Here is a 288,358-nt window from a genome sequence, read left to right on the forward strand (position 1 = left end):
ACTGCTCTCGGTTTATGCACTGACGCTTACTCAATATTGGTGTATTTTAAGGTTGCAACACACATTATTGCACGCCTATAATGTGTGGCTCATTTTCGTAGGACACTCACATATTCAAACCCCTGCGTCAAAATGTGGTCTATTGGCGAATATCATATCGGAATTGTATTTATTAATCTTTTCTATGGATGTACTATATATGTGACATATTTCACATATTATTAGTAATAAAAGATGCAATCTGTACATAACCATACTACTTACTGAGGTTTCAAACATGTTTCAATTAATATATAATTGCTTTGTATGAAAAGTTATATGCATTGTATTCCTTTATGCGAGTACCTATACTCACTTGCTATTATTATCATAGCAACATAATATCAAATTCGAATGATTTGGCTCGACTTGTAAAAGATTATTGAACACAAAGAAATGTGAACATTTTTTTTCTTAGAAAAGTAGTAATAACAGACCATTTGAAAATGGAGTCTCATTTACGGAATGTTGGAAAGACGTAAAAGTGCATTCACAGAAAATATTATTTAACTTTGAAGTCAACTTATTCATCTTGGTTACATATAAACTCTGTACGTATGTAGTCCGCCGTATCGTAGTTCACCGTGAGCTATTGTACCGGAAATAGATTGCCGTATAGTATATTGTTATTTATACTTACAAATTTATATAGGTACAATAATTATTTGTTGTAGAACACTAATTATTTTTTTTTAATACCAGTCCTGTATATTATTAAATAATATGGTGTGAAATAAGAACTATAATACTATATAATTGTATTTTATTTTAATTAACACAATGTTTTTCTAAATATTACTAATATAAATCACCAATTACTTATACAAAATATTTTGTTAAGGATTTTTTAACATACGTACCTACACCTTACTTCACGGTGAAACACTCCACGAACTACACGATCCATGGTATTATTGCAACCATAAATGTTTTCGCTACAATAGCTCACGGTTAACTGTGATACGCTGAAATGAATACCTGCGTATGATTTTCTGGACACGACACAATTAATAATCTCTATCATTGGATACATAATATCTATGGACGGAGATATTATACATACATGACTAGATTGTTTGGAATCTCACGCCTGAATAGTTAAGTAGTTCCCATTGTGCCTTAAGTGTTCTTCAACCAACGTGTGGCACCAGTACTAACATATGCATTTAAAAATAATTTGACCTTTCATGACTGTGAGAGAAATCCAAAAATTATTGAAAAATGCACGCCGAAAGACTACAATGAAGACGTGAATACGTGGTGTGATAGTCGTTGTGAAAATTATAGTAATGAACCGGATATTTCACTCGGTGAATTATATAAAGCAGTCCCTACATGGGGCAGTAAACGACCATACAGGTACCCTATAACTTGTTGAATCAACGAAATCTAAGCCTACGACAAAAAACGTGTCAAAGGAGAACTAGGGACTATAGTGGGAAAAGTTATGAAAGGCCTTCATCCAACAGTGGATCTACCAGTGGCGAAGGGTGGAGGTAGGCTGTTAAGATCCGACATAAATAGTGCACATTAAACTTTGTCAGACATTCATATTTGTTTTTATTGAACTAAGTCTACACTTTATAGATGGTGTCGGTTAGTTTTTAAAAATAAATTAAACCTTGCCTAAACCAAGCCATAATAATATATTTGGCATACTACGGGCAATTCGACAAAATTGTGCACACTTTTTCATTCACACTTTCATTATTTTCATGGAATTAAGAATACATATTACACATGTTGGTTAGTTTTTTTTTATAATTCATTAAACTCTGCATAAACCAAACCATAGTAGGTACTTAGTTAAAAAATATTATTCTATCTATTAAATATCTAAAATTATGTATTTTTTAATGGCATAATTTAAAATATTTTACGGAGAGATGAGTATTTTTGGACTATTATCTATTGTGGCTTGGTTTCGCAGGGTTTAATTGATTTTTTTTTAATTAATTAACACCATCTGTAAATTATAGTCTAAGTTCAATGAAAACAGATACGTATGAATGACAAATTTTAGTCTGTATTATCTATGGTGGATCTTAAAAGCCTACCTCCACACTTCGCCACTGGGATCTACATTACATAAATAATTCCGTTCTAATATTATTATTACTGATTTAGATTAGGCCATTTAGTGAACACTGGAATGGAATAGCTGTATGAATCGTTGAATACAAAACACGCACTTCGGGCTAACTGCAGCGGAAGAGCATATAAAAAACATTGGCAATCATTTTTTTCGTATTCATAATAATGCTCCGTAGTACCACCTCTGTCCGCACGACCTTTTTACGGGGTGGCGCGGCGATCGTTAAAAATTATGAATTCCGGCGCCCATATTGTCGCGGAACGCCATTTTTCCGGCACATTGTGCTATGGTAGTTGGAAATAATATTAAAAAAATGCTTCGATTGTACGAATTTTGCCTGAAGTCTCGTTCGCTCTGACCAAATATTATACAGAGTGCTTTTGAAATCGTATTAAGAAAAATATTTCAGTGCAGCTCAGTGTTGTCAACCGTACTATAATTATAGTATTTGTACTATAATGTTGGTCCGCGTACTATGTACGATATAAAAAAGGTATAGTACGCCCAAAATACTATAATTTTGAATATCGGGAAAAATATGTAAAAAGTACTAATATTTCGATATTTCCGTTTGATAAATTGGTGCAAAGTACTATAATTTCGCAATATAAGAAGATTTGGAGAGCTTGGATAAAAATGCTCGAAAAACGTAAAAAAAATCCGTCACTTTGGCTAAAAATGAAATTTTTTGAAAATTCTTCGGTAAGCATTTTTGGTCGCAAGAGGTACCTAAATAAAAAAGGGTCTTGGAGTTTCTCAAATTCTCCGTTATTTTTTTCCGAGACACAAAAAACCTATACATTTTCAATGGACGACAACGCGTACTTTATTTATTCCCCAATTACTATAATTTTGGAGGCTCTGTACTATAATTCCACTTTGAAAAGATGGCAACACTGCTGCAGCTTTTACATAACAACATAAATAACTAAATATAACCTAACCTAAGATTAAAACTGCGAAAGTTTAAGAGATATGGTTTATTTTATTAAGCGTTGTATTTCCCTTGCATACGACAGTGTTATAGCTGGGCTTCATTTTTATTAAAAAACATGAACACTAAAGAGATTTATTTCCACGTACTTTCTAACTTAAATATAGGTATCTTTAACTACTTTGATTCATGTTTTTATATTGAGCGGGTAACACAAAATTAAAAAGAATTGGCTAACCTTACTAGGTGTGGTATAACAGGCTACGGATTTCAAGTGTAGAAAAATATGGGATAATCTTAAACGAGTATTAAAGAATAAATGTTATGTTTAATAATTGCATTTGTACACATAGGTATGCATTAAAGTTTTTCACGCAATAATGTAGCGCACTTTTAATATTTTAGGACAGTTCGCGCGCCTTGTTTTACTTTGGTTTTATCGTCTGACTGTCATAAAGTACCCTGCTTCAAAATCTTGGGCCATAGCGTGACATCTTTTATGTGATATCGATGCTTAAAAACCATCTGAAATGTATTATATACGGATAATAATCTCAATCTAGGTGTATCGCCTAAAGCGCCAGCTAGACGCTCATGCTTTACGACAAGCTTCCCTGCGCAAACCGATTTGTATCGGGAAGCTCGTGTGTATGGACGGGAAAACTGTAGGCGAAAACCGAAAAGCGCGGTAAAAGTGTTCCGTAAATATATATATCGCGCAGGCAAGTCGCTGCCGTCTAACAGGCGCATTAGTCTCGATTAGTTTTTAGATTATTTTCTATAAAATTGATTTTTGCATTCATATTGGAAGAGTAATTTCATTCAAACAATCAAACAACGGAATTGGTGCAGTGGTTCTTACATAATTTCGTTTAACAAACAAATGGAATTATGTAATATGTAGATAAATAGGTAATTTCATACTACATAGATATCCAAATCAAACACATATTTTTGTTTTTTTTCTGGGAATGCTGCGAATTTTTAAATTTCACTACAGTTATCTACACTTTACCAATTTCTCTGTAATGGTACTACGACAGTCGAAAATACATTTCAGTGTCATGAAAATTACAAATTAGTTACACTTTGAGACTTTGTAAATATATTTGTGACGATGACATAGCGTATCAAAATAAGCATGCTCATTTTTAGTGCACATTCTGTATACTACGTAGAGAAGCTCGGTGGCGGAAACTCTAGATTCCCGGCAATAAAAGCGGCCCACCCTAATTACGAGTAATAAAAACTAATTGCCGGAACTAGCAACGGGAAAATTGGTATAAATTGGACTCGCCGCTCTCGTTTCCCGCTTCCTCTCCTGCTACTTCCACCATATTGAGTAAGACTGGCCACGGATTCCGTCATAGCACTGAACGGAAGTTAAAATCAACACTGCAACCATATTGATTGGATGGATGGACGACAGATAAACAATAGTTAATTTTTATAGATACTAATTGAATGCAAAAATGGACTAATTATTTTTTGTTTTAATTAGATTATTAGTTAATTAATTATTTTCCTAATTAAATATTTTTAATTAGATTATTTATTAAGTAATTAATTTCTTAATTAATTATTTTTTAATTAGATTATTAATTAATGAATATATTTTTAATTAAATTATTTATTATTTAAATAATTTCCTAATTAATTCGAACAAAAAAAATTATATAGTTAAAATTAATAAGGGGATATGAAGATGAATAAACAGACCACGTAGACCTTCGTCATATCAAAGGTGAAATCTCAATATTGGACCTGTCATGGCAACGTGCTATGGGTGATTCAAGAGAATCACAACCTGGTTTGTCTTTTCTTCAAGTTAATCAGATTCCGGTGTCCTATAAATAATACCTATATTCTATATTATAGTGAACACGGTGGAGATACTGGATGCTGGCATGGCTTGACAAGAAGCAACAGGGTTGGCAAATGGTAGGGATTCTTGGAAGTGTCGATGCGCAAAATTTAAGGAGTGGACATAGATGAAGTAGATAGATCAATAATATAGTCTTGGCTCGTATTTTTTAGTCCTATATAAATTGTAATGTTTTCTTACTACGAGACCATTATTATTTGATTAATAACTGATTATATTTTTGCTAAAATAAAATTAATACAAGAAAACTGCAAAAAATTACTAAAAAGGAAAATATTATTTTAAGCCATTATTTTTGTATCCACGTCCGCTCTTTCACTCCCCAAATCACGCTGTATGAAATTATATTTTAAAATTTTAAAAATCTTGAAAAGTAGATCAATGATTTTTTTTTTACATTTTTATCGTTATGAAAAGTTTCAAATAAATAACATCATTAACAAGATAGTTATTTCATTTGAAGAACGACAAATTAATGAAAATTCCATAATTAGGGTCCGGACCGCCCCCAAATTTTAAGAAAATATTTTTCTCAGTTTTATATTATTTTATATTATGCATATTATTTTTATCCAATTTAAGTCCTGACCTGGAGAAAATTGAGTGTAAAATATGAAAAAAACTCTCACTGGAAAAGCGTTTCAGTTTGTAGTTTATCTTTTTATAGTATCGAGTAGATTTCCATGCCATTTTCATATGCGAGATATAGGGTCTAAATACATCTACAACCTACAACCCTTTGTGTATTCAAATGGGGGGAAATACACCAATAAAGAGCTAAGTGAGCTAGAGATGCATTTATGAATATTGCTTGGAGTGGCGTGTTGATTTTGCTAATGCAAAATAGTGATTGTTTTGCTTGTACAATAGCTAGATAACAAACGAAGGAAATATAGGTAGAGTAGAGTAGGGTATAATCATTCCAAGATTTTAAAAGCTTCCATTTGGTCTGAACTTTGACTAGTAGCTTAAAGCACCTACTTGTTACATGGGGGTAAACGATATAATATAAACGAAAAGAATCGTGCATATTTTAAGTCATTTTATTTTAACAGAGTTTTTTAAACCCTTCACAATATTATTATACAATTACAATTATTTACACTGTAATTTGAACAATTACATTTCCAATCTGTCGACGCATTTCTTTAGGTCGTCTGTTGATATTTTACCTTTTCCTGTAAATTTTAAAGCTGTTGTCGGTGGAAAAACGCTAGATTTAATTTCATAATCTAGATGGGTTTCTAACAAATTAGACGTCGCCTCAAAAATGTTTGATCTGGCAAAAGAAACGCTGAATGCTACGTCACCAAAACATTTAATGTCCCAACGATTGAGGTTTTACATGGTTCAACAATTAGTTCAACGGCTATTCTACATTATGCGGGATTCATAGTATTATTGTAATCCATTATTAGCAGAGAGAAACCTTCACAGTCATCAGGAGACGCTGCAAACTTTTTAAAATCCAACCGATCCAACGGATGCCCAGAACGACATAAAAGCTCTTCCCATTCAACTATAATAATTAAAATACTTGTAGAGTGTGTCTCCGGCATCCTGTAATTTGAGCAATTTGAGCAACAAGTATAAAATGGTAATCCACGTGTCTATGACAGTGGAGAGCGGTTGTGGCAGACATAGGGGAATGGAGTTCGGAGGGGTTGAGGGGTGAGGGGAAGAGGGGTTCGGAGCCTATGATAATAATACAAGCTATCAGTGGCGAAGGGTGGAGGTAGGCTGTTAAGACCCGACATAAATATTGCACACTAAATTTCGTTAGACATACGTCTCTGTGTTCATACGTGTTTTTATTGAACTAAGACTAGAATTACAGATGGTGTTGGTTTATTTTTTTTTAATTAATTAAACCTTGCCTAAACCAAACCATAATAGTTTGAGTATGCTATGAGCAATCTGACAAAATTGTGCACACTTTTTTATACATACCTACTCATTTGTTTTCGTTGAATTAAGAATACATATTAGGTACACACGGTGTTCATTAGTTTTTTTTAACATTAATTAAGCCCTGTCTAAACCAAATCATTATCAATAAAAAATATTCGTCTATCTATAAAGTATATAAATTAATTATGTATGGTCTAATGGTATAATTTTTAATATTTTAGATAAGCGGCTTTCGTGGTGCAGTGCGTAATGCGCTTGCCTTCCACCTGTGAGTTTCTGGGTTCGATTCCCGGTCAAGACACACAATATTTATGTGTTTTTCTTAAAGCCTGGGTGTTTTTGATTGTTCAAAATTACTAACAACCACATTGTACGAAAAAGCAATGACATGGTTATTAATAATTCCAAAAAAAAATTTTTTTATTGATGAACGAATATATTTTGACTATTATCTACTATGGCTTGGATTATGAAGGGTTTTTTTGCATTTTAAAAACTAACACACGCTATCTATTCATTTTAGTATTAGTTTAATGAAAACAAATACATTTGATTGGCAAAGTTTAGTGTATACTATTTATGTCGGATCTTAACAGCCTACCTCCACCCTTCGCCACTGTAAGCTATAGTATTGAGCCCCTGCGAAAACTATGGCGTGAAACCAGCTATCGTATCACACGTGTTGCACGTCACCACTATAAATATTACTTCTAGTGTAGTAGGTATATTGTCAAGATTAAATGGTAATGATTTTTGGCAAAGTAGATAAAATAAATGGCGCATCATTTAAAATTATTTACCGAAAACTCTTAACTAGATAAGGATTCAATTGTTGCTGTTTTCCAATAAATAAAATAATTAATAACAGTAAAAAGTATGTACATTAAAATTACTTTATAATTTAATTAGTTGATTAAATACAGTTTTTACTTTAAGACGTTTATCGGTTAGGTATACGTTTTTATAGCAGGAAGCAATTTTCGTAATACAAAAAAGAAAAAAAATATAATGAAGTTATGGAATGAATTATATTTGAAAGAGTCGAGATAAAACATGAAAAAATATTTACTCTCTCTCACACAAAAAAGACCTTCCTTTATTCTTACTTACTTAGCGCATATAAAGGAAGGAGGCTAGCGATCCATTGACAAGATTAAAAACGGTGACTTGAGACTGGAGGTTATATCTCCGGAGAGAAATGTTTTCTCGGAAACTTTATCTATCTCTTTAAAAATCCATAAAATTTACCTAATCCGCAAAAGCACAAGCGGGCTTACCATTTTCAACGTTTGCATTAAAAAAATTAAAAGCATTTTCACTGGATTTGAAGAAGGAAGTGTAAGTACTGTTTTTTACTTATTACAAATTTCAACATATTTTAAATTATTTGTTATCATAAAATATTAATATGTAAAAAAAATCGAATAAATAATAAAAAATAATCACACGTGTTTAACCTTTTTTCCATTCCTTGGTGTAACAAAAGACGTAATAGAAATAGACGATCAGCTCACTTGGTGTCCAGAGAAATTTAGATATTAATTGTCAAAGTTATAACCAATTCTTCTTGTTTGCTATTCGCAGATGATCTTAAACTTTTTCGAACTATTGAAACCCCATTATGCTGTGCGATGTTGCAGTCTGACCTAGATGCTATCTCGCAATGGTCTATCTTAAATAAACTTGAATTCGCTACCTCCAAATGTAATATTATTTCATTCAATCGTTCAAGGCACACCTTATTGTTCCCATACACATTGTCTGGTATAATATTGAGTAGGGTAACGGAGATAAAAGATTTGGGAGTATTGTATGATACAAAGTTCACTTTCAATCAGCATATTCTTAACATCAGTACTAGATCTAGCAAAATGCTTGGTTTTGTTATGAGGGTTTCAAAATCATTCGAAAACGTCCGAGTGCTACGTACATTATACGTATCATTTGTGTTGAGTATTCTTGAATATGCCAGCATTATTTGGAGTCCTAATAGGTTCATGCACACAATTAAGCTGGATCGAGTCCACAATAGATTTCTTAGATTTCTCTACTTAAGAACATACGGGTTCTTTCCTTATGATAATGACAATAAAATGAATTTCCCGACTCGTTTTCTTCTGGGTATGCTATCAATGCAATCCCTGTCTACCCGAAGAGTGATTGTTCTTTTAAAGCATTTCTTTTTACTTCTTCGTGGGTTCATTTACAATCCGCATATACTGGCAAATATTAATTTTCATGTTCCCACCAATATCACTCGCAGCTCCACGGTCTTCAAGATACCTCGTCGCAGGACAGATGTTATGTTTCATGATGCTGTGTATCGTGCAATTAGCTTATTTGATGGCACCATAAAGGTTAATTTGTTTTTTATTAATTATATAATGTTTGTAGACGTTTTAAATAGGATAAATTTATAATTGTATATATTATCATATTTCTTTAATATTTACACATGCTGTCTTTTCCACTTTCTTGTCATATTAGTTGTTATTTGTAATTAAGATATTTTTATATATTTGTATGTATTATGTATTATGGCGCATTGGCCAAAAGCTGTAATGCCGTAATACTCTTTTTTATAAATAAATAAATAAATAAATAAATTATATATGTACGTAAGATAAGATTAACAAAATGTGTTTTTAAATCACGTTTGGATGAAGACCTCCACTAGTTTCCTCTACTTTTTTCCATCCCTTAGTTCTTCACTGCTACGTACATATCAAAGAGCTGCATAAGTCTATCCAGCGATTTTTAAGTAGTCCCTGTGGTCATTTAGTGCCCCTTGGGTATCACTATATGACGGCATTTGTACAGCGCTTGTCCACTCGCCGAGCGACAATGCCATTTCGTCGCTGACTCTTGTCTGCTTTCTTATCAGTTGTTTGTTTGTGGCCTTTTCGCGTAATTTTTGGATTTCTCTGAGATCATATTTTACATATTGTATACGTGAGCATTGGTAGCATAAATTGGTTGAACAATTTACACTCACGTCACAATGGGAGGTCACTTTTAATAACACAATGCTTACGGGCCCTTTTAATTAATTTTGTAATTAACGTGTTAATTTGCATTTGAAAAGTAATTAGCAAAAACACAATTTTGTGCGGCCCGTAAGCTATGGGTTAAAAATACTGTTCGGGCGCCCACATGCACTCCATGGCAGTTTTTGTTCTCGCCATACATAATAATCACCATCGATTGATATTATTTGTTTCCAAGATCGAGTTGTTAACTCGACGAATTTTAATGCCATTGATGAATATCGGTTATCATTTTAATTACATTTTTTTTTCTACTCAAATAGTAATGTATTTGGAGTCATCGCTAAATCCGAAGCCATATGAGTGGGAAAATTAAATTTGTCACCCCAAAATTATAATCACTTGTTACGTGTGCCTTTCTTGTTGCAGTTGACGGAGTTTATTATTTAGCATTTTAGAAATAGGAGCGAAAATTTTATATAATCACAAGGGAGCTTTTTATACGAACATATTATGATTGTATTATTTTCTATATTATATTAATCGATTCTGTTGACTTTGATTCGTGAAGGTCGTCATGCATTTGAATTAATCGTAATTTACTTAAGTTAAAAACATAAGTAAATCTTATTGGAATATATTTATCAGGGAGATCTAGCTACAAATGTTAAAACAAATTGTTCAATCCTCAATACAAATAAATGCTTACATATGTCCATCCGTCATCATCGTATATCTTAAAGTGTTATGTATTACCTGAAACAAACAAAAATAAAACAATTAGTATTTGATTACATTAAAACTATTCACCTCTTGTTTATATTTTAAACAATCACAAGATAAGATAAAAAGCATTTATACACAAAACCACTTTGTAAGTAAGTACATTTTTCTTTTACAAATGTTTAACTTTGATGCAGATATGATAATATATAATAATATTTGCTTTGACTAATAAAATACAACAACACTTTATACCTACGTTAATAATAATTATAATGTTTTAATATTAATACTATCGACCGATAGTACTTGATGGAATTTGAATTTTAGTTCTAATGGAATAGTACAAAACTTAAATCCATTAGAATTTATAATGTTTTAGTACAATTACAGAACATTAAATTTGTAAGTGCACAGTTTCCACATAATATAAAATAAAATAAGTATAAGAAACAACCTTTAAAAAAATTATAGATGTTTATCGAAATGTATTGCCTATACTTGAATGAGACAAAATTAAATTCAGACTTCTAGCTTGCATCACCCCCACAAAATAAGTATTATTTTTCTCAGTATTCTTAAATTAGTATTAAAAGTTTGTATTACTAATCTTACTGCTTACTAGGGATTCCAATCCCGAGATCCCGAGCTATTTTCGATACCTATGAATCCCGGGATTGATAAACATAATCCCGAAACTTTCGGGATTGATTTTTTTTATTAATTTTTAAAGAAAATAAAATAAAAACGAAAATATAACAGAAAAAATACTTTTAATAACAAATAACTATATAAGAAATAAACTGAGTTTGAATGAAATTTGATTTATACCCATGTGTAAGTTGCCGATTCGTTTTATTTTTTCACATAAATTAATAAAAATGAGAAATATTGGAAAAAAACAATGCTTTGCACTATTATCAAAGTAATTCCACCGTGATCTCATGCGTTTTACAGCAGTTTCATATTTGGCTGCTGACTAATTAGATTTATGAAGCGGAAAGGCCATAAGTACACCATGATTTGCTTTACTATTTTAAATCTCGATAACCCTTTCATTAAATCTTTACTATCAGAAACAGTAATCTCATATTAAATTCACATTATTATTTATATTACAATATTATTTTCTCCATTAATTTCCATGATGAGCGTATACAATATTAATAATAAATGTCTTAAATAGTATAAATTATACTAGATTTATTTTTGACCGATTTTATCAATGTTATTTGTAAATATAAAAATTTTATATTAAAAATGGAAAAAATGCCAATCCCGGGACTAGTCCCGGGATTCCGGGATTGTCAAATTGTAATCCCGAAATCCGGGGATCAGAATTTTGGCTCGGGGCTCTTTTAGCCCTACTGCTTACTCTTCTACTCGGTATCTCGTTATTTCACAATATTTTTGACCCCATGTCTAAATTACGTGATATTATTGACCTTTCCCTCTTCGTAAAAAAATATTTTATTCTCAGAAAAAGAGTTTATATTCGGTTGGCTTTACGAAGCCACATTTTCTACAATCCCCTAACATACGTCACGAACCATTAAATTATATCAGACCCCATCCCCTCCATTAGAACTCATGAATGACGCCTTACTGGCATGTATATATATATATAAATATATTATAAATTCATTTTAAGTAAGTAATTTTAAAATCCTTTAAAATATACGAAAAAAAACCACGTTGAATTCAAATTCATATCATTCATTCACTATACAAATGAGTCGCATTATCTTATAAGCTATATATAATCATTAATTATATATCTCTGACACATGCGAATTATTTCTAATAACTGAGCTATCCCAGAGTTTTAAATTTTATTAAGGTAATGATATTACACACATGATTACTGATGCGGTCAGGAGTTTAAGTCAAATTTATCAGTGTTATTCTTACACATGAATATTATAAATTATTTGTTTTATTGAATATGTTCCGAATAATATATATATATATATACAATTTTAGAATGTTAGAATCTTATTATTGAAATATATGCTTTGTCTTACACAAGTGTTAGGTTCTACTTTACTTATATATAGTAAGTTAGTTCGAGTATATTATATATTTGTATACCTACACTCTACAGTATACGATTTGTACGTATGCATGACCAGCAGACGCTATCTGCTTAGCGACAGGTGTTCTCAATTGCTTAGTAGATAGGTAATATGTTTCCCAGGCGACAATTTAGCCCAAATCTCTATTACCTAAAGGTACCCACTTTATAAACTGAAGCGTCTAATCATATACGTAGATATATAAAGAATTTTTTACGATATTATACCGAAAAGTCGGAGAGCATATCTATGTACGAAAGTAAAAGGGACATACGTAAAAACACTGCTATTCAGGAGAATCAAAAGCAGATACATTTTTTTAATTTCCTGTATTTTACATGAAGCCAATATTACAAAATATAAAAAGGCTTAATAAATAACGGTAATGACTTAACTAACTAAATGATTGGCTTTGAGCTTGGCTGCCCCACAAAGAGATTTCTTAATCGATTATTAATTGACGATAATTATCTGGCAATTTATTCAACTTATTATTTCCAAAAACGCATTAAAAAATAAAATGTGGATTTTCACGAAGCCCCCGGATTTCAAAATTCATGCATTCAAGGTAAGCAGAGACTTTACCACTCGTCAATATTTAAACAATAAACACTGTAATAAGTAAAGTACACAGAGTAAACTAAGTAGACCACATTTTAAGAATTTAATATTTTAGTCCACATAAATTCCACTCACGCTAGTGGAATATATCAATACGCGAAACAATTTGGTTGAATACAATCATTGACCTCCCAGTTGGTATTATCAATGGTAAGTTATATAAATGTGTCTTGAAAAAAACAATCAAGCTTACTAATGCTTCTGATTTCGACGATTGTTATCATGGGGATACATGGAAATACAGAATACAGACAGGTCTGCTTGTATGTTAGTTTTTTTCTTTAAATACTGCTTTACTATTTTATATGCCATAAGAAGTGAGATATCTGAAGTCTCTTTCTTTCGACGTGTGTAACATTGTGTGAAAATGACGTGAAATAACAACCTTTTTTCAGTCATTTGCGTCTTTTAACTGTGAGTTAATATGTTTTGTGTTTTTTTTCTTAATTTAAGTCATTATCAGAACACAGCACAAGAGCACTTATTATTATTAAACTGGCGCTAGGGGCCGTTCAGGTCCATGGCCGACTGCACAACGTTTTTCCAGGCATCTCTGTCACAAGAGCACTACAAAACAAAAACACAAATAGTTAAAATTAAAATAATGTAGCCAACGCTTGTAAAATGTTACGTCGTATTGACAAAATAATGTTGATAATATAAGATACCACGTGGCGCGAAGGAAATGTCAAAGCAGGACAGCATGTATATTCCAACTATATACCGTCTTAATTCGGATTAAGTAGGTACCTACAGTTGGTAGTTTATTAACGTTTAAGCCATATTAAATAACAATATTGTACTTTATTAAAGTTTGAATAAATTTTAAGCCAAGGTACTACATGTTTATATTGCTCAATATCTACTATCAAATCCTAAAGCATAATCCCTATCGTCAAAGGGGCCATCTTTAGTGGAGTCTCTTTTCAATATTAAATATCGCTCACTTGTTTGGCGACATCTTTCGCTTTAGAGGTCGAGCATAAAAAGGTGCCTTTACGAACAGGGCGTAGTGTCATTATATTTATTATGAAGGTTTCTCGTGACATAATCGAACATCAATAATGCCGTGCGGACGTTTTCCTTACTTTCAATAAAACCGTGCGCACAATATAAAATAGTGTTTCATGGATACTTTATCAATATCTATAACTAGTAATCCAGATTACAGTAGTGCAACTTATTGTTCGTTAAGATTAAGAGTTGTAACCCGGATGATTTCACCGTTGGGAAGCAGCCTTCTCCACGTTTTGTGCTTATCTCAATCAGAAGTCAGTACCAGTAACAACCAGAGGGGCGTAGATAGACCATGCGTTGCTTAGGGCAGCAGATTATAAAGGGCGGCAAACGAAGAAACGAATACGTCCACTATAACTTTGCAAAGCAGTGGCTGTTTTCCATGAAGCGGAGATGATGCTATTTCGTTTGTAAAGTACCGGCATCTTAGTTTTAATAATCATTCAGACTTTCATGTACCTAAAACTACCGTTGTTTGATAGTCGATTTCGTAGAAATTCTCTAATACTCAGTAGATGCTATGTATGCTCCTAACAATTTTGCATACAAATTGAGACTTAAACTGAAAGGGGACGGTATTAAGTCTGCATAAGGGCGGCACTTTGCCTAGAGACGTCACTGTTCACCACACATAACAGCTGATAAGGGAATACCCTTTTTTTAGTTTTGATACGGATTGTTCATCTGGAAGGTGCTCATCTTCGTCCTCAACAACCTGACAAGTATCCTGAGTGTTTCCAGTTTTTACAATGTTGCAATTGTAAAATACAGCGCAGGACAACCTGGGAGAATCTGTCTCCAATGAAAAGCTCGCTGATGATTATTCGTTTGTCCGTTTGGGCGTCTACTACTTTCAACTTCTACTTCTCTACTACTACTGTCTACTTCTTTTCCTGCACCACATTTCGAATGCGTCTAGTCTCTTTACCTTTACATCATCTCGTATTTACGTATCTCAGTCTGGACTAAGTAGCCATTAGAGGTTTGAATAAAAATGACAGTGAAATAATTAAACAAGTCTTTGAAATTTCACTAGTAATTTTTGAACTCGGCATTCCATTTCAGGATAAAATATTGAATCGCACGATTAAGAGTTTAATATTTATTTAATCCAGGGATATTTGGATAAGGGACAAATTGCGAAACATTGATAAAAAAATAGCTATAGTGTATGGCATCAAAATTATATGAATTCATACGAACAAAAAACATACCTTTTACGTATCTACAATTTGTTTCAGAATGTTCAAATCAGCTGATCCCAACGACCGGCGGTACAAAAAAGAATCCGTTATGATTGCGAGGATATTAAATAAATAATACAAGCAGGAAAGGTACATAATAATACCGGACAGGTAGACGCAGCTGATGCATGTGTATAGTATGGAATGCTCACGGCACGCGCTACCTCGTACGTGGCAGGTGGCAATAAAGGGTCCCCCCGCCAGGACAGGTAGCTGCTACAGCCTTTGCCGAAAGAAGTATAGGCGAAGAATATCAGGTTACAACGTTTTATCTTCAAATCCGTTCCTAAACATAGCATTACTAGGAGGATAAATTACTAGGACAACGTTTTCAATCGAGACAAGAATCGTAATTACGACATTTTTTTCAGCGCTCGAAATGGAAACTTTTACGAACCGGAGCGTTCGACAATTTTTCAAAAATATTATAGTGTGTTCGATTTTGTTATACCTATATCTACTAATAAACACTAAATCGACCCCTACAACCGGCTACTGACGATCTTATAACAAGGAAATGACTGAAACTTCAATAAAAATATGAATAATATGTTTTTTTTTAATAGTTAATGTTATAAATATGTAGAACTAGGCATAAGAAGTGTAACAAACATTTTACCTGGTCACATAATTCCAGTCAGGTATAAAGCCACGCTTATGCTAGGGCGCGTGGCGCAAATAAAGTCGTATATTGAGATGCACGTCGCGTAATGTGACGCTGTCACGGTGACAAATTTAGTCTAAGGTTTCGTCATTTTGCAGAATATTTTGAACGGTCACCACCTCTGTAAATTCAATGATAGAGAATGCAAACTGCAATGTATTAATATTTTGAATTATTATTCATTATTCGGGCTAAATAAAATTAATTTTAATAGTTTGTACGTCTGCATACGTTAAAATTACTGCGATATTATATCTATAGATAATATTTTGAACAGAACCCAAACTGCAGACCATAGATAATATACAACTTCTTATAGAAAATACACAGTGCCAACAGCTAAAAACAAAAAACACGCGATGTTGACATGAGTCGAAAATGTGTAAGCATGTAGAAAATGATGAAACTTTCATGCAGGTGTCGATGCAGTGCGGTAGAACGTGAGGTGACCTCATTATTGTTTTGGTGATTTCGGCAGACTAATCGGCAGAAACAGACAATGTTCGTTCAAAGGTTCAAAATGTGCTTCGGGATGGGAGCATCAGTCTGATAACATTTTTAACACCATGAAAAATGACATTACACATTTTTTTCCCATATCGGCAGCTTACTCTGACGTCAGGTGATATTACGCGACGTGCATTTCAATATAATCACAACTTAATGGGCACCTCGCTCTTTGCCAGGATCGCCCGCTTAATTTTAATTGTCTAAATTTATATCAATACGTATCGTATCACCTTTTAAAATAAATACTTTTCCACCCTAACTCGCTGATTATTGTACGCCAACGAAATAGGTAACAGTCTTTATAATTATTATGATATCAATTTCGACTAAAGATTGAAGGCTGGAATATATTGACAAACAATTATTTATTATTCTCTTTTCCTGTATCTACCGTCATAAACAGTGGATTATCTTCCTAACCCCACATGAAATCACACATACATACTTGTAAATAACCCATTCATTACTATCATTATTAATTATACCATATTAATTGTTTTAGTAGTGACACACAATATAATATTCAGACCCCGAAGATGTAGTCTCAAGAATTTCACGAACCGGAAAAAAGCTCCTGTCCGCTCCAGTCTTTTTCAAGCCCTAATTGTTTTCGTCAATAATATTTGTTTATTTAGTAAAGAATACTGGGACCTACGTAATTAGCCGTGGATTTAAATCATATGTATTTTTTTTAAATTATGTTCTTGTGTCGACTGAAAAAAAAATTTCCAGAAATCTACACCTTAAAAGCATTTTTTTTTTAAAATTAAATGTATAAGAACGTAAATTTTTGATCTTTCTTAGTGTCTAGCACATTTCAAGCTCAATTAATAATCTACAAAATAAAAAATAAAAATTTTATGTCACATAATAACTGACCTTTATTTTTTTAATGTATGACCTCCATAAAAAGTTGTAAATCAAACCAGAGTAACCTCTGATATTTAAATCAATCTTGTTCATAGGTGTTCATTATCGCGTTGTCAAAAATCCTGTCAGACTAATAACGAATGACGGCAAATTTGACGAATAGAATTCCACGAAGAGAATTTCACACTAATTGTATTAGTTGCCGAAAAAAATCGATGCGTTTTTAATAACAACCCCCTTTTTATGAACACACTGTATTCCATTAAAAAGACCATCCGTCATACGGTGCGACAGGCTGTGTTTACGTGAGAAAGAGTAAAATATAATGTAACAATGTGTAATGGTTCATTATTTGTCAATTAAGGGTTGTTTTTGAATGGATGACTAAATATTGACTCCAACATTAGTTTTTTTTTCTATTCAGCTGACATGCCATTCGATTTGAATAATTGCCATATTCCTATTGGAATAGCCTTAATTATATATTTTTAAAAGCATAATATTAAGTTAAAGAATTTTGACAGTCAGTAATAATACAAATTTATAAACACGTAAACTTTCAAACCCTATTTACAAATTTTACGAAACATAAAAGAAATTATGAATAGAATGAGTATTTATACAAAACTATGAATTAATCCGGTACCTTAAATTTAGTAGTTGGTTAGTAAAGTATCAAAAAAACAATTAATACTCCGTGTGTAAACTTATTGTAAAAAAGTCAATACGTTCGAACGAATGACGTTTTAAAGACTTATTTCATTCGTCTGGATATTACTAACGGTACGATACTCGACAACAAAGGAAAACTACGTCTCAGTTTAAAATGCGGGATTCATAACTTTTCTTTCTCTCACTCATGTAGCAGGTCGTGAGTGATGTAATACGAAAACTACTTCCAAGTTGGTAAGCTGTTTAAAATAATAAAAATATAAATGGCTAATGCTTCCTCATCAAAATCACAACAAAATGATAATATATAACAACATAAATTCGATCGAACAAATCCATCCCGCGATCGACGCGTTGGACATATTTAGTATAAGATATTATTACTGAAAAAAATTTGTATTTTAATTTAAAACTTTAAATATATGTTGCCATTCTTAAGTAGAAATATTTTTGTTATTAGATACTAAATAAAGCTAAGTCTGTAAAAGATACACGATTTTATTGCATTTTATAATTCCACGTACTGCGACATTTACGCGCATATAAAAACGCAAGACTCAAAATATCCGCAATCAAAAAATCTCTCTTACAACTTTCTTCGCTGGGTTTTATATTGCATATTATTCGTGAGTCGAGTTACAGTAACTCACGTAAGTTGAGGACAATTTTCATATTATTTATTCTAAATTACTGTATTTTATATTGTACTCTTACAACTTGGGGTGGGGGGATTCAATAATCAAAAGAACTTGTGATGCAGAAGTATTTATTTTTAAAAATAGAACGATAGTTCAATCAATAAATTAGAGGGTTAAAATTACGAATGAAACTAAGATTCTGAAATCTCCCGGTTTCGACAGTTGCAAGCAATATTGACATAAAACTGTTATGGAATCAAAATTTAAATTGACGATGCTAATAATAACAACTGAAACAAGATATATTATGCGTATACAGTGGTGTCTATGATTTTGTTTCTATGCATATTCTAATTAGGACAAAGAAGAAAAAAAAATAAACGTTATAACAAAAAAATCTTTCTGTACTTTTAGAAAAATTGCTACAAATGAAACATTAGCTATAGTTTAATGGCATTAAAGGGTTACATAGTCGGCATCAAAGAATTCGAACTTAAATACATAATATATTTTTATGTTTATATATTATTACATTAGTTTTTATGTAAAATTTGATGACAATTATATGCGTTTGTTATTTGTATACATATCGCAAAAATATCCCAATACGAATAACTCGTGAATATTATAGAATTATTGAATGGTTTTGAAACAAAGTTATTATTGTTAATTCTATTTTAGCTTAATTGTTTACGTTGACAGCTGTTTCTGGCTATAAGCCCATCAACTATAACGAAAGGTGAAGATTAAACTTAACAATAATAACTTTATTTTTTATAACGGAGTTCTACTACGTGAACGTCAATTCAAATAATATAATATTATTTTAATAATAATCTTATTTGTTTCGATTAAAATCATATTAAAAATATAATCAATAGATTTTCTAAGCATTATTGTTAGAACAAACCTCAGCTTTCATTAAAACGCCTACAAAATAATAACCGTTTTATTTAACTTTTGAGACAGGGGCACAGGGGACTCTGCCACTACGCATTGGTAATCCAACTGTCACACCGTTTGTTTTGCGTATGATTACGAGTTATATATGAAAAAAAAATATTTAAATTTAAAATATTATTAAAAATTAAGGTTGAGCGTTTTTAAATTCAGATTTCATCAAAAATACATCAACCTCACGTTATGCTACGACAGTCGTAGTGATTCCCAACCTTTTATGTTGCGGAACCCTTGGCACATTTTTTAAAAACTGGAGGAACCCCTACCTGGACGACATATATTAAAATCCAAATAGGTCAATAATTATAAAATATACCTGTAAAGCTGTCGATAATAAGGACATCTACAGCTGTTTCTTACACTTTACAAGATTTTTAGTCCCAAATTACACAGCATATTAGCACTGATGATTAAATTTGATGGGACAATTATTATTTTAACACACCTTTGTCCGAAACTATTGGGCAAGCCAATTTACTCTCATTTAACAATAAGTAGTTTAGTAATAAACCATTTCTGTGTTGTAACGAGTGTTGCCAACCGTACTATAATTATAGTACAATACTATAATTTTGTTTCTGCAAAAAATGTAAAATACTATAATTTTACGACGAATATGCCAAAATACTATAATTTTAAAGGATTCGAGCCGAAAAATGTTCCTATACTATATTTTTTACAGAAATACTATATTTCAGCATAGAAAAATATGGCAACACTGGTTATTGTATACATGTAAATGGTTCGGTATAAATAAGATGAACAGTGCATAGTAGGCGATGACATTCACTACTGATAACAGGATTGCTTGATTTTGACATAACATTTAAAAATACTTAATTGTTTAAAATTAGGTCACGTTAAACATTTTTTCTCTAATACCGAATTTGTTTCAAATTGTAGCTTTTGAAAATTCTCACGGAACCCCTAACATGCCTCGCGGCGATCAAGAATTCCGCGAAACCCCGGTTGGGAATAAATGGGGACAACTTGAATTTGCGATATGCATAATTGTAGCAATATGTACAAAATTAATTTTTCAACCAAATATAACTAATAATAATGTACTAGTGGAGCCCCGAGGCCGCTTTCAGTCCTCCATCCCGAGCCGCGCTAATGCTATACTTACCTAAGTTTTTTTTCCCTAAAAGTAGATGGACGACACCGATTTTTTTAAAGTTCTATCTTGAAACCGCAAAATATATTAGTGTAGGTTTCAGATCGATAGAATCATTAACAAAAAAGTTTTTTTTATGAAAACGGTGTAATAAGACCCCTTGTTCGTAGTACCGAACTACCCCATTTTAATATAATGTATGTAACTAATTGTGTGACAGAATGAGCTAAGTAAGTAGTGGAAAAGCAGAAAAACTTTGCCAACTTTCTATACCAGAGAGTAAATTTGTATGTAGTTATAAAAATAAACACATACATATTATGGACACGTCAGTAGAAAACAATAAAAATACTGTAAAGATAATATAAATGCGAATTCACAATAAGCACCCCACCCTTATTGCAATGTAGTCTTAACATTTCAACCACATTCGCCTGTATTAATATAAACTAGTTACCTAACTCATTATGTTTAAGAAAAGATGAAATTTGTATAAGTAGTCCCAAATGTATTTGATTATGGTCGTCCGCGAAACCTTTTATTTTTCGTATGCAATATCATGCATTAGTAAGTCGATGACATGGAAAATACATAGAAGATATTGAAGAATCATTCTAAGGACGTGGTTTTATTTTTATTTTCACCGTCTCGTTATTTCGGTCAGCAGTTTCAAAGGTGGATTGTTTTTATGAATTCCAAAATTCGAAGAGGAAACGACACATAAAGAAATAGTACATGATATATGATTATGTATAACCATGGATGCATTAATATAAGGTTATTACTTCATATTATTTCTCAGCTGAGTATTATGTACCTACCTGTAGTTGTTTATTCATTAGGGGTTTACTATTTATGTAGTTGTTCAACCACTAAATTTAATTTTTGATATGTGGATACGTAATTGACTGATCGACAGAACTACTGTTCATAAAGGTTATTTATTGTGTGTTTTATTGTACACTGTATAACATGTTAAGGATGTATATATTTTTGAGATTATATCAATTTGATTATATATGTTAATTTCGTATTTAATAATTTTATGTCATATTAGGACAAACACAATATGCGTGAAACGACTATTTAATTGAGAGGTTAGTTTTGAACTGCTTGATTTAAAGGTTTGATATCGACTGAATAATCTATTAATAAAATATTATGATAAATTCGAGTGACGAGTAATTAATTATCGTCTTGAGATCGTTAGTTATAATGTGGGTATGTTGATTGATGTTACTATAATAGATTACAAATCATTTTTTTTTAACAATTCAAACTCCATCGAATCTACTGTACTAAGTTTATATATTAAAACTCAACGAATTTATGTATATTGTCAACCCAAACAAAAAATCCCTTCCAACCCCTGAAGTGCGAATGTATAATGCGTTATATTATTTTTATACACGTGAACATTTATACTCTTTTTTATATGTCGCTAGCCATATGTCGCTGCGCGGATATAAAGTGTTTTATGTCAAGCCCGCTGTCTCTCGTAGGGTTAAGATGTGTCGTAAAGTTTTTGTTAGGAATTATTCCGAATATATGTAAACATTTTGCTGCCAGCCGTAAAGCGTAGAAGCTTCACTTTATCCATATATTTTTTGGTTACACTATACCGCGATATTAAAATTTTACATATATTTTTAATCTCCTGTTCAAAACGACTTTATTATCTTATTCTGTATTAAAATATTCTACGCGACATGCATGTTGAATATTTTAAAGTTCTGCTTTATACCAAAGAACGTAAGTAGTACTTAAGTACCTACGTAATGTATAATTAATGTTGAAAGAAAAATTCTGTGAATTACATTTTAAGTAATAAATAAAAAACAGTATTCATGAAAATATCATGCTTAGAATACATATTTAGCAAAATGTAATAATAATATAGGTAGCTAAGTCATTATTACAAATATTTGGGTTTGCGTTTTTCAAGGTAGGACTTGCCAATGAAGGTATTCTACGTAAATCAAGAGGTAATTTAATTGACATAGTCAGATGGCCAGTATTTACTTTAATTTTAATTCAGCGACTTTTCAGTCATGAAGTCACAATAACGAAGAAGAGCTAATTATAGGTACTTCAATGCCTACATATCGATCAGAATTTTGAGTAATAAATTAAAAAAATCTGCAAATGACCTGCTGATATTTTTTTTGAAAGCGATATTTAGAGTATTAAATGTACATTAATAAATAAATAATAAATAAATAAGTAAATTAACCCAAAATGATCAAAACATCACAATTTATGGACTAAGATTTCCCAGCCATGTCCAAGGAATAGACTTGGATCCACCAGGTTGAAAAGTTGTTGCTGCGAAATGTTCTATTCGGAAAAGTGTTGGATGGCTCAAATACTTACTTTCGATGCAAAAGCAATAGCCATCTCGGATTAGAGAAGGCTAGCGATTAATAAATATGAAGAGGGCGACAATAATTGGAGTACTGAGTAGACCATAGTCCAAAGTATAAACATATTACGCGGAATCTTCTTCGCGAATTCTTTCCATATAAAGGAGGGCGTGGGATATCCTACCATAAAACAATATAAAAATTATTACAAGATAAAAAGAAATTTTTATATAAGTACAACGTTTTTAAATTTTCTGTTGAATCATGTAAACTTGACTTGACTAGCTTAAACGATCAAAAAAAATTGTATTTGATAGAAATAATACTGCAATGTCATTTTGACATTTCATATTGATTTCCATAGTAACGCACGTATATATTAATAATTTAGTTGCTATTACCCCAGACCCCTAGCAACCAATAATAGTGTATTGGATTACGGATTTCTTCCGAAATAATTTTTCATACAAAACAAGAAGTTAACTGGAAATGAATTCAATTCTACTTAAAGATGGCTAAAAGTATTAAAAGAATGCATTGACATCGTGTTCTGATATATTCTAAAAGTTTCAAATATCTAGCTAGTCGGGAAGTTAGTTAAAAATCGATTGCAAGATTTGTACCGGATAAATAACCACCGGACAAATAAGAATACGAACTAATAAAAACGATGTAATTAAAATTAATACGTCATATATTTAAACATTTTTTAAATGTATGGTTTAGCACTTACGCCTCTCTTCTACATATCACCCTAAATATTATGTTAAACAATAATATCTCTCAATTCTACTACATTATAGTAATATTATAAAAGTTTTATGTGCATGTTTTGGTACAATAAATAACATGCATATAAATAAAACAGAGCTCTTTGGAATCATCTTGATAGTAAAAAAAATCATGTAAAAGGCGAGCAATGAAACCTCTATAAAAAAAACTGCCACGGTTACATGACGTACGGCAAGCCTCGGTTGTGAAAAAGAAAATGCTTGCATATGTAATGAGGAAGAAAATTTCACATCTTGAATCGTTTTTTTTGTAGCGAGAATTTAATGTTGGTAGATAATTTATATATTTTAAATGTTATGCAACAAAACCTTCATAATATAGTAATTGTCTACAACGAAAATTAACCAGTATTTATATATGTTAGAGAAAGAATAAAAAAATAAGTCTTCAATTTTTTTAAATAATGTGTTGAATATGCACACGTCATGAACTGAATATATTATACGTAAATGAGCAAAAGGAAGAATCGAATCAACGCTTCTGAATTACCTACTGAATTCCACATGGGAGTTCCCATTCAATCTTCCCTTGGCCCTCCTGAAAAGTGGTGATTTTGGACTTATCCCACTTTACTTTTCGCACATTTTAAAATAATGAGATAATATGCCACCTTCCGTGGGCGTTCCTAAATAGTTAACGGGTTAGCATGAATAATTCTTGAATTCTGAAATACAACTATTAACAGATAATAAGACTATTTTTGTATTCAAGAGAAAAAATACAAGGTTTAAGAATCTTAAATTAACTATTTTTTTATTCAACGAATAATTCATAAGATTTAAGAATGTAACATTCTGACTATTGAACATAAGTACATAATTTTGAAAACACTTCTGAGAAAATATATTCTAACCAATAGAAAAAATTGTAAAGCGCTTCACAGAAGAGTCGTTAGTTAAAATTTGTCGCAATTAAGTATGGCGCCTTCAGCATAATGGTCTATGTGCATGGGCGCGAAACCCAAGAGATGCATGTTCGATTCCTGAGGGGTGTCTTACTTTTTTCAAAAAAGATTTTTTCTATTGATTATAATTTATTTTCTCAGAAGTGTTTTCAAAATGATATATGTATAAGAATCTGATTATCTTCATTGAATACCTATACACAATTTCTAAATATTGTTTACTCCTGTCTTCAATAAAAAAAGTATAAGTACAAATTATTAACAATTAAATCAAACATATTTTTAGAGATCCTGATTACTTATATATTAAATAATTACAAGATAAAAAGAACTTTTTATATAAAACGTTTTTATATTTTCTGTTGAATCATATAAACTTGACTTGACTAGCTTAAACGATCAAAAAAATTTGTACTTGGTGGAAATAATACTGAAATGTCATTTTGACATTTCATATTGATTTCCTTAGTAACGCACGTATAAATTAATAATTTTGTTGCTAGGACTCCAGACCCCTAGCAACCAATAATAGTGGATTGGATTACGGATTTCTTCCGAAATAACTTTTCATACAAAACAGAATTAACTGAAAATGAATTCAATTCTACTTAAAGATGGCTAAAAATATTAAAAGAATGCATTGGCATCGTGTTCTGATATATTCTAAAAGTTTCAAATGTCTAGCTAGTAGGGAAGTTAGTTAAAAATCGATTGCAAGATTTGTACTGGATAAACAACCACCGGACAAATAAGAATACGACATAATAAAAACGTTGTAAAATATTGTCATTCATAATGCCTTATATTTAAAGGTTGTTATCTAATATTTAAAATAACTCATAGGTAGATGTTCGTATAAGTTTATGTATGGATAGTGAGCCGGTAGTGTAGTCGGTAACGCTTATCGCCCAGAGTGTAATGGATGTGACTTTAAGTCTCATTTGGTCCATTTTTTCAAACAGGTAGGTACATAATATTACATTTCGGAGGTTATTCTAAATTATGCACCAAAATGTCTTATGACTACTCGTAACAGGGTATTTATAAAAAAAACATAGAATCAAAGGAGTTATCGACATTGTCGGTTATTGAAAATATGTTTCTTTATTATCTGATCTTTGAGAATAAGCGTAGGTAGTTGGATTTTGAGTTTCCACATTTTTTTTCAACAGGTGTTACAAAGGTATAAAATAATACATTTCCTTAAGTGGAAACGTTTTTATCGGTCCTAAAAATATCAAGGACATTACGTATAGAAAAGGTCGTTTTATTTATATTTTACACACTAAAAAATAAAATTTCAAGGGATTTTACGGTGTATATAAAAATGCAAATCTCCACAAAAATATAAATAATTTTATTGTTATATCGCATCTATTTAACACCAGACGATGAGTAAATTATTGCAATGTCTTCTGAATAGCTCAATCAACACAACACACATTATTTTGTGATCTCACTGGTCATTAATATCGATTCAAAAACTATTTTTCTCTATAGCAAGATAGAGTCGGGGTGACGTTTTATTATATTAGACTTTGATAGTAATAAATTTGAGATCTTGTTATTGAGGAGACCATTAAGTTAATTGGGACAAATAAAACACAACATTCCTTAGAAAATAATGCGTCGCGAATAAATGTCACCCCTAACAGGGATGCTTTCAATTCATTTGGGGTAAGTATCTTTTCTGTAAAACATTTCTACCCTTTTTGGACGGCAAAAACACCCCTGCCAGGTCATGAATTAGCGTCACCGTTAATATTTACGTCTAATTTAACACGCGGAGTGAGTGGGGTAGAAGATTTCGAAAGGTCCACCCCTACCCCATTGCCCCCCGTTTCCAATTTCTGTAAAATTAATTTGCTTTGACCTTTTTTAAGGCACCCGTAACAGCCCGTTGGACTCCAGTTATTCTAATTGATTTTTAAACGGTTTAGTACAGCGAACCAATAGATAATGTTAAAATATTCATTTTACACCTTTTCTGCAATTAAAATTACAATGCTAGACATTATTACTAAAATAAAACAGTTACAAAATAGAATATTTTCTTTCTTCTTCCAATTGTTCGAGTCTTGGTTTCCCCAATTTCTCTCTTTTATTTTCCTATATCTGAAGTAGTCTCCGACCAATTAAACCAAGGTTATAACGCCGGTATTAAATTATCAAATCTTTGACAAATTTATATAAGTATTTATGAAGAATATCTAATAAAATCTTTTATATACTATCTATATATTTAATAAAAAATATCATTTATAAAAGGTAGCAAAAGATTACATTTTATCAAATATTAGTGAAGAGTATTTTCAGGCGGCCACTATTGAGATAGGTGCCTAGTTCATTTCAAAATTAAACACGAAAAATATCAAATGCTATATTATATATAGGGATTGCAATACCGAATGAAATTGTCAATATCGGTTTTTCGGTATTTCTTATTGAATACCGGTATTTCTTAAACAGTAAAAAAACAGAAGTAGGTGCTTATCAATAAATATAGCTATTGAAATCTTTTTAAAATATTATTTTATAGCAAAAACATACATAAGTACCTATATTTATTATGTTGACATTTAAAAATATGAATTGATCATAATTGTAGAACTAGTGATTTTTTACGAATAATTTGAATATATTGATAATTTTAACTAAAGCCCTAAAAAGTTCATCAGGTGCAAATAAGTCCCGGCTGCAGGAAAAGCTTCTTAAATTCAACGCTTGTACCGTCATCAATAATTATAGAATAATTGAAAATTTTTGTCACGGATGTTTTCTATTTCGAAATAATATTATGATAATTAATCGCGACAATTATTTATATAAATATATTTGATGAAATTTGTTTTATTATTTTTTTACCTCTGTTAATTCACTCAATATATTTGCATTTTAGCAGCACATGACTTATAATTCATTTTCAAAAACGTAAACGAGTGCGCTTTCTGAATTCCAAAAAGTCCGGTATTTTGGGTTTTCAAAACCGGTATTTTGGTATTGAGAAATACTGGAATACCGTTATTGCAATCCCTAAATATATATAATGATCGCCACTCTTTCATAAAATACTTTCCGCATTGTAATATATGTTTTATAAAAAAATGTCATTAAAGAAATGGTAGGTATAACACATCTATGATAGTCAAATACCGGCCTAATATGAATAGTGGTTGCAAATTATTAATATGAGATTGGTTGAAAAGACAGATGATGAATTATTTCGGAAATCCACAAAAAAGCTTCGTTTATTTTTATTATCCATTGCGATATTACTTTTGTTTAAATTTAGGTACTTCTTATAGTGCAATTCATGGTTTGTATATAATTAAATACAAACAAAGCTGGTAATCTGCACATTTTTGTATTGTATCGAGATGTAGACCCTGATGACAAAAGCGTACTGGACCTTTGAAAAGCAGAGTCGGCACGAAGAAATGAACTAATCAGTCAAAATAAATAAATAAAATACAACATGTCCAAGGCGCATTCTATATTTTATTTTTTTGATAGACCAAACATTCTGAGAAGTTGGTGATTTTGGGTAGCCTTCAAGTATTAGACAATAGAGAAAATATCGTATATTGTGATAGTTGCCGATCTCTGATATTGGATGTCTCAATAAGAAGAAGATTATTTTAGATTATGATCTAATCAAATAATACGTACATAGTTATAGTTTTTAATGATACTGATAAAATAAACAACTTTGCAAAGTGGCAATTCGATAGAAAAGAAGGAATTTCTTAAATAACTAAAACTTCTTCTCTTAAGTGCGTACTAAAAGCGAGTATTAAGCCAATTTGTATTAAGAGCACATACATATTCTCATCCTGTGCCTATACAAATGTAACAAAATAATCCCTCGGTATTAAAAAAAAGTGTGCGCAGTACGCCGACGCGTTGCCAATATAAGAGGTAGAATCATCCCTCTCACGGAGTGATAAATTGCAACCCTTCACAAAGCCAGAGGGCCACCCCCTGAAATTCTGGGCAAAATTTACCTTAGCACTAGGTAAACCATTTTTTACTGACAATATACCATAGGTTAAGGTACTGAGCCCAGATGTAAAGTGTCCAAAAATAACGAATTACATAATATATCTAAATTATTAAAATATACGGTAATATTGTTTTATATTCACCCACAGATAATAATTTATATTAAAATACGACGAATGAAAATCGTATGCTATAGAGTCGAATATAATATGAAAAAGAAAACAAGAAAAAAGTCGTCAACAATCAATTTGTATTAACGATCATCTCTAGTAAAATTCACATTTTTTTTCTCTGACATTTATTTTCCAAAAGTTTTTTTTCGACCATGTCCGATCCTAATAGGATCATATGGGCCTCCACAGAGTAGAGGTTTGTATTAACAGATTTTGTTTTTTACGAGAGATGGATGTCGGCCACTTGCTCAACCTATTAGGTCCATACCCTGACTCACACACAAATTTAAAAACAATATGTGTACTTACCAGACCCAAGATTCGAACCTGAAACCCACGGCGTGATAGTCCAACGCTTAAGCCGCGCGGCCACCATGGGTGTCATTATTACCGCATTATTATTACCAAAATAAAACAAGCTCTTTTCTACAATGTCATGATTCTACAGTCACACACTGAATCGCTTTAGTAATAATTCAAACTACATAGTTTTCATCAAATTTTCTATGCAAGTAAACCGTAAAACTACCGTATCTAGCCAAGAATTGAGAAATTCAATGATCCTAAAATCGGAATATCCCCATTTTCCAATTATACTCTTTGAAAGCATAATTGGCAGAGCAACTGACTCCAAAGGCGTGTGATGCTAGTTCGATCCCTCGTCAGTCAAAAGATTCATGCTGGTTTGACCCTAACTAACTTAACTCCTAACAATCCCAGTGTAAAAGACCCCCCAGAATATTAACTATATATATATAAATAAAAATACTTAAACTAAAATTTCCTTGATACAAAAAATAGTGGATATAAAGAGTATATTTTGTCTAATAAATATTTAATGTATATTTTGTTGTGTCAAGGAAATTTGTATTTAAAGCATTTTCATTTTTAAATTGGATTTATTTACCCGGTGGTATTTTTTGTCATGTTACACTATTGCTGCATTTTTTAATTTTAAAATAATTATATAAGTACTCTATAACTATAAGATTGTTCAAACTGCCGTCATGTAAAATTGTGAAAATGTTACGTAGGATGTTTATCACAGTTTAGTGGTCAAAAACATAGCTTATAATTAGTATCTTTAGAATTATCTTCAAATGTGTTAATCTTGCCCATTTTTTGAATAATAAAATGCCTAATTCTTGTCAAATTTGGGATCAACAGAGATTATAAATATAATTTTTTATCGTAAATATTTCACTATAATAATGTCGACATAAATTATACAGATGGTTTTATAAATGCGTTTGAAAATTAATAAATGTAAAAAATCTTAACACCACTGCATATTTATGTACTGAAATATGACTATATTCTAAAACATTAGAGCGAGAGGTTTAAAAGAATACTATTTTATGTAATAAGAATACTTTATGCAGTCATCAAATGTTTAAAATAAATATAAAGGATAATAAGGCTTCAAAATTATATAAATAGATTATCTACAACGTTTACAGAATGTCCAGGATCATGCTTTGAAAATAAAACAAAAGCTCCATTTTGACCTACGCTGAGCATGTACCCCCTTAAGTGTATTAATAAATGGAATATTTTAATACTAAATATTACCACTGCCAAATAAGATAGTATGGGCTATGAGATAAACTAGATTAAGTATCTTTCAATACGGTCACCCCGGTTGAAACAAAGCAAGGGAGATTTTTCACCCCTTGTCGGAGCCGTGCACGACTGTCCACCACACTTTCCGCGTTGCAATCGGCCGTCCTGGTGTCCGACTAATGGCTAATGAATTAAAATGACACATTTTCCAGTGGGACAAGCTAATGGCGCAAGTCGTAACGGACATGTCAATGTCCCGGACATTACGAAAAGGGACGGGTCCACCGCAGAAGATCGCTCTGCTGTGACATTTATTTGTGGCCTGCGGTACAAAGGTCACTATGAAACATTTTAATAATTTTAAGACCCGCCATAATATGTAATGTATTTTTATCTACGTAATAAAAACATATGGGACTTCGTCAGGTCAAATTATACCGTTTTATAAATAATAAAAAATATTGAATCAAATTAGTACGTACTCGAACGAATACGTTTTAATTGTGTGTGTAAATGTGTTCTTATGATTGTGATTAGGTACCTACATTATTTTAACTCATTTTACGTCATAATTTTTATCAAGAATGTAACAGCCTAAAGTGGGTTTTGGCTTCCTTCAACAACTCTCTCCACCTGTACACTTTCTTCCAAAAAATTGTTGCTCCGTGTTCGATTTCCAGTGTGGTCAAGTTAAGTGATTTTCTCAAAACCTAGATGTTAATAATAATATAATTATTGTTTAATTTCTACTACTGTACTTATGTCATTGGGTCTCATTGCATGTTGTAGTAATTATATTTAGTGTACAAAATATGCAGCTAAATACACTGAACAATAACTTTAATTTTAGCCCACAAAAATCGCGGGTTTCAAATATTTTCGTACGTCAATCATAGACAAAATTATACATCTGTGAAATTGGATGCCAAATAATATGGTGGCATCCAATACGCCAACGTACAAAATATCAATTATTCTATAGCTATCAATTCAACCACTGCAATACAAAATGTCCATACGTTCATTGTATAGCAGAGCCAATGAGCAGAGCTCATTGATAGTCAAAATTGTATGATGGTTTAAAACAAAGTTTTTTTTACTAATTGTACAAATATTGAGTTATTTATATAAACAGCTGTGTCAAGTTATGAACCCATCTTCAGAATGACACCTGTTTTAAAACTATTATAATGTAATTATACCTACCACCTTAACACCAATTCAATGAATTAATCCCTTCGTACATAACTAAAACGCGCATATTAAAGGATTATCTCAGTAATTGAATATATTAGTATGTATGAAAGGTGTAGGTAGATTATAATCACAGCAAACAATAATAATAGTTTCATCACAAATGTTCAATAAGTGTTCTATATTGATAAGTTACTTATAACCTAGTTTTATTTTATCAAAATCCCTTAATATAGGTATACGATTACAAAGTTACGGGAAGTATAAAATTATATCGCAACCGGAAAATAATAGTGCGACAAGTCCAAATTTGTCATTTTTGAGTTAAGTATGCAGAAATGTTCCAAGATATCATTTCTATCTGCACAAATAGCGGCATAATTCTTAAAAATATAATGGTGGCCTTAAAAGCATTTTTGTCATTATCATATTATAACATTTTCCTTGAATTCAAGCAGAAATATTGGCACAATGATCATTGTGCCATTGTTATTGCGGATAATGTTCAAAATGAGATGACTCAAGTGTGCCAACTTCACGCTATTATAAAGTAATTAAAAAAAAAAAACTGATTTAACACACCAAAATAAAATATTCAAACTGCTCTCCTGCATAAATATCTTTTCGAGTTGTGCCACTATTATTCCCCGGGCGCGATATGTTTATCAAATTTATTAATCAAACAAATAATATTATATTATACTATTTTTCTTTTACTACCTACATACTAACATTAATTCTAATTAATTGCAATATATTTTTGAGAAACTATATAATTTCTAAACTGCCGACGAATTTAAATAAATGCACCGATTCGTTCTGTTTATATCTATATTTTAATTAACAAAAATAGATAAAATGGCTTTTAATCTCGGAATGAAAATTCTAAGGCTTTAATTTATACTCCTTTCATTTCATTTTCATTACATAACATCCCCCTGCCTATTTTCGTTTTCCCTTACACCCCAAGACGGTCGCGGTCTAACAAATACCAGGAGCGAAAAATACTTGAGGAGGTATACGGTTAACGGCAATCACAAGTTTGCTATGCACTCCGCGCAAGCGTTGTAGCCTTGTGTTGCTAACACCGGGTCCTTCTGCCGTGGACGGAATACTAACTAGAAGAGTCCTTCGCCCTTCTGCGTCCCTGGTACATTTTCACGCGGGATTGAATGCTCCTAACAAAGTTACTTTATTATTTGAATGCCTTCATTTGGGCCGACGACAAATAAAGAAAAAACAGTAAAACTTTTAAATCTTTTCGTTGATCTTGCTGATAGGGAACTTATGACGAAAGTTGGGTCTCTGGTGGAGAATGTTTACTAAGAAAGTCAATTACTTCTAATTTATTTGAAACGTAAAGAAAATTTTGATTTAACAAATCCTTTTTGGATGACATTGATTTGAAACAGTAAATTTGCATTGATCATAGTTAGTTGATAATTTATTTGCATGTATTAATTGATAATTATAATAAATTGAAATTAATATACATTTAACATACAATGTATCATTTATATTTGTTTAAATACATTGAATAATAAGCAGAGTAATATATTTATTAAAATTTCTTTTATTTTGTTAACTGTCAATTCATGTGGAACTGCATTGTATTGTTATTTTAATTTAATAAAACGCATTTTTTTGTAATACTTATTCCACTTTTGATCAATAAATTAGGACCAGTTTCGTCCGCCTCGGAGGGACATTTTCAACTGAATACATTTTTTTTATAAAACAATATTTATCAAACAAAATCCAAAACGACAGAAATAATATAGAAAATAGAAATTGAAATTGAAATAATAAAAAATAGAAATAATATGTACCTATTGTTATCTTATTTCTGTCGCTTTGGATTTTGTTTGATAAATATTGTTTTATAAAAAAAATGTATTCAGTTGAAAATGTCCCTCCGAGGCGGACGAAACTGGTTCTAATTTATTGATGAAAAGTAGTATAAGTACTACAAAAAAATTTCGTTTTATTAAATTAAAACAACAATATTTTTATATACCACCATGTGCAAATTAAAACTATAATTAATGTTATTATAACATTGTTTCTGCCATATTATGAATTATAATATTGTACAAATTAGGAAAAGTATTATTAAATGAGAAGCACATAATAACACTATTAAAAAACATCACACAACAAAAAATAAAACAAAGGGTAACCTTTTACGTACACAAATTATAGAAACCGACTTCAGCAACTTATTAATGCTCTTACTTACATACCTACAAACGTCTACCGAAATATTTTCAAAGCATATCGTCAAATTATATGATACGTACATTAGGCTTCTGAATTTGAAATTAAATACTGAATTAAAAAAGACTGTTTATACCTATGCCATTAAATATAATCTTATATTAATACATAACATATTATAATGTTCAATCAAAATTATTTCATTTATCTCTTATGGTTTGTTTTGTTATAGACAAACGTATGCATTTTTTCAAATCCCTATATGCTATCTCCTTTCAAAATTTGCTCATAGCCACTTTTACTGAATAACAGACTACTTTATCATTTAAAACATTAATTCAATCTCACGAATCCTCAGTTGATAGTATTAGTTTTTTAAATTGTAAGAAAAATTTATTTTATAGTATTTCAATGTCTTCTTTTTTCAGAAAAAAATTCTACATTCTTAAACCTTGTGTATGGAAAATAATTTTAATTAAAAAAACATAAAAAGTAAAATACCATATTCGATCCTAAACTAAATATATATTCCTCTACGTAGTGAAAATGTTTTAAAATACATACGAAGAATAATTATTAGCCATAAACCCAACCCAATTGGGTTTTGCACTGAATCAAATGGATATTGAAAAAAAACAAGATACATTTTTTTGATCAACTGTAGGTTATTTATATAAAAAAAAACAGCCTCTATGAACGTCGGTGACTATTATAATATGTTTTATAATAATTTTCACACATACATAATATATAATATGCAAGTGATATTTAGTTTTAATGATATATATATAAATTGAATGCGATTATTTTGCCAACAAATAGACCTACTCAAATTAATAATGAAAAAAAATATTATATAGCAAACTCAACGATGTAATATCCGATTTCGATATAAATTCAATTATATTTTTTATAAAGTCAATGTTCCTATTGGTATCCACAGAGTCAAAGCTCTTTCACCGAAAAGCATTCGGCGTCAAAAGAGCCGTCGCGACGCCAAAATGGTGAAACGATCCGTAAGTTGACACCGCGTTTTGGTATGCGATTTTGGAATTTTGGACCGAGTACGATTCAAACAGTCACGATGGCCGAGCGAATACGCATCAGGCTATAATGTCGTGGCTCTCGGGTCTGGTTCACTTATTGGTTTTCAATATGTGTTTGGACTCAAACATAATAGATTGAGCAAGCGACTAACATTAATTTCTCGTAAAACAAAAATCTGTTAAGAAACCAGTCATTGTGAGGCGCCCCAGATCGACATAGGAATGTAGAGCCAATTGAGAAAAATAAAGTATATATTATATTTCTCTTTCCGGGTATGTGCTCTTAACCAATTAAGATATCGACCCATGTGTCAGTATTGCAAATAATTTCTTACAGTACCTAACATTTTTTTCCTGAGATAATATATCAACACAATAAATTATAACTTGATTTGCATGATATGGAGCATGCCCCCCCCCCCCCCCTTTTGTGGGGACTGACAGAGCTCTAGCCTGAGGGCCCGGGCTCAGGAAGGGCCCGGCGTGGCGAATCGACCAGATAAGTGATATAAATACCTACACATCACAAATTCTCTCTAATAGTAAAAAAGTCGCCTGCTATTGTTCTTCAATAATGTTTTTATTTAAAATTATGTATTGGTACGGTACAATTTTTATTCGTGTATCTCGACAATTCCATATTTAAAATAGATGTATTAAAATATAAAAAACACTAAAAATATACACATTAATTAATTTAGTACACCATTTGGAAAACGCTACTGTGGAGCGTCACACTGCCTTTATCCTTAGCGATAGGTAGGGGGGCCGCCAAATATCCTAGCCTGGGGGCCCGCTTCAGGATGTGGAGACCATGATTATTAAGTATTGAGAGGTATGATAGAATTTCAAAAAATATATATGATACGGAGAGGTCATTGAACACTGTCACTCTTCAAAACAAAATTTGTTCAGATACTTCAAGAATGTTCAGTAAAACAATAAGTAGGTATATTATTACATTTTTCGATTATTATTAGATTTCAAATTGACGTCAATAGCATTTGTGTTTGAATTTAATATTGGTACTTTACTCTACCATATCAAATTACCAAATACTCTCACCGGAGAACGAATAGAGAGTAGAGAATCCCTCGTCGAAATATTGGAAAATTCGCTTTACTTTATAGAAGCAATAGTAAACATTGATATACGAGTGTTTACAATATAAAACAACTTGTATATGAGTAGTAGTACCTGTAGAGTTTAGACTATGAGAATTATCACTTTTATAATAAATTTCAACTTGATAAAATATATATACGATCAATATTTTGGCACCATAAACTTTTATAGAATTAATTACCGGTGCGAAATATCGAATGAAAAAGCTTTAATCAGATGTGAAATTAAAACTTATTAAGCTTTCAAATAAGAAGTAAGATTTTGCAAAATTAAGACATTTTCATTTTGGTTTATAGGAGATAAATAACTGATTTATAATGATAAAAATGAATAGATTTAGGAAGAAAACAAATAATTGGTATGACCAACAAATGCTAGATATTAAGTAAATCATCAATCGAAATGTTGACAGGAATTAATATTATAGCATTTTTTACTACAACCTGAGATAAATTTTAACAGTGATGTCTAAGCTGTTAATACTGTATTCTCTCATGGATGTACAGTATTTTAGATAGTTTTAAAATTATAACCAAATTCCAGACATAAACCTTTTTGTGGTAAAGTAGTTTATCTGGGTAGTTATAAAGTTAATTTCAGCGAACCCATACTTCTCCCATTCCTACCCATATATATACAAGTTCATTTAAATTACAAGCATTACTTTTTTTTTTTTAATTTTAAACTTTTCAATTATTTTAAGGCAGTTTGATTCTATTGCTTTTATGTTTAGTTGTGGTTAGCTCATATTCTAAAGTTAATGTATCCAATCAAGTTCATTTAGTAGATACATCATCTTGCATTACCTTTGAAGGAAATGGGAAAATCTTATGGCAAAGGAAAGTTTATCAACGACTGCCACATCGAAGGCTAGTGGGAGGTAACGGGAGTAAGCGGATTGCGGCAATAACGATTGGCGCCGTTGGGAATAGCGGCCGTTAGTCCGGTAACGGAGGCCGCTCCACCAGAAGTAGGCTCTACTGTCACACTTAACTCGCCCACTCTATAGGCGTATACCTCACTAAGAGGTGAGATCTGTAAACTGATTGGCAAGCTTTAATTGTGGACTTTTGATTGAAGATGACACCGCGACCTTTTGCAAAGATATTACGACCCAATTTGATATTATGGTAAAGATTATATCAATCGGTATAACACACAACACAATTATATTTCAAAATATATTTGAAGATAAACAGCATTGATTCTCTGTAATTCGGTAGTCATATGGCAGAAGGGTCCATCTGCAAATCTTCCTATTTTTACTTTCTGTTCTACAAAAGCTTCAATGTGGCGAAATGACACATCTGCAAGTGCACCACAAACACTAAAAATGCCGAAAGAGCCATCTGAAAATGTAAAAAAATAACGTACTATATGCCAGTATATGTGGTACTTCTGCCATAGAAACTTATGAGGATTTTGACAGATGGCACGTTATACATCACATGCGAATCATAATTATTATAGTTGAATAAAATCATTCAGTATCAGCGTACGACTGGTATGACACTATCCAAGATATTTTATTAATTTCTTCTAAGAGCATTTTATAATGAGCTGTCAAAACAACAGTAACAAGTTCACTAAAGCTTCGGTAGATTTACTGATAATAATATGAATATAATATGTTAAATCAATGTTTTACTGTAATACCGAATTGCTAGCCGCTATCAAATCGAAAACCACACGCCGTATTTGGAACAATGTTTTTCTAAAGTAAACCTTTCGAACAACGATTTGACACATTACGGCTCTCCAATTTAAAAACTTAGTAAATATTTCAACATAAAATGTTCAGGAAGATCAAAAATCATATTCAAGCATGTCCCACCGGAACCAACAATAATTTGAAAATTTTAAAAGTCACAATACTAAACTTGTAGATATGCGGATGTATTTTCTAAACATATTAAATTATGATTTTGAATAATTTTGCATGTTTTATGGCACTTACTAATTTATAAGTTGTTTTAATGAGGAAAGTTTTGTCATTTGCTATGTTTAAAAGAATTTATTTTACTAACATAAACACCGATTTCGTTAGTGGCGTATGCATTATGGGTACTTAGTAATAACATAATTACAAGAAAAGAGAATTTCGAAAATTTGTCAGTTACTAGGCTTTGAAATTTTGCAGCCGATTACCTTTGGCGTCAGCGGTAAGGCGTGAACATAAGATTATTTTATTGTTCTATTCTATTTATATTTTTTACTTGTTAAAAATTAAAACCTCCGACCAGAGAACTGTGCCTCCGCAAACGACAACGACAAAAAACGTTGGAAAGTTTCCTTTTTTTAAAAGATAAACAGTCACCAATTTGCATGTGTATATGTACAGACAAAAAGTATTGTGCATTGTCCACGACAAAAGGTGTTCTAATTTCCTCACAATAGGTTAGTAGACAGACATACTCTCAGATGGTTAAAAGTGAATCACAAAGCAGTTTACTAAAAATCAAGTAGAATATTATTATTTTTGGTTCCCATACTTAAAAATGAATAGGCTCGAAACACTTTGTGTACGAGTGACGGAAGAATAATTTGCTTCATTTACCCAGATAAAACGTGTCCATAAGTATTAGAGTTAATTTAAATATCTCGTTAAAATATCAATCTATTTATTATTTCTTTACTCGAATCAAAAATAGTTTTATTCGCTATATGTTTCCATAAGTATTCAAGGTATATTATATACCTAATAAAATGTATGAGCCTGTCAGGAGTATAATTTTACATTTTCCAAATTTTCCGAAGAGTCCGAAATGTGCCCGGGTTTCTGTGCAGTTTCAATTTCAAAAATATTAAATTTACTAAGTAAAATGATGACATGACAGATAAAAAAAACAATTATTGCATTGCGCATTAAAAAGAATATTTTTTACTTAGTTAATTTTAGTATTTATTGTGGAAATAATATTTTAACATATGCGGGACATTTTTGGCAGTGGTAAAAAAATGATCACGAGATAAAGTACTAGGTACCTAGTTTAAAAGCAGATTATAATTTTTTGTTATTTTACAGGAAGCAAGCTTCTAAATTATATATGCCAACATAAATTTCATAATAATTATCTAAAATTTAGACTTTTTAGTACATCCTTGGATGGGCTTTCCTCCTAGTTTTATTTTTTTTAAATAAAGTTAACGATTTATTATATTAACAAGACTTATTACTTAGTTAATAATAATTAGTGTGAAAGTTCGTTAAAACTAAAATGTATAGTAACTTAATCTGTAAAACATGCAATGGATTCGAATTTCGAACAGTCAAGATTTTTGAAGGATATTTTTTGAAGAAGTAAATATGTTTTTGAAACTGATAAAAGTTGTGTATATTTAAATTGATTATCTTATTAGTTTATAAGCTACTAAACAGTTCATATTTTTAGTCGAGTTTTCGGAACAGAATTGAATTGGAAGGATTGGAGATAGTGATTATTATTTAAATAAACAACAAAAGAAAACAATCTTCTTTTATTAAAACTATCGGAGGTTAGTTTGCAAACATGGCTCAGATTAATATATGGGGTTATATGTTTGTATTTTTTATATAGTAGAAGGAAAAGAATTCGTTTGCTTTGCAGCGTTAACTGATCGGGACCGTGGTTAATGTGCACGTCACGGCGGGTGGAGCGATAATAACAAAGTGCGTGATTCGTGGATCGGTGATACTTTTTGTGACCGACAGAGTGATCTATCTCCTTCAAGCAGGGTTGTCCATTACCTAACACGTTTTTTTTCCGTGATTAGGCTTGTAATCGAAGCTATTAGTTTCAAAATCGGTAACCTGCATATTTCGCCATTTTGAGATGGACGCAATAAAACATCAAGTACATTTAGGAATGCAAATATAATATATATACTATAAAGCGAATAACAAAATAAAAATAATATCCTTAACATTTTTAAAATAAATGAAATAATTACAAGATAAAAAGAACTTTTTAGACACAACGTTTTTAAATTTTCTGTTGAATCATATAAACTTGACTTGACTAGCTTAAACGATCATAAAAATTTGTAATTGATAGAAATAATACTGAAATGTCATTTGACATTTCATATTGATTTCCATAGTAACGCACGTATTTATTAATAATTTAGTTGCTAGGACTCTAGACCCCTAGCAACCAATAATATTTTTACTTTTTACGGATTTCTTCCGAAATAACTTTTCATGCAAAGCAGAATTAACTGAACATGAAATCAATTCTACTTAAAGATTGCTAAAAGTATTAAAAAATGCATTCGCATCGTATTCTGATATATTTCAAAAGTTTCAAATGTCTAGCTAGTCGGGAAGTTAGTTAAAAATCGATTGCAAAATTTGTACTGGATAAACAACCACCGGATAAATAAGAATACGACCTAATAAAAACGTTGTAAAATCGTGTTTAAAGTCAGCTGTCAAATTTAAAAAATGAATACGAAATAGTTGAATTAAGTTAGGTAGTTTAACAGCACAATGAATGTGAAAAACTTTCTGTCATATCTACAAAAAAACATCAATTAGGAAGTACCAAAGAGACCGGATTACTTACCAAAGGACTACATAAAAGCTACGTATGCGTCGGAAGCATTTACTTGTTTTGAAATAAAGAATAATATAAATAACTTTAACTTGTTTTAATGTCAGTTTCTGCATTATATCTGCAATAAGATTTATTTTTTGCAACTAAATTATGCATATCACTCATACGGTAGAGTGCCCGTCTGTCAAAGTCGTGAATCGTCAATTTGATCCCAGATATTGCATATATTTCTATATAAAAGTGCTTATTGTTTGTCCATGTATATTTTTAAGGTTGCATAAGTCGCGTTTTTACGAAATTAAGACTTTAATGCCAACGTGTGTAAAAAATGTGCTATCATAGATTTTGTCACATGAGAGAAAAATAAATAGATATCAGATAATTATTATATTATGTAGAAATAGCTTAAATTGAGAAAATCATTTTTAATTATAAGTAAAATTACTTCTAAAAAACTATTCAAAACATTGAATATAACACAATATCAAAAACTTAATTACACTTATATAAATAGTGTAAGTAATGTAATGAGTATTTTGAAAACTGTGATTTATTTAAAAGCCAATTTTATTATCTCAGCTGCAACAGACTTAAGCACTTTTACCCCAAAACCACGGATTTGATGTAGTACAAAAACAAGTAGCTAAAAACCGTTTGCCCCGCTAGACCAAATCTTGTCTCTATATAAGTATGTTACTAATCATTAACTTTCATATAACATTAAGGCTTTGTGCAGTATGTTAGAATAATGTTTTTTTCATATCTTCTGGAAGTACACACCGAATAATTAAGCAACCCTATCAAATAACCTCGCCAGTGTTGCCAGGCTACGAAATGCATTCCCACGCTGACGAGCGTCCATCAAAACGGCCGGAGATCAAAAACTGGACCGTGTAAAGGTGATACAATTGGTTCCGCCGAGAAATTTAATACTTCGAGTGAGTATTATTTATATAATAAATCTAGTAAAAATTCCTCAATGAGTTACCACGATATCTCTATCAACAAATTAAGTCATAGATACGGCTATTTAATTTTCCAGTGTTGCATCAATTATTTGTTATATTGAAATTTGAAATGCTACATTTTTTTAAGTTACTAAATACACAATAAATTTATACACCGTTATTTCAGGTCATATAAAATCAAGAAAAGATGCTCGACGGATTCCCAGAAAGGTAGATTACACGCGAGAAGACCGAGACATCACTTTGCCATGTTGATGATGCAGGTGTATCTACGTCTGGAGGATAGCAACCGAGGAGTGTAGCGCCATCGAAGAGAAAAAAGATTATTATTTTACAGTGGTTTTCTGTATCTATAAATCTGATATACCTATATGGTGGTGTTAAAATATTATAATATCGATTGTTAAAAGTAAAAAGGACCCACATGAAATATCAAATTTCACAGGACGCATAAAAACGTTTTTGTTATGGTTTTTCGTGAAAGTTAAAATATAAAATAGAAATCAACCTTAACGCATTCGCTGCTGAGTAGATAATGATTTTTTTATTAGCACCTTTAAAATGCACGTTAATTACATCGATCGGCCGCCTGGTCATTTCGCGCATGTGCGTCTTCAGCGTCCAAAGTATTAAGCGCACGAAAATAATTATTCTGGTGTCCCAATATGATATTAATTATTGAGGTAATTAAAGGAAAACCAATGGTTAAGTCTTTTTTCCCTCTTCACTTATTAGGCTAAATTTAGAAAAAAATAGATATTTACTGCTAACATCCTTTGGACACAGCGTATATTTAGTCGTGTTCAATGGCATTTAACCAGGGAACTCAGAAATAATGGGAACTGAAATACACAACGGGTAAGGCGATAGCAGGTAACTGGCTCGAGTAAGGATGAATCCGGGTTAAACTTACACACGTGTCTAGAATACGTTTAACGTCGAATACTGAAAACTGCTCTCGGTTTATGCATTTTCGCTCATATAATGTTGGTGTATTACATACACTATTGAACGTGCATAATGCGTGCTTCATTTTCGTAGGACACTCACACATTCAAAAGCCTGCTTCACCATGCGGCGTATTGAATATAGCCTATTGGTATGCTATTTATTATCTGTTCTGTGCATTTAACCAATAAAACGTATTTTGAAAAAATTGGGGGTTAACATTTTTTTCCTTTCTACAGTCGATTTGAAATTTGAAACGACAAAGCATTAAATATAAATTAAATTAAATATAAAATAAAACTGAAACTAAGATAATATGAATACCCATAAATAATATATCGAAGGCATGTCGTATTATGTGAATAAATAAATATATAGCTATCCATTTGTGGTTTAAAATGCGAAAATATTTCATGAAAATTAATTATCCCAAACAATCAGTGTTTTTTCGATTATCCGTAACTATCATTAGTCCCGATAAACAGATTTATTGGATAATAATTTGCTAAATATCTGAGTCAAATTCATATATTCCTGTAAAAGGGATGTTAAATTATTGTCTGTAACGTTTACTTATAAGTACAAAACCAAATTATCTTATCTCAACTATTTACTCAAATTACTAATTCCATTCTAATTATAGCAATTATTACAGTTCCTCACCACTTTTCGGGTTCCAGTAGCAAGATAACCAGGTGCTCCCAGAATCAATTTGATACTATTTAGGTCGTTATCTTTCTAATTGGTCCTTACCTGAAACAAGAGAAATTATTTCATTAGAAACATTATTATAGTGATCGCAGGGGAGTGCTACAATTATTACAAGAGAAATTAGTGAAATATATTTGAAGTTAACTGGTATTTATTAGACTTTAAATATTAAAACATAAGGATTAATTAAATATTAGCACAGATTTTAATAAATTTAATAGTATATTTTGATTATAAATAAAACTCGTATTATAGTACGTATCATGGCCCCCACATCCTGAAGCTGGCCCCCAGGCTAGGATCTTTGACGGGCCCCCTACCTATCGCTAAAGATGAAGGCAGTGTGACGCTTCACAGTAGCATTTTCCAAAAAATGGTGTACGCGGTAAAATTAATGTGTTTCAGTGTTTTTTGTATATTTGAATTATGGAGATGTCAGGTATCGATACACAGTTAAAAATTATATCGTACAACAACATAATTTAAAATATATATTAATTAATAATTTTTTTCATTATTCGAGAGAATTTGTAATGTGTGTTTAAATCACTTATTTAGTCGATTCGCCACGCCGGGCCCTTCCTGAGCCCGGGCCCTCAGGCTAGAGTCTTGTCAGCCCCCCCTTTGCGGGGGCCACGGTATGTATACGTATATTATACTATCTTTAATACGAGAGACTAAAAAATAAGACATTGCTTGTTGAAAATTAAATATTTTTACTCTTTTTTAATAATAATTGTCAAATTACGTTTTTTTATATAAACACAATGAAAACACTATCTAGCCTAAAAAGAATGGAAATCTTTATCGTCAGTACAGTAAAAAAGATTTTTTTTTAATTTCAGATACTTAAATATTAATAAAAAAATTAAAACAAATGTTTTGTTATATAAATCATCCGAATGTGTAGCGTCTCATTCACCACTTAACGAAGAAAGCTTAACATCTTAAAATACTAAAATATATACATAGAATTATCATAAATTCAAGTTTATTAATGAAATTATGTCATGGTTAGTTGTTCTTAGTGATATAATTATTATTATTTTAACACAAACTTTACAAATTGAGCTTTATTTAACAGATTGCAATTGGAAATAATTATGAATGATATGTGAAAGACAAAACAAAATTTGTCCAACAACTCTAGTTTTGCACTATTTGGCCATATTATGACTGACATAAAAATAACAAAAATGTACACAATTCAGCTGATGCAATTTATGAAAGATACTTATATATAGTTTATATATAGTCTATATAGTTTGAAAAAATACAATAGAATGCATTTTAGTGTGGATTATAAAATACGTACTATTATAAACTATACGTACATTATAAACTGGAACAAAACTACAAACCGGCCAGGATTTAGGGAATACTTTACCGGTCAAATCGTGATTTGAATAAGATTACCAATGTACTATTTTTTTTCCAAACCATGTCCGATCCTAATAGGATCATATAAGCCTCCACAGAGTAGAGGTTTGTATTGACAGATTTTGTTTTTTACGAGAAATGGACGTCAGCCACTTGCTCAACCTATTAGGTCCATACCCTGACTCGCACACAAATTGAAAAACAATATGTGTACTTGCCAGACCCAGGATTCGAACCTGGGACCCATGGCGTGATAGTCCAACGCTTAAGGGAGCGTAACGCTTAAGCCGTGGGCGTTGTACTATTTATGATCAAGTAGTAAAATAAAATGCCAATACTTATAGAAGAAGAATATAATATCCATAATATTACAAAAACTATACCTAATAATATTTTCGACTCTTAGTACATACTACGTAGCATTATAGATAGATATTATAATATCTAATATCAATAGACTAGTACAGCAGTAAGCAGAAAAGAATTATGAGAAAAATTTACATTTCCCACCCGACTAGATACCGAAATTTCGTAGAATATGACAATTTTTATTCCGTCATCGCCGTCAAACCGTCACAACAACCGAGTTATCTATTTCACCAAAACAGGCATCGTCTATGATGACATAAAGCTTAAATTCGATTGCTCGGTGAATGCTACGAAACATTTTTTGCATGTCGCATTGTGAGGGGTAAAAAAATACGCCAGCATGGCGGTACTTTTTTTAGATTATTCCAGTATCAGATGGTGCGCCTAGCGACAGAGTATATTTAAAATGGTTTTGTTATAGAAATTGAATATTTATGAATCGTTTTGTATAGAGAATTGTTGAAGTACACTGCAACGATTTTTTCATTTCATATAAACCGTTTGAATTACCAGCCACAGCAAATGGCCACCATAATGTTATATAATATAGGAAACTTCTTAATGATTAAATAATCAAATATAAGTACATAATTTTGAAATATCTCAAAAACATACATCGACAAAAAGTTAGTCTTAATAGGACTCGATTTCACATCTTTTACGTTTCGTGTGAGTGCTCTATCCTTTAATTTATCAATATGTCAATGATTCATGAGAATTATTTATAATAACTACATTTATCTGAGCTATCTGAGCTATATGATGCAATTACATCATGATCAGTAGAAGCCATAGATTTTAAAAAAATATCACTGAATTGCTGTAAGTATACATAAATAATTATTGTGTGAACAAGGTTTTATTTACTTAGAAAAAAAACTATGTAATAAGCCGTCAAATTATGTTCAATGTATATACAGAGTAATCGTTAGGTACTTAAACAAACATTGAAAGGTAATAAAATATTAGATGTGTAATTTTAAACTAAGAATTATTGTTCAAAACAGCTGCATCTTGCATCTTTATTCTCAATACGTAATTGACGTACTCTGTCTCGCTCTAAAAGTTAACAGCCAAGAAAGGGACTGTTAAAAGATAACACTTTTTGACAGTTCAGACGGTTAACTCATTTTAATAATTAACTGCCTGAATACGTAAAGTGATAAATGTGATATATGTATCACATTTAGGTCTTTTTGGATGTTGAGTGATATGTTAGAATAGCTTCTCGACGACCAAAAGATTTGAAGATACCCGACTAAAAGTGATAATTGAGGAACGTATTTAGTGGTACAAGATACTAGAATCTGATCGACTTCAAGAAAAGGCCGGTCAGGTTGAGAGTCCGTAACATATGGCCAAACCAGAATCAGCATAGCTTTGATCTACCTACTCTAAAGAATTTAGACTATAAAATATATACGGAGGCTTATACCTTATATGTGTGTTAAAACATTTTAAATTAATTATTTAACAAAAGGATCAAGCATGGTTACATTGGTAAACTCCACAAATATTCACATCGCTCAATTGGCATTCCGATTTTTCGACAGACACTATGGCTGCTATTTTGTTAAATTTTCAGGATTTTTCAACTCAATAATAATGCCAAAGTGTAGTATTATTATCTGCTTATCTACCTTGTCCTTTTACACGCCCTGTAAAGTCACTATACGAAGTCACTTATAGCTAATTGTCCATTTTTTTTTTGAATTTCCTGCAATAAAGTTCTATCTAAATAAAGTAAACAAAATGTACATATTTTATTGCGTCTTGTGAGCAATGATAAAATCGTAACATCATTACGAAAATGTCTTGTAAATAAAACATAAAGAAGAAAAAAATGAAAAGCCATTACACATATTTCTTACACAAACACACAACAAAGAATTTCTTACCTAATGACATTATGATCTATTAATTTTTCTCCCGGCACATATTGACAGTGTCATGATCTCGAAAATAAATGATCAATACCTTTATTAATGTCTTTTGTACGAATATCGCTCATTGAACTGTAACATCATTATCTATCTACTGCATTGCTTACTATCGACACCATGACATGTAATATATTCTAAGGACAGTATAAACGAACCAATTTTCTGCTAACGTCTAATGGTTATTGTAGTACTGACTAGTTGAATTAGTAAGTAAAGTAAATTCAATAATTACGTATATATTATTATAAACCATAATCACGATTATGGGTTATTTTTTAGAGTAAATTCAATACAATATAATGTCATTATTATGACATCGAGACTAGTATGGATGTTTTGTACGGTTAGTTATTTTCAGTAGAGAAGCACGCAACACACGATCCCCTATGCAGAAGGGGTGGCCCGGTTTTAAATGAATACACGCCATAATGATTTCAATAATAATTATTAATTCGTATTACGATATACGTGGCAGAATGTCAGACTTTGAAGCCTTGTATCGCGTGTTCATGTCTGTCAAATTCACATTTGTTTTTAATGTTTTATCAAAGCCTATACGTTTTCGTCACGGTATGGATATAGATAAAGGTAATATTAATATGTTCAGATAATAGTTTCTACCAACAATCATTTTATCAACTTCAGTAAATAGCCAATATCCACATCTGATTATAAAGTAAACAATAATGATGAAATTTAAAGCTTAGAAATAAACCTACGATAGACAGAGGGAAGTAGCGCAAACTTACGCTTATATTGTGCCCCAATGCTGGGGTGAAAGAAAGAAAGGAGATTGGTTTAAGTGTATATAATTTCGGTCAACAAATTGAATTGGCAGACGTTTGTATGACGAGATTTCTCGCAGTATCAAACGGCTATGAGGCGCATTTGAGTGCATGAATAATATCTTCAATAATAAGCTCCCATTGCGGTTAAAGCGAGAACTATTCAACCAATGTGCGCTACCAGTACTCACGTAGGCATGTAAACACTTTTAATACTAGAGTTTGTTGGGAATAACGCAGAAAAAAACACAAAATAGACCAATTAATAAGGAGGCAGACGAGAGTATGTGATATAATAAAGGTCACCAAACTTTCTGGAGCAACCATAGAGTATACAACTGTTCAATAAGTGCAACCATACAGTGGCACTCAAGGGGCAAAAACAGAGTGAAATACAAGCTGGGCATATCACGGAATGGCAAAAAGCTGAATGATTGGTTAAACAAAGAGGCAGAAGTATATGCTATAAACTATATAACTCAGAAATAATGGGAACTTAAATACATAACGGGTGTGGAGTAAGTAACAGGCAACCGATCTCGAGTGTGGAAGAATATGGGATAAACTTAAACACGTATCAAAATACACCTGCTCCTTCCTTCTAACAACTGCTCTCAGTGTATGCACTGACGCTCATTTAAGATTGGTGCATTTGAAGGTTGCAACACACACTATTGCACGTCTATAATGTGTGGTTCATTTTCGTGGGGCACTCAAACATTCAAAACTTTGCGTCAAAATGTTGTGTATTGGGGTATATTCTATTGGAATTATATTTATTAATCTGTTCTGTGGCTATAACTCTTAAATGAAAATGGATATATTATATAACTAGAAAAAGATGATGATAGTATAATTTAAATTTTAAAAAAACTACTGCGGGACATTTCATTCGCATTCAAATGATAAAATTAATTAATTCAACATTCAGATACTTAATCATGCAACAGTTACCGCCATCCGTTTCAATATAATACATTAATAGTTTGCCTGCGACACTAACAATTTCCAGCGGAATCGCACAAAGACGCGCGTCGCAGTTTTCCGGGGTTCCCGGCCTGTCCACGTCCGGTTGGCGCGCACAATAAGCAGGATCATCAATCACTGAACAATAGAGAGTATACCGTCTGGCGGGAAAGAAGAAACTTAGATCAAAATTGGAAGTAGGGCGTGAATGCGAGTGACTATTATAGTTTGCTGGATGACACGAGACACGTGCCAAGAGATTAATTCGATTTCAGCTGAGATTTTTAGCAATCCTGAAACACAATATTACAGCATGTGCTTATCGCTACAGTTACGCGGTAAACTAGTAAACATAACAAAGTACACATAAACATCTTAATAATATTGTGTTATTTGGCATATAGATACTTTATACTTACTCCCCACAGTGAAGTAATTGGACAGTTTATAAATTTTGAGGAAACAAATATATCGAAACAAGAATTATACCAATATGTAGATAACTGACGATTAAGGTGAAGCCTTTACTGAGCCTTTTTTAAAAAGGCATCTAGCGAATAAATACGAAGCTTGTAATTTGATACATTTTTTTGATAATTTACAATATAAATAAAAAGGATTTCAAGTTATACACATTTATATTTTTTATAAAAATCGATGTTTTTTAAAATGAATATTAAAATATTAAAACTATGAATTAGTCAAAAATCTCGACAAAAAAATAGAAAACTTAATAAACTAAATTTAATAATAAATATGAGTATAAAATAATATGTAATAATAACGTCGGAACCTGAACCAAATTCACATTTTATAACATTTTTCCTAAATTGTATGTTTATCTTTGACTTAAAATATTTTTTTTTCTTTTTAATGTTTTCAGATACATATTTATTAATTAATAAAGTTGAAATTTTAAATTATCAAAAAAATGTCTCAAATTGTAACTTCGTATTTTTCCGCTTGGTGCCTCTTTAAAAAAGGCTCAGTAAAGGCTTCACCTTAAAACGGTAAAGTGATGTGTAAAAAACCATCCTCGACAACTGCGTTCCAGCGGCCATTCAGTCAGAATCGCTCTCTCTAGCAAACGTAGGTCTACCTCCATAAACACTCACTTTGTTAGTGAACCAAAGTATTTTTTTTAATGTGTATTTGATTGTGATTGTGATGAAAGCAAGGAACTTATGCGTGGGACGAATGGCTTATAACCTCTCCTTTGGTTTAGTGAAACTTTTTTTGTTAGTTGTTACATTTAACCCCATAATGCTTGTGTTCATCGTGAACTAGTCCTGGAAAGTGAGTCATTTAAATTTGAACATATTATTAAGTATTCGTGTCAATTACATTTCATTTCATGTTCTTACTGATTAGTTCATTCGAGTCACATATAAAAAAAAATGTCATCGAACGTATTTACTGAGAACGCTCTGAATTCCTTCTGTCTGACTCGCTCATGCTATCACAGCCTTCACGAAGTAACCAATGATTCGTTCCGATCTTCAAAGCGTTTATGAAACATGTTGTCTGGATGTAAACGTGGTTTTTAGCCATGACTCTGAACAGTCACGGATGCATTCAAATAAAAACTGGTGTACGACTGTTTCACGGGCAGCTCCTGACTCACATGCCTCAAGTCATTCATAATAATATATGAACGACGTAATATGTTCACCTGGGACGCAATGTTTGTCTACTTTCTTTGCGGCTTTCTTTATGGCAACATGCCGAGTTTAAAAAATACGCCTGATTAAATAATGCACCGACAGTCATTACAGCAGAATTCCATTTACGTCACAATGCGAGAGTTTTAAATAAAACGAGGAAACGCAAATGTAATATTGAACGACTGATAAAATTTAATTACATACGCACAATGCAATCAACTCCGTAACAATGATAAGAACTTTCAACACAAACCTGTCCTTTCGAGGAATAATAATTATTGTAAACTTCTACAATTCAGTTCCCTCGTAAACAATTTCGCCAGCAGTAGACTTCATTTCGCAAAATGAAGCCGACTGTTCAAAAATAATTAGATAACCACTTGCGTTGCCCTCCATTGTCACTACACTCGTTATGCAGGCGAATATTGTGACGTGGCGAACTTTGGACGTCCTTCAAAGTTTGGCGGGAAGTTTCCTAGTAGTACCTACATTTCAATGCCGTGAATGACGTGCACTAAACTGTTATTCTGATTACCTATATAAAAGAGTTTGTACTTTAATAATTATTTGAAAAATTTACTTAAATACTAAGTAACTAACCTACTAAAAGAAAGACGTAGTGCCGGATGAGTTCTTTCGTTGATTCATGCTAATCTAATAACTAGTATCATTCTTATAACCGCGTTTTAAGTGATCAATTAAGTAATTAACCCAATGCATACGTGCCCTTTTAATTAATTTTGTAATTAACGTGTTAATTTGTATTTGAAAAGCAATTAGCAAAAACACAATTTTGTGCGGCCCGTAAACATTGGGTTAAGATAAATGACATTACTTAATCGTAACATATATTTAGTATTGAATAAAAAACATATTTGAATTGGTAACTGTAGAAAAGATACCTTTCCATAACGTAATAGAATCTTGGGTTTCCACCGCGTGTAGGTACTTCTTCCTTCTGTCCTCGACGTTATCTCTGGTCGTAACGATTAACATATTATTCTGAGCAACGTTTGCTCTCAGCTAATCTGATTACTTTTCACATTCTTAAAGCGACGTTTGCACTTCGTCATAACTAACACATATCTCTTGATAAAGGCCTCAGCAACGAGCCCGAAACGTCGATGAAACAAGGAAGATGTACACGCGGTGGAAACCCAAGAATCTATTAGGTACGTTAAAAAAACAACCGTGAAAGTCTCAAACATTATATACCTTTTCTTGTTTCGGAAAATCTATCCAAATAAAATCAAAATACTGTTCTGCTATTTTCGTTTTATGTGATTGCTCTGATAATTCGATCTATAAAAAAATTTGCGCATCAAATAGTGTGATTTTTTCTATAAATGAACCTACAATGCTAAATAACTTACGCCAAACTTATTTCTTCGGGTTTACTTTCATAACAAATTCATAATTAATACTCATTAAGGGAAGCAGGTTTTATTCATCCTCGTTTTTGATTAATTATTAATGTATTTATTGGTGTCAAACCTTTTTGCTATACCAATATGTTTTATCGAAACAAAAATAGTTGGAATATAATGTAATATTTTAATGTGGAAGTATATTATGTTTACTGCATACCTCAGATAGCAAACACAATAATTACAAGTATCAAACGAGATGGTGTGATATCAAAAATGAAGTTAAATATTATATGACATTTTGCATAGTTACATTAAATAGGTTATTTTTCTACGAAATTACTTCCACCCAAAAAAAAACAGCGTTCGTATTTTTTAAATAATATATCGACTTCGTTGTAAAAATATACGGTTTCCGCTTTCATACTTTCTTAGAAACAGAGTTTTAATTATTGTTCGTTATTTAGTTTAATAAAACTGTTGTAAATCTGAGTAATTTTAAAAATAAGCGTATTATGAAAAAATACGCTTATCAATCATTTAATATATATTTTTTTAAGAATTGAGATAAACTAAGTTAAATTAATTAAGATAAACATATGCTATACCTATATGTGAAATGTGAACATTTAGAATTCATTGTATTAGGTATATCATTATATTATATAATTTTATTATTTTTACGTAAATCACAAATAAATAATTTATAAGTATGCTTGAGTGACCGGAATAGTTGTACGAGACGTTCTGTACGTAAATGAAAATGGTTCTAGTTATACTTTACTTCCCAAGAAGTGGAAAAGTTTTTCATAAAACGCCATTGTCGCAGGACGGTCATTGAGGTTTACATTCCGGAAAGCACAGTGCGGCGATTCTTGAGTGAAAATTGTATAAGTTGGCAGTTATGTAAGTAACCTATTAGCTCAATGAGTTTTGACTATTTTATTACCACGTTTTTATTAGCTCGTATTCTTGTTTGTCCGGTACAGATTTTTTCTTGAGCAGTACAATTTTTTTCTTGTTTGTCCAAGATTTTTAACTAACTTCTCGACTAGCTAGACATTTGAAACTTTTAGAATATATCAGAACACGGCGACAATGCATTCTTTTAATACTTTTGTCCATCTTTAAGCAGAATTGAATTCATTTTCAGTTAATTCTGTTTTGTATGTTTCGGAAAAAAATCGTTAAAAGTAATATTTACTACTCACTATATTATTGGATGCTAAGTGGGTCCTAGCAACTAAATTATTAATATATACGTGCGTTACTATGGAAATCAATATGAAATGTCAAAATAATATTTCTGTATTCTATAATATTTATTCAGTATTTCTATCAAGTACAATAAAAAGTTTTTATCAATACATAGGATTGTCAAGTTTATATGATTCAACAGAAAATTTAAAAACGTGGTATATAAAAAGTTATTTTTATCTTGTAATTATTATACGTCATTTTTTGAAAAATCACAAAAATAGGTAGATTCATATTAGAAAAAAATACTTGAAAAAAAGTTGTTGGAAGGCATGAATTATGGATGGAGCACTTGAAGGATATTCAAAATTGTGAGTTTGAATCCTACTCAGTCTAAGTGTATTTTAAGATTTTTTTTTAATATATGAAGTTTTTCAATAGTACTTACTCGTATATAAAAACTGTCAACGATTGTGAATATTCCGTATTATGGTATTATTATTATTATATCATCATCAGCATGAATCTATCCACTTCTGGATGAAGACCTCTTCAAGCTGCTTCCACTTCTCTCGGTCATGTGCGTTGCATTGGTACTTCAGCAGAACTTTATCATTACATCGATCCTGCGGCCTCTAGGTCTACCTTGCGGACGTTTTGTACCTCTTGGATACCACTGGATGACTAAAGTTGTCCAACGATTGTCTCTTCCTCGAGCTGTGTCCAGCCCATCTCCATTTGAGGATTTTAATAAACTTCATAACATCCCAAACTCTCGTCTGCTATGTGTATTTGGTTACTTATTTCTTTATTCTGATGCTTTAGTGTCCTTTATATCAGTGTTTCTCAACCGGTGCTCCGCAGACATTTTCTGTTGGTCCGCGAATTTTTGACATCCCAATGCATACGATAAAAATTCCAGTAAAACCTTCAAAATCCGTGCACATGCAAGTGTTTATGCATTCATGTTTATTCATGCATGCAAATCAGAGGTCATTATACGTTACTATATAAATAATATTTTTAATTTCTGTGTTAGCAGTCCGCAAAACGTTTCTCCTATTTTCAGTGGTCCGCAGGTGTAAAAAGGTTGAGAAACACTACGTGAGTTTATATCATACATCATCTTTATATTATTTATTATCCTTCAAAATATAATATTATGTAGATACCAAAGAAAAATCCTTTGTTTACTGTTGCGGTCTTTCAAATCAGCATACAATTGAAAAATATCTCATTCTATATCTGCTTTTTACATCTAAAGTAATAGGTACATCGCATGATTAAAAACCCAGATCGAATTGTAAATTCATTGTTTTTCTCAACTGGAAAATTAATAATAGTTACTTAAATGGTTTAAAAAAAAAACTATATTCATCATTACGTGCCCGAAGTAAGTAGATAAGTAGATATTTGACATAACTGTTGTTTACGAGTGAACACTATTTTCCGATAATATTCACAATGTGTTACTAATTTTAATATAAACAACAACTGACTTATCTATCAGCTATACATCAGCGGCGAGGGGTAGAGGTAGGCTGTTAAGATTCGACATAGATAGTGCACACTAAACTTTGTCAGTCATACTTATTTGTTTTCATTGAACTAAGCATACAATATACATACGGTGCTGGTTGGTTTTTAAAATTCAATTAAACCCTGCCTAAACGAAACCATAATAGTTCAGGTAGGCTATGGGCATTCGACAAAAATAGTGCACAATTCTTCAGTCATACTTATTTCTTTTCGTTGAATTAAGCATACATATTATTACAAATGTTGTAGATTAGTTTTTTTTAAATTCATTAAGGCTATACCTCAGTTGAGGCATGGTCTAAAAAGATCGTGGCTAGGCGATGCGCGGATTGCGGGTCGCAGGTGCAAATGACGCATGCCGAACGAAATATAATTTGTGATATAAATCCAACATTTTCCATTTATTGTTCTATTAGCAACAATAATAATAATTATATTCATTGACATGTTTTCTTTTTCAAGTAAATGGGTAACGTTTTTAGTCATCTTTACACGATTTAAGAATTAATACCTCCGTCGCCATCACGAAACAAATTGACGTGTTTCCAGCTCGACGTTCTCTCTCCGAATGCCAGCGAGTCCAACATTTCGTCGCGCCTATAGTTGAAAATTATTTGCCGTTTCACTAACGTATCGTCTTAAGCTTTTACTTCAAACCATAATCGATAAAAAATATTTTATAGAAAATTGAACATTTTTTGACTCTTATCTACTATGGCTTGTATTAGGCAGGGTTCAATAGAAATTTTAAAAACTATATTCACAATTTATTGTAGTCTCAGTTCAATGAAAAGTTGATTGACAAAGATTAGTGTGAACCATTTATGTCGGATCTTAACAGCCTATCCCCACCCTTAGCCACCGAATCATATAATAGGTAATTAAAATAAACCACATCAATTCTGAAGCATTTCATAACCATAAGTATGTTTGATTTAAATTGTGTTGTTACAACAATTTATTTATACAATATTATATAAATATATAAAATTATTAGTGGGCCAAAAGCTCGAATACAATAGATACTTATATTGATGTTAATACTCTGAATAAATTGTAAAGACTTTCGTATTCCTCAACTTGATACGCGCTCTGTTTCTGAGTCTCGTCTGTCGATATTCCCCCGCGGCGATGAAAATAATATGCAAAGCTAAAAGGATTTAGGCAAGATGACAGGAAGAACGGTATCGTTTGATGTTTGGTTAAAAATAACGTGTACAACACTCCCGCGTCCTCGCGGCTTACCTCCGTCGCCTTATCCTCTCCTTTTGTATCGACTTATACTCGCGAATTTTAGGCATTTATTTAGGCATAAATTTGCCATGAATCCTAGTCGGTGAAATTTTTAAATATATTTTTTGTTATTTTGTCAGAGATTTATCATCACCATCGTTCCTAATTCAGATATCAGCGCAGCTTTTCATAACAGTTAACACTTTAGCACAGGGATGGCGAACCTTTTTACGAACGCGTGCCGAAATTTCTCAAATAATATTTTTCGACTGTCTGACGTGCCAAGCAGTTTTTCGTGGCGAAAAAAAGTTTTTAAATTTTTTTTCTAAAACAATAGTTTTTAAGAATTCCATTAAAAAAGTTTAAAAATTACAATTGAGTTCTTGATATTCAATTTTTCACCGTATTTCTAGCCGAAGGCATATATTTTATTCTTTGAATATTTCTGTCTTGTTTTCAAAATTCTCAAAGAGATTGTGGAAGCATTTGAACCACTCTTCTTTAATATTATATTCTCCATCACTGAACGGTTTTCTATTTTTAGAGATTATGTTTCAGTAAAAATAACAAGCAGTTATTATATTTGAATGATTGCCGATAATTAGTTGCATAAGGTTTTTTGATTGAATATTTTTATTTTTGATTGCCCGATCCTAAGGACCGACTATGCAATTGTATATTTACATGAAACGTAATGATTATCTTGAAAACGATCTGCCTGCTATTTTGTATACAATGCGATTTTTCATTTATGCTTGAATTTCGTCGTTTTCGTTTGCGCATCGATTGGTAAATATAATATGAAAAACCGAAGAAAATACACATGCATATGTTGTCATTATTTTTAAAATATATAATATATAGTAGTACCTAATATATTTTCTCTTCAAAATGAAACATTCGCGTGCCATAGGTTCGCCGTCCCTGCTTTAGCACGTTTCCATTATTTACAACGGTACAAATTAACACGGAAGCCATTCCATATACAAGGCAATTATATCTACAATAATCAGTAAATTACGGCAAAAATTTAAGTTGGTAGACAATGTCATGTCGTGTGAAATAAGTCTCTTATTTGCGTCTCTTGCATACTCTTATGTCATTGCAGCATGAAGTAAAACAAAATATTATTATGTTACTACTAGCCACTAGGTAACAATAAAGGCGGCCATTGGCGGCGGACGCGAACTGTGTATTAGATATTTTTCAAAATAGTCGTATCTCGCATCTCAATTTTCAATATGTAATTGACGTTCTCCGTCTCGTTCTAAAAGTTATTGCATTCATTTAATAAACTACATAATTATGAAATGAAGGTTAGGTTGGTAAGTTAAATTGTTTAGAAATATATTTTTCCATGAAGAGCCCTGATTTGTAGTGATAGTAGGTAGATCCCCGAACGGTTAAATCCGAAACTGTCATTTTTTCATCAGCTGATTTATCCCTATAAATTAATATTAATATTAGCAGAGCGTTGAAGCGGAGCTCGGAGCAGGAGCACGGAGCACGGAGCACGGAGCACGGAGCACGGAGCACGGAGCACGGAGCACGGAGCACGGAGCACGGAGCACGGAGCACGGAGCACGGAGCACGGAGCACGGAGCACGGAGCACGGAGCACGGAGCACGGAGCACAGAGCAGGAGCACGGAGCAGGAGCACGGAGCAGGAGCAGGGAGCATGGAACCCTGGAGCAATGGGATTTACCCGGAGCAGGAGCGGAGCTGGAGCACTGAAAATTTATAGTGCTCCACTGCTCCGGATGTTTTTTTTATTTTTAAATGTTCGTCCTAAAATTCAATGAAAATAGTATATTTTGACAATTTGCAACACTGGAATTATTTGAAATACGGCAACACTGCCGAGTGATATATAGCCTCACTTTTTTGACAGAAGAGGCAAATAATGAGAAACGATTTGCTGTCGAATTTTGTTTAATAGAATTCATAATGAAAATGACGAGTATTTTTTTAATATTTGTATACACACTCGTATAATACTTATTAAAACTTTTTACCCGGAGCGGAGAAGACCCTGGAGCGGAGCCGGAGCGAGTATTAGGTCCCGGAGCTAGAGCTGGAGCGGAGCAACTCAAAAAAGGGTCCGCTCCAACGCTCTGTATATTAGCATATTGATTCCGTAAGAGTTAAAACTAGTACTTTTTGGTATTGGTTAAGTGACACATACCTACATACATTTTGTTTAAATAGGTACCTACTGTTGCTTCAATATATTAATGCCATACTGGTAATGTTATAATTTAATATTAACCACAGCCATTGTGTAAATATTTACTCAATGATAAGATAAATCTAACCTGGAGGACGCAATATGACGTGTGAATATTATAGATTTAGGTGACATATTTTTTTCTGCGTATGTTAAAAGATAAAATTTGCGATATGAACAAAAATCAATATGCGTTTTGAATAACAATTTATAGGCTAATATAATATAACATGACAATTTTTACATAACAATATCATTTAATATTAAATGATAGCACACCATGGTGAGAAATAATGTTTTATCTTTTTAGATTCGGGTTGGAAATATTCACAGTTATATATTGGACTAAGAAGCTATTAATTCATGGAATATTCAATCTTCAACGTCTTTTATGGAAATAATATTAGCTTTCAATGTTGTATATTGGATACGTGAATCAGAATAAGTTAGAAATAAAAAAATAATCTATTTATCGCATTAGGATAGTTATTTACTATTTTCTTTTAATACACTTTTTTATAAAGTGTATTAAAAGTATTTCGTTCAGTGCGTTGGCGCGGAGCTCGGAGTAGGAACACGGAGCAGTGGAGCAATGGGGTTTTCCTCGGAGCACAAAAAAATTGTAGTGCTCCACTGCTCCGGATGTTTTTTATTATGAAATTTTCGTTCTAAAATCCAAGAAAATATTATATTTGAGACTTTGTAATAATGGAATTGATGAATTGATGTTGAATTGTTCTCCGAGTGATAAATAACCTCACTTTTCTGATAGAAGAGAGAGATAATGAAAGACGATTTGCTGACGGATTTTGTTTAATATAATTAATTGATAATATAAAAGGACGAATATTAAACCTTATTTCAAAACTACTTATTTTTTATTTTTTAACATTTGTATTCATATAACGCTTAACATTTTATTTGGAGCGGAGCAGACCCTGGAGCAGAACAAAATGAAATGACACCAATTGCCGTTAATTCTTCAAGTCAAAGCAAATTAATGTATCGCAAAAATGACATATAAGAAGCCACTGTATTAACAATATCAAAAAAATCCCCACATTTAAGGAAAAAATATTAATATACTTATACCTACTCAATTACACGTGACATTCGGTCTAGTAGTTTTGAGTAAATTTATATTTTATTATGGCGCTTTGTGTTTTCATAGTGTCAGTTTTTTTAACGTCAATGATAACATTATTATTAATGTAGTACCTATTTACAATTAGGAATTGCAATACCGAATGATTATATCAATACCGGTATTTCGGTATTTCTTATTGAATACCGGTATTAATACCGGTATTCGTAAAAACACATTATGGAAAAAATAAGTACTTACCTATCTATATATTTAAAACACTATTTTATAGCAACATAAAGTACCTTGGTAAATATGCATGGATCATAATATTTTACTATCTACTGCTAATTTTTACAAATACAAGAAGTCCGGGTAGGTACAGAAAATTCTCTCTGAAATTCAACGTTTGTTGGATATACTATCAACGTTGGATCAATAGTTATAAAATAATTGGTAATATTAGCCAATAACTTTTATTGCTATGAGTTTATTTGAGAGATTTTGTTTTAATATTATTTAACTTTATTTTTTCAGTCAATATATTTGCATTTTGACAGCATAAAACTTATACATTAAAGTAAATAATGTCAAAATAACATTAATTTCAATTTCGAAAAACATAAATGTGTACTTATTATGTCTTAATACCGAAAATAACGGTATATTGGATTTTTAAAAACGGTATTTCGGTATCGATAAATAATTGAATACCGGTTTTGAAATAACGGTATTGCAATCCCTATTTACAATGAATGATAGTGTATTTCAGAAGGATACATGGATGTTTACTATTTTGTTTTAACGCCGGAACCTTCTCATTTTACTGTCACATTGTACAAACTAAACACGTGAATGACGCAATTGCTTATTTTGCGTCCAATTCACACAAAACAATATGTCCCGACACGACAACTAGCGGAAGCGTCGTCCGTCGCGCTTGGTTAACCATGCGACGACAACTGCGACAACTGGTAGGTGAACCAGCGAACTCCATATCCGAATCTCTGTTCTGCTGCTGGACTCCAGGTACCGCATCACACTTATACTGTAAACACGGCAACCTATGAATAGGTTTTGTCACCGATTACACAAGCACATCCAAGATCCACTATATTCAGGCCGCGGCATGAAGCTATGAATTTCTATCGTAGTGTTAGTACTGAGTATTGCTTATACTGTTTGGCTTCTATATTATATTATTGACATCGTATACGTCATGGCGCTGTTTGAAATTTAAGTACAAGGCCCGTTTCAGACGGGACACTGGTGTCGCGCTCGATATAATATAGGGGACCTTTGTATTCGAATAAAGGGGCTTTTGTATTATATTTATGAACGCCCCAGAGCTAATGAGCAGCGGTAGATTGGTGAGGTGAGCTATGAGAATATGGCAGTCGCTGATGTAGGTATATCAGATTGTTTTAAAAAATAACCAAATTGAATCAGTCTCTTTTATAATTCTGTATATCAGTAGACCTACCTAAGTCGCGAGCCATTGCTAGTGTTCAAATAAATAGCAAACATTAGTGAAACACCTTATTTTGCTGCCCAGCCTAAAAACCATTGGTTAACAAATGTTAGTAGGTACGTCTCTAGATTCTAGCCTGTGTTATTTGTATCTTAGAAACATAACCGATTCTGAAGAGGTGTGGTCAAGAGAATCGCAATATACTAATGTGCATATGTGTTCAACCTTTTGGTTTCCCTGGACCATACCTATTCAGTAAATAAATTGTTTTGAGTCGCATAAAGTTAACGTATTTAAATATATGTTTATTATAAAATTAAAAGAATAGATAATAAATTAGACAATAAATTTCATTCCGGTAAAAACGGTTGAGTTAACATCCATGATTATTTGTTTGCGATCACTTCGTGCATTCTAATTCAATATCAGACCCTAAATCGGTCATTGATCGTTGTGCTATTTTGATGGAACATCAAGATTTATTTCTTATTTTTAAAATGCGTCGCATTGAACCAATGCATATCCGTTACAATAGTGGTTTTCAAACGTTTTCATTTTACAGCACCCCTTAGTGCATAAAAAATGTTTCACTACGCCTTAAAAAATGTTCATAGTATGTCCTAAGAAATCAACTGGAAAAAATCGTTCGAAATCGGAAACATCTTTTAGTTCGGTACCAATTGAAAAAAAAAACTTGTAAATCAGATGTAAGGATTTTTACTGTCAGTATGTGTCAGTATTTTTTAAATAATAAAATTAAGTACATACTACAAATTTAACTTGTACCTACTCAAATAAAGGACTAATGACACTCGTGCGAAATGGGGTTTGCATTTTATTATTGCCTGAATAAAACAGGCATAAAAGCAGACAAATCTCTCATGGTGATCGTTATATTATAAGCTCTAATTAAGATTGTATAAAATTATTACTTTCAAATACACTTTGAAGACCACTGCGATACGTCAATATTGTCTATTATATTTTTATGACTGAAACTGTTAAATAAATCATTTATTTACAACGTATTTTTTAATTTCACAGCGTTTTACTGTAAATATTTTAATATGCACTAATTTCATTCCGAAGCTTTAAGATACTTTACTCACGATACATGTGTATTATATCGAATGGCTAATGTAGCTCATCTTTTTTTAAGAGTAGTAATATGTTAGTATCATTCTTGATCATCAGACGGGCAATTAAAGCCTATTTTATAAATAATTGACTAAGTATTCGATTATATCCGTCATTACTACTGTTTACAGACAAAATTATTGTTGTTCAAAACAAGACAGGTTATATAAAAAAAAATAACCACAGTGGTTTAAAATAACAAACATACAGTGTGTGTAGGGAATCCAATCCCGAGCCAAAATCTTGATTCCGGGATTTCGGAATTACAATTTGACGATCCCGGGATTTTTCAATAGTTAATATAAAATTTTTATAAACACAAATAACGTTGATAAAATCGGTCAAAAATAAAACTAGTACAATTTATACTATTTAAGACATTTATTGTTAATATTGTGTAAGTTCAATCTATGTGTACTTGCCAGACCCAGGATTGGAACCTGGAACCCACGGCGATATAGTCCAAGTGGCTGACATCTATTTCTCGTAAAAAACAAAATCTGTCAATACAAACCTCTACTCTGTGGAGGCCCATATGATCCTATTAGGATCGGAGATGGGCGAAAGAAGAAAAGAAGTTTAATCTTAAAAATACGTAGATTTAATGGAGTAAATAATATTGTTATATAAATAATAATGTGAAAGTAAAACAGTTTTATTTATTTATGAAAATATATTATAATAAGATTATTTCTAATGTATTTATATGTTATTAAAAAAAAAATTTCTGTTATATTTTTGTTTTTATTTTTTTTTTCAAAAAAATTGATAAAAAAAATCGATCCCGAAAGTTTCGGGATTATGTTTACCAATCCCGGGATTCATAGGTATCGAAAATAGTTCGGAATCCCGGGATTAGAATCCCTAAGTGTGTGTCTATTAACTGAGTAAAGAGTGACTAATAACAATGACCGTGTATTTAATTAGACATCGTTGTACTGGGATCGAGGGAAATAATTATCTAAAAAATGGTAAAGAAATGTCAAAGAGTTGTCGAGTCACAAAACCTGATCTGACAACTTTTCCTACTTAAGTAAATGTTAAAAAATAGTTTACTCCATATCTACTAAGTATGTAAAGATACAATATTATATATTCATCATATTTACTGACAAATACTCAATTTTGCAAGAAAATGTCATATAATTTATAAAAAGGAAACATTTAAGATATTTGCAACACATTAGATAGAATGCCATAAGCCAGATGCATATTTTTTCATAAGATACCTATTGTATTTAAAAATATTAGACACTATTTAAAAATACGAACGCTAGAAAAATATGTAGGCTTACAATACGTCCCGATTTTACCGGGAATGTCACAGTTTGAAGGAAAAATTTGAATACATTTTACTGCGGCGAAGGCAATAATAATATTGCTGTTGGGAGCTGGGCCTGGGACTGATTAAATCCGCCTCTGACCATGAGATAATGACACGAAATTATGAATCTCTGTAAACATTTGAAGAGCCGTATTTAACAAACAACAATGTAATGAATCAGTACATGGTATGGTTTAACTACCAGGAATTCATTTCCACGTTACATTTATAATTATTAAATTAATGTCAACATAAATGAAATGAGTTAATATTACAATCAAAGAGTATGTCCTTTTAGTTACATTATTTTTCTTTGATGCACATACAGAATATCAGAATTATACCAAAACCACACTAAAGCCATATAAGAGTACCTAAGTATTGGAAAATAAATACACTATTATAATTAGCCTACTCAAGTCAAGTTAAAGTTTGATAAACCGACACTAAAATAGATTTAAATACGAAGGCCACCGATACACACAATTTTAACATCCATCATATTATTATTTTCTGTTGACACTGATGTTGTCACAAAGCAGTCTTGAAGGCATGAACAAAAACGAACCATAAGTGCGAGTGAGAAAGCATTCGGCAGGCTTATATCTCCGCAGTTTGCGTTAGAGTAAGATAGAATTTCTACGGCTGAATTAAATATTGTTTGTACACGTCGCCGGTAAATGTTGATTTGGATAACTACAGTCATTTAAAAATTGCGAGCGCGTGTTGCTTAAATGTATCGTTTATGTGTTAAATATAAAGAAGGTAAGTGGCACTTAATTATTTTTAGCTAATTTAGTAGAAAATATGGTGAACTATGCTGTGTTTCAATTTGGTAGCCGTACCTACTGAGAAGCAACGTGATGGTATAACGTTTCATAGTTAAGTTAATAATAAAAACATTGATGTTCTAACGCACGTTATACACAAGAAACACGGCTTCATTTTGCCGAATAGTATTACTCTGAAGTGTAGACTATTAATTTTGATGGTTGCTACTAAAATATGTATGATCGGTAGAGTTTTATAGAAAATACTTACATATATATATAGGTAAATTTGGAACACCTTGTATTTGGATATTTTCACACTGAAAAGCATTATTATTATGATTATACTATGATCAATGAGTTTTATTTTGTCTTTATTCTAGTTAGGGTAAGCTGGGTTAGGTTAACTGACGTTCATAATATAATCATAAATAAAAAGTCAAAGTAAATGAAACTAATACTAATTAATATTAGTGTTTACTGTGAAGATCCATTTGAATGTCCAAACTAGTATTTTCAATGTACATTCAATTTAATATAATACGTACCATAATAATCAATCCTGGCAATAATTTATTATGGCATTTTATTTATTATTTTAATCCAGACTCTAGGGATTGAAGCCTCCTCTTAAAAGTAAAGGTTAGGCATATAAAATATAAGACTTGGGTATACTTACTCGAGTACCCTCTCCATCCAAAACATTAATAAAATCAGAAGAAGTCCTTAAATTTAATGCGGGGCGGTATCTTATAATGACAAATGGCGCGCGATTTATCTACATTATGAGGAAAAAATACCGCTTATTCTCAGTTACTACGTTAGCTTAGATACCCACTCATATATTCCAGATTAAATAATAAAACATAATAATATTAAACTCATTCAATTACAATTACGGTGTACTATTACGTTACATATTTAACACAATTAAAACGATAAAACTTTCCAGGAATCGAACAGGGATTGCAATTCTGGACATAATTTTAAATCTGAGTATTAAGGGAATAGTATGTTTCCCATCCACTGCAAATATTACCGTACTATTTGTGTCGCTACATTTCAAAATCAGCCAAGTCGACATTTAGGATTTTTTTTTACTTTTTTGTGAATTGCTGAAAAACTACTGCTTTATAACATTTCTGCATTATCAAAATGTGGAATTTATTAATTTTAAATATTGTATACTCGAAATAATATAAACTTTCACCCTTGTTACTGTCTATTTGAGAAGCTGTTTTTCTCCTATTCATTTATTATGGACTTGGCTGATTTTGAAATCTAGCGACACTGACGTCTGACAAATTGTACAAATTATATATGGCAGAAGAGCATTAGCATAAAATAACAGTTTTATGGACTAGCATGATATTTTTTGTTGACAATAATTAGATTAGTACCTACCTAACAGAATTTTTTAACAAACATCGCAAAACGTTGGAAGTCTCGAAATTATGTTATGGAGTAATTGCATTTTGAAAGTTGGACATGCCCTCCAAATCAAATATAATGCTAATTTCTTTATACATTAATTATGCAGTGACGTCCCATGGGGGTAGGCAGATTGAGCACCGCTTGGGGGCGGGAGTTACTCGAAGGGCGGCAAATCGAAGAAAATCATTTGGTGTATATAGAAATAGCTACATAAACTTAGTAATAACGAAAATATCTTTCCATTAAAGTCAGCTCACTAGTTCTGTCGGGTTCGCGATATCTAGTTTACTTCCGTTGCCCTTCGACGTCCTTGGTGACCAGAAACGGCACGTGCAGATTTGCGAATAATTAATCTGATATTTTGTTAGTAATGTATCCATACAACCCATTTCTTAGATATTGGACTCATGAAAGGATGATAAAAATAATGTATAAAAAAATGAGGCGGCGTTTTGACGCTGCCTATGGGCGGCATTTTATCTAGGGACCTCACTGACTTTATGTGCATGTTCTATAATATATCGGATGACCTTGAATTTTTTCACTCATTTCATTTTGACACTCGCTCCCTGAGTGTAAAACCATAGTAAGTGAATTTTTTCCGATTTCGAGATTTAAACGTGAAACAACATGTAACTTTGATTTGCAGTTAGTTGGATGAAAAAAATATTATATGGAAATTAATAAACGTATATGTCACCCTAAATACTGTAACTATAGTTTTATTTTACAAACTAATTATTTTGACTAAATAAAACCTTAAAAACGGTTTAAACCCTAATATCTCCTAACTATTTAACTTTCACCTATGTTTTTACACTCACGGTGCGAGACATGATCCGTTGTTACCTCTAAATACCTAAATTATCGACTACTAACTTTTGGCAGCAACACCACGAATTATTTGTTACCTATTAATGTCAATTTTTCTATTTCAATCAAGTTAGAACATCACTGTCTTGAAATGTATTTCAAATAAATGGCACGTGTTTTTAAAATTCGTACAAATTACCACAAAGACGAAATATATTTCGCCAATGAAAATGTCATTCATTCTGAAAGTTCATCTAAAATCACCATAATCCTTTTATGCAAATTACAAATTAACACTAAGTATAGGATATTATAAAATATTGGCTAGAAAAGAAGAAAATCGAGATGGAAGAGCTTTCGACCAAAGACTGTGTTATATTATAAGTGTTATAAAACGCATTCTACGAAAGATTTTCGTGTTTATTGTACATACTGTTTGTAAAATACCTTACTTCAAACAGTGTCTCTAATTAGTGGTAAATTGTCATACATATTATTAGATATTACTTAGTTGGCTTGGACTCATATTATATTACAAACGATGCACATAAAAGATAACTAAGTCGTTTCTATTTTAAAATAATTTAATAGTAATTCTTAGAGACATACTAAAAATAGAAAAATAGAGGCTACGCTGTCATGATTCAGCAAGATGGCTGTCAAATGACTAATTCATACCTATTGCAAATTGCGTTGAAGACTGTTCAAGGTCGTTTCTATTGCCTAACAATAAAATTCATAGTTTTTGTTGTGTTTCATTATTTCAATGTCAGCCGTCCTTCTGTGGATGTATAGAAACAGCTGAATTTATAAAGCGTTAGTAAAATTGACGTGATAAAATTATCACCGAACCACTGATGGTTGAAGGTCTTTCCACGTAGAATCAAATTACCTCAATTCTATGCGTTTCGTTGCAACGCGCTTAAGGGACTCTACAGACTAATGCGATACAATAATTATTGCACTGTCACCGCTTATTTAATACCTCTTTGGTCACCGCTGACGAAAACTAGGTAGATATCGCGAATTTCATCATGTTATGTAACATCACACCGACTAGTCAGTTTTGTTGACGAATTTACATTATAAAACGACAATTCATAATATATTAAACACTCAAAAGATGATTGCAGACAAATTATATGAGTAAAAATAAAAAAATATATTTTAGACGGCTGCGAAAATCGTATTGTCGCAAACTGTCAGTATCATAGAAGGCTTTTTTGGGTTATGCCCATAACTGCACATATATCATATTATTTAATATACAGTGATCATATAAATATAGGTAAATGAAAAATCGGATAGATGTAATGTTTATATACAAAAAATTCGTAAATACTGAACACGTCTTAAACTTAAAGACTCTGTTAGTTAATGCAAATTGCATAATTAAAGGTTGCCCCGTTTCTAATTATTGAACTCTGCTCATTACATGCTTGAATTACCATTCATATCCTATGTTGGTAATATGAGGATTAAATCTCATCAAAACTTAAACCGTAACTAACTAGAATAATTTCCGCTACACAAATGCACTCGCGCAAACATTTGTTTAGACTTGCAAACATTGCTATCAAATTAAATATAATTTGGACCGTAAAAAACGTGCGTTTTAATCAAAACAACACTCTATGAGACCACACCTCGCTACTTGCGATGAAAGGGTAAAGAAATCTGAGACATGTCCAAACTTACGCACGTTTCACATCTGCGGCGGAATACTAGGATATTATGTAGGTATATATTACAATAATAGGTATTTAGTAGGCTTAAGTCATCTAAAATGTAGGTATATCTACATTCCACAACATGTATTTAGGTTATGAAATAAGGACAAACAAATTATAATATTATGTATGATTATAATATGCATTCTGTGGTTAATATTTTATCACGTAGGTTTACCTTTATTATTAAAATAAATTTACTTTTGATTCACGTTTAAGATATGCAATACGGAAAATTATTACACAAACAATTTTTACTGTTGAAACCATTATTAGATTGATTATCTGATATTTGCTGTCAATTTCAGTAAGTAAAATAAAAGACAAACTTCAATGAAACACATTGAGTGGGGTAGAACCATTGTGTACTTATATTCAAACCAGGGAGTCTGTACCACTTTTTTTCTACAAAATTCAAACTACGTAAATATTTATAATATATTCTGGTAATCAAAAACTTCTTTCTGGTGTTTATTACTAAAAACAAAATATAATAAATATTATATAATACCATAGCACTGGCGAAGGGTAGGTTGTGGAGGTGCGACACAAATTGTGCACACCAAACTTTGTCAGTCATAGTCATTTGTTTTCATTGAACAAAGAATACAAATTGCAGATGGTGGCGGTGGTTACTTTTTATTAAAATTCAATATTAAACCCCCCTAAGCCTAACTATAATAGTGAACGTAGGCTTTGGAAATCTGACTAAAATAGTGTACTCTTTGTAAGTCATACTTATTAGTTTTCATTGAATTAGGAACACAAATTATTGGATCGTGATGGTTAGGTTAGGTTAAATTATGTTTAATTTAATGGCATACTTAATTATTTAAGATATTTTGTAGATAGACGAATATTTTTTATATCTTATGGCTTACTTTACGCAGGGTTTAATTTAATTTTAAAAACTAATCAACACCATCTGCTTATATTTTTAGTTCAATGAAATCAAATAAGTTTTTGTAATAAATAGATATTATAGTTATATTCAGATTTATCTGAAATTTATAGATTTTCATATTACAAAGTCAAATAAAGAGTTATATTATGCGGAAAAAGCAATCCCTTGTTTTAGGAATTTAAACGGAATAAAATAAATTCATAATATCTAGTGACAAAATATTACATTATATATAATACTACTTAATATCATTTCCATTGTGAAATATTACACTCGTAAGTATATATTTAATTAACTCAATTACTTTTTATTCAAGATTTAAGAATGCAAAATTCTTCATTAAAATATGAATGCGATGAATGTGGGTTCATTTCTAATTTGGGTCAAATCGTTTTCGAGATTTTTTTGAATACCCGTGTATGTTTCTAAATCTGGTCCAAATTATGTGGTGAAATAGTAAATATTAAATCTACGTCACTTCAATTTTATCTTATATTAGGTTAGCTCTTAGGCATAAAGCCCACCAAAAAAGCGTTCGGTGCGCTCACTACTGAGTAGCCCCCCTCCCACCCGCGCATTACCCTTCACCTATGTAATAAGGGGCTCAAGGAGCACAAAATAATTATTATTATCAGCGTCTCTCATAAAAAAGCAATAAAAATATTATTAACTTTCTCGGGGCTTGTAATTATATCGGACACGCAATAACTAAACAAAGAGCTCACTGTTCTTAAATAATGGCTTCTCGCCCGTCTATCGACGACGCTTCGAGGAGCGTGATTTTGCTTGCCGTGTTCAATGAATGGGCTACGTTGTATTTTCGTTAATTCGTATCGCTCAGAAGCGAAAAACGGTGACTCATGGGGCAGGCGGGCACAATGCGTCGTCAAATCCAGTGTGCGCTGGCGTATTTGATTACGTAGTATTTTCGATGATTCACATAGAAAATGCGCGAGCTCCCCGCAAGCCTGCTTTAGTGGACTTTATGCCTTAGTCAGATCGATTCAGAATTTCAATATAACATTATTATATTATGTAATATGTATGTACATAATACCAAAACTACACATGTCATTTATAATAACTTACCAATGACATTTTAAAAATAAGTTGAACGTATTGAAATCGGGCAACGATATTATTAATATGTAATAGCCACTACTTTCGGATGTACATCCAATGGCCGATATGCAAATTTTATATGTATTTTCTGCACATATTCATAATATAATTCTAAAGAGATCATATTCTATTGATACTTTGCGGTAAGTAGTCAGTATCTACTTATATTGGAAGTCTCTGGTGTGCAAGGCATTTTCGTTGTTATGCAGTTGTAACCAACTGTCTTTATAAGTAGAGTTACCACTGATATTCCGATGAATAATAATTGTTCGACATAAACAGAATGAGATAAATTTTATATATTTCAAAATTTTCGCATTTTCGGGACAAAATTATTTAAAAATATATATATACTAATAGAGACGTTGTCAGTTGCCCGGCCGCAAGACTGCTACCTGAAAGGGAACCTGCCCAGTCTACTCATGTTTAAACAAACGTAATCAAATACATTTACTACCGAGCGATGAGGTTCAGCCAAATTTTATTAGAATTGTACGCCCAATGTAACTTACTTGTTTTGAATAATATAAAAATAAAATTGTGAACACGTGGTATTGACAGCCTCTGAGTCACGCATCTCAAGTCAGTCGTACATGAACGACGCATGTCTAGGTATTTACCTACTAGATGCACTTTAGTCGCACTGGTAATGTTTTTGATCTTTCATATTATTTCCAATTTTGAAATAGCGTTTTTTTATATCTACTTTCACCATGAATGCTGGACACCAGATAAACATAATATGCATTGAACACATCGATATCTCCCAGCGAGCAAACTGTTACTGCCATTGGTGACGGGTGGAGGTAGGCTGTTAATATCCGACATAAATAGTAGGTACAGACTAAACTTTGTCAGTCATACCTATTTATTTTCATTGAGCTAAGAATACAATTTGGAAATGGTGCTGGTTAGTTTTTAAAATTCAATTAAACCCTGCCTAAACCAAACCATTCTAATTAAGGTATGCTATGGCCGATCCGACAAAAATAATGCACACTTTTCAGTCATACTTATTTGTTTTCGTTGAATTAAGAATACATATTACTATTACTACAGATGGGTAAATTTATTAAGGCTATACTTCAGCTGGGGCACGGTCTAAAACGATCGTGACTACGCGACGCGAAGATTGTGCAAATGACGCGTGCAGAACAAAACATAATTTGTCATAAAAAGTCAACATGCATCCATTTAATGTTATGTTTATTGTTCTATTGCTAATAATAATAATATATTCATAGACATGTTTTCTTTTTCAAGTAAATGGGTAACGTTTTTTAGTCATCTTTACACGATTTAAGAATTAATTCCCCCGTCGCCATCACAAAACTAATTTACGTGTTCACAGCTCGACTTTCACTCTCCGATTGCCAGCCAGTCCGAAATTTCGTCGCACCAATAGTTGAAAATTATTTGTCGTTTCACTGTAGTACCGTCTTAAGTCCTGCGTATACAAAACCAAAATCGAAAAATATTTATATGATTTATTTATAAATGAACACATTATTTTGACTATTATCTACTATGGCTTGTGTTATGCCGGGTTTATTTGAATTTTATTAACTAACAAACACTATCTACACCAGTGATTCCCAACGAGGGACGTTATTTGTATGTTTTGTGGGCAAAAAGGTCATCTTGAAAATCATTTGAAGACGAAGCATAGCACAAAGATTGCACTAATTTTCTTCCTATAAAATTTTGATAGGAGGAGGGGCATGGAGATTTTTGAAGCGTTGAAGTGGGGCTTGGCAGAAATGAGGTTGGGAGACACTGATCTACACGTTGTAGTCTTAGTTCAATGAAAACAAATACGTTTGACTGAGAGAGTTTAGTGTGTACTATTTATGTCTGATCTTAACAGCCTACCTCCATCCTTCGCCACTGGTTACTGCATTGTAATATGTACATTTAATATTCATAGTAAAAGCAATATGTACCTAAAAGGGTTGAAGTTTTTTTTATATAAAAACGTTCACTATCTCTGCTGTATTGAGCACAAGAAGTATGCAGCATCAATAAAAGAGACGGACGTATGGAATTTTATACGAGAACAAAGGAGACAGAGATAACGACCAGAGAGGACGGTAACTTGAGAAATATATTTCCCGGTGCACTCTTTCCGCTTCACTAGTTCAATGTTATTCGATACATTACTGTGCATCACATCGCGAAACTTGAGCGATCTGCGATAGATTAATTATTATGAAAATTATGTAATCGTACAAAGGAAAAAAAATAGTTTGAGTTTTCTTTACCTGTCTGCAAATTGTGTTAAGTATTCAGTTTTATGTTGATTTTTTTAACACACATATTGTTCATCACTCACTCAGTGTTAGTCATTTTCTAATCTAATTAGTCTGCATAATTATATAAAATCAAAACATCCAATAATAAAAATATTATATATGTATTTACTTCAAAATTCAAAGACCATATTTTTCTTATTACTCGATTTGCAATTACTATATTATTATGTATTAATAATTGTAACCAACATTCATTGCAGATAAAAAAGTACATTGTACTTACATATTATTTAATTCAGTTATTTTTATAATATCTATAATATAACATATTACTAGTTTAATTCTAATTATTAATAATACATGCAACAATTATTAATAAAGTGTAAAGCTTTGAAATAATTAACTTAAAATAAATAACTAAGTATTAAAAGAGCATAAGCGACTTCAAAATGAATGTTTGACAGATGTCAAAAATATTTGCCAATTTCCATTAAAAAGTCGATTTGAAAAATGTGAAATATTATGCCGTATTTATGTTGCGATACTCCACGGAAAGCTCCGGCGAATAGCAATAAATACTTATACTGATGTGAAAGTGTCAATGGATTAAATTTTTGTATTCTTTTCTTAAAATTTATTCAATTACCATAATTCGCATTCGTTGATTTTGGCTAATTCGCAATAAAACGTGTTTATAATCAAATGATAGATTGAAAATAAATACTTCTGTTTACGAAAGAAAGTAAGCATTGAGTCAAAAATATCTACTTTTCAAGAGAGACAAAAAAAGATTGCTATTTATACTACATATTGTTTTATATATGAATTCCAGTGTGAATTTTAGTAATTCAGAGGTGTCGAGTCGACTCATCTTTTTTCTCAATAGACCATGTATATAATTAATATTATGGTTCATTATTTGGCATAGTTAAGTCATTTAGCATTCACTTGCAGATTTAGTTTATAAAATGTTAAATCATCGCTCAATGACTGACTACCCACTATATTAAAAGTAAGATAAATAATAGATCTAAAAATATTATATATTATATACATTTAGAGGTAGGTATAACTATGAAATAATAACACAAAATGTCTTTGAAATTTTACAAAAGTGGATGCATATTTCGATATCTACATTTCTTATTTCAAAACGAAACTATTTTTGGGAAAGATCCAAGAATATTATGCTATATTTTAATGTTATAAAGATTTAAGTAAGTATTATCTTCTAACGCACAAGATTTTCGTTACAATAAAAAATCACTAGTGCGCACGTATAAAGGTAATTTTACTTTGACATCTAACGCAAATGCTAAAACAATCCTCAGAGGATCTATTTTATATAAAGTAGCATTTACCACCTAGGCACGCACAGCTTCATGCAATATTAGTAAATTTTTATGAGCATAAACTTCACTAGTGGGCAAATATGTGCTAAATTTTGCTGTAATAGTAACTGTTAGAATAAGAATCACCATTAAAAAGCTCCCATCTTGCGAAATTATACATTTTTATTATAATGCTTTCATTTTTATTACATGTTCACATCGGTTTCACTGTAAGGCATTATCAATTTAATTAAATAATTATCGATTTAACCAATATAATATGACAATCAAGAAACTAAGAAATAATGGGAACTGAAATACCTAACGGATGTGGAGTAAAAGGCAACCGAACTCGAGTGTGAAAGAATACGAGATAAACTTAAATACGTATCAAGAATACGCTTGTATTTCGTTTTGCTCTCGGTTTATGCATTGACGCTCATTCAATATTGGTGTATTTGAAGGTTGCAACACACACCATCGCACGTATATAATGTGTGGTTCATTTTCGTAGGACACTCCACATTCGAATCCCTGCGTCAAAATTTAATGCATTGGAATATAGCCTATCGTAATTATATTTATTAATCTGTTCTGTGTTGACAATCCTTATTATTTATTTTCTTTGATCGATCTCTTTTATCGTCCTCTGCTACATTTACCGTTGATCTTTCCATAAACAATGAGTTGAAAAATTATTCTGTATTTTCGTCCTATCCATAATGTAGTCGATTAATTGTAGTTTAATTAATATGTAAAAAAAAAATGTGGATATTCTGAACTAAAACTGAACTGTAGTTAAAGCTATTATATTACATCAGCATGTCAGTTCTTTCGTATGCCGATCCACACTTAATGATCTCTGGTAATTACCATAAAAATCATACGCACTCTTGTCCATTAGCCTAATTGAAAACACGATTCAACGTAGTGTTTGTGTACCTGCATACATACCAATGAATCCAATGATACAATAGTTTGCATTCCAACGCGAGGAAAAAAATACAATTTTTTGTTGTAATTTGTAATGTATGCCAGATATTTTTACAATACATATTGTTTTTTTTCACAAGTGCTTAATAATAATGGCATGCCGAACTTTAAATAAGCTGTGAGCTATTCTGTATCAAACCTGGCAGTGATGTACAACACCTTCCCACTGTCATTCATCAACTTATACGCAAGTATTATAAATTATAACAAATATTATTTGTCTGACAATTAAACATCAAAGCTACCACCCCAAATACTTATTCTTGGTGAACATTTTCGTTGTATTGTGAGTACGCATTGGAACTTTTCTCTTAGTGTGCAAAGCCTACTGCGCTAATGTAAGATGAAATTACGCCACAGTTTAAGTTTAAAGCACGGGGATTCACATTTCCTATTTTTCTTACTCCTGCTACAGGCTGTCGGTACATGATGCACAACCGATATTTAGCATCAGTTAAAATAAATAATTTTTCAAAAATACGTCCACATTCCTACTCTATCCTACGATATCCTAATATTTAGTATGTAAGTATCAGTGGCGTCGGTTCACGTAATATGCTGTGGGCATTTCTTAATTATTTCAAACTATTTATACTATGGTATAACCATAACCTATAAATAAATTTGATGATATACCAGCTGCTCGGTACTGTTCCCTATAGGAGGATATGTGGTTTGGTGTAAGATTTCTCTCATGCTTTTTAAACAATTTCTCATTACATTAAGACAACAAGTATGTAACAGAAACGTATATTTTAATTAGGAGCACTAAATTCATTTGTTTTTAAAATCACGTATTCAGTAGAAATTACATATTTGAAAATTGCAATATGCAGTATGACAAAAATGTTTAAAATACCTATTTAAAAAAAAGCCCCGATCTCTAAATACGCCGCATGCCATTGGTAAGTACCTTACGTATCGTCACTGTTCTGGCAGAAGACACTAATTCGAAAAAAATGACATATTGAGTTAGTTATACCAAAATGTTCCTTATTTCAAACTTTACCATCTGGAAACTTTCTTAATAAATAAACAGTCTTTATTGTAAAGTCATCCTTTTTGCGATTACTTAATAAACTCACATGATAGACCATTTCAAACATTTTAACAACTTCAAAGTCAAATTACTCAAAACTGGTATTCTCCAGTTAGTATGTTCTGCCAGAACAGAGACGGTATTTCCTTTATATATTTAATTTTTTTAAAACATGACTAGTTTCGTCAATTATGCAGTTCCTTAGAGATGACATAATATTATGATAATTGAACTATCATTGATGGTAAAAACAAAAACATCAATAATTGAGAACGTTTGTCCCACCTACGCCATAGGTACGTATATTTCTTATAATGGCTGAAACCCCAGAGGAACTTGATAGATATGATAAATAAGTGATCCTGGGGGATACATGATTAAAAAAATGCGATAACGAGATACCTATGTAAGTATAAACGTTCAACGGTAATAGCCAATTGTCATTTTGTCGGTTATTCGCATTATCAATTATCATGACTGGCCTAACGGGTAAATTTTACGAAAATTAAATAACACAGATAAAAAAATTAACCGTGCAACTTTATCATCTACATTAAAACAAAAATGTCCGAGTCATCAGTCACAAACAGTAGGCCATAATCGCACCACTTATCACCATTCGCAAAACAAAAAAAAATATAATGTGAAAAAACCGGCACAAATTCCCAGTTTTATCAAACAAGCCAGTCTAGGACTGATGCATACATTAGCGCTAATTGCGAAATTACTTAGTTCGCGTATTATCGCAGTAGCATTTTGAGGGAGGGAAGGGGGATAGCGGTGGAAAATCAGAAGCGAACTTAGAATATAACAAAGCCAAGCTTATTATATTACAAAAAAAAACAGGTGAAATTTATTGTTTTTTTTTTCAATTTATCTTGATATACCTAGAGTACCTAATCCACGAAAAACTGTTTAAGTTCCAGTGACGTCCCGTGGGTGTAGGCAGATTGAGCCTCGCTTGGGAGCAGCAGTTACTCGAAAGGCGGCAAATCGAGGAAAATCATTTGGAATATTATATAGAGATAACTACCTTAACTTAGTAATAACGAAAATATTTTCCATTAAAAAATCAGCTCACTGGTTTCGTCGGGTTCACGATATCAAGTTTACTTCCGTTGCCCTTTGACGACTCATTGGTGATCAGAAACGACACGGGCAGATTTTCGAACAATTAATCTGATATTTTTTGTTAGTAATATCTATATCCATACAACACATTTATTAGATATTGGACTCATGAAAGGATGATAAAAATAATGTATAAAAAAATGAGGCGGCATTTTATCTAGGGACGTTACTGTTAAGTTCACATAAACTACGTAATTTTATTGGAGATAAAGGGTTATCAAATTAGTACCATACATTTTTAAAACGTTAAAAGTGACATTTGTGTTCTTTAGCAATTGATCATCATGGAAAGATATATAGTTGTACAGCGTGTAGAAATTGTTAAAATTTATTACTCAGAACAATAACGGATTTATCCGATCGGGTATTAAGTAGGTGAAATTTGTGATCAAAATAATCGACCTACGGAACTAACTATTAGTAATTTAATTGGGAAATGCGACTTAAATGGTAATTTCATAATCAAAAACGTAAATTTACTGCTGAAAATATCAATGTTATGAAACAAAGTGTGGATGAAAATCCAAAACAATCAATTACAAGTCATTCTCAATAACTTTGACTTTCTTATGGTACCTACTACATTTAATATTCTTCATAAATGCGTAGGTATAAAATAATGTTAACACAAGAACTTAAACCGAATGACCATTTGGTGGGTCGGATTTTTGTTGATTTTTGAGCAAAACAGACCGATTATTTCATGAAAAAATCATGTTCACGATGAAGCTCATTTTTGATTAAATGGCTTGGTAAATAATTGTCGCATTTATAGTAGATACCTAATGTTATTCTTGAAACACCTTTACATCCACAAAAATGGCAGTTTGATGTGGTTTATGGTCTGGATATATAATTATATCGTATTTTTGTGAAAACTAAAATGGCAATGCAGTAACTGGCAATGCAGAACGCTACATAAACATGATAACTGATTTTTTTTCTGACATGAATTAGATGATTTTAATCTGGACAATAATATGTGGATCCAGCATGCCATGCCATACAGCTTGTGACATAATCAACTTATTGAAGTTTAAAATATATATCTCTTATTTGACAACCCCTTATGAATAAAGGGGCTCTTACAAGAAGTGTACATGATGCGTAAAGTTGAATTCTGCTGCTTGTTTAAATTACTTAGTCTTTTTTTTAATAATAAGTATGTGTATTTAGATATAGAGTAGGTATAGACGCATTAATATGTAATTGTTAAAGATAAATAGTCTATTAAGATGTAGGTATGAGTACCATCATTTTTTTATATACGTAGCATCTGAATAATAAAACAGAACTAAATATACTTTTTTTCCCTAATTATTGTGTAACGGATTAAAGTTTTGTTCAAAGGTACTAAAAAGTAACGGAACTTTTCATGGATCAACGGTGTTTTAAAACGAAATACCATCACAACTGAGGTTAATAAAACCATTTAAGTGAGCCAATATAATTGATTGCCTTTTATAAGTAATTCGTTCTGGTTTCGCCAAAATTGTCCGGTATAAATCATCATGTTTAAGAAAATTAATTATACTGCCACCACTACGCGTATTAAAATACTACAGTTAGTGTCTATCGATTGTTTAGTTCTACAAAAGATAGGCAGTTAACGTAAAACTACGTAAATAATAGACAATCAAAGTCCATCATAATAATAAATTCATAGAGCAATGGGATATTCGGCTAACCAATAAATTTATTGCGAGCTACTAGGTTTAGATACACCTATAGATATTAAAAATTATTTATTTACATATAGTCATCTTTGCAAATTATAAATGTAAGACATTCACAATGTCACATTTAAACACAAAGAAATAATATTAAACAGTGTAAAGGGTAAATACAACAATAAAAAATATAATGTTAGGATATTTTTTTGTTATTATTAATAGCCATGTCTTTGTTTTTTCGTACGTTTCGTAAGGTGGTTGTTAGTAATTTTAAGCAATCACAAACACCCAGGCTTTGAGAAAATCATATAAATATATTGTGTCCTCGCCGGAATGGAATCCGGAACTCCCGACTAACGCAGTGCACCACGAGAGCCGCATTATGATGATCACGTGATTATCTGAATGGTAATAGTCGCAGTATAACACTCACTTTTAGTAACGGTGAAATCAATTTTACAATTTAGACGTAATTAGGTACATTAAATATGTTTTTTCATAGTTTTTCTGTCGACTCAATAGCTACATAGGTATTTTAACTTGTACGAAATTTTTGTCAATATTAAAAAATAACGATTTTGATTGCTTTTATTAAGTTTGATCATTTTTGTGCACGTCGAATCGTTAATTTTCATATAAATTCTAGATGATTGCTGAAGGCCGAAAACGTATCAACTCAACAAGAAATTCATATATGTGATTATATTCAATTATTTCACTGTGGTGTAACTGTATATTATATATTATTTATTATGTAAGCACGACGTACATAGGCAACATAATTGAGTACTTACCTATTTGAAATCTTTTCATTATATTTATTCTAATAAACTACAGTCGAACTCGGTTATTACGATCTCGGACATAGCGAGATCTCGGATGTAATGAATGAGGAAACATTCGTTGACATTTTAGTATATGATTTTCTCCATACATATATTCACTGTTATAACGAGCAACTTATCGGATATACCGAGCTAAAATATCGGCAAAATTTGTCTTAAAACTGTTACTGTGTCAATGGTTTAAAAACATTTCGACCCTAAGCAATAAAATCCGACCGGACATGATGCCGCCGGGATCGCATTACGTTTACGACACTACTTAAGTGTCTAAGTACATACCTAATTGGTGTTTTCGCCAACAATATTGAAAAAGTATCCGCGCATATGGTTGAAATAAGAAAAAAATCCAAGGTTTGTACCTACCAGCGTTCATACAATAAATAACTTATTTTGTAGTTTATAAATGCCATGCTTGTTTCGGGGATTTTTACAGTGGTTTTCAGATTTTTATTTTCGACTTTTTGTGTTATCTGACCACTCATTTAAAAATACCTATTCTCGGATACAACGAGTAACGCTTATAACGATCAAATTCAGTCGGTCCCATTTTCCTCGTAATAATCAAGTTCGACTGTATTTTACATTTCATGTAACAACTACTAGTTAAAATCATCGTAATTAACTAAGATGCCCGTAGCTTAATAGGAAAAGCATACTGACGCGAATCCAGCAGATACAGGTTCAAGTCCCGTCGGATGTCGTATTTTTTTCTACAAAATGATTTTTTCTAGTGTGTATATGCATGAGATGTTTTCAAATTATGTAGGTACATACGATAATATAATGATTATATTTATTCAATCAGTACCCACTTCAAATACAGCCCTGATCATAACAACCACTTTCAAAATGGCAGCGGCAATAGGCCGACATAATAATATCGAATGAATGGGGTGTGGGTGAAATTTAGTCGGCGGACTGCGTGCAAATCGCAAAGGTCGCCGTCAGGGTTAACCGCCAATTCGTCATATTTGAGGGTGACGTATGAACGGTGCTCGCGCTGTTTTGGTGAACATGAACGTAGAACATTTGTACACCTTTGACGTACGGGCCGGGTTAAGCGACGCGGCACTTAATTGGGACTAAATTATGAACAGCGTGGGTCGAATAAGTGCCTTTATGAACAACATTTAATTGTTCGAATAATTCTAGGTCCACATTATTTTCAAACTGCAATACTTGTTATGTCGTTAAGACGGTACTTCAGTGAAACGGAAAATAATTTTCAACTATAGGTGCGACGAAATTTTGGACACGCTGGCGATCGGAGAGCGAACGTCGAGCTGTGAACATTTAAATTTGTTTCGTGATGGCGACGGGGTAATTAGTTCTTAAATCGTGTAAAGACGACTAAAAAAACGTTACATATTTACTTGAAAAAGAAAACATGTCAATGAATATATTATTATTGTTACTAATAGAACAATAAACAGAACATTAAAGGGACGGATATTGGATTTATATGACAAATTATATTTCGTTCGGCACGCGTCATTTGCACAATCCGCGCATCGCCTAGCCACGATCTTTTTAGACCATGCCTCAACTGAGGTATAGCCTTAATATTTCATTCTTACTTAGTTTTTCATAATTATATTATATAACTTCAGACATTCATGATTGGGTGTTGTATTAATTTGGTGTATTGGATCACCGTATCTTCTTTCTCCTTTTCATTTTGACCTGTTTGATTCATTGCAGAGAGATAATGTATTAAAGAATATTTATTATTCGGTAAATAAATGAGTAGCTTAGTTAGTATCAAAGTGGGACATAAGCCATTTACAAAGTTTTACAGGTGACTCACAAACAAGTGTCCGTTTTTCATATAACATACCAACTTTAAACTCAAAAATCTCTATGAAAATTACCGTTTTTGATACTTTTAGTGAATTTTTTGAAAAGAGCATGACTTGCACTACCATAATCAATTAAAACGTGAATTTAGTGGGAGGTGGCGTTTGTCCCACTTTGATACCAAGGTACTCAAATGTAAACGCTTAAGTTTTTCGAAAAGTCTTACTGTAAATGAGAGTAAAATGTTGATAGTTTACTATGCGACCAGATACCTATGCGAAATCGGATATTGGATTTTGCTGAATGATATGAAAATCATAGCGTTTGGAAAGGTAGTCGGTCGTACCGATTTAAATGGTCAGGATTCTAGCATATTTTGATGGCCTCATTTTGTCGCTTTGGAGGTAAATAGATTTATTCCACACACATTTTTAAAAAAATCGGTCTTATTTGACCAAAAGACATGTTAAAATACCGATTTATATGGTAGTAAACAGAACTGTGTGATATTTTGATAAACATAATGTTTTCTTTTACACAAAAATGTTTTAAATTTTCAAATGCCCACAACGCTTTATTTTACATAGGTATGTAGAAATATCCATTAAGGCCGTACATCAGTTGAGGCACGGTCTAAAAAGATCGTTGCTAGGCGATGCGCGGATTGCGGGTCGCGGGTGCAAATGACGCCTGTCAAACGACATATTATTTGTCATATAAATCCAACATACGTCCATTTTATGTTCAGTTTATTGTTCTATTAGTAACAATAATAATACATTCATTGACATGTTTTCTTTTTAAAGTAAATGGGTAACGTTTTTAGTCATCTTTCCACGATTTAAGAATTAATTGGCCCGTCGCCGTCACGCAGCAAAGTGACGTGTTCCTGAGTCAACATTCTCTCACTGAATGGCAGCGAGTCCAAAATTTAGTCGCGCGTACAGTTGAAAATTATTTGCCGTTTCACTGATGCGTCACCTTAACCCCAAGGCGATAATTTACCAAGTCCAAAAAGCACTCCATGTTTCGTCATAATATATTAACTTGATGGAAATGTTGAGGAAAAAAGAGGAAGAATACATGGCGACGGCATTAAAACCAAATACAATATACCAGATTAAACAATTTTTACAATATTGAGGTTTTATTTATAATATCAATAACTAATTAATTTTAAGTACCTAACTAAATATATTACCTACGTCCATTATAAACGAACACTACTACAATCTGATAACGTGATTATAAACTCAAACTGATCAACTTTGAAACACAATATTCGGTGTTGCTACATACAAGTGAGATTCATATTAACGTAAACGATCGTGGGATTTGAACCGTCCCCTAAAAGCTTTGGGTTAGTTTTAGTAGGCCGAGCCAGAGCGGGATGTTTTGCGGTGTATGCACTAAGTACGTAGGCACTGACGAACAGTGGTTAATCACAAGTGTATGGAGTGATTTGATAATACAAAATACATGGAAGCATACATACTGCATACATTCGATTAAGTATAACCGACATTTATTAAACTATTATTCTTTACACATTTTTTAGTTTTATTCAATAATAATATTATATAGGTAGTGCAATATAATATTCGGCAAACTTTCCAATGGAGTTTGCAACTCACTCGCATTTTTGAGTAATTTTACATTCTATATTAATTGTCATGAAATATACTATTATCCCATGGTTCTTCCCTATTTATAGAATACTGCAATCATTCAAATGTGTCGCTACATTTCAAAATCAGCCAAGTCCACCTTTAGGTATTTTTGACTTTTTTATGAATTGCTGAAGAACTACTGCTTTCTAATATTTCTGCATTATCAAAATGCGGAATTTATTAATTTTAAATATTCTATACTCGAAATAATATAAACTTTCACCCTTGTGACTGTGTATTTGAGAAAACAAAAAGTTGTTTTTCTCCTATTCATATTTTATGGACTTGGCTGATTTTGAAATCTAGTGACACAAATATTAATTTCTATGATTAAAAAAGATGACGTATAATCACGGCCCCCACATCCTGAAGCGGGCCCCCAGGCCAGGATCTTTGGCGGTCCCCCCTACCCATCGCTTAGGTTAAAAGCAGTCTGTCGCACTACAATGGCGTTTTTAAAATGATGTTCGAGATTAAATAAAATTCAGTGTATTTTTAGTGATTTTTTAACTAAGTAAAATAGCGCTTTTTTACCATTAGAGCAAATTTAAGATGTGTGTTTATCTCATTTATCTGGTCGACTTGCCATGCCGCCCCCCCCCCCCCCTGAGCCCGGGCCCCTAGGCCACAGCCCTGTCAGCCCCCCCAATATGGGGGCCATGCGTATAATAATCACACATCGGTACATCTTTCCTACAAAGTCGAGAAATTGCTCAGACTTTTTAGCTCCTCAAGATATCGACAAATCGCTCATTTTCGACCTTTACATCGCACGTGGGCCTTTTATTTTTAACGAGGCATTATTTACAACTATAGACAATATTAGCTTTTTAATATTTATTACAAGACACTTTATTAACCAGATATAATACACAACCATATTAAAGTCTGTTCGCAAGCCAAATAAACGAATCTAACGTTCTATATTAAGAATAAAAATCATTCACGCACTTTTTATCCAGAAACAATGAATTTTTTGCGCACTAAAATGTACTCTTTTTATATATCTCGAAACTAGGGATTGCAATATATAATGAAAATACAAATACCGGTATTTCGGTATTCCCTATTGAATACCTTTATTAATACGGGTATTTGTGAAATATCTGGAACAAAAACAAAAGTATGTAAGTACCATATAAATCTCTTTAAAATATTCATATTTTATATCACGTGCCATTGCTGGTCTTCAATATTGTTGAAGGGCAACAGAAGTAAAGCAGACATCGCGTAACCCGAGAGAAAAATACGATCTTGTTAAACATTCCTCAGTTTCTCGGTCTAAAAAGATCGTGGTTAGGTGATGCGCGGATTGTGCAAATGACGCATGCCAAACGAAATATAATTTGTCATATAAATCCAACATGCGTCCATTTAATGTTCTGTTTTTTCTTCTATTAGTAACAATAATAATATATTCATTGACGTGTTTTCTTTTTTCAAGTAAATGGGTAACGGTTTTTAGTCATCTTTACACGATTTATGAATTAATACCCCCGTCGCCATCACGAAACAAATTGACGTGTTCACAGCTCGACGCTCGCTTTCCGATTGCCAGCGAGTCCAAAATTTCATCGCACCTATAGTTGACAATTATTTGCCGTTTCACTGAAGTACCGTCTCAATTAAAACATTTTGTTTCCACTTATTATCGGTATTATCTGATTTTAAAGTACTGGAATACCAGTTTTGAAATATCGGTATTGCAATCCCTACTACAAACGTAGTCTACCATAGCATCCGTTCCGGCAAACAGTAGAGACGAATAACATAAATTATCTCAATTAAAAATACATTAGATTAGAACCAATTTAACGAATGTAATGTACCAGAGAATATGTGTTACAAAATGAAAAAAATAGCACGCCAAAATTATACAACTCCGAGATAAAACTAAAATGATAACACTTGTACACAATTGAATTAGTATCGTTACATGCAAGAGTGTAATGTATTTCAACATTAGTTTTGACATAATATGCAAGGCTTTAGTAGTAATTACTAAGTACTCACGTAAAATATTGTTTATTAAAAAGACCATTATAAATGATTAAATGGGTAAGTATATTATATTGTATCCTGAAAATTCCTTGAACTGACTGTCTGGACTAAGAGTGATTAATAGTGACGTCCTCAAATGAATGCGAAAGGGTTGGAAAACTTGAAACTACAGTATTTCGGACCAATGGGGAAGTAGATAAGTTAAGGGGGTCATGGTGTATAAAAGTACTTAAAAAGATGATAATAAAATAATAATTACAAGATAAAAAGAACTTTTTATATAGGTACAACGTTTTTAAATTTTCTGTTGAATCATATAAACTTGACTTGACTAGCACGATCAAAAAAAATTGTACTTGATAGAAGTAATACTGAAATGTCATTTTGACATAGTAACGCACGTATATATTAATAATTTAGCTGCTAAGACCCCAGACCCCTAGCAACCAATAATGGTGTCGAAATAACTTTTCATACAAAACAGAATTAACTGAAAATGAATTCAATTCTACGGGGGGACATGCTCGTCGTAGGTCAAAAATGAGTTTTTATTGTATTTTCAAACCATGATCCTGGACACTCCTTAAACGTTGTAGATAATCTATTTAAATAATTTTGAAGCCTTATTATCCCTCATATTTATTTTAAACATTTAATGACTGCATAAACGCGCATGTTTGAACAAATGCGTGCATGTTCAAACACGCGCGTCAATATCATTTTACTCCCTACTTCAATTATAGTTTGTCAATTTATGGCTACGGCCGTATGTTGTAGCTTAACCACTGGGGAATGACAAAAGAAATGGCGTATTTCAAAAAAACACTACCTTATTCTTAGGTCAATAATTATTATAAAGCAATCATTATTCATTAGATGTTTATCACACTTGAATGGTCAAAGACATAGCTTATAATAAGTATCTTTAGAATCATCTTCAAATGTGTTAATCTTGCCGATTTTTTGAATAATAAAATGCCTAATTCTTGTCAAATTTGGGATCACAGAGATTATCAATATAATTTTTTATCGTGAATATTTTACAAAAATTATCTCGAAAATAAAAATTAATAAACGTAAAAAATCTTAACACCACTGCACAGTTATGTACCGAAATATGACTATATTCTAAAACATTAGAGCGAGAGGTTTAAAAGAATATTATTTTATGCAACAAAAATACTTTATGCAGTCATCAAATGTTTAAAATAACTATAAAGGATATTAAGGCTTCAAAATTATATAAATAGATTATCTACAACGTTTAAGGAGTGTCCAGGATCATGGTTTGAAAATACAATAAAAACTCAATTTTGACCTACGACGAGCATGTGGGCCGTTAAAGATGGTTAAAAGTATTAAAAAATGCATTGACATCGTGTTCTGATATATTTTAAAAGTTTCAAATGTCTAGGTAGTCGGGAAGTTAATTAAAAATCGATTGCAAGATTTGTACCAGACAAAGAACCACCGGACAAATAAGAATACGAGCTAAGAAAAACGTTGTAAAATATGATATTACTACGAAATGCATAGGTACACATTAACGTAAAATTAAGAAAACATGTTAATTTATCAAATATTAAATGATCTCATTTTTTATTATTTGCGTCCCGGCTAGTAATGAACGTACTTCAACATTATTATATTTATTTCCAAAATTGTCCTTGTTAGATGTCACGGTATTCTATACCAGAATCGATATTATTTACTTACAGATTATTACAGCATTTGAACGCATGTGAATTTGTAGTGATTATATGGCGCAGCGCATTGTTAGGTAATCTTATCGCCCATTTCCCTCACGCAGTGGTCAATAAGATTTGTATTAGTAATATGTACTGTCAAATATCGACATCGGTCAGTACGATCTAACATTATGCAAGCGACGGTGGTACTTTAATATTAAATACATTTATTATTTATTTGTAGTGTTCTGATAATGACATCAGTTGAAAGAAAGTTATTAATTGACAGTGTTGGTTAAGTACTACATACAATTTTATATATTGCATAATATATCAAAAGACAGGGAAATCACGTCATATAGCTAACTGACATCTTACGGCAGGTAAACGAATATAATTCAGTGGCGTTGATTCGACTCAATCCTTTTTTCTCTTTTAGCGTATATATATATATGCGTATATATGCGATATGGTCAATTTGTCATTATTCCATTTTCTGTTACATACAGATATTTTTATCTTATATCGTTAGCTAAGTTAATTAAATTAATAGCTGATTTAAAAGATATAATATACTGAACGGCGAACCAGCCGTAGACACACTCGAATAATAGTACAACTATCATTATGTATGTGTAGTGACTAGTTGGTGCCTACTACTCTATTTGAGTGTGGGTATTGTCTATTCAACTGCCGTAGTGCAGTTCTAGTGCAAGCGTTTCAAAAACAGCTCAGCGGAAAATGGAGCGAGATGACTATACAAATTTACATAAAGCATTAGTGGAGTAAACAGGACGACGAAAAGTTGGGAAAATACGACATCCGTCATATAAATACAGTCATTTTAATGTTGTTCGGAATGAATTCTTGGTAGACGGCCATTTTATACAATAAAACAAATTACACTACACAATAGAATTAGGTACATATTATGAATTAATGAGTAGGTAGATTCTACCGGTCTAGCTAACAGCAATATCACACTAATTAACAATATTTTACTTGCTTCTCACTGCCTACGAATTCATCAGTGAGGTCCCGCGAGGATAGGCAGAATATATAGACATAGCTAAAATTATTTTGTTAATATGCCTACAATAATAGCATAGTAAAAATGGTTTGGAAATAATAAATCTGTGTATTGCTAAATTTAATGGTACAACCAAATGTGAGTAAAATATCAACCACACAGAACCTTAGAGTCTTATGATTTGGGTATATTTATTCGCTTTTATATATAAATTTAATTTTGTATGTATTAGTGGTATCTATATATTTTGTTAGTAATGTATTCAGAGTTTATTAGATATTGGAGTCATGAAAGGATGATAAAAATTACTGTATAAAAAATGGGGCGGCATTTTGTCTATGGACGTTACTGTTCATCATCGTTACAAATAGCCCAATAATCCACGGTGGGACGGTCCTCACCTCCTCCAATAATTTTTTCGATCTCCCCCTATCGTGTGCAGTGTCATCCAGGTGTCTACCCCAGTCGATCTAGCATCTCTGTCACTGATGCACCATCCAACCGTTCGTCACATCTCTTTACTCAATTATTTATTTAAAAAATATATTTATCACGATATAACAGTACGGTCGATCGACCAATGTTTCATAATCAATGACATTATTAATGGACAACGCACTCAGTACAGTAGCTAGCAAGTAAATTCGCGCATAACGACATTCGCTCATGTATAGGTAGACGTCACGTGACAAATTCCATTATGCGATATCACGCATCGGGAATTTATAGCAATATCACCTTTATTGTAATGGCGTTAGAACAGATTATGCCATTCGGCAGACCCGACAAAAAAGTGAGTGTCATTTTTTTCCAGATGTTTCGTCCATATTAATGCCATTGTTCATAATACACTAAAATGGCACAGAATATGAAATAATTATAAATAGTAAAGAGTACGCAGTGCGCGAAAAAAAAATACTAATTATCTCTTTCCAGCGTCACTTAAAAGTTCCTTTTCAACCCCCACAATATTTACAATAAATATAATATTACACTTTAACGTAAATTTCGTTTCCCATTTATTTTGCAGGTACTTGATAAAGACAGTTTTGCTGTGATACCAAAGGGCACTAAATGACCACAGAATATAACGTGGCAATGAAGACCTGGGGACCGAAAAGAGTGTAAGAATCTAGGGGTGGCCTTCGTCCAGTAGTGGTTGGACCCCGACTGATAATAATGCCTTGATAAATTTCACAAAACAAGCGAAACACTAGTCGTAAAACAATTTTATTTGTGGTGAATACCAAGTCATAAGTTTACTTTATAAAAATTAATTCATGTTTTATTTTTTAAGCTATCTTCTATCAACATGTGAAGTAGGTTTAACAAAACGCATAGTAAGGGTTACGACTCGCTCGTACAAGCAATTCTACCGCACGGCTGAGCGTTGGATAACATTACGTAATATGTTTTGCGTTGCATTTTTATTTTTTGCTTCGCCGGTGGCTGTTGCCAATTGCATTGCGCGACCAATCTCGGCTGGATGCGCTTTCTGCTCCATACAAAACTCATCCGAAACATATTAGGTACACTTGATTATATTCGCTGTTAGACCGGGTGCTACGTGGAGTTGAGTGTGCATAATATGAAGGACGCAGACGCAGTTGAGTCATCAACCTGAGACGATGGTGCACACTAAAAGTCATGATGCCAGCCTCGGAATTTATCGTGAGTCACACTCCTCACCCCAGTGACTTTGTACTTTAATGGTATGGTATAGAGTGTATAGACAATATGACTAATATGAGAGATGCAGTTTCTTTTGTGATCCACATACTTTCAGGGTTGTTTATTCTATTACTTAAGTAATTTCAAAATAAATTAAGAAAAAGTGATAAATATGCTATTTCGTATTCAGACAGTTAATTATTCCGGGATGTAAACTGTCAGGCGTCATGTTTTTTTACTAGAGGGAGATAAAGTACGACAAATACATATTGAGAATTGAGATGCAGTAATTTTGAAAATTTACCGCGAGCTGTCAAAAATGTCGTTGAGAATACAGAAACATATTTTTAATACGACATACTTGATTTCAAATACATCTGATTGGAATCCACAGTTGGATAAAAAATGCAATTGGCGATTCTAATCGGATGTACTTAGGCGTAAAACCCACTTAACGCAGCAAGTGTGGCTCTCGCGCAAAATTTCACAAGTGGCGCGTAAATCAACGAAAATACAACGTAATCAAATACGCCAACGCCCACTGGATTTCACGACGCATTATACGCGCCCGCCGCATGAATCATCGTTTTTTCGCGAATCACCGCTTCTCGGCGATACGAATGAAAGAAAATACAATGGAGTCCATTTATTGAACACAGCGAGCAAAATCACGCTCTGGACGGCGTCGTCGATCGACGGGCGAAAAGTCATTATTTAGAACAGAGAACTCATTGTTTAATTTTATTGCATGTCCTATATTTCGCTGGTTGAATAATGTCCTCGTAAATATTAATTACAAGCCCCGAAATAATATAATATTTTTATTGCTTTGTTATGAGATTCGATGTAAAAATAATTATTTTGTGCTGCTTGGGCCGCTTATTACATAGGTGAAGGCTAATGCGCGGGAAGAGACGTGTGATTATGGTTATGAATAAACACTTCATACGCCGACTTCGCCCGCCCGACGCGTTCTATGGGCACCATCGCTTAGAATCAAATAAGGCGCAGAGCCATGTATCTTAGCCCGCTTATTACTGTGTTACCAATAATTAATTATTATGATATACAGAATTGCCCTGAGTGATATGCTTGTTATTTTGGATCAAGAAAAATAACGGAAATGTGTAGTGGCGATATTATTTATATATTTCAAACTTATTGAGGTGCGTGGTTTTACTTGAAATTAGCAAAATAATAGTGTTTCAATATGCATTATCGTTAGTCATTAGCGGAGGTCGATCCACTGCTGGACGATGACCTCTCCTAGCTCCTTCCAATCTTCTCGGTCCCTAGTTTTTTGCGGCCACGTACATCCAGCGAGTTTTATGAGTTCGTCTATCCAATGGGTTTTAGGGCGTCTTCTTGGGTACGAGGCTGTTCCAATGTTGTAATATTACAACTACATAATTAACATACTACAATAATTACATTGTTAACGACTTTTAAAATGACATGACATTATAATAACAATATATTATTATAAAAATAAATATTATTAAATAAATACGTTTTTATCGAATGATGGCAGCCTCCACAAAACGGAATATTGCAAATATGTATAAATTAGAGGCGAAATTATTCATGCATTGAAAGCGAATTCAATTAAATTTATTTTAACACCTGCAATATTGACTAATAAAAAATAATAATTAATTACATCGTATACATTTTTCTGACACGAATTTTAAACGGAAATCAATTGGAGTTAATCTGAACGTTGCACAGGTCATGTTAAATAAATTAAAACTACTGGTTTAATTAATTGAAAACTTCTATCATTTAATTAACAGTTACTGGTTAATACTGCTAACTACCTACTAATAAATCAACAACATTTTTATAACGAAAATCTTAAATGTATGTAATATTAAGTCTTGAATTTCACTTTATAATACTGGGTACACACGCGAGATAATTTATGCACTAAATTACACAACTTGCAGCATGCATATTGTCATTTACTTATTAAAGAATTTAGTAGCAAAAAATGACCGAGATAATTTATAGATGTAGAACTATTTTGCCCTGCTAAGTAATAAGGTTTTTGGTTTTAGTGAAATGAGATTTTTATATCCAACTAGAGATTCTAATCGGATGCATTTGGACTCACGTTCGACATGCAACGACTCGTTTCAACTACAGTGCTGTATATCTGATCTAGAGGTGAGTTGGAAATACTGTCACCAGTTTGTGTACCTACTCAAGTATCGGATGAAACTACACATACTCAGTATGTGTGGCTCAATAAACTTATTCCAAAAAACTTGTGATGCTATCATCGCGAGTCGCTGTTCTGTGCACTCGCCAGTTAGTAGACCGTCAACACTATTGACAAACGAGATACATAGCACTTTAATATAGGTATATTTTAATTTACTAGCTATTGCGTTCGAATGTATGAATAATAGGTCATAAATTTTGTGTCGTAGCACAGTGGTGAGGTGACAACATGCTTAGGCTTATTATATGACCGCTCAAAACATGTAAAAAAATACTGTTATTCATTTTTGTTAATAAGAATATTGTAACCTAACAGAAAAACAACTCATAAATTTAAAAAGTGTTTAAAAATTTTATAATAAATGTGACTTTTCGACAAGCGGAGCTCAGCGTATTTTTAGCGATTCTATTGAAGCCGATAGACAGTCTGAGTTCCCTGAGCCGATACGTATTTCAAATACTAACATGGAGTTGGTTTTAGTTTCAGTTGAGTATGAAACTTTTGTCGCATACGCACGCCAAACGCTCTATAGTATTCCAAATACTAGTAAGTATTCTGGAACAAGTTTCTATACTAAGTATTTTTTTATACGGGTAGTAAGTAAGTTTTCCCATCTCTAATCTGATCCCTAATCGGGGCAAATATTGTGACGTGATGAACATCCTTCAAAGTTATACCGGGACTGCTCCAGGAGCAACCTTACAATAAATTAATTGACGTGCACTAGATTCCGCATTTTTTTTTTGAAAGCAAGAATTCTTCCATCACAGAAACCAAGCTGGCCGGTCCAAACAAGAGACATACAGACTTTGAGAGGCATTTTATTCAAACCAACATAATATTATGGAGACGCTTACAACGAACATGATCACCATTCTTTAATTCGCCACATAACGCAATTAAGGAATGCCATCAGGCTAAGCTGACAGAGCTTGGAGGCAAAACTACAGTGCCCAATTAACAACTGAGAAGTGCTATGGTCTGATTATCTCCACGAAACAAAGTGTTTGTATTATAGTTAACTACAATTACTACCAGATGGCGTAATAATGTAGTTGATACACAACAATTTCACTCTGTCAACATAGTTTAGAAGGAAGTTCAAGCAATTGATAAAGTTCGTCTATTTTTCCGCAAAGTGGTTGGTATCATAATTCAATAGAATAATAACTTTGTATTAAGTCTGATAAAAAACGGTTAAAAACAGTTGAATTGTGAGACCGATTTATTTACTCACTAAAGTTTGAAACAAAATTATTTTATAGACGTCTACTTGCCATACGTCATGTTGAATTAAATATTATAGTTTGTTTAATCGTTTTTTAATATTCAGTTAAGATTTGAACCTTGAACTGTCCGCAAGCTCGGCGTGTGCCTGATTGATTACAATATATCAACATCACTACCAAATATTATCAACGTTATAGTAGAACAATAGCACTGTTATTATCTGACATTAGTAATGGGCAGATTCATTGTATCTGCCTTTATCATCAGATGACATGACAGTTAATCTTGTATAAATAAATGCACCGATGTATCACAACGTTGTTCTTTTTTTTGCATGATCAAACACTTTTTTTAAACAACACGGTTTGTTTATTTGAAACACAAATTAGACACAGTCTTGTGAGAATTAATCATAATAAAAAACCAGTAGCGTATCCAATATCTTCGTTCTCCAAAAATAACTACGTATCTCTACTAATACCATTTTCTTTGTTTAATTTTTACTGCCCAATTAGGTACATTGCCAAAATGATATTTGATCATCTAATGAAAGTCATATAAGCTCATATAGCTCTGACTGAGTAAAATTGATTAACATTATTTTGTGTATCACATTCAGCGACAATTTTTATCAATTTACAGAACGTGTGCTATTTAAGGGGGCACATGTCGTGAATGAAGAATTTGAGGTATATTTGAAATATTTACCCTTTCTTTAAACCTGAATAATGTGCCCTTAAAAATCAACTTTCATTATCATGTAAAATATAGTATTATTATTGTTAATACGTACCCTAAAAGAGTATTATGTATTGAAAATGTTGTCATTTTAAAATTGAATGTAAAGCCATATTTAGTGAATCTGAAGTCCTTGGATATAGTACGTTTTTAAATTATGCTTTTGTTAATACATACACACTTTTTACCTTTGTTTTTAATAAATACTTAACATATAGTATGCGTATAATATTGCGTCGTGGGTCTCAGAATCGAATCCTGGGTCTGACAAGTACACATATTGTTTTTCAATTTGTGTATGAGTCAGAGTATGTACCTAATAGGTTGAGCAAGTGGCTGACATCCACTTTTCGTAAAAACAAAATCTGTCAATACAAACCTCCACTCTGTGGAGGCCCATATGATCCTATTAGGATCGGACATGGTCGAAAGAAGAAGAAAGAAGAATGAAAGTCTCAAATGTTGATAGAATTTTAATATTTGGGAAATCGTTATTCAAACATATTTATAAACAGAGTGGGATTTGAACACACTATTGATCTTACAAAGCAATTGCTGTAACTAATCAGTTTATAGACCCATGTGCCTGTATTTCTGAAAATTCCGTCAAGAGGTGGCTAATTTAAATCAATGTACCTAATACTTAAGATTTTTCGGATATATTCCTCATTGTGAACCCGAGGATCTGAATAAACTGGTAGGTTTGTATAACACTGAAGTGACCAAACGTAGGAGCCTACTGATGACATTCTTCACTCTGTCATTAAAGGAGAAAGGGACCATAAGGGGTGGCGATTCTTAGTTGCTGAGAAAACGATTAAATTTCAAAGTGATCAGCCATGAGGAAACCAGCAAGTAGAAGTAAAGACTAACATAACTTATTTATTTAATTCATAGATGACTTAATATAATAATATGATATTAGTAGAATTATTTAATAACATACTGTTATAATATATAATATATAAATATTAGAATAATTTCAAATCAAATAATATTGAGATACGAGTTTGTGGTCATAACGCCGCAAATGAAACTAGTGAATGACTCATGTGTGCACAAACACGTATCTGATTATAATCTCATCAGACTGATGCGAAAGAAAATGTTTGACATTTCTTACGGTCCGGTAGATAATATTGGTGTTAGAACTCAAATAGAAGTCGACAATATAATATCATTATAATAGAGATCTGGATTTTTAACGAATAAATTAAAATTGGTTGTATGGTAACTACCTTACGATATTTTTTTAATAATGAACCGAGAAATTCAGCTAAATATAGATAGTATGTTCTTAACATATCTAGAGAAAATCAAAACGACACAATTAAGTTATTTATAATTTAATTTTTAGTATCTCAAAGCCTTGTCAGGAAAATTGCGTGGCGAAGTTACAAGTATTTTTTTTACGTTTTTAATATTATTAGTTTCAAATTAAAATCGTTAAGCGCAGTTAAATGCGTGGAAACCTAAGTCTTGGTTGGTTGCTTCTGAAACATTGAACACGATAAATAACTCCTCAAGGGATGCCACATTAAGATAGGCGAGGTGATCGATAAATTTCTAATATATACATATATCATTAACAATATGTATTAGAGTCCTATATGGAATTCGTTCCAAAGCTTAATCTCCATTTAACTCGGTTAAAGCACACTTGAATATTTGGTGACCCCAGTCTTGTGCAACTACTCCTGAGGCACTCCCGGTCATAAAAAACTGAAGCAGGTTTACATCAAAACGGAAGTGTCTCGTGATACGCACTATATTGCGTATTTCCGATTTTGATAATAATTTTATAGTCATCTGTCAATATTTTTAAAACAAATTGTCAGATTTCAATAATCATCACGTTTATCTTGCTATTACGTAGTGATAGGTATGGGTTTACGTATGGTGTTGATTTATACTTTTCCACTTATTACAAACACGGATTCAGGGACATTAATTATTACGTAAGTATATTTCGCTTGACACGTACCTAACAATTAATTATTAGTAACATTTGTAAACGCACGCTTTGGCGCGAAAAGGTAGCAAATTGTATTTAGAGGCGACGTTCAAGGCTCGGTGGTAGGTTACCGACTGACCGTGTACCTACTCTCGATCCTTCGTCCGCCCAGAAAACAGATAACGGTAACTTTCTTTTTGTTTGTTTCGCTGTGCATCCTTGTCTAGCCTTGTCTCATTTACAGTTAGAATAATATTATCATTATATTCCCAACTCTGTCGATTGGAGGATTTTTGATGGAGGATTTAGGCATTATGATATTTGGTATCAGTAGGTACCTACTAAAAAAGTAAAAAAACCTAGAGAATGAAATTCTGTTCAGATTCTAGACTTGGTATATTTTGTTAAACTCGAAAAATAATAATTTAATGTCAAAGATATTACAATGTTGATATCGTATTTGTGTCACTTAACTTATCGACCGCTATGTCACGATGCCGTGTCATTATAATGATTACAAATAATAATTATTGTAATTTTCAATAATAACGCCTGACGAAAAACTTCAGCAGGTGTTTTGCAAGAGGCAGCCGACCGGCAAAGTCACGGTTTCTTTTTCAGCTGAGCGCCCGGTAAATTCGCACGGATAATCTTAACTCAACACTCGCAAACTTGCAAAACTGCACTCTGAATCAATGGTTTCCAAACTTTTTGTAACTATGCCCCCCTTTAAAAAAAATCTAATCTTGGCGCCTCCTCCGCCCCCTCTAAATTCATAAAATAATAGAGACACGTTTTTAAATGGTAAAAAAATAGTTTTAAAAAAAATTAAAAAAAACGTAAGTAATTAATTTTTAGAATAATAAGAAGGGTGTATTATTTATTATAATATATTGATTTTAAAAATAGTTTGTTTTAAATACGATAGCTGTGCTTGTTCATTTATTTGTACAAAGATTATCAAATTTAATAATGTAGATGTTATTGAGGAAAGTGCTACTAAATGTTTGTTTCAATGAAATATCGCATGATAATTCTATCATATTTTTCTTTTCAATAGTAAGTAGTCAATCCAAATTTATCATCTTGTTCATCGACAATTGGATTCTGTCGTATGTCGTTTTATGAACTATGCACTTGCAAATTGAAAACCAGTGGTTACATTGTTCAATTTTTCGCGCCTACCTTTGCACTGGTCCGCGCTTCCCAGTTTGTAAATCGCTGCTCTAAATAATGCAATCGTTTTATTATTTTATAAAGTAATCTAAAAATCATCTGCTATAAGCTATCGGCCCCAGGCAGAGCATAGTGTAGCCAACAATGAGATTTTATTTAAAAATCTAAAATTACGAGAATTACGTGATAAACATTCTGTTATTTAAAAACTATATGAATCATGACAACCAGAGCTTGTACAGATGACACGTGTCTTGCCACGATACGTCGCGAGTGCACGTAGACGGCTCAATGAGGTCACCTGTACCTCGACCACGCGCGAGAAATGACACGCGGCGATCACATGTGGACGACTTAATGAGATCATCTGTACCTGGAATGCGCGCGAGTTTTTATGCGCGAATAATAAGATAATATGTCAAAATCTATATAAAAGAGGTATGATCCTATATGTATTATCGGAACCGACTAGACCAGGCCTTCACACATCCGTGGGGATTTAATTGTCATTATTACGACATAAATCGATAATTTTTTACCGTACAATTTTGTATAATGAATTCTAACTTATTATTTTGTTACTTAAAGATGATGTAGGTATTTGGGCATCGTAGAGTTAAAACTCATACCTATCGAAGCGCAAAGTCGATTACCAAAGAAAGGTTTTCGGTCCATAAAACTTAAAAATCAGCTTCTTGATAATATTACTTATCACAATTCATTCTTTCATATTTTTCGTACAAATATTTTACTATAGCAATAAATAGTGTTGAATTCACCGGTTCATTTAAAATTAAGTGCTAGTTACCGTTCCACCATCACTGTTTTCAAATTATTGTATTCAAGTCTGCAATGATTAAACTCACCTGAAAAAAAAGAGAGACATCAAATTAATAAAGCTTGTAAAACACAATACATTTACTAAAAAAAACAGCAATAAGTTAAAGACGTGCGTAACTGAGAGTTGTTATAACGTAGAATACCAAATTTACTTAATTTAATTCAACTTTAAGCAAGTTCAGCTGCGGTAACTGGCACCTTTTTGAATTCTTTATATTGTGCTCTTTTTGATCTGATATTTGCCACTCATATTTTCTGATATAGTTTCGGACACCCAACTTTTTAGTACTTATATATTATATTCCTTAATGGTCTTTGCAATAAAGTCGAAATGTGAATGGAAGAAGGAGAAAGAACACGCGGTGACAAAACAAAAATCTATTACGATAAACAAAAAACCGTGAAAGTATCAAACATTACACATTACAGCTTACACAAAAACAGCATGTATTTTATAATAAAAACAAACAAAAAATACTTCGAAATAAATATACGTTTATGATAAATAAATTTAAACAACAAAAATAAATGTATCAATAATCAAGATGCATGATTAAATATTAGAATATGATCACCTCATCTGTATTATAGTATTAGGTATGTAAAGTCCATCTAACATTAGCAAATTCAAAGATTAAACTAAGTATTGTATTTCAGTTGGTAGCTAAAAAGACTTCAAAATCACATACGTAGCTAACAAAATTCATAATAGTTTCAAATTACAATACAAGTTTAAGAAAAAATGTTCATTTTACACCAATAGTTCTACGATTACCAAAAAGCGTCACCGTAAAAAAGGCATGACGTTATACAATGCTGTCTATCGAGCGGTTGACCACCAGTAATGTTTGTGTTTTTTTTTTACAATTTATTTAATTTATCTTTGAGCTGTGTTTACTTCTAAGTACATACATGTGTAACTAATACATTACAATATTAATTACACCGTCCTTTTTTCACTGTATAATGAAGATACATACATATTATATAATATATTATATTATGGCACATTTGCTGTAATACTATAAAATTTCACTTTAATTGTGTTAACTGTGTAAAATTATATTACGTTATTAAAATAAAACACAATGTTTTAATTGTTTTAATTATTATGAGTTTGAGTATGCCATATTGATTTATCTCTATATATATAAAAATCTCGTGTCACGATGTTTGTGGTCGCACTCCTCCGAAATGGCTAGACCGATTTTTATGATTTTTTTTATGTATATTTGTTAGGTATGAGAATAGGTCAACAAGTATATTTCATACCGCTAGGTGATTAGGGTATCTCTATCCAGAAAAAAATTTCTTTTATTTTTTTGACATTTTTTTTTTGTATTTTTTTTATTATTTGGCATCAGAAAATACCTATAACCCCAAATTTTCACCCTCCTACTCCCACCCTCCCATTTTTTAAATTGCGATTTTATTATTTTTGTATGAACAAATTTAACCGTCGTTCGTATTTCAAACAGAACGAAATTATTTATGTTGTTGAATGACAGATGGCGCTACGTCCGAGAAGAATTCAAGAAAAGCGTCGCGTCATTTTGATATTTCATTAGGCATATCACAACTCAGTGCGTGCAAAATTTTGTACGATTTATTTTAATTTATCTATTTTTGTGTGCGTGTAAGACGCAAGGGGGCCATTTGGACCGTCGAACGAATAAAGCCACAAACATGCGAAATAGTAGAGCAGAAAGAACAGACGAACAAATCCAACAAGATAACAAAAACGTGCGTGTGAGCATGTCGCAATTGCGTGCATCTCAATCACAAGAGGCACGAGCTGAACGAAATCAACAACGACAATTGGAACGGAGCCAAGCGCGCCGGTTCGTAGTCAACACACGTAGAGCAAATGATTGACAACGCCAACAAATACATCGAGCATTTACATCCGCTTCATTTCTTCGTCTAGCATTCGAGTACGAGCCAGATATTGAATATTCCGCTCACCCGAAAGTGCTGATTGGTGCTATGGACAAAGAATGTCTCCATTGTCATGCGCTCAAATTCAAACATGAGTCAGCCGGGATGTGTTGCACATCAGGAAAAGTGCAACTACCAGAAATTGAGATACCACCAGAACCATTGAACGGCTTGCTCATCGGCACGGTTCCAGATTCAAACCTGTTCCTGAAGTCCATTCGCACATTCAATTCATGTTTCCAAATGACTTCGTTCGGAGCAACAGAAATAGTTCATAATACTCCGGCAAATGGTCAACAATTCCATTCTACGTTCAAAATCAAAGGCCAGGTATATCACAAAGTAGGCTCATTGCTGCCAATGCCAAACGAACCACATATTTTTTTACAAATCTACTTCATGGGCGGTGAGGACATCAATCGTGTGGATGCACGTTGCGGCTACAATAACCTCAATTCGCCTAATGCCAGGCGTATCGACGGCGAACTGGACGCCCTACTGAATGAGCACAATGAATTATTGAAATTCTTCAAAGCACACATGCACGAATTGCAAAGTGACAATCACGCTATTGTCATCAATCTTGATAAAACATCAGCTGGAGAGCACGTGCGTCGATTCAATGCACCTGTTTTTTACGACATTGCTGGAATCATGGTTGGCGACCGCACATCGACGCGAGAATTGGTGATTCTAAGAAGAAACAATAATCTGGAGTTCATCGCTGACACACACCGTTCATACGACGCTCTCCAATATCCGCTAATTTTCTGGTAGGGACAAGACGGATATTGCATAAATATTAAACAACGAGATCCTGTCACAGGTAATTCATTCATTATGAACATCATCATTACTCATTTTAAATTGAGAAAATGAATGGTTGGTGTTTTTTGTTTTTATCGGCGGTCATCGTCTACAGCGCTCCATTCCTCTTTCTGTCATAGATCCCATCCCCACACACTTACGATACATTCGTTATTTTTTATTTAACAACCAAATTATTCACTAGAAATAATTTATATGGCAGAACAACGTTTGCCGGGTCAGCTAGTATCTATATAAATTTTCATTCTAATGTGGATGTGACGTTTATAAATAAAAAATAGATACATCACATAATAATACGTAGGTATAACTGTATTCATTATATTGTATAATTTAATTACGATTCGGACCAGTTTCGTTAGATCAATAAGAATATCGACGTTAAGACTCTATTGACAATGTCCTCATCAAGCGGACTAAACCTGTCCTGGTCGTTGTCTTTTATTTTTATTAATATCATAATATTTGTTTACTGTCTAAAACAAATTGACAGAAACTGTCATACTTAATCATTTAGCTACAGAAATCAGTCAGTATATTCACACAGATTTTAACGTTACTATAATAATTTTTAATCATTGCTCGAACGAGTGGGTCGAACCGTGTCAAAGTGAATTATCTGAAACCGTTTTCTTTTATTTGTTTCATCATTTGATTGAATCCGCAAATAAATAATAATTTATGCTACGTGAACAGTATTGACACCGCATTCAGAATCAGCCACCATAAAATAGTTTATTGATTAATTTATAAAAATACGATTCTCATTTATAATTTAACTGTCCGCCAATTGTTTTTTTTCTTCATTAAAAGAAGCACAATAAATTAATTCATTTTAATAGTTAAGTTCTATTAAGTACTAAATAAATACAAGATTAAAGAGTGTTAGTTACTTATTACATTACTGAAAATACACACTTGTGAAAATCGGTACATTCGTTTTGAATATACTTAACTTTATAGATAGAGAAAATCAATAAAAACAATTTATTTAACCAGTCGATATTATATTTTTTTTTAAAACAGTTAACTGTTTTCTCAGTGGGAAATAAAATTAACTAACACAGTAACTCACGGAGCGCCGAGGTAGGAAATCCTTTCCCCACATAAACCCAGTAACGGCTTTTCCGGGAGAAAAATAATTCTCCATGTTCGGCCGTAAATAAAATCATATGAAAATATTCCACCTCGATAAATCACTTAAGTAAACGAGTATATTTTTCTATTTTTGAATAAATTTATACAGCTTCTAGGAATTATAACGTTTTAAATATTCTTCTTTGATATACAATGTTCATATTTTATATATACTTATATACATATACTATTAAGTAGTACTTATACTTATTACTTCGTTCTACAAAGTATAATTTTATATATTTAGATACCAATATGGGTAAAACAGTATATAAAATTGCACCATTCGTACGGTAAAGGCGGCTTGCAGTTGAAAGTGGTATTATTTGCTAGAATTGAAACAAGCATTGCAGCAAACAGTTCTAATACACCTGCGAATCGCCTATAGTGCCACTGTATACTAATTTACGTAGATATACTTACACGTTGACCAAATTTTAGAGAAATTTTCACTCTTATGTGTATTAATTCTGTGCCGTTTACTATCGACGATTGGCGATCAAATTGCTGTACATCTTCCAAACCTGGACCAATCGTAGGTATCAGATCACAAATGAGACAAATATTCTTTCTACCTTCAGATCTGATGTCGTAGTAGAATATATGGCCGAGAAGTATCGCCTATTGGCGCATTTTACAACCTCCTGATTAGTGAGGTTAGCAGCCCAGGAAATCTTCAGCATGCACCGATATAGCCGTATCTCAAAAATCTCCTGTCTTTGAATTTTCTTTATCTTAAACGCACAGTTTTCGTTTGCATACATAGTTAAATGAATTTTACTATCTTAACGTCATCACACAAAATTAAAATAACAGAATTGTAAGGTACTTTATGAATATATTATATTACTAGCTGAAGTACCCGGCTTCGCACAGGGTCGCTTCGTGGTTATATTTATCTTAGATATTTGAAAAATAATAAGAGGTAATTATTTTTTTAATATTAAAATATCTGTGTAATACAATATGGCAATATGAAAATAATTCTAATAGGAGTAAAGGTCAAACATAAGAACACTAAATTAAAATCGAATCCAAAATATTAAAACGTTATTAATGTTATTAATATGTAGTAAAAAAAAAATCAAAATTGGATGGAACAAACAAACAACAAACTTTGTATTTTATATAATAATAATTTAGAAACCTTTGCAGGTGTGCGCACACCAACTGACAAAAGTTTCATCGCAATCGGATGATTGGTATAGGAACGCATACGAATAGTAGAAGAAGATGATTTTCTAATTCAGAAATCTTCGTGGGCATGCACATGACAACTCACCAAAGTTTCATTGCAGTCGAATTAATGGAATAGGAACACATACGAATAGAAGAAGAAGAAGATGGTTGTACTAATTCAAAAACCTTTGCGGGCGTGCGCACAACAACTGGTCAAAATTTCATCACAATCGGATGAATGGCATAAGAACGCATACAAATAGAAGAAGAAAAAGATGATCGTACTAATTCAGAAACCTTTGCGGCCAAGGGCACAACACTTGATAGAAATGTCATTGCAATCGGATGAATGGTATAGGAACGCATACGAATAGAAGTAGAAGATGATTTTCTAATTCAGAAATCTTCGTGGGCATGCGCACGACAACTCACCAAAGTTTCATTGCAATCGGATGAATGGTGTAAGTACGCATTCGAATAGAAGAAGAAGATGATGGTTGTACTAATTCAGAAACCTTTGCAGGCGTGCGCACGACAACTCACCAAAGTTTCATTGCAATCGGATGAATGGTATAGGAACGCATACGAATAGAAGAAGAAGAAGATGGTTGTACTAATTCAGAAACCTTCGCGGGCTTGCGCACAACAACTGGTCAAAATTTCATCGCAGTTGGATGAATGGTATAAGAACGCATACGAATAGAAGAAGATAGAATAGAAGAAAAAGAAAATGGTTGTATCAATTCAGATTGCGGGCGTAAACACAACACTTGATCAAATTTTCATTGCAATCGGATGAATGGTATAGGAACGCATACGAATAGAAGAAGAAGAAAATGGTTGTACTAATTCAGAACCTTTCGCGGGCGTGCTCACAACAATTGTTCAAGATTTCATCGCAATCGGATGAATGGTATAAGAACGCATACAAATAGAAGAAGATAGAATAGAAGAAAAAGAAAATAGTTGTATCAATTCAGAAACCTTTGCGGCGTGAGCACAACACTTGATCAAAATTTCATTGCAATCGGATGAATGGTATAGGAACGCATACGAATAGAAGAAGATAGAATAGAAGAAGAAGATGGTTGTACTAATTCAGAAACCTTTGCGGGCTTGCGCACAACAACTGGTCAAAATTTCATCGCAGTTGGATGAATGGTATAAGAACGCATACGAATAGAAGAAGATAGAATAGAAGAAAAAGAAAATGGTTGTATCAATTCAGATTGCGGGCGTAAACACAACACTTGATCAAATTTTCATTGCAATCGGATGAATGGTATAGGAACGCATACGAATAGAAGAAGATGGTTGTACTAATTCAGAACCTTTCGCGGGCGTGCTCACAACAATTGTTCAAGATTTCATCGCAATCGGATGAATGGTATAAGAACGCATACAAATAGAAGAAGATAGAATAGAAGAAAAAGAAAATAGTTGTATCAATTCAGAAACCTTTGCGGCGTGAGCACAACACTTGATCAAAATTTCATTGCAATCGGATGAATGGTATAGGAACGCATACGAATAGAAGAAGATATAATAGAAGAAGAAGATGGTTGTACTAATTCAGAAACCTTCGCGGGTGTTGGCACAATTACTGACGAAAATTTCATTGCAATTGGATGAATGGTATAAGGACCATACGAATAAAAGAAGATAGAATGAAGAAGAAGAAGAAGATGGCTGTAAAATTCAGAAACCTCGCGGGTGTTGGCACAATTACTGACGAAAATTTTATTGCAATCGGATGAATGGAATTAGAACGCATACGAATAGAAGAAGAAGAAGAAGAAGATGTTTGTACTAATTCAAAAACCATTGCGGGTGTTACCACAACAACTGACGAAGTTTCATTGCAATCGGATGAATGGTATAGGGACCATACGAATAAAAGAAGATAGAATGAAGAAAAAGAAGAAGAAGAAGATGGTTGTACTATTTCAGAAACCTTTGCGGGTGTTAACACGACAACTGACGAAGGTTTCATCGCAATCGGATGAATGGTATAGGAACCATACGAATAAAAGAAGATAGAATGAAGAAGAAGAAGAAGATGATAATTTTTCTAATTCAGAAACCTTAATGGGTGTGCATACAATCATTTACCAAAATTTTATTGCAATCGGATGAATGGTATAGGAACCATACGAATAAAAGAAAATAGAATGAAGAAGAAGAAGATGATGATGATTTTTTTAATTCAGAAACCTTCATGGGTGTGCATATAACCACTTACCAAAATTTCATCGCAATCGGATGAATGGTATAGGAACGCATACGGGACAGACACACAGACAGACAGACATACAGATAGACAGACATTCATTTTTATATATTAGTATAGCCTATACTCTTCCCGCAAGTGCAAGCAATAAGTTTACAAAGTTTTATTGCAATCGGATGAACGGTGTGGCTGCGCATTCAATACGAACAAACAAACACACAAATATTAATTTTTATATATTAGATATATGAAGAATAATTTTGTTACGGTTATTAATAATAATATCATTATTATTAAGTTTGTTTATATTTTACTAGTGTACCCTAATTCTAATTTTTAAGGTTAGTTGTTTGGGAAAAAATCTTTTAATCCACCAATGATAGATCCTAATTTTTGTACCAGTTTGAGACTTTTAACATTTTTCATCCACATAACATAATCTATATCGCTTTAGCGACTGGTTTCAAAAATAGATGAATGAGAATACAATAGAGAAATTCACACAGGTTAGTTAATTTTCAAGACTTGAGAAACTGTGTTGTACTAACTGTTTTTTTAGGGTTCTGTGACAAAAACTGTATACTCTAAGGGTGCCATAAATGAAAATGTTTGACCACTACTGGCTTGCTTTATTAAAACAAACAACTAATCTAGTATGCAGTATCAAACGCAAGGTGCTCTTGCTAATTGCAAAATGCATTGTTAACTCAGTGCACGGACAAAAATGCAGTCGTATTTGTACGTATGTAAACCGCCGGCGATAGCGAAAACTTTTTATGCAATAGGAAACTGGGTCATCATTATTAAGAAGTTATTACTTATTACGACGCACTTCATAAATGCATTGTTATTTTATGTTGGCCTCTTGATAATAATAATTATATTAGTAAGGTTTCATTAGCATATGCCATTATTTAGACCCAAAGTGTTACATTGAAATCCAAAATTGTACAATAACAATTGTACAAATATATTAAGACCGTAAACATTGATTCAAATAACATATGGGAGAATCGCATTTGGACCAGATGACATAATATACTTCGTCGAGTATTTCACCTAGTGGTATTTTTTACGCATTTAAAAGAATCTGTATGAAAATATACAAAAATACCGCTCGGTGATGCTCGATGAACAACGTGTCATCCAGTCTCAATTCTATTCTGTCACCCATTATTAGCATAAATGTTCACGATATATTGTATTCGTAAAACTGTTTATGTACAATTTACCATACATGTCAACCGAACTAATAAAAACAAAATCACATTGTTCCCTATGTTATACGGGGTCTAGGACGATTTGGCATCGGACAACTGGACGCCACGGAATTCGAAAATAAATAGCCGTTAGGTACTTTTAAAAAAATATTCAATATTATTTAAATGGTTATATTATGATTTAATAGTTGGTGAGAATGTAAATATTATGCAGACGTAAACAATGATTTAATCGTGCATATGTTTAAGTTCCAACGAAAAAAGAGTTTTTTTTATTTTATATAAAGCCTTAGGCATGGTAATTCTCAATCCGCGATAAAGAATACATTATGTTAAGAGTAAAATGAATTCAAACTACTAAGTAGTAGATAGAAACCAGTTAAAATACTTCTTCTACGTTCTGTATACGTGTCTACGACAGTGCGGCGTCCAATTGTCCGGAGGCCAGTCGTCCCATTCCCGTTATACGAGTAGCACGGTTTGACCAGGCTGCTACAATAATTAGTTCAAAATTAGTAATTAACGATTTTATATTATTAAAATACTTTATTGGATTTATTTATTAGAAAATTGTATAATCAAGTATTTAACATAATATATAACTTAACAGTATGACTTCTGATAGAACAGTCCGCGCTATATTGACTATAATATATGTGGATACTAGGTAGTTTTTCATACTTGCGATATCTTCACACGGACAAGGATTATAGGAGAGTCTCTTAATCAGCAGATGTTACACGAAAACATCATAAACCATCGATTTTATGGTGTGAACAATCACAATTCATATTATTACACCCTCCACAACATTGTGGGAATAAATAGCTAGGTCTTAAAATTATTACATAGTAAATCTAGTCTATAATCAGTACTTAATCTAAAAGGTAACCCTTATTTATATATAACAAACATCCCTTGCTATAATATTTTACAATATAACACAATACTGTGGAAATTCGGTCCGTCATAAATTTCCTTATTGATTTTTGTCATATATCTAATAATATTTATTTTTATAACACCTACGGACTCATGAAAAATAATGACTTACCTTCAAAGAAGTGTCAAAGACTCTTAACCATAAAGTAATTTTTTTTCTGATTATTTAACAATATTTTGAATTGCTACAAATAAGTTAAATGTACCTATTATATGTTAACGCGCGTGTTTGAACATGTACCTAACCGACAAAAAAAAATCTTTTTTTTTTTAAACGGTACATGTTCAAACACGCGCGTTATCATGATCTTACTCCCTACTTCAGTTTTAGTTTGTCAATTTATGGCTACGGCCGTATGTTGTAGCTAAACTACTGGGGAATGACAGAAGAAATGGCGTATTTCAAAAAAACACTACCTTATTCTTAAGTCAATAATTATTATAAAGCAATCATTATTCGTAGGATGTTTATCACACTTGAATGGTCAAAGACAAAGCTTATAATGAGTATCTTTAGAATTATCTTCAAATGTGTTAATCTTGCCCATTTTTTGAATAATAAAATGCCTAATTCTTGTCAAATTTGGGATCACAAAGATTAATAATATAATTTTTTATCGTAAATATTTCACTATAATAATGTCTACATAAATTATACTGCTGGTTTTATAAATGCGTTTAAAAATTAATAAATGTAAAAAATCTTAACACCACTGCACATTTATGTACTGAAATATGACTATATTCTAAAACATTAGAGCGAGAGGTTTAAAAGAATACTATTTTACGTAATAAAAATACTTTATGCAGTCATGAAATGTTTAAAATAAATATAAAGGATAATAAGGCTTCAAAATTATATAAATAGATTATCTACAACGTTTTAGGAATATCCAGGATCATGCTTTGAAAAAAAAAAGCTCCGTTTTGACCCACGCTGAGCATGTCCCCCCTTAATGTATATCGACTTGCGGCTTCATGGTTATAAAAATTTTAGGTTTTTATAGTGAATAGACTCAAACGATGAATGAATATGAAAGATACGTCAACGGATATGTAAAATTTAGCCAAAATCGGACTTAAGCCACACTGATATTGAGGAACAGATATAATACTGTAGATATGGCTAATTAAAAATGCATTTTTGTTGACTATGGAATTGTTTAGGTGTGATTTACATAGAGGTGAAATTTTGTATGCTAAACTACCATCCATCGGAGAATTATATATTAAATCAGTACTTATCTAATGACATTTACACAAGCAATATTAACTGCAAAAATTGGACCTAAATATTAGATTTAAATATGACTTCGATATACGATATTTGTCACACAACACGTATCATGTAACATACTGATATTGAATTCAACTTCTAATGTTGTCACAAGAGTGTACTATTATTCATCATTAGAAATAGAATATCATTATTATTATCTACGTGAGTTCCGTAGATATTATATATCGTATTTTATATCGTTAGATGAACACATCGCAATGCATGCCGTAGTCTGCGCATTGCCTGCCTCAAACTGATTTCAAAACTGCCGTTTTTCGTCATGAAAGTTCTAGCGCACGTAGCTCTATCACCGATGAAATTCTTTTAAACATCACAGCAGGTTTTTTTTTTAATAACCATGCCCTTGCTTTTTCGTACATGATGGTTGGAAGGGCTAATTAGTTACATTGCTGTGCAGTAATTATGTTCCTCCATTTATATCTTTAATTTTCTTTATGGCCAGAATTAAGAATGTTGTGTAGTGTTCTTGTGTTGTTTTGTTAGTTAATATTTCGTAAGGTTTTTGGAGGTAAATTTCATGGTTATGCTGTCTACATAGAGTTCTGAGAGTCCATCGCTCCTTTTCTGGTATAGGGCAGTCGTTGATGATATGCCATACAGTTTGAGATGTGTAACCGTCACATGGACAGCAGTCATCGTCCCTCAATTTAAATATTTTTAGATGAGCTCGCTCTGCTCCGTGACATATTAGCAGTGTTGCCAACCAAATGATTCTGGGGAAAATATTGTACTATAAGTTAACATCAAATAAGCCATAAATGTTTTAATTTTGAAGGATTCGAAACGAAATATGTTTTGTGTACTATAATTTTTTTTTTAAATACTATAATGTACATCTATTAAAAATCAGCATTATAAAAATATGACAACACTGCGTCCCGTCAAAAATTTAAAACTATTTAACGTACAAGTTTAGACAAACACGCTTTCCACTTAAAGCATGTGGAAATCTACTCAGTGTTAAAACCAGAATTTAAAAAATTAGGTGAAGTGTAGGATGAATAAAATTAATGATTAAATTTAATGTAGACAGAGCTTATGACTTACAAACAGTTTCATCCCTAGGCAAAGTGCCGCCCTTAAGCAAACTTAGAATGCCACCCCATTCATTTTTGGCTTTAAAAAATCTGCAAATTCGTACCCACTTACATATTTTATTATTTATTTTCGGTTGCCTTAATAAAATACACCAAAAATCGTTAAAATTACACAGACGCCATTTACTGTAAATTAGAGCATTTCCACGAAATCTACAGTGGTGGTTTACACCCTTGAAAAAAAAATTGTCTGTGCGATAACCCGCCATTACAATATGTATTACAATACAATAATGGCTGGTTATCAGGATTATTTATGCTTCGATTATTTTTTAAACTAAGATTTCGATAGGTACTTTATAATGAAGCGACCGCATCGACTGTTTCATTAAAAACTGGCACTGCTCTCAAAAGTATTAATATTTGTATTCGTTCATTCATTCGCCGTCCCTATGCAACGCATGATCTGTCATCCCGCACGGGACATCACTGCTTACAAAATGTACACGCACTATTCTTTTCGATTAGGTAGTTTCCATGTAGTACAACTCCAGCAGATAGCATACAAAATTAGTACATTTGAAGCATTTTATTGTCATAATACTTCAATTTACTAGATATCAATATACCTATAAGAGTAAGAGATAATATTTATAATGCGAAGGTATGAGTACTTCTATTTAATAGTACAATAAATATTTTATATCGATTGCATAACCATATTTAATTAAAGCTTAGAAGAATATAATAAATGTATCCAGTTTTATATGTGATTTATTATTTATACATTGCATGTGTGGGTATTTCAAGTTTAATCAGATAAACAATACAGCCTTGGAAATTGTGTTTACCTTTAGCTTATCAGTAAACATGTTATTCAATGAAAATAATAATATTCAAGAATCACCGATTTTCTATAAGTATTATTTATTCTTAGATTAATTTTCTCATGGTGAGACACTTTACCTACTCCGTAATACAACAATATAATATTATATTATTATTGACAATGATGGCTCTACGACAATTCGAAGGTCCTATGGTTCTTTGCTACTTAACTGTGCAAATTATATTAGATAATAACTCAAATTATGGCTTAGCCATTCAGTTAACTAGTAAAGTGTTACCATTGTGAAACTCTGATTCGTAGTGTAACTTTACTAAATAATTGTTTGACCTAAATAAACTGAAGTTTAATTTGATTTTATTCAAAATTCCCGCCACTTCGGAGCAAAATTCATAAATAATATACATATCTAATATTATGATAATTTGTAGTTTATGAAGAGAAATTAATTAATAGTCTTATAAAGTACCTGTTCTTCCGCCGTCGTCAAACGTCATGATAACTTTAGACGACCCTCCTTTCATTGAAAATGATCAACTTATATATGTAATTTGATTCTCAGAAAATATTGAGTTTATGATTGGTTGTTTTGTGACATCACAATTAGTCTACAATCCTTCCTGACCCCTTCGTTACAAATCATCGCAATACATCAGACCAGTGTTGGCAAACTATCGTAGACAAAAACATGCCAGACGGGGTACGAAAATAAGCTATTTGACAGGATGAAAACGCGAGATTTTGCGATAATAAAACGTCAATATCTATTTTTCCTGCCGAAAAAAAAGTGCATAAAAATCACACCACACTTTCCCAGAAACTCATTTCACAATTGAAAAAAAAAATCAAACAACCTACGATAATTACCTAATAATTGGATAATACTAGAGAGTGGAATCCCCGATAATCGTCAATCCGATGCGTCATGCCTAAGCACATATTGCATTATAATATCTGATACCATTATATCACTATAACGCTAAGAATGCTCCTATTATTTCGTCATGTTGTTTTATTTCTCAAGTACCGATCTACCTTCATATCTTAATATTCTTAATAAATAAACTAAATAGCAAGCTTGTTTTCAGCACATTTAAAGGTTTTGAAGGCATCAAAAAACGCTAATGAAAACGCCATAAACTAGATGCATTTTCCAAGATTGAAAAATCCTAGATCTGGCAAGAAACACGCTAAGTTGGCAACGCTGCATCAGACCCAAGGATTGCAATACCGGTATTCCAGTATTTATCAATACCGAAATACCGGTTTTAATAATCCAAAATACCGGAATTTTTGGTATTAAGAATGCACACTAGTTTACGTTTTTCAAAATGGATTATAAGTTATGTGCTGCCAAAATGCAAATATATTGAGTGAATCGAATCCAACAGAGGTGAAAAAATAATAAAACAAATTTCATCAAATATATTCATATAAGTAATTGTCGCGATGAATTATCATAATATTATTTCGAAATAGAACACATCTGCGACAAAAATGTTCAATTTTTCCATAATTATTGATGACTGTACAAGCGTTGAATTTAAGAAGCTTTTCTTGCAACCGGACTTATTTACACGTCTTGATGAACGAGGGCTTTTGTTAAAATTATCAATATATTCAAATTATTTGTAAAAAATCACTAGTTCTACAATTATGATCAATACATATTTTAAATGTGAACATAATAAATGTAGGTAAGTATGTAAGTTTTTGCTATAAAATGATATTTTTAAAAGATTTCAATAGCTATATTTTTATTGATAAGCACCTACTTCTGTTTTTTGAATGTTTAAGAAATACCGAAAAACCGGTATTGACACTTTCATTCGGTATTGCAATCCCTAATCCCTCCCCCCACCACTTATGACTGTTTCTCTAACTTAAACTGATTTCAATTTCCATTGATGAATTATTTAAATGCATTATTAATGTACGCCAATCAATAATTAAAACATGAAACTGATGGGTTGAAGATTAATTATTGGAAATCACTAGGTTTTTTTTTTTAATCGTATTGTCTTGAGGCTTTCTGTGTACCAATACAATACATTAAAACAAAACAAAACAGGCTAACCACAGCAGGCGCATAGCAATTTATCATTTCTGTGGGATGTCTTGTATAGACAGCCTGAGTCTCCGAATATCCTTTTGTATTTACAGCACAATAGAATGTGTACAACGCCTACGATACAGTACGTGCAAGGTTCCGACGAGCTATACATAACATTAGACACCGTCCACACGTCGCAGTCATCTATTAGTACAGTTCAGTATAAGTCATCAGTGACGAAGTCGTGTTGAAAAAGGGTAAATGATTTTAAAGCCTACTCCAGACCGGGTACACGTATCCATGAATAATATTTGCCATTGCGTAACGGAAAACAAAACTCATCATGACAGAATACACACCAATCAGAACATATTTTAAATGTAGGTACGTAAATGTTTTTATATAATATCCAATGTTCTTGGTCTGTACTGGGCATAATAATACACATTCAGACAGTTAAGTATCAATATGTTATAAATATTATTAAATACATACAATAAATCGTAAGGTTTTAAAGTTTTAAATACACTGAATAGTTCGGGTTAGTATTATTTTTGTAAAAAAAACTTCTAAATTTTGCCAAATTGAGACACTAGTTATGTTCACATAAATATTAGTAACGATTACAGACCAAGTAAGTAAAGTACGTGTAAAATATTATTTTTGTACATATTTTTCTGATATCTCAAAAGTTCGACACTGTACACAATATAAGTCAAATTATAAACTCAATAAAAGCATGGTATTTAAAGATGTCGCTTCTCGTGTCCTTATTACAGTACTTGATGATATGAAAAAATATTTCGATCTATACGCCTTGTTGGTACTATATTGTATAGAAAAGTATCATGTTTAAATATATAAAAAACAGTTTCAAATAAAGTCAGGATAGAGATTAAATATTTATATAGTGTCGAGTCTTTATCCAAGTTACATTCTTCTCCAGCCCAAGGAGGGATCAACGATACTTGTATTGGCCTCCGATACCAATACGCAACAAACACTGAGATGTGTGGACAGTCCATTACTTAACTCTGATTAATTCAACGAAACAGAATCCAAAATATAGCACGAAAGTGAAATTGAACTGGTCGCCACGAATGAATAATTAATAAATTTAAAATATTTCAAAATGTTTCACGAAAAATTATAAAAAAAATAACAAAAATCTAAAGTAATTATTCGTAATAATGTAGTTAGTGTGTCGGTTTCATTTTCTTTATGCTGAGAATTCATTGCACAACAATTCAATGGCAATATTATTAAATATTTTATGGTCATTATGGAGCCGAAATTATAATGTATTCATCATTAAAAGAACGGTAGTGGAAATCTCATTACTACTAAAAATAATTATAACCAGGTACCTACATTTAGGATATTAGTAGATTAGGGCATTTAGGAATGTGCATTTATATTTTAAACTATAAATGTGTCTAGCTTTAGTGTTTCTCAAGCTGTGATTCACAAAAATTAAAAAGGGTATGCAGTTGAACCATCTTTTATTTAAATCTACGTACCTATTGAGATTAATCATCAGGAGTAATCTGAATTATAGTTTTGACATCCTAACACTTTTTATCGAAAACACGTTGAATAAACATAATATACACAAGAGATTTCGTTTATAAGAATACGTAATTGTATTGATATCAATATCATCAGCCAGCGTAGACCCACTGATATATAAAGGCGTTCCCTAGAACCCGTCACTCTTAACGGTCGTTAGTTATTCACTACAATGACGAAAAACCGGGTTTTGGACCAGCCCTATGGTCATTTATTTTAGTTATCCTTGTATAATTGGATTTGTCCAGTGGTTGTCCACTCGCCGAACGACATGACGATTTATTAGCTTGACAACCTCAATGTGACACATTTTGTATTATTGTCTTCCTCTTTCTCTGTTAGTTTCTTTTGTAATTTATGCATTGATAGGTAATGTATAGTATATCACAGCTAAGGATTGAAATATCGTTATCCCAGTATTTTTCGATTCCGAAATACCGGTTTTAAAAATCAGACAATACCGATATATTCGACATTGAAAGTGGAAAGAAAATATATTAATATATTCACTGCTGACCTACTAATTACCCCTTAATTACACCAATTCGATAACATGCTAATGACATCTAATGGCCTTGGGCCAGGCGCGGTGTGCGCACTCAATGAGTTTATTAGCATAAAAGATTTAACATGAATATTTTTTGTCGGGTTACGCGATGTCTGGTTTACTTCCATTTCCCTTCAACGGCCCTGAAGACTAGCAATGGCACGTGTTACAAAATATTAATATTTTAAAGATATGTATAATGTATATAGGCATCTATTGATAGATATTTCTGTATTTTATTTATATTTTTCGAATACCGGAAATTAATGCGAAATACCGGTATTAATATTTTCATTCGGTGGTATTGCAATCTCTATTCACAGCCTACTTAAAGTTGGGCATGCCTGTTATAAAGGATTCCAATAAGATACCTAAAGTGATGTATATTTCCCTAGAAACGAGCTTCGTTTAACCCAGCGCTAATCGAGCAATAATACAGTAGGTAGGTATACAATTCTAGATAAATAATTACATATTATTACAGCGACGTGGTCCAGTGGCACAGTGAGCCAGTGGGACGGACGCAGGCAGTGAGACTAGAATTCCGCGGGTTCAGTTCCCACGATCCGATATAATAGTTAGATACCATTGTCAGCTCTGGGACAATAATACAATGGTGTTGTTATTTCCAATGAAAGTTTCGGTGGTAAACTGAAAACAAGTTGCGATATTCGCGCGGTGTGATGATGCAACCGTCTTTACTATTTTGCGTTAAAATAACGTTGGATATAGTACGGTTGTGTGGCGTAACGGTTAGGCGTTTTTAAGCGAAGGCCAATGTAACTGGGTCTTAATTGGATGTAGTTGTATCATCCTACACACTGTTGCAAAATTAGTTAAATATAAGGAAAAACGAGGTTTTCAATTAAAATTATTATTATATTGAACATATTTTAATCATTCAATGCCTAATTATCATAGCTATATGGAAGACTATCGTTTTGTTGCAACCCCCACTATTGGGATAGTAATTAGGTGTCTTGGATTGAACTAATGCATGTGCAATGATGAACAAATTGACTTCAAAGCAAAATGTGCGTTTTTAAATTGTACATAACTGTTTTTTTCTGTAACATTCTGTAAAATGAGGGTTTTATTTTCTCATGATTTATTGTGTCGGAGGACAAGTAACACCAATTATATCCATTGCTATAAAAATAATATCAACATTTTATAAATATCCATGGAGTACCAAAAGCCCACATAACAAGCATTTTATGAATGGTTCCGAAGCTAGAGTCCGTCATGGATGTGTTTTATCTCCCCAGTTGTTCAATATAATAAATATGGAGCATATAATACGGAGAGCCCTAGATCACTGGCACGGCGGAATAACAATAATTAGTGGCCAGCAAAGAAATAACTTAAGATTCGTAGATGCTATTACTCAAATCACTGCTGATGAAAGACTCAACCCACAGAGCTGCTACACCGGTAGACTGTAGAGGAAAAGAGTGGCAAATATGGGAGGTTGAGACCAAGTTAATGGTTATCGATCGAGCTAACCTTCTTCCTGATACAAGTATACTTCGAAATTTAGAAACAGTAGACGAGTTTGTATACATTACGAGGTCGATCATTAGTGGAAAAGGCTGATGTGAATCAGAATTAAGAAGGCGCACACAGATTGCACAATTTGAAAGTATCGAAGAATTTCATTTGCCACAAAAATTATGCTTATGCAAACATTAATGTTCTTCATATTTTGTACGGTGTCGAGTCATATACCCTGAGGGTGAGGCGAAAGGCCTTCGAAATCTGGTGTTGGCCCCCACGCCGAATGCTTCGTATTTCTTGGACAGAGTCCAGGACGAACCATTGAATCATCCAGATAAAGGGACGGTTATCGACAATAATATGTCCGAGAAGCTATTTATTTTTTAAATATAATTTTAATCTGGAGAGACTAGTGGTTTTGGAGAGCCTCCGGGGAAGGCGAAACAGAGGAAAAGCGTCGGTGCGCCGGAGCGATTTAGTGAAAAAGCTTACTGTGAGGGAAATCTAAGCTCTGCCGTAAGATAAGCAAAATACCGTGAGGGTTGAAGAGTCTTTGTCGTTATTAGGGAACAACCAAGAAGAAGAAGACAAAAAAGAAGATATAATATAATAAAATGTGGTTGGGCCATTTATATTCCCATTCCATTCCCTATCTCCTCACCCACCTCCCAGTGTTATTGTCACCAGACAATGTATGAGTAATTATGCGTCATGAGAGACCGTGTTGCAAAGAGACATTCAGTTGCATCTCGATAGCGGGCGTGAGCGGGCTTCTAATAGCTTTCCGTCGCTCAAGGATTGACTCAATATATATAGACTATTCAGCATCTATCATCATCATTCATACACCCTCACATATAATCTATAAAACTGTGTCACAAAGTGCGTGAGTGTACGAACCGGGTGACCCAAAACAACAATACCGTGCGAGCGAAAGTTGAAACCAGACCACGGAACCATTATACATCATCACAAAGGTCAGTGTCGGGCATTCTGTTCCATCGCCCCCACCCCTAGATCCGACTTCCTCATCATCCCTTAAAATAATTACAGTCCACTTAAAAGCTCGACCAAAATGTTCGGAATAAACTGATGCTTACTTACAACTTTTAATACAAAACAGGTAAATGTTTAAATCCTGTTTCACGCATAAATACGTACATAATAAATGTAGTGATATGAAATTTACACCTAACTATAAAGAAATACTGCGATGAAAAGATTTTGACAAAAAAATCACACCGATTAAACTTCGTGTCATATATTATATAATGTATAATATCTTTTCTTATTATCACTTATATACTATTTAAACTATATTCTTTTTCTGTTTACGTTGCCAAAAACAAGGAGATTTTATAATCCTCGGTGCAATTATTTGATGATAATGAATGAATATAATTGCAAAAGAGATAATGAAGATTATAATATTAGAGAGATGACTGCAGCTTTTGGCGCAGTTTTTCTTATCGAGATAAACAACGTGACAGACGATTATTTTGTGTGTTTTGAGATAAATGGCATTATTAAAATAATTTTTACTTATTTACACTAACGCTTTAAAATGATAACTTTAAAATCTATTATTATTTAAGAAATTATAATAAATAAGATAATAGAAAGATAAAAAGTGTGCTGAAACATGTGATCTTTTTTGTCTATGTAGTGATGGTAATCTTAATTCACAATGATTCATTCATGTGTCGCTCGTTCTCGTGTACGGCTGTCTTGAAACTCACGAGTCAGAGTCTGCTTGTGATATAGTCTAGCACTAGTATGCATTTCGTGATCGATTCGTGGCTAAAGGCTACATTACCATCCAACCCATGTCATCTGAAGACAGGAACGAATCAAAGTGTTCTTAGGAAACGCGTTCGATGAGAAATTATTGTATTATTGATGACTCGAATACAACACTCGAATTCACATGAAATAAATTGATGCGAAAACTTACGTTCATATGACTAATAAATTCGTATACTCCGGTGGCTGTTTCCTTCAGCAGATATTAAAATTTAAACGTAGCACACAGTTTTCCCCTTGTTATATTATGAAAGATTAATCACCAATCGACATTGTTTCCCACATCAATACCAAGCATAAGCTTCGTCCATTGGCCTTCTTTAACCTCTCTTTATTCCCCTTTCTATACACATATAAAGCCAGGTACCCATTGGTGAGCCGTAACTGTGACCGTTGCAGATACAGTAACTAGTATGGACGCCAAATAATTAGTTTGCATCTAGAGTTGGTTACAGTATCCGGAACGGTTAGAGTTACGGCCATCTAATGCGAACCTGGCTAAAAACGACAACAAACACTTGCAATACAATATTGAAGTTACGTTATCTCGTAAAGTAGATCGACAAAACCCATATTATTTTACAACGTTTTTATTAGCTCGTATTCTTGTTTGTCTGGTGGTTGTTTGTCCAGTACAAATCTTGCAATCGATTTTTAACTAACTTCCCGACTAGCTAGACATTTGAAACTTTTAGGATATATTATCAGAACACGATGCCAATGCATTTTTTAAATACTTTTAGCCATCTTCAAGCAGAATTGAATTCATTTTCAGTTAATTCTGTTTTGTATAAAATCCGTAATTCAATCCACTATTATTGGTTGCTAAGGGGGTGGTCCTAGCAACTAAATTATTAATATATACGTGCGTTACTATAGAAATCAAAATGAAATTTCAGTATTCTACATTTGTTTATTTGTTTGTTTGTTTTTTATTTACTTCACATCAAGTACAAATTTGAGCATATTGAGCATAATGAATTCAACAGAAAACTTAAAAACGTTGTATATAAAAAGTTTTTTTTATCTTGTAATTATTATGTTTCTAATCATCAACAAAAAAGTTTCTTTTTAAGGGATATTGTATGGAGACCCTATGTTTTGAGTAAATTATTTAAGGTATGTGTTAATTATTACCACATTAGCAATTTAAATTCTTTGGGTAATTGTGGATAAAAGTTGATCGTGACAGAAAAAAAACTGCAGCTATTAGCTTGTTTTTTTATATTATGAGTAGATTAACAGTAGCATATAATGTATATTGTTATATAAATAATACAATAAGAAAACAGGAAAAGTGAGACTATTTTTATAAAAATGTGAAATACAAAAGAAAAGAAACAATGTTTCAAACTTGGGGCATGGGTAGTAATCATTTTGTAGTTGACAAAACACAAAAAAGAGAAATGAAAACGTTCTTATATTATACTTTCTGGTCTCGTTAGATACAATTATATTTATATTAAGAAACTTCGTCATACTTTTGCAATTTGTTTCCAGGTCGTTATGCTTAGTCGCAATACTAAATGGCAACAACAGTAGGTATGTAATCATAATAATAATTTACAATAATGAAACTGCAAGGTGCAGAGAGTGCGTTCATTAAATCCGCTCTATTTATATTGTGCCAGTGAAACTTCTGTCAAAATGAGAAGTCATGTTTTTTTTTTAATAAATAATAATAATATGGTTGATGAGTAGCTACTAGTGACTTGATAAAGAATTTATATATTGTACCATGAAAACAATAATTAATGTTCGCACGAATAAAATCATTTCGAAAAAGGAACATTATCTATGGATATTTAAAACAAAATGAAATTAAAGAAAAAATTAAATACAGAATATTACACACGGAAAACAAATGAAAAGTGCCATAATAATGTGATTAGTAAACGTTTTCTGACACTTTCATTAATTTTAGACCAGTTTGAGACTATCACCGATATTCGACAAGGATATTTTATCAATTATTTAACATTTCTTATAAGATATTTTTTTTGTAAAACACTACATTACATTGCGTTAAACATTTTACAAAAGTTCGGTTTAAAAAATGGACAACTCTAAATGGTTGTCTTGTACGTTTAAGATGGTGTTAAGTGTGGACACTGCGCTCAACGAAATCTGCCGAATCGTGACGGAGTGCTTGAAAAATACGCCTGTTATCAAAGTTTGCGTGCTTTCAGGAATCGTCCCCCCTCAATCCGACGCCAAACTGCAGCCCATGTTGAGAAGGTAGCCCAAGAAAGGAACCCACATGTCATGCATGGGTATCAAATGTGGAAAATAAGGCTAAAATGCAGAAAAGCAGAAGATAGACTGTCCGCATGGGAAGCGAACCTAGCCTCTGAGGGTCTCGAAGATTGGGTAAAGCCATCAGAGTATCTCTCATCCGGAGCCAGTCTCGGGTACCGTGCATGGAAAGCCCTAAACAGACTGAGAATCATGGTAGGGCGCACCCGAAACAACATGGTGAAGTGGCGGTTCTCCAATGACCAAACCTGCAAGTGCGGTGAAATACAAAGCATGGGAAAACTATTTTCATGCAAGGCTTGCCCAGTAAAGCTGCAATTTCGATGAGACCCTACAAGCCGAAGGAAATAGTGTTGCCTACGCCAACTTCTGGAGCGACACATTGTAGATATTGAAGACCCAACACGACGAAGAAGAAGAAATACGTTTAAGATTCCAGTTTTTTTATTTTTATTTTTGTAATCTAGATGATGAATATTAGGTAGGTATATAGTTTTTATTATTTATTATATATAAAGAGTTTTATATTTTCCGTATTTTATAATGCAATCTAATTGCCATCTTCCATTTTTTATTTTTGTAATGAGCTGTCAAAACAATAGTGAGTCCAGTGTTTCCATGTTTACTGAAATGTCAATAGATATAATCTCCTATATATTATTATCCTAAGAGATTTTGGAAAATACGTCAACTTTTTTATTTAAACACCGTTTTGTTGATTATTAAAGGAATTCACTTCAATTTTTAGAGTCCCGAATCTACTTCAATTTGAGTCCGGCACAATCTGATAAAACTCGACACAATCACAGATACTATAGTTTTTAAATCGCGTTTTATATCCGTCACCATACATTTTCGCATCTTGCAGTCCGTGTACCTCAAATTGATTATAATGTCGTTTAATACTTTTTATATAATCAATATTGCAAAATATCTAAATTAATATTCCACAAAATTATTCAAATCTGTAAGTAGCACATTGGCGTATTCTTGAGTTTTAACACAAAATAAATACATATTTCCTCACTAATTACTACGAAAATATAATCTAAAACCATGTCACTGCTTTTTATCTGTCAAACTAATAGACTTAGATTGTCATTTGTTTTCTTTCGCAAAACAAGTTCATTTGACGTATCAGATTTCAAATTTAGAATTTGCAGGAATAAGTAATCGAAAAAATGTGACATTTCTATTAGCACCCATGAATAATCAATTTCAATCAAGACATTTATTGTAAGATGAAGATAATTTTAATAATTCCATCAATAAATTGAATAATTTCAGACTTAATAAATAAGAAACTACATTATATAGGTACATATTACGCTCTTCTCAATATTATAGTAAGTCGACTGTGATCTGACAATAGTATCTATCTGCAGTTTTGACAAATTCTAGGTTATTGGTGTATTTTGTACAAAATGGTGACGGATCGAATGGAAATATTATTGTTCTACGAAAAAAATCCTAAAATGCTCAAATTTGCCGTGGAAAATAGTGTCTATCTGCATCGAAGTGTCTAGAAACTAAAAAGAAATATTATCTATCTGCGTGATTTATTTTATTATGACATTACAATTTTCATACATCTTTAAATGACTGTTTTAGTACTAATATTAAATCATTTCACTTGAAAAATAAAAATAATACTGATACCGACAAAAACAGTTTTTTGAACCCCCTGAAAAATTGACTATAAATGTCAGATAGATACTATTGTCAGATCAACGTCGAAGTATCACACACTTCCATATAAAATAGGTAGGTAGTTATCGTGATTCAGTAATAATTGTATTATTTTTACATTTCGTTGGTTTTCGTTGGACGTTTAATACAAGTAATTAAACATTAATAATATTTAGGTATTTATTTTATAATAATAATTACATATAAAATTACAGTAACCTTTCTCCTTCTTTTATATCATTAGTAATTATTAATATCAATAAAAAATAAATTGCAATAATGTTTCTTTTGATAATGATATTATGCATGTTGTTTGCTATTTCATCTTTTATTTCTTCTAAGTGAAATATATACTTATAGTCAAATATAGTCGATTATGACCTTTATACGACACAATTAGGTACAATAAGTAAGTACCTACCTGTTTCTTTTTCCATTTTTGTACATGATAAAAATAATATTTTTTTTATTTCCCCACAAAGATAATTTGTTAAATAATAATTTTAGCATGTTGAAATTTATTCATTAGTATATAAGAACTTAAGAATTATAAAATAAAGTACCATTTTTGCTCCTAAGCAAAGCATATGGACACATCCCTTCAGAGTGGTAATTACGAGTATCTTAAAAGACTTCTTATAAGAAATAGTGGGTGCAATCTAAGGTGATCCCATTGAATAAATAAAACGTATTATATCGCAATAATCTAAATGTATGAAAAATAAGACTATCCTGCAGTGGCGATGGGTGGAGGTAGGGTGGATCCACCATAGATAGTACAGACTAAACGTTGTTAGTTATACGTATTTATTTACATTGAACTAAGACTACAATTTACAGATAGTGTTCTCATTCATTCATATTTATTTTCGTTAAACTATGAACATACATTACACGTCATGTTGTTGGTTAGTTTTTAAAATTCAATTGAACCCTGGGAAACCAAGCCATAATACGCATCTGTCTATAAAATATTTAAAATTATGCCATTAAATCATACATCATTTTGGATATTTAATAGATAGAATAATATTTTAACTACTATTGTTTGGTTTAGGCAGGGTTTAATGAATTATAAAAAACTAACCAACAACATGACGTGTAATGTATGTTCTTAGTTTAACGAAAATAAATAAGAATGAATGAGAAAGTGCAATATATAAACATATTAGGTATATTCTATTAAAATGTCAGTAGTAGCAATCGGCGATTGCCAGCTGTTCTGCTAGGCCTATCAGTCTGAAGTGGTGTCAGACGATATTGTAAAGGCCAGACTCCAGAATAGACTACGCATATGACCCCAAATTTATATTGGCAGTGACGACTTGCAAATCGTAAAACTGACAAATCAGCGAAATATCAAACTGTCTGAGGTGAATGAAAATCTATGACGAAGGGAAAATTATGGCGCCGCCTATGCATACTTCACAATTATATTAATATCCAATACCGCCAAGCCGTCTGCAAGACCTAGCGAGACAGACTGGCGAGAGCCAGCTGGCTCAGCTAGTCTTTCATTATTATTATCCTAAGAGATTTTGGAAAATTCACTAACAGCTCATTTAAGCGACATTTTATTGTTATTTTTACATCTTCACTTTGAAATGTGCGCTACCGATTCATCTACCGTTTGAATTGACCACATTTCAGAAATTTTCAATGATTTTACAGGTACGTGACGTTTATAACTGATATTTTCTCATACAGCGTATACAATTCGCCATACTTCTTTTAACATACAGCAGAATGACGTCTTCGTCGCTTAAGACCTTCTAATCCTTTATTTGACAAACGGATTCGATTATTTTTATTCAAATATCGTAATGTAGGCATTGGCGCACTTTTTTCCGGTGAAAAAACCATAATCTAGGTACAATTCACTGCGTAAATAAAAATCTGACAGGTGCGTCCGCCACTGTGCGTCATATCATAGATAACGTGATATTCCAAATTTGATTTTTTTAAATACTTATTTGTGGCTGTTCACACACTATTTTTTTATTGAATAATTACCTAGGCTACTAATTTCCATAGATCACAATATAGTCATATTAAACTAACAAAGTTGCCATTGCAAATAATGAAAGAAATTAATACGAATTGTTATAGTTATCAAAATGAGTCATATTGTATAGTATCTACCTATTTTTATCGTCCCTATCAATATCAATCTAGACCTATCCACTACTGGATGAAGGCCTCCTCAGCCTTATTCGACTCCTTACTTACACTTGAATTGTTATATTTATCAAAATCAGTGATATTATATTATTATCTACCTAGCTATATATATAACGCCATTATTATCACGAGCCTCAATAAATCCACTGCTGGATGAAGGCCTCTCTACGTTGATTTATTTTTGACAGTATTGAATTTTTAATGTTATTTATCTACATATTCATATCGTTATCATAATCATCATCATCATCAATCAGGATCAATCCACTGCTGGATGAAGAGTTCCGCAACCTGATTCTACTACTATTAGTTCAACGAATTTGTGATATTATACATATTTCTAACCATCTTATCATCATCGACTTGAACCAATCCACTGTTGGATAATGGCGTCTTTAGCCCGAGTCTACTCCTTTCTGTCATATGAATTGCTGTATTTATCAAAATCTACATATTCATATTTATCTACATATTCATATCATTCATATCGTCATCATTCATATCGTCATCATCATCATCATCATTACATCGACTTGAACCAATCCACTGCTTAATAAAAACCTCGCTAGCCTGATTCTACTCCTTTCTGTCATATGAATTTCTGTATTTATCAAAATCGGTGATATTATATTTACTTACATATTCATATCGTCATCATCATCATCATCAACCTGAACCAATCCACTACTTAAAGACCTCCTTAGCCTGATTCTACTCCTTTCTGTCATATGCATTGCTGTATTTATCAAAATCGGTGATATTATATTTATCTACATATTCATATCGTCATTATCATTATCATCATCATCGATCTGAACCAATCCACTGACTGCTTAATAAAGACCTCTCTAGCTTGATTCTACTCCTTTCTGTCATATGAATTGCTGTATTTATCAAAATCGGTGATATTATATTTATTTACATATTCATATCGTCATTATCATCATTATCATCATCATCATCGTCGACCTGAAACAATTCACTGCTTAATAAAGACCTCGCTAGCCTGATTCTACACCTTTCTGTCATATGAATTTCTGTATTTATCAAAATCGGTGAAATTATATTTATTTACATATTCATATCGTCATCATCATCATCATCGACCTGAACCAATCCACTACTTAAAGACCTCCTTAGCCTGATTCTACTCCTTTCTGTGATATGAATTTATGTATTTATCAAAATCGGTGATATTACATTTATCTACATATTCATATCGTCATCATCATCAACCAGGATCAATTCACTGCTGGATGAAGAGTTCCGCAACCTGATTCTACTACTATATTATACCTATTTCTATCGTCCTTATCATCATTGACCTGAACTCATCTACTGCTGGATAAAGGCCTCCCATGCCTGATTCTACTCCTTTCTGTCATTTGAATTGCTGTATTTATCAAAATCGGTGATATTATATTATATCTATTTATATTTCCATTATCATTATGAGCCTGAATCAATCCACCGGTGGATGAAGGCCTCTCTAAGTTGTTTGAATTTCTGTCGGTCATATGAATTGCTATATTTATCAAAATTGTTGATATTATATTTACCCATTCATAATATCGTTATTATCATCATCAACCAAGATTAATCCACTGCTGGATGAAGGTTATCCCAACCTAATTCTACTCTTCTTGGTCATATAAACTGCAATATTTTTTTAATTTCTGATTTTATATACCTACCCATTTATATCGTCATTATCGTTATCAACCTGTATCAATCCACTGCTGGATGAAGGCCTTTTTAAGCTGATTCCACATCTTTAGGACTTATAAATTCCTATTCTTATCAGATATAATATGTATTGCTTCATTATTTATCAACATTTGTCTCGATATGAATATCCCGCACCGGGAAACTATATTGTTAAAGGTTAATTTTTAAATCAAAATATGATTTTTTAAATATTATTCTATGGCTCTAAGCATTTATTTTTTATAGACAATGAAACAAAATAATGTTTAAATTTAGTTAGTTAAATTTATTTTTATGCTGCTAACCTTTTTCTATTATGTAAATGAGACCCGAAAGAGATTAATATTCGCGTTATATTGGATCGCTATTAATGATAATCACGATTGAGATGTATAATTATTTATCATATTTAAATGCACATACCTACACATATATTGTAGTAAAATTTAAATGACAGTGGTATCAATCGGCGATTGCCAGCTGTTCGGGAAACTATATAAAATATGATTTTTAAAATATTATTCTGTGGCTCCAAGCATTTATTTTTTTTAGACAATGAAACAAAATAATGTTTAAATTTATTTTTTATGCTGCTTACCTTTTTCTATTATGTAAATGGGACCCGAAAGAGATTAATATTCGCGTTATATTGGATCGCTATTTATCATAATCACGATTGAGATGTATAACTATTTATCATATTTAAATGCACATACCTACACATAAATTGTATTAAAATTAAAATGACAGTGGTGGCAATCGGCGATTGCCAGCTGTTTTGCTAGGCTTAGCAGCCTGAAATGGTGTCAGATGATATTGAGAAGGCCAGACTCCGGAATAGACTACGCACATGACTCCAAATTTGTATTTGCAGTGACGACATGCATATCGTAAAACTGACAAATCAGATAAATTTTCAATTGTCTGACGTGAATGAAAATCCATCCCTAAGGGAAAACTATGGCGCCGTCTATACACACTTTACAATTATTATATTAAAATCCAACACCAAGTCACTATGATGAAAAGCTGTCTGCAAGACCTAGCGAGACAGACTGGCAAGAGCCAGCTGGCTCAGCTAGTAATAATATGAATACGTCATATTGGATTAATAGTGATATTTACGTGATTTTTTGAAGATAGCACACTTTGAAGACCACCAATCATCAAATAATATATACATTTTTGTCAATCTACTGAATCTTGAAACCATCATTTGGCAACACTCTAAATAGTCTAAAACACTCTCTGCCATAATTAATTTTTGAGCCCACGATGGCCGAGCAGTTTCTGCATCGGCTGATGATATCGTGAGTCCCGGGACTGGCAAATTCATATGTTGTTTTTCAATGTGTATTTGGATCTAACAGGTTGAACAAGTGGCTAACAACGTTATCCACAAAAAAAAATAATGCGATCGTAGGTATTAGGTATTTTTTTTAATAAAAGATCTTTTATGCGACATATTTTATAAAATATTATTCATAAAAGATAATGTTAATTTTAAAAGGTCTTTGGTAGTCAATATTTACCATGATAATTTGACTGGTAATAAAAAATATTGATTATCACTTTGAGAACAACTTTATTGTCTATAGAAACTAACGAGGTATAATATGTCGTTCAGGTTTAAATGCAACAGGTTAAAAAAAGCTGGGAAACCTAGTAAAAGCATTTAAACCTTTGATAGCTGTCTGTAAGCCTTTAAAAACGTTTAAAATCTTAAATACTATCAAGTGAAATACATAATACTTATCTATTTATAAAGTTAGTTGTTATAATATGAGTGAATAGAAAATCATGTATGCAGTAAAAAACAAACTCATTCAATAACACTTTACTATACAATCATGTAATAATTTAAACAATGAAAAATCTAAGGTTAGATTACATGTCAATAATTGTATGTATTAGGTACCTACATTTCGTCATAACACAGTTCGCCATGAGCTGTATACCTGGAAAAAGATGGCTATATAGCATTGAGATCAAAAAATTACGCGTTGTTCGTGGAGCATTGCAGATAGCAATTAATAATGTCGCAATTTTATTAGATTGTTTGTTATCAATTATTTGATAAGAACGATGTCATTATTATCATTGACACTTACGAGCACCTCACAGAATTTTAAATAAATAAACTCAAAATTTCTAATTTACTTAGGTACCTACTTATTAACTTCTATCTTTCACTTGTATTTTTGTGGGTTTGCGTATTTTTAAGCGTTTTATTCAGACATGACTTTGATCTCAATACTATATGGCCATCTATATTCGATAGATCAGCTCACGGTGAACTGTAATACGGATAACTCCATACGTAGAAATTGCTGGACACTGTAAATCACCAGTTATGTTCCTTGGTGAAGCGTCTTCATAGTTAATGTGTGTTTATTTATATACAATTCTTTTTAGGAAGTTTGGCGAGCATGTCGACGAATTGAAAGGTGCCTTGGCGATGAAAGACAGAAGAGCTTGGAAAAATTAAGTTCTTTAACAGAATTGGAGTGAGGACCCCTTCTGGATGAGAAAAGGCCATATGACAGCGACTCGCAGTCAAAGCCTCGGTAAAATCATAAAAAAAGGAAGGTTGGCTGTCGGAAATTTGTTCAACACTTTAGATAGACCTCTAGATTCAACTACACGATTTGAGTTTGATAAAAAAAACCGCATGTGAATTTTTCCTAGTCAAAAGTAAGTGAATCACATTAGTAATTAAATCTGCTCCATGATTGACAGACAAATAATATTTTTTTAAATTCGTAGAAAGTCTTAAATATTAAACATTATATTAGGTATGTAATTAGATTTTAATTTTTTTTTATATAAACACGTTCTAGATATCAGCTGATGCGAACAATTTGAGAAAAGCTATTTTAAATTGTGGACGAAGTAATATAATATGCATGACTGTCAATTTTATTAACGATAAACAAACAAGCTGTAGTTATGCAATTTTTCAATGCAACGTAGATAATGACAAAATACACGGCATCAAATTGTTTTTTTGTTACACCAACGAAAGGATTACAATAATGATTATCCAAAATACCATTGTTCCATATTTAAATATCATCTTGCTAATTAACGAGAATAGTGTCGCTATGTGAATTCGTAGAAGTACCTAATATATGTATAAAAACAAAAATGGCGTCCGTTAAAATGCGCGGTACTTTTTTCGCAAAACGTCAAATTATGTCAATCCTTTATACAATTTCCCACAAAATCACTGTTATAAACTCACAACAATGGCGAGCGCGGTGTCGTGTTATTACCGCAAACAATGCAGCCTGCACGCAGAGTAATAATAATAAATAATAATACATTATGCAGTTGCATCATTGAATCATTAAATGACCATATCAAAAGGGAGGTCACTGCACAATGCCGCAGGAAAAATATTTAACAACAAGCACGCTGGCAACACCTACATACCGCCTTGATATAAACATTCCTAAAGAAATTATTCATTTAAATAATTTAATATTGCTACAAGCAGTGAATTCTGATTATGATTCATAATATTATAAATCCAATAATTCTAAATGCACTGCATCATTATTGTAAACCAGAATAATGAAATCTAGATATATATATATATATATTATATTATGTAATTAATCGCAAAAAAATAATGATAGGTAATGTCGCACGTATTTCAAATAATATAATCATCATTGAAGTTAATAATGACCCACCAAACCACATCCGGTCTTAATCGGGGATTTCACGGGATATTTCATTAGGGTATGAAGCATCAATGTCTCAGGAGCATTTACCGAAGACTGAAGTCGCCACGCACTCGAGTGCGCTCTAATTGAGAGAGAAATAGACTATCCGCATACGAGGCGAACCTAGCCTCTAAGGGGCTCGAAGATTGGGCAAAGCCAGCAGAGCATCTCCCACCCGGAGCCCTAAACAAACTGAGAACTATGGTAGGGCGCACTGGGTTCTCCGATGACCAAATCTGCGAGTGCGCTGAAATGAAAAGCATGGAGCACCTTTTTCCATGCAAGGCTTGCCCATTAAGCTGTAATTTCGACGAGATCCTACAAGCCGAGGAGAATGGTGTTGCCTTTGCCAACTTCTGGAGCGACACATTGTAGCTATTAAAGATCCGACACGACGAAGAAGATTGAGAGAGAATCATGGCGAACAGACATATCAATATATCACGTTAACTGGACCGACTTGAGTATCTCTTCCCTTCGTAGATATTTCAGAACATTTCCAGATGTGGTTTGGATTCTGTGTTTTCGCCACATGAACATGTTGGACGGGTAACAAGTCCAAGATAGTAGAACTTAGCAGCGAATCCACCGTGTCTAGTCAAAAATTGACTGGTATCGTAGTGGTCATGAGTGCGATTATCTCTAATTTCCATAGAATATTAGTGGGGGGAAAGGTGCCTGCCCTTTTTTATGCATCCCATTTTTGCTGCCATGTTTTCGACGCCGCATCCAACGTCAATATGACGTATTATCCACTTTATCAAGGATAGTTTTTCAGCGTTAGGAGGAGGCACACAGTGACATCACCGACTGCCGCATTCTCTCTTTCGAGAAGCATAGTACACGCATCGCGTACCTGTAAATGCGACCAAGAAGGAGGTTCCTAGCAACGATATAATCATCAGATAATTACTGTAGAATCTAGACATATGTATGGGATGTTTAAAATCCACAGCTGTTACGGTTGTAACACCATTATCAAGATAAAAATAAACGCCTTTACGATTAAGTATAAAACTCATAGAATGGGATGAAATTATCTCTGCTCCTCACCCTGGGACTATTAAAGAATAATATTATGAACTTACTTAGAAACTTTCCTTACTACATTATACGACAATTTAAGATGTAGTAAACATGAGTAAAGATAGCAATCATACATGGGAAAAAGTCAATGGAAGTTATCACTTTATTAGTGGGTCTAATGACTTGATGAAAAAACCTCTACTAGATGGATCCTAAATGGCGTCTCAATTTAAACGTAATTATACACATATTACGCAAGAACACATCCATCTGAATATGAGCGGTGATGTAGATAAACAATCACAAAAATGCTTTGTCATACATATGGAATCAGCACAGAAATAATAGTTATACTGTATTTTACAAAATATTAATTTTACACTAGTTATCACATCAACCACACTCAGAACATTGCAGAAATCTAATCAATTATTTTAATACTATAATTAGCATATATAATATATATATATATAATAAAAATAGCAGGTCAAAATAATATTTTTTTTAACTGGTTGGGTCACTCAATATGGCACCAGTTTCCACGACATACAACACGGATTCATATATTTTGTCAAATAAGTAATATTTTCATCAAAGTAAGCGATATTTGTAGGCTTGTTTGGAAAGTAAATGTTTTTCTAGTATTACCGACATTTTTTGGTCAAAAACACTTCTCAGCATTTCAGAAAAAGTCCGGCGAAGTGATTTCTTTGTTGTCCAATCAATGGTGGGGCCAACGACCTGTTACAGTTTCATCTCGCGCTTGTGCTAGGAAGGAAGAAATGTGAATGCAATGGGCTGCCAAACACTTCGGGTTATTAACCCCAATGGCAATAATGAAGCATCATGGAATGGTCGGTTTTCTTCTAGCCGGCCTCGACGGCGACCGAAGACCATTAGACGTGAAATGCAGTGGTAATGATAAAATAAATGGAGCACTGACAAAAAGCGCATTTGATAAGTGGAATCGCTGTTAATGCACTTCGCTAAGCTTTGGGTCGTTTGATATTCTGAGAAGTGCGTTGATAGAAAACTTGCGTACATATCTGAATCTTAAACACATATGCTTTCAACCTTTCTTGTGTCACATTTATAATAAGGAAAAGAAAATGCATTAAAAATAATCATTACGTACATGTGGATTATCAATCATCACATTTCTCTAAATTTAAAATGTTGCATTTGTTTTCACTTTCCTGTCAAACATTGAACTACATATTATAGTAGTAAGTGACTGTTAGTAGATTTATAATTCTTGTTGCACTTTTGTCAGTTTTATACTGAACTGTTTGTTTCCCACTTTCAGCCAAATTTTCTCATTTTGGTCAAGTGTCGATTTTCCGAGTAATTAGGTATGTACCACATAAATAATTTTTCCACAAAATTGATAAATATGAATATTAAAAATTCCTTCAAATGAGGTTCATCTTCTACCGTCTTATTATTCAAACATTTAAGATACCGATTACAAATTATTAGTATTGTTATTGAATTTTAATAACAATCAATATTTTGATTAATTTACCATAGTTGGTGAAGCCCCATAAAATAACTTAGTGACTTAAACAGGTATATCCAACACGTTGGCCAAAGGATGGATTTTGGTCGATCGCATCATAGGCTCATAGGAATTGAGTCTTGAAAATGTAAAAAGTTTGAACCTTCAGTTATTGCATCACGTATAGTTTACCGCAGGAGTGAAAGGAAGAGAAGATGTGATTCTTTGCGCTTTTCATGGAGGCGTTGTTTCTCCTTACCGTCTCGCAATAAGCTCTTTGTACTGTAGGAGAATACTTCGACGATGAATATAATGAGTGCCCAAAAGAGGATAAAATACCAAAGGGAATTGTTGTTTAATTTATAATGCCTCAGTGTACTCAGCCAAATATAATACGTGTGCTCAAGTTAATGAATGACAATGGGAGTGCATGAGTTTTGATATTGGATATGAGATCACATCCTACTTGAAGTTGGGCACGTTTCACCAAAAAGAAGATAAGCTAAGAATGATAACATATCATAAAATAACTGTTTTTTTTTTAATAATTTTTACGAGAAACAAAATAATATAGGTATTATCGTATGTCTGTATAGGACATTAGCAACTAGAGAGCTTGTATTCAAACAGTGTTTATATAAAGACTGCTCGGGAGCCCTTTTTGAGCACATAACAATATACATTAATTAATTGATTGAAAAAAAGGTCATGTGATGGGCTTAAATACATATTGATCTTTCTAGCCTGGACAGTTTATAATAACGAGTTGCCATAAAATTATCTAGGTACATTTTAACGCATGAAATTGTGCTTATCAAAAAGAGCGGAAATTCTTTCTAGTGCGAAATTAAATAAATTTATCTTGCAACTGGCTCCAATTTTAATATAACGTTATCTATGGTCATCAGAGTGGAAAAGATCACAGCCAATCAAGAGCCGGAATTATAGACCGAACATGACGTTGCAATAAAACGAATAAGTAGGTATATACCTACCAATATCATTGGTCAGAACGTGGTTTCAAAACATTTTGAATGTCGAACACTATAATTAAATATAACGTTGTAATTTTAAATCAAAAACGAATTGAATTAATCCCTATTAAATGACCAAACCTAGCATATTTCCGTTTTTGCTGTATCTATGGCATACGTCTTCATTTGTGTCGGTTACTTACTCAACGTGTGATTTTTTTACCACTCGGAATATTATAGGCCAACATTTTACCATTCGACCATCGCTTTATCCTAAATTATGATTTACACCCTCGTGCATCGATTCACAGACCACATGGCCAACTTCTGACTGGGTTCGATCTAAAATTCTTTGAATTTAATAAAAAAATATATAAAGATCATAGACTATAGATACAAATCATGGTTTTTGAACTAGGTACATCGATGAGTCAATATTTCGACTCATCGTATCTTTTTGTTGAAATTCTCAACACTTTTACAACTTCTGCTTCTCACTTCTGACTACTTAAGGCCATACCTTAGTTGAGACACGGTCTAAAAAGATCGTCGCTAGGCAATGCGCGGATTGCGGGTCGCGGGTGCAAATGAGGCATGTCAAACCAAATATAATTTGTCTTATAAATCCAACATGTGTCCATTTAATGTTCTGTTTATTGTTTTATCAGTAACAATAATAATATATTCATTGACATGTTTTCTTTTTAAAGTAAATGGGTAACGTTTTAAGCCATCACGGAGCAAAATGACGTGTTTCCAGCTCTACATTATCTCTCTGAATGGGAGCGAGTGCAAAATTCCGTCGCGCCTATGGTTGAAAATTATTTGCCGTTTCACTGATGAATCACCTTAAGATATTACAAACTTTAAATGTGGATTTAAGGGAGTAGGTACTTATAATATTTGAATTATTTAAAAAAGGTAGGCACTCATGAACTTGATTAGTTGTTAGGAAGATTCTTGTATTGAGTATTTGAGTTTATATAACGTAACTAAAAGATGACAATATAAAAATAATTATATTATATTCAATAAATTTAGTGGAGTATACAGGCCATGAAATATGGTGGCTAAATTTCATCAAATAATATAAACTGTTACATAATTTTTAATGTGTGTTTGAGAAGCCTTACCATTACTACATTTTACCTACTCTCGTGGATTTGAATCGGATATAGACCAGATACTCGTACGATACCGTTAGGTAGTAATATACTTTCACGTTTTTTCTCCAGCTCACCATTATCACAAAGGTACGGATAGACTAATTCACAACGACTAACCGACAACTTAACAGAAAATAATAACCTTATATAACATGTATGTAGTATTTGTATTATTTTAATTACAGATATTATCTTTTTAGGAAAAAAAGAATACTTCGGACTCGATTGTCATTTTAGAAGATGAGCTATGCCCCCCAATCGTATTAAAATAATTTAATTTAATTCGACAAAAAGGCATCGAAGTACTATGTTGTTAAATGAAATTCAACTGACTATTTAAATTTTAAATAGTCTCAGAGCTTTGTGCATACAACACAACTACGAAATTTACATCCAAAAGCTTCACAAAATACTAAACAATATAATAATATAACAAAATATATTATAGTATTAAGACAAAAACAAATAATATACTATTCTGGTAATTTTTAATATTGTTATAAGTACTTAACTATTTTACTGTACGACATCTTAAAAATTCAAAATATTATGTAATAATATATAATTAAACGTAATACAGCATAAAATAATTACAAGATAAAATGAACTTTTTATATACAACGTTTTTAAATTTTTTGTTGAATCATATAAACTTGACTTGACTAGCTTAAACAACTTAAATACTGAATAATGAAATGTCATTTCATATTGATTTCCATAGTAACGCACGTATATATTATTTATATATAATAATTTAGTTGCTAGGACCCCTTAGCAACCAATAATACGGTAATACGGTATCGAAATAACTTTTCATATAAAACAGAATTGACTAAAAATAAATTCAATTCTACTTAAAGATGGCTAAAAGTATTAAAAAAATGCATTGGCATCGTATTTTGATATATTCTAAAAGTTTCAAATGTCTAGCTAGTCGAGAAGTTAGTTAAAAATCGATTGCAAGATTTGTACCGGACAAACAACCACCGGACAAATAAGAATACGATGTAAGAAAAACGTTGTAAAATATACCTTCATCAATAAATTAGTGTATCAAATAATATCTTACTTAAAACCATAGCATTATCTATCTAACAAATATGAAGAAATCAATGTTATAACTAGGGATTGCAATACCGAATTATAATTCCAATAAGTACCGGTATTTTGGTATTTCCTATTCAGTGCCGGTATTCGTAAAATATATTAAGGAAAAAACAGAAGTATCGACCAATACATTTAGATATAAAAATCACTTAAAAATATGATTATGTTATAGCAAAAATATCTAAATATTTACATATACTAATATATAGTAAACCTTTAAAAAACGTATAAGTATAAGATATTATAGTAGAGATGCTGATGTTTGTCTTTTTAAACCTGTTATCTTAATTAATGCATTATGTTCCCACTTTCAATAAAGAATATATCGGTATTGTCTTATTTTCAAAACCGATATTTCCATATCGAAAAATACTGCAATACCGGTTTTGAAATACCGGCATTGGAATACCTAGCTATAACAGAACCACCTTGAAATATAAAGCAAGAGTATGGTTTCTAATATTTTTTTAATACATTGTCTTTATCAATTTTAGTTTAAAAGTTATAACAACAAACAGGGATACACAATTAAAATTAAAGTGATTTAAATATTGTTATTATTAGTATAGATTGTGATCTATTTTCTTGTAAAACATATCTCATAAAGTAATTTCAACACTATATAAATATAATAATAATAGATCGTGAGTAATTATGTAAGTACTTGTTTATTATTGCACATTTTTTTTGTACATTTCCTATATTATAATAAATACTAATCTGAATGGGTAATCCCACAATTTATGAGGAAAATAACACAAAAAAACTTTCATAATCAATATAAAAAAAATGTACTGTACTCACTTATTGTGAACCTATGTATACGTGTAGGTAAAATGAGTAGAAGGACGGGCAATCATAGAAATAGAAAATAATGTATATATACAGATATACTAGCTAGGCATTGGTGCCGTTTCAAGGTAATAAATTTAGTTTGCCCATATTGAGATACTACTATTTTATCATTAGATTTTTTAATAATTAATTTTAATTAAACAAATTCATTTTCATGCAATACTGAATATACATAATAATATGATTTATAATTATTCATATAATGAAAATACATAGTTTTATAATATCTCAAAATTGAGAGTGAGATTCGAAGCCACATCTTTTACTGCCCAGGTGAGTGTTCTTTAAACTTTAAGCTACCGATCTGTGTATGATTCGTTCGAATAATTAATCATAACAACTACCTACTTTATCTAAGATTCTTTAAATAACGCCAAAGGAAAAGCAACGAACTTTGAAATAATTAATTAAGCTAATTATAATATTACCAACACGATTATAGATGGCGTCAGGTATTCAACAAATAAAAAAAGACTTGAAAGTATAGGAATAAAGAAAAATATATGAAGAAAATGATAAAGTTCTTATTACATATTTCTCAGGCATGTTATAAATTGACACTAAATCCTTTTTGGGTATAGGCACTCTATATAAATTTCAAGCACTTCATACAATATGACACATTTGTATATATGAACAATGTTTTTCTACTGCATAGAAAAACGAAAATACATAGACATTTGTAACAAAACAAATTAAATTTTCGGTTAGCAGTTTGTATAGAATTATTATTTGTTCGCCGAACCGATTTATTTTGGTATAAACTAGGTATAACAAGATCTGCTTATTTGGATTATTCTTCTTTCATTTTCAGTTATGTAGCTATCTACTGCTGAGAAACCATATTATTTTATAGGTCAAGGTTTAAGGGCATTATAGGTATAATTTATCTTCCAAATCAATGAAAATATTTAGGGGTCATTTATTTCTCATTCGGCAGGTTACTATCTAGAGATTCGAGGTATATATGTGAGCACTGGCATTACAAGTGTAGGTGCTCTTTGCTCTTGGAGGAATAAGACTCTACTTAAAATGTCTTTATGCAAAATTCGCCATAAAAAGCTGAAAGACCCCAAGTTGTTGCGATCTTCTTTGAATCAGCATTTCTGACTCTTCTGTTATAATTTCGCGTACAGTATTTACAGATGTTAGGCGATCCTGAACACTACCGTTATCTTCAATTTTTAATCAGCTTGCGATGATTTCTACCGAATTCTGACATTAATTTTCGTAGTACGACCGTTGAAGAATTACCATTTTCGTAGTGTGATTGTACGATTTTTATGCATTTCACGATGAAGATACGATCCACTGTCCTAAATGGTAGACTTTTAACTGACGATGTGTCAAAAAATTCGCGCGAAATATTTGATAGGTAACAAATTACAAATTGTAAAATTCGTACTACGTGTTAGATAACCCTGTATATAAAACATATCTGTCGGCAATTTTCAGAAGTTACAGATAGTCAAGTGTAGAATCGTTTTAATATCGCTATCATATCTGCAAGAATGGTATAATTATGGTGATGTAGGTGCAATCAAGATCTTTCTCTGGTGAGGCTGACGTAATCAGGAACCAGCGCCTGCGACGGGTCTGGTTACATGATATTGTATTGAGTATCAAGTAACGTCAAGGAACCTTACTTTCGGTTAATTAAAAGGAAAACTGACCGTGGGATGACCACGAATTACGAGCGCTGGAATTATCAAATGGAGAACAGAAAACTGTGAAAATTATAGGAATGAAAACAAGATCGAAGTTGCAGGTTATTCTCTTGTTAATTTTCTTTATAATTATCATTATATTGGTATATAAGAGAACCGAGGTATCATCAATAAGTAATACCTACTATAAATTCAAAGAAAAAAATACCCAAGTCTTCATAAACACTGCAGTCGTTATAATTGCATTCCAAGTGCAAGCGGTGCACAATATTGCACTATTAAAATAATAATGCAAAGCAGTTTTCACTGCAAGTGACGTTTTCCACTTAAACAAGTAAAATATGGCTTTTAATAACTATAAAATTTTTGTGTGAACATTCTGAATGTGGATTCTTTAAGTTATTACTTTCATTTCGCAGAATAATAATATATTATTTTACGTTATAGTAGTATGTTATTTATTACGTGCAATGCAACATTAAAATAAACAAGTAACATTGAAATATTAGTACCTCAAAGTAAAATGCTTTATCAGCAATTGAAATGAACAATATTACGGAGTATTTTATTTTTATTAATTTACATGCGCATTGTTACAAGATATTGTAATCAGCGGCGATTTTCTTTGACGCAAATGACGCAACCGATTCGTTACACAATTTAAAAATATTAAACAATACGAAAATTTATAAAAAAAATGCGGATAAATGTGCCACATAGGTGGCCATGCGACTTTACAACTTTCTTTTTAGACCAAACCTAACCTAACCTAACATAACCGAACCTATCCCAACCTAATATTACCTCATACAATCTTAGTTTATGGTAATGGTGCATCAAAATGTATGAAAATTTCAAATTTTCAATTAACGACTATTGGATTGAATAGCCGATGCGCCGACAGAAAAAGGTATTTATTATAATTGTCTACATGGAATAAACTGTTTTCGTAAAAAAAACACTTAAACGCTCATGGCCACCTACCTCTGCGGCACAATTACCGAAATGCGTTTTTTTCACAAATTTAAATTTTTATTTTGATAATAATATCGATTTAGATTTGACAGACCAATCGCTCGATTGTCATTCAACAATGTGGAAATCAGTAGTACATGCGTTGCTAAGAGACAACAAATAAATTCAGAAATTGCAAATATTACATACCTACATTTTTATGGTAGATGTCGAAGACACGAAATTATTATTTTTATCGTAGGAGGCCTCAATCAAGATCAGTCAGTGCATCTGGTCTATATAATACGTCACTAAACGCGGCACTAATTTTAATAATAATTCATTTAAAACTACCATAACATAATGTGCCTATACATACCTCGATGTAAAAGTGTCCCAAGTCCGATTTTAGCAAAAATGTGTTGGATAGGTACATCAATTATATTGTTCCTACATATTATCTAAATTATCATAATATCTTTCAGAGCCAATTCAATGTTTGAGTCAAATCATAACAAAAACCTGAAATTAACAAAACCATAAACCCGGAATTCAATTACCATTGAAGGCCTGAAAATATCCTTAACTGCTTGCTGGTATTCAACTAAATATATTATATCGTATACCTACTGATATTATATACTGTACAATATAATATATGACTTTAATTATTATTTAGGACTTGCATATAAAATATAATATTGGAGATGTTAGTAGAATTATTAGTCAAAGAGATTGGACGCAAATTAGCATTACGCTCTGTTATTGAAATGGTTTTATGTATACTATACGAATGAATTAAAAATATATAAGTAGACGCCGATTTTTATAAGCATGTAACGTTTATTCTTTAAATGTAATGCTGCCTCCAGCAATATGTCAAATGTCAATCAATATAATACATAATTATTATCATTAATGGAGTCAGCATTGATTTAGTAAAATACTACAATACTGAATTGCATTCTGCACAAAGGTTTTATTTCACATCAATTGTTATTATTTCAGCTTGTACACGATGATTAAACGATTCCATCTTTCAGCAAGACAAGACTCGAAATTTTAATCTCACTCGCGCTCAATTAAATATTATAACTTTGAGCAACGTATATATTTATTATACTTATAGTTAATTATAAGTTCTTTGTTAATAATAATAATTGTATATAGGTATTATATCTTTTACTTACTGACAATCTTTTTAATGATTTCCATCATAAGACAGGCTATATATAATTGATTCCAATGAATACATTAAATGATAAATTCTGATACCTACAACGTGTAGCATATGGACTTCCATAGAGTGGCGGTATCTTAAACAACATTTTTTACCGGATTGAATAATAACCACTTAATCATAATCCATTAGGACCTTGTGCTGGATTAAAGCTGAGGGCAATAACTCTGTTCAACCAAATCGCTTCGGATGTTGATATATTCCATCTACGTGAGGATGAGTATTATAGGTGGACGTTTTTTTATAAATTCTTAAAATATGGTCCACTTAGCTCATTCTGTGTGCTTCCGTGCTTTATAATTTATGTATATTTTTTATAATTTTGTACCTTTTACTTTACTTTTCATACTGTTTTTGTGGTACTGTATATATTTATTTCTTCTTTACACTGTTCCTTTGTTTTTAAATGTCATGTGTTGTGAACGTCTTAAATTTGTAATTTATAATGTTCACGGTAGGTATGTAAAAAAATAAATAAAAAAAATGAATTTGTAATATATTGTCGCCACGAGATTCAAACCCGTAGCCATAGTACAAAGCACAAGTTTTCTATCCTCGTGGACATAAAAAGACATTACAATCTGTGTATTTATATTTTTAATGTCGTACATAATAATATATAATATGTAAATTTAAAATACTCGTATATATTTATCTACTATCGGTAAAATATTGTGACTAGTAAAATATAAACTAATTAACGCTTACGTGTTACCTGCGATTCGAGAAGTTCAATATAAATCATGTAATTACCTGTAAAAGAAGAAAACAATACGTTAATAAGTTTCATAATTTAAATAACTAACAAAAAATAATCAGTAACCACAGTAAATCAATTTTAAATGTATATTATTACGCAGTATTTTTTTAAATACACATTTTTATGATAATATTTTTATCTATTAATATCAGGGAACTGTTGTAGGTATTACAATATCACAAGACCTTGTGCAATGTTGTTATATTCCATCCCACACGTGAAAAAGATTCAATGTACTCGTATTAATAATAATAGGAAACTATTGTTTATCTCTAAGTAAAAATCTAAAATAGCGAAACCTATTAGATTAATTATGTAGGTACCTATTTTAAATAATTATCTTTGATTATCCAATCCTTTTTCTTTCACAGATTCTAAAACAATATATTATGTAAAAAATTTGTTATTATTATCAATAAGTCACTGATGTTATCCAAATGATTCATCAGTTGCTTGTTAAAATTCTGAAATCAAAATAGACGGGACATTTACATAAGCTAATATAATATGAAGACGTCCCTATTAAAGGGTCTATAATAAAATAAATATTGGTGTCAAAAGCGATTTTATTGTATTTAAAGAGCCTATATAACTGGAAGTATACACAGCGTAGGGAATTTAATTTTTATAATATCGCCACACTTCTTATCAAAATTCGTTCATAAAGGTTGGCTAACGTGGAAGAGGGTCTACATGCGTTGTACAATTTGATACTTTTACTTCGATTGTTTTATTTATTATGTTTTTATTGTTTGCTCTACTCTCAAATCTATTAAAATATTATTTTTAAGAATGCTTATCTTTCAAAATATACATATAAAACATTAAAGTCTATTTATTTCGCTAAGTGTTTTTCATCTCTCCTGATTTTTTTTTGTTTTTGTTTATAGATGGACTCTGTTTATAGGGACGCCTACATATAACTACTGGACAAATACTATTATAATGAGACACGAAACGATCAAGCTCTAAATTCCGCTAGCTAGATAGACGAATTGATGAATTTCAGAAGAAGTAATTTGTGGGTAGGTATGATATGTAGCAAAACGTTGAGGAAAGGATAAAAAAGAATCTAATTGCCAAGGAGAGGCTTTCGTACAGTAGTGAATCGTCCCAGTTAACGTATACTTAGTTAAATAATTGAAAGAAAACGTACATAGATAGTTTAGTTTTAGTAAAACAGTATGGTTAAACGTATTTTAATTTTGTGGTTAAAATGTAGAGTAAGGATACTTGCAGTATTGTTTTGTGATGCTGATGACTGTTTCAGATCAATAGGATCAACAATAATTTAGACCTCAACTTGTATTAAAATCAATGCATCAGCAAGTCTCAAGAGTATAACGGAAGTAGGCGATAATGAAACATGACAGACAAACTTAACAGACAATAATTACAATGCAGATTTAAGCTTATCTTTTTATATTATAAAGCAGTTAGATCAAACCTTGAAAAAATAATTAAATAATTATAAACCTTGATTGGTATTCTATTACGAATCAGATTATTAGTAATTTTATACACCGGTATATAAGTTAAACCAATCAACCCACAGATGAAACTGTAATTAAATTCATTGCAATGACTTCAGCTATAAAATCTCATCACTGTTATATTGTTATAGCTTATAGCTATATCATAGCTCTAATAACTATGAATAATTGCCACTCGCAATGTTTTCATCAGTGTTAAAATTCGCCTACTGGTTATTTCAACCACCTCCAACGATCAACCGGCTATTACTTTATTACTCAACGTACAATGATGGTTAATTATATTGTCAATTGATCAGATCCTCGAGGCGACTGCTGCCATCATGGAAGACATAAATTAATTACATTTAATTGTACAGTTAATTAATAGAAAAAACAACAACATTGTCAGTGTAGTAATTATAATATAAAAACAAGATTAGGAGATAACCACGTTATAAAAGGTTATGAATAAAAATAATTACAAGATAAAAAGGATACCTACAACGTTTTTAAATTTTCTGTTGAATTATTATACTCAATATGCTCAAACAATCAAATATAGAATACTGAAATGTCATTTTGACATTTCGTTTTGATTTCCATAGTAACGCACGTATATATTAATAATTTAGTTGCTAGGACCACCACCTTAGCAACCAATAATAGTCTTTTACTTTTTACGGATTTTTCTGAAATAACTTTCCATACAAAACAGAATTAACTGAAAATGCATTCAATTCTGTTTAAAGATGGCTAAAAGTATTAAAATAATGCATTGGCATCGTGTTCGGTTATATTCTAAAAGTTTCAAATGTCTATCTAGTCGGGAAGTTAGTTAAAAATCTATTGCAAGATTTGTACTGGACAAAAACCCACCGGACAAACAAGAATACGAGCTAATAAAAACGTTGTAAAAATAACCCATCAAATAGTTTTTTTTTTAAATATAACAGCACGAACAATTTTTCAAAACTAATTTCACTTAGGTAATTTGATAATTACCTGGACAGAACAGAACATTTTTTTGAAATTGATTTAATTACTGTCCATAGCTTCAATTTGCATTTAAAATTTGTTAGTATACATATATTATGTATTATTGTATATTTTATACAATGGTGAGTAGGTACTACATATGACAAGAATAAAATACACTATTATTAAAAACTTAAAAAATAAAACAGAATAATCCATCGTGACATCGAAGTGTTTACTTGTTTAAATCGGATTCAACTTTGAATAATATGAATTAAATGAAATATTTCGGCCAATCACAGCACAGAATATAAGACACCTATATGCGTGCCTGTTTATTATTATTTTACGATGCTGTCTTTCCAATTAACTTGGAATCCGCATGGGAGTGGTGGGGTGCATTGAGCCGACTTGGAGGTCAATTCTATATTCTGTTAGAACCAAATAATGCCGTTTTTGCTTGCTACCTGTGCTTCTGTATGGCTGTGGGACATGGCATCTTATCAAGCTTCAAATGTTTCGGCTTTTGAGCTTTGATACTCGATGTTTCCACCGAATTTTAGGGGTACATTGGTACGACCGCGTTATAAACTCGAGTTCGTGAGTTGTTGTTGAGTCCATTGTGGCATAACGTTAAGGTTTTCGTCGCCGTGGTTGGTTCCGCTCTCACCCTGGTGTTGGTGAGATAAGTGGCGCTACCTTGTGTTTTCCTCATGTCACAATACTGGGACGTGACAAGGTGAAGTAAGTAATTAAGTAACTTATGGTGCACTTTAAAAATGATATTGTGAAAAGTTTTAGTTTATTTCAGACAATTTCTCAAATAATAAGTTATTAGTTTAAAACACTCACGAAGCCCGAGCAGCTTAAGCATCGGCCTACGGCGTCGTGGGTCCCATGTTCGAATCCTGGGTCTGGCAAATATACATATTGTTTTTCAATATGTGTTTGAATCAGAGTATGGACCTAATAGGTTGAGCAAGTGGCTAACATCAATAAACAAAAATCTGTTAGGATCTTATTAGGATTTGGCATGGTAAAAAAAATATTATAGGTATAGTACATACTTAATCGACGTTATATAATAATGAAGAAGACCAGTACCCTTCTCTCAAATGGACATTATCAAGTTCATTCATATAAAAATAAGTGGTAATAATAATGACTGATGATGATATTTAAATGACCATTAAAAGAATGTAACAGATGATATAGCTTGATAGCATTGGCCTCAGTGGTATTTTTTAAACCAAATTCAAAGGTTGGACGTATTATGTATTTCGTGACTGTGTAGAGAAGCCTTACAACAACTGCTCCGTATAATCTCACAAACAACATACTCGTACCTACCTAAACGGATTGAATATAGGTTGGTACGTTAAAACATTACCAAATATGTTTTAGACACAATATTTTGGCAATTAAAAAATGCTAGCATTACGATTGTATTAATAAAAACATATATGCCAACTTTTAATAAACCATTTCTTTTTTTCAGCGAATAATTCACAAGATTTGAGAATGTAACATTCCATAAAACACCTCAGATATCTACCTACATACTAGAAAAAAACCTAATTGAAAAAAAATCCCATCAGGCGTCGTATTTTTTTCTAGTAAGTATATTTCCGAAGTGTTTTCAAGTTATGTGTTCAATATATGGAATGTTACATTCTCAAATTAAATGTTGAATAAAAGAAATGATTCATTAAAAATTATTAGCAAGTTCAAGTAGACGTTATAACTAAATATTTGGTGAGAGCCGGGCGTCGGTTAGTACTTAAGGCAATTAATATTCCTTGATTTAAAACACAAAAACCGATAGTCAATATTAGCGCAATTTAATAAGCATGTCATGTATGACCTCCTAGTTTAAATTATGGTAATTAAGTAGAAGGCCTGTAGCTTAATTGGTTAAAGCATATGGGCGCGATACTAGTGGATACACGGGTTTGAATGCCATCAGGGGTTGTTATTTTTCAAATGTGATTTTTCTTAGTTCAATAAAAAACACTATATTTGTTTATTATTGAACTAAGACTACAACTATTTATTTACAGATAGTGTTGGTTAGTTTTTTTTAGCCAAGCCCTGCGGAAAACTAAGCCATAATAGATAACAGTAAAAAAAATTGTCTATCTATAAAATATCTAAAATTATACCATTAAATCATACATCATTCTAGTTGGTTAATAGGTAGAAGAATAATTTTTATCTATTGTGGTTTGGTTTAGGCTGGGATTAATGAATTTTATAAAATTAACCAACATTATCTGTAATTTATGTTTATTATTAATTCAACAAAAACAAATAACTATGACTGAAAAGGTGTAAGTACACTATTTTTGACGGATCGCCCATAGCATATCTAAACTATTATGGTTTGGCTTATACAGTGTTTAATTGAATTTTAAAAATTAACCAGCTATTCTGCAAATAAATTGTATTCTTAGTTCATTGAAAACAAATAAGTATGACTAACAAATTTTAGTGTGCACTATTTATGTCGAATCTTAACAGCCTACCTCAACCCTTCGTTATTGTGTAATGGTGTTAAGAACTACAATTTAATACCAATAACAAATATGGTATTCCATTATCTTACTTATTTACAACACATGCGTTTTTACTAATTTTTAGATAATATTCTCTCTGGAATAATCTCTTAATACCATCAATATATCTAAAATATTTGTTATGCTTTCAACATTGTAATTTATATGTTTGTTCCCATCACTATCTAAATCAGTGATTACCAACGTGGAGCGTACTGGGGGGCAGTTTGAATGTTTTGGGGGGCAAAAAGGTCATCGAAGCATAGCACAAGGATCGCATTAATTTTCTTCCGAGTTGTACATGTAATATAATATACATATTAGGTATTTACTTACGAAAGTTAAATTAAGTATTAATTGTGATAGATATATATTATGAAGTTAATTAATAGTATTGCCAATGTGAGTTTTTTATTTGAAGCAATTCATTTTTATTTTTCAGAATTAATATTAGTATTAGTAATTATAAAATTTTGATTGGCCATGGAGAATTTTGAAGCGTTTAAGGGGGGCTTGGCAGAAATAAGGTTAGGAAACACTGCATTTAGTAAATGCACTAGAATTTTGGAACGCACTAGTATTCTAAAATAATTACAATAATCATGTACTTCGTACTGTATAATACATAATTCAACGACTCAAGTTTCTTTTGTGACATTCCTACCAGTGATAAAATCGCTGTTGAAATTAAAGCTCCTTAAATTTTCTTTAACTTTCCACGTGATCACGCCACGAATAAATGCACATATATTCACCCTCTCCCCGACTCAAAGAGATAAGGCGCACCGGTTTTGATGCGCGTGACGTATTTCCGTTCAGTTTTTCGTGACAACATTTTTTACCACTGATTACTAGTATGAGGGCAGTGAGCAAAGTAAGATGTTTACACTTAAAAATAAATAAACTAAATATTGAAGAGCCATATTACATTGTCCTCATTTGGTCTCGTTATATTTGGCCTTATTATGGATGGACACGTTTTGGCCATAACTTCTGACAATGTGCAATAGAAGCAGAACACGTTCGTAATTTCAATAAGTATACCGCGCGTGCGCAGCCGATGATACCAATAAACACAACATTATACTCCGTGCAAAATTTGACGTCCCAGTTGTCTCTATACTGCAAAAAATAATGTGAACCGTGCTTTGAATTTTATTCCGTCGCATTAGATCCAGGCAGTAACGAAGAGTCAAAACTAAGAAGTGATTATCTAACATAACATAACCTTTACCTTGACTCGAACCGACTAAATCGAGCTTTGGTGCAGTCACAATACCGAATAAGTATCTTGAATCCATATAAATAGAAAGGATTTCAAATAATACTGTGTAAATATATATGTTTTTTATCAATTTAAAAGGAAATACAATATTCAAGAGAATTATGTGATAATAAGATAAAATTTTTGAACGGACGCACATTTTATAAGTTTTTTTTTTATTAAATAAATGTATTTTCAATGTTTTTAGATATTTATTGGTTATTTAAAATAAGCACTTTAAAGTATAAATACTCAGTATTATTTTTTATTTACAGGATATTTTATATTACGTTGCTAGAAGCATAAGGGCAGATGTGTGTCAATAGAATGAAAATAAAGCGTGCTAATAAGAAAAACTGTTAGGAAATTATCGTTTAAAGAATCATAGAAAAGAAAATAATATACAGACTTTAGAAAATACTGATATAAATATAATTAATAATTTCGTATTAAAACTATACAGTTTTACAAGTTTTGTGACCTTTTCTTCAATACAAACTTATTTAAAACAGTTAATGATAGTAAGTATTTGATGGTTGGATTTATAATAACTATTTCGATTTCAATTCTCAATAAATTTACGAGGATAAATGAAAACATTGAACTCTTCTATAAAACTAATAATTAGCTTTTAACTTGATAAATTGAACAGAGGCATACTAAAATAATAACAAGTAATAAAAAAAAAATCTGGATGAGTTCTACAACAATCTTGTAGATATCTAAATAGGTACCACATTATATTAGTATTTACCTTGATATAAAAAAAAATCATTTAATTACATGAATTTGAATTTGAGTAGTGGTAAAGATCTACCATCGTAAGTTGGCAGCCGGTCGAATTTGAAACTAAAATTGTCTATCGAGGATAAATTTGTTACAAATACCATTTAATTTTACAACATATTTCTCGAATTATGGATTGCATAATATTTGTACAGAAATCTACTACCAATAAAAAATTATAAATTACCATTTTTTTGTTAGTTATGGTAATATTCTCAATGTCATACTAGCGCCCTCGCTGAAATGCCAATTTATGATGGTAGATCTATCTAAATTAGGTAGGTAGTGATATTTCTCGGAATCATAGAAACCTCTAAATTATCGCGGCCTTCTCAATGTATACAAAATTCAAACAATCATACCAACAACGTCACAAATAATATTGAAAAGTGTATGGGTGAATTAGACGATATTTGATAAGCATACTGGAAAAATAAAACTGTACTTTTTAAAAATAAGGCATAATATTATAATAACAACAACCTACCGATATTGATTTTATCTTTCTGCTAGTTGTACTATCTACTACGTTATCTGTGTGTTTGTTTTGAATATATTAATCTCACGTGATTTTTAATGCACTCTACGTGGTCGCGTTCATATAACAGCGGTCTTTTGAGACATGGGTCGGTTATAATATCTAATCTAAACAGTTAAATATAATATCTTTACAATCAGTGCATATTTCTAGTGAAAAAAAAACTAAAGAGGAAATATAATTCAGCTTCAAGACCCTTAAATATGACTGCCCTAGTATTTTTCCTCGGTTACTCATTGCTTACCTACCACCAACAAGTTGTTACTCTTCACTACTGCTACATATAATAATATTATGCCTTCTGATAAATTTATTGATTATTATTAATTTATTATGTTCTCAAATTTGCCATAGTTGACGGATTTTCAAGCCATTTTCGTATCATCATTCTATAAAAACAATATTGCAAACCGCAAAAAAATATTTTGCAATATTCCGACGGGTTAATTATTTTATGAAATACAGACCGGTTTCCGTTTGTTAGTAATCGACACTGAAAACCGCGCTAAGTGAATTCGTCGAATTTCCGGTTGGCGGATCCAGCCCCCAGCCCCCGGCGGGAGAGGCGCGGATCCCCCGAGCGAACCGGAAGGGGTGAAGGTGGCCTAACGACACCAGTAAGGGGAATTAAACGTTTACCTGCCAACGCATAACAATATGCCTCGCTTTATATTATTATAATCATATGCTATAATACTTTAATATAAAATGTGTGTGGGATTTAATTGTGTTTAGAATATTATATTCAGTGTTTAATGAAAACTTTTAGGATGTGTCAGGAAATTCAACGTATTAGGCATACGCATGATACGTTATAATTTACGTCAATACCGATTTCATACATACGAATATTTAGACTATGATTCTAATATGAACCGCAGTAACTATTTTAAACTATATTGTTTTGGGTATAAATTGATATTTTTCATTTAAGTGAGAGCGAGTTTAGAAAGGCATTTTTTATCTCTTGTCTGTATAGCACCACACTTCGTACACTGACCGCATATTTTATAAATTGTACATCTTTATAATATATTTTTAGAAACCTTCATAGAACACATAGTTTCCCAAAAAATATCGGCTCCCCACCCCGGAATAATGCTATCTCTACCTCATCTAAATATGATCATCATCATCAGCCGGGGCCAATCCACTGCTGGATGAAGGCCTCCCCGAGCTTCTTCCAACTCTCTCGGTCCTATGTCGTTCGCTGCCACGTATGTTCGTCAATCCAGCGGCTTTTAGGGCGACCCTGTGGCCGTTTCGTGCCCCTTGGGTATTTGTCCAGCGGCCGTCCTTTCGGCGAGCAATGTGCCCCGCCCATCTCCATTTCAGCTATTTCAAAAGACCAGTTTAGAAATAAGAACTGACATTAACAAATTGTTTATAAAATGAAACAACAAATATAAAATTGAAATTTATAATAAAGAAAATAGATTACTCACTATTATTCGTAAACAAATCAGTTAAAATTTAAAATAATAAATGATAAAAAGGATGAGCTTGGTGACCTGTTATCAATTCATCAATATTAGGCTATAGTTATCACTTATTGCTCACTTGCTTCTCACCGACGCTTTACTGTCTCTAGGGCCAGTAGCGCCCACTTTGGGCTACCATGGTCTTAGTACAATAGAATTGTTAATAATAATAATACTGCTTACTTCCCTAACAATAATATGCCCAGACACAAAATACAAACCAAATAAAAAAATGTATTCCATTAAATTAACCCCCTTCCATAATCTACCCCTATACACCGGCCAGCTATCTGCTGTAGACACATTGATTTTAAACCAATCGTTTTTATCGGTTTAAGTACAAAGTTATCATGTGCTTCGGTAAAATAGTGCTTTCAATACGTACGTACGTAACATTTTTTCATATATTTTTCATTTGTTCATTTATTTTTTTATACACAAACGAGCTATATAGTGTGTGATAATTAGGGGGCGGATTTATATGCAACAAAAAACATGATTATATGCATGCACGTATGCACTTAAAATTAATAAAATATGCACTAAAACCCAAGAAATATGCAGTTAAAAATTGTCATTTTTTGTGGGAAAATTTGTAAATACCCACTTTACTCAATATTACTGACAAAAAATCGAAAAAGTAGTTAATAATTTTTCAACATAATACGATAGCAGAACAGAAAAACACAAACAATGGATTTAAAGTTAATCAATTACAATTTTCAAAATAGCTTTTCCACAAGTACAAATAATTGAATAATAAATGCAATATAAACCAAACATAACTTAAAAAACAAAAACGACACACTTAACTATTCCTAAATACTGTTTTCTGTTTTTTGCCCGAAAAAAAACCTACATTTTTTTTTTCATTATTATGCTCTGGCATTATATTTTTCCGCATAGGTATTTGTCAGTATTTTGTTTTAATGCGGAAAACGACCTCTCAACGTCCACAGAGGTGATTGGGCAAACTTTAAATAAAAGTGCCCGAGTTGACTTCACTTTTTCTGATAAATCCACAGCTTGGAGATGGCATTAACAATGCAAGTGCATCTAAACTATCTACCTTCCTAACTTAGTTATATTTCGATAAAATAATTTAAAAAAACTAAAATTATAAATTCAAAAGCTCTAAAATATGCATTTATTTATGAAATATGCACTATTGTCTCAAATATGCTCTAACGTCTGAAATATGCATTTATATGCACAATAAAATTTTATTTTTGGATTCTGTGTCTTTCAAAACAGATTTCTGTGCAACTCTCATAGCTATGCATACACCCTAACAAAACATGCACTAGCATATAAATCCGGGCCCTAGTGATAATATTAAAGCTAGGTTGCTACTACTGGATACTCGACATTCTGGAGAATGTGTTGAAGTTAATAAAACCATTCATATTATTCCTCCTGATATTAACACCCTACGTGGGTCAGCCTCCGCCAGCATCTGCCTCTATACAGGTCCGTCCAAACCCACTTTCTTCCAGTTTAAGTCTTCTTCTTGTACAATGTCGACCAGATCTTTATTTACCTTCCGGCTTATCAGTTTCTTTGTCATGTGTACGAAAGTCATCTAAGGTGACCCAATTTGATGAACTGTACGCAGGCTCCTGTACAAATCGTACATCTGTTATTGTATCTACGTCATACTGTTGTGTAATCGGCGGGTCCCAAGATACCACGCAGCACGCTCCGCTTAAATGATCCTAACACTCTTTTCATATGTTTGGTCGTGAACCAAATTAAAGAGCCATACATGACAATTAATATTATAAGTGTATTTTACAGGATGCATTTCAAGTGTCGGTACAATGCATTGAAACGAAGCACCTGTATACGGCTAAAATGACATTTGTTGACCATATCAAAAGCGCTGTTGTGTGACTTGCAACTATCAAAAAATCAATCCGATCTCCTTGGGTCCGGGTCTCCTTGTCTGATGCATGTGAATTCTAGCCTGATTCTGAACATTAGCTTGGGCAAGTCTAGATAATCTCGCAAGCTTTATAAAACACTTGCTAGAGTCCGAGCGCTTTACTTATACGCGCGGCGCAAGAAATTGTGTGTATTTCCTGTTTGAACACGTCACGAAAAGAACATTGCAAGAGTTTGAAAACTTAGAATTCTCTAGTAGGTACTCAATAAATAAAAAAAATCAAAACATTAAAATTGTCTTTCTTTCGTCTTTAGTTTCAACGGTCAACGCAACTTCCGGGCGCACTGGTTAAAAAGTCAGACTATAGTTTAGTTTAGACTTTAGACAACTAGCGCACCTTACGAAAAATTGAATGGTAGTCTTATGAGAAACGGTGACGGCATGTGGTTTAAAATATTATTTTTTCATGTGCAGAGTTTTCAAATTTGAAATTTACTAATACCACGAAACCATCGGTACGATTCAAAGCGAAGCAGATAAAAAATGATATTTACTTGAGATACGAAGATTATTTTATAGATTATTTATTATTATTAAGTATATATTATTCAATACAAAATTATTATGTGAATAATGTTAGAATTACAAAATACAACTTCGTTTCAGTCTCGACGCATTAAAATTGCACGACTAATTACGAAAATCTTATTAAAACGTAAGAAGCTGACGAATTATGAATAATTTAAAGGTAGAGATGTAAGAAAGAACGTACTGTCAATATTATTCAATAGTGTTTAACAAATTAGCTACTAATGTTATCTGAGTATAACATTTTTCCTGCAAATAGACTTCGCATCTTGGATATATGTTTAATTCGTTATAATAATTACGGTGGCATAATTAATACTGATGGATGAAAATAATTCTATTCGTTTATCATGTAGCCTACCGGACACGATAATTGATGGGTAAAAAATATGAATGAACTACAATAATAGTCAATATCTTCTTCTTTTCTTCTTCTTTGGCTATATCCGCCTCTTAACTGGAGCATATGGACACCACGCGGCGCCTCCAAGAATCCCTGTCGCTCGCCAATCTTCTTGCTTCGTTCCAGGTTAAACCAGCATCTCGTAGCTCCGCCGTATACACTCTGTAGATTGTATTTAGCGGCCTTCCAGGACGCCGGAATCCGGTCGGCTTGAAGAACAGGCAAGCCAGGTTGAAGTTCTCTTCTGGCATCCGCAGCACGTGGCCGAGCCAGGTCCAACGTCGCCTCTTCACTTTCAGCATGATGAGAGGCTGATTAGTGCGTTCGCTTATCTCCTCGTTGCTCCTAAAGTCATACCACCGCACACCCAGTATTCGTCTCAAACATCTGTTTTCGAAGTTCAGTATACGGTTGCTCTGGGCCTTCGTAAGGGGCCATGATTCGCTACCGTAAAGCAGCACCGTCAGAATGCAAGCGTCGAATAGGCGGCATTTGGTTTTGACCGAGTTACAATCGGAGTCCCAGACATTCCGCATCGAGTTGAATGTTGCTCCAGCCATTCCTATTCGGATAGCGAGCTCTTTCTGCAAAATTCCATCTCCCGTGATGTGTACCCCCAGGTACTTGAAGCTGTCGACGATCTCGATGTTTTGTCAGTCCCTATCATCGTCAATATCATCATCATCATTCTCTCTACAACAAAATATATGTATTGAAGTATCAAATATTATTTCACTCCTCTCTATCTGCTGCAAGCTCCATCCACTGATTTAACCACACGGTTAGTGTCCCATCTTACACAGCCCAACCGTCGCCGTCTAGATCTACCGATCATCATATTATCTTCGGATCTATTGAAGAAGAACATACTTTGATAATCGAGTGCTTTCCATGTTTGAGCACAACGGACCGCCCCACTTATACGTGTCAGCCAATATAGGGATTACTAAACAATGCATATAACGTGTGGTCGTACTTCCTCGCCATGTACCTATCCAATAATTTCAAAGATTCTTTTCATATTTTGCTAATAATTTCTATAAATTGTATCTATATGCAATGTGACGACTTAGTAGAGCTTTATTTTAGTTTCCTTTGAGAGGGCGTCTCGCGATATGAATAATTATTAATCATATAGACCAGCGCGGACAGATTTTTCGCATACATAATTTGCGGAACGCATTCTGACAATTGATATAGGTTGTAGGGGTCACAAAGATAATATTGTATAACATCGATGTTGCCAGGAAATATTAGTGGTCAATTATTAGTTTCCTTTGAAAGAGCGTCTCACGATATGAATAATCATCATATAGACCAGGCGCGGACAGATTTTTCGTATACATAATATGCGGAACGCATTCTGACAATTGATATGAGTACTAGTGGTCACAAAGATATATAACATGATGTTGCCAGGAATATTAGTGGTCATTTACTCACCTAAGAATAGATCTCTGTCTCTGGGTTAACCATTTTACTAAAACTAATTTCATATTCATAGATGTGGTAAAAAACCAAATTGAGCACACCATTGCCGTCACAAAGGGGGGACTGACAGGGCTCTAGCTTGGGGGCCCGGGCTCACGAAGGGCCCGGCGTATCGAGTCGACCAGATAAGTGATTTAAACACACATCACAAATTCTCTCTAATAGTAAAAAAGTCGCATTTAGGCGGAATTTTCCTTAATAACTGTTATTATTTAAAATTGTGCGGTTTTGGTTGTACGATACAATTTTAATTGTGTATCGATACTCGACATCCAAGGATATACATACACGGCAGGTGGTGGAGGGTGTAAAAAAAACTCCATAATTCAAATGGATGTATGTATTAAAATATACAAAAAAACACTAAATATACACATTCATTTTACCGCGTACCTACATCATTTGATTTGCACACTGCTTTCATCTATAGCGATAGGTAGGGGGGGCAAAGATCCTAGCCTGGGGTCCCGCTTTAGGATGTGGGGGCCATGATGCACAATACTGGATTAGGCAATTGAAGCCAAGAATAATCCCAAGAATCGATAATTTTGAACACATTGTACTACCGACTATTTTCATTTTTCCAAAGGGGACAAAACGAACCTCAATCTAACAATCATTCAAAAAGAACTCAACAATTTTTGATGGATTTTTTTATATTTATTTTTATTAGGTACCTACCTACTTCGATAAAAAAAATTGACCAATTTTTTCTGGCAACATCGACATTATATATCTTGGTGATCCCTAGAACCTATAATTATTGTCAGAATGCGTTCCGCATATTATGTATACGAAAAGTCTGTCCGCGCCTAATCTAATAGTAATTCTTCTAACTAACTTCTTGGGTTTAAGTATGTCAGTTCGCTGATTAATACGTAATCCCACAACTATAAATTTAAATAAGTCTTAGGTAATAATATCGTGCGTCATAAAAATTCGAAAAAGCCTCAATAGCACGTATGTATTTTATGTTTTGCTTGATTTACCTGGAATCCCATTTCCTTGGCAGTAGTCAATAACTTTTATATAAATTTATTTAATGTCGGTGGAGTTAAATGGTAATAGGTGTGCATACTATGTATAACGTATATGTTCAGTTTATTTTGTAAGGCTGATTAAATTTGTGTACGTACGCGGCATCACCAGGGCAACATAAAGTAAACACGATTACAGCGAAACTATTTTGATATCGGAAAGCATTTAGTATTGAATACACAACAAGTATTGATTATTTGTATTATCAACGTGATAAGGAATGGATTACTTCATCTAATAATGACTTTTATACGGTATAGTTTTTTATATTATAATAACTCAAAACTGGGGGGGAGGGAATCTTGAATACTATATTCAACACATGAGAATTTATAGAATAATATTATAGATCGGAAGTTTTAGACGGCTCGATTAATAAAGAAGATTTGAAATTATTGACACATTAATGATTAAACATAAACTGACGACCTTTTGTAATTATATCGATATGGTGCATAGCTATTTGCTTTATTATTTGCGCTATTAGCTATTATTATTAATGGTTTCAAAAGATTTATATCATACTAGCATTTACACCAAACTTGGTTTTTGCATATATTTGTACTGTCAATAAGACAATAAGACATCTTCACACAAGGTATCATTCATACGTTGTAGAAATCCCCCCCCCCCCCCCAAAATCGCTGTGAGGATGTTTATTGCATACATCACTATTCATCAACTTTATTAACTATTTTGATTGGATATCTAACATTTTTACTAACACTTGGCGTTAAATCGAGTTTTTTTTCATCAGAAAACAACGATAAAATTTAACATTTTTCTAGCCAAATATCTTCTTTTCTTACCCCTTCTGGCATATTTTTGTCAACGACCAGCACTGCTATCCATCAACGTAAGGCGCTGGGCGCTGGTCTTTCATCCAGGGCCTACGGATTCACAGGAGGTCACAATATTTATGTGTGAATATCTCAAAGCATGGGTTTTTATAATTGTTTCTTTTATATTACTAATCACACTAGGTACTGTTTCTCTACACTACTATCATTGGACCTCACTGCCTGTTGTAAAAATTCTAAAAATCATGGTTTTAAAAGTAAAATATCATTCACCATTCGCAACACTCGATATTTTTCCAAAAATATTAAATTGTGTTAAATTTTTCAGTTCTAGTCGGTTTACGGGAAGCCAGCAGCAAAAAAGTTTAGAAAATAGCTGATATACTGGATTATTTGTTAGGTTAGGTTAGGTTTTCATTCTTGAATTCTGAATTTTGCCAAAATCGGCCATGAAAATTAGCGCGGTTCCTGTCTGGATTCCCGTAAACCGATTTTTCTTTCAAAAAAAAACTATGTAATTTACCTAAATAAATGTAATATTTTTTTTCAATAATTCACAAACCAGAACGCCATTTATTAATGTCCCATGAAACGGAGAGATAGTTGCGAGGATTTCACGAATCGGAGCTGCTCTCCGGTCCGTCCGCTCCGGTCAATTTCGAGGCCTGATTATCATCATATTATCCATCATACAAGACGTTTGCACGGGCATCACAGCACCAGAGCGTGCCTCGCGAAGCGGTTGGATTTAATTCCGAAATGTAAATGGTATTATCGGACGTGACATTTCCTGTACACCGAGGCTTCATTGACGTTCTCCAACGAACTGCAAGTATAACCCACTAAAATAGTGACGTCCACCAAAATTGAAGGTTCATTCCAAGTCGATTCATGTAAAAGGAATATTATAATTCAAACTTACAGGAGTCTGATGTCCGTGCTATCAATTCCTTTTCATTATATCACGAAGCAAAATGAACATTAATTGATCAATATCAATTATTTGATTCACCCTAAATATTTTAAGCTTGCGAATCAGAAAGTGACCTCAGCATTATCATCAGGCTAGATAAGGGTTTAATCAACTTTTGAAAGGGAAGATTCAAGTATTAGTAGCACAACGATTTTAAGTTTTTCGAAAGCCATACAATTTACCATACATGTATAATTTTAAAACACCTCAAATATATAATTTTTGGCTTAAAACAAAAACTAACGCAACTCAAGACGTTAAGTTAATTTCGTCCTAATTAGATAAATTTACATACCTCAATTATTGGTAAAGTATATCCCACGGGGCGTCGTATTTTTTCAATTTTTATTCTCTAGTAGGTATATATCTGATTGTCAATTCGTGTAGGTTCAATAATAAAGAATGTAACATTCTCCAAACTCGTGAATTCGTTGAATAAAAAAAAGTGTTTTTAGCTTCTCTGTCCATTTTTCGAGCGATATCTTTAAATTGGCGAAGGATAATATCTCTTGCTATAATTTAATTACCAGTTAAATAACATTGCCGAAAACGTGAGTTTTATATCGTAATAAAATTTTATTTGGTGTGTGCTATATGTGAAAAAAAATATTAATTAAAAATATGGTAAGACCCTAGTTTTTTTGTCATTTTAATGCACATGCTCTGTTCTAGATCAATCCACTGTTTGATAAAGGACTTTGAATGACGGTATTCTCTTACATAAGGCACTTGGGGTCTGCGAAATCGATTCCCAGTTAGGTCTATATCTACACTACATCTATATAATTTTCTCTATGTCTGGGTATTTGTGTAATTGTTTCATCGCTACTACTGCATTATTATCATTAACCTCATTACCTTTTATAGTGTAAAAAAGAAGACAAATTTGATTTCATTCCTCTCGGTTTCATGAATTTTGTTGTAATTTTTTAATCTTACAGTAGGTGGCAACCCAAGTAGGTACTACCTATCATTCATGCAGAGATCCAAATTCTTATTCAGTCCAATTCCCCCCCCCCCCCTCCCTAATTTCTTGCAAATAAAAACCGTGTCCGGAAACCTATACATATGCAGTTCGCCGTATCACACTTCACCGTGAAATATTGTATCGTAAATATATGGCCATTCACTGCGTCCAACGCAACTGGTTCGTTTCCCATCAGTTGGCCATTAGATATACTTAGAATGTTATCTAAATGTGGTAATTAAAAGTTCCGCAGCGAATAGGATTAAAGACCGTACAATCTCTTTGGGTCGTACAGTACTTAGTGACATAAAATTCATGTCTAAATAAAACACGCTTCTTGTCGGTTTACACTTTACATGAAGCCAGCAGCAAAGAAATTTCTAAAATAGCCGATATAATGGATTATTTGTTAGATTAGGGTAGCTTAGGTTTTCTTACGAGTTCATGAATTTTGCCAAAATATATATACTTAGTATAGTATATGTATAGTATACGGTCATCTATTTCCGATAAGAAAGCCCACAGCGAACTGTGTCACGATAAAATGTTTTACGTAAAATTTACATGTAACCAATAAAAATTGATCTTATCATGACAATAATGAATTACATAGCTTTCGATATTCATTAAGAAATATCTATTAATTCCAAAAGATTGTAGTTCGTTCTCTAGCTACAATATTTACTCTTCAGTTTTTGTGGAGATCGCTACGGCTCGTTGTACGGCTTCATATAATCTGAGTTTCGGGTATCGATGACCGCCAGGCGGAACGACAAAAAGGAAGAGTTCGTTGTATAAGTACGTGACATAATTTTATTCCACGCAGTACTTATATTACAGGTGATACGTCTGGGCAAGAACCTGACGTTTGGAAGAATATATTACAACATTATTACTGACAAAGATAATGACGATGACACTAGTAGCGAAATGCAAAGCTACTGGTTTTATCATATCGACTGTAGAAAGGAATAAGGAAGTAATCTACACAAATCAAATTTTACAGGAGGCACAAAAACGTTTTTGTTAAGAACATACATAATTCTGAAATGAGAAAATATAGCCAATAGAAAAAATCTTTTTTGAAAAAAGTAAGACACCCGGCAGGAATTGAACCTGCGTCTCTTGGCTATCGCGCCCTGTTTAATTATTGGCCTTTTTAATACCTGTTCATAAGCGCTCTCCAAATTGAGTTACGGTAGGCGATCGGTTTTCGTATTCTAAATTAAAGTATTTATTACTTTAATTACTAATCGACGTCATGGATTAAGTTCAAGTAAGTTACAACAGAAAATATTGGAGTGTTTTGGATAATTATCACGGCAGATAAAGTTTATTTTAATTTCTTCAATTTGATTTGGCTGTCAGAATTATTTTCTTTCATTTATGTGTATGCTTTATGCCTAGATACAGTTATTTAATGTTGAAGAAAGTAATTATAATTATTGTTTTGTTAAGAAAGATAAATGTATATTGATCAATGGAGCGATCTCGCGCAAAGCAGCCGTGTACTTCGGCTAGTTTTAAATAAAGAAAAATAATATTATTTATATATTTAATACTTTTAAATTTATAATGTACTAAGAAACATAAATATTTATAAAAAAATATATCTACTGAATGTATCTTGAATACACATAAATTGCAATATTGCTAATCACGCGGTATATTCTATATAGGTATATTTTTTAATTATGTGTGTTTCTGAGGTCGTTCCATATTATGAATGATCAATATATCTAGAATATTTCGTTATTAAATCGTGCGTATCGTTGCACAGAGAATTAATTCAATTAAACAATAATATAATTAGTGAAATATGGAAAACTATATAAAACTTTCTCATATCTAATTAATGAGAAACCGAATGTATAAAAAGTCAAATCATATATGCATTGAAAAACTGGCAAGATATAATTGATTAGCCTATGATATTTTATATGAAAATTGTATGAAAAATAATCCTTATATATCATACTTTAATTATTTTCAAACCGGGATTTCGGATCAATAAATCGAACAAAAATCCTGATTGTAAAGCAACACCTACAGTGTCAAAATCTTATACAAATTTCTTAGTTATCTCGTATTACTTATTATCTGGAATTATAGCCATAGATAGAGAAAACGCAAATTTCAACAACACCGTATTGTTAAGCCTCAATACAAAATTTTCCAATTAAATTTATCTCTCCGCAGATTCAATAGAAGTTTTGATTAAAATATAATGTTAAGAATAACTTTGAAACAGGGACCAGCCGACGACAACGGGGCATCAGAGATGGAGAGGGATGGTAAATTCAGGAATATAATCCCCACACTATATTTTATAATAATTTTCTTGTTTGATCTACCTATCATATCACTCATTCTGAATTATTTACTTCAGAACGAAACGCCTATATGATTTGTCTGGTAGGTGACCATTGAAACAGGTGTATACACTTTTGATAAGCATCCGTTTATTTGATTTGATTATAATATAAAGATAATAATTTAGGAACGTGTGCTTTGCAATGCGTGACAACTTTGTTTGGCAGTGTAATTTGAATGTTACTTCTGCCAAGGCCCGCAATGGACTGCTTATTTCAGTGCTACAGGACACCTCTCGTAATAGACGAAGAAAAAAAGTATTGTATAATTATTACTTTTCAATATTAATTAAAACAACACACCAGTCTCGAAATATATCCAATAGATACAAAAAAAAATACTTTATTATACATGTAGTCCAATGTTGTTGAAACATTAAAATACATTGGACGCTAAAGACGCGCCCGCGTAACGATTAAGGTGGCCATTCGATATAACTAGCATGCTATTTAAATGTGGTTATTAAAAGGTAATTATCTAGTCAGCAGTTAATGTGTAAATAAAGTACAGATTGTGTATCTAAATAAGTATCATACCTTTAAATATATTCACAACATAAAACAAGAAGTCCGTGAAAAATCTTTAATTGAGTTTATCCGACAGGGCTTATTTTATTACATTACAACTTTTTTATTAGCTCGTATTCTTATTTGTCTGGTGGTTGTTTGTCCGCTACAAATCTTGCAATCGATTTTTAACTAACTTCCCGACTAGCTAGACATTTGAAACTTTTAGAATATATCAGAACACGGTGCCAATGAATTTTTTTTAAACTTTTAGCCATCTTTGAGTAGATTTGATTTCATTTTCAGTTAATTCTGTTTTGTATGAAAAGTTATTTCGGAAGAAATCCGTAAAAAGTAAAACTATTATTGGTTGCTAAGTGAGTCCTAGTAACTAAATTATTAATATTAATATATACGTGCGTTACTATGGAAATCAATATGACATTTCAGTATTATTTCTATCAAGTACAATTTTTTTTGAGCGTTTAAGCTAGTCAAGTCAAGTCAAGTTTATATGATTCAATGGAAAATTTAAAAACGTTGTATGTAAAATGTTCTTTTTATCTTGTAATTATTTCACTTCAGATGAACAGCATCTCATGTAGTGTGTACATATAATAAATTATTCGCTACTTTTACACACCTGGCAAACTGAATCTATAATATAATTAATAAGAAAAAAAGTCTGAATGAAATCATTTTACTTCGCAGGTCAGCCATCATATTATTGAGAAAACATAAGAGATATTTTTCAGGGTTTTACCCTACATTGACGATCTCTGCAAATGGAGTCCGCGTTCCACAGCGATATTATCAATTATGAAAACACCGAAACTCAATTAAAGTATTTGGAAAGTGATATGCTAAGAAAATAATATTATTGAAGAAAATATTAATAATATTCCACAGAAGACGTATCTTTGTTGATATTCGTTGAAGTTTGTGAAATGTATTAATACCACTTAAGTACCTACCAGATTATTAATACCATAAAATTAGTTTCGATAGTACCTATTACTAGAAAAGTATAAAAAATACTCAAGTAAAAGATTTCAGTACAGTGATGATATATAATATGTTATATCTACATACTAAATACACTTTACGGTAATAAACCAATTACCTACATTTTAAATCAATTCCAATAATTAATTCAAATATACTGAAATAATGTTAAGGAAGCTTACAAGCTTCAACAAGCTTTTATCCTGGTTGATGATGATACTGAATTAATGACTGAAAACATAAACTAATTAGTTACTTGTAACTTATAAGATTGTTATAAATTATAACTATCTTTTTTCTGCTACGGTGAATGTGTTGGTTAAAAATGCATATTATCATCTAAAATACAGATTATTTTATAGGTGTATATGTCAACGTATTTAGATATAGATTTTTAAGTTGCGGCAATAATTGAAGTCCTTTAACTGATATCCTTGTATTTTTTATTTACTATTTTCAGTTCTTTTTTTTTGTACCTATCTCTAACTTCTCCCTCCACTGTATTTGATTTAACAGTGAATTATAATAATATGTGTTCGTCTGTTATTGGTAGTGGCGAAGGCTCCATACTAAGCAATTATTTAAAGTCTACCTTATAAGAAAAATAGATCTTCAAGGATTGAATTTAGAATAAATTTTTAAAAAATGCGACAGCGCCATTAGTCTCAATTATTGTATATTTTGTATGATTATTTTTAAGGAATTCAGATATATTTTGTATGACCGCCAAGTCACGTGACATCAAATCCGTCTACCAAAATGTATGCAATACGGTAGGCTTGGAAATCATAATAGTATTGTCAATGACTACAGCTTTATCCGAAACAATTAATAAGATAATTTTAAAAAAATCAATGGGATTCAATCACATATTATAGATTGTTTTAAAAAAAATTAAATTTATTTTATCTCATGATTTTTATTTATAAGTTAGTTAGACTAACATTATTTTTTCAGTTATCTGTCAGGTCGAGATATTTATGAACGCTATTTTGATTTGTAAGATTTGTAATCCAAATTCAGCATGTTATTGTATTTTCTGAATGTGGATAAATTATCTAATATTGTACCTAAGTCATTCCTCAGTATGTTAAATATATACCTAAGTATTTTAAAAGTTCATTAATTTAGTGTGTTGTTGTCATTAGGGTGTACCCATTCATCAGTAGTACCTAATATCGTATTATCTTCTTATTTTCCGTAAATATACCTGACAGGTGAGCTCTTTTTCTCTGATCTCCACAACCTACCACTTTCCAAAAGTCACCCTTCGCCACTGGTTATTGGCACAATAACTTATTTACTGTATCATATTATTATGTGTATCTTATATTAATCACTGTATTGTTGTTTTTATTTAATAAAACGCATTTTTTTTTTATAGTACTTATTCCACTTTAATTAATATATTAGGACCGGTTTCGTCCGCCTCAGTGGGACATTTTCAACTGAATACATTTTTTTAAAACAATATTTATCAAACAAAATTCAAAGCGATATAAATAATATAACAATAGGTACATAATAATTATCCGTCCAATAATACCTTCCCAATAACAGACTAATTTAAAACTAATGAGGTTGGACATTAATATTTCATACTAAGTCAGGGGCATTAAACAAATTATTTAAAATATTAACAAACCACAAAATATGAAACAATCTACACTTACAATAACATTAATATCAACAAATAATTATGATTAGTCAAAATTTACAATAAAAATAAAATAAAAAATAAAATAAAACAATATTATCAATTGAAGTGAGATCGAATAAAAAACAAATACAACCAAAATAAGAGTCAAAATTAAATAAAAATTAAAATAATAAATAATGTACAATATATAAAGTTATGTTATGACAATCCCAAATATTAAATAGGGTATAATAATTGAGAAGACACAAAATATAATTGATCATTTAACAAATTAGAATTGGGCAAAAATTTATACCTATTAATTTCTAGGATTTCCTGTTTGTCCAATTTTATAGATTTCTCATTCAAATGCAGGATTTTAAATTTTTTACTGATATTAAAAGAGTGATTATTTAAACTTAAATGATTTCCAAAAGCTGAAGATTCATTACCATTTTTGGCACAGGCTAAATGTTCTGTTATTGGGAAGATATTATTGGACGGATAATTATTATGTACCTATTGTTATATTATTTATATCGCTTTGAATTTTGTTTGATTAATATTGTTTTAAAAAAATGTATTCAGTTGAAAATGTCCCACTGAGGCGGACGAAACCGGTCCTAATATATTAATTAAAGTAGAATAAGTACTATAAAAAAAAAATTGCGTTTTATTAAATAAAAACAATAATACAATGCAGTTCCACCATGAATTGACAGTTAACAAAATAAAAGAAATTATATTAATCACAACTGTATACTAAATTTTTGTAATAATTGATGCCATTGGTTGACCTCAACTATAAAAGTAAGTATATTATTTTATTATTCAATACTGAATATAGGTACATACAGTTTTAAGAATTGTATATTCATTATTACAGAAAAAAATACATATAACCTAACATTCTTAAAACGTCATGTTTATTCAGTCTTGAATAATAAAATAATATTTTCATTATTCATAAGTAGGTACAAGAACGTCACTAATAAATATTTGACTCGCGTCAGATAAATCTATTATAATTAACTTAGTAATGTCATTTACCTTAATAATTGATCACAAATTAGATTCCCTCTTAATTTGTATAATTCGAAGCACCTCAGTTAAAACGTAATAATTAAAAGAAATAATTTATTTCAATCACAGCTGAGAAGAGACAGCATTCACGCGGAAAGTGAAAGACATACATTCGAGTCACTCGATCCATATTTTTTTCTAATTCTAGTATCTGAGGTTTTTACCTTAGGAATCGAGGGCATCCGTTGTTTGTTCTTCCAAGATGCAGAACTAACCTGCCATTAGTAATGCCAATTGGGAGGGCAGTAACCATGTTTAATGAAATCGCTTCGGATATTGATATATTCCACTAACGTGAGGGTGAATTTAGGTGGACGTTGTTTTATAAGTTTTTAAGATAGGGTCTATCAAAGTTCACTCTGTGTGCTTCCATCTACTTTTATTTTGTTACTTATTTTATTTATTTTCTTATTTTATTACTTATTCTCTGTATTTTTATTATTGAAAATTATTAACACTTATTTTATGTCATGTCGTGAACGCTTTGAATTTATAATTTGTTATGTTCATTATATGTAAAATAAATAAATTTGATTTGAGTTTGATTTGATTTTTCAAAATTGTGTTTTTTTTCTATAATAAAAACATTATAATGTAAAATGTGATAAATGTATATTTTGGCATGACAGTAAAACTTATATTTTTATTTTACAATCTCATGTGTGATCGCTTATTAATAGTTTAAATCACGTCGCCATAACTTTATTATATCATAATTTAATTCATATACGTAAATCTGATTTAAAATTCTATCACAGTTAAAAGCTTCACTGTACGGTGATTGTATAGTGTGAAGTAACTAACTATAATAGTGACATAAAAGCAAATCGTTCGATAACGTCGCGCGATGAAAATTTCCGTCTGGATAATTTCAGGACAAAAAAGCTCAAATGAGTATCGTCTGAAGTTTTTACGGTAGCCAAGTGCATATTTAATTAAAAAGCTTTTAAATTATTAGTAATCTACCGCAGATATGGATTTAACTAAATTGGTATACATAAAATGCTTTTTATTAATAATAATATTTCCTTAATCGTATAGGGGAGATGTTTAATTTCGATATTACCAATTTGTGTACAAACAATGTCAATATTATCATGTTTATTATATGTTTACTCTAATAATACATAATGATATAGGCATATATTATGCATATAAAAATGAGTAAAAACCCGAGTAAACAAGTAGGCATATTTGGCTATTTATGATTTACCCTATACAATTAATAACAAATAAACATTTTTGATACTAAAACAAGGGTTTAATCTTTTTGAATCGCGACTCTCTTTAGACTTATAGTTTAGTTGCACGATAATAGTAGGATATTTCAAAAGATTCATTAGTTTACGATTATTAGGTTAAGGACTAAGACGGACGGCAATGCAAGTTGTGATGTGCATTGCATTGCCTATACTATATAGACTGCGCCCTATGGCGTATGGCCTATCGATATCTGGCATAATCAACGTGGGCGTTAATATTAACACATCTTTAAACCGGCAACGAATTGTGAAAACCGAAAAGCTGTTATGTTCTACAAGCAATAGATCGAAAGGGTTTTCAAAATTATACCTGTAACGTAGCAAATACCTGTTGTTATCTCAAAAACACTTTGCGATCCATTCAATATGCCATATAACCCAATTTTGGTCGCGATCCATGGATTGAGAATGAAATCAAAGCTAAAAAAATCAAGCTATATAATAGAATTATACAGCTATTTATGGTATCTTGCTAATCTTCTTAAGTTCATTTTTATATAATTCAAAATACACGCCACAAGTTATATTAAAAAAATAATTTATATAGGTATTATAAGGTTATATTGACAACACCATGACACGGTAGTCGCCTAAAATTAATTCGAATGACATCGAAAGCTGTTAATCCCTACAGACGATATCTAGATACCTACTTACCTAAAATCAAGACCATTGAAAAGGGTTTCCAGTTCTTTGTTCGAATAAAAAAAAACAAATGAGATACCAATGAAATAAAATAAAAAAAACAAAAGAGCGATCGCTTCGACGGGGGCGCTGATTTGTTAATGCACCCCAGGACTTCCGCCCTGATTGGTGGAAATTTATTACCGCCAATGGAATTCGTTCGCTGAAATAGAGCGCACCGAGAAACGGAAAATGGTTAAAGGGATAGTGTATTAGCGATAATAATTTCACAATTCAACAGCAGGTTTAGCTTTTAAATTCAAATTCGCAAACGATCGTTCTTTTGACTTTATTTAGTAATAATTCAAAATATCGTGAAATCTTGTCTCGAAAACACTACATATTATTAATTACATAATTATCTTTGAGATTATATTGAGACTGCAGTAATGCCTGCGTAGATAAATGAATAAAGCAGACGTGCATTTATGTCGAGTAGACGTGTAGTGATGTGAAAAGGTTTGATATAATATAGTGGTGATTTTTAACTGAGAGGATTTATAATATTTAAAAAAAAAAACATTAAAATATGAACTCATTTTTTATATTTCTCTATTACTCATTTTTATATGGAAATCGATCATTTCATCGAATTTATTATTTAACGAATGGACGGGATGTTCAAAAATATGATGATGGGTCAAAATATACCGAAAATCGTGTAACGTACTATATTAAATAGATTGAAATGTGCCCAGAGTTAGACAACACAGTTTCTAGACGCAAGAGGTTTGCAAGCGCTTCTTATGCTATACGCCATTTTTTGTTATTGGTCATACCGATCTAAAATTGTTGCCAATCGTTGTTTTTGACTTCAGATGATAAAAAAATGTGCAGTAGATTTATTTTCTGAGATAATTAGCGGCAAATCAGGTGTGCGCTTTCAGAATACCACGTAAGCACCTCGCAAATTTCACACCTTTGTCACACCAAACTCTGCAATCGCTTTACCTAAGATTAAAAATTTAGTTTTGGCTGTTCATAAAATATTATAATATTGTTCATTCAAATACCTTTCTTAATGTTTCTACTAATTTTCTATATATTATGTGTGTTAAACGTCCGAATTTAGTAAAATATATCAAAAAACACACGGCAATAAATTCATAGGCTTTAAACATTGACCTAAATAATGTTGTACTGTTCTTTTAAATATTATTGTGATGGCAAACTTTCATGCTATGGTAAAAACGATAGCGCCACTCACTCTACTTATAGTAGTTATAAAGAAAGGAGACGTACACCATCCAAATGTAGTTTAAAATTCTGCTATTGAGCAAATCATTTGTTCATATCGAATATTATTATTAAAAGTGTGTGATAAATGTCATTTTGAAACAAATACAAACAAAAAATAAAACAAATAGTGGTATATACTAAACATGTTTATATTAACTAACTAACAATAATAATTGATGACATTGGGCAGATTCTGACAATAAAAGCACATGTATGTACATGAATAGTAGCGTAAAGTATCATCCACGTAACTTTCCAATTGTACACAGTGACAAGAGTTGTATGTAATACGCACTCCGTATTAGTGTATTTGTAAATGCCAGGCGCCTGATTGGTTGATTTCATCAAAAAAAAAACTATTCCAAATTACAAGGATACGTGGGGGATAGAATTAACCGATTTTCACGATCTGACCAACAGTGCGATAAAATGAAAACATCGCGTCTCGCTTATTCTTGAAGAATGAGATTGTCTAAATAGTCAGCAATTACAGCTGTTATCATCGCGATATTTTAAAATATATACTATTGGTGCAAGTAAATCAGTGCACGTGTACACCGTGCTACAACGTTAATTTCCAAATCCTGTATTAAGTTATTTCTTTAATGTACTCATGACAGTACAATTATCTGGATATATTTTTTTGGGTTTCGTTAAATACTTTTTAGATACTAAATTTTGTTAATAGTTGTTCATTACTTCAATACAAACTCTTGTTGGCCCATTTTTGGGAAGCTAAAAATGGCATTCTAAATTTAATAATCTATCCCCATAAGTAAATAAGTTCTATATTCACAATATTTGTATAGTCTTTTATTTTTTAGTAACTCTAAATAAAGTAACGGTTGTCGACAATATTATGTCCATGAGGCATTCTCCAATTAGTAGATAAGGAAAGATGAAATAAAAGAACATAATTGATTTACTGGAGTGAAGAAGATCTTTCTCACTCAAAAGATGACTGCATTTGAAAGTGTAAACAATGTATTTATTCAAGTATCTATCCACTTTTGAGAATACAACTATGATCTACATTATTATATTATTGACCGCTAGCCACGGCCTGCGTATATTCGGTACTCAGTTCAGCTCTGATTGGTCTGTAAGCAAATACGTTTCGTGAAATTTAATATTCATAGAGGCTTCCGATTCCGGCTTTATTTTAACGTAAGGCTTTTTAATTGTTGTTTCTACTTCATGATATGAAATCCGGCAGAAATAATAAATCAGTTGGCAGATAATTTTGTAATGATCTCTCTATATATTCCACTCTTCCCAATAATGATTCCGTATGGCTTCAGTCAAACAGTCAGTATTCATGAATCTGTAGACAGAACCGCGCAAGGAATACAGCCGCATATTTTCAAAATGCAGCCCTAAACGCTGAAGTCGGACCTTAGAGTTGTACGCAGACTGAACTCACACAGTAACAAATATGATAATAGCTAATTTAAGCAATTCTTAAAAACATACCAGCTGGCAACTTCAACTTCAGATCAATATCTGAGTGTGTAACACTGGCCTAATCAGTACTTCATTACATACTTGAGCCAATACAATATAAATATATACGTAATAATAGTAAATTATTACAAATCATTTACATCGCGCACTTAAATAGTTAAAATTTTGTTAATATTCAGACTGGCGTCATTTATCACTAAACTAAATACGTAATTATGAATTACAACACCTCTTTGTGAAGAGTGCCGAATCAAGGGGTGGCTGATGTAGAGGAGACCTACGCCGACAACTTGTAACTATAATTCGTTATAATTATATATAAATATATATTGTAAAATGGAATTCCACTGACTAAACGCCAACTCAATGTATATATTAAATACAATCAAACAACACTATCTACAAAAATGTTTTTTTTTTACTTAACACTATTTTACATTCTCGGCTACATGATAGTCAAACAACGTTATGTCAATTTCTTCTAGTTTCTTCTTCAATCGTCGGTGAAGCTTAACGTTAACTACATAAAGTTACCATTGTTTTCATATTTTTTTAAAACCACAAGCAAGATAAATATACAATACACAATAAAATATAAACATTAGGTTTAAATAAACATCTTCTTTGATGAGTTACAGGAAACTAAAAAAACATTTTTTGGCTCTCCTGTAAAGTTGCACTTTTGTAGATGGTGTTGTTTAATATTAAGCCCTCGAATGTAGATACCTATCCAATCCTTACGTATGAAAGTGTTATATTTATATTGTATGAATCAGTTACAGTCACAATAATAAAACCAACATAAGGTGGAAAGTTATCAATACATAAGTAATATAATATGTAAATACTGTGATTTTTCCACATTGCAATATTAATAATAATACGATATTCTAGTGTCATGTAAATAAGATAATATAAAAGTATAAATTACAATATTTTATTTTATTATCTTTAGGCCGTTAAAGTGGCTAGATGGAATACTATTTCAAGCAATATATTATTAGTAAAATAGTAAACTACATATTTTATGTTTTTCGGTTAGCGACTGATTATATTGGCCAACTATGTAAGTATGCAGGTGTATTATTGATAAATTAGACACAGTTTAGAAGTAAAAGTAAAAATTCCGTGTTCAAAACTACAGAATGCCATATTTATATTGTGTAATGCCTACAAAAACAGTCTGACTTCTGTAATAGGCGCGAATTATTAATATAAAGGAGTGTTAGTCCATAGTCGGTTGAAATTAATATTAATTGTTTCTGTCTTATCTCATTGTCTAAGTCTGGACAATTATTATTAACCAATCATGCATTGTATAGAGAGGTTATGAGAACGACATTGTTGCAAATAATATTATATAGAAAGAATTATAATTAGTCTTGATATCAGTAGCGAAGGGTGGAGGTAGGCTGTTAATATCCGCTATAAATAAATAGTACACATTAAACTTTGTTAGTCACACGTATTTTTTTTATTGTTTTTATAGTCTACAATTTACAGATGTTATTGATTTGTTTTGAAAAATCAACTAAACCCTGCCTAAATCAAACCATAATAGTTTTGGTATATTTTGGGTGATGCAACAAAATTGTGCACACTTTTTCATTCATACTTAGTTGTTTTCGTTGGATTAAGAATAATAATAGTACACATATTGTTGCTTCATTTTTTAAATACATTAAACCCTGCCTAAACCAAACTATAATAAATAAAAACATTATTCTATCTATAAAATATTCAAAGTTATGTATCATTTAATTGCATAATTTTAGATACTTTATAGATAGACGTGTATTTTTTTGATTATTATCTATTATGGTTTGGTCTAGGCAGCGTTTAATTGAATTTTAAAAACTAACCAACACCATCTGTAAATTATCGTCTTAGTTCAATGAAAATAAATACGTAAGATTGACAAAGTTTAGTGTGCACTATTTATGGCGGATCTTAACAGCCTACCCCCACCCTTCGCCTCTGCGACATATTATATTATATTTATATAATCTAGGACACTGAAATAGAGAGGAGTGGTCGGTTTTAAACACAGTTTTGAACGTTACTGTTTCTAGCTAATAGTTTATTCATGATTAAGACAACACAAACATAGACATACCAAGTCAACCCGCACTGCACCACACTCGGTCTTAATCCAGCGTATCACGAGGCCCAATGTTTGGTGTAAATTATCAGCATTTTTTTACTCCATGGTCTCAGTAGCAGTTACCCAAGACTGGATGGAAGACTGAGTGTGCTTTGACTGAGTTTAATTTGATATCTGAAATGTACCCATGGGATAGACGAGCACGGGGAATTAATAAAAATACTTAATACAAAATAAAGCTGATTCAAGTCATCACTCAGTCCGCAGTAAAGACGAAGTTTATGGCGACCAGATAGGACGGCCTGTTGGGCCCAACCAACAGCTTTTTGGATCGACTTTGGTATATCTTCAACCATCCATACATATTTCAGGGTATTCCCAGAGGATGGGGTTTGCATCCTGTATAAGGCAATAAATTATTGACATGTTCATGTTTAGCAGTTCGCAAATCGGAAATAAAATAATAATTTATAATACAGCATATTACGCATGTGCAATGAATGCTTGCGCCGTAGCCTTGTGAATGTTCTGTGCTATTTGTTATTCAAAATGACGTATTCAAAGTAGGTAACTAATTCAACTATTAATAAAAAAAATACAAAGGTTTTATGATTAAATTAGCAGTAAGTACTTTCGCATTTCAAATTAATTTGTAGCAAATTTACACTTGATCTGGTATTTATTAGTATATTATATTATATATTAATTTGTTTCCATGACAAAACAGAACAGTGACATGTGATGAACAATCCAAGATTTAAATATCTCTGCAAACACAGGTAAATGTTCTAATACAAAAAGATCATAACAGGAATCTCTCTGGATACTCGCATAGTCACGTCATAGTCTTTTGCCATTTTGCTTTGGATAATTTTCGCACATAAACAATCATTTTTAATATTATTTAAACACGTCGAAAGTATTGCAATTCAATTTTATATATTTTTTAGTTTATCAATAAATTCTAAATATTCCATTTCCACGCAATACAAATACTAATGAGTAGAATTATTATTTATGGGCATGTTTTAGCTAATAGTCTTATTTACACAATAGATAAAACGACCATAGAGTATTGTAGGAAAAAATAACCAACCACGCAACGCTTAAGCATTTCATTTCAAAAAAAAAATACAACAAAAAATGCGCAATGTATTGTACGGTTTGAATTTTTTCCCTTTCGATCAAATATTTTTATATAGCACATTCACTATGAATAGTTGGTTCATTATTTAGCGCGGAAATTATCACTGTTCTGCTATATAATTCGCGCCAATTTTGTTTCACAAAATTACTTATTAACCTTACCTTTGTTTAAATAACATCAAAATATAAGAACAGAACCGCTGTATGTATTAACAGATAAGTATAGAATTGCTATCTGGCAATCAACAACAAAAAAACGTTATTTTTTACAACGAATTCTGTATGATCTATCAATGCATAATACCTTAAAATTGTAATAAATCTACTTTTGAATGCGCGTTTCGTTTACGTAAAATTGAAAATAACATATTCTTTAGCACGTCTTAATTACTTTTTAATGACCACATTTAAATAGCATGCCAATTATATCGAATGGTCACTTAATCGTTACGCGCTGGGCGCGTCTTTAGCGTCCAATGTATTAAGTTAATCCCATATTTCTCCACACTCAAGGTTTAAACTATAAACCTTTATATATCCTCGGTCAGAAGGTAACCCATTTCCGAACACTTATTTGTTCCCTGGTAAAAGCTCAATAAAGCAGTAAGTTTATCACTACACAGTATTTTTATCTACCAGTAGTAATAAAGTTAATTTTCGTATATTGGTCGAATGACTAGTCACAGTTGCGGACTGTATTAGATATTATATTAACGAATAAATGCGGGTTATCGTTATCTCTTCAACGCCAGGTGGCAAAGCAGGTGTCGTACGTTCATATCTCCGTCCCTTTCACTAGCACCCGTTTCAAACTGCAGGTGCGATTTTGCGTCCCGCTCTATCTCATTACCGGTGGGGAAAAAACATCGAACGGGCATACGTCGCTGCACGCGACAGTTGGCCCTCGCTGGACTATAATAATCGAATATAGTGATACTTTTTTATGATCAAACGCTTTTTTATAAAATATGCCATATCCATTTGGATAATGGACAAGCCTTCTAAGCGCCACGAACTCTATAGAAAGATCTAAAATCAGTTTTAAAAAAAGCATTTTAGTTAACACCAAAAAAATTGTTCAATAAAATACAACATAATATTCATGCGAGACATGAACATTTAACATACAACATAAGAGAGATCCAAAAACTGACAACGCAACGTGGTATGTATGGAATTATGGAGATGTTGGGCATAGCGCGCAAAAATTGCAAAATACTTCAATAATTGATAAAGGAGCGGATAGAGTTGGGTTTCGGGAATTCTCGAGAAATTTTCAAAATTTTCCATCCCGAATCTCGATAATATAAATTTTTAACATTTCGGGAAATCCCGGATCTCGAGAATCTTTTCTCGGGATTTGGGATTTCTTTATAATCAAATATTACTTGAAAAAACGATTTTCTATGTGAAAAAAGTGGACAGAAAACACAAAACGTTCAAAGACTGATCGGGGCATTTAACACAATTAGCCAACGTCGACTCAAAATGAGCGTAATTTTTGCAACGTCAGGGAATTTTGTGTCAAAAACGTACGCGATTGTCAGACGCAGCGATTGACAGTCTGTGTTTTTTAAAATTCTATTTTAATAAGTAATGTTTCGAATTATTTTTGTTTTCCTACTTCTATTTTGTTCTTACATAAATAAAAAAAATATTTTTTTGGAATTTGTCTGTTTTTACACTGATTTGAAAATGTCCCGATATCTCGAGAATTCTCGAGAACTCTTTTCTGGAAAGCCCGAATCTCGAGAATTCAAAATTTCATCATTTCCGGAAATCCCGAATCTCGAGATTGAGATTTTCTCGGGAAATACCCAACTCTAGATGCGATATAATATGTGACAAATTTCGTCTGCCATATTATATTTATATTGCAATGGGATATCTGCTGAACAAAATAATATTTTTACAAAGTGGTTGGGGCCAAATACACAATAAACGACAAATAGTTAAACAGAAAAATCCGACTTGATCGTGAACCGATAGACCACTAATTAATATTATGCTTAATTAAAATTATTGGCAATAATTTATCAGAGATGGTAAGCTTTCTGAATTTTGGTTTAATAAAAATGTTTTCTCTCCACACGATGTTTCGAAAACGTGTTATCATAATTATTTTTTTTCGTGAAGACTTTGTTCGAAATTTATTTCAGTTTGTATATTTTGATGTGTGTGTGTATTAGTAATGAAATATTATTTTGCTAACGTTAAAAAACGTAACCGTAAGTATAGGTATATTATTATATTTATAAGAATATTATTACTAGGTATAATATAAAATGTGACGTAGTCGTCATATTTACTAGTAATATTTACATTCTTAATGAATTTAACAAAAACACAGTTTAACTATCTTCTATCTTCAAAACCGATCGAAAATGCAGCTAACTACAGTGCCAACATAAAACAAAAATATTGTTCGATATTTAAAACGTGCATTGCCACAAACAATATTTTGCCGGCTCACTGGCCACGAACACAATATTTCCTATTAGCCGAACAAACAGGCATTGTCACGGCAATGGGGGCCAAATTAGCCATTTTATTTTTGCAAAACCATAAACAAAAGATTTCACCTCGGGCTGCCATTTCTATACAAATCAATATTGCACAATCATTCCGTAGTGCGCTAAGGCCATTTTGCGTATTATGGCGTGGGTGGAAATTTATTGATAGATACATGGATCGAGTATTCATTTCGTTTCAAATGTAGAACATAAATCGATATGCATATATATGTTTGCCAAGCTCACCATTCAATCGTTTATATGTTTGGTTTTTTTTTTGTAGGTAATGGTTTGTATTATAAATTCAGTTACAAAGCGTACACCTCTTAATTGTATTTTCAGGGTGTACCCCAACTGTATGTCATTGATGGGTCTGAAGATACCACACAGCACTCAAACTAGAGTTGGGTATTTCCCGAGAAAAGAATTCTCGAGAATTCTCGAGATATCGAGAAATTTTAAAAAAAAACCTGTAAAAATCCTAATCAGTGTAAAAACAGACAAATTCCTTGATGTTGAAAAAATTGCGCTCATTTTGAGTCGACGTTGGTTTAATTGTGTTAAATGCCCCGATCAGTCTGTGAACGTTTTGTGTTTCCTGTCCTCTTTTTTCATATGGAAAATCGTTTTTTTTCAATTAATATTTGATAATAAAGAAATCTCGAATCCCGAGAAAAGATTCTCGAGATCCGGGATTTCCCGAAATGTTAAAAATTTAAATTTTCGAGATTCGGAATGGAAAATCTCGAAAATTTCTCGAGAATTCCCGAAACTCAACTCTACCCCCAACACTATGTCCATGCTTTTGGTCATGCACCAGGTCTCTGAGACATACTCGACAACTGGTCTTGTCAGTACTCAACCTATTAGGACTTTGGCTTTTCGTCGTCGATTCACGTGGTTATCACGTCGGGTTCGTTGCGTGTAGGCCTTGAGGAGATGAGATCGGTGTGATCAAGAGATTGATTATATTAATGAACTGAGAGACTTGAATCGAGTGGAATGATGATGATTATGTCGAGTGAAGTACTCTTGATAATAGCAGTGCGTCTCGTGACGGACTCAATGAGTTGAGTGTGAGGATTCATGTATCGTTCTTCCAATTTATAGAAATGCAGTACATATATTACAAGATATATTGTCGCAATTACCAATAATCATAACAGACCCTACTGATCTAGTTATGATTGAGGGAATACTGACGATTATAATAATTGTCTATTGTTTTGCTTCGACAATAAAACATACAAAGTGTATCACTCATTTAATGCTGCGTAGTATGATTGCTACTTGACCATACTCTGACTCCAAACACATATTTAAAAACAACATGTGAATGTTCTCAGATCCGGGATTCAAATCCAGAACCCAAGAAATCATAATCCAACACGTTACCGCTCGGTTATCGTGGGTTGTCATGGATATACCTATTCCACAGTACACACGCATACTCTGTATCAGCTGGAATGACATAGTTACGAACGTCGAATTGATAACAAATATAAAAATCCAAATATATTATAAACACTAGTTCATAGTAAATCTAGTGTAATTAAGCCGCATGGTGCAGCAATCCGATGAGTTATTATCGTCTGTATCGTTTTATTCAAGGGAAGACCCCGGTAGAAGAAAAAGTTTAAGTTTATAATCTCAGCAGTGCGTCCCAAGCAGCGGCAAACATCACAAAGGTTTCCACATTTGCAAGTAGATATAATCAGGTAAAGTATATGCCACAAATAGGGATTTCAACACCGGTATTCCAGTATTTATCAATACCGAAATACCGGTTTTGAAAATCCAAAATTCCGGAATTTTCGGTATTAAGAAAGCACACTCGTTTACGTTTTTGAAAATGAATTATTGGTTATGTGCTGCTAAAATGCAAATATATTGAGATAATCCTACAGAGGTGAAAATAATAAAACAAATTTCATCAAATATATTTGTATAAGGAATTGTCACGATGAATTATCATAATATTATTTCGAAATAGAAAACATCCGTGACAAAAATGTTCAATAAAATTATTCTATAAGCGTTGAATTTAACAAGCTTTTCCTGCAGCCGGACTTATTTGCACTTGATGAACTTTTGAAGGCTTTAGTTAAAATTATCAATATATTGAAATTATTTGTAAAAAATCACTATTATGATCATTGATCAATACATATTATAGGTATATAGGTTTTTGCTATAAAATTATATTTTACAAAGATTTTAATAGCTATATTTATTGATAAGCACGTACTTATGTTTTTTTAATGTTTAAGAAATACCGGTAATCAATAAGAAATACCGAAAAACCGGTATTGATATTTTCATTCGGTATTGCAATCCCTAGCAACAAAAAAGAAGAAGAACAATCCAATATGAATTAAGAGTTTTTCAATTATTCAATATTAAATAGGTACATATTTAAAGAATTTACTTATTGTGTTATTTGAAAATAAATAATATTATGCACGTTGAGTTTTTGTTTTTAAAAAAAAATTCAAAAAAGCGACACATTTTTACCGTGACAGGTTATGTATATCGCGATAATGGGGAAAGTATTCATTGCTAATCTTTTAATGGATTTTTTCTGTAATGAAAAAAAACACCGAGGGCAAACCGGGCTTGCGGGGGGGGGGGTTGTCAAATGTCGAAGCTTTCCGATAATTTCCCTTTAAAAATGTTCATTTACGTGTTTGCCGAAAGGCTTTCGCGCTGAATCCCGTATTTAAAATGATAAATTACGGCAAATAAAGTGGAGGGAAATTCCGCGTCTAGACCAACGTATTGAAAAAAATGCAGGAATATATATTATTATAAAACCAATGTTTTCAATTTATTGTGAGTATGGTTTTTATCCCAAAATACTCTTGTAGTATGAAACTATGTATATGCTAATATAAAACAAGACGTAGAGACCCAACCAAATATCCTATCAAAGTTAATAGCACATGGATGGATATATACGTTCAACGTATCTCTATACAGAAAGATCATTCTCTGGTAAGGTAAATAATGATTATTTGTATATATAGCTCGCTTTTTCAAATTTTAAGCTCAGTAATGATGTTATGTATTTAACTCTGGGTTTATAGCTCAACACAGCTGTTGATACAAATCACTTAAAATATAGTAAAGCCTTGTTTCAAAACCATTGCTAAAATACTCATTTACATTTCAATTAGCAACAAAACACAAAGTTAATTATTTGAGCTCCATACAATAAAACATCAATCCCGTTGGCACAGGATTAACAAAATCCATGCTGTGTAACGCGATGCCTAGGTAAATAAACAGTGATGTGATGTCTGATGTTTAAACGCGATGTCTGTCTGATGTCTATCGTAAAACCACCACGTCATTATGAAAATTAATTTAATTCCATAATGGCGTAGGCAGGGGCGAGCAGAAGGGGGCAATAAGTATTTGGAGTAAACACAAAAGAGGATTTTGTGGAAATTAAAGTGATATCAGTCATTATTTAATCATTATTTGAGGATAATGATTTTATAATAATTGCTGTAACAATTCCAATACGCAAATGCTGTTGAGTTTTATAATTAAACTCTATAATCGACAGAAGTTATTTTCTTTTTCGAATGTATATTAACTTAAACATTTATAATATTTACAGTAACTGGGAAATAATAACACTGCAACTTGCATTGTTAATTTGTTTATTGAATGCACTTCCAGTATAATGATTTAGAGTTAGTATATAATTTAGATGATATTAATTGCGTTATTTTGTGAATTAACTATTTGATAGTTTTAACGTCGTTGTAGACGGGTACTACATATTCTGCAACAACCGTTTTATTGAGCGTTTACTGACAGTGAGAATAATTTATTTAGTAATGTCGTTATTGTTTTCATTATAACTATAACTAACACTAATTAAATGCTTATTAATAAAAATCTGCAATCAAAACTAGATGATGTACTATACATCAGCTACAATATGAGAGGACAAAACTACAACGTTCCCACCCCGTTATCCGAGTAAATATCAACGGCGTAGTTAGGTAAGTAGCAGAGGAAGGCATTTTGTGGCTTAGCATACAGCTCCATTTATATGTTAGGAGTACCACATATCAAGGAAAAGATTACCCTGATGGTCGCCGAACTTCGATAGGGAGTGGTACAGAAAAGATTTAACATTTAACATTGTGTAAATAATTAAACGCAATAACAATCGGAAAATTAAGTTTAAAAAAATCTACTTGTAAATAACATCGCAACAGTGTTTAATTTGTGTTAGTTTTAATATAATATTTAAACTCTTAAAATTCCAATGCTTGAACAGATTCTTTTTGTATAAATAATTTCATTTACCGGCATTTCAATAATATCATTTATTTAGTATAATACTATAAGCTGTTATTAACTTTATTCAAACAAAATCCAATACTTCAATTTTACAATGCTTGAGTAATTCTTTGCTTACAAATTTAAATAATGTAATTTTTACGAAAATATGTTAATTCAGTATAATACTACACAGTGAATACACCAATATACCTACTACTTAAGAATGTTAGAGCGGAATGCAGAAACATTTGTCATAACGAAAATTTCCTTAGCAGAAAACACTATGCATAAACATTGTCCTTAGTTAAGATCATTTCTATTGAAAATAATACCATATTTAAAAATTCTCATTAGGTAAATTATTTTATAATAGTTAAACGATGACAAAAATATGACAACAATAACTATAAATACATATTAATATTTAATTATAATACTCTTATGTTTCCGTTATAAGTCATTATACGTGATTCCACAGGCACCGCAAGATATTTTTTTAACATGGTAACACTAGCGTCAAGTGTCATTTTATCATCTGGCATCTTGTATTTCTGCGGGCTGGCGTATACAAGTAAAATAATGTTCTGCAAGTACATGCCAAACGAATTAAAACTATCAATATCCATATTGAGATAAATTGTTAAATGAATATGAGTGAATGGACTGTTTTATAGCACGCGAATTTATTTTGACAGCAGCTGTCAGTGTTAAAATGGTAATACGGAAAGAGGCGTGTTCATAACAAAAGTTGTCTATGGTTAATCCTTAAGTATTCCTTAACTCTATACTCAGTATAGTCTATAGTTAAGTGATCCTTTTCGGCGACTTATCCTTAGGCCCGAAATCTTAGATTGTGCATGCCGCTCTTAGGTTCTTATACACTGTGGTGCTTAATAACTGCCATATGCAGATAGGTACAACCCGAAAGGTTCCGTCGCCGTGGTCGACCCTCCCTCGCCCTGCAGCAGTGCTACAAAGCTATCTACGCGCTGCTGGTCTCATATGGCGTGAAGTGCTAAATGCGGCGATGTACAAAGAGAAGTGGCCCTACCTAATACTTGCCCTATGCCCTAATAATGCAGGGACGTGACAGGGTGAAGTAAATAAGTAATATAATTATTATATGTACTGAGGTATATACATGGCCCCACAAGGGAGGGGGGGCAACAGGGCTCTAGCTTAGGGGCCCAGGCTTAACAAGGGCCCGACGAGCCGACCATATCGAGATAAACACAGATCCCAAATTTGCTAGAATAGTAAAAAAAGTTTACTTTGAAGATTTTAATAATTAAAACTTTTGGTTGTATGATGCAATTTTTTACTGTGTGCCGATACTCGACAAATCCATAAAAAATGCTAAAAATACACCATTTGGATAACGCTACTGCAGCGCGTCACACTGACTTACCCTTAGCGATAGGTAGGGGGCCCGCCAAACATCCTAGCCTGGGGGCCCGCTTCAGGATGTAAGTACCTACATATTTTTTGAAAATGCCTAAAGACGATAACTGGGTCACCAAAGCGATGCATTTATGAAAATTGCAAAGTTTACATCAATTAATACTTAGTAATATTTGTCGCTTACGACTATATTTCAGAATGTTGCAATATTGACAAATTAAATCAAAAAATTTAACTGCGATGTTAAATAAATTTAATGTTCATTGCACTGTTGAATAATAGTGTATTTGTTTATAATTACCCAATGCCAATCGTTGCAATTTGCAATCATACTATTGGTTGAGTCAAAGAGTTGAGTGAGCAAAAATCACAATAGTGGCTAAAAACGCAATCCCGGCAAAAAGTGTTTGCCTTCTCGCTAATAATAATTGGCAAACAAGTTACTATCCAAGTTGCATAATTTTCCAAACTAATAAAATGGCCATCAGCACATTGCTACCTGATTTTATTTTTACACAGGTAGTGATAGACACAACTTAGATTGTTAAAAACTAAGAGCGGAATGCAGAAACATTTGTCATAACTAAAATTTCCTTAGCAGAAAACACTATGCAGAAACACTGTCCTTAGTTAAGATCATTTTTATTGAAAATAATACCATATTTAAAAATTCTCATTAGGTAAATTATTTTATAATCGTTAAACGATGACAAAAATATGACAACTGCATTTTATAAATGCAATAACTATAAATACATATTAATATTTAATTATAATACTCTTATGTTTCCGTTATAAGTCATTATACGTGATTCCACAGGCACCACAAGATTTTTTTTAACATGGTAACACTAGCATCAAGTGTCATTCTTCATCTGGTATTTTGTATTTCTGCGGGCTGGCGTATAAAAATAAAATAATATTCTGCAAGTACATGCCAAACGAATTAACACTATCAATATCCATATTGAGATACATTGTCAAATGAATTTGAGTGTATGGACTGTGTTATAGACATGCGAATTTATTTTGACAGCAGCTGTCAGTGGTAAATGGTAATACAGAAGGGGGCGTGTTCATAACAAAAGTAGTCTATGGTTAAGGATTCCTTAACTCTATACTCAGGATTGTCTATAGTTAAGTCATCCTTTTCGGCGACTTATCCTTAGCAACGAAATCTTAGATTGTGCATTCCGCTCTATGTTGGTGAGTCTCATATTAATTCTGACGAATTAACAGAGCTGTGAAATTATATCAAATAATATTACACTTGAGGTATATTTGCTAACGTTTCAAGGCCGGGCTGTGGGATAACAACGCATTTAAGTTATAAAAATAATTATTATATTGTGTATTTTATACAATGGACTATTATTATTTATTAATGGAACCAAAATATATTATATGTCATGATTCAACGACAATGATGAGTGATGACAAAGGCCTGAAAATAAACTTTTAGTGATAGGTAAATATAATAGATAGGTAAATAGGCTAATAAGTTCTAGTGATAAGCCATTCGGCACGCATGTAATTTCATGCGTTAGAGAAGATAGAAATACATACGGATAATCGACTTAGTGAAAGCTAGAAGTGAAGCAGGAAAATATTTGTTTGACTTATGTGCTTAGGGCAAAACCGGGAGTAGGAACGTTTTGCTGAAATACTCGTATATATTATTTTTTTGCGAAATATAAAGTTATTAGTGAATATTTTTAGTTAATTTAGTAGAACACATGGTAAACTGTGGTGTTTTTAAATTTGGAAGCCGTACTGAGAAGCATGATGATGGTATAACGTTTTATAGACAAATTGATAATAATAAAATTGAGGTTCTACTTACACAAGAAAAAAATTAAAAAATTATTTACCATGTCCGATCCTAATAAGATCATATAGGTTTCCACTGGGTGGAGGTTTTGTTTTCACAAAAAATGGATGTTAGTCACTCGCTCAACCTATTAGGTCCTTAGTCTAACTTAACATAAATTGAAAAAAAAATATGTTTACTTGCCAGAACCAGGATCTGGGATCCACGACGTTATAGCCAGACGTTTAAGCCGCTCGTTCATCGTGGGCGCCAGAAAATAACATATATCAATAATCAGAGCCAGATCCAAATTTGCTGAAAGTAGAGACTTTGTAACTAATGCCAAATTCACACGTTGGCTCTATTGAATCCCGAAATTATTAAGACAATAAAGCCGTAAGTATAGAGCATACTTCAGTGAAGCGGTAAATAATTTTCGACTATATGTGTGACGAAATTTTGGACTCGCTGACAATCGGAGAGCAAAAGTCGAGCTGTGAACACGTCAATTTGTTTCGTGATGGCGACGGTGGTATTAATTCTTAAATCGTGTAAAGATGACTAAAAAACATTACCCATTTACTTGAAAAAAAAGGCAATGAATGTATTATTATTGTTACTAATAGAACAATAAACAGAACATTAAATGGACGGATGTTGGATTTATATGACAAATTATATTTCGTTCGGCACGCGTCATTTGCACAATCCACGCATCGCCTAGCCACGATCTTTTTAGACCATGCCTCAACTGAGGTATAGCCTTAACAATAAAGGAACGAAAAATCGTTGTATGTACCTATATGATAATCTGGCTCTTGGAGGATACAGATTTTTTTTTTTGACCATGTCCGATCCTAATAGGATCATATGGGCCTCCACAGAGTAGAGGTTTGTATTAACAGATTTTGTTTTTTTACGAGAAATGGATGTCAGCCACTTGCTCAACCTATTAGGTCCATACCCTGACTCACACACAAATTGAAAAACAATATGTGTACTTTTCAGACCCAGGATTCGAACCTGAGACCCACGGCGTGATAGTCCAACGCTTAAGCCGCGCGGCTACCGTGCTACCTAAATAACGCAAAATGAATATCTTTTTAATAAGATCACAAAAGTTTAATGCGATCAATTATGATCTGTTGTTTTTTAGAACATAAAACTGAATCTGACAGTGCGAGCTAGTGTTATAAAATGCATATTGCATGCATACATACATACCAATATATTATTATATAAGCAGAACACAGAAGAAACGTCTAGCCTGCAAGTGCCGGCTTAAAATACATGCGCGAGTACAATGTCAAACTAAACCCTCAAAGGCCGTTTAATTACACTCACTTTAATCACTGATTCATAATCATCAATGCATTTGCAACCAGCACCAAAGAGAAGATATTAAACGTAAATGAGAACTTGCAAAGTCAGCGCGAACGCAGAATTACCACGGTTGGGATTAGGGCCATAGATTAAAAACTCGTGTTTCAAACTATGTTAATTTGCAAATTTGTCATACTATACTATTTACTCCTGAACTGAATTTAGTTATGATAATTATTATATTATTACCATTAAGAAAAAACTATTAAAAACAAACATAATTATGGAGTAAAATAAATAATAATTATGATTATTTCAAGATATACATAAGTAGAAATACTTATTTAGAATTGTCTTATAATTATTTTTATAAGACATGGCAAACAAAGTGTCAAAAGTTTGTTAAACCTACTAACTGTATCAAAATAACTATTGTTATATACATTTTGCTTTTAGATTTACATTGAAATAATACATATTATAAGTTATTGCAATATTATGGGACTGTTTTTAGTCTTGGGGAGCAAAAAAACTCCTAACATTTTGGTCAGTGACGTTGCTTCGTGAAACAAAAACGATGGACGTCGATCTGCATGTATTATTTTCACGCATTTGAAGAAAGCATTTCAATGTGTGCTTGTTCCAGCACGAAAATAATGATAAATAACATCGATAACTTTAAATTTAGTATACGAAAATTGTGTATTTTACGGTTATACGTTTTTATAATCGGTAGATTACGGATCATTTCACGACTGTACATAGACTAAAGAGTAGTGGTTAATAAGCTCTATTGAATAAATATATAATATTGATTTGAATAATATAATTTATTTATTTATTTAGAAAACAGTATTATGACATTACAACGATTGGCCAATGCGCCATAATACTTAATAAATACAAATTAGAAAAATGACTTAATTACAATATATAATATACTTAATCGTAACCGTGATCTAAGTATATAGGTAATCAAAAGTAGAACTGTCTATTATTCATAGTTTAAGCAGATAATAATGAAAGACGAATCTAATATTAAGACGTATAAGTCACTATTTAAAATATACACAACGTTTTTCAATTATGGGCGATTTTAATTATGCGTAGTTTAACTTGTAATTATATAAGAATTTCTTTAATTGTGTTAACTGTGAATTTTAGTACGTACTTTGTTAAGTTTTTAGGTAAACGATATTTTTTAGTAAAATTAATCGAATTGTTAAGAATAAAATAAAAGTATAAAAGGAATAAATCGCATTCGGAATTATTTCTTATTTGAAAAAAACATCTCATGAATAAAACTAAGTACCTACAGGGGGTCCTCGTTAACCGAGGGTAATCGGGACCGAAAAAATACCTCATAAAGCGAATTCGCTTAAAACGGAGACCAGAATTACTTAGTAAATGGGTTTAATTGGGACACGTTTAGAAAAGAAAAAGACACGTGAGCAATACAGCAATAGCGTAGAAGTGTGGGATTGAAAGACTTAAAGTGACACATAGAAATGAATATGAAAGTGATATAGTTTTTTTAGCATTTTCCTGCAAATTCATAACTGCGGGACTCGGATAATGTATACTCAGATAATGAGGGCCCCTGTAAAAATTTTATGAAAGATAGATGAATATTTATGTGAATGTGTTCATAGTGAAATAAATAATACCAATAAAAAATTTGCTCTACGTTTGATATTTTTGAATAATACTGTTGTATTCAGTTATTCAAAAGCAAACCATTATTCACACTTCAATTATACTTACCATTATCACAACAGTAAACAAGCATGCATTTTGCGAGAGCAACTTAATTTTTAGCTTCCCTCAATACGGTTTTTGTGTTGAGCCAAGTACAAAATAGGACCAAAAAAGCTCCGCAATGAAAAATCAGCACGGCGAGGAAAAATTGCGATTAAGCTTAATAATTCTCGGCTTGTTTTCCACTCTCTTCGCGGGAAGTGTTTGGTAGTTATAGTTAAAAGCTTTTGAAATGGGGAGCTTTTTAAAACAGACGATATTTTTTATTGAAAGTGTTACGAAAGTTGATTAAAAAATTATGATATTATTTTCTTTGCTATTGTTCAATCAGCGATAGCAAATAGCAATAAAATATAATTTCAAATGAGGGAAATATAAGTATCTAATTGATATAATTATGAAAAAGTGAGCTTTTAACCCATTAACCCACTAGCATAGCGACAGGGTGTAGAAAACAGTGTTATATGCACTCCTAATTCCATAACTGTAAGTGAGTCAACCCTATCGTTTAACCTTCAACTCTGGCTGGAAATATAATTCATTGTTTTACTTTTTGTCCAAGTTTAATCTTGCTCAATGAACTTTATTTTGTTTCGTCATTGCAAATTTGCAAAGTCCGGAAAAATCACGCACTCATAGAATAATATACTTTTCACTTAACTCACTTTTTCGTTGGACTTCAAACTAGTGACATTCATATATTGTAATATTCTAACTCAATATACATGGCCCCCACAAAGGGGGGGGGCTGACAGGGCTCTAGCCTGGGGGCCCGGCGTGATGAGTCGACCAGACAAGTGAGATAAACACAGATAAAAAAATTGGAAAAAGGGCGCTATTTTACTTCAATGATATTTGGTTGTACGATGCAATTTTTAACTATGTACTGATACTCGACAACTCCATAATTCAAATGAATGTCAGTACATATTAAAAACTTACATACAAAAAATCGCGTAAAATACACTTTAATTTTACGCGTAGTTGGAAAAAGTTACTGCAGCGCGTCATACTGCCTTTACCCTTAGCTATAGGTAGGGGGGCCGCCAAAGATCCTAGCCTGGGGGCCCGCATCAGGATGTGAGGGCCATGTCAATATATATGTATACATTATTATGTTATAAAGAAAGTGGATAATAACTGGAAAATATTTTAATTGATATCTTTTAATATCCGCAATCCATAATAATATTATAGGAATTCGCACTTGTGAATAGAATAGTTGGTTTGCTTTTTAGTAATATTAACAATATTAATTAAAGAAATGACCAGTTTAAAAGTATCTAATTAATAGTAACTAGACGCGAAGCTAAATCCAAGCATTTATTTCCATCGATTTGAAAACAACTAATAAAATTACTCCATCTCTGCTTTCTGTAGGTACATCCGGTTTTTATTTCCATAATATAAGGTACGCGGAAGAAGTTGCGGATTATTGGTGGTCTAAAATAAAATAAATAATAGCGTAGGTAGATATACATAGTATTTATTTGCTATGTGGTTGAACTCAAAGGGGATTCATATTTTAGTATTATCGGAAAACAGTTGTGTCATAATAAACAATCAGATATGGTTTACCGCTCAAACAACCGGGAATAGTCGAATATGAAAATATTGCCACCCCTTGACTGATATCGATTCGCAAGGGATACTCGAAGTGAGAATCCTACGAGATACTGGATAATATATCAATGAGTGTTGAAAAAAATACGTTTCATATTATCAGAGATTATAGCCTAATTTTAACAATATAAATTGTATATTATTAAGTGTTGGCAGAAAAACAATATAAAAATTATCTATTTAACATGCATAATTTTGAAAACACTCATGAAAAAATATAGCCAATACACCCGGCAGGAATCGAACCTGCGTCTCTTGGGTATCGCGCCATGTGCATTACCACTATGCTACGACTGCCATGCTTAATTGCGACAAATTTTAACTATAGCTTTTTTTAATACCTGCTCATAAATGCTCTACAAATTGAGTTACGGTAGGGGATCGGTTTTTGTATTCTAAATTAAAGTATTTATTAGTATAATTACTAACCGACGTTACGGATCACTCCAATTTGTCTATTGTAACTTACTTGAAATTGCTAATAATCTTAATTAACTATTTCTTTTATTCAACGAATAATTCACAAGATTTCAAAATTATCTATCTATGTTAAATAATAATTAGAATGGTACATTCTTAAAATCTTGTGAACTATTCGTTGAATAAAAGAAATAGTTAATCAAAAATTATTAGCAAGTTCGAGATTGGAGAGATCCGTGACGTCGGTTAGTATTAAAGTTGTAGGTACCTACTTTGATTCAATAAACAAAAGCCGATTGCCAATAGTAGCTTGATTTGGTAGAGCGCTGATGAGCAGGTATAAATCCAACATACCAATCACTGTCAGTTTGACTTATTAACAGAATCTCTTACTTCTTTATACGATATCATCTGAGAGTGTCCACATGTCGGTTCTCAAATCCTCAAAATCAGTGGTGTAGTGCTAAATAAAATATGGTTCCAATCAATCCTCCCTTCACCCCCATATTTTTTAAAGCATATTTTTCAATATTTTGATAGATAGTTATCGAAAACTTCGCAACAGCAACGACAACGATAATCGACAGACAGAAACTCCAAACGATGCTATCGAATATCACCACGTTGACACAGTCAATAAATTTTCAACACGGAATTAGTCTGAATTTTTTTTACACGTACTTTACTGTGCATAAATATAACCGTTATGTTCCCGATCTTTTTCCAACATAAAAATAATAACGAGATTATTGTACATAATATTGATGATAACTGTCCGGACAAATGCTAACGCGTATCGACCCACTACACTTCTGCACAAAACCCTCAGTAGGGAATAATTATTCTCAACTCTCAAAAGTGCATGAATGACTTCTCACGACGAGCAAAATCTCTTATCATCAAGGTTTCAGCATAATAGATTAAATCAAATCAGAATATGAATCTTAATTAATATACACGCACGCCAAGGTTGCTCGTGGGACACTCTCAGCACAAAATTGAGAGCGCCTAACGTACGTCATGACACAGTACATTTAGCAGTTTTAAAGGATCCAGATAGAAATAAAAAAATACAGAGAGTGTTAATAAAAAAAAATGATAATATCGACGTAATTTAACCTAAATCAATTGAGATTTGTGATCTTACGTGTATTTTATGTGATAGTGTTCACATTATACCACATAGTTCCAGTGGAGATTTTTCTATGAATGTATACATACATACAACAACTACCTACCTATTTTACGTACATAATATCGCTTTAAAATATGTATTTACCTAGAGGTAATTTAACAATTTTATTGATTAATACCTTAAGCTAAAATTGATTTAAAGAAGAAATAAAATTGTGGTCATGGTTAATGTTTATAATAAATATTTTATTTTGTATTCCGCTATATTATTTTATTAGCTCTCATTAAAACTATTAATAACTAAGTTATAAGTGTTTATTCGTTCATTTAATAATTTAACACATGCCTTACAAAGATAAACTATAATTATTTAAAGCCGTGGTGAATTAATTCAATAAAATCCAGAGACAAACAATCAAAAATCTATAGTCTGCTGAAAATAATAGTAGGTAATTGTCTATATTTTATACATGAAACTGCTATGCTGAATACCGGTATTCGTAAAATAATTGAAAAAAACAGAAGTACTACCAATAAATATAACACATGTAAAAAAAACTTTTTAAAATATTAATATTTTATAGCATGTGTCATTGCTGATCACCAAGGCAATGAAGGGCCACGGAAGTACACCAGACATCGCATAACTTGACATAAATATTGCAGTCATGTTAAGCCTTTTATGTTAATTCATACATTTTGTTTCCACTTTTAATATCGAATATATCAGTATTGTCTGATTTTTAAAACCAGTATTTCGGTATCGAAAAGTATTGGGATACCGGTATTGCAATCCCTAGTTAGACCTAGCTGACAGAGCTTGGGGACAACTCCGCCCATACTCATACCAATTTTTTGTATTGACTTTAATTATCGTTTATTCCTATAAGATTAATAAGTAAAAACACTTATAACCCATGATACTGAAGAATTATTATGTGTTTATGATCTGTGCTGACTCGTTCAAAACCTTGTATGTTTATAATTCATAATAAAGTCATAAACATCGATTCGTTTTGCACTTTGCAGAATAAATAAACTATCGTTTTAATAATCTTAAAGGCATTACGGTTTGATTGCTTGAAATGGTATTCATTGTTTCGTTTTAAAAACAATGCATTTTTCCAGCCATTTGGCATAGTTTGCTGGCATACGAATCGATTTTTGCCACATAAACACTGATTGTGGTTTCATATACTTGTACTTTTTTATTTGTTTTAAAAACCAATGACCCATTTCTGAGACTAAGTATCGAAATCGAAGAGAGCGATAACTAGGGTTGCCATAATTTAAATATTATCAAACACTAAGAGCATACATCAGCGAAACGGCAAATAATTTGCAACAATAGGTGGGACGAAATTTTGCACTCGTTGCCAATCGGAGAGCGGTAGTCGAGATGCGATCACGTCAATTTGTTTTGTGATGGAATATATTCTTAAATCGTGTAAAGATGACTAAAAAACGTTACGCATGTACTCAATAAAGTATCCATGTCAATGAATATAATATTATTATTATTACTTATACAACAATAAACATTAAATGGATGCATGTTGAATTTTTATGACAAATTATATTTTGTTCGGCACGCGTCGTTTGCACAATCTGCGCGTCGCGTAGTTACGATCTTTTTAGACCATGCCTCAGCTGAAGTATAGCGTTAAAGATGTTTCGCAATATTCCACGTTCCAATATCAGTTACTTCTGGGAATCGCAGAAATTTAATTCCCATATTATCTCTTACCTAACCGTAATAGAATACTAGTCGTAGCAATGATCTACATAGGCACTATTTTACTGTTTTTTAACTAACAAAACTAAGGGGAAAAAACGTAAATGGTGATTTACCTTACCCATATAATATTACAATACTTTTGGTGTAAATTTAAATACTCCACAATTATCATAAACTTTGTCCAAGATGCCTCAGTTTCTTAGTAATACCATTCAATAAATAATTAGAAATAAAACATTCTTTATAATTATAACATACATAATTCTTAATAATTCTTTAGTTAGAAATCTGCTTGAGAGTGGGTCGATTGTTTGGGCCCAGCATCAGTGAAAATATATTTTTGAGATTCATTCACTTGATACTGTATAGACACTATTCCTAGCTTTATCCAACTGACTTTCTTATGGCTATGCTTATACTTTATCTATATTTGGCCACATATTTTTTTCGACTTATACGCGTTTCAAATGAGAACTCTGCCATTCTTGGTTGTATTGAGCTGTGTGTCCCTGATAACTATATTAGAATTTGGGAACATCAGTTGTTTCTTCTCCCAAGGTGCAGAACTAACCTGCCATTGGTGATGCCAATTGAGAGACTGTGTTCATCACCTACGTGAGGATTAGTATTATAGGTGGGCGTTGTTCTATAAATTCTTAAAATAGGGTCTACTAGCTCATTCGGTGTACTCCCATATATTTACTTTATAATTTTATATTTACTCTTTGTAGGTACTGTGATTTTTCTAATACAGCGTCTATTTCATTGTTTTTTTTCGTATTGATTTGTTTTTCAATGCCATGTTGTGAAAGTGTTGAATTTTGAATTTGTAAAGTTCACTATAAATGTAAATAAATAAATTTGAATTCAAGTCCATAAAGGAACATAAGTAATTTGGAACATCAGTAAAACAAAATACAATGAAGAATAATATGTATAATATGGAATAAAAGTTGAACTTAGCTGTGGGTTTATATAAGTACTTACTTGCGATTATGAATTCGAATAAGCGATAGTTATGAAGAAACCGTTATTTTTTCAAAAAAAAAAAATAATAATAACACGCGGCTAAGTATATAGTTTATTTTATTTTCAGAGAATTGTCACGTCGCGATCGTTTTAAAATACTAAAAGGTCACAAGAGAATAATTTCAGCGGATATATCATGCAAAAATATGTGCATGTTTAAGGAAAATCTATACACCAAAAAAGAAATTGCGTTATGTTTAAATACTTATCAAGATCGTTTCGCAAAGGGACAAACAAACTCAACGTCACGTGATTTTGAATATAAAACAGGCATTATTATGTGGAAAATCTTTTCGCTGACCTAAAACGTATTAGGTACTTACGTTTAATATTTTTGTGTTATGTATTTTTTTCCGGTTCACGGAAATTTTACCGTCGCAGAGAATTGAGCGCAGACGAAAAACTAAGTTAAATTTTAAATATACGATTTTTTACGAATATCAATTGGATTGAGATAAACATAAAGGACCCAACTAACGTTTTTAGGTATTTCGAGTTATGAATGGGAACTAGTCGTAAATATCCCAAATTTCAATTTGCTAAAGAGTTCCAAGTTACACTAGGTGCAATTCCTATTGTATTTACATTATTTTCCTTTTGTTTAACGGACAGATATTTTAAACGTCTAAATGTCTGTTATGAAAAAGTAACCAACTGCAAAGTATCTGTTATAGTCAGTATCAAAGTATCATAAGAGGTCAAGAGGTCAAGGTTTTCTTGATTATATGGAGTAGGTATTCTATATACTTAAGTTATTTTGCTTAGGATATTAAAGATGTACAAATATTTATTTTCAGTTTGATATTACACATACAAGCACTATGGAACAAAAAGAAAATCACCTGTTGGCTCCTTTATGTAGTGATTTTTCGTATGGAAAATGTCATAAAGTGAAAAGGAACCAACTGTACTATTGATTAATTTCCTAAGTCTAAGATATATTACTGTATCTTATATTATTTTACTGGTCACAGTATTTAATAGTTTTCATGTTCACAACATTTACATAAAGTGTCTAAGATCATGTACAGACTTTGAAGCTCAATATTTCCATTCAGAAATTTTTCAGTTGAGTCCTTTATGTTTATTTCAATCTAATTATGACATATAGAATCGAGGCCAAATCAGACATAGCCAAAAAATATACCTATGTTGCGAAGCCTTTAAATGACGACACAAAAATGCATCGCAGGTAAAACATCAGAGATCACGTAAAGAATAAAAATAAAGTCGGTAGGTCTCCATAGCGATATTTTAAACCCATTAGCAATAAGACTCCGTCATATACCTATTTAATTCATTAACTACCAATTATGTAAGAAATTCAATTACACTTTAAATAATATTACGTAATCATAATATCACTTTAACAATAAACCTGACTACTATAAAAAGGTTGTCAATCTTGGCACACATTTTCAAATGCCCGCGGTATATTTTTAAACACTAATTAAATCTCCATAATATTTTAAGCAATTAAATATCTTGACAGAATATATAATAAATTTTCAATTAAGAAAACACTCAACTCAAAGAACATAATGAAAACGTTTTCCTTGTACAATTAAGTCTCATAATTACGCAGTTTTTTCAAATAAAATTTTCCGTATAAACGATCCCGTTGAAAACGACGAAGGGGAAACAATTTTCGGTCTAAAAAGACTTAAATTTAAATATGGCTACCGATTTTTCCGGACACACTCGCCATTATACGTGAAACACACACACGTATATGTAATTTGGTTTGAGAATGTGTGACGCTTAAATAAACAAACGAATTATTCACTGTGATGAAAAAGGAGGTGTATATCATCAATACACAAGGTTCTACAAGTTTAAAATTTATAATGTGAGATATTTAACAAATAGGTGTAGGCCCAGTGTATATTATATTCTAGACGAAACAATTAAATTTCAATAATTTATTGACTAATTTTCAAAAGGTAAACCTTATATTGATACAAAAAACATGTTAAATGTATAACGGAACAAACAGACAGACAAATTTTGTTCAAATCAAAAGCAAAAGTAAAATATTTTAAAATCACTTACAATTTAATTTAATTAAAGTATGAATGAGTTTTACTTGTAAAATGGCATATCAGTTAGCTTAATATTTAATTATTACATTGTGAAAATATTTCTTTGTAACTTTGAATACAATGTGTTATCTGCAATAGCCAACTTATTAAAATTCACGGTTATAAAGTTTGACAATCATTTTGCATTATAGATTGCGCCCACATCAAATTGTACGGTGGATATGAGGAAATCCACTTGATGCTGTCCCTTTCGCACCCTCTAAAGTTTATACGCACCAACCCTTGGCAACGCCATACATCCATCTCACTCTTTTTGTTCGTTTATTATGCTGGTACTGAGCTCGTCAATAGTACTAATATTTTACTTCTAAGTGATTCCCAACCAGGTTCCATTGTTGTGCATTGTTTATATCGCAAATCGTCCTTAAAATTAAAATCTGTTTATTTATACATTATAAATTATATTGACATGGCAAAAAGACAATGGTAAGTATGGATTAACGCACAGCATTTTCCGTATTGCCTGTACGGGACACCCGCACACGCTTTGTAATGTGCGTTGACCGGATGACACTCGCTATGGAGTTCATAAAGATAACCGTCGCGACTGATTGCTGTAACATATCGTAACAAGTACATATCGATGACCGTGCACCTTTCCAGGTACATTAGCATACCTAAACACTAAGCGTCTCGATCACAATCGATAAACACCTGGCACATAGCTATAACCCCTATCGTGATGCTTAACTTCGAGTCGTTGCGATCTGTCTCACATACAGGTGTTCATCGCGTAGCCTTACGAATTAAATTTTTATTCTACACATCCTACGCAAAACCAGCTGCAGGTACACTCCTAAAGGTGACGGGACAACAAACCGCTGGACATAAATAATCCCACCGCCAATAACCCGCAAACAATCAACTCCCCTATCTAATAGATAAAAAATATGATGATAAAATTTTCGATTAAAAGTTTATAAAATTCCGCCACACTTTTCTATAGCCTTAGTGAACTTTTTATATCTTAATTCAGACCGATTATAATTAAAAAACAAAATATTATTAAACTATGCACATTTTCTAAATTAGAGATTTTTATTTTTATGTGGGGAGTTATTGACGAGGCGTTAATTGTCCTGGAACAGAACAATAGGTTTTAAAAATAATACTATAAAATTATTATTGCATAAATAATTTATAAAACACGATCTTATTGCAATATTGCTTATTGAGACTATACTATTGTTGCACCACTGCATTATGCTGATAGCAGAGAATTAGTATTGGCGTAGTCATCGATAATTACTTTTCATAACAGCTGGTTATAAAAAATGCATTTTACATTTCTAAACAGTGCTCGAATTTAACGATTATGTAGCGAATATTCATCACTAATAATAAAAATGGTGTTTTTAGCCGTTAAAAATAAAAGAAAAATTATAATACCATCATAGAGGATTTTTTAGTTCTACGTAGCCAGTATAATATTATCGGTTACGTTTAAACTGTACGTAAAACATTTTACTGTGGCACAATTCGCCGTAAGCTTTATATCGGAAAGAGATGACCGTATTACTATACGGTCCCTAATTTTATTAGATTCAATATGAAAATTAATTCAATAGTCATAGCTGATTTTGGGAAAATTCATGCATTCAATAATGAAAACCTAACCTTACATAACCTAACAAATAATCTAATATCAAATTTTCAAAATTTGTTTGCTGCTGGCTTCTTGTAAGTGTCAAACGAAAAGAGGTTGGACTGTCTTTAATATACGTCCATATATTTCCGACACAACATTTCACGGTGAAGTGTAATACGGCGAACTGCATACGGACAAGTTTCCGGATACGAATATTATCATTTATCACGGTTGCGTATCACAGTAGATATTATGCTTAGATCACATTTTTGTACAGCTTTTTCTTGATGACTTCTTTCTTTGTCATTTTAACTATCATAATGTATATGTTACGCCGAATGTTGTGAAATTGACTATTACATGAAATGGGCAAAATTTTGCCTAAATCATGAAAAATGCAAGTCCGTTGCCTTCTTCATGAATTAGGCAAAATATCTGCCAAGTGCGTGAATTCGACAGTACTTTTTCTGCCTAGTTCATGCATTGGGCAAATTAGATAGCGCTACGGTGGTGTTGTTTTCAACTAAACCAAATGTGTAAAATGCTCATGCATTGGTCAAAATAGATGGTCGCGCTCCGGTGGTGTTTTTTGCAACTAATCAAACTAACCAAATGTGTCAAATGTCATTGATTATATAAAAATATACCAATCAATAACTACAATGACGTTCATATCCATTTACTGTGCCCAAAAAAAATCTAGAACTATAATATGATAACGGAAGAATTTTAAAGGTATTTTCGCGATTTGATTCGTGCTTGGGTATCAATCGTGCAATGGTCGATTTTTTGTATGTTAGTATGATTTGATAGTTTGTTGACAGTTGTTAGCTAACCTCAAAATGGAGATTCAGTTGAATTTAGAATTACAAAACCTAACCTAACCTAATAATAATAATATTATATTAAGTCCAATTATAACTAATAAAACCATCCGTATGAAATTTACTTTTTCTACTGTCATGTTGGCAGTTTAAGAATTCCATACCCTGGCGAATTCACGCACTCGGCAGATAATTTACTTAATTCATGAATAAGGCAACAGGCTTGACTATTACATGAATTAGACAAAATTTTGCCCATTTAATGTAATAGTCTATTTCGCACATTCGGCGTAACATATATATTATAGTACAAAAAAATAATAAATAACAGTAATACAATAATAAAACAAAAGACAAAAGTGTTGTCTATGTATACCTACCATACAAGCCACATATAAAAAATGTATGCCAATGAATGCTCATCAATATTTTAAACCTATTGTGGATTCTTCCCGCCATAAATGCACATTTTCCAGCTTGTGCAAAAAGCTATGTTGTCGTATTTGAACTGCAAGAGAAAATCCGGGAAAATTCCCGCAAGCGGAAAATATTTTTCTAACAACAGCGATTTATAATAACGGCGCGGGGTGGCGCTAGTTTTCCTCTGCGAGAGATAATATATTGATATTTTATTGGCCACATTCCAGCGCCGGGCGTCGGAAAAACTTGCCTCTCGTGAGAATTTTCTCCAGCTGACCGGAAAATTACACGACATTCCGCAGAGAAAGGACCTCTTATCATTCCCTGACATAATATATACGTCGCGAACCCGATGCGGTATTGCAATATGTCAAAATATAACACAGGATGAAATCAATGATCAACAGTAACCTCTTTGAAAACACTATGATGCTTCAGTAGATTAGTAAAAGGTCCAAACTCGTTTCATATAAATTATAAATACATGTATACTTTTATTCATGTTGTATTATTTTAAACCGAAAAACGATACCTAACCTACACCACTGTCGATAGCCACGCTTTGAATGAAAATACCTTAAGTATATATATAATGATCAAAGTATCTAATGAAGTTAACAGTAGATCAGTGTCCTTGCTTCCATTCGGAGTAGATATATAGTCTCCACTCTCCAGACAAAGAGTGGAAAGTATACATACTTTATAATTAGTTATTCGTTCAACTCATTTGGTTCTAGCTCGGCATCAAAGAGCATGTAATTTCTCACGTTGCTCAGTCAACTACTCTAGCATAGGGCTCGATAATAGAGAGGTTTTTGACAAAATTAAACGTTTAGTTATATATATTCTCACGACAATAATGTATATATATATATATATACTATATCTAAAGCGACTAATATTTTTTTACAATTTGTCTTGATTTATATATCTGTCTATATGTCTGTCTGTAATGCATGAGAGAAAACATACGCGTAAACGCATATTCGAAATTTGAAAAATAAACTAACACGCGCATAAAGGAATCGTTTATTTTAATCGGGTCGTGCAATAAAACAAATGATAAGTTAATCTGTTAATATTTGACAGATGTTTACAGTGCAGTACTAACATAATATTTAGGACATAAAAGGTACATATTTAACGACATTACAATTAATTTGTGAAAGAATTAGCGATTTTACTCAAAATGTTGCGTTCAGAGAAATTTTCCAGTCTAAATGTGATTTTAATCAAAATAATTTCTGTTGCAGAACGAAGCCACGTCCAAGAATGTTGACAGTTACAAAAACATTTTTTTATAGTTTTTAAACTTTTGATTTACGTCATTTACGACAAGGAACAATATCAAAACTTTCTTTTGTGGCATCGTATGCCAAACAAAACAGTCTCTTTGATCAGAATTGTATCGATCAGTTTTGTATCGATTCTTGCACATAGCAGATTGAATCAGAATAAGTTTTATTACAACCAACTAATTAGTATCTAGCTCAACACTTCATAAACCTATTCAGAGCAACGATGGACAGGGAGATAATAACCGAACTCATTGACAACGCCCGATAACGAGTATGGCACAAACATAAAAATATAGTACTTAAACACTAACAAAGATATTGAGACGTTGCACATGATATACATACACTCACACGACTTTTAAGAACATTTTAGCATTCGTCACACTATCAATAGTATAATATGACTATAAAAATAAATACTATATGTGAGAGTAGTTGCACTGATCAGTGGCGCACCCAGGGGGGGGGGGGCAAGGGGCCTTGGCACCCCCAAAAATGAAAATTAACAGAATGATTTTAAACATTGACATTGAAAGCCAATAAACTATACCTGTGGGCTTAAACAAATAAAAACGCGGCAAAAAAATGATTTGTAATAATTCTCCAGCACCCTTTTTAGATTTTAATTTCGAAACACTAATGTCAGGTTTTTTTAGAAACCCAATCCCTAATGGAGCTGTCAAAAAATTCTCGGTGTCCACCCGAATTCCGGAGTGGTGTAGGTCATGGCTGGGGAAGGCTGACCGGACTCTCAGCCTGGGAGCCCGGGCTGTGGTGGGCCCGGCGTGTCGGGTTGACCAGATAAGTGAGATAAACACACATAATAAATTAGCTTTAATAGTAAAAAAAGTCGCCTGCGACGCTATTATACTTCATGGCCATAAAAATTTTCAATTACTTATATAATTGTGCAATATATGTTTTGTTTATTATGTGTCGATACTCGACATCTCCATTATTAAAGTAGATGTATTAAAAATCGCCAATAATCCACTGTATAAGCACCCTTAATTTGAACTAAAACACAATTTGAATAACGTTTATGTAGTGTTTCACATTGCCTTTAATTTTAGTGGTAGGTAGGGGGCCCGTCAAACATCCTAGCCTGAGGGCCCGTTTCAGGATGTGGGGACCATGGTGTAGGTACACCGAGTGCAATAGACAAAAGACCGATAAACGAGAAATTAGGCTGTGAAAAAGAAAAAGAGCCTATAGAACTAATTTACATTCTACTCCTTGGGCCCCCCCAATATTAAATCCTGGGTGCGCCACTGGCACTGATCGATACCTCTTAGATATTTAATATTAAGTGAGGATGTGGGGTGGAATATGTATCGGAATTTGTTACTCTGAAATGTCATATAACTTCTGAGGCTAAGCCATGACCAGTGCAAACGAAATGTATAAAAACTGAAAGAGCTATGTCGGAAAGAGATGGTGAAGAGCTATGCAAAAGTCCATTACTGGAATCGCAGTGCTGTACAGCTCTAAGAATGCAGAAGACCAAGTTGTAGTAGTTGCAGCGTCATCAAAATGATACGATTAAAAAATGAATCGTTAAAATATAAACAAAAAAGTCTTAAAATATTATGTTAACTCATAGATCTGCATATTATTTTCTCCGAACAAACATTTTTGTATACCATTGGTAAGACATCAAATTTTGATAAGTAGAGCAGTTAATATAAACAGCATTACGCGCATCTGGCGCTTTAAAAATGTTAATATTGTTTACGGTAAAGCAGTAAATATAAGTTCCGCGTTACAGACAGATAACCATAATAAATAAACTCTTCTGTGAAGCTCGGTGCATTAAAATTTTAACCGATCTTTCAAAGTTTTTTGCGATATATACTTATTATATGTAGGACACTACAATACATATTATAATTATGAAAGTATGGTAAACAATGTATTAATCGGTAATAATTTTGAATTCGTCGCTATGTTCTTCGATTTTTAAAATGTTTGAAAGGCCGATAATGTCGTAAACAATCGTCGTTGACGATTCTTGAGTTCGCTTCATTATATTGTATTACTAGTATAATAGTATTATTGTGGCATGGCAAGGTGCATGTTGTATATATATAATGCAGAAAGACCATTGTGCAATGGACTGGGCATGTCGCTCGGTGAAAACCGCTGACAAAATACCGCGATACAGTGGTACTATCCAGCGGCACTAAACTTCCTAGGTGCTGTAAATCCCGCTGGATAAACGAACTCGTTAAGTTTGGTGGATTTACGTGACAGCAAATAGGGAGCAAAAATAGTGAAGGAAGCTAGGAGACCTTCATCCATTGACCCCAATTAATGATGATGATTATGACATTGTAGTAAAGAGGACTGTATGACATATTTTTAGATACCTAATACCTACTAGTCTACAATCTGAAATAATAATAAATAGTGTGTCTTTCAAGCAATCCCATATTTTGAAAAATTTATTAATTGATCATATTAGTCACAATGATATTTACGAACATTTTTGAAAAGCGATTATATTATGTGAAATAATATATGACAAATAATTTGGACTATAAATAGATGAGTGTTATTTTATATACGTTATTTTCTGTTGTGCCATTTGAAATTATTTTGCAAGGGCATGAACAATGATTAAGTTGGTAAACTCCAAAAATATTAATATCACTCAGTTGCCATTCCGATGTTCTTACATACAAATTTCACACGATTTTTCAACTAGTACCTATTTAAATAATAGTGCCAAAGTGTAGTATTATTGACTGTTTAGCTAGAAATTCTCTGCAAATAAACCTGCAATGCGAAGTCATTTGTAGCTACCTTAATCATTGTATCAGTGGGCCCTTTTTGGGCCCGATTGTCGTCAACTCCAACTTGAAATAGACAATATATTAGATTGGGGCAGGCGTAACAAACTGGACTTCAATATTGAAAAATGCAATATGTTATCATTTACCAGAACCTCGCGAGTATTATTTTTCCAATATTCGATGCAATATGGCAGAGTTCTTTCGCGAATACCATCTGTAAGGGATCTTGGCATAACGTTTGACAGTAAGTTATCATTTAGTGGTCATATAGCTATCATTTGTAAAAAGGCGCTACAAATGTTGGGCTTTGTCTTGCGTACTTCCCGGGTATTTTCGGATGTTACTGTATTAAAAATTCTTTATAATTCCTTAGTGAGAAGCCGGCTTGAGAGTGGGTCGATTGTTTGGGCCCCGCATCAGTTGAAATATGACCTTATGGTGGAGCGAGTTCAAAAGAAATTTTTGAGACTCCTTTATTTGAGGTTATATGGATACTATCCGTGGCTTTATCCAACTGACTTTCTCTTATGTATGCTTACATACTGTAGTTTAAGTGCTAGAAGATATCAATATTTGGCCAAGTATTTTTTTCGACTAATACGTGGTGTGAATGAGAACTCTGCCATTCTTGGTAATATTGACTTGTGTGTCCCTGATAACTATCTTAGAAATCGGGAGCATCAGTTGTTTGTTCTCCCGAGGAGCAGAACCAACCTGCCATTGGTGATGCCAATTGGGAGGGCAATAACTCTGTTCAACCAAATTGCTTCGGATGTTGATATATTCCATGTACGTGAGAATGAGTATAGGTGGATGTTATTTTATAAATTCTTAAAATAGGGTCTGCTTAACTCATCCGGTGTACTTCCTTGTACCTATATACTTCATATTTTTTGTATTTACACATTTATACTGTAGAATAACTTAATATTGCATAATTACAGTATTACATAATACTGCTTTAATAATATTTCTTTGTTTCTAAATGTCATGTTGTGAACGTCTTAAACTTATAATTTGTAATGTCCACAATATGTAAAATAAATTAAAATTGAATTGAATTGAATTGAAATTTCGACTCCATCTCTATAGAGTATAGAAGAAGGTTTCATCTTTGTTTACATAATGTTTTTTACCTACTGCGTATTTTTATTCGCTGTTAATTAATTTTTTACAAATAATGAAGCTTAAAGTCTCTTCAAAGAAACAAAGCATTTTTCGTTGATTGAAAATGATATAGGCACCTAAACTTTGTATGATTTCGTATGCTCACATACTTTTTATTCGAAGATTATTTATTATAGTATTATTATAGTATTATAGTAATATTACTTCGCTAACGTTCACTGTTTTACTAGTATTGTAGCTAAAAATTCCAAGTTGGCTTAATAAATATGAGCTTTACGGTCTACCGATAATACATTAATACTTACATGCCATTGTACATATTTCGATTAAAATAAGAAATGTAAATAGCAACCACAATGGAAAGTTAAACAGACAAAAATCAGACATATAGATATAAATTTATACAAAGAACAATCTATATAAAAATATATATATAAAGGTGTCTACAAAAATTCACAATATCCGTTGAAATTTTCTACCGTGATGTTACAGAAAAAGGTGTCCATTGTGACTAGGGAATCCAATCCCGGGATCCCGAATCCCGGGATCCCGGGATCCCGAGCTATTTTCGATACCTATGAATCCCGGGATTGATAAACATAATCCCGGGATTTCGGGATTGATTTTTTTATCAATTTTTATGGAAAATATAACAGAAAAAATACTTTTAATAAAAAATAACTACATTAGAAATAAACTGAGTTTGAATGAAGTTTGATGTGTAGGTTGCCGATTCATTTTATTTTTTCACATATATTATTAAAAATGAGAAAGATTGGTAAAAAAACAATGCTTCGCACTTTTAACAAAGTAATTCCACCATGATATCATACGTTTTACGGCAGTTTCATATTTGGCTGACTAATTAGATTTATGAAGCGGAAAGGCCATAAGTACGCCATGATTATTTGCTTTACTATTTTAAATCTCGCTGATCTATTCATTATGTCTTTACTATCAGAAATAGCAATCTCATATTAAATTCACATTATTATTTATATTACAATATTATTTACTCCATTAAACTTATGTATTTCCAAGATTTAACGTATGCAATATTAACAATAAATGTCTTAAATAGTATAAATTATACTAGATTTATTTTTGACCGATTTTATCAATGTTATTTGTAAATATAAAAATTTTATATTAACAATGGAAAAAAATCCCAATCCCGGGACCAGTCCCGGGATCCCGGGATTGTCAAATTGTAATCCCGAAATCCCGGGATTAGAATTTTGGCTCGGGATTGGATTCCCTAATTGTGACGATTCCTAGGCATTTTTTAATTTCATTTTTTTACTGAACGCTCTCTGTATCAAAGAAGTAATTCGATCAGGAATGTTGAAATGGGAAATTACTTCCTTTCAAGATAGAAACCATCTCAAGATATGGATCTTTTAAAATCTTACGATGAAATTTAATAAGGCTGTAAAAAATGAAGTGACGTTTCAAACGACTAATTATATTTAATGAATTACCCATAGAAAATCGTCATGTAAAATAACACTGCAATGTCAACCAAAAGGTTATTTATTGTTTCTTTGTAAACATCTCACGACCATGATGCACAAAATGTCAACGTTATTTAAATCTAATTAACAGTGGATGCTTTACACAGATGAACATGTAATCCCAACTATTATACCAAACATGTAACTAACATAGCAATGTTGATTTACGCGATAAAAATCGTTGTCATTTTTACCACGTTTTCTTAGCTCATATTCTTGTTTGTCCGGTGGTTGTTTATCCAGTACAAATCTTGCAATCGATTTTTAACTAACTTCCCGACTAGCTAGACATTTGAAACTTTTATAATATATCAGAACACGATGCCAATGCATTCTTTTAATGCTTTTAGCCATCTTTAAGTAGAATTGAATTCATTTTCAGTTAATTCTGTTTTGTAAGAAAAGTTATTTCGGAAGAAATCCGTAAAAAGTAAAATACTATTATTCGTTGCTAAGAGGATGGTCCTAGCAACTAAATTATTAATACATACGTGCTTTACTATGGAAATCAATATAAAATGTCAAAATGACATTTCAGTATTCTATAATATTTAGTCAGTAAGTACCTATTTCTATCAAGTACAAAAAAAGTATTTATTAATACATAGAATTGTCAAGTTTATATGATTCAACAGAAAATTTTAAAACCTGGTATATAAAAAGTTCTTTTTATCTTGTAATTATTTAAAATATCGATTTTCCGAAAAAAAAAATTTAATTAAATTAAATCAAAACTGCACAAAATTGAAATACCAAATTCTACGATCACTTACCTTTACTACTTCAGAAATATAGGTAGGTACATTCCTATATGTGAGAAAAAAAATGATCCAAATGTGATTTGAACACGCATCCATCGCAGCGATGAGGTTTACCAAATAAAAGCAACCGATATAATTGCAAATCACCTGGATATTTCCTAACCAAAATTAACCTAACAACTGTGAATAAGAGTTGTTATGTCAAATTCTGTTAATATTGAGTCCCATATTTTGTAGTTTTAAATTAAGGTATGCGTGAAACTAACCCCCGTTTCAGACAGGACACCGGTGTCGCGCTCGTATATAATAAGGAGGCCTTCGAATAAAGGGGCTTTTGTATTATGTTTATGAACGCCTAGAGCTAATGAGCCAACGCATAATTTCGCGATATACATTAGAACAGAAAACTGGCTATGGTCATAAAAACATGTGTATCGGCGACTTGAGAATGTAACGGCCAACGGAAAAGTGTACCGGACACGCTTTGACTCATTAGCTCGGGGCGTTCATAAACATAATACAAAGGCCTTTTTATTCGAATACAAAGGTTTCCTTATTATAAACGTGGGCGACACCGCTGTCCCGTCTGAAACGGGCCTTAACTTTGATTCCTAATCGCGGACACGAATGTCATTGTCACTTTTCCGCCACGGATCGGTCGACATACCATTGTATGGATGTAAAAGAAATAGTATACCTACTATGTTTGAAAGTATCTAGAGTATTTTATAATTTGAGGTTGTCAGTTAACGCGAGATAGAATATTCGTTTCGAGAAGCGATTCATATTAAATAAAGTAATTTTTACGTTAGTCCAATTCAATGGTGGTTTTTCATAACTCAGATGAGGCAATCATTTCGTTAGAAAGTAGCAACATTATAAACGGTTTTTTCGCAAGGGGGGCTCCAAGCCTGTCAACGCATTCCGTTTCTACTATTCCGTCACTAGTCAAATCTATAAGAATGTATGATAATGATAGAGCATCTTTCTTACCTCTTCCTCAGTAGTCGCCGTATTGACAGAATCCATGCTCTGGCAGAGTTGGAGCTCCATAGCAGGATGCTGTTGTTGAAGCAGCGTCGTGGCGGAGTGCTGCTGCAGGAGGGCGGCGGCCGGATGCTGGTGCTGGTGCTGGTGCAACAGATTCGCCTGAACCAGTTCGGGGGACAGGGACAGGGTCGGCGCGAGGGTTTGCGCGGAGGAGGCCGGAGCGGGGGATAGCGCGGAGGGGGAGGGAGACAACCTCTGCCGCTTTGCCCCGGCGCGCGCCGTCGCTAGCAGCGCCCTCTTGCCCGTCTGGCCGTTGATATCCACGACGGAGGGCGGGTACCCACGTTCCTAGCGCGGGCACCGACACTTGGTTTACCGACTGTGCGTCGGATTTATGCCCCTAGAATCTCGACTCGAACCCTCAATGGCACTGATTCGAATCTTTCAAAATTGACTCGTTTTATTTGACTCGAATCGAAAATTTGCGAGATCAATCGCAAATCGTTTTCCGCTCGACAAACGGACGGCACTGATATAATTGATTTTTCCTATTTATCAAATAGGTAAAGACCGTTAATATTTTTAATAGATTCTCAAATGAGATAGTATACTAGATTTAATGTTTATTTTTATTTGTTTCTGCTTTCAACTGGAAAAAATTACGTTCATTTACATTGCAAGAATATAATATGTTAAATTTAAAAAAAATCTTTACGTTCAGTAAAACTAAACATTTTAATTTTAAAGATATTAAAAGACTCCTTCAAAAGTGTCTATTCTATGATGTCAAATCACGTTAAACAGGTTCTTAAATATGTAATTAAAATTAATTTATAACGATTCATACAATCATTGATAAAAATTGTAAATATAAAGAAACATTTATAAATCTATATAATATATCGTGTACAACAAAAATTTGTTGTTAACGCAATGTGACTCCCCAGAACAGACTGAGTTTATTTTCACAGTAAGTTGAAGGTTATATAGAATGAACTGTAATAGCTTGATTTGATCATTAAACGATGGATTACTTACTTGTACGATAAAAGCTAATCGTATAGGTATAATTTACAGCGTATCTAATAGGTTATATATTATTAAACATTAATAAGACGGGTCTTTCGATTAAACAGTAAATTCGACACAACAGTTTTTTTCTGATAGTCGTCTATCAACAAAATTTTCAAAAAGCAGCACTGTTTTTAATTTATAATTAATATTACTTGTAAATATATTATTATTATTTTACATAAATTTGAAAAGGTTCTATGTACACAAACAATGATTGGGCACACCCTTATTAACAGTCAATCACGAGTTAAAAACTTTTCGACTTTCTTATATTATTATGTTATATTACAGCATCTGAAAAAGAAAGAAAAACACGATTAATTCAATGCATATTTATTTAAAATATTATAAACGGAAAACTATTTCAAATTATTCATCATATAATATTAAAATCATAAGGGGTATTTTTCGATATGTATAATATGTAACCACTTCCGTTTCCGATATTCCAATTTTGAAATTCACTAATCTAAACTCAAAAATCTGTTACTCATTTTATGCAAGATTAAAAAAAACAAATGAACATGATTTACCTAATGCCATACATGACATAGGTACTATATATGTTTCTAAAACAGTTCTGGGTAACCATTTTAACGATATGTATAAAACGTATTCACCTCCTGACATTAGATTTAACCAAAATGTGAGTTTGTTTTTCATGCGTGTGTACCTACTGTTTTTTTTTTAATATTTGTAAAAAATATTTTTTCACGAAATTAATAATAACTCTTTTTATCCTTGTACCTACTCGTGATGAAATAATGTGAAAAAATTGGTTTTGTGCACCGTTTTTCCAAGATGGCACACAATTTCGGATGTACCAAACTATAAAACATATCCAAAAATCAGATGTTCCACTCTTTGCGTGGTAAAAATACCCCGCTATTGGCCAATAACTGATGGGATCCCAACATTTATACACACGGAATAACACGGGTCCAATTGACCGCGCCGACTTGATATCAACCAACGCCAAGTTTGAGGCATTTGAAAAGTTTGCTATGTTGAATGGAGAACGGAATAATTCCGATCCCTCCTTAGATTCATCATTTTCAACTCCTGACTTCAGAGTTTAAGTACACGAGTACAGAAGACACTTCATATCCGAAAGATAAATGACGGCTAAAATCTTTCTTTAAGCACCAATGTGCACGGTTGTTACATCAGTCCCGTGCAGCTTCTTCTAGAGGCAAGGAAGTGTGGCACTAAAATCTTTTCATTCATACACGTTGATAGTGCGTGAATTGCAGCATTACACAAATCGCGGCTGCATAATATAAGTACGTAACGGGTGGATATGGGGTAACTCAAATCTCTGGCCTATGACTACAACATACGCGCACATTAGTATATAAACAAAATTAACAAATATCTTAAATTTAATGTAATATGTAGATAATTATGACGTACTACCTAAGATCGCTACGCGGTTTAAGCGTCGGTCTATAGTGTCCTGGGTCCCAGGTTCAAATCCTGGGTCTGCCAAGTACACAATATATTATTGTTTTTCAATTTGAGTATGAGTCAGAGTGTAGACTTAATGGGTTAAAAACAAAATCTGTTAATACAAACCTCCACGCTGTAGACGCCCATAATATGATCTTATTAGGATCGGACATGGTCAAAACAAAAACCTAAGTGTGCAGCAATTTATATAAGTATAAAAAAAAGAATAATTTATTTTCAACAAAGTGTTCTGCTTTCTCTTGACACCAATATATGAAAAATATTTCGATATCAATAATCACAGAATAAACCTATATTAAGTCGTATTTTGTATGTTATTAACCACAATATGCAAGATCCACATTACCACCTTGTCCGCTACATCTCATTCGGTCACAAAAAAATGCTCCAAATAAAAGCGTTTCTCTCTGTTACTTTGTTTTTACAATTCTTCCGGTACCGTTACGCGCCGGCCATTCCGTACGGCGGCGTATATTATTATAAATCTTAGAAAAGCCGAAGCGATTCCAAAAAGTTTACATGGCGATTTACGGTTAACATTAGAGGAGAAAGAGAAAAACGAGACTAAACTAACGCTAGCGCTACCATCGTTGTACGTGATTCCGATTTTATCACACTGAGTATTGCGTTGAATGTTCTCCAGAGCGCCGAGCGACAATGGCCAGATCTTCTATGACCCTACTGACATATATATTTAAAGATCATAACATCTCAAGAAATATATAGACATTCCTGGTATTTTACAGTTACAGGAATAAGTCAACTGATTGAGGACAGTAACCACAAAATTGAAATACTTAGTAACGTGAAGTCAGTCGCCATAGACTAAGAATTTCCTCCGACAGTCAGGGCAATTGCAGAAGAACTGCTTTCTAACATTTCTGCAATATCAAAATGTGGAACTTATTAATTTAAAAAATTTTCTACTCTCGAAAAAATATAAATTTTTACCCTCGTGACTACTACTTGAGAAAACAAAAAGCTGTTTTTATCCTATTCATCCATTATGGACTTGGCTGATTTTGAAATCTTTCCAATAATGAATGCGCATTTCGTTTACATGACAAACTTCAATGCAATTATGATTATATAGATAGACGTAACTACTGAAAAAAAACCTATAAGTAGTATTTTTATAACGTGTATATCTCTGTTTTCTCCGCACACGATAATTTAACCTTGTTTCAGTCTGACTGTGTAAAGCAATATACTTACCATTATTTTTGTGTTCAACAACAGGGTACAGATCTCGAGTATTGAAAAATATGGGATAAACGTCATCACGTGGTAAATAATGTGTTATTTTCAATAGTTATGTACATCTGTCAAATAATGTGCAATAAATTTTTGTCACGTAAACACAACGCGCATTCAGTTTTTGAGGATAGTCGGCGCGCTTTGTGTCCTTTGGTTTAATGGACTAAAATAATAAAGTGAACCCTGCTTCACAACTGCTACCTCACTCGGTAGGGAAAGCCAGTTTACATTAATGTTGTGTTCCGTCGGTGAAACTCTACGTTACGTGTCGGGGAATGGATAATTCTCGACATACCTATTCGACATATGGTGCTGGCTACGACTGCTAAGACTTCAAGAATCAATTCCTTAGTACCAGTGAGAGATTGTCTTATATGTGTCTGCTTTGTGTTATGCGATTTTTTGTTTTGTTTTGTTTGGCCCAGAAAGCCTCGAAGTGTTCATTGTTGTAAGCAGTGTAGCTGGAAAAGTGGACTGAGGCGACTGACCAAAGAATTCATTGGAAAAACGTAATCATCTACCACAAGACTTACAGAGGTTAAGAAAAGTTGGAAAAGGCTTCTTCATAATTCCGTATGACCGATTCAAAAAGGAACACCATCTGCAGTTGTGAGGGTGACGACGAGTAAAAAAATAGTTTTCCAGAAATCTAAAGCCTACTACAGTACAGATATACAAATACCCTAGCACAAACATTTGTTTGAAACTCAATGCTTATCCAGACCAGCAAATAATGCAATTGTTTTTTGTTCGGTGGAAGATGTATGTATGTGTAAGTATATACACCAGGTTTACAAAATCGGTGCTAAGTTATAAAAAGAGTTATCTAGATTCTTAGAGAATTCACATTCGTTTTGTATGTCACAGATTGGCCACGCAGATAAAAACACATTCAAAAGACGTATAACATTGTAAACAACAATACTTGTAAAACTATGAAATATATTGTATGTGCAAGTGCAGTCGATAAGTCAGTATAACATTGTAACTAACATTGTCATAATGTACATATTTTGTAGGATATTTTTGCGTTACTTATAAGTTTATATGTATAAACGTTCTGAAAAATAGTTATCCTAATATTACATAATTATAAGGTTGTATTTGCGTTCATTGTAAGCTGAGATATATAACTTCATAATGAACATATTTTATAATACATAGTAAGTACGTTATTACACTTATTTCAATAAAAGCACGTTCAAGATGAAATTTAAAAAATATGATATCGTTATTGAGCGCATTGAATCAACAGGTAAGTAATGTTAATTACATTTTGCTAAAAAAATTAACAAGTATTCATTATTTTACAACGTTTTTATTAGCTTGTATTCTTGTTTGTCTGGTAGTTGTTTGTCCAGTACAAATCTTGCAATCGATTTTTAACTAACTTCCCGACTAGTTATACATTTGAAACATTTAGAATATATCAGAACACAATGCCAATGCATTCTTTTAATACTTTTAGCCATCTTTAAGCAGAATTGAATTTATTTTCAGTTAATTCTGTTTTGTATGGAAAGTTATTTCAGATAAATCCGTAAAAAGTAAAAGACTATTATTGGTTGCTATGGGGGTGGTCCTAGCCACTAAATTATTAATATATACGTGCGTTACTGTGGAAATCAAAATGACATTTCAGTATTCTATATTTGTTTGTTTTGTATTTACTTCATATCAAGTACAAGTTTGAGCATAATGAGCATAATAATTCAACAGAAAATTTTAAAACGTTGTATATAAAAGGTTATTTTTATCTTGTAATTATTTAGATGCAGCCAATATTAAAGCTGATGGTGATCTACCATACTCTTTCATTATTATTTCTAAATTTTCTAAAACGTATTACAATTGAATGAAGACACTGGGCCGTTAAAAATAAGCAACACATATTCTTTTGGGCACTCAGCGTCAAACTATTCATCTACTGCGCGACGGTAACAGGAAACTACACCCCAGCTTAAAGCACTGGGATTCGCATCTTCTCTGACTCTCAATTCTGCGACAGGCCGTGAGTGAATTAAGTAATACGGCGAGGTTATGTGGAATTCTTATTGTTAATCTGAAAACGACTTTCACTTTAGCTGGTAATGGAAATAAAAGAAATGGTTAATTATTCTTCCCCTTCAAAATCACAGTGTAATCGTATTATTATTACAACTGGATGTTAACACTTTTTACATTTTCAGAACTCAATTCCTATATGCGATCCACGAATTAGACATGCCCGGTTTAGTTCCATTATAAGGTTATTGTTTTGAAAACTTGCTATGAAATTTAATTACTTACTCTTTATTAATTAAACTTTTTATTTTACGATTTTAATAGAATACTGGCGTAGTAATATTGATTTTCTTTTATAGTATTAATTTCGTAATGACTTTCACCCTCACATCTAACAATAAACCATTTCCACAACGCAAAATAATTGATTATATCATTTTTTACCGACACACAAAACGTACACGTTAACGAACGCCATTCATAATAATGTCGATATGCCGGCCATATTGTTTCATTTGTTTTCGTGGGTTTCGAAAAAAAAACATATTTTGTTTGCCCTTAATCCGGCGTTTAATTAAATTAAAACTTTTCAGCTATTAATCATGTGTCAACCCTTCGGTTTGTTTGCCGTACGAATGTATCGCTGGGCTGGACAAACAAAAAACTTCATGCTGAATCCCTGTTAAGCCTGTGTAGGAGGTGTCTAACAAACAAACACACTGGGTATGTTACATTATGTTACTGGCAGTGTATCGAATATAATAAATTATTCTTGGATACATAATACTATGTAAAAAAAAAATGTTAAACATTTTTTTATTTGCTCTACAATCCGATGTAGGTATTGAGCTCCCACCTGAAAGTAATTTCTTCGCAGATTTTTCTTACGAAAAAAATATAGTGACCAATTGTTTAATCTATTAGATCTCTGGATCTAAAATTACACTTGAATCTGTCATATACTGGATGCGATTCCATTACTCACGGCTTTAGAAGATGACACTCTACCAGTGGCGCACCCAGGATTTAATATTGGGGGGGGGGCAAGGAGGAGAATGTAAATTAGTCCCATAGACTCTTTTTCTTCTTCACAGCTTAATTTCTCGTTTATCGGTCTTTTGTCTATTGCACTCGGTGTACCTATACCATGGTCCCCACATCCTGAAACGGGCCCTCAGGCTAGGATATTTGGCGGGCCCCCTACCTACCGCTAAGATTAAATGCAGTGTGAAACACTACATTAACGTTTTTCAAATTGTGTTTTAGTTCAAATTAAGGGTACTTATACATAAGAATTATTGGCGATTTTTAATACATCTACTTTAATAATGGAGCTGTTGAGTATCGTCACATAATAATCAAAAAATATATTGCACAATTATATAAGTAATTGAAAATATTCATGGCCATAAAGTGTAATAGCGCCGCAGGCGACTTTATTACTATTAATGCTAATTTATGATGTGTGTTTATCTCACTTATCTGGTCAACCCGACACGCCGGGCCCCTCACAGCCCGGGCCCCCTGGCTAGAGCCCTGTCAGCCCTCCCCAGCCATGACCTAGACCACTCCGGAATTCGGGTGGACACCGAGAATTTTTTGACAGTTCCCTTAGGTATTGGGTTTCTAAAAAAAACTGACATTAGTGTTTCAAAATTTTTGTGCTAGAAATTAAAATCTAAGAAATTTTTCTAAAAAGGATGCTGGAGAATTATTACAAATCATTTTTTTGCCGTGTTTTATTAGCTTTCGATGTCAGTGTTTAAAATCATTCTGATAATTTTCATGTTTGGGGGGTGATGGGGTTCCTTGCCCCCCCCCCCCCCCTGGGTTCGCCACTGGTGTTAACCACTCCGGAATTCGGGTGGACACCGAGAATTTTTTGACATTTCCATTAGAGATTGAGTTTCTAAAAAAACCCGACATTAGTGTTTCGAAATTTTTGTGTTAGAAATTAAAATCGAAAAAAATTTTCTAAGGTGGGTGCTGGAAAATTTCAAATCATTTTTTTGCCGTGTTTTTTTTATTATATATTATATATTATTATATATATTAATCTATTGGCTTTCAATTTCAATGTTTTTGGGGGGGGCCAAGGCCCCCTGGGTGCGCCACTGCACTCTACCACTCATTCATAATTTACAATCTACGCTAACCTAACCAGACAATAAACAAAATATCTAATTTTGGCCATAAAGAATAAGGAAATAATTATAACAACAGTATATGAAAACGCTACTCAATTCCAGTGCATACAGTTTAGTGTGCACTATTTATGTTGGATCTTAATAGCCTACCTCCACCCTTCGACACTGCTCAGTATAGACCCTATCTAAAACGTGTAATGCTTATAATAAACTACTGTGGCAATTTTCAATGTTTCACTATAAAACAAACATTATAATTTTATCTCTCTTATTATATAACTAATCAAGGGGAATTTATCGATTGAAAAGTTTTAGTATGCCATTTGCATTGACTGGTATAGTGGTAGACGAATCGACTGTTATGGCTGATATGTTCTCAGCGATTATGAGCTTAAATTTCATGGCCAACTATTTCGTACTATTTATGTATATCCCTCAATCTGTTTCTTTTACGTGTCAATGTAAGTATATAACGTTTTATGAACTATATCTGCTTTCAACTTTAAAATGGCGCATAAATGTATCTTTAACAACACATATGTCAAATAAACAATAATTAATTAAAATCTTAATTGGCATTATCCATGTAACATTAGTGTAATATTGTATCAGAGCAAATCTCAATATACCTAATAAAAGTATTATCTTTTTATATAAATTACTATATCCAATAGTTTGAAAAAAAAGAGAACCACATATAAGTAATTTTAAACCAACATATGAAATGTTCTTATCGTAAATAATAAAAAAAATACATTGAAAACATTGTCTTGGCAATTCGTATGCTTTTTACTGTAACACAAATGTATCTCAATATCTATGCTGGTAGCCAAAGGTTTTTCGTATATATAAATATATTTATTATATAGCATCTAATGTTGTAAATTAAAGACAGAAGGGTGAATTACAAATCCTATCGATACATTTACTACTTTTGTTTATTGTTAAATATTTACATGCGAATAATATATAAATTTGTGTTTGGGGAAGTAATATTGTAAATTACAAAAAAAATGTAATATATACCAGTGGCAAAGGGTGGAGGTAAGCTGTTAAGATCCAGCATAAATAGTGAACACTAAACTTTGTCAGTCATGTTAATTTGTTTTCATTGAACTAATAATACAAATTGCAGATGGTGCTGGTTAGTTTTTTTTTAATTCAATTAAACTCTGGCTTAAGCAAACCATCGTAGGCTGTGGAGATCCGACAAAAATAGTGTACACTTTGTCATTCATACTTAATTGTTTTCGTTGAATTGAGAGTAGGTACACATTACAGATTGTTTCTAAATGGTATGTTTCTGATTTGTTTCAAAATTATGTATGATTAAACTAACCGTTTTCTTTAAATTGAACTTCCTTACTTGTACAAAAACTCGATAAAAATGAATCCCAAATCTCTAGACTGCTATCCATAATTATATCGAAGATACTGATTTTAAACTAAAGTGTCAGATGATCACTAACTATCCGTAAGTGAAGGCACTCCAAAAGTGTACGTATGTATTTTCATATTAATTTGTTACCAACAAAATCTGTGTTTTTCTACACTTTGCCTTGTTAAATATAAATAATACAAAATGTATTTACATCAAGCAAAAACTACTTCAATTTTAACCCTTTTGACGAGAAAACGATGCTTTGAAATCTCCAGCGAACCACCGAGAGCGATACAGAAGCCAAAGTCGGTATTATCTTCAATGAGGGGGATAAGAAACTTGCCAAAGGACGGAATTTAATTGAAAATTAGAGGGTAGTCGCAATAGCCTTATAAAGTTCCTGGTTTCAATTACATTAAGCTCTTTAGTAAAATAAACATTTGATTAATTATTCACAAATTTAGAAGTTTTATCACGAATCAAATGGGTAAACAGCTTTCAACCTTGCAAATTTAATAAATTTAAATCGCTATTCTGTAACATTGTCTCTATTATAATAATCATTATATAATATGCCTTGAGCGATATAATTAAAACAAAATAAAACAATATAGTACCCAAATCAGAGCTTTCCAGCCGGTCTACCGAGAGTGATTGGAAAATAGTTGCGCACAGTAAAATTCTGGATTTTTTAAATATTTTGATGCGTAGCCACCGAAATTTTAATTAGTTATTTAAAGAAATTGATAAGACTGGAATAAACATATAAGGACAAAGTCAATAATCGACTAATTCATTTATACTTTTAATTAATAATAGTTCTCTAAATGTTTAGTTGGTGTTTTAATCCCTATAATAACAAAAAATTAAACGTAAGCGAGAAATAAACTATGTTTTAAAGCTTTTTAAAATTTTCTAAATTATAAAAATACCTCAGAACAGATTAATAAATAAAATTCAGATAGGCTATACCCCAATACACTACATTTGAAGCAGGGTTTTGAATGTGAGAGTGTCCTATTAAAATTAAACACATATTATAGACATGCAATAGTGTGTTGCAACCTTCAAATTCACCAATATTGAATGATCGTCAGTGCATAAGCCGAGAGCAGTTGTCAGAACGAAGGACAAGCTTAGAATGACGAATTCTTGACACGTGTTTAAGTTTATCCCATATTCTTCCACAATCAAAATCGGTTGCCTGTTACTCCACACCCGTAAGGTATTTCAGTTCCATGAATTCTGTGTTCCCTGGTTGAGATATATCAGTGATTTTTCACGCTTTTAACATGAAATAACTTAATTTCATCAAACTTACATTTTCCATAATATTATTAGCATTAATTAGGATGATAAAAAAGTGAGATGGATCCTATTGAGTCAGCATTTACCTGGTACAATTCCATTTTACAAATGATAATATAACTTGTATTTAATGTGTTTTTTAAGTCTATAGCTATTTTGATTGTAACACCAGCTGTTACCGCCGGGATAGATTGTTTCTAAAACTCCACTTCAAAAATTTAAGACCGGACAGTTCAGATTAAATCCGTACGTATGGCAAGCCCGTTTATCAACGTAGTCATGGTATTTATCATCATTTTAAATTATTCTCTCCACTCTACTTCAGTTAGTTTGCAAGCGAATAAATAGTCACGCAATATGTATTTTTCCTAAATTTGATGGAAATTAGTCGTTTTTAATGAAATTAATTAGCTAAAAGGCATAATATTATATCTCATGGGTACTTTAGACGCCATTAAGTATTTATTTGGCGGCAATAAAATTTTGCAAATAATTAAAATGTTAAAACAGTTTCAATTTTACCCGCTACTGTGGAAATACGTTCAGCGTGGCGTTAAATTATATTTAATATAAAACAGTAAATGCCAGATAATTTATTATTTAATCATACCAAGTCACTTTGGTGAATACTACAAAATTCTACGTATTCGTTAATTATAACATAAACATAATATTTATTAAGTTATGTGCATATTATTCAAAGTCAATTTTAATATGAGATCCTGTTCTTTTTTCAGTATACAAATTTTAATATGATTGTAATTTTCTTTTTGTTGTAGGCTCACATCATGAACCTAAATTACTCGAATAGATAATTATTTTAATACCTACTTACTTAAATTATATTATCATGGCTACATTATTTTTTATATAATATACATCATAAGTTACGTTAATGCCTTGAATTGTCATAAAGTAGTGGAGGTGTTATTTAACGATTTGTAATACTAAAAATATATATATTTGAAGTCATTATTACTGTCGCATGGATACGAGTCATGATTCACCAGTACGATGCATGCATAATTTATCATACATTAACCACTAAATGGTGACATGGAAAACTTAAGAATGTATGAAGGAAAATTTATTAAATATCGATTAGGTACATTGAAAGTATTAAAATGGCTACTTACCTAGCAAATATTACGTAACTAAAAAAAACGTTGTTGATTCGTGAGAAAACTATGTATGCCAGTGTCTTCAATCTGTAGGTCACAGGTTCGAATCTCGTGTTTAGGTGAATGTAATTATATTATATCTGTATATTATGTACATTTGTTTTCCACGCATTTTCAATGATAAGGTTTACCACGACCGTCATGTGTAAAACAGAAGAATAAAAAAATATGTATTTATCTGCGGTGGGCTACAATATTTTAGTTGGAAGTACTATAATATTTATTCGTATCGTTATCATCATCAGCCACAGTTTATCTACTGTTGGATGAAAGTCTCCAGTAGCTTCTTATTATCTTATCGGTCCCTAAATCTTTTCTATCACGTAAACACAGTCAAACTAGCGGATTTTAGGAAACCTTGTGGTCGTTTAATGATACCCTTTAAACTACACTCGTTTAACGATTGTCCAATCGCTGAACATCGTGTCTGTCATATTGCTATTTTATCAGTTTGGCTATGTTTGGCATGTCTGCTTCCATATCCATTGGTTTTTTTGTGGTATTTTCGTGTTATGCCTAATCCAAGCCCACCTAAAAATAATCCGAGGAACTAAATTGCGATTTCTGATGGTAGTGCTAGTTAATGCTTAACTTTTGGATAAATTACAATATTTTAGTTCTATATTTGCCATGAAAATAGTAAAATAGTAAAAATTCTACTATTAAATTCTAATTGATTTCATTTTTTTTACTTCATTTAAGTATTTTTGCGACCGGGGCATAGCCTTACGGCATATTCAGGCACTATGCATGGTCACCAATGGTAAATATACAAAGCAACTTGATGAATGTATTAATACTGAGTATTATGTAATGTATCTAGTATCTACTACCGAATTTTCAAACACTTGAAATTTACATTAGATTTTATACTTACTAATAATAAATTTGTTATATAAACGACAATTAACAACTGTATTCTGTGTATGTGTGCATTTACTATTGGTGACTGCGTATAGAGTCTGAATATGCCAAAGGGCGTAACCAATTCCGCAAGAAATACTCAAAAAGAATAGTACAAAACTTAAATCAATTAGAATTTAAATTCAAATCCCATCAAGTATCCTCAGCTCAACTAGTCATAGCTTAAATTGTGCTGCATAGCATTACAGTTTACCATAGACAAGCAATTGCAGTACATCGAATCGCAAAGCGTTTCGATGAATTTATTAATAGGCTAGCCGTAATGGCGATGCAGTTATTTGAAATGTTTTGTGTACTGCAATATTGACAATTTGATTGCCACTTTCATAAAAGCATTTCCAGGTGCAATTATTATTAATACCCATACCCGGCAAAGGGACAACGCTAATGTCGATCACGCAGAACGTAATATGGATGACGTTATACAGTAATTAAACGTAGGTATACGTTATTAGTACGGTGACCATACGTCCATTTTCTCTATTATAAAGGACATTCCTTTATGTTAGGGCAGTGGTCGGCAAACCGCGGCTCACGAGCCGCATGTCGCTCTTTGGCCCCTTGAATGCGGCTCTTTTTCATATGATCAGTTGAAAAAACTAGCATGTCCTATGTGCTGTTCTTTCCTTTTTCAGTTCTACATATTCATGCGAACAATCTTTTTAAAGCAGTAGAGTAAATTGAGAAGTCGTCTTATTGATGAGAATCTGGAATCGTGCCTAAAATTAAAAATAGCACTATACAAATCTGACTTATATAAACTTTCCAAGGAGATGTAAGGCCATTGTTCACATTAAGTGTTTGTCGGCCAAAATTGTGTCGATTAGAATATTGATTTGAGTTGTGAAATTAATATCACAAGATACAAATGTTTAAAAACAATTTTTCAAACTTTTCGAGCAACTGCGCTTGGAAAGTAGCAGTTAATCGGTGTTCATAATCCTCTAAAAAGTATTAATTGTGGCTACTCTATACTTCTACTGTATTTACGTATCAATACCAGATAGCGATTATGTATAATGGCGCGATCTGGCAACACTATGACGGCGTGCTGCTGGACTGTTTGAAATCCAAGGTTCCCGTTAGGAAGATTTAATTTTGTTACCAATATAACTACTATATTTTGTATTTATAAAATATAAAATGTATTTATTTGAGATTTTATCAATCTTTTTTTGGATCGTAAAACCAATATACCCATTTATGATCACTTCTCAAAAAGGTTATAAAACCTTATTTTATTTGGATAAAATTTCTGCTTGTTTATTTAACAAATGTCGGATTTAAAGGTTGTAATATTGTTATGACAAACCTTTTGCTTGATGAACATACAACGCATCTGACTTTGAAAAAAAAAATATTATTAACCTTTTTCTGGTGCGTTCTTTATTTTTTTCAGAGAAAATATGGTCACCGTATTTTAAACATTATATTATACCTTTACGTTGTACTAATATGACATTGTCACGAGAAATATTCAAATTTTCATTGCTCAAGTTATGGAATATCGTCGTACTGAAGATATTCCAGATTTTACTGGGAATTAATAATGAACGTCTGGTTACAAATACATTGGGCGAATGTACAAAAAATAAAGACGCGTGTTGGAAAATAATGAGCTTTCAAAGGAAAATGTTTGCATTCTTAATATTAAATACCTAATAATATTATATATTATGTACAATAATTATTGAATAAAAAATAATAATAGAGTATATAAAAATTTTAATAAAAAATATACATTATCATTTCACCGTCTATCAATTTATGCAGATAATTAATTATATTTATAATATAATAATGGTGATAAATTTGTTTTCATTTGTTTTTCTCATTTAAAAAAACTATCGTTATGATCTATATATTATGTATTATGCACAAAGTAGTACGAAAAGGTGCATGTTGGGCATAACGCGGAAAGACCACAAAAATGTATATGGATGCAGACAGAAGCACGCAATCTAATGAAATGACAATGGCTCGGCATGTCGCTTTGCAAGTGGACAGGCACTTTACAAAGTAATTGGTTCGACGACATTGTCGAATTTATCTTATGTACGTGTCACTGGAGAACTCCTGGCATAGAAGAATAGGAGTAGCTATGGGAAGGCCTTTATCCAGCAGTGGGTCGATTAATGATGATAATGATATTTATATTTAACTGCATATTTTTATATGCGGTGTAAATGGAAACTCGTGTGTGTCCCTGATGAATATCTTAGATATTAGACGCATCCCTTGTTTGTTTTCTCCTAACCTGAATCGGTACTGCCAATTGGGAGGGCAATAACTGCGTTCAATTAAATCGCGTCGGATATTGATATATTCCACATACGTGACGGTGACTTTATATTAAGGTTATTTTATTTTATAAGTTTTTAAGATTGGATGTACTAAGTTCGCTCGCTGTTCTTCCGAGTACGTTTTTTCTCATGCTACCCTGTATTTTTATTTAAATATTATAAACACTTGTTTTTTATGTCAATTTGAATATATTATACATTCTATATAATTTGCAGGATGTCGCTAATTCGTTATAGATTATTGTGTCATTCTGTACTTTGATAAGCATGAATAGGTATAGTTACATATTATTATGTATTATCATAAAAAAATAAACCAGTAAACTCTATGTTTGAATCTTATAAAGTGTGGTCTAAACGTGTAGTAGTAAGCAAACAATTATTATTGAACATGAAGCCTTTTATTTTGTGGTCAACGTGGAAGTTTTAGCCTAAAAATTATATCTTTTTCAGAATTTATGTAGGCCAAAAACTCATCAAGTCGTCTGTTTGACAATTGCATCATCATAACGCATGATGCTCCTAAAAATTATTACGGCGTGAGCGTGGGTCTACGTGGGTCGTTACAAGACTCCCGTCTCTCGCTCTCCGGTAATCACTATTGTTATTTCTAAATGCAACTGTTTGATAAAAAGAAGACATTCTAATACCGAACATTACGGTATACAAACAAAGTGTCCGGTAATATATTTTTTTAATAGTAATAAAGCGAAACGAAAAAAACCGCCTAGATTCATTCGAACCCAGCGACAGAGACAAATAAGTGTCGACACATCTCGATACAGTAGTGTCACCTGTCGTTGTAGTCTGCCCTGTCGCTGAGTTCAAACGGTAACACTAAATGACAATTTTATTATCGTCACTGTAGGTACAGGCCAATTGTCGTAACCCTCAAAAAATATCAAATTGTTCAGAAAGTGAAAAAAACTGTGCACATTGGATTTACTTATTATTTTATATACCTACTATTTATTTATTATTTCATATAAGTATATTATTTTATTACAAATGGAGATTTTTCTTTTATTGACAAACCAGTGCCTTACGTTTAGGGGTTTGCAGCATTTGGCTGGAATATTTTTTGTCAAATTGAATGCTGTATTTCGAAAACGTTATATTTTATTATGTCACATTTAAAAAAAGAGTGACATTCGTTGCAATAATATTCATATTACCTAAATAACTGTAAGGAAACTTTTTCTATAGTTTTTTGAAGACAACAGTTAACACTTACTATAAAATAAAATATTTTACATAAAAAACTATGTATAATATATATATATATATATATATATATTTAAGTAAGAGATTGTTTTTACTATTTTGACTAAAACATAATTATTGTGACTTGTAACGTTTTCGAAATACAGCATTCAATTACAAATGGTTTAAAAAATAGTTTTGAATTATCTTGATATGAAATATTTTTTTGGTATTTATTGACCAGTTCGTGTAAGAGTATGCGATAAGTCCATTGTGAGGGTTACGGCAATAATTGGCCTGTAAAGTAACGTTATTATAACGCAAATTTTCACTTCTTCATACAAATAACGAGTTGCGCCAAATTAAAGTCAGTCTACCACGAAACTTTTATTCTTTCAAAAATAGCTCCTGTGTGTGAAAAGTTTGGCGACTACTGGTAAAACTAATCAATTTTCTGCTGTTATATCATTGGTTGAAACAATTAGTATTGTAAAAAAATAAACCTAATTTATGTCAGAATAACAGAACTAACTGTGCGTGTTGTCAACCGATCACATGCACCTTCGTATTGACATGGATAAATAATTATTACCATTTCAATTATACTATTCAGTAGCGGCACTATTAATAAATTTAACATGCAGATAATTTTTCAAAAGATGCATTTGAGATTATCAATCAGTGAAACTATATTATAAAAAAAATATACTAAAATTGTAAATAAAATATTACCCTAATAGAAATACTTACTTTAAACACGTTTTAATTCTTTGAATACCATATTTCCTATTTGTCAAATGATGGATGTTACCAACTTTTGATTTTAACTCGATTTTGCTATCGAAAGGAGGTGGATTTGATAGTTAATGAAATGACATATCCGATATTGATATCTTCAATTACTCTAATGGCATTTGTATAATATTAATGAGAAGTTCATCAATCAAACAATGTACGTTGAAATATTAAAAAAACATAATATACCCAAAATAAGGATTAAATTTATATACTGCTGAATGTGTAGTTACATGACGTTCAAAAATGATCTATAAAACTTTGTTTTTTTTATCCAAAAAATAATTTAAATAAAGATATATACCTACTTAACATTCCATATAAAATCCATTTATTAATTGATTGTTATTATCTATTTAATATTTCTTTATAAAATGTAAAATTTCAATTTAAAATGATTCTTCTGCTTTTATTCTTATATAAAAATAAATAAATCTCATTCTAACGCCTAAAAAATAGGTTATTTTTAACTTTTACTATAACATCAAAACATGCATACAGTTTTTATGGTTTAAAAATTTCACACTTTTAGAATTAAATAATGACATTTTAATCTGTCACCTTCTCGGTCTCAACAGTTAAAAAACGTACACTTTTATCATAATTTGCACTTGGTGAGACTTCTATAAAGTGAAAAAAACTTGTTTATTCCTAAAATAGTATCATTTGAAATGTTCCTTCCTATAATACACGTTCGATGATGCTAACTATCTGAAAAAGGTAAGCGTCGAAGCTAATTCTTTATAATGCGCAAATTGATAACGACTTTTTGACAGATTGCCTTAGGTATACCTATAGTTGAAATATTTTTTTGCAATCTTTAACAATAGTTAGTTATATTATTATGCTATGAACGCACCTCCGTGATATGCATAATATGGGTAAATTTAACCTGACAGTATAACATAATAACATAATAACAATCGTACGCCTTTGACGCGACTGCACTGCTGTATTGCATTAGACCGAGTTGCAAGTTGCATTCATACATAAATGCATATTATCCCACGAACAGTAAATATTAGGTACTCAGTTTATAAAATCAACTGATAATTTTATTTACTTACATAAATTTAAAAAGCATTCAAAATAATATTGATTTACAATTAATATATTATTCATTAGTCTCAATTCGTTTTTTTAATCACTGAAGCCGTGGATCGCGGATTTGATTCCGCGGCTAGTTACAGAAAAAATATATATTGGTTTTTCAAGATGTGTTTAATCCAGAATCATTGCTCAATGGATTTGACGAATTGTTGACAACCATTCCTGTTAAAGAGAATCTTAATAATATAACATCGACTCTGCGGATGTCCATTTAGGACATTTAGGCTCCGTTTAGTACCCAATAGGTTTTTTAGAATAAGTTTATATGAGGACTTCATATTTCGACCAGTTGACCACCCTCAACTTTTATTAGAACGTATTGCCACGTCTCTAATATACGGAAAATAAACGAAAATTCCATTGACAGTTTTTAAAGCACATTATATAATATATAGAGTGAACTTAATAGTAAATAGGTACCTATATAACAATAATATTGCGTTATATATGTCTTGTTTAGTGATTGAAATTTCCAAGTGATACATAGCATTGCCTGGTGGTACATACTACTTGTACACTTCAATAACAGGACAACATATCATTATATATTGATAAAAAATGGCTACGATTTAATGTATTATAATATAAAAAATAGGACGGCTAAAACGGAATGGAATGGGTAAAGCACAAACTTAATAAATATGTTATCGCATAGCGTTTTACCTAATATGCCCCCCTATAATACACACGAATAACAATGCACGTGTGTATGTTACCTGAGTATTGATTATTTTTTTACTAATACACCTAAGCAAAATAGAGTGCGTTGTTTTCCATATTATATTAAACAGTTGGCATTTTGTCGATAACAATTTTTCCTCGAAGAAACTGTATACGTAATAATATATCCCTAGTATACTGTTTATTTATTCAAATTGATTGAAATTCAGTTGCCTTAAGGTGACGCATCAGTGAAACGCCAAATAATTTTCAACTGTACGCGCGACGAAATTTTGGACTCGCTGCCATTCACTGAGAGAATGTTGACCCGGGAACACGTTACTTTGCTGCGTGATGGCGACGGGTCAATTAATTCTAAAATCGTGTAAAGATGACTAAAAACGTTACCCATTTACTTTAAAAAGAAAACATGTCAATGAATATATTATTATTGTTACTAATAGAACAATAAACAGAACATAAAATGGACGTATGTTGGATTTATATGACAATTAATATTTCGTTTGACAGGCGTCATTTTCACCCGCCACCCGCAATCCGCGCATCGCCTAGCGACGATCTTTTTAGACCGTGCCTCAACTAATGCATGGCCTTAATCAAAAACGGATGAGTCCACATATGGCCAAAATTTAATGAAAACATACATGGGTACATAATGTATCCTATGTGTAATTTCACACTACGAATCCCGCAAAAAGAATATGAAAAAAAAAATACAATCACTTACAAAAACTGATTGATTAGAATAATACAAATGAATACTGTATGTTTAATTTTATGTTGTTTATATTTATTTAGTTATTGGACAATTATTATTACAACCGTACAACAATCCACGGACATTAACCCCCCGTATATATATATATATATTTTTTAATAAGATTTCACTAACAAAACAATATAATATACACCAAAGATTATTTGACAGATAAATATGGGTACCTACCAAATTAAAATTATACTTATATCTGATAATAATATGCATAATTTAGACATGGAGAGGGACAAAATTTATTTACTAAAATGTTGAAATTTGCAACAGAAAATGTAGTCAGTTAGTTTAATTTATTATTAATTACACTCAGTCAGAAAAAAAAATATTTATAGAGCAGACACAAAATTTCACAAGCGCTGAGGAGAATTTCATGATCATTCTCATTTTTCTTACTTATTAATCTTTTTTATCATATTTCATTTAATCTAGGTAGCAACATTTCAAATGGGGGGAGTCAGTTATATGGGATTTTTATATACTGGGGTAATTTATTATCATGTTACCGCGTATTTCACCAAAAGGTTTATCGACTAATAAAAATGGGTATATCATTTTATGATGAAAATATAATACAATTTGAATAAGGAATAAAATCATATTAAAACAACAACTTATGTTTGTAACACAAAAACGTTAGTTACCCCATACTATGTTGAATAAACGCAGGATAGACAATAAACATAGGTAGCAAAAATTTAATTGATTTACATTTCTAAGTAACTAACTAACTTAGGAGAAAAAAAATCCAAAATAAAAGGTATGATTGTTATCATCGAATAAGTTAGATAAGTAAAATTAAAAAAAATACATTTTAAATTCAATTAAATACGAAAATATCACACATAGATAAAGGTTTTAAAAAAATTTACGTATGGGATCAGTTTCGAATCAGGTAATTAATATATAAATAGCAGGAAAAGCGTTTAGCAGTTTCAGGGAAAAATACATTAACGTATATAAATAGTTTTCCTGGACATAAATATATTTATTGATATTAAATACACAATAGTAATGTGATAAATGGCTGCTATATGACTGTTAATGTGGTGGGTTCCGCTATTATAAAAAAAATCTATTTATAACTATTATATTATAATATTTATCAATGCACGCACATTAAGTTAATTTAAAAATGAGTAGTAAGAACTGACTACATATATCCATACCTTCTAAAGATCAAAACAATACTAATATCTAGCTAGGTAGTAGTGGTAATACACATATAGTAGTAAATCAATAGGTAAGTACTTTACGTATTAAGGGCAATTGAAAATTGTCCCCGTTCACTGTTACTTGTAATTTGAGAGCCTACGTACATTGGTACTTCGATAAATCATTTTTATTCCATAGTAATGTATAAGTACTGTCAAGTTCAATTTGTTTATTGTATTTTTTGTGACCGCTGACTAGATAGGTAGGTAATGGAGTTTTTACTTACTTTATTGTATTGATTTACTATATAAAGTAGAGTTAAGAGTGTTCGTTGTCAGTGTGTGTTTACCTTTGGTGAGTGTACACGACGCCTGAAGATGCCGAAAGGCGAAACCCGGGTCGCAAAAAACGACTTAAATGGAATAGTACAGAGATTGAATCCATTAGAATTTAAATTCAAATTCCATCAAGAGCCTTCGGTCGATAGTATTAATACTGTCAAGTACGTCAAAGACCATGAAAAATTAACTAAATGAAAGTACCTACGTTGGCTGTTTTTTATTTTCAGGGTTGCAATTGAATAGATAATAATTATATACAATGCAAAAAGCAATAGTTATAATCAGTGTTATTTTTGGTATTAATAATAATTATTGACCATAATTCGGGCTTATGTACATACGTGACAGAGCGATAGGGATGTAGCTTTTTGTAGCTTCACAAATTGCAACTAAGATGTCCATACTTATGACAGAATTGTAAGTATATAGGTACTAACATAAATTCTAATTGTTTTAAGTTTTTCACTATTCCATTTGAGGTTTTTTTGCGACTCGGGTTTTGCCTTTGGCACTATTCTCACTCACAAATGACAACTACACACGCTTACATAAAATACCAGTCGATAGGATTAATTTTTAAAACAGAAATATTATAAATTAAATATGTTTTATGAAAATTATTGCTAGACCACATTCAAAAAATGTAATAACATAAATGATAAATTATAGAAAACTACACAAAACTTAAACTAACCTAACGGTTAGTAAAAAAAATAAGAGATATCTTTTCTCATTTAATCCACGTGTACGAATACGATCTCAAAAGTCTAGGATTCTTGTATTGTAAAACAATGATAAACCTGTCGTAAATACGTTTTCATTGTATATTATATGTTGTATTTTTTTGTGCAAACATAACCATCAAATCAACGATATGAGGGTTCAATTCCTTGTACTTTGTATCAGTGTTGACTAACATTGATAAAAGGTTGCGACATTTTAATTAAATTTTTAAATTGTGAAAAGGGGTGGATAATTGCTTCGTTTTTTGTGTAGGTCAAGCTTAATTGGTTAGTTTCTTTTTGACATTATATTGTATTTTTAAATTAGAATTATATACCTACCTACACTTTTTTATTATATAAAAAATCCTTTTTTGCAATAAATATAAGCAAAATAAATTTGGACATATCGACATTTTTTATTTGTATTATTTAAATCTCTTAGTGTAAGCGAATACGAGTAGCGCAACGTGGCATGTAAAGGTGCGTTGGGCATAACACGTAAAGAGCACAAAATAAACCAACGGATAAGGAAACATACAAGAGTACACGATGCGATAGAGGTCGTAAGCAGATTACATGGCAATGACAGCCGCTGGACGAATGCCGTCATACAGTGGTAACCAAAGGTACTAAACGCTCACAGGGATGCCCTAAAACCTGCCGGACTCATAAATTTCGGTGGCTGTACGTGGCAGTGAAGAACTATGGACCGAGAAGTAGATCGCAATAGATCGACCCCAGTTGATGGTGACCATTAAAAATAATCAGTTTCTGTTTTTAAACATTTTTTTCGTATGTAATTTTGGTGGGTTTTAGAAGTTATATGTGTAAAATCACAAATAATATAATAGTTTGTAATACTTTTAATTAGATTTTCATTTAATCATTATGAGTGACCAATTTTTGAAATAGATACCTTATAAGATTTTCTGACCTGAAAGGTTCTAATGCCAGATTCAAAAGTTCAATTCAAGTATTTTTTTCTAATATAAAATTAATCCTTTGTTGGAATTTGCGGATTAATTAATTAGTGCATTACTTAGATTACTATAGTTATTCTAATGCTGTGAATCGTACATCTTTGTTCAGTAAGTAATTCGGATTCGATCTAGCAATTAAACTGTGCAGTGAATTGCAATATTAATATCTACATACATAATACACGAGTTAAATGGGATTCAACAAAGAGGAAATAATAATTATCCACCAGACCGGGGTCTACTCAACAGAATGAAGAGCTTACGAGAGGTCAGCTATGTGCAAGTATAAAATGCAATTCATTCAATCAATTCGTCAGTTCTATATTAGTAGTGTAATAAAATAACAAATTTTTGAATCTTTGGCCTCTTAAAATGTTATTATTCATTAAACTATATTTTATTCAATGAATAATACATATGATTTAAGAGTGTTGCATTCACTATAATTGAACGTACCTATATTATAATATGTAAAAACTCAAAAGCACACCTTTCATCAAAAAAATAAGTATTTTTTCTTTTTCTTCACAAGATTGGGAGAATGTAATATTCTTTATTGGACACTTTATTGTTATTATTAAATTATTAGCATTTGCAAGAACATTACGACAATTTTTTTAAAATATCCTGACGTCACCTAGAAATAAAATCACAAAACCCGATTGATAATATTAACGTAATTTAAAAAGCGCTTCATTTATATGACCACTATTAATTAATTTTGTTGTAATTTGGTAGGACACATGTGACTCAATTGGTAAAGCACATTCACCGGAATTCAATTGATGCGGGTGCGTCATATTTTTTTCTTGAAGATGCGTCTCTGGGGTGTTTTTAAATTATGTATGTTCAAGAAAATACTATCAAGTGCAATTACGTTAAAACTAAAATTTGGATAGAAGCCTACCATACTTCATACAATTCGATAGACCGACTGAGGTTACGTGCCGTAAAGTCCATACAAAAAAAATATCACAATTGTTTCACAAATAATCCGACATTTATTTATTTCAAGACAGATGGCGCGTTGTGGTATATTTTTTAAACCTTTGCAGATTGTTTTGTAATCTGTATAATACATTCCTAGATAATCATCTGTCGTTGGAAAATTAAAGTGATTATCTAGAATTTATATGTTAATATGCAATTAAAAAATATTTTTCTTAAGAAGGTAGGCTTTATATAGTATGGAATCTTCGCCACTGGTGTATGCCATAACAATGCACTTCTCTACTGATCATCATTATTAGTAGAGACTAGAGATGTAAGGTTGTATCTAGAGGAAATTTCAACACATAAAAAATATGTACCTATACTCACAAAAACGTAGCATTATCATAATTTCAATATTATACTTACTGTATATCATAATATTCATAATACAGTATAATATTAATGCATTTATTTGACTTGCTCAGTGCTCGCCTAACCATACTCAAATGCGTACAGAATCTTAATTATCTTCATTTTCAAAATACTTGTTATGTGCTTAATTTGTCAGTATAAAATCTTGTACTATTATAATATCATTGATTTAACATTTTATAATTAAATAAAAGTATCTAGGATTTTAATCGTAAGTCATAGTATAATGGAAGAAGAAACCTTACTCTAATTAGGAAAATATAACCCCTAATACCTTTGGTTTAATAAAGTTTAAAGCAGTAAACTACAGATAAGTAATATAACTTTATGGTAAATAAGCGAGAATACTAATTAAAGGTTTTCATACGATATATTACGGTGTGCCACAGTTCTTTTTTACATAAATACCGTATTTTGTACACATTTTAAAATTCTAAACTATAATCGCCATTTAAAATTAACCATTTCTTTTATTGAACGAATAATTCACAAGATGTAAGAATGTACCATTCTGATTATTGAACATACATAATTTTAATAAAACAAAAACCGATTGCCAAAGTAGCTTGATTTAGAAGAACGCTGATAAGTAGGTATTAAAAAGGCCAATAGTTAATATTTGTCCTAATTAGTACGTCGCCTTGTAGCATAGAGGTAAATGCAACGGACGGGGCGTAAGCCCAGGGTGGCTTACTTTTTTCAAAAAGATTTTTCTATTGGTTATAATATATTTTCTCAGAAAGTGTTTTTCAAAATTATGTATGTTCAATAATCGACATTGTTTAATATGATTTTTTTAACATCAGTATAGATACACAAACACGAAATACACTTTCAGTATTAATAAATAAAATGAATGTAAGTGTATTTAATTTACTATTTTGCCCCCTAAAAATGAATAATCAATTACACACATTTCTGTGTAAAATAGTGTAGTCAAATTTGAAAAGTTGTATTTTGTGCATTATAATACTGGCAGGCTTTCACAATTTTTTGTATTTGAACACATAACTATTGGCAATCTCGTTCTACATAGAAGAAATTATTCCCCTTAATTTTACTTGAATTAAGTACCTACTTAAAGTAATAATTTTACTTATAAAAGGTTTTATTATATCACATGATTTTACTCTATACATGTGTTCACATATTATATCTTTTTTCAACGTATATTTAATCTCGCAAAAATACTTTGTTCGACGTACTTAATTGGATTTAACTAATCATAACTACTTCCTACTTTAGTAAAAACACAGTAAAATATCAATACAAACTGTGTGACAAAATATCCCTTTAATAACAACAATAATGTATTGGTGAAAACCGAATTTAACATTTAGTTTATTAAGGTATCAAATTAGATCACTATGAAACAGAAATTAATAACAACATCGCCAGTATATCTCTATGCACTAAGTATATATTTTAAGTAAATGAAAATTTTCAATAAAATAAAGAAAAAAAGAACCACCTTGTAAGTAAAAATAGTCATAAAAATTATAGAAATATGACAGTTTTTATTTCTAAAACTATTTAATATCGCATTATGCTGTTAAATACATTTCGTTTAAGAGTGCAGTATTGATTAGTATTACGTATATCCCTGACATATATTTGTACGAATTATTAAAAAATACACCCCACCTGATACGTGCGTAAAAATCATTATTTAAAAATAAACAATAAAATCAAATAGCAACAAAATGTAGCCTTTAAATGTTTAAATCGACGCTCATTGCGTGTAGTTCTCCACAAAGTGGGAAGAGCAAATAGCTTTCATTGATTAAATTTGAATATCCAAATCTAGTGAGGTAGGCACTCGTGTGATCGTAAGTATTTAAAAGGAATTTCATATCAAACAAACTCATTGGTAATTTTAATCCCTCTTTCATTTCTACGTTAAAATAAGAGTTTTAATAAGAGTCTCAACTCCCATTACACAAATAAGATTATTTTTACACAATACCGAAAATATTCTTATTTGTCTATTTTAATGACAAATTCGAAGAATTATATTTTCACTCACACTAATGTTATTTTTGCATGTGTAAGGAAAAGGTAGATAAGCCTAGAATATTATATAGAACAAAAAGAAGGTTGATTTTTGAGCTTTATTTGACTCGCCTAGATTCTCCTTTACATATACCTAATATAATATACATTGTTTTCACTTTGGCATATTCAACTCATTTTTTTTCAATATCACATATTGTCATATTATGCATGGAAACAATAACGAAATGTTTGCATCATGCAGTTATCTCCTTTGATGAAAATTAGGGCGACTTCATCGGCCATGCCATGTATCGCGGATGGAAGACACCCAGTCACCCAACAGGCTTTTCTTCGATATAACGGAGGGTAAAATTGTAACCTAAATGAGGCGGTTGGATGTGTATAAATAAACATACATCCCTAATACTAAGGCAAGTGGAGGAAGCTTGTGATACACAGCTGATGGGAGACATTTACTTATAGATGTGATAGATACCAGTAGGAATTATATTATAGATGGAAAAAATAATTTCAACCAAATACTTTTATAGATAGATCAATCAAAGCTTAGAGGTACAGAATTAATATGAAGATTCTGTTTTTGTTAAAATTGTATGGAATCGACGTAATAACAGTTAATTCAAAACTCTATCAAAAGTTTCTCTATTTCTTAATTTTAATATTACATAAAGTGGAACCACATTTCTTTTGTCCAAAATTCACGTTTTCTCGCTAGTTTCGTGTAGTTTCTTGCGATTCCATTGAAATCCCGGTTTTACGTTTGTAATTCCCGCAATTTACGTCTAATATACGTACAAATTTTAAATATTCACAAGTTTACATACGCCCATATATAAATTATATTTTTAGATACATTTCTTGATGTGCTGGGTACCACGTTTCAATTATAATATAATGGCTTTGGTTAATAATTGACAGAACACATTATAACTAGATATATTATGTACTACAAAATTTGGCTCACATGAAGACTTATGCTAAGCTATATTTTAAGATAGGGTCTATCAATCAACCTAGTTCACTCCGTGTGCTTCCATGTACTTTTATTTTTCTTATTTTATGTCATGTCGTGAACGCTTTGAATTTATAATTTGTTATGTTCATTATATTATTTAAAATAAAATAAAGTGGAATTAAATTTGAAATTTTAAAATTTGAAATGCGTTCCACAATAATTTACTTTTAAGCGCCAAGTTGAACGAATCAAATTAAATATGACCATAAAGAAATAATTAGGATTTACTATTTATATCATCTCCCGTAAAACTTATTTGTCTTTACTGACCTTTCAATAAGGCAGTGTTGTAATAACTCCTCGTTATTAAAATTTACGTTGTTTTTATTTTTTTAAAAAAGCCTGAATTTTACCATTTCGACACTACGAACTATTGAATATACAATATTTCCTAAGTATGTCTTTAAAGAAATGATTGCCTAATGCAATATAATATAATACATATTAAGTAATTAATTACCTATCTTGGTAGTCATATTATAGTCTTCTTAAATATATAGATGGACTATTAATTATTGTAAAATGAATTTTTCTCATTTAAGAAATAATTTACACCTATGAATCGTAATTTAGAATTATTTTTTTCTTGGTTTTATTAAATATAAGTCCACCTACTAATATTTTATTGAAGGATCATTTTATAGCAGTTTTCAATATACGCAATAATAATATGTCTCACAAATGATAAATAACGTGCAATAATTTTTTTCATTGCACTGACGTGAAATTTGTCATTGTAACATGCAAATTGTCATTTTTTATTCAGCAAAGTGAACTTTGTAATCTCAAAATAAATTAATAACAATGAAATTCTTGCATAAGACAGTCATGCTATTTTATATTACCGACTGTATTCAGGCAATTTTAAGTATATTAATTACCTTAATTCTTTCATAAAATATAATATTTAAAAAAAAAAATACACAATTCATCATTTATGTTTTAGCACCTTATCTATTTTACAACCTTTTAGTATAAAATTCCGATATGGAATTTATTGTCATTTTTCTTTAAAAAATTGTTTTTCACAATCTTTATTTTATTTTTCCATAATATTTTACTATTACGTTGCCTTAAAAACTTTTTAAATCTCCAAGTCCCTCAGTATCCAAATATATGTATGTAGTAAGATGACAAAATATGATATATCAGTTTTTTTGTCAAATTGAGTTATTATACATTCAGACTCGTCTCAGTGTATCTACAAGATGTCGAAATATGGTACGCTAGGTCTTATAGGTTGGAAGAAATAAGTTGTGTCAATGTGTGATGATGATAATAATATTATGTCCATTGTTCGAATTTCTTTCGAAGTTTAAAATTGCTCTCGTGAACAATTTAGAAAAACGGACATATCGTGTTTTACCATCTTCCTATGTCCTACAATAATAAATGAATGTAAATAGGTAATACCTACATCGCTTTTAATTACTTTTACATCAGATGTTTCTTTGGACAAGGTTTTTTAAATAAATATTACCTATTTAATATATTATACTTAAATACATATTAATACTTTTAATACCGTATTGTTTCTCAAAATTAAACGTATAATTTTTTTAAAACGAAATCTTATAGCTAAGTCGTATATTTTATCACAAGTAATAAATTTACTATCGATAAGAAAATTGTGTTTTGCCACTTTTAACGGTTTAGATAAGGCTATTTTTTAATGAGTAATAAGAGAATTTTCCTCAGTGAGAAAATTACCAGGACACATATGCAGTACCTAATAACTAACTTGACATTCGTAACATGTTTATTTTATTGCTATTATTGTAGAATTTTTACTCATCATTTCATAATATATTATATTTGTTCATATCGTGTTTTACGTATTTGAACTAGTACCTAGACAATGTGTAAAAAAAATAAAAAAAAGTTTTGTGCTTTCAATAACGTTTCATTGTAGTTATTATATTTGTAGTTTTTTGGTGACTCTTAAATTAATCTGTAAAAAGTTTTCTAAATACGTACGTGTGGTGAATTAAAGTTTTTGCTTAAAAACAAAAACAAACCTTTTTTCGCTTAAGAAATTACGACATAAATCCTATAATCTGAAACACAATCACATAAAAAAACAACAAACGAAACATCACAAGTCACACAGGCAAAAAACAAAAGTTATGGGAAAAAGACGTAATAACAGCAAAGAAAATTTTAATAATAGTACCTATAAAACAATGGGCAACTATCGGTTAGATTTTATATTACCAAGTTCAGAGTATCTTATATAAAACACTTTAAATTGTAAACGTCATGTGCATTCACTAGATATCATAGACGGAAAGTGTTCGCGTTTTGGATTTTAACACTCCGCTTTTTAGAAATAAATACACCTCCGCGAATAGTAAAAAGAAAAGAAACACGCAGTACGAACGTCCGCGCTCCAACTCGGTCTACGATAGACTGACACGGTCGGATACTTACAAGCCTACTGACTGTTCCGGATGATAGAGAGAGAAAATCGAGCAATAAAGAATTTTCCACTCACAAAAAGGAGACGGAACTATTCTATCGCGTCGCCTCCAGTTCCGGATAGGAGAGGGACAAACATTCGAAGAGGTTTGTGAAAAATCCGCGCGGCAAAGAGGGACAGGAGTAGGTGTTTCTGTGTTATGCAAGCATGCGCGGATTTAATCAAAGGTGGAACGTATGTTCTATCCGTTTCCTTTTCCTCTGGCCGTATTTCTCTTTTCCTTGCGATATGTGTGTCCCTCTTTGATCGTAGGTGAATTGCTACGGTGTAGGTGTGTAGCAGAATTTGTAGATTACCTTTAGTTTTGATGTGTGCCTTCCAAACGTTCATATTATATTGAAAATTTCCTTATTATTTCCTTTGGTTATATTGAAAAGCGCACGGATGTTCCTACTATAATAACAAGAAACAAACTTGTATTGCTTCGGTTATACAAATTTCTAGTATTCCATGCCGAAATAGGCTTTCTGAAACACCAGTTTTATAGCGACAGTGAAAGAAGTTTGTGGGATACACAGAAATGAGTTGTAAACCTGTCAATGTAATTCGACTTTCAAAAAATGAAAATTCTTAAATATAAAATATATCATATTATTAACTACAGAAATGTCTGCGATTTATAAAGAGGGGCATATATTTACGAAATTGTCGAGAATTAATCAAAATAAAATACAATATCGATATTCCTTAGCCAAAAGGTCGTTAGTGACAATTTGCAACTTCACAACATTTTTTTGATAGTTACCTACGTCATATATTTTCCACTAACTACTATTAATAGAAATTGTATCTTCGTCACGGAATAACTCTTGCTGACGCACTTTTGGGACTATGAGGATAACATTCTAAATAGGTAATCTAACTTTAAAAATAACTGATTTTCTAAGAATAAACGTTCCTAATACCTAGCGCCCACTATGACGGCCAGTCGCTGCAATGTAATTTATACTGTCTGGGTATTTATAGAGAGGCGCGATAAATCGGTGTGTCACTTTAGAAGTACGTAATAAAGTGAGGTAGGTATGCATGAGGTAGCTCGGAGTTAAGGGGGAATCATTGTGCATCGAAACCGTCTGGTGGTTAGCCCACCCACGTGCTTCATCAGACGGACGTCAGTGAGCGCAAGCTCTAACTTTCATTTGACTTAGTACCCTCGATAGAAAATACTTATTCCACAAACTATTATGAAAATCAGAAACGATTTCATTCACATAATTTTCAAGTCTTACTAAAATGACGAATTATTCCTAAATTGTGTGGAATAAGCATATTATATTATTTTTTTAAGTAATATAATACCTTCGCACGAAAATTATTTCTATAATAATATAATTATTTATTATACGACTTAACTGGATGTTTTGAAATACGATGCTCAATTTAACGCACTGCTCATATTCTTTTTAGGCGTCCACGGCACATAGCCGAGCCATGTCCAACGTCGCCTCCGCATTCTCAGCGTGATGAGAGGCTACTTGTTCCACTCTCTTATCTCCTCGTTACTCCTAGTATCCGTCGTAAAAATCTATTTTCGAAACCCAATGCATACCTATAAGGTTACTCTGAGCATTCGTATCGTTTAATAAGCATTTTTTTTTTTAAATTTCGGTAAAATATATGAAAATAATCCATAGAGCAGATCGCAACGACTACTCGGTGAGCATCTAATCAGTCGCTATAATAGTTACAGTTACAGGTTAGGTCTGTGTTGCTAGAATAAAAGCATGCCAAAGTAGGCGGGAAACTGTGGTGGAACCGATGAGACTTGGCACATGCGGTTCTGAATCATGCCGGTAAGGTATCTGAGAGCATTCCGAACTCTATAGTCAGTCGCACTCGTCCGTCGTACCCATTGATCTAATTGTAATATTGCACCACCGTACACACCGTGTACGGGTGTCCCAGGCGAACACTATGGGAAACGCTGTCCGCGTTTTGTGGCTATAACCGGTGGCTGTGTTTAGCGGTTGTGTCGCAATTATTACCGGTTTAATGATTTTCATAGATGAATTAAAAATTATATTGAGAATTCTAAAGATTACTAAATTAATAAAACACCTAAAGCTTTGGAAGCTTTTGCAAAATTAGCTTTGATGATGATTATATTTCATGTACCTATTTAAAAAATGAGAATCATTGCTTAAATAGCAGGTGTTTCAATAGTGTGTGAATCTCTTTTAGTTGTGTGTGTGCACCGTATACCGTTAAATATATTGCCGGGGATTCGGTCTACTTGACTGAGATACCGTTTTGTCTCCCTCGCCCGCCATACATCTATCCCTTTCCATTTAGTGGGCGAGTCGGACCTTTGGCGGTGTTAGTTGATTAATCTGTTTGTGTTGGTGGATTACCTTTATTTTAAAAGGCAGGTGTTCTATCCGTGTGAAGAGTTTTGGTCAGTGTGGAGTATCCGTGTGCCGTGCTATGGTACGATGAGCGTATGTTAACCTGTGTTGGTGATATATTGTTTTATGCCGGGCCGGTAAGTTTCATAATAAATATCCATTAGTTTGGCGAAAAGTTTGATTTTTTTTTTCGGTGGAAACGCATTTCCGAAATTAAAAACGTACGTATCTTACAAGAAGCTAGAATATGACAGACGAAACTAACTTTTTATTCAATCAAATAACAATAATAATATACCATATTTGGTAAAATTTCATTTCCCACCCCACGAAGTAATCAAATAACTGTCATACACTCATATAATTCGCTCGAAAAAAGCTCTGAAATCTTACTGCATATAATATAAAAGTACAAATACCCACAGCTTTCGAATTTATTAAAAAAAAAAAATAGAACGAAATTATTCCAAGTTCTATTTTTAAATTTATTGAATCAATAATGTACCTACCTATTTAAGACGAATTCGAGTTTTATTGTAATGCTAATAGTGGCATCTTGTGACAGAATTACAAAACATGCTACGTATCTAATACAATTTACTGAACAGAACTGATTTAATTGTGCAATACGTATCTTCCTCAAAAGAGAAAAATATAAACAAATAATCTTTTAATCCAACCGTAAACAAATATATCTAGGTAATTAAGTAGAATAATCAACAAAAACTTTTATGCAACACCTTTCAGGACTCAATTTGAGCTCCGGTATCAAATAACAATAAATATGATATTACGTTAAACATATTTGTTATTTTTTAATGATTTTAATTTTTTTTATTATATTAAACTATAACTTATTCAAAATCTCTCCTACATTATTTCAAACTATAATTAAATGATAAAAATAATCATAAAAACGATCAGATTTTTTTTAGTAAATTGTACCTACAACATTATAAATATTGTATCGTTATTTTAAATTTAAATTAGAGGTTGTATTAAATCGATATAACTATTTACAACTAATTTATAGTATATTAAAAATTCATGTGAAGGCTTTTTATTAGAGGTACAGATAGAGGTGTCATATCGAAATAAAATGTAGCAATACCAAAGTATCGAAGTATCTACTTGAAAGAATAGATCCTTTTTTGACGACCCTAGTTACTGATGGTTAAAAAAATATATGCCTATTGGCACATTCGAGTATATTATTATACAGTACAAATAATTATTATCTCTGATACGTAAAAACGAGTTGTGCAAAAACGCATTATTTCAGTAGACACAAAAAGCGAAATCCTCTCACTGAAAATGCACCTATTGGTGTATCCGATAAGAAAAAAATGTTTATTGCAAAATAAGCGGATGATTTGGAATGTGAATATGATTTACTTTTAATTTTCACGTAGGTATTGTATGGGTAGTATTTTTTTTTCAAATAATTCATATTTCGTAGCCCGATGTATTTAACTAATATTGGAGGTTGAATTATTTGATAGAAACAACGGTGATTTTCTTTGACGCAGATAATGCAATCAATTCTTCAGAATATTCAAAAGGAGCGTCAAAACAGGGTTCAAACCACTCATACAATTAACAAATTATACTTTTTAAAGATTTACAATTAAAGATTATCTTACACAAATCAGGTATAAAATATTACACTAAGCATAACACAATCTAATCCACTAATACTTATTATGCATAATCACTGTCTCCTTCAATAATACCTAATTGGATAGGGAATAAACAGATTGTCATTGTTTTAGGTACGTTAAACGTTGTAATTTAAAAAAAAAATTATCGTGGAGGACCTCAAAATCAGTCAATGCCTCGGGCCTTCAAGTCCCTAATCCCGTTACTGGATAGAAAGTATATTATAATATATAATAACTAATAATAATATAAAACCATGTTTTATTAACAATACCGTGGTATCATTTTTTATCAGTTCATCCGATATTGAGTAATAAAATGGCACAAGAGCAATCAAAGATTTGTTAGTCAGGAAAGTAACATTTAAACATGTCTAGTCACTTGACTGTAATGGTAATAAATTCATTAATGCGGGAATTACGTAGGGCATTGTCACAAAATAATTCAGTGCACTTTTAAACATCGTCATCCGGAATCCAAGTCTTTCACCCGTACCTCTCGGTCACTTGATCTTCAATGGCATGTATCTTAATAACCTAATTTAATTAATCCTACGGACCATCTCTGTAACCATTTTATGTCTAACATTTTCCTCTCAACAATTATTATATTATGTCCGGTCAATTTTTACTTACGACATTGTGATAATATTATCGATGAACCAGTATTAAACTGTAACAAGTCAAAAATTCGACATTTCGCGATATTGGTATCAAAATACTAGTAAAAATGAGCTCTTGTCGGGTTTGTACAGAAACAATACGAAAAAATACTTTAGATACCTTGAGAGCCAAAAAACCCATGTGAAATTTTTCAAACTTTCAAACAAAACCAGTTTTGTACAGATGCATTACGAATTGTTTCCATTTAAAACTTGCGATTGACCATACGTTTCAATTAAGAATAGATAAATTCTGACATGTCTGTATCCTTTTAAAACTCGTCAAATCTTGTGTTTTGTAAATTAATATTTCAAATATTAAAAGTTGATTATGTCAAAACTACGTTTTTTGAGTTGTTACTGTTTAATACTGGGTCATCGTTATGATCTTCATACATACAAAAAGTTTAAATACCATTATCAAATTATTCTTCCAGATGAAACAGTCTTGATAATGGTGTTATAAATTTCAACTAAAAAATTGTTTTTTTGGAATATAACGCTTTTAATAGTATACCTAGATGTCAGTATCGAAAGGTGGAGGTAGGCTGTTAAGATCCGATATTAATACTGTTTAAAAAAGACAATTAAACCCTGCCTGATCAAAGCCATAGTAGAGTTATAATAGTGAACAAAAAAAAAACATTCGTTTATCTATAAAATATCTAAAATTATTCCATAAGACATCATTTTATATATTTTACAGATAGGAGATTATTTTTATCGATTATGGTTTTAAAAAACTAACCAGCACCATTTGTAATAATTATGTATTCTTAATTCAACGAAAACATTTAAGTGTGACTGAAAAAATGTGCACCATTTTTGGCGGATCACCCATTCCATACCTAAACAATTATGGTTGGTTTGGCAGGGTTTAATTGAATTTTAAAACTAATTAACAAACACTACATACACATCGAAGTCTTAGTTAAATGAAAACAAATACGTTTGACTGACAAAGTTTAGTGTGCACTAGTAATGTCGGATCTTAACAGCCTACCTCCACCCTTCGCCAATAATATTATTATACAGGTGGTTGCTTATATTCGGATTTTATAAATCGAAAAGATATGTCATTTTCAAACCTGCTGTAAATGAAACCAAGTTGTATCGTAGCTGTATGGATTTTAGTAAAGTAAAAAATATAAATAAGAAATTATCTTTATGTTTAAAATCCATACAATTAACAAGGCTTAGAATAAACTTGATCAAGTCAACATAAGCGTGTAAGATTCATACAAAGCCTTTTTAAATTAATTCAATTGTTTTCCTTTGATGGTTCGCTGGCAACTATTAATTAATTTTCTGTTTTTTTTTTCTATTTGTGAGCTATTATTAAATCCGATAATTACACATGAAACGACTATTTTTTGTTCATGCATTTACTACTATTATTCTTTCATAAACCATATTAACATTTTGGAGATTAATTAATTTAGAAATGAATACTTTTGAAATACGCCAAAGTAGTTTTACCGACAATAAAAATAATAATTACAAATCGCCTCTATTAATTTAAAGTTTATTGAACTAAAGTCTGCATATTCTGATTTTTTACAACGTTTTTCTAGGCTCGTATTCTTATTTGTCCGGTGGTTGTTTATCCAATAAAAATCTTGTAATCGATTTTTAACTAACTTCCCGACTAGCTAGACATTTGAAACTTTTAGAATATATCAGAACACGATGCCAATGCATTTTTTAATACTTTTAGCCATCTTTAAGTAGAATTGAATCCATTTTCAGTTAATTCTGTTTTGTATGAAAAGTTATTTCGACACCATTATTGGTTGCTAAACGGATGGTCCTAGCAATTAAATTATTAATATATACGTGCGTTACTATGGAAATCAATATGAATGTCAAAATGATATTTCAGTATTATTTCTATGAAGTACATTTTTTTTTGATCGTTTAAGCTAGTCAAGTCAAGTTTATATGATTCAACGGAAAATTTAAAAACGTGATATATACAAAGTTCTTATTATCTTGTAATTATTATTTGTATGTGAAGCCCAAAGAGAACCCGAGTTTTACAAAAGTTTTTTTTGTGAAATTACCCGAACAGGGAATTGGCTCTGTGTGTCAATTCTATACACAAGGCGGCTATCGGCGGCTATCGATGGCAGTTTATTATATTTATGTATTGAGGTTTTATAATTTTCTAGCCCAACTTCTCATCTCGGTTTTGCAGCACGAAACAGCAGTGAACAATGGAAAAGGTTGGGAACCTAGGTAATTGATTTTTTGTAAGGGGTTGAGTATGAAAATGGAAAAGTTCATAATTCAATTAATAATATTGTTATAGTACAAAGTACAGCCAGGCACACAAAATTCTCTATATTGCAAGAGCTTGGCCGAACATCCTCCGGCTCTCGCATGATCTGAGATCAAGAGATCTGGGTAGACCGGACATCAGAGTGATCGGTGGTGTTGTTGAAAGCAGGAGATCGCGAGGGCGTGGGCCTGCAGATGTAGTGACATCAAGAAACCGACTTAAGCAACACTACACAACTATAGTGTGAAAGGAAGCATGTAGGTTTAAGACAATTCAGCTTATAATATGTCTCCCATGATTTGTAGTCGTAAGCGTTTATTTCAGGATATTTACAATAAGTTAACTTAGGATCTTTCAAAACTGCAGTGACACCCCTAGACAAAATGCCACCCCTGAACAGCGCCAAAATTCCGTCCAATTTTGTATACAGTATGTTTTATCAACCGTGCACGTGTCGTTTCTGGTCACCAAAAATGTCGAAGGGCAACGGAAGTAAACTAAACATCGCGAACCCGACAAAAAAATTATAGTCCTGTTAAACCTTTGATGTTAATTTATTACATTTTGTTTCCAACCAGTGAGCTGATTTTTTTAATAGAGAGATATTTTCGTTGTTACTAAGTTTATGTACCTAGCTATTTCTATATATACCAAATGATTCTCCTCGATTTGCCGCCCTTTGAGTAACTGCCACACCCAAGCGACGCTCAATCTGCCTACCCCCACGGGACGTCACTATTTAAAAGGTAGGTTTATAGCCAGACTATAAATATATATAAATCAAATATCGTAAAATTATAATAAACTTTAATAATCATTATCATTAAGTTCTACTACATAAACATTACATAAATTCATAATTAATGAAATATTGTCCCTATTGTAGCGGTGGCCATGTCTGGAAATTTGTACGTATGCAGTTCGCCGTATCACTCTTCACCGTGAAATGTTATATCGGAAATATATGGTCGTATATTAAAGACCGTCCAACCTCTTTGGGCCGTATAGTACTGAGATAAAATTCATGTCTAAATAAAACACGGCTTTTAGGAAGCCAGCGGTAAACAAATTTTGAAAATAGCCGATATCCTGGATTATTTGTTACGTTAGGTTAAGTTAGGTTTTCATTGTTGAATTCATGAATTTTGCCCAAATCGGCTATGAAAATAATTGAATTAATGTTAATATTAAATCTAATAAAATTGTGAGACCGTATAATATACGGTCATCTCTTTCCGATAAGAAAGCTCACGGCGAACTGTGCTACGGTGAAATGTAATACGTACAATTTACATGTAACCAGCGGTGGCGAACCTGCGGCACGTGCAGAAATTCTTCTCACACACAAAATAATTGTAGAACATCAACTTAGAACTTTAACCTCGCAAAAGTGCCAAATTGACTTCAGTATTGGAATAAAAGCTGAAAAAACTTGTTGTTTCTGGACGAACAATTTTTTTAGAGAGAAAGTCGTTCGGAGGTCAAAAAACTTTAGGAACACTAAAAATCTATTAAGTACTAATGCAGTTTTTCATCAAATATTTTTTTAGTTGTTCGACACTTATACATAAAAAGGTTTCCTATGTATGCAATACACATAGAGTAATGCCTATTATTTATAAGCTTCGGTTTATTTATATCGCAATTTCAGTGAGTGAAATTTTGTTACCTCTGTTACGCAATGTGTTCACATAATCCGTTTATTTTTCATGAAGTTTTCTAAATTATAAATTATTTTCGGCTTAATTGCTCATCAAAACTGACATCCGAGGATAATCATTCCGACTTGATACTTAAATCCGGAGAAATATGGACATCATAATTTCCTTTATGTATGTCGCGTTCCTAATGAATTAAGTGCGTGTTGCTAGGCATAATGGGGTAAATCAGTGGACATGGAATATTTTCCTTCAGGAATTTGAACGCAGTCCTAATTCAGTGTGTGGGTTGGGTTTCAGCATAGTTAACCATTGAATAATTACAAAGATACAGTAAAAAAAATCCACGTATATCATGTTAAATTAAGTTTACAGCGAGATATAAATGCATTTTAGGTTTTAGTGGTGAATATAACATAATATATACATAATAATTTTCCACAAAGTAAACACTGAAACAAATTACTCAATTAGAAAGTTCACCATAAACAATGCTGAAAAAAAATTTTATCCATAAAGACGGAGTCAACACAATAGTATTATATGAAAGTGAAGCTGAAACCATAAGTTGGTGATTAAATAATCTGCAAGTAATTTTCCATTGCAGATTTCAAATAGCATTCTTCATTATATATATTTTTTTAAATGTGTAGACTCACGATAGCCGAGGGGTGGGGTGTCAGGTTATGTCCTGGGTCTCGGTTCGAATTTCGTGTCTGCCATATTTATGTATTTGGACCCAGAGTGTAGACAAAATGCTAGATTGTCTCAAAATTGAAAAAGTTTCTCGAAACAATCATTTCAAAAAATAATTTATTATTTCACAACTCATAGACATAAAATTAAAAATTAATACCGTTAAAAAAAATTATCATTATTTTGTATAAAACGTTAATTATTTTATTTATAAGATAGACCAACATGTTGATTTTGAAGCAAATTGGCATAATATTCTAGCTTCATTGAGAGAACTTTTAAGCTGTTTACGGTATTGAAAAACGCTAGATTTAACGCCATACGCCAGATATTTTTTTTTCAAACTAGAAGCCTGCTCGAAAATATTATACCTATCTGGCAATGAAAATGCTATGTTGGCAACGCTAAACTCTAGGGTTCCCATGAATTCTAGTTGATAATCGCTGATCTAGGATAACGGACGTGCCGACTCTGAATAAGTCGCTGTACAGAAGTCGTTTATTAAAACATGTTTTTATTTCTTTTTTTTACAGTAATTTTTGACAATATTTTTTATCACCTGTTATTTTTGGCAATAACGTCATTTCCTGAACATTGTATGGTCACTTTTGATAGCTGAATTCACCTTTCCGTGTCCCGCGGACATGTCGAAATAAAATATGGCGGATTCATAATCGTTAAAGCGGGTGGGTCACCATCGCCATGTCGCACATCGACGATGTCACTAATAAACGTCGCGCATTCTGAATTATTTCCACTCAACGAATTACAACGTTACGAATTATTTTTAAAGTAACCTCCCCTGTCAAGCGCTCTAATTTATCTCTCTCGGATAAACTCATAAAACAAAGCCAAATATACTCACATAGGTACCTAGAAAAATAATTAGTATTATTAATACAGCTACATTATTGATTATAATTTCAAATTAATTAATATTTTCTGAAAATAATAATCAATAAAACAGAATAATCTGATTATTGAAACACTATAAGCTGTGATCGAGAAATGACGTCTCGAGAACTCTCGAGAAATAATCAGAAAAGATCAATCTCAAATCTCGAGAAATTTTGTAAAATCTCATTTCTCGAGAAAACATCAACGAGATTCTCGACAATTCATAAATGATTAAAAAAAATCATCATCCTTTCATATCAATAAACCAATCTCGATAAATGAAAGAAGTCAAGAAATCACAAGTTCCAGCTAACACCATATTAATTAAGTCTGATCCTGGGTAAAACTATTAATTGTTGTTTCTTTGTTCAGCATATAAGAAGATAAATAATATAAAAATTGATTAATTCTTGAGACATCTTCATAAATTCAATGAAAGGAATCGTATTTTTTACGTATTATTGACTGTTTACCACGTAACAACATATTTATCGTTGGGCCATTTTTTCACTACACAACCGATTTTTAGAGAAACAATAATATATGTGTTTACTTGTTTGAACAATCCAGGTCAAACATATGTTATAGAGGGAAGTATTGACGCACTTAAAATAATATGTACCAACCATATTGGAATTCCTTGATCAAGGACATTGATATTAGTAATGTTTTCTCCAAAAGGGTTCACGAGGGAAATACAAAAATTTGCATGTTTTCGAGACACTCGTTTTCAGTGACGTCCCTAGACAAAATACCGCCCCTAGGCAGCGCTAAAATGGCACCCCATTTTTATACAATATTTTTTATCATTCTTCCATGACTCCAATATCTAAGAAATTTGTTGTATGGATTCAATACTAACAAAATATATAGGTCTAATTTAAATGCCATCTCTACTTCAAAAGACAATATTGCGAGTCTCCGGTTTTCAGATACAATTCAATATATACCTGACAACTCTCGAGTGACTGGCAGAAATATTTGGATAAATTAATTAGGTACCTACTCTCCAACAAGAAGATTTAGGCAAAAGCCGGAAGACGCTGTTTTCGACTAAATGGGAGGAGCTTGTTAGTTTATAATGAAATTGCGGTTAAAAATGAGAGGACCTTGTAGTTCGCAGTTTTAAGAAGATGTTGTTCGAGTATAAGTACGAGTATGTACCTACCTATAATTCAAATATAATTCTCAAATCTGCACGTGTCATTGCTCGTCATCAAGGATGTGACGTCCAAAGACAACGGAAGTAAACTAGACATCGCAAACCCGACAAAAAAATACACTCCGGTTAAACAGTCCATATCAATTCATACATTTTGTTTCCAATCAGTTAACTGTATTTTTTAATGGAGAGATATTTCGGTAATTACTAAGTTAGGTACCTATTTCTATATATACCTAATGATTCTTCTCGATTTGCCGCCCTTCGAGTAACTGCCGCCTCCAAGCGATGCTCAATCTGCTTACCCCCACGGGACGTCACTGCTCGTTTTCAAAATAAAAATCTATGAACAAAACACTTAGTATTTATGTGTATTTTTTAAATGTTTTTACCCATTATTCAAAGGTTATTCCATCGCCCAACGCTAACAAAATATCAAAAGTTTGTGTTGAAATACCTATCGAATAATTAAATACGGTAATCGTTTGATTTTATTATATTAAATCGTAATAATAAGATTGATAAGCGATTCATTTCGAAATAAGATTGATAAAAACATAAAAAATACACATTTTTTTACTATTTCCGTAACTTATGTACAACACAAACATTACTCCGTGAGACGTTTGCTCAGTCATGTGTCAGACAGTGTTGCTAACCATATTATTATAAATTATAGTATTTGTTCTATAATTTGTGTATACATAGGTACTATGTACGATATTAAAAAGTATAGTACCTACTAACGCCGAAAATGATGTAATTTTGAATATCAAAAATAATGTAAAGATTTAATTTCGACATAAAAAATACGCCAAAAGTACTAAAAATTGGTGCAAAGTAGCTACTATAATTTCATAATAGAAGAGAATTTGGCGAACTAAGTAGGAATAAAAGTTTATCGAAAGAGTGAAAAAAAGCTGTTGACTTTGATTTAAAATGGAATTTCTTGAATTCGCCATTAAGCATATTTGGTCGAAAGAGGTAAGTAGGTACCTAAGTAAAAAAGGTCTCATTATTTTTCAAATTCCCTGTTAATTTTATTTATTTGCCGAAATACTATAATTTCTTGGACCGCGTATTATACCTAATAGTTCAGTGCCAAAAAGATGGCAACGCTGGTGTCAGATTCATCAGTCATTATGACGCCTCACTAAGTGGAATGTTTCCGCGGCATACATTTGCACGCGTCAGATAGTAATTTTACACACAGAATTACTAAAATATAACGTTTAAAAAAATTTATTGTAGCCCTTGGAAAATTGACCATTTTTTGCTTTACATACAATATAAGTTGTAAAATACTGTGTCATGTATTCAGTCTTGTAATCCATAACTCGCTGCCGTCCTGTCTCTCGCTAAGATTCACCGATTTCCAAGCCTTTTCGTCATGTCTTCCACTATACCTTCGACAATTCATTTTATTGTAATGATTGTCTGTTATAATTATAACGCGACGTTATGTAATATCTATAATTATGCATTGTTACGCAGACAACCGCTTAATCTGCAAACCAGGTAACTCCACTTTTGACCAATAATGAGATTTTAATGACATTATTTTATAAAGCACGTTTTCTATGCTCACACAAAACTTCAAACTCCTAAACTTATCAATAAATGCGTTACCGTTCTTCACATAAAACAGCCAACTGCAGGTGCCAAATTTCCCATATCGTAAATGGAACAACTCCGCTCTTTATATAAACTTTCTTTATAATAATCTCTATATATATAAAAATCTCGTGTCACGATGTTTGTGGTCGAACTCCTCCGAAATGGCTCGACCGATTTTTATGAATTTTTTTATGTATATTTGTAAGGTATGAGAATAGGTCAACAAGTATATTTCATACCGCTTGGTGATTAGGGTATCTCTATCCAGAAAATTTTTCTTTTATTTTTTTGACAATTTTTTTTTTGTATTTTTTCTATTATTTAGTATAAAAAATACCTATAACCCCAAATTTTTATTCTCCTACCCCTACCCTCCCATTTTTTAATCGCGATTTTATTATTTTTGTATGAACAAATTTAACCGTCGTTCGTATTTCAAACAGAACGAAATTATTTATGTTGTTGAATGACAGATGGCGCTACGTCCGAGAAGAATTCAAGAGAAGCGTCGCGTCATTTTGACATTTCATTCGGCATATCACAACGCAGTGCGTGCAAAATTTTGTACGATTTATTTTAATTTATCTATTTTTATGTGCGTGTATTACAGTGCACAATGCCAGCAAGACGCAAGGGGGACCATTTGGGCCGTCGAACGAATAAAGCAACAAACATGCGAAAAGTAGAGCAGAAAGAACAGACGAACAAATCCAACAAGATAACAAAAACGTGCGTGTAAGCATGTCGCAATTGCGTGCATCCCAATCACAAGAGGCACGAGCTGAACGAAATCAACAACGACAATTGGAACGGAGCCAAGCGCGCTGGTTCGTAGTTAACACACGCAGAGCAAGTGACCGACAACGCCAACAAGTACATCGAACATTTACATCCGCTTCGTTCCTTCGAATCGCATTCGAGTACGAGCCAGATATTGAATATTCCGCTCATCCGAAAGTGCTGGTTGGTGCTATGGACAAAGAATGTCCCCATTGTCATGCGCTCAAATTCAAACATGAGTCAGCCGGGATGTGTTGCGCATCAGGAAAAGTGCAACTACCAGAAATTGAGATACCACTAGAACCATTGAACGGCTTGCTCATCGGCACGGTTCCAGATTCAAACCAGTTCCTGAAGTCCATTCGCACATTCAATTCATGCTTCCAAATGACTTTGTTAGGAGCAACAGAAATAGTTCACAATACTGCGGCAAATGGTCAACAATTCCATTCTACGTTCAAAATCAAAGGCCAAGTATACCACAAAGTAGGCTCATTGCTGCCAATGCCAAACGAACCACATACATTTTTACAAATCTACTTCATGGGCGCGGCGGTGAGGACATCAATCATGTGGATGCACGTTGCAGCTACAATAGCCTCAATTCGCCTAATGCCAGGCACATCGTCGGCGAACTGGACGCCCTGTTGAATTAGCACAATGAATTATTGAAATTATTCAAAGCACACATGCACGAATTGCAAAGTGACAATCACGCTATTGTCATCAATCCTGATAAAATACCAGCTGGAGAGCACGTACGTCGATTCAATGCGACTGTTGTTGACGACATTGCTGGAATCATGGTTGGCGACCGCACATCGACGTGAGAAATCGTGATTTGAAGAAGAAACAATAATCTGGAGTTCATCGCTGACACACACCGTTCATACGACGCTCTCCAATATCCGCTAATTTTCTGGAAGGGACAAGACGGATATTGCATGAACATTAAACAACGAGATCCTGTCACATGTAATTCATTCATTATGAACATCATTACTCATTTTGAATTGAGAAAATGAATGGTTGATGTTTTTTTGTTTTTATCAGCGGTCATCGTCTACAGCGCTCTATTCCTCTTTCTGTCATAGATCCCATCCCCACACACTTACGATACATTCGTTATTTTTTATTTAACAACCAAAATATTCACTAGAAATAATTTATATGGCAGAACAACGTTTGCCGGGTCAGCTAGTAATATATAAAAGGGAAGCTAAAATAGAGTATTAATAATTATTCATAGTGCAGTTTATTTGTAAATAAAAAAACGTTACCAACTGTATTTTTGGAATTGTTAAATTTCTCTCGATACTATTATTGAGTTTTTTATATTTCCTGAACTATTTGCCCAAATGCAGTTGGCTGGTTTGCAGATCAAGCAGTTAAGATGGATTCTATTCATACTAACTTCTGACATAAAATGTTCAACTATTTAAATGTAACTTTAATCAGGGCCGGTCCTAGCAAGTGCGAGAGTCGATTGGAGCATACACGCAAGACCCCTAGGTATGGGCCACGTTTATTATTTTCCACTCCTAATTTACATAATATCATAATTATTCTAACAAAATTACTTACCTAACCAAGATAATATTTTTATTAGCTATTTATTGTGTATTAGTGATAATTTAATAAACTTTTTTACAATTCAGCGAATAATTATTCACAAGGTTTAAAAATATACCTAATATTATTTTATCGAACATACATAATTTGAAAACACGAAGCCCGATGGACGCATGTTTGAATCCTTGTAATGTTTTAAAGTTATGTAGGTATATTAGTTATAACGTAAGCTCATGAAAAACAGTAAAATACCGGCAGATTTTATTCATTTAACAGTTTTATTGCATTTTCCATGAGACAATTTTGAATGTGTTTTTACATATTTTTTAAAAACACGTCTTACTCAAATTTTCCCGAGAATTCTATGATTCTACTCTAGTGCCATGTGTTTTAAATGCTTATTCAAATATTTGATAGCAATCAAAAACCAACTTAAATGTATCGTTTTATTTTTTGTCACTTAGCTCGAGGTTCGACTGGGCCCATCCGGTCCAAGACGAGCCTGACTCCAATGCATGGAGATGGGTCGTCATCGTTTTCGCATATAAAAAAGCTTAAAGATAAACTAATACCTACGGTTTGTGAGTAAATAGTTCATAAGCAATTTACATTTTTTAAAAAGCTCAGTAATACACCTCCCACATCGTGAAGACCCATCTACTAGGTCTGTGATGTAAAGGGTGAACAAACTGTCGGTATAATAGTCAGTGGTTTTGAAACTTTGTTCGCTTATAAATAATTTTTCACTGCCCCTTGAAGTAAACCTATTATTGTAATAGGCGAATATGTTAATCTCCTCACAGTTTATCAAATCTTAGAATCAAACTGAATACAGCTACTGTCATTTCCCGTCCCACGTTCAATTGTAATCGATATTTAATTTCATTATTTATACACAACACCAAAAATCTATAACGATAAATTTTGTTCTGTCAAAATCCTAGTCCAAAGCAAGAATGAATTACTTTTGAATATCGTTTTTCAATCGCGACCGAAAATAAAAATACATGGACTCTTTATCAGAACATAAATTAATATTCGAATATCAATGTTCGTAAACCATTTTCATAATATATACTACTTTTGAATAGTTTATACACAATTATTATTTTCATTTTATCTTCGTCTGAACTATGTATAGAGCAACTCAATTAAAATACTCTTTCTTAACCGACGTAAAGTTAAATGCTGAATGAGTATTTTTATTTAATACTGAAGTTTTCAGAATGTTAAATTCCTTTTACATAATTTGGAAAAAACCTCAAAAACATACCAAATAAAAAATCATTGAAAAAAACGATTCGAATAATATCAATATTTTATAATTTAAAAAGTGCAAATTCAAATAAATTTGGTTAACATCTGACACCATGTGTGATTATTATCTTGTAGTTACAAAAATTGGTTGCGCTTCCATTGATTAAATTTGAACTTCGTCGGTTAATAATAATAATTTGTATGATTCATAGATGTGCGATGCAATTTTTGATTATTGTGTGTCGATACTAGACAACTCCACAATTCAAGTAGATGTATTAAAAATACAAAAAATCGCTAAAAATACTGGTAATAAATTTTACCTCGTACACCATTTAAACCATAGACTATAGATGCTGAAGCGCGTCATATTGCCATTAACCTTACCGATAGGTAGAGGGGCGCCAAAGATCCTAGCCTAGGGTCCCGCTTCTGAGTGTAGGGGCCATGATCTAAATACTTCAATTATTAGAAATAATATAAAATAGATTTTGATATCGTCTGAATATCATTCGATGAAACCTATTATTGTGAATGTGCAATTAAATTAATATTGACTATATTATTTTATTTATCCTGCGGTGCTGCAGGATGCCGAGGCGTAAACTGTAAAAACGTTTGGTATGCTTAGATAAAAGTAGAGTATACATTAGATGAATGTATGTTAAATTATATTAAAGGTAGGTACGTATGTAATCAAGTCTAAACTATAAATAAAAGATGCTTGATTGCTCAAATTTAATATATGTCGTGGACTTACTAGGTACTAGCCAAATTAAACTAGCAAGTACTCAATTAATAAACTCAGTATGATGTGCGTGACAATTTGGTTTAGTCACATCTGTTATATAACTCACGAGAAGTCAGTTTGCGCGTGGGCAGATCGTCAGAGCGATTGCAATTGAACGCAAAGGTCGACGGTTCAAGTCCTGGAATGGGTAATAATTGCTTTAGGGAGAGATGCATGAGTCAGATTGTAAAATGCTCATAGTTATACCGAAAATAATATTTTGTTCATAATATAATATCACAGTGTAAATGTGACCAGACGCGGATTATGGGGATAATATTCCAATAAACTATCACAAATTATGTATAATATTTATTATTTCCATATTTGTTAAGTTTAAATAAATTGTGTGCGGCCTCCACCAGCGGTAGAACTTAAACTTAACAATTTATTACCAATATCGCACAAATTAAACAAATTAAACGTATTTGTATATAAAGAAAAGCACAGGTTAAAGGTAAACACTGATTTTAAGAAAATTATAGAAAAAATATTTTTTTATTTTTTATCACTAATAAATCGTCTTTTTGCTACAGCTAAGAAAGGTTTTCATTTGCAAAAAGTTATTTCGTATTTCAGATTCATGTGTATGAAGCAAACCGTGGATAGTAATTATTGTCATCCAGATCTATCAATAACAGCAATATTATTTCAATACTTTCTAATTATCATCATAAATTTAAAACTGTAGAGATATTTCTAAGGTGACCCTTAAACATGATGTTTTTTTTTGGAATTGATTGTTATTATTTAGATGAACAATCGTGTAAGATAGCAAAACAGATATAATTAATGAAAACACATAATATTGTTAACAATGCCGTGTGTTGAATCGAATAAATAAATGAGAGAGAACGGTTTACAATAATTATTTAAAAATTAGAAGATCTAAATTTACCGTACCGCCTGGCGTTACTTGAAATCAATCTCAGGTAACTAACTCCAAGTTACGATACTATCTAATTATGTTTCGGTGCCAAGTTTTGATGACACATTCTCGGGAATGACTCACTGGCAGACCATTCATATATACGGTTAGTTACCAACCTAGTTATAAACATTTAAAAAAGTCGCAGCCAACTCCTTGTTATAAGACAGCCAAAAGACAGTTTCACCCTGACCAAGAGGATTCAATTTAGTGGATGAAAGTATATACTACTTATAATACGCCAACCATCATAATAATATTAATATTGATATACTATGTACGAATGTAAGTATGTACGAATTCAGCCACAAGTCCAGGGGATTCACACTCAAAAAACATTGATATTAATTATTCAAAGTGTAACAATAATTAATCCTATGACTGATTCACCACTGAATCTTGTACATATAAATTGTACGAGTATTATACCGTTATTAATTTATTCGTGTAATGTGGAGCTTTAATAAAATTCGCTTATGTTACGTTCAAACAGCTGAAATTGCTGTCGAATACGAAAAAGCTTTTTCGAGTGCTTTCGGATAAGGGAATAAATAAAATGTTGCGTGCAGCTTTACTTTCTTAATAAATTTTTCATGTTGATAACATTAGAAAATAGTGTACCTACAATACGTCAAAATATTATAAATTCGCGATAACCCTTCAGTCCATGACTGCGCATTATGTTTTCAAAATTAATAACACCAAAAATACCATACGATTCTGATGCGGTGTAAAACTCTATATAAGAAACACTTTTTAAATCATCTCCATCAAATATTTATATAAAGTGGTACAAAAATATATAATATTACATTTTGTTTAAGTAACATCAACGCGTGTGTGCTACATGTGCTTCTGTGTGGTTGTGAGACATGACATTTTACTAAGCATCAAAGGTCTCGACTTTACTGCTTTGATAATCGATGTCTCCGCCGAATCTTAGCCGGCTCACACATCTAAACTCGTCCGTCTGCAACGTGTCGAATACGTCGATGTGAAATCATCGTTATTCACAAAACACACGTAGCTAAATGAAGCTTCGCACATTGGTGGAATGCGACTTTTTAGTTTGAAAAAAAAAGTAGTGCTGCTAGCAACAAATCGCATGCGTCTCGGGCTGCGAGTCGAAACCGCCAGTACGTATAGGCACATGCTACGAATTGGTCATTCCTATACCGGCTCGGTTAAGATGTGCGAGTACGACCGCGTTACAAAAACTTGAGTTCGTAAGCAGATACTGTAGCCACCGGTGATTGAAGTAATCATGAAGAGACGCTTCACATAGTTAGGACCGTGTTCCAGATGCCGCCAGAGAGTGCGACACTCCATATCCATATAGCAAAACCTCAAGCGGTCCGTCGCTGTGGATGACCCTCCTGGATCGGTGCTACAAAAGCAATCTACGCACTGCAGATCTCATATGGCGGGAAGCGCAAGACGTGGCGATGGACCGAGATACGTCGTGCTTGCCCTATTCTCGCTGCAATGAAGTATGACAGGGTTAAGTACGTATGTAAGTATAATAACGTAGAAAAATCCATATGAACGTTTAATATTACGATTACATTTTTGGAATGGCTTCAGTGTAGTTGGATTAGTAACCATATAAAAAAAATATTTTGTATTTTGAAAACAAAAGTGTTAGACACCCGTATACCTATGATTTCTCTAACAGAACCACTGAAGCAAGTTTCAAGTTGACATGGGCTATTTTTCTACTTCAGTGGCAAATTTTAAAATCACAAATAGATTATATTTCATTATTTTAGTATAAGTTCTATTAAAAATATTATGTAACTGTTCTCCAACCACTATGTAAATAAAATAGTTGAAAAACTTGATGTGTATCTAAAAATAATATTGAATTTTAGTGAAAAATCGTTATGTGATAAAATCAACTAATTTTGATTTCGCACTAATTTAAAAATGTAATGTTCAAAGAAATTATTTTAGTTACGTTAACTTGAAATAAAAATTAACATAGATTGAGTGGAATAACTAATGAGTTTTAAATTTGGATTTGCCACAATATTGTCGGTCAGTATAAAATATTGAATTGAGACCTGTCGTTTGGTCCAACGGTGGTAGGTAAAATTCATAAACAAAATCCTCAAAATAGATCTCTACCCTAATGGTGAAAATATGCTATAAATAAATTATCGTTTATGTATTTATTATTTTATTTTATTATTTAAGATAACATACACAACATTTAGAAATGTTAGATATTATTAAGAGGTGAAACACAAAAGTTCGAAACACTTGTTTTCAGAACAAAAGTCGTTTTAACTAACGAATATGTAATTTTCACGAAAGATATTTATTTATTCATTTAAGAAAACGAAACATTGTAGACATAACAAATCTAAATTCAAGACGTACACAATATGAGATTTACAGTATAACAAATATTACCCTCACAAGAGAGAAGACGAGAATATATTATAAAATAATAATAATAGTAAGTACAATTTTATACAGAATAATTTATGAGAATATAAACTAATTTTATATGTATTTTTTTATTTACTTATCCAAATTTCAGATGTTATTTTATAGCCTAACGCAAACACAACGTCCAGAGTTTGCATCGTGTGTTTATTTACTATATTATATAATAAGTCATGGACCCTGGGGGTGCGGAAGGCAATCAATGCCATCGAAATCTGGTGTTATCGCCGAAAACTTCGTATTTCTTGGACATAACACAGGTCGAACGAGGCAATCGCCCAGAGACTCCGGATAAAGGAACGGCTCCCGACAATATTATGTCGAAAGTGAATTCTGCAGTTTTTTTGATATATTATTCGACGCGTGCCGGATGACTTAGAGAGTCTGGTAGTTTTGGGTAGCCTCAAGGAAAGGTGAAGCAGGTGAATAGCGTCAGCGTATTGGAGGGACCACGTGAAGGAGCTTATTGGGGGCAGCCTTCACTCTTCCATGAGAAAAGCAAACGAACGTGAGGGGGGGAGTCTTGGACATTCAGAAGATGACATAATTTCAAGATAGTCACGAACCTGGGTCATGATAAGAATGATCTAGAAGAGATATCGCAATGATATTATTTAACAAGTGATAAGCTATTTTTATTAAGCTTGTTATTTACTTTGAAATCTTTTTCTAAAACATTCCAATGTGTCACATTTTTCAGATGTGTTCTAAATGGCATAACATTGATTCCGCAGCAAGTGCCGGATAGTAATTTTAATAAGATTACAAAATAATAAATTACGACTTTAAAACCCTATTCTTGCCCTCAAAAAATAAATCAATAAAAAAAATATTTATCCCAGCACGAAAATAATAACATAAAACCATAATACGAATCTATTTAATCTATCAGAAATCAAGAGTAATATCGTGATTTCATCTAATATCATGTATTTTTACAGCCATACATTTATATGTCCAGATCACTTTGTGATTGGTATACATTATTTTCTAGAACCTCAGCCATTTTTTAAAAATAGCAAAAAAAGTTAACCGAGCGGAATTCTAACTCACACCTTTCACTGTCCGGGTGAGTGCTCTTACCCATTAATACCCGTCTATGAGACGTCATACTTTTGTTAATAATAATCAAACAATCTTAAATCTTCTGTACAATAAAAAAATATTGGTTATTCGCAATTACAAGCACGTCATTAAAATATGATTAACACCGGATGCCATCTATAATCTTATTGGTAATATCTTATTCACAAAGTTGGTTGCTCTTCTATCTGCGGAATTTAAAAAACACCTCGAATAAAGTAGGTAGGTACTTTTTATAGATGATTGTCATAGACAGGTGAGTGTTTTAATTGATAAGAACTCTTGCCAGGATACTGATTAATGTGGATTTGAACCCCCCTCAGTCCAACGATGATTTTTCCTAAGTCTTAAGTATATCGATACCCAATTTCTTTCTAAAGAGAAACAACTCAATATTATTTGTGAACGGTGGCCGCGCGGCTTAAGCGTTGTACTATCACGCCGTGGGTCTCAGGTTCGAATCCTGGGTCTGGCAAGTACACATATTGTTTTTAAATTTGTGTGTGAAACAGGGTATGGACCTAATAGGTTAAGCAAGTAAACCCATATGATCCTATTAGGATCGGACATGGTCGAAAAAAAAATCTTTGTTTGAAGATAATGGCGTTTGACAATTTTGCACAAATTCTCATTTCAATGTTAGCCTTCATTTTTTAGGTAAATATGTTTATTTTTTATTTAGTCCAAATGGACTTATCAATCCACAATGTAATTTTATAGTTTAACAAAATATAATCAACCCAGACATTCCTGTTTATAATAATTGAATAAATGATCAAAATCCCAGAAAGGGTTATTCGATTTTATGACCCGCTGAAGATTTTTTTTATTATTATTTTTGTTTTTGTTAAATTATCAATAAAAGACCTTTCTACGTCGAATGACATTATTTACTCAAAACCTTTAAATTTTGAGTTGTTTCCAAGGCCTGAACGAAAGCGATGCAAAAGTACGAGTGAGAAAGTATTCGGCACCCTTATAATCTCTGCGACACGCGCTAGAGTAAGATAAAAGGTTTACAGATGTGTGAGATGGTTTGATATGGTGTCGCCACCAAATCTTAGTTTGTTGCATAGCTAAGTGTCGATAAGCTTTTAGCGCGTGTTGCTAAAATTGATATTTTTTGTGTTAAACATAAAGTCAGTTGTAAATATTTTTAGTTAATTAAGTAGAAAAGATGGTTCTGTTTGTTGTATTAAAATATGGTAGCCGTACTGATAAGCAAGTAGATGGTATTACGTTTCATAGGTAAGTTGACACATGTTCGTGATAAGTTATTTGTATATTATTATATATTTTAATATCAGTGACCTAGTGTTTCTTTAAAATATCTTAAATTTCGTATATCTTTACCTAATGGTTGCATTTTGACCGCTTAAAATACTATTTAACGAAAAAAAAATAGAAAATTATATTTTAATTCTGAGCGTCTAGTGCGAGCACTTTGGGCGAGCACTAGCGAAATGGTATATGGTCTCAAACATTTGTATACGAATGCGCTCGCTCGCCCACAAACCAAACGCACGGCACGCAGCTTAGCAATGCAATGTGTGGCGTCTAGATGTATCTATAGTCTAAGGTTGTTTCCCTATTGAAGTTGGGTATCGATATTATGTTCATGAGATTTTTTATCAAAATTAGTTATCGTTAATACGTTTATTAGCAATAAATTTGGCTGCCCAGGATGAAGCCTTGTTCCCGTGATGTTTACTGAAAGTCGATGATGGAATATGGATAAAATAACACGCTTTTACTGAACATTACCAACTTATCGTAATATTGTTGTAGTCTTTATAAAGTCGAGAAGTCTTTTGTAAAAACAATTTTATACACGATGACGAATAAGCATCTTTCATTTTAATTGTTATTAATAAATTCTTCACGGTCAACGAAACAATATTTAACTCAATAAGTAATATAAAATACTCAGTTTTATTATTTTCCGATGTCCTGTTACAGAGATAATAAACGGTCGATACGTAATATTCTGTCAATAATTCGGATCGCGGTGGAAGTCAGCTGTGGCATGAATAATTTATTGCATCCTCTCCGGTGCGAACGGCCAACAAGTTAAGTAACAACCAACAACAGCCACAGCAGCAACCAACAACAGATATCACAAGCAGCGCAGCACACGGGACACGGTGACTTTGACAGACATCGGATAACTTCGCGCGACTCCCTGTACGCCGGTAAACCAAATGCATAGCCACACGCGCTTATTTTATTTTGTTCAATAAATAATTACAAAATAAAAAGAACTTTTTTCATACGTTTTTAAATTTTCTGTTCAATTATTATGCTCAATATGCTCAAACTTGTACTTGATATGAAGTAAATAAAAAACAAACAAATATAGAATACTGAAATGTCATTTTGATTTCCATAGTAACGCACGTATATATTAATAATTTAGTTGCTAGGACCACCCCCAAACATTACGAAAAGGTGTAAAATATACATATTTTTATACAAAGTAGGCTCTAAACTCTTAGCTGTATCCGTTGTTGGCATGTTGTGGTGTGTTAGTTTCAATAAAATATGGCCTAATATAAGCATTAAAGCTCTGTAATTATTTAATAAAGAGAATAATTATTGTAAGCCACAAATCACATCAGAGACTCTTGGTAGGTATATAACGGTCGTTAGCGGTGGGTTACTTGAAACGCGGTACTCAATTGCTTCTTCAAATAATTCCAAAATTATAAAATCACAATTTGAGGGTTTAAACTATAAATAATTACAAGATAGAAAGAACTTTTTATATACAACGTTTTTAAATTTTTTGTTTAATTATTATGCTCAAACTTGTACTTGATATGAAGTAAATAAAAAAACAAACAAACAAACAAATATAGAATACTGAAATGTCATTTTGATTTCCATAGTAACGCACGTATATATTAATAATTTAGTTGCTACGACTACCCGCTTAGCAACCAATAATAGTGGATTGGATTACGGATTTCTTCCGAAATAACTTTTTATACAAAATATAATTAACTGAAAATTAATTCAATTCTACTTAAAGATGGCTAAAAGTATTAAAAGAATGCATTGGCATCGTGTTCTGATATACTCTAAAAGTTTCAAATATCTAGCTAGTCGGGAAGTTAGTTAAAAATCGATTACAATATTTGTATTGGATAAACAACCACCGGACAAATAAGAATACGAGCTAATAAAATCGTTGTAATAAAAATAAATCTATTGATATCGAATATCTTCCTACGTTATCTTCTACATTATTCTACAACAGCTGATTTTAAAATTTTAATAAATATGTCTGGTAAATGTTCTTTATATAGTCTCTGTTTATTTATTTTTTTAAATGTAACGTTTTAGAGGTTCTTCAGTACCTTCAAACGAAAGCTCAAATTAAAAAAGGTGTTTTCATTAATTAAAGAACAACAATTAATAATCAACTTACCGATACATTAATACTATGTAAGTATATTACAAAATTTTAATGAAATATATTATTAACTATTAATGAGTTAATAAGATAGTCCGGTTTTCAGTTTGGCGTTGATATAATTTTGGAGAATTGTTTACTTTTCCCTAGGTCTAGACCAGGCCTGGGCAAACTTTTTAGATGAAGGACCACATCAGGAATATAAAATTAACGGCGGGTCGCAAGTAAAATAATATTTTAAGACAACTATATTTATTATTTATTATTCATGAAAAAGGAATTTCAACATAAAAAAATGATTCTCTAAGAGCCAACAATTTAATAAGAAGAATGAAACTGTTTCACATTTTTCAACATTATTTTAATTTCATAATATGTATGTTAATTTTGTAGTTGAGCTTCTTAAAACTGCGTATAATGAATGTTCATCGGTGATACTTGATCGTTAACAGTTTTTATTGATTTTCATTATTGAAAATGTTTGTTCAAATGTCTGTAGGCTGTTCCAAAATTTAAATTAAACTTTTTCACAAATACGATTAAACCACAGAAATACTTGGCGGGCCGTAGTTTTCCCATGCCTGGTCTAGACTCTAGAGTGTACTTCATACTATAACGTCATCATTTCATAACTTTATTGACATCGCATTTTTTAAAAAATCTATTCACGTAGTTACAAGGAGTTAGTTAAAAGTTGCTCCTGGGACACTTTCGGCACAAATTTGAACAGCGCCTATCGTTCGTTACGCCACGGTATACGCCTGCATAACGGATGTGGAGACGTGGCGGGTGGTGGAGGGTGGTGGAGGGAAAAGCAAGTTACCATGGTCGATTAATCCAACTAACCGTTGAACCGAATGTTTTTATTCTACACTCTTTCTTGTGTCTGCAGGACAATCCTATATGATGTAATCAGTATTACTGTAAAATCAATTTGTCAAATGGTACTTAGAATATTTTTTGTTATACCTAATCTACATCCATGAGATAAGGTGACTATGAAGTGCTCATTTACGACTACCAACTATAATAGCCACCAGCGGGTAACCATACGCTTCGGGCTATATCCCTTATGAATACTAGTAGCATGTTACGTCCACATATATTAAGTAACGTGCATCGATACGATGCCAAATGTCATGGAATCCTACGGATAACGATCATGCTATATTATCTTACCGCGCCTCATCACATCCATAGCTGCCACATTCCTCATCCCAAAGCAATCCATGCTTTGATTTATGCTGTGAACATTTTGCCAGCAGCCACTGGTGAGATTTTTAAATATCTACAAGTTTTTGCGACCTGTTGCACTCACAAATTATCATCATGTGCACGTGACCTTGTAGTAAAGTATTTGTTAGTAGCAAAACACTGTTACATTCACATATTACAGGACGCATGTGATCCTAATAATTGATATAACATATAAGAAAATTAAATGGTTTTGATTATGGTTCAAATGAAATGTCACAACTCTTTTCGGATCCACAAATTTATAATTTACAAGAAACGATTCTTATGCGAGTGTGAACGTGGCTTTGCCGAACAAAGCGGAAGAAAGGTGGGCCCTTCCTGTGCGGTAATGAGCTGGCGCTGTTTAGGCGAGTGGCAACTTACGACGGCGAGTGGGGCCAGTGACCTGTGCCAATCAATATGCAACCTCTCAAAACTTTGGATTGTTTACGCCACAGCATTCGATACAACCAATGCTTATTTATTTGTTAGCGATTTTCGAGTAGGTACATTATCTATTAGACCACAGGTTCCCAACCTTTCTCCCTAGTCATGTAACCTGTAACTAATTGTCAATCTGCGGTAAACATAACACAAATAATCATAAAATCAAATGTCACTAGTGGGATATCAGTCGACATATTTCAATTTGCAAATATAACACTCTGACACTGAACTTGCTTCTACTTTTAAATTAACAATTATCACATTTGGTTTTATTTTACTAGTCTTTATTTGTTTACTTTCAAAGATTACACTGTTTAGACTCTTGTAGCATAAGTGTTATCTTCTTCCTGTGTTATGATTGTGGATATTCTCTGCACTTTTATTCCGTTTACACGTGCATGAATTTACTATTGACAGTAATATAATGTATGGGTAAACATGCATTATCCTGCAGTTGGCAATATTGCATGCATGAATCAAAAAAACTTTGGAAGCTTCTAAATTTTCATGCGACAGTAACATTTTTTCGATCTGCGCCTGCACAATAGAACGATAGTGGGGAACCTGCCGGCAAAAAAACGAACTACGAACGAATTTTCAGATTGACTGATTCTCACTACCTGTCAAATAGTACGAAATGATACATTAAAATGACAACATCGCGTCTCGCTCACTCTTGAAGAATGAGATTGGAGAGACGGTTAGCACTTTAACGTGTAAACAGTTATTGCCACGATAGTTTAAAATACGCACTATTGCCACCAGTAAATCCATGCATGTGTGCAGGCGCTATTATGTTAATATTATTATATTGGTACTGAAAATGTCTGTTACCATTTTTAATCGAATATCCTGATGTTAGGTCGACGAAGTAAAAGGAATGTGATGTATTGCACCTACGTGAGGTTGAGTATTTATAGGTGGGCGTTGTTTAATCTTAATCATCTTAAAATAGGGTCTACTTAGCTCATTAGATGTACTTCCGTGTAGCTAATTTATATTTTTTGTATTTATATATACTTACTGTTTTTCTAATATTCTATCTATTTCTTTGTTTTTATACTGTTTTAATATATTTAATATATCTTCGTTTTTAAATGTCATGTTGTGAACGTCTTATATTTATCATTTGTAAAGTACACTATAATGTAAAATAAATAAATTTGAATTTAAATCAATAAATTTTGCATCATACTCGTTATTTTTTCACCAATGATTTACGACAGGGCTTAAGAGCGTACATAAGTGAAACGGCAAATAATTTTCAACTGTATGTGGAACGAAATTTCGGCCGCGTTGCCATTTGGAGAGCGATAGTCGACCTGTTTGCACGTCAATTTGTTTTGTGATGGCGTCGGAGGAATATATTCTTAAATCGTGTAAAGATGACTAAAAAACGTTCCGCATGTACTTGAAAAAGAAAACGTGTCAATGAATATATCATTATTATTACGAATATAATAATAAACATAACATAAAAAGGACACATGTTGAATTTTTATGACAAATTATATTTCTTTCGGCTCGCGTCATTTGCACAATCCGCGCATCGCCTAGTCACGATATTTTTAGACCATGCCTCAGCTGAGCTATAGCCTTAACGATACACATGCACAATGCGTCCACGACTACGACCGAAGTCGTTGCGACCACCGATATGTCAAGATGTCTTGTACAATAAACCATTATTCTTGATTGATGTTCAATGATTCTTCTAATTATGTAGGTATTGTATATAATAAGATAATTCTAACTTCTGTGGTTGAGTAGGTACGTTAGGTACTTCATTGAAAGCGCTTAGCGAGTCGTGTATTTCAAATAATCGTCAATATGATAAACTGCACTTAACAGCGGTACGTTCTAATTTGTCAGAAGAGATAAGTGCAGCGCATAACGTTTTGTTGTGCAAATCCAAGGTTGCGAACAATTTGCTGGGAACGGAAACAATAAATTATTAGCGTTTTATTCAATACTTCGTGAACTGATCGATGCAGCGAGGCCAGTGGAATATACATAATTAATAAGGCTGCATAATGGCTCGGTGAATAAAATTATGCAGTGCATATTATTAGAATGAAATTGATGACTACTTATATAAGACTTGACAGACTGAGAACAAAATTCAATTAATAACTAGAGTAGTGCTATAATATTATAGTTCCGTTCCGTATAGGGCCGTCAAAAAAGTATTGATAATTTTCTTTCAACACGATTCCTACCAGTAATCGACATTTTTTTTCCGATATAACGGCCCCATATATTGAACTTATACATAGAGTTGGGTATTTCCCGAGAAAATCTCAATCTCGAAATTCGGGATTTCCCGAAATGATGAAATTTTGAATTCTCGAGACTCGGGATTTCCGGAAAAGAATTCTCGAGAATTCCCGAAGAATCGGGAAATTTAAAAAAAAAACCTGTAAAAATCCTAAAATCAGTGTAAAAAAGGCAATTTCCAAAAAATGTGATGTAAGAAGACAAACAAAACAGAAGTAGGAAAACAAAAATAATTCAAAACATTACTTATGAAAATAGGATTTCAAAAAACACAGACTGTCAATCGATGCGTCTGACAATCGCGTACGCTTTTGAGACACAAAATTCCATGATATTGCAAAAGTTGCGCTCATTTTGAGTCGACGTTGGCTTAATTGTGTTAAATGCCCGATCTGTCTTTGAACGTTTTGTCAGTTCTTTAAAATTTTGTGTTTTCTGTCTACTTTTTTCATATAAAAAATCGTTTTTTCAATTAATATTTGATAATAAAGAAATCCCGAATCCCGAGAAAAAATTCTCGGGACCTGGGATTTCCCGAAATGTTAAAAATTTCAATTCTCGAGATTCGGGATGGAAAATCTCGAAAAATTCTCGAGAATTCCCGTTGGGAAAATCCCAAAACCCAACTCTACTTATACCTAATTGAAGACAAAACATGCATTTGTTTTTATTATTTTCGACCATGTCCGATCCTAAGAAGCAGATAGCTAGAGCGGACCCTTATTTGAGTTGCTCCACTCTAGCTCCGCTCCGGAACCTAATACTTGCTCCAGCTCCGCTCCGGGTAAAAGGTTTTAATATGTTTTATATTATATACCTACACAAATGTTAAAAATAAGTACTTTTGAAATAAGGTTTATTATTCGTCATTTTTATTGTTAATTCTATAAGGTACGAAAATTAGACAACAAATCGTCTTTTATTATCTGCCAATTCTGTCAAAAAAGTGAGGTTATTTATCACTTGACAGTGTTGCCGTATTTCAAATAATTCCAGTGTTACGAACTGCCAAATTTAATATTTTCATTGGATTATGGGACGAAAATTTTAATTTAAAAAAAACACATCCGAAGCAGTGGAGCACTTCAAACTTTCGGTGCTCCGGGTAAAATCCCATTGCTCCACTGCTTCATACTACTGCTCCGAGCTCCGCTCCAACGCTCTGCTAAGAAGATCATAATATGGGTTTCCACAGTGTGGAGGTTTGTATTGACAAATTTTTGTTTTTACAAGAAATTTATATTAGGTAGTTACTTGCTCAACGTATTCAATCAATACTTTGGGTCCAAACATAGATTGACAAACATCATGTGATTTTATTGCCAGACTCTGAATATAATAGGCTGACATTTTACCGCTACTGTCAATCGATTCGCCCTAAACTATCATTTACAGTTTACCATCTTGCACCGATTCACAGACCACATGGGTAACTTCGGATTGGGTTCGATCTAAAATTCTTTGCGTTTTAATAAATCAATACGTAGATATTTAAAAACATTATGAAAACTATATTTATAACTTCAAAACACCGTTCGGTGAACGGTTTTAGTTTATTGGTACTTTTTTACCACGTTTTTCTTAGCTCGTATTCTTGTTTGTCCGGTGGTTGCTTATCCAGTGCAATCGATTGTTAACTAACTTTCCGGTTAGCTAGCCATTTGAAACTTTTAGAATATATCAGAACACGATGCCAATGCGTTCTTTTAATACTTTTAGCTATCTTTAAGTAGAATTGAATTTATTTTCAGTTAATTCTGTTTTGTATGAAAAGTTATTTCGGAAGAAATCCGTAATTCAATCCATTATTTTTGGTTGCTAAGGGGTGGTGCTAGCAACTAAATTATTAATATATACGTGCGTTACTATGTAAATCAAAATGACATTTCAGTATTCTATATTTTTTTGTTTGTTTGTTGCAAAATAGCAAAAAAATGATTTGTTGACAACTGCCTTATTTGTCCTAAATTGTTAATACATAGAATTGTCAAGTTTATATGATTCAACAGAAAATTTAAAAACGTGGTATATAAAAAGTTCTTTGTATCTTGTAATTATTATGATTATTTTTATCATTTAAACGTAGTTTGATCAATTCTCTGGAAGGTGTATCCGCCATTGGCTGTAACAAAATAAAGATAACATAGCTTGCGATGCTTCTATGATTATAAACTTAAGATGTTGGCACTTCCTATCGAAGTGACTGCTCTCAAAGGATGTAGTATTTGTTTTTGTTCCTTCATTTACCACCCTAACGGAACGTCACTGCTTTCAAAAATCTCTGAAAAGTTATCATATTTGTCTAAGGCCGCGTTCCCACTTATCTTTTTTTGTTGATCAACTTTCCATTAAATATTGAGTATTAAAAAAGAATGTTCCCATATATAAATCTAAGTTGAATCGTTAGTCGTAATCAAGATTAGTTCATTAAAATCATTTCGTCCGACCACATCTGGATTAAGACGATATACTTAATTCAGAAACTAAAACAACTACACCATTGTGACACATGGCAGCCAACTATACGAAATAATATCTAAGTTTCCTCGCGTCGGTGCATTGTCGACTCGAATGATGATTCGAATCCACTTAAAGTAGAAAGGACATTAATTTCATTTAATTCAACTTACAAGCTCATCAGCTTTGTTGAAATGTGGTTCCCACTTATCAATATAGTTTCAACTTTCATTCAACAGACAGTTTAACGACAAAAATCGACACGTGGAAACGCGGCAGTATTAACCTTGGTTTTACCCTAATCTATGTCAGCTCTGCCAATTAAGAAGTATAGTATAGAAAAGGGTTTCAATAATGTCTTTATTTTTTTAACGTTGAGTCATTGTTTATAAAAATTACAGCAACAATAATCACAAGGAAAGTTTTACTGACCTCACACTAACCTCACACATTTGTGAATAAAATTATTAAGTGGAGGTACTTTTTGGCATAGTTATGGTGCCATGACTTCATATTTATATCATAATATCATTCGTCCACTTGCGTGTTTTTAATCAGTTTCATATTATAATATATTGCATAGTAAACTGTATTATGGGCGTGGAAAAACATTACGAAAAGGTGTAAAATATACATATTTTTATACAAAGTAGGCTCTAAACTCTTAGCTGTATCCGTTGTCGGCATGTTGTGGTGTGTTAGTTTCAATAAAATATGGCCTAATATAAGCATTAAAGCTCTGTAATTATTTAATAAAGAGAATAATTATTGTAAGCCACAAATCACATCAGAGACTCTTGGTAGGTATATAACGGTCGTTAGCGGTGGGTTACTTGTAACGCGGTACTCAATCGCTTCTTCAAATAATTCCAAAATTATAAAATCATAATTTGAGGGTTTAAACTATAAATAATTACAAGATAGAAAGAACTTTTTATATACAACGTTTTTAAATTTTTTGATCAATTATTATGCTCAAACTTGTACCTACTTGATATGAAGTAAATAAAAAAACAAACAAACAAACAAATATAGAATACTGAAATGTCATTTTGATTTCCATAGTAACGCACATATATATTAATAATTTAGTTTCTAGGACCACCCACTTAGCAACCAATAATAGTGGGTTGGATTACGGATTTCTTCCGAAATCACTTTTCATACAAAACATAATTAACTGAAAATGAATTCAATTCTACTTAAAGATGGCTAAAAGTATTAAAAGAATGCATTGGCATCGTGTTCTGATATATTCTAAAAGTTTCAAATGTCTAGCTAGTCGGGGAATCAGTTAAAAATCGATTGCCAGATTTGTACTGGATAAACAACCACCGGACAAATAATAATACGAGCTAATAAGAACGTTGTAAAATGTCTTGCAGATTAACTCTATTACGTACAGTATTTTTAACAATCAGTGGCGGATTATCGCACCCTAGGATTTTTCTAATTGATGTGTATCAGAGGATTTTCCAGGTTGCGTCGTGTTCTGAGGTTGTTCTCAATCGTTCGCAAAGACAACGGTGTCATCCGCAAAACGCAAAAGATAACGGTGATTCAACTGTTCTCCCAGTCAATAGTGAATAAGTTGGGTTGAGATCGAGTCGCCTTCCTGGACACCCTCGCCAATTGGAAACTTGGCTTATGAAGCTTGAGTTGACTGTTGCATTACTGTATTTATGTTATTCAGGACGTTTATATGACACATAGAGATTCATCGGTTGTATAAGGCGTTTATAATTAAATATTTGTTGATAGAACCACATTCCTTTTCATAATCAATGAAACCTGATAGTCTCCATCTGATCCGTTGTGATGTAGCGCCTTCTGAACCTAGCTTGCTTTCTTGGTTTTTTCTCGTCTAGCACAGTTTTTAGGCAGTTGAAGAGTATTATAGTAAAAGTTTCCAAAGCTTCCAAGTAAGATCGTCAGGCTCTCTTTTCTTATGGAAAACGATGATCGACGCATTTTCCCATATTGTAACACTATACAATCATTATCACTTTAACAATTACTAGCGACATTGATCAATGTCATACTCAGCTTTGATATTATGTTTATGATAATAATCTATAGAGCAGATGTCATCCTTGGAGTAGGATATTAATGACAAACGTCTTATAATAAAAATAAATTATTTACGTCCACTTACTCAGTAATTAATCCATTATAATGTACACAGCAGGGTTTCTTAACCTTTTTGAGTCATGACCCAGATTAGGAGAATTGTTTCGGTTTTGAGACCAACGAGAAGATTAATAAAATAACATATTCAGGTACCAATTAAATAAATGTAATAGTTTAGTAATACAAAATACAGTATTTACAACAGCGATGATTTTCTTCGAAGTAGATGACCCAATTGATTTGATAGAAAAATTAAAAGGTGGTCTCTAAATGATTTAAATCAGTCTAGCAGTTATGAAATAATACAAAAATATTAAAATATGCGAATTTCTAACAAATTTTATATTACCCGTAAGGTAGAATAAATTACGCAAATCAAAACAAAATTCATGTCACTATCAATATCAAAGAGGCCCATAGCATAAACACTCATAGAGATACGTACGTACATGTGCACAAAAAATTAACCACTAATATCAATTTTTTTTTTTAGAATTATTAATAAGAATTACATTATTAATAAATATTATAAATATTATTAAAAAAATGCCATTAATGTCGAAGGTAAAAACGTTAATGTCCAAGATTCAACTGAAATACGAGGTACTGCAGAGCTTTTTTAGAGAGCTCGAGACCAAGATGAGTTTTCAGAGGTGATCTATATTCCACAATGAGTTTCGATACGATCATAACAATTGGCCCTTGGAGCCGGATCTAAACTAGCGATCAGTGGAAAATTGATCAATATAAACCACATTACCCCCGTTTCAGACGGGACACCGGTGTCGGTGTCCGGTACACTTTTCTGTCGGCCGCTACATTCTCAATCTGCCGATACACTTGTTTTTATTACCGCAGCCAGTTTTATGTTATAATTTATATGCGAAATTATGCGTTGACTCATTAGCTCTGGGGCATCCATAAACATAATACAAATGCCCCTTTATTCGAATACAAAGGCCTACTATATTATATACGAGCGTGACACCGGTGTCCCGTCTGAAACGGGCCTTAGTTTCAACACGTTTCTTTTCGTCTTTTCCATTCATTTTCATATCGTCACCTCAATACTACAACTCGATAACTCTTATTTAGTCATTGTTGGTGAAAATTGAATTTAAACTTTACTTGATTAACATAAATATAGGTTTTAATTATTATTTACAAGAAAAATGAAAAATTGTGCTTGTTTAATTGGGAACAATTAAATAATGTTCGATTGCATGAAAAAATGTTGTATATATATTATTTAATCGATTTAATACATTTATGGTTTTAAAGTTATTCAATATTTTCAACCACAAAATTAATACAGTAACCGTTAACTTTTGTCTTAACTAGTTTTTTCATTTTGTAGAGAAGGCAATTTAAGAATCATATTCATTAGTTATCTTAAAAACGGTGAAAATCAAGTTATCTTGTTTTAATATTGAGGTGACGATATATAGATGGTCAAAAAACCTGTTTCTGGGGACATTAAAATATATATAATTCTTCTATTCGTATTCTTTCTCTTATATATATGAAATGTAAATCACTGATCATTTTTGATAAGAACAAATTGAATCGATAAACTATTTCGGTGTATTCAATATAAATGCACGGTAATGAATAGGTACGTAAAAACAAAGACCTTAAACTAGCATTAGATTCAGTCCAGTTGATATAACGCAATAATAAATGTAACGTTTTTTGTAAGAAATAACTTTGTAGCTTAAAGCTACATCAATCATTTTTTTAAAAGCTTTGAGATCCTTTCAACCACATTCTTTTACTTTAAACACTTGACAATCAATTGAGATAGTAAATACTATTTTACTCAAGTAGTACCTAATCTTCATTATTTATCACTTGTGTTGAAAACAATGTATATGTTTTGATTTTCTGTCACGTTGTTAAGTCATGAAACAAAATGCACACCGGGTTGTCTATAATATTTATAATACAGTGGAGTACGCATTCAACTATGAAATAGGGTTATTATCAAAGAAAACATACCCGGACACCATGCCTGACATACCAGTAACATTTCGATCAAGCGGGACTCGAACACAGAATATATTTTACCTCCCGTGAGTGCTTTCAACCAATCTTCATTCGGATAATTCCTAATAACCACGATATCACAAGTGTTTAAAATGTCGGAAAGTGAAAGACGTGTGTTCGAATCCTACTCGGTCCAAAGCTCGAGGGTCTCGGCTCTTGAATTTTAATTTGTAAATCACCAAATCCAAAAAGAAGACACCGGTACGACCGCGTTATAAACGAACCAGTTCTCATTAACAAATAAAAATATGTCAAAGTTTTAAAGAGGAATATTGTTTTTCCAGTTGCTCAACTTATTGTATCCATGCACTGGATCAAATAGACGTTGAAAAACCAACAAGCATTAATTTATTGCCGGACGCGATATTGACCTAGCATCTACGATATAATGGATGTTTTATTACCGATAAGCGTAACAGTCGACGATAAAGGAACTACGCCTCAGTTTTAAGCGTGGGATTCAGATTTACGCTTCCTCTCACTTCTGACGCAGGCCACGAATGATGCAATACGAATCAAGCAATACGAAGGGATCACGCGGGCTTGTTCAAGATTTATTTTAAAACTATTTTGACGTAACCTGGTTAAAGGAATAATAATAATTGAAATGGTTAATGCTTCTCCTTAAAAGTCTCAATGAATTCATATTATAATACAACGGAATGTTCATGCAATGGACATGTCTGCATTATTTTATTGGCTATGGCAATATAAAACTCCTTAAATGTTAAATATTAAACACACATAATTAGAGAAAACCTCAAAGAATTAATATGAATATCTACTCTTTTCAAAAATATGACGGTTCACGCCAATATGCTCCCACCAACAGATCTATGTGCATCCTATCTAATTACGACGATTTTAACTAGTATTTTTTACTTAGCTAGTTTTTTTGAAGCACTTCATAAAATGCGTTAGTTTTGGCAGTCGGCTTTTGTATTTAATCGAAGTATCAATTACCATAATTACTAACCGGTGTCAGGAACTCTCAAAATTTTAGTTATAACGTACTTGCACTTGCTAATAATTTAATAAACTATTGTTTTTATTCAACGAATAATTTAATAAGATTTGAGAATTTGGAAACACCTAGTTATATTTTTTTTCTGATGTGTTTTAAAATTAATAGTTAAATATGTTGACATACAAATTATCAACAACAGAAAACTCGACAGATTTTAGAGTAATATTAGTATACTATAAAAAATAATGGGGTGGTTTCTGATATAATCTCACACAATTACCAAAAATTAGATGTAGATAATAATTCATGCAATGAGATATCATACATACAAATTTTAAATTCATTTAATTTTATTCACATCGATACATCACGTAGGTACGCCTCGTGTTTTTAAGTCAAGTATCGAAAAGTGAGCAAGAAACGTAGTGTAAGGAAAAGGAGCTAGCTACAAACAAGGACTTAGGTCCAAAGACGGAAGAAGGGCTTAAAGAAAGGCGACACCACTTGAACCATGAACCGTGCGCACTCCAGCCCCATGCACTTGACACAAGAATACAACACTCTAGAATTCGAGGCACAAAATGCATGCGCTTACAAAGCGATCGTCACGAAGGGACTTTCGCCTCGCAAGTGAATTTATGTTACGATGCTGCGATGAAAGACTTGTGCGTGAACACGGTGACATTATTATGGATGGGTTCGAGAAATAGGTTATTTATAATAAATAATAATATATTAATGACGTTCTTATATTAAATTTATTGACTGTCAATAAATGAAGGTGTCTCTCGAAAAGGGATATATATGAAATACCTAACCTAAATTGTATAGGAGAGGGGAAGCCAATGACATTAAATGGACGAAGCATCTGGAAAAAAAACGACACTCACTTTTTTGTCGGGTCTGCCGAATGGCATAATTTGTTCTAACGCCATTACAATAAAGGTTATATTGCAATAAATTCCCGATGCTTTTTGTCGGTCTGCCGAATGGTTCTGTTCAAACGGGTTCGCTCAAATGAACATTGACACTAGAAACACTGTTCTAACGCCATTACAATAAAGGTGATATTGCTATAAATTCCCGATGTATGACATCGCATAATGGAATTGCGAAATTTTGTCACGTGACGTCTACCTATACATGTGCGAATGTCGCTATGCGCGAATTAACTTGCTACCTGCTGTACCGAGTGGGTTGTCCATTAATAATGTCATTGGGGGAAACACACTTAAATAAATAAATAACAAGAATGTCATTTTGTCACATTGTCACAAATGTCACAATGTTGTGCAAAAATTAGTGTTCTCGATATTTCTATACGAAGTCGAGTCGTGGACCCTGAAGGCAAGAAAGCAATTGATACCTTTGAGATGTGGTGTTGGCGGCGAATGCTTCGCATTTCTTGGACGGAGCACAGGACAAAGTCAATCATCCAGAGACTGAAGATAAAGGAACGGCTCTCGACGATATGTCTGAGAAGAATTCTGCAGTTTTTTTGGACATATTATTATTGTCAGGCGCGGACCGGCCAACCTGGAGAGACTGATAGTTTTGGGTAGCCTCCAGGGAAGGCGAACCAGAGGAAGAGCGTCTGCGCGATGGAGCGACCAAGTGAAAGAGCTAACTGGGGGCACCATCCATTCTGCCCTGAGAGAAGCGGAAGATCTAGAAGGATGGAAAGTCTTGGTCGCTCAAAGGATGGCGAAATTTAAATGTAGTCACGATCCTCAGCCATGAGTGCACGACCAAGAAGAAGTCATTGATGTATGGTTATATTTTTAATCATTGACTTTAATTGCCTTAAAAATCAATTAATAGGAGCTACTATAAATCACTTGTTGTTTATGTTTTTTTTTCCTTTCTCCTGTAAAACTTTGAGTTTGTATATATAGACCCCTTTTCGAGGGACACCTTCAAATATTGGATACTTTAAGCAGAAGCCTGTAGCAGAACTTCAAATTCTTGATCCCTTCCCTTGATATCATAAACATCGGAAGTAATTTCCTGAATATTTTAATTGTATCTAAAAAATGTTACGAAAATAAACGTGATAACTTTTTTAATACAACGAATAATTTACAAGATTTGAGAATGTTACATTTATTATTGAACATACATAATTTGAAAACACCTCAGAGAAATATATAACTACTTGAAAAATCGCGGGACATGAAGCCGCGTTCACCGGATTCGCACCAATGTGTTCTTCCAACTAATCTATATGCGTCCTATCTAATTATGACGAAATTTAATAGTAGTTTTTTATATTTTTGAAGCTCTTCAAAATTTGCGTTAATTTTTGGCAATCCAATTTTATATTTTAAATTAAAGTAAGTATCAATTACCTTAATTATTATCTAACAATCTTATATTATTAAACATACGTAATTTGAAAACACCTCAAATATATACCTATTAGAATTATGACACCCAGTGAGACTCGAACCCTTATCCACTGGATTCGAGTACAAAAGTACAAGTAAACTAAAACTAAAGTTTGAATGATCCTAATGTCGGCTACATAACGTTTAACGCAAGCGTATTATTTGTGGGAATGGGACGACTGGCCTCCGGACAATTGGACGCCGCACTGTCGTAGACACGAGTGTAGATGAGGTATTTTAATCAGTTTCTATCTACTACTTAGTAGTTTGAATTCATTTTACTCTTAACATAATGTATTCTTTATCGCGGATTGAAAATTACCATGCCTAAGGCTTTATATTAAATAAAAAACTCTTTTTTCGTTGGAACTTAAACATATGCACGGTTAAATCATTGTGTACGTCTGCATATTTACATTCTTTCCAACTATTACATCATAATATAATCATTGAAGTATAAATAATAATATTGAATATTTTTTTTAAAGTACCTCTAAGTACCTAACGTATATTTATTTTCGAATTCCGTGGCGTCCAGTTGTCCGGTGCCAAATCGTCCTGGACCCATTATTTGTACCTTGATTTAAATCACAAAAGCCGATTGGCAAATTTAACTAAATTTGCTATAAGCGCTTCAAGATGTAAATGTTATCTTCGTGGTAATTTCGTTGTAGTTACATAGAACATACGTAGCTCAATTGATAAAACACATTAGCGTGAATCCAGTGAATGCGGGTACGAGTCCCGCTGGCCATCATATTTTTTTCGGTACCTATGTAAATATTTATTATTTTTATTTTGTGGTACCTATGTAAAAAACGGTATTTTGTGGTACCTATGTAAAAATACATTATGAGTAATAGAATCTTGAATTTATTATTTTCGCAAATCTATATTAAAAAATAAAAATTATAATACTCTTAACATGATTTCACAGCTGATTCAATTCTTACCAAATTCAAATAAGCATAAATATGTTCATTCAAGCTTTATAAAGGAATTCATTAATATTTACTAACACGCTTACGTTTATGTACAGAGCTTGCCAAACTAAAAGGGCATTAGAGACATTTTGATTTAAAAAATATTGTTTATGGGATATTTTTTTAAATTAACTATTTCTTTTATTCAACGAATAATTCACAAGATTTAAGAATGAAAAGAACACCCACGGTGATCGCGCGGCTTAAGCGTTGGACTACCACGCCGTGGGTCTCATGTTCGAATCCTGGGTCTGGCAAGTACACATATTGTTTTTTTTAATTTGAGTATGAGTCAGGGTATGGAGCTAATAGGTTAAGCAAGTGGCTGACATCCATTTCTCGTAAAAAACAAAATCTGCTAATACAAACCTCTACTCTGTGGAGGCCCATACGATCCTATTAGGATCGGACATGGTCGAAAAAAAATGTACCATTCTAATTATGTATGTTCAATAATTAGAATGGTACATTCTTATATCTTGTGAATTATCCGTTGAATAAAAGAAATAGTTAATTAAAAATTATTAGCAAGTTCGAGTAAGTTACAACATAAAATATTGGAGAGATCCGTGACGTTAGTTAGTAATTAAAGTAGTAGGTACCTACTTTGATGTAATAAACAAAAGTTGATAGCCAATAAAAGCTTGATTTGGAAGAGCGCTGATGAGCAGGTATTAAGGGCCAATAGTTAAACTTTTTCGTAATTAGTATGTAACCTTGTAGCATAGTGGATAATGCTCACGGGCCGTAAGCCCAAGAGATGCAGGCTCGATCCCTGCCGGGTGTCTTACTTTTTTCAAAAAGATTTTTTCTATTGGTTATAATATATTTTCTCGGAAACGTTTTCAAAATTATTTATATTTTTTTCAGTTAAAAATGTCGTCGTAACGTCTCAAAATTACGTCAGCAAGAGTTTATTTCGTGACGTATTTACAGCTAAAATTCTCATTTCAAATCGCTACGACCACAAAATCTCTACCAGGATTTTCTACATGCAGAACCAGAACAGTTTGCTGTAAAAACGGATGCGACGAAATAGTGATATTCTACTTAAATTAAGTTGAATAAAGAAATAGAGAGACTTTATATAGATCGTGGCAATTAATTGTGAATTACGATGGTAGTGTTAGCAATAAATGTAGATAATATTTCATTCAATTTATTTACTTCAATATGCAACAATCATCATTTTTTACAAACCGTATTGCAATCGACATATGAGCAATTACCATCATCGTAATTCGCAATGCACTGCCGCGGCCTGACTATAGTAGGACTAATTGTGAGTGGTACTATACAGAAATACTATAAAATGTTTTGCCGAAGTATGTAAAATAATTCCATAAATCTATAGCGGAAATATTAAGGTTTTCAATCAATAGACTATACTCGCTTTCTTGTAAAGTTGAAAATTTGTCATTCACGCCCTTTTGGCATAGTGATCTCACTACAATGCCTGGGTCTTCTACGTTTTACAAAAGCAAACATTCATTTACCGCCGTATAATTCTCCCTTGAATTTCCTGCCCGGCCGACCCTCGGGGGTTGGCATCTAACTGGGTAACACAATAATTCGTGTGAGTACAAATCCGCCGGAAATGGCGGCGAACACGGAGCACTGAGGCACTTCCGGTCCGAAGGGAGGCTGCCAGGATATCCTCCCGCCGCGAAGCCTTAACGTCAAAGCTTTAGAGTGAAAGCCTCTTTCACTTTAATACTGTTATGTTTGTCATGGTTACATCAATGCAAGTCAAAAATTATATTGTCTACCTTGTTTGTTCCTGGTAATGAGATTATTCTTGGAACTATTGAAAGATGTCAACGTACATTAATTTCTACGTTTTATTAACTTTTAAATTGGTACCTATTCCATATGAATTTATTGTCTATAGATTCACTTTTTTGTTGACTGTAGTTATTTGACTTACTGTCCTCTTTTAAAAAATATATATATTTGACACCCCCGGATATCAACTATCTTTAAGCAAAGAGATATGAATAATTATTCTTTTATATATTTTTATTTTCACAGGTACGCGGTGCATCCAATCCACTTTGGGAAACACTGGACTATATTGTAATTTATTCTTCTTTTTTTCTTCCGACCATGTCCGATCCTAATAGGATCATATGAGCCTCCACAGAGTAGAGGTTTGTATTAACAGATTTTGTTTTTTTACGAGAAATGGATGTCAGCCACTTGCTCAACATATTAGGTCCATACCCTGACAGACACAAATTGAAAAACAATATGTGTACTTGCCAGACCCAGTATTCGAACCTGGGACCCACGGCGTTATAGTCCAACGCTTAAGCCACACGGCCACCGTGGGTGTTAAACTATTAGGTGTGTAATTTATTAGGGATAATTAAATTAATCCATCCTCGTTAAAACCGAGGCCGCAAACAGCTGACCATTTGGTAACCAATGTTTAAAACTATAATGCCCACGGTGGCCGCGCGGCTTAAGCGTTGGACTATCACGCCGTGGGTCCCAGGCTCGAATCCTGGGTCTGGCATGATCCAGTTTCGTGTCCTTACTTGACAGACAAAAAACTGTGGCCCTTTTCACGCAATTTTTTTTTAAGCCAACATCTATATTCTTTGTTCAATATCAACAGACTTTTACTTATCCCGCGATATCTGTGACGTATTTCTGGCGACTCGCACCGTATTGACTTGGCGTTTTTAGCCAAAGTGCAATGGCATTGTTTAATAACATCATATACTTACATTATGCGTATTTTTCAAAATTTGGGTGTAACCAATCAACATTTTCAAAAAAATTAGTACATAACTATAATTCCTAAGTAAGGGGCGCGTCTGCATGCACAGAGCAATTAGAAAATTAAGTCTCTTTTGAATAATCATCCTTGGCAGAGTGGGGGTGCGCCTTCGGTAAAATAATTATAACATAACTATTGCTGTAATATGTAACACCTAATAACGGATAATCTCGTAGTCGTATTAATTGGTCTGGGGGGCTCCTAACCTGTCAGCGCCTCGGATTTCTGTGTGCCTAAAACCATCACTGAATGTTACAATTTTCAACACAATATTCATCCAAAAAACACCAGAGCAATTTGGAACAACGTAAAAAACCCAACGAGGTTCGCAGACACGCCGCGAGGAGCGCTACTAACACTATTGTCTATCGAGGCTAGGTGACCGCAAAAAATGCGAGAATTTAAAAAAAATATACAATATTAAATTTGTACGTACAAAATTTCACATGAAAAGTTTTGCGAATTCGCTGTGGACGTTTCAAATTTCGAATCACGTACCCGCCATTTTTCACGCCATCAGCTGTTGCCGCACCGCCATGATGGGAGTTCGCATCGAATTAAAACGTGAGTTTCGAACTATATGACGTGTTTTGTTTGGTGCAGCGGTATTGTCACGTCACGTATTACATTACGAAAAAATCATTATACCTACCTACGTTAATATACAAATTCAAAGCTCAATCTAGCGTCTATATCTCGGGATAAATACGATGTGTAAATGCAAATAATGCAATATAGTAATATTAATCATAATTTGAATGATTTGAGATAGCTACGTGCTAGGGTGTGTAATCCCTCCATCGCTAATCGTCTAGTTCAGGGATTCTTAACCGCGTGTCCGCGGGCGCATGTGCGCTCGTGGAGCCATTTTCGTGCGCCCCCGGCAAAGTATTAAATAAAGGGGAAAAAATTATTTTTTAATAAAATTATTTATTGAAATCGCAACAAAATAACCATATTTATGTTATTTATATAGGATTTGGCGTTTTGACTGATTTGTGAAAAATTAAACAATTTTAATCTTGAAATTCAGGGAAAAATAAAGATATAGCAGAAATGATTAGTTTTATAAAAGCCTTCAAAGCTAAAATACACTTTTGAATAAACATTTTTTCGAAAAATTTTCTCGTACATTTTCCAAAGATGAAAAAATTGATTGGTGAAAATATTTTTGACGTAAAATTATTTATTTCTCATCTTGAGAAGCTTTTAGAGCAATTTTAAAATAGATTCCAGTAATTTTCCATTATCGAACCGATGGCTATATTTTTTTAATCCTTTCAATACAGACATTACTAAAATTGCTAACTCCGCGAAAAGTGCGCCCACCACTATTATCCCAAATTTAAAATGCGCCTGCTACCGCAAAAAGGTTAAGAACCCCTGGTCTAGTTACTAATAAGTACAGAAATGTCCAATTTCACGCTATGGTCTATCCAGTATCGAAACTGGCAGTGATCCATCACCCTCCACAATTGTCATTCTCCAATTTGAACAAACGGATTATATTTGTATTATTAATACCATCGACCGAAGGTACTTGATGGAATTTAAATTTAAATTCTAATAGATTTAAATTTAAAGTAGGTATCATGTAAGAATCAAAATATCAGTGGTAGCATTCGGTGATTGCCAGCTGTTCTGCTAGGACTAGTAGCCTGAGGTGGTATCAGACGTCATTCTGAAGGCTAGACTCCAGATTAAACTACGTATATGACCTCAAATTTATTTTGGCTGTGACGGCTTACAAATCATAAAACTGACAAGTCAGCAAAATGTCAAACTGTCTGAGGTGAATGAAAATTCATCCAGAAGGGAAAACTATAGCTTCACAATTTTATTAAAATCCACCACCATGTCATTATGACGAAAAGCTGTCTGCAAGACCTAGCGAGACAGACTGGCGAGAGCTCGAGAGGCTCACCTAGTATTATTGAATATCAATTGTTTAAATAATAACTTTTAAAAACTCACATCATAGATATATCTCATCAGTTAACCCCAATACGTTACCATTGTTCCCAGAATACATATTAGGTATATTATAATAATTACTGATGATCAATTATTAGGTTTTGACGATTTATTATACACTTATTGAGTGTATTATTATTGATAAAAATTATAAGATATAGAGTTTTTTACAAACACTTCACTATTCATAGTTTGTTTGCTATATTTTTTGTTGGATCCTTGACTTAATAGGTAGGTAATAAGTTTTAACCTACTTTGTTGTGTTGATTTGTTATATAAGTTTGAGTTAATAGTGTTTGTTGTCAGTGTGTGTTTGCCTTTTGGTGAGTATACACAGTGCCTGAAGATGCCGAAAGGCGAAACCCGGGTCGCAAAAAATGACTCAAATGGAATAGTACAAAACTTAAATCCATTAGAATTTGAATTGTATTTGATTACAGTACTGAGGACACCGATGCGTTAGAAAATAAACGACAGCTATTTTTCACCATCGTAAAGAAATACTCAATTTCCAATTCGCCATGAAAATGGATTTTATTTTTTATTTTCTTGTGGGCACTGATTTCACATATCGTCAAACTGTTATCCGACCGTGCAAAGAGTCTAAGGCACGACAGCATGGGGAAACCTCAGATTAAAGTGCGGGGATTCTCGTGATCTCTTTCAATCACTTCTCAGGCAGGCCATGAGTGATGTAATACGAATCAAGTGACACGACGAGGTCACGCGTGCTTCCTCGTGGTTAATTTGAAAATTACTTTTATGTTAGCTGGTTACGGATAATATATTAATATCAATAGACGAAAGGCGAAACCCGAGTCGCAAAAAATGGCTCAAATAGAATTGTACAAAACTTAAATTCATTAGCATTTAAATTAAAATTCCATCAAGTACCCTCCCATTGGTCGATAGTGTTAATATGATAAAAATACAGTGGTTTCGGGGTAAAAGTGCTTACCTAAGTCAGTTTGATGGCAGCTGAGATAATTGGTTTTGAAATAAATCACAGTTTTCAAAATACTCTTGCTTAGACGTTAATTGATGTGCTTACATTATTTTTTTTATTTCTTTTACTTTATTTATGTATAGGTACTTAATTAAGTTTTTGATAGTGTGTTATATTCAATGTTTTGAATATGTAAGTAGTATTACTTCGAATTAAAAATGTCTTTCTCAATTTAAGCTGTTTCTACAAATTAAAATATGCTTACATATGATGAAATCTATGATACATAAAAAAGCGTACAATTCTTTACACACATTGACATTAAAATCATAATTTCGTAAAAACGCGGCTTAAGAACTTTTACCCTGCAAAAATATAATAATATTTGCACACAGATCATCACAGACACAATGTAAAATAAAACTCCGATAACGAATGGTTAAATTTCATCTTGTATCGCGTTTAGTCATAGGAATGGCGGTATTATCCTAGTTCTGGCACGAATTTGTTTTTTTAACAACACATACCTACATATTGTTAATTTTTTTTAACAATATGTAGGTATATATTAAATATATTTATTTCAATCGATAAATAATTTTGGTCATTGCAATTAGGTACACGTCATGGAACACAATAACATTCAAATGACCTCCCTAGATCATCTTACGCTCTGCTTACAGTTTTCCAATTTTCGATGACTTTCCACACATCAGTGTTTCAACCTCGGCCATAACGTTACTGATGTTGTCCTTTAACCGTTAGCGAATTCAGCGTTTGCTGATTGATGTGGTGGCATAGACGCTTCTTTTCGCGTACCTAAAGCCCGTTTCAGACTGGACACCGGTGTCGCGCTCGTATTAATAAAGGAGGCCTTTGTATTCGAATAAAGAGGCCATTGTATTATGTTTGTGAACGCCCCAGAGCTAATGAGTCAACGCGTGCCCGGTACACTTTTTCATCGACCGCTACATTCTCAAGCCGCCGATACACTTGTTTTTATTACCGCAGTTTTATGTTCTAATTTATAACGTGAAATTATGCGTTGACTCATTAGCTCTGGGGCGTTCATAAACATAATACAAAGGCCCTTGTATTCGAATACAAAGGCCTCCTATATTATATACGAGCGCAACACCGGTGTCCCGTCTGAAACGGGCCTAACTCTAAAAAATAAATTCAACAGTGTCAAATCGCACAATTTTGATTGTGAATGATTAAAGTGTTGAAATCAAACACTCATCGATACGATTACATATTATTACAAAATTCGATATTCTGGATCCAGATAATATAATATAATAATATAATATAATTTAGTCCAGGATCCCATAGACTTTTCGTATACATAATATTCGGAACGCATTCTGACAATTGGAATAGGTTCTAGGGGTCACAAAGAAATATAATGTCGATGTTGCCAGGCGATATTAGTGGTAAATTTTTTTTTATTGAGGTTTTAATTTTTTTTCTTATAACCCACCAAAAATTGATCTGAGATCTATAATAAAACCATGACCGAATAAGGGATTGATTGAAAATGCAATAATTGTACCATGCCATCGGCATGGTCGTAGAACGGTTCATCCCCTTTGAAAAAATAAAAATAGCGGGTACTGCAATGTGTTCAAAATTATCGATTCTTAGGATCCTTCTTGGCTTAAATTATTTTATTTAGTAGCATTTTTGTATAGAATCACCCAGATTGGTTTCTTTACTATATCTATGCATATGACATTAGTTGAGTACCTTGGTATCAAAGTGGAACAAACACCACCTCCCACTAAATTCATGTTTTAATTGATTATGGTAGTGCAAGTGATGCTCTTTCCAAAAAATCTTCCAAAAGTATCAAGAGCGGTAGTTTTCATAGAGATTTTTGAGTTTAAAGTTGGTATATTATATGAAAAACGGACACTTTTCACACATGTTTGTGAGTCTCCTGTAAAATTTTGTGAATGGCTTATGTCCCACTTTGATACCAAGGTACTCAGTTTTAGTATTATGTGAAACAACAAGTCAAGTGTTCAAACTCCTTTAAGTATCATGATCATAGTTTTTACAAGCACTACTTACACATGTATGTCAAACCCGATTTCTTATAACTACATGATAATGTACGGCAGTTAGAATTACATTTGCATGGCTTAACTAAATAATTTGGTAGAGGTTCATTCGTCATTTGTTTTGGATACAAATTATTTTCTCGTAACTCATAGCCAAGTTGTAGGAAATCAATAGGCTCAAATAGTGGATCAGACGAAATTTTCCATAAATAAACTCTACTAGCACTAATATCGCCTGGTAACATCGACATTATATATCTTTGTGACCCCTAGAACCTATTCAAATTGTCAGAATGGGTTCCGCATATTTTATGTATAAGAAAAGTGTATGGGATCCTGCACTAATTTCACCTATCGTGATGTCGTTTGTAATTTGTTCGGTCCATATCTAAACCTGAAGTAGTTCTTGGTGAATTTTCTGTTATTCTCTTCAGCAATCAATGTGCATAATATATAGCATAATTGTATTTTGTAATATAATAATATGTTGTGTGATATAATCAGTTTACAGAGCACATTTTTATTACAATCGAAGCATGACAAAACTTGTTGCTGAGCGGAAATTAGGCTATCATTGTCGTCCGGAACCCGTATCGGTACTTGTGTTCTTCATACCTGTATGATAGTTTATGTATAAATAACACAGTGGTGTCCGTAATATAGACAATAACCAAAAATAATATTAATAAAAAATCGGTGTGTGTGTGTACGCGCGTTAAAAGTTATACTTCTTTGGCGTAACAAAACAAAAACAAAACTTGTGATAAACAAGATTCTTCAACTAGATTTTAATTTTCTTGTAAAATTACACACTCAAGAAAAAAGACCGCTTATTGGAACGTCGTTGGTATATTTCTATACACTTTAACTTATATTACTAAATTATATAAGTGTTTATCGTTGTTTTTATTTTTAAAGTAACAACTGCCACTATGACGTTTAATAGTTTGTTTACGTAGGGAATTGCAAATGGCCGACAATGATAAATTCGCTGCCTAGGCAACGGAACAATTCTAAACTATAATATTATTCTGTATAATCGTCACGATTGCAGTATCATACTGTGGCGTAAAGGTATTGCGTTCGCCTGATAACCGAACAATCGGTGGTTCGAATCCAATCGAGTGTGTTTTTTTGTATGAAAAAATAAATTATGTGTTACATGTCAGACGCCAAAAATACACTCTGATCTGACTTTCCAAACGCGCCTAAAGAAGTGTAACTTCAATAAAATATATTATTTCAATTTAGAGAGCTCGCAATACGAATGATTGGTACTAGAGAAGTATTCAAACCAATACCGTCTTTCATAATAAATATTCTGACGATGTGGCTTTACGGTGGCTCTTCACTGATTCGACAACAAATACTTACTATCGTTGTGGACTTCATATTTCGGATTCCTGAACATAGTTTTAACCTATCCGCTTCCAGCCGGCCTAAAAATCATCAATAAAATATAAAAGGCAGCGCTACATGATATTGTAATGGACCCAGGAAGACCTTAACGCTAAACAAATTTATATCATATCACGTGAGAGCACGTAACCTCACGATACGTTCGCGCCACGACGAAAAGTATGCAACGTTGTTTTACTTGGTATTTAATATTTTATCAGATAGGTGCTCCCATCCCGTTGCACATTTTGAGCCAAAAAAGAACAGTATCAGTTATAAAAATCTGTCAAAAAATGTATCAGAACCACACTAAGGTCATCTCACGTGTATCACGCATGATGGAACGTTTTTTTATTTTCTGAAGATTCACACATTTTACGGTCACGTGATTTCATGTATCTTTTCATTTAGTAGTTTTTGAAGGGAGCTACAGATGATGTTTATAACTTGACAGTTTTTATTATGAAATATTCTGATTGTTATAGCACGTGAGCTCACGTAACCTAATGGTAATGTGCTTCTAGTGTTTTTCTACCTGTATCACACTGATTTGAAGTACGAGGGTCGCCGTACATGCAAATTTTACAGTGGTTCGTAGTCGGATATTCATGACATGTAAAAATTAGTTGACACCACTGATACAGCGTATAATAAGCCTACATATATCAATTTCATGCGTTCACTGAACTACGCAAAATGTAACCACATTTCAGTCACTTCCACTCTGGTGTACCTTTTCTTTTATTGTGTGACAACTGAGACCATTTTTTTCTAACAAACTTATCTAGACACTCGTTATCTATGCACTAGACATGAAATTTACTCACTTTTTTTAAATAACCGTATAGTCGAGTACTTTCAGGTTTATACTCGATTACTCAGTTAACCGAATACTAAAACTGGAATGAATATTATTTTTTTTTATAAATTTTATACCTCCACATTTATATTATCCTATGTATAAATATAGTAAGTTATTACCATTATATTATTTCGATCTCCATAGTATGACAGTTTTTCAATTTATTTACACAATGTATGGTAAAATACTAGACGTTTAGAATCGTGATGATTTGGAAAATCAAAATATCTTCAATACTACCGCGTTAATCACATAACGAAACAAGCACCATCGCCGCGATTCTTCCTAGCCCCCGTTTCACACACAGCTAATTTTAACGCCACGATTAAAATCCGCGCGATAATTATTATTCTCCGCCGATCGGCTGCAGTGGAAAATGGAAAATTATGGAAGTTTTGTCATAACACATCGTCGAACGATATTCTCTCCATATGAAACGGGTGTTACTGGCGAAAGTTGTACCCTGCGATTACAATTTAATAAATATCACATACTTTTATATGCTTCAGCCATGATCAGTGACAAATCTTGTCTGAATATTACAGTAACAATGTTCACTGAACGTCTAGTTATGTTTACTGAATATTACTAGAAGGAGATGAAGTATTTACTATAGTCGGCAAACCGCGGCTCGCGAGCCACACGCGGCTCTTTGGCCCCTTGAGTGCGGCTCTTCCACATATGCCCTCTGCCCTATTTAGCATGGCTACAAAGAAGAAGCAAAGAAAAACGGAAGATGAAAACCGTGAATTTAAAGTTGAATGGACCGAGACTTTCGAGTTTATTCAAAACTTAAATGGCCTACCGACCTGTATTATTTGTCGGGAAAAATTGACGCATAACACGAGGTCAAATTTGGAAAGACACTTTACAACTAAACATACCCTGTCACGTCATTTAGCACTAAATATCATGTCGGTGATGCAAGGAAGAAAGCAGTTGAGAAACTTTAGAAGAGTCAATGAAGTTCTGTATTCAATTTCTGTCATAAAAAATCTGTCGTAAAATCAAGTTCTGTATTTAATTACTGAAGACAATCTTCCAACAATGTTATTATTGCAAGTTTTGTGGTAAGTAAAGAGCTTTCTAAGAGAGGAAACCAAGAGTAAATTGAGAAGTCGTCTTATTGATGAGAACCTGGAATTGTGCCAACAACATGCAAACCTGACTTACTAAGCTATCCGAAGAGATGCAAGACCACTATTCACATTGAGTGTTTGTCAGTAATTTTCATGATTTAATTTTATGGATACCATACTTACAATTTAATTTTTATCAATCAATAAAATCATTATTACGTATGATATCAAGTTAATAAACATTGTACCTACGCATTATATAATTTAAGATTAAGAAATTTGGCTCTCAAAAGAAATCTCAATCGTTGTACTGTTGATATTTGGCTCTGTTGACAAATAAGTTTGCCGACCACTGTACTAGGTCATCGGTGCACTTGTATGTGTTCTATCTTCATGACCTGAGTTGTTGTCGGACATGACATTTTTTTCCAATTAAAAAGGAAATTATTACCACTGTACTATTTAAATAAAATAAAATATTCTGATATGTATACTTTTTATATATCAGAGATATTATCATATTTACTTTAATAAATAAAATAACAAAATCAATGCATTTCATCGGTATTACTGAACACTTCTGGGAATTGTTAAAAATTTCCGGTTAACCGGTTAGTCGATAAACGCGATTGCTGTGCTTATATGCAAGAGTCTGTGTCGAACGTATTACAGTTTCATGAAACATGAGATGTTTGCTTTTCATCGTGTACGTACCACAAATGCATTGCAAACGAGGTCTTTATACAGACTATGTTATTCTTATTACACTAAGATATATAAATGTATTTCCCTAGATAACATGTACTTTTAAAAGATAATATTATACAAAATGAAACATCGTCCTGTCTGCGTATAGCGTCTTTAATGGAAAAGCGGCGAAGGAAAGAAGTATCATGTCGCTGTCTTTAATGGTTATAAAAATTACAAAAAATATAACAGGCGTTGAGATAGATCAACCATAACCAATAGGAATGTATCAATACATACAGGTAGTGCAAAAACATGCTGTAGGTATCGTACGATACGCCCAACCATTAATACGTAGGTACCAGGACTTTTTTGACCAACATGCATAGAATGTGTTCATTACGTTAATAACGTGAAAGCTATGTATATATCAAAATAAGTGCCATATACTAGAACCTTAAGGCTATACTTCAGCTGTGGCACGGTCTAAAACGATCGTGACTATGCCACGCGAAAATTGGGCAAATGACTCATGCAGAACAAAACATAATTTGTCATAAAAAGTCAACATGCGTCTATTTAATGTTATGTTTATTGTTCTATTACTAATAATTAATATATTCATTGACATGTTTTCTTTTTCAAGTAAATAGGTAACGTTTTTTAGTCATCTTTACGCGATTCAAGAATTAATTCCCCCATCGCCATCACAAAACAAATTGACGTGTTCACAGCTCGACTTTCGCTCTCCGATTGCCAGCCAGTCCAAAATTTCGTCGCACCTATAGTTGAAAATTATTTGCCATTTTACTGAAGTACCGTCTCAATTAGCAAGGCAACGCTGCTTTCTGCGATCAAAATTGTTACCATTTTTAAAATTCTTATTGCTCGATAATTATTTATGGTATTTTTATTAAAATATTTATTTTATTCAACGATTAATTAATTCGTAAGATTTGAGAATATAACATAATTTATATGGAATACACATAATAAATTTTAAAACATCTCATATATATATTCTGCCCTGCTAAGTAAAAATATAGTGCTTTTAGTTTTAGTGAAATGAGAACACAAGTTGTAAATTTACCCTTTCTCTTATATTATGTAAAATTATTGGATTGTTTTGACATAATCTCTAAATATGTATATTTTACTTTTCACTTAGCAGGGCAGTATATACCTCCAATAAAAAAAAACTAACGGCTTTTGTATTATTAAATCAACGTTTCAATTAAGTTCCATAATTTCTAATTAAACTCTTCAAATTTTAGTTATAATGTTCTAGCCATGCTATTAATTTAATAAGCTCTTTCTTTTATTCAATGAATAATTCATAATATTTGAGAATGGAAAATAATATTATATAACGAGAAATAAAACTTAAAAAATCACCAATTTACGACAAACATCTTAAATACTAAGCAAAATTGACTAATACTTTAAGTAGAAACTTCAATTCAATCAACGCAAAAAAAATCTTAGGGTTTCGAGATACCTTTTCAAATAGCAAAAATCTATTGAAAAAACAAAATGTGAATCATTTGAAAAATAAACATTTCTTTTAATAGAATCTAAAAAAAATTTTTTTTTTCAGTCCATTTCAAACGAAATATCAAAAGATTGCGCCGAAATATTGCAGAAATACAAACGGTAACCGTTTGTTTTTATACCCATTTTATCGTTATAATATGTGGGTATTTAACTATTTATACACATAGTTTAAATATTGATACACTGAAAAATGAAATCGCTGAGAAATATAACCGCAATATATTCTTATTTGCGCGATATGGTGGCGTAATTACACAATCGAAATATGTCGACCGAAGTGGTAAAACGTCTTCTGCGCCATTTTTTTTTTTGTTTATTTGATCGAAAGCTTTATAGTATTTTTTAAGTTTTTTTTGTAAAAAAAAACCCTTTTCTTGCAATCGAATAAGAAATCATTACAATTAATAATTGTCCTAGCACTCCTAGCACGAATGTGATGATAAAATCGTAGTAGATTTTTGGGTTTCCACCGTGTGTCCTTCTTTACTCGACGTTTCGGGCTCGTTGCAGAGGTCATTATCAAGAGATGATAATATGTTTTATGATAAAAATGTAGTGTAGGTATGAGAATGTAAACGTTGTTCTAAGAATATGATGATAAAAAGTTACATTCGTACATCAAAAAAGATAATTAGAAACACATTTTGAATTTTTTTACAATAACTTTGTGCAGTTTTGTCATCTGAGTATAATGGCTAAATATGTGGATTTCGCACCTAAAGAAGTGAAATACAAATCAATATACTTACAGCTTTTATCCT

The 288,358-nt window shown here is 32.2% G+C and overlaps 1 long non-coding RNA gene across 1 annotated transcript; it reads right to left on the minus strand.

Moving 5' to 3' along the window:
* Positions 1 to 9,758: 9,758 nt before the first annotated feature.
* Positions 9,759 to 233,976, minus strand: LOC147075707 (uncharacterized). The gene is made up of 5 exons (XR_015069952.1): positions 233,759 to 233,976; positions 205,417 to 205,746; positions 204,382 to 205,027; positions 10,003 to 10,607; positions 9,759 to 9,893 (listed from the first exon to the last, which is right to left on the minus strand). It is a non-coding gene; the product is annotated as an uncharacterized LOC147075707 (long non-coding RNA).
* Positions 233,977 to 288,358: the final 54,382 nt, after the last annotated feature.

The sequence above is a fragment of the Rhyacophila brunnea genome, unplaced genomic scaffold, assembly GCF_057557595.1.
Source record: "Rhyacophila brunnea isolate RB1 unplaced genomic scaffold, BYU_Rbru_1.0 scaffold_14, whole genome shotgun sequence".
NCBI lineage: Eukaryota > Metazoa > Arthropoda > Insecta > Trichoptera > Rhyacophilidae > Rhyacophila > Rhyacophila brunnea.